A 250,000-nucleotide genomic window follows, 5' to 3' on the forward strand; every position below is an offset into this window, starting at 1 on the left:
TACCTAATAATCCTGAACTTCTTCCAAATATGATAAAAGGTATGAAATATTTTTGTTTAAACCTAAGCTAACATAACGGTAACGAGATAACGATAGCAATAATAATATTAAATAATTGATAATTTCCAGAGAAAGCAGATCACTTATCGGATTTGGATATTATTGACAAATCATTGCAGCTAAAGGCAAACGATATACGACAAGAACCACCGATTCCAGTTGAGCGTATAATTGTGACGGAAAAGACAGCAGTAGAAACAGAAAAATCTGTTGGAAATTTAGTAATCACTTTTGCTCCAATGATTAAGAACATCGTAGAAGAGATAAAAACGTTGGATGAAAGTTTTCAGAAGAAATCGGGGATGTTAATGAAAAATGATATCGCATCCACGGCAGAATCTATCATTCCAAACACAGAAGAAAGAAATACGGAAATGAAAGAACATTTTATAGATATTCAAAAAAATGATAATCTTATCAATTCTGATGCAATTAAAAAAGAAGAATCAGAGTTAGCTGCGGACGCAGAAGCTGCTAACATAATGGCTGCCGAGAGACACGAAAAACTGAGAAAAACTTTGGAAAAACACAAGCAAGAACAATTGCAAATGATACAAGAACAAAAGGAAATATTAAAGGATTTAAAAGAACAGAAACAAGAAATTGAAAGACAAAAGCAAAAAATACTGAAAGATACAGCAGAAGAGCCAAAGGAAAATGAGGAGAAATTGAAAATTTCCAATGTCCGAAAGCCGGTTTCGCACATAAAAAGGAATTTTACGGGCTTAAGTAGTAATAACGAAAGACAATCTTTAAACAGAAATAAGGAAATCAACTCCGGTAGAATTTCTCAGGCAGAATTTCAGGGGGTAAAATTAAACGAACAGTTTAAAGACGCGTATAATGAAAATTTTGAAAGTAAAATTTCCGAAAGTAAGGATGAATTACGCGTTCCTGCAAAAGCTAAAAATATAAGTAAGAAACAAAGCATTTCACTGATCTTAAACGAAAGTTCTGTCCTTACCAAAGACATAAATAATAAAAGAATCAATAACGACATAAACGATGAGAAGAAAACGAAAGAATTAAGGGTGGGAGTAAGTAATTCAAACGAATTACCGCAGGGACCTATTTTGAATGCTTTGACAAAACGGATGTCACAAAAGTCCGTTTCTCCTAACGAATTAAATAATAATAAAGAAAATGATAAAGCTGCGGACAGAATCAAAGGAATATCACAGAATATGGCTCCGAATTCGCAGGATAAAACAAATTGGAAGACTGAGAATCAAGACACGCAATACGAATATTCGTTGCCTATTGCATTGCAAATGCGAAATCAGTCGAATATCGATAGTGCGTTTGTTTTATCGGTAAATAAATCGAAGGAAAACGTCCAGATAATTCACAGAGACATATTGGAGAATCATGAACGCGAGAAACGAGAAACCGATACGATTAATGGAACTAATACCAAAGTTATAAGTGATATATCAAATATTAACAATGACGGTTCGACGAAGAATTTCTCTGTCAAAGATGATGATCGGGAAAAGTGTTCGAAAAGAAACGATCATACGAATGAAAACTTAACGAGTGAATCGAAAGAAAAATTAAACGAAACGCCGATTAAAAAGGATGTAGTCGATGCATCGTTGATTAAAACCAACGTGTACTTGTCAGAACAAGAATTTGCAAATACAGTTTCAATAGATTCGAATATTCTTGTAAGAGGAGAGTATGCAAAGTTAAAGCAAAGGGACTTAAAATCTATGGATACCGATGAAGATTACAATATTTAAGATTCAGGAGACCTGATTAGGAATAAATGAATAAGATGTATAATATGTCTGCGAAAATTTAATTTTATAAATATTAATTAACTATTAGTTGTAATATTGTTTTTCCTTTTTCTTTTTTATTTTTCATCGCAGTTCCTTTCCACTGTATTTGTAAATTATACACACTTAAAGTAGATAATTGACTTTACTAACAGATGTTTATGTATACCATAACGTTGTATATTACGTATATATCGTTATTTTTTTATGCAACAACTATCATCAATCGAATAGTTATCATTAATTATGAATATATTTTTACATTAAATAAAAGAGCATAATTGTTTCGTTTTAGACATTTTTCAGCCACGACGTTTTCTTTGTTTATACACGTATTGTATAAAATTCCGAATACATTCGCATCGTATTTCCGATCAAGAAATTCAGATTTTCTCTTAATTTTAAGTATATTTTACTTTTATTTCTATTTTTTACAGTCGCATCGCATTTCATAGTTTTCCATTCGTAATATACGGCAAATGTCGACAATTGAACGTTTCATAACAATATTGTTTAGCGTTAAACACGGCGTTAAATAGTTCCACTTTGTTAATAATACAAATAAATACACGCGATAATGTCTACGGCAACGCGAATTATTGGTCAATGGTCAAAAATGAAAACGCTATTTTCGTTGTAGTAAGTCGACGAAGAAGTAAGAGAAAGATTCATAACGGAATATTTCGTTCTTCACGCTAAAACGGTTTTGTAATGAAATTTTCTTTTCATTTCTCCTCTCTTTCGTAAAATCATCTCTTTCAATTTGCAATTTATGATTCTTCGTATTAGCTATCGTGACGCTAGAAACGATAAATCGCGGACGTTCGTTTAAAAAGAACCGTTGGTTCTGCAGCTTGTTTGCAATCGTTAATTATGTACTATGCAAATATAACTCGTTGGCTAGCGGAAGAAATGCAGAATCTGATCGATTATTACGTACATATAACTGTAGAGTCCAGTTTTCTTTAGCACAACCGCGCGAGAGGCGCGATTCAGACATTTTCGGCATTTATCGAAGTGGTCACTAGTCAACGAATTGTCTCTGTATAATACAATACTCCCGTAACAGGATTCACGCAGAAATACGTATCACAGTGCACGTATATATATATACATACATACATACATACATACGTTCATATTCATACGCGTAACACACACACACACGCACATGCATATACACATACATGACGCATTCACAGAAAGATTAGGACTCGTTAACAAATATCTTTGTAATTGTTAATGATTCGTCATATTAAAGGACGCAGAATCGGCAATTGAGAAATTCTTGAAAATAATTCGCCTATCAACGCGTTTTTCCCTTATCGTACAGCGCGATTTTTCTCTCGAGCATTTCGGAGTATCAACAACTGCGGAAATATTTGAAATGTTCGAATTAAGTGGAACACCTTAAGTGGTACACGGGCGTACGCGTGTGCGCGTGTACATAATACAATATCAATTATAGCCGATTCGCAGACTTTTAGCGAAACTGTGCTCACGCGACACTCGAGCTGCGTATTTCACGAATGTTCACGACACGCACAGATGGAACGTTTGAAACACGTATGTACAGATCGGTCTCACGGAAACCAACCACGTTTCGTACTGAAAACTTGGTCGCCAGTGTCTTCGATACGAACGCGAGATTCGTCAGCCATGTGTCCGTTTGTGCGATACCCGCGAAACATTTCACCGTTATCGGTCCACCTGTGTTTCCCTGTATATACGACATAATAAATACATTCGAGTTGAAAAGAAAAAAAAAAAGAGGAAGAGACTTGTCAACCTTCGGTTAAAATTTCGAGGAGAAGGCGCCTTAAGCTGTCGAGACCGGTTAAGAAACCACAATCTGGCCCTTGGTGGACCATGGAACTCGAGTTACAAGCCACGTTTGAACCACGAATAAACGTCGTATGCGCAAAATCGATCATTCTGACATCGACACGAGCTTCTTGCGGTTTTTCTTTCGTCTTCGTCCGACAAGGGTAGGACGTATACCTGGAAGCAAAAAAGAACGAAAGAACCTGTAGTATTTTTTTTCTTCGGATAACAATTTTACCGCTATTAAATTCCGTTCTACCTGTTCGACACACTGGCATATTCGATTTCTTCCTGTTTTTTGTCGTAAAGACGAAACAACCGATGTTCGTGCCTTTGCCGTTTAGGCCCACAATCCGATACAACATCCGTGTCGGAGCCGACATCTTCCACACTAGCCGAACTCTGTCCGAAACAAAACTCCTCATTGGCAGTACCGTAAAGCATCCACTGTTCGTATCTGGGAGTTCGGAGCATTTTGTCGATCAAGCTGTTCGTAGATTCGACGAAAACGGTCTCCTCGCTGCTGAGATAACGATTATTACGAATTCATTATTATTATTGCTGCTGTTCTTCTTCTTGTTCTTGTTATCGGTATTATCGTTGTTATCAACGTCGTTTAATTAATTTGCTTTTTCCAAATGAATCAGATACTACGTATAATTTGCGGGGCACGCAAAAATTTCACGTTATGAAAATTCTATTACTTGTTTCTTAGTCCGCGAGCTCAACGAACCGAAATCAAAGGAGGTTTACCATACAAGTTCAAATCGTATTCGAGAACTTTTATTTCGCGATAAAACGTAGTAAAGTTTTTACGCACCCCCAGTCACTAGATATCGTGCGATGCGATCTACGACCGTTTCGTTTATTTATCGTTCGTTCGAGTAACGTTTGAAAACTGTTCGTCGCGTCATTCTGCGAATCACGTATACAGGATGCCGAGTAAACGGTGACTTTTCTTACAGTGACGCGATTCCCTCGCTATAGTCTAGATGCTAGATTGTTAGAAGAAAATGTAAACTCCGAAGGCTCTCGAGGATCTGGGAAATTCACCGTTTACCGAACCTCTTGTATACTTTGTCCCGATTGCAAACACCGAATTTCAACCGATTTAAATAGAAAAACTAGGCGTACGAAGCGTTCGTGCGCGCATACGCGTGTTCTCTTCGTAAGAAACCAGATATATAAGTATAAGATTATATATCAGATATATACAAATACTTGACACTCGCATACGCACACGTATACCCGTATGCTTCGTGCATAAATGTAACTACGATACGTGTATGCATGAAATAAGATAAATGACCCTTTTTAATTTACGTTCTTCGTTCGATTTTCTTTTCGCTTTAATGCATCGATATATGTATAAATTCGCACCTAGCAACGTTCGTAGAGCTGTACTGTACGCATGAGCAACGATATACCTACGAAAGGATTTTGAAATCCACCACTTTCAGCTCTGATCCTCCCCTAGTAAGAAGAAACTGATCGGGCTCGATTAGGGACTGGTATTGCCGCGCTTTATTATAGTTCGGCCGTAATAAAGAGCAGTTTTCTAAAAATTGACGGTACACAGAAATATACATGCTTAAATTTAGAAAATATCGCACTTTCGATCGATCGATCACGATCGTTGTATTTATGCAACGCGTACATATGCGTCCTTATCTATCAACTATTCCATTCGATTATGAATGAACGCGATACCGAAGATGCGATATTTCCTCTGAACCGATTTTTAACGAAAAGCATGATCGATGTAAGCTAGAAATGTATAGGAATCATTGCAACAAATAACCCTCCAATTGTCTGATGGAGTATGTTACCTACGTAAGTATAATATTATACCAGTTCGCTTTTTTCATTTACTTCATTCATGTCGATAACGTGATTCATCGACGAGTAAACCAGTAAACGTATATACATACTTCATCAGATAACTTACATTATCAGCTCTTTTTTACTAATAAAACTTTTAGAGGGTTAACTTTATATATGGATTCAAATTATTTATAGTTATCAGTATCTACATATATTATAATGTTATATAATTTTCATAGGTAGAATTAACAGAATATCCGAAATGAAATGAAAATTATTCGTTAAATTCGTAGCGTTGCGACAGGTCGTCTCGATGTCAATTGATAAAAGAATAAATTGTTTATAGAGACAAATACCGGAACAGACAAACGAATAAAAAAGCCATTTAACTTCGATAAATGATCGCAACGTTACGAACCTATTAACTTTTCGGTCGTTCCATGCCGAATCGATCGTACGACGTACGTTCATTTATCAACGTCACTCTAACGATCTCGTTAAAATACGAAATTTTGTTAAATTTCAAGGATCCGATCGGTCGAAACGGAACGACCAATTTTTCCCTTCCGAAAATGTTAACTAACGTTTGTTACCTGCTAATAATCGAACAAAAATAATTGATCACGAACCTTGTGGGATAAAAATTCGTTATATTTTTCGCCTCTCTAGATGTTGTTTCGTCAAATTCCCTGTGTAAAGTCGTTCGGCCGATTTCTTCTTGAATCGAAAGATTACAGTCTGTAGAACTATTACTTGTATCGCCGTCGTAACACGCTTCCGAACTATGTGGACAGTCGTCGATGAAACTAGAATCGCTCGATTCTTCTTCCATTCGTAACGTAGACGAAGACCGGCCGAGTCCCGACAAATCGTCCGTTTGACAACCCTCGTAAACAACTAATAACGAACTGGAATATGTGTTTCGATCAATTAATAACATTCCGATCATGACATTCTTACCTTCGGTTATACCACAGATTGCCTTTAAGACACCTGTACGAACGCATTCACTCACGCACGCACGCTCGCACGCACGTGCGCGTGCATACACGCATACATACATATTTTCACGTGTTAGTAAGAAACACGAAGATGAAGATACTCCAATAATCATTCTACTTGACGACGTACTTACCACGAATAAAATCGATAGCTACTTTGCCTTTCGATGGCATGTCGTAATTGTTCTAACCGAGACACCACTTTTTCGATAACCATTGTTCGTAAGCAAAAACCGTTATGAAAAAAGCGATACAACGCTGCTTTGAAGCCTTCTTCGTTCAATTCTCTGCCCCAATACTTGTCTTTTTTCACGTAATGATTGGTATCTGCTTGGTACACCTATAAAATATTCTTTATCTAGATCCTCTGACAAAAACTATCTTATGTTTAATATCGCAATTGTTGCTACGCAATTATTCTTTTAATTGAACCGAAAACGAGAAAAATCTTTTATTAAATATTTCGATTTGACGACGAACCTGCATTCCGCATAGTCTAACACCCAAAGAAGCTGATGTACTGGCAGCACACTTTGCAATTTGTTTATTACGTTTTTCGGCTGACGCATCGTCACCGTGTTGTCTGGTTCCCATTTTTAAATCCAATATACACGGGTGAGTATATTGGGACGTTATATTTTCCAGCAGAAGGAAATCTATTTTAACGAACAAGTAACACGTTTTGTATACGAGATTATGTAAAATATGTTCGCTGTTACATTGTTTCGGTAAAAATGTTCAATATTCGTTGAAATTTTTCTCTAACATATTTCGTTCCAAAGCAAATTATGACAAAGGAAATGCATAAAAGTGATAAAATACAATTAAATCTATCCAAATATGTTTACTGAATTTATGAATTATTTCTATTTTATATCGTTGCAATACATATATTCTTTCCAAATATAACTTTATACGTACACTGTCTGTTCGATGCATTGTCCAAATGCACTCCTGGTTTTAATATTCCCGTTAAAGTGTTATCGCGATGAATTTTCATCCTATGCACAATGATTATAATAGTTAATTTTGGTATCTACAAAAACATCTACAATGTACAGTAACTATTTGTTTCACCGATATCGCAAAGATTATGGTAACATATATATATGAACATAAAATTTTTCATTAGAAACTTGTCATGTTATAATTAAGGAGATTTACCTTAGCACATCATCTCGTTTCCTTTTTGTTGAACCGTGTCCTTGTCTATTATCTTGTTCTCGGAAGCTAGGACTGTACCGTTTATCCAATGTTATCTCGCCGCTATTGGAAGCTTGAAGAACTCCTAAGCAAGTAAAAAAAAAAGCATTTTTTTTTTTTTTAATAAAAATAATGCTCTTATTTTACCAAATTTACTACAATGTTAATTTACTATTTATTAATGGCTGTATACACATATTTTGAACATACATTTTTTTCAACTATATCAGATGCCTTACCTTTAAATTTTGGAACAAAGATCTGTATATCTTGTGGAATGTTTTGATAAAAATCGAGTTCCCTGCAGTTTAATGGTTTGCAAATAGTATTTTGATTGAGTAGAAGTAATCTTGTATGTCCGCCAACCTAAGAAAAATATAGTTTGCATCGTGTTAAAGTTCCAATGTATAATCAATATATTCTTTTGTTTGACTATTTGCTATTTTAATATTTTTACCAATATCAGATCCTTCTTGAATTTCTTATTTATAGAGAATTGAAATAACCACATTCGGTATAACGCGACCAATACAATATCCCTAATCTATTGTTTTCTCTTCTGTTTATTTTATATTTATTTATCTGATTTGTAAATGAACTTTCTACTTTCAAACGAACCCATAAAAAAAACACGAAAATAACATGAATCGATTGTTCTTTCTAACAAAAATAATAGTTGTTACTTTATAATAAAATATATTGACGCACTACGTATTAAATAGCGATAATTTTTAATGTCGAAAACGAAAATAAGCGTTACGCTTTAACGGTTGTAAAGTTAAAAAACAAAATGGTAAAACAAATAATAATATTTTGAAATGGTATTTCGTTGAAATGATGACGTACACGCATATTAAAGTATCATCTCACCTGATTTTTAAGTGGTAACAACGCAACTTCTTCGTCATTTTCCTGCAGAAAGGAGGAAGAACTATTTGTACTGTGGCACTCCGATTTAGTCTCTCCCATACCCCAGACACCCGATAAATATACCATAACCGCTGACTATAGTTCAACAATTAGGACTCACAAACCAACGGATATTGTTCATACGATTTATACTTCTGCGTTTGTCGATATCCTCTCGATATTTCGCACCCATCTAACATCAACGAACAATTTTATTGGTACATTTTTTCTTAAATACTTCACCACGTATCAGAAACGCTTGAATTTCTACGAGTGCGTGTAAGTTAGGCTCTAAAGTGTTTATACCGTTCTCTCACAGTTACTATTTCATAGTTAGCAATGTATAGCGCGTTACAGCATGTGACATTACGGGATCAGCTGTGCTATGCTATGATTAGCGCAGGCTCAGAGACACAGAGAGATGCAAGTTGTACCTTCTTTTTCGACATGAAATGAAAATGTGAAACGCCATCTCTAACAGTTTGTCACGTAAAACGATCAAAGAAAATTAATTACTTACTTACATATTTATTATAATGTGTATATATATTATCGATAAAAAACAACATATTTATTTTTTTTCTACGAAATAAATTCTCTCTCTCTCTCTCTTTGCATATACAAGTGTGTGTGTGTTGTGTGTGTGTGTGTGTAATATGGCATGCGAAAGACAAACTTCATCATCTAAAAAGTTTAATTCATGGTAGAACGAATGCAGTACATTGATACGAATGTAACGTGCAACAGAATTGGATTTCTTTATGAGCATGAAGGATATTATTGTTTGTCAAAAATGTTTACTAAATTGAAAAATATTAATAAATTTAAAAATACAAGCTTTAATCATGTGCATATCAGAGAATATAATCGAAAGGTTAACGGTCATTGTATTTTCTCAAACTGCGTGCAAAAGGTTTTAAATAAATCAAGGAACAAAATATATTGTAGGGCTCCAAAATTAATTATCCAAGGAGAATATTTTCGGCAATACAACCAAGTGGCAACGTACATTTGGGTAATTATTTTGGTGCTATACAGAAATGGGTAGAGCTTCAAAATAATGGAGAAGATGTTCTCTGGAGCATCGCGGATCTACATTCTATTACTTTAGACCATGTAAGATAGTCGTAAAATATATAATGTTAAACATTTTACTTCATAAATTTTATGTAGAGTATGTTTTGAAAGTGCCTGATTCTGAATTAAACACGTTAATAGAATTTTTTTAATAACAAATACTTTAGGATCCTAAAAGATTATATGACAATGTGTTGACAATGTGCGCAACATTATTGGCATGTGGTATAAACCCAGAAAAGAGTATATTATTTCAACAATCTACTGTAGCTATGCACACTCAGTTATGCTGGGTTTTAGGATGTATAACAACTTTAGCAAGATTAGCGCATTTACCTCAATTTAAAGAAAAAAGTGAAACACTAAAAAATGTTCCATTAGGTTTATACATTTATCCTGTTCTACAAGCAGCAGATATATTACTGTATAGGTAGGTTTTTATCTACAATATCGATACAGTCTGCTTATTATTACTTTAGATAATCTACATATAAATCTATGTATAGATAACCAGGTATTTATTAAAAAAAATATTTAAAATATAAACCTACTTATATAAGTATTACATACATAAATTACAGGGCAACTCATGTTCCAGTTGGGCAAGATCAAGTTCAACATATTCAATTGGCACAAGATTTAGCTGCTATATTTAACAAAAAATATGGTGATACTTTTCCTATCCCACATTCTTTGGTTAATGGTAAATTGGTAATGGTTAAATCACATTAAATCCTAAATACAATGAACTTAGAATGTATGCAAACCATTATTTCTGCAGAGAATGCAAGTCAACGTATTAAGTCTCTAAGAGATCCTTTGAAAAAGATGTCAAAATCAGATAAGAATCAGAAGAGTAAAATCGATATATTAGACGAGCCTGATATCCTACTAGAGAAAGTTAAAAAAGCAGTAACAGATTGTACGTCGGAAGTAACTTACGAACCTGAGAAACGACCAGGTGTCTCAAACTTGGTCATCATTCATTCGATGCTTACGAGAAAAACACCGGCCCAAGTGTGTTTGGAAGCACAAGGATTAGATACTGGCAAGTATGTGGGATATACATTTGATCCTGTATCTTCTCGTCAATAAACAGACTTATGTACGAAATTTGTTTCATGTAATTCAGGTACAAATTAATGTTAGCTGATTTACTCATACAAGAATTAACTCCCATTCGTGAAGAATTTTCGAGGTTGATAAAAGAGCAGTCATATTTAGATGAAATTTTAAGGAATGGTACAGATAAAGCGACGGAAATTGCTAATGAATGTTGGAGTCAAGTTCAAAAATACGTGGGCTTTGAAAATAATGATTTATCTGTGAAAGAGGAATACATGAAGAACGTAATACATAAAATATAATGTTTCGCGCATCATGTTTATTGCCACTTGATCGAATAATTAAATTAATTTGTAACATGTTACATGTTAATTTAGTAATTCTTGTTAAAAACACTACCTCATATCGACGACCAATTTACCTCTCAAGTGGCCACGAGCTACTCTTTCGTAGGCCAACGGTAACTCGTGAAATCGATATACTTTTTTGACGACGGGTATTATCTAAATAAAAAGAGTCTTATTAGCTGCACGTTACAAGATTAACGAATCAAGCTAAAGTAACATATAATTATTCATACCTTTCCATTTTTAACAAATTCTTCAAGCACTTTAAGTCCTGTTGCCGAAGGCATAAAAAATCCCCATTTCACGGTACCTTTATTTTCAATTATTGGAATATTATATTTCACTAATTCTCCAATATTTTTCATCGTTCCAACTATTAATCCACGCTGATCAATGTTTTTTAATAACGGCGAGTTTAAAGTAATATACGTGGAATGTGGATAACGTTTAAATCGCACATGATTTGGTCCCAGATTAGCACAATCTAAAATTAGGTAGTACCTGGAGTTGAAATTACGTGTAAATTTACATTATATTACGTCGCAGATATATTAACGATTACATTACATACGGTCCCTCTGTAATTATTCTGGAATCAGCATCCTCTAATTTGTAATCTATTACAACATCTGCACCCAATTTTTGTAGCAAATTTACAGCGTCGCTGCTACAAGTAGTAACAACCTAATAAATCAGTTATCGCTAATGTTATATCAATGTATTAGAAAAATACTATTGCACAAATTTTATGAGCTCTGTAAACAACCGTACATGCATGTTCCAAGCCTTCAAAAGTTGTACCGCCAAAGTTCCGACTCCTCCTGACCCACCGAGTACTAATACACTGCTATTACTTGACACAGTTTTGGAACATAGTCCTCCAGTAATCCATAATGCGGACCATGCCGTGAGTCCGGCATACGGTATACTGGCTGCTTCAACGCACGATAAATTTTTAGGACATGGCCTAACCTGTGGGTAACAATATTTTGTAGAAACTCATTCAGTATTTAAATTAGTAAAATCTATATCGTGTCATGCTCGAAGATATACATAATTGAAAACTTACCGTATCACTGTCAACAACTACATAATTAGCATGACAACCTTGCTGTTCTACAGGTACTACACCCCATACTTGATCTCCTAACTTTAGCTCGGTCTCTACACCATGCCCTTTTGAGACTACTATACCACAAAAATCTCTGCCTAAAGTTAACGGAAGTTCTAATTCATCGTAGGGAGCACCAGTAAAACTTCTTGTTTTTCGCATAAAGTTTAGAATTGTTGCACCGTATCCTCCTAGTAAGATGGCAAATGGACAATATGTTTAAAAATCGACGAAACTAAGGAGGAAAAACAAGATATCGTGTACTTGTCATAGCGATGTCTATTGGGTTTATGCTAGATGCCTCGACTTTAACGAGAATCTCTGTTGGTTTAGCGATCATTGGTATTCTAACATGCGATAATTTTAATTCTTCCAAGCCACCATACGAATGTATCTGCCAAGCTTGCATTTTATCTTCAACATTTTCTTTAGGTTTTATCGATAAATTGCTAATAAAACGCAACGGCGCGTTGTTGTACGTTACTTTTATATGAAATCCGATTCTTTTTAACATTTTAAACCGATTATAATCACAAAATGGAAAAACAGCATGAGAAAATATGTAGGTTATGTGACAGAAATGTTTGAAATTGATCAATTTAATCTGTTGATTAAATAGAAAAATTACATTTACACCAACTTCATTAGAATCGAACACTCGTATTTAGACAAAGACCCATAAAATTTATTAATTTCCTTTCAAATGTTTCTTTCCGACCAACTTATTCCAATATGTACAATACAACTGAACCTAAACACATTTTTATTACATGCAGTGTATCAAAACACCTGATACGTATGTAACGAATCTTTATGCATATAGAAATACGAGGGAGGAAGCGTGTTCGTTTTGTTTAATCTCTAACTTTGGTGGCTAACTTCAGAGAGAGTACCGCCGCATACGAATCATCATCTATCGTATATTGTACATAAGTATTTACGTCAGATAATGTTTAAACATTATCCTTGACACGTTACACTTTTCAGGAAATCAGCGAAATAGTGATCGGACGATAATACGAACTTAAGATAAGTATTTCTAATTAATTACTACGCATATATATATATACTTGCAAAGAATGCAATAAAAATGAATATCAGTAGTTTTCTTTATTTTAACTGGAAAATGGAATTTATTATTGTTTCCATAGATGTGTAGGCGTAATCGAAAATTGAAGATTATAGTAAAAAACCGTTACAAGATGTAGATCAAAAACTGTATTTACAGATAGATCTTGAAAGCATGAAACTTAAAGCGGTTAAGACGTTTATATTAATACAAACAAATATCTACCGCTTTTCCCGACTCGTGTACTTTTAACCAAACAAATATTTCAACAAAATATTGAACGCGAATTGTGGAAAATATCGTTAGCAGGAAATGGAGAACATTGAATGCGCGTGCGTGCGTAAGTTTTAAAGTTGGACGCGAATTCTAAATTCTGATTCGTGATGCGAAACGGCTGATTACGAGCACATTTGAACAATACATATCGGCCAGGATTTATCATGTACTGGATTTGTAAAAATTTAATAAAACATTGATACAGAGGAAGATTACTGTTTCTTTCTTTTTTTCTAAGGAACGCGAATAAAAAGGAGAAAAACAGAAGCAGAAGAAGAAGAAGAGGAGGAAGAAGGAGAAGAAGAAGAAGAAGAGGAAGAAGAAGAGGAAGAAAAGGAAGTTTTACACAAAACGTTGTTACATATAGGAGACATTTGATTCGTTGCGGTTGAAGATGGACACAAGAAACGTTTACGGATATAATAATTGATCGTATAAAGTAAAAGTAAATTTGACGAATGTTCGATATAATACGTAAAACTAGTATAACAGTATGTAATTTATTCGAATTGCAGTTGTTGCAGCGTAAAAAGATAGAAATCGAGGAGGCGCAAGAACGAAAATAGAAAAGAAAGAAAATAGAAGAGTAATGATTGATTGCTTGAAGTCGGGGTAATCGTGCAGTAGGTTTTTATCAATCGTTATAGCGAATCTAGCATGGCACGGATTATCGAAAAGCTAGTTTTCGTACGTAATGTTTGTTACAGATGATAGGTAAAAGAGGATAAACCGAAAGAAAGAAAGAGCTAGGACGGGGGTGGTTCTTTCAGTTTGTACGAGTTAGCGCAAGAATGCGCATGCCAGATATCGATCGGTAATCACTATGGTTACGCCTCGGTATAGAAGCACGACGGCAACTACGACAGCGACGACGACGACGACGGCGACGACGACGACGACGACGACGACGACGACGAGGACGACGACGGCGACAGTGACGACGACGACTACGACGAGGACGAGGACGAGGACAAGGACAAGGACGATAAGGACGGTGACAGTGGTCGCCCTCCTGTATTCGTTTCACGGTGAGTTTAACGTGATCGACCGGTCGAGGCTGAGTGTAATCGGCGAAGTACAAAGACGAGCAGTGATAGAAGAGATTCGAATTTGAAAGGTGAACGAAATCGTAAAGTGGAAGTAAAACGTTTGTGTAAATTGTACATTTTGATAGAACGAAGTTGTTTTCGCGCGGCAACCCAGTTAAATAGTCGAACAGACAAATCGAGTCGAAGTGGATCGCGATATCGAGAAAATTTGATCGGGGGAAGAAAAAAGAAAATCATGTAAGCCATAGAAAAAAATATAAAAATAGGGAAAATGTAAAGAATAGATATTTTGGAAGGATATAAGACGAGGAAAAAGTATAAGAAACGAAAAGAACGAAAGAGGAGCGACAGGAGAAGCGAAACAGGATCGTACGCATATTTGTAGATATGTGCGTGCGTGCGTGTGTGGGTGTGTGATAGAGGGAGCGAGAGAGTACGAGAGGGTGGGCGAGGGTTAGGAAAGGAATGGAGGGGAATATAAAGGCGTTGCGCGAGAGACGGAGTAACGGGAGGGAGGGGATGTTCGAGCGAGGGTGGCGGATGGTAGGGGAATGGAAAACGCATGCAGAGCTGTTCAGAGTAACGTGGAGCGCATCGCGGGCGCAGCAAGAGAGGATATTGACATTTTCGGTCGAGGGGCGCGCATTCGTAGAAGAAGGGGTGGTGGGTAACGGGGCAGTTGCCTCTTTTACCCGATCCTGCAGTATCCATGGCTACGTCGTCCGCGAGGATTTTGCGCGAAATACCGGGAATTTTCAGCTCGTAATCGTTTTATTTTTTATTTTGGATACCGTCGGTGAAGTGTCGAGTGGCTTCGTATCATCGAACGACCCGTCATTAGGTAGATCGTCTTTCGTATCGTTCGACGACCGATCGTTCGCCAATTACTTGCTTTCGAAAAGGGTGGATACCGTGATCTCGCCCCTCTACTACGACCACGGTAACCCATCCCTTCTTTGATCCTGTCCCTAACTCACCCCGTCACTCCCTCTCTCCCCCCCCATTTCTCTCTCTTTCTCTCTCTCTCTCTCTCTCCCTCCCTCTCTATCTATTCGCTCGTTTATCTTTCCATCTTTTACCTTCTCGCGTACCTCCTCTTCTTCCTTATCCTACCTTTCTATTTCTCCACTCGACGTACTCCTTTTCTGTACCTCTCGTTTCTTACTTTTTCATTCTATTTCCACCTTCTTCTGCCGTATTTCAACCAAATACAACAGCGTATAACAACGTTCGACGCTTGAATCCTATCGGGGCAATATTAGATTCTTTATTGTGGCGAAAACATAGCCATCGGTGAGTCTTGTGCCGCGATGAAGTCATCGAAATTTGCAAACGCGTGAACGTAAACGAACAAACGGCTGAACGAAAAGATGTGTTATGTACAAGTGTAGGTGGGTTAGGTGTGACATGGAGGGTGGGTGAGAGAGAGAGAGAGCGAGCGAGAGAGGGAGAGAGAGAAAAGGGCGGGGAGAGAGAGAGAGAGAGAGAGAGAGGAAAAGAGCTGGATGCGAGACAAGTAGAGGGTTAAAAGGGGAAAAACGTGGAAGGTGCATCGAAGAAATTGTGAAAAGGGACAGGGTAGAATAACGATAAGAAAAGTAACGGAAGAGACGCAACGTACGAAAGAGTTAAAGCCGAAGAAAGTGTGCAACGGTGCGAGAAATCTGTATCGTTAGGATTTCTTCTGTTCGAAGATTGGATAGCGAGGGGCGTTGATCGAGCATCGAGCATCGAACGACGAATAACTAGCGGGTGGTGCATCCAGTGTTGGCGCAGTGTTTATTCGGGTACCGGGCTCAGGTGGATTCGACTAGGATTAGGCGGTGACGGTCCTCTTATAGTTTCTCGGTAACGCGAATCCTGCGATTTCGATCTATCGATCATCTTTGATCGCGAGATTGAAAAAAATACTGCAGTTCTTTTAAGTAGAACCTTTTTTTTCCCGATCGTACTTTTAAGAGGTTCGTTACGTTTCTTCTTCTTTGATCTTGACTAAATGTGCATGGAGAAATAAGATGGAACGCGAAAACGCGATAGAGTTTGAATGGCCGGCTTTTGTAGCCCCGGTAATGTTTAGGCGCGGGCGAAAAGAAACGGTATCGTGCTCAAAATCGATATAGTGTTTAGCAAGCTTTTTCCATTCAACTTTCTACTTATCGAACTATCACGAACGCGTATGTTTATTTCGAATGTTTGATCGAGGCGATCGATCTAATGGGATATCGTTAAAAGTTTGATCCGTTACCCGTTCGAATCGGTTGCAACAGCATTCTTAAGAACGTTATTCGATGAAATGTCGTTTGCATTTTAATTATGTTTATCGCTGTCATTATCGTTATACATTTACGGGCATTCTCGTCAATTTTGATCGCGTTAGCGTCGATGGATACGCTGTGCGTTTTGTCAGAAACCGATAGTTGTTCCGAAATAATTGAGACAAAAGACGTTAAATATCACTGGTTCATACTGTTCAGTGTATGGAATGTTTGTGTGCGTGAAAGTATGTAGGTATAGATGAAAAGTTGGTATATCGGTTCACTAACCCCCGATGCGGCGACGCCACCCTTATTATTATCCGTGACACATTCACGGAACGGAACGGAACGGAACGCATCCGAACGCGAGTGAACGCAAGTGAACGCAACTACATGCAACTAAACGCAACTGAACGTAACGCGACGCGAAGCTTCGTTCCATTCCGTCCCGTTTCATTGATCTCGGTAACGCGTGAGTCGTCTATCGTATTCGATCGCGGTCACGGGAAAAGCTCGGAAACGTAAAGGATAAACGGAAAGAGTAAAATTCTCGACACGTTTAACGGAGTAATTGACGATAAATGCGATCGATTCGTTCTCGGTTTCGAACGATCACGTATTCCTCGTGCAAACACAGAAACTAATAACGCATAATCGTTTTATTTGCAGCGATCATGTCAGGGACAAGCTGATGACCTTTCGAACGGCTGCGACGATGTGACAATAAAGATACCTTCTTCCGCGTCCTCTCTTATATCACGGGGGTATTATCCCTGTTGCATGGTGCTTCCCGGAATAGAACGAGAAAGCGACATTCGAGGGATCACCGGTTAGATCGGTGGTCGAAGGAAACCGTGCCAAAAGTCGATAGACGAGCCAATCAAAGCGAATTTACGGCATCCGGATGCTTCGATGAACTTTGCCGAACGTCGAGATAATTAAGAGAAGACGAGAACAGAGAGAAAAGTCAAGCTATCGAGGAAGGAACTGAAATAGAAAAACACGCGACCATTACGCTGGAGACGACAAATAAAATATAAAGTTGGCCGTACAAGCTGATCGGTGGAAGGAAGGTGAAAGTGTTTAATTAAAGAGGAGAAAGAAAAGGGTGGCAGGAGGGAAAGAAGTGGACGAGGAGGGGGAGGAGGAGGAGGAGGAGGAGGAGGAGGAGGAGGAGGAGGAGGAGGAGGTGGAGGCGGTGGCGGGGGAGGTTTAGGAGGAGAGTCGCGAGCAAAACAAAATCGTAAGGACAATAGAATGGGCAATAAGTTATCTTGCAGTTGCGCTCCTCTTATCAAAAAAGCGTATCGTTACGAAGATTCTCCATGGCAAGCTGGGGCTAGGGGAGTAATGGGCGGCAGCGGAGGTCGCAGGGGTGACACTGGCCACTTGCTCAGGTGCGGAAGCTTAAGAGAAAGGAAGAGGTGCGCATACCATACCATTCAATCGTTCAACAGTTCGACCACTCCACCGTTCGACTCCATCGTCGATCTCTGTTTCGTTGAAAAAGTCAATCGTACGCGTTTACGTTGAGCGTATCCTCGTTCAGTTTCTCAGGTAGAACATTTATCGAACAACCAGTTGCAACCTCGCGAATCAGAAATCTGCGCTTTATCGTTTAACTCTTCGATTTAATTCGTTCATCGATCATTACAAAGAACGTATTAGAAAATCGTGCTATTTTCTATCTACGTATTTTAGAAAATGTACAGTTTTTCAATTTCGAATCGTCTTGTTCTACCTGAGTTTCGTGTTCGTTCGCTCTCCGCTCTTCCTTTCCGATCTATTTTCTTCTTTTTATCCATTTCTTCTCCTTTGTCCCCTTCTTTGTCTTCTTCTTCTTCTTCTTCTTCTTCTTCTTCTTCTTCTTCTTCTTCTTTTCCTTCTTCGTCTTTTTCGAATACACAGAGACACGCACGCGTAAAATCGTATTTGCATCCAAATATGCGTTTAATCGAATCACTTTCTCTTCCTTTCTCTCTATTCTGACTTTAATTTCTCTGACACAGGTGTATTCTATTTCGTCTATTCCTGGTTTTCCTTCGTTCGTCGTTTAAAACTCCGAGTCTACTTTTCGCCACGAGATGCCTACCCCGAATCTTCGATTACGGTGTCTACGAACATGTCCGAAACGCTCGACGAGATTTCGTCGATGCATTTGCGCGCGTCGTGCGTAACCAATTTTCGATAAACAAGAAAGAAACACGAAACGAAAGAGAATATTCGTAAAATAGCTAAGAAGCTCGGGTATAGGGTTACGATCAGATCGAACGGTGAAAAAGTACGATTTAAGTAGCATAGTTTATTCTTTTTCGAGGAAGGAAAGATTCAGAGGATTCGCGATGGCTAGTTTTCGACGGTCTCGTGTCGTGGCCAAGGGAGCAACTGTACCGCGAAAAGCATGAGTTTTTCTTTGCATTCTTTGTTTCTTTCGTACGTTGATTAGAATGCGCGTAGTTTCAGACGAACGAACGCTTCGAGTCACGCTTCCTTTCGTTTTCTTTCTCCCAAGTTTCCTCCTTCCGAGAGAAGTCGACCTACCGGCGAGAAGCTACCGCGAGACGATCAGTCGTTTTTGTCCTACTCGTGGCCGATCGTCGTGCCGTTTTGTCACGGAACGAAGAAACTTATTTCAGACAGAGAAGAAAGAAAATTGTCGAGCATTTTCTCTCTTTTCGTTGATCGATTTCGCTGATTTTTCTTGCTGCGTATCGTTATATTTCGGTGTTTCGATCTAAGAAACAATGTTGTTGTCGAGAGAAACGATTCAACGACGAAAGTTTTGTAGGCTGTGGGCGGAAGTGTTCCACGTGAGTGCCAGCGGCGCAGGAACGGTAAAGTGGCAGCAGGTCTCCGAAGACTTAGTTCCTGTAAATATCACGTGCATCCAGGATTCGCCGGAATGTGTCTTTCACATTACCGCGTACAACAGTCAAGTGGACAAAATCTTGGACGTGCGGTTGGTTCAACCAGGTAAAATTAACGTTTCTTCCTGTTGCGGTAGGCAAGGCACGAACGTGTTCCTTTACCGAACGATCATCCGTTTCGTCTTTTCGGCTTGTTCAAGGAACACGTATCGGCCAAGCATCCGAGTGTTTCGTTTACTGGAAGGATACCATGACCAACGATACGTGGGGACTGAATTTTACCTCACCGATAGATGCCAAACAGTTCCGAGAATGTTGCGTAAGTTTGCAAAGACGTTAGTTCCCGATTTACCGATAATTGCTTTGAACCGATTAAAATTAACGGTTATCACCTCTTCTTCCTTCTTATTTTCCCTTGCTCTCGTTCGCAAGCTCGTTTCGCGCGTTCGCTGAAACTCTCTCGTTTGATAATCGATAATCGTTCGTAAGGTCGAAAAGGACCTTAAAGTCGAAAAGTTTTTACTCGCAAAAGTGCAACCTTCAAACTGTAAGCTCGTTCGCGAACACGAGACTAGAATTTGAGTAATTTATAGTTATTAGATAATTTTTCGTACAGTCACCGTCGTTCAAGATTTCAAGGAAAGCGTCCTCTTCTTACTCGTTGAAGCTCGAACCACCGAACAAACAGAAGAATAAACCACGGAGGAAGCCGCTGTCGACGCCAGCCTCTCCTAGCAGATCCAGGGAACCTCAATGTACTTGTATGACACCGGAACAGTTCGCTAGGCTTCGGAATCAAGAAGCCAGATACCGAGGTTTTAGCGGTACGATTCGTTCGTTTCTCCGTTAACCTGACAACTCGAGCACTCGAGTGATTAACGATTCGATTATCGTCCGTACAGGTACGTCCACTCTTCCGAGAACTATGGCACGATCCACGGAGATGGAGATGACTCCGGCTCGCGAGAAAATAACCGCGGCTACGTCCAGCGCTTCTCTTTACGATAACGTGAACAACGCGAACGCGACACCGGGGAAGACGCCAAAGGCCGCTGGTGAATCGACCAAACAGAAAGAGAAACAGAACGAAACGTGTCAGACTACGCCGAAAACGGCGAACGTCGGCATCGAAACGGTCACCGTTGGATCGCAAGTAAGTTTCTTCTGCGTTTATCCGATCGTTCGATTTCTATCTCTTTTAGCGGCGCTAAAATATTGGATAATTTGGATAATTCGAACGATCTCGCGAATCTATTGCAGATCGATAGTCCGGAGGAGAAAGGAGCATCGTCGATCTCGCCGAAAAAGTCCCAGAAACAAAGCCAAGATACGTCTACTCAGCAAAACGGTGGTGAAACGTTGAAATCGGAAGGTACCCAGGCCGGTGGTACGTTACAGAACAAATCGTTACGAAAGGAGCAATTGCATCATACTAAATCTGCCGATTATACCGATCTGGAAATGCAAAACGGCAACATTTTCAATATAGTGAACAATAATCACGGTGGAAAGAAATCGAAGAGCAAAAGCACCGACGATATGAGAATCGAGAACGCGCAAAACGGTGGTATCAGTTTAGATTCGAACACTCTGAAGAGAATGCTGAAACCTATGTCGAGTATCGACAGTCCCGTTACGTCGCCCGAGATGACCAGAAAGAGGCATAGTCATCACAGTTATCATTATCATCCGAGCAATAATAATCAGAAGTACGTTATGCAGGAGACCGATAACGAGAACTATGCACATCCCTATCGAGCCCCGCCGTATACCAACAAGTTCCAGGCTTCTAGGAGCGTGCACGACATCGGACGCCAATATGCTGGTACATGTTAAGCTCGAGTCTTTAACGTCGAACGTAGCGAGTAGACTATTCTGAAAATCTTTCTCTTTTTAATCCGCGAACACAGTTGATTCTCTTCTAAATTAATGAATAAATTATTCAATTATTAAATTAGGTTAGGTCGAAAAATTAAGCAAAACGATCGCGCGTTCCTAGAACATTCGACGTTCGATAGCGGGACCAGGAGTAAGATTCCGTTTTCTCGTGTCTCTCGTAAAGTTCGTCTAATGTCACGGGATCTGTTGCGTTTAAAAAAAGAAAAAACAATGAAAAAAGAGGAAAGGTATTAGGTTGTATAAATAGAGCGACAGGGTGGGTAGTTAACGGAGATGCATGCTGTATGGCGCATGTCGACGCATCGTCGAACCAATCCGAACACGTACGTAACCGAGTAACGATTCCTTTCTCGGTGAACGGGTGAACACGTTGTACATCAGAAGATTTTCGATAACCGCATCGAGTACCCGTTAGTAACGGACTGTCAATATGTCGTAGGCGGCAGAGGCAGGACCTATTTGGATTCGGAACGTAATCGGTGCACGGGTGACGTGTCGCCGCCATCGGATAATGTCATTTTCGATAATCAGTGTTACGCCACTACGCCAAGTTCGTCGAACGGTAATTCGGACATGGAACAACCGACTCACTGCAATTCGCGTCGTTGCAACGGTGGCCAGACATATCAACAACAGAGTATGCAATCCGTCTCGACACCCGGCAGTCCTACCAGCAGACTTCTTCTCGAATACGAGATGCATTTAAGGAACACGTTGGCTCAAGGTATGGATGCCGAGAGCTACAGTTTGCGTACCTTCGAGGCGCTTCTCACTCAAAGTATGGAAAACTTGGGTAAGTTGAAACCTTACTTAGAACTTTTCATTGCCTCTTATTCCTATTTCTTTCTCGTTTTCATTTCTCTTTCTCTCTTTCTCTCTTTCTCTCTTTCTCTCTTTCTCTCTTTCTCTCTTTCTCTCTTTCTCTCTTTCTCTCTTTCTCTCTTTCTCTCTTTCTCTCTTTCTCTCTTTCTATCTTTCTCTTTATCCTTTCGTTATTTTCCTTTTCTTAACCAATGTCTATTTATTCGGCGTGTATCAGTAGACGGAAGTAATCATATCGAGCATCGCTGTTGCAGAGTTCGCGGAGAACATACCGTCGAACGTGCAACGCACACCTCACGTTTCGCGAAGGCGTAAGTTTGTCGACACCAAAGCATATATATATAATATACACGATGATTACGCTTCGATGCGCAAAATGCGCGTTACTTGTCGGAACATGATTTCACTGATTTCTGCGCTTTGTTTCCAGGCTCCGTTTCCAACAAGTCGTCCACGTTACCGTTATCCTATCGCTATTGCAACGAAAGGCAAAACAGTAAAGACAGGGACGGTTATTATAGCGATCGCAACGAAATAATACGTGAAAAAAGGGAAAGGGACAGAGAAAGAGAGAGAGAAAGGGAAAGAGAAAGAGACATCGATCGAGATCGTGGTTACCTCAGCGATTACAATTCCAGGTATAACGATCCGTACGTTGTATATTCGAGTGCTCGTCGAGGAGCGCGATACAAGTCGGCGAGCGATTTTGCCGAGGAAAAGGTCGCGATCTATGAATAATACGTGAATAATACGCGAATAATACGCGAATTATACGGAGAGACACGCGTGTACGGTTTTCTGTTCGATCTGGTCGGGGTAGAAAATCGTTGTGAAACGCGGGTGAAAAGCACGAACGAGGAAAAGTCGGAGAGAGTTAAGTAATAAATGGTAGTACGATGGTTTTAAGATGCGCGAGCTGTATCGGAGAATCGGCACGTGCCCAGTGGTTTCGGCATTCCGACGGATGGCAGTCGGGCAGTTCGACTCTCGGTTCTGGCGCTTCGAGTTCGATAAATCCCAGTTATTCGGGACATAAACGAGAATCTCCGTGGGATTCTTTGCCATCGTTGAGACACGAAGGCAGCTTGAACGACAGCGGATACAAATCGAATCGGACCGATTCTCTGGAACAAAGGTACGGAAGCTAGCCATGGCAAGGAACGCGTAAACGACCAACGGCCGACTATCTTTAGGTATCCGGGCTGCTTCGGGAAACTTGTTCACCGTGAATACCGTACATATTGTTCGTCGGGAAACTGATCGAAAGGTCGTTTGACGTATCGCGTATCGAAGCGCGACAAACCACTTACTTAACGCCTACCGAATACCTTTTATTAGTAGTTATTAATATCTTTTCTTCTCTAAACTTCTCTTCTTCTATAATATTCTTTTCTTCTCGTTACGTTTCGTTTCCTTACCTTCCCATAAAGCGTAATATTTGTCTCGTAACGTATGTTTTTCAGGGGTACTTTCGACAGACAAGACAGCGTCAGGTCGGATTACATGTCCGACAGAGACGGTAGATACGGAATCGTTCAACAAGCTTCTCTGGAGAGTACGGACTCGAGACTATGCTACTTGACGTCTTCGGAGGTGAGTCGTGCCTGAACAGCCATTGACAGTTGACCTCGTCGATACATAATACGTATACGTGAAATAATCTGTACCCTGTTCGATCGGTAAATGGTAAAGATAAAGACTGCCGTACGCGATGGATCGACTGAAGTAGTTAACTACGTACGCGTTCGTTCGCGCACCTCGTTCTTTCGTTGCTCCATAAAATCACGGCAAATCTAATCTCGACGTTTCGTACTGTAGTAATACCGAAACCGATTCTGCAGTTCGTACTTTGTGTTCGTCGCGATCGTGAACGCGCTAAACAGCTATCTATGTCGATCGTTCTCGATATCCACGAGAAATGCACGATATTTATCCGATAGGAATCCATGATCTACCAACGTTGGCTACGCACGTACGAGTCGCCTTTCGATATTTAAATTCGAAGACAGAAAGGGAAGAGGAACGAGCACGAGGAACGCATCTCCGAACGCGTATAAACATAGTAACGGATCATCGACGAATCGTGTGCATAATTAATATCGTATTAACCTTATAATCGGTGAGCGAGGATACGGGTCCATTTCGCGTACGTATTCGAGTGGGTAGGAGCGCGCAACGATATACACGCGGTCAAGAATCGTTCGAGAATAGCCGAAGCGTCGAGGGTTAACGAGGAAGCGTCTCGTATCGATGGTCGACGGTAGGAGCAGATGCAACAGCCTTTTCGTGGCTGCTGCTTCGGAAACGTCGCTCTCGTTTCCTTGTTCTCGGTAAAAAGGTTCTCCAGCAGCGACAGTACGCGAGGCGGCGCGGCGCGGCGCGTCGCGACCCGGCAGTATGCATCAACCCCTGTTCGTCTCCCTCCACGCGATTCCCCACCAGCTTAATTCCACCACCCATTCCGGTAGCGAGTAGCGTCACCCGTTTTCCCGTTCCAACCTCGATTCCAGCCTCTTCGCGTCCCCCCTCGGCAACCTTTCCTTTCCCTACTACCGGCTGCTATCCCGACCCCCTTTCGGTTTCCACAAGGACCGAGGTATTGATTCCCCTCGCGGTAGCAGCTCCGCTTCCCTGTTCTCCAGCAGCGCACAAGTCTGGAGCAACGACGCGTGTTCGCGGCTACGAGATCTATCAATTTGCACCGTTCCTTCGTTCGCAACCTGCTCGCGAGAGTTTGCCGAAAAATCCGTGAAACCGAACTGGACATAATTCGTCGCTATCGCTCGGCGTATTTGATCGTTAGTTGGTGGTTCGTCGTTAACCCAGATACCAACGGGTTCTCCAACGATCGACGGGCCAATTACCGTCCGCGCAGCTGGTCCGGCGAAACGTCGGCCGCGATTCGCGATGGACGGGAACACTGGATACGAGATGCCCGATCACTGGCAAACGGAATGCGCGCAAACTTGCTTCGTCGTCAATTAAACGAGTTATTCGCGGCTGGCTCGATCATCTCAGTTTCCTATGAGCATAGGAAATACGGTCGAAAGTAAATCTGTTTCGATGCTCGAGCGGTAATTTCGAAAAGATAACGATCGATCGTCCCCGCCGAACGATCTGGTGCGGTGCAGTTTGACGCGGCGCCGCGCGGCGCGGCGCGTACAAGGATACTTGTGCGCGAGTACTCGACGGAACCTACCGTGTTCTTCGAAGAATCGCGCGTCGAACGCGTCGAACGCGCGCCTGCTCGCGCGAACACGATTTCGGTAACGACCACCTACCGAAACTAGTCTTATACTAGTTTCAGACGCGTACGCGATTATCGTGTACTGGTGATCAGGTACCTGGCGCGTGTCTACCGTTTTCGTTCCTCCTGACGCGTTATTTCGCTCGACGATCATTCTCTAGAGCGTGGACGAGTGGCAACGATATTAATTCGGCAAGAAGCAAGAAAAATAAAGGAAGAAAAAGGAGGGAAACGCGTAGTCCGCGCAATCGCTATCAAAGTACAAAGCACGAAAGGAAAGGAACGGGGGTGTGGAGAGAAGGGACGTCGAGAAGAAAAGCTCAGGCGAAGGGAAAATCGAGAGAGATGCAGGTTGCGCGCGTGTCGAGGAGAGTATCGAAGAACGAAGAGAGGACGGAAACTGTTTGTTCGGGAAACGAAGGAGAAACGTAAACCGAGGAACGAGATTCGACGTTCGAAGAGGATATTTGTCTCCGCGTGTTACGTATGTACGCGTACGCGCGCGCACACGCGCGTGCATACATACATACATACGTACACGCGAGCACCTGTACACGTACGAGATCGTAAGGACGCAACGGAAGAGGACGCGACATCGACAAATCTACCATATTTTTATACGGAGAATTCGTTTCTATACGCGCGTATCGCCGAAATATTCTATATATTTACTTGTAACGTTTTAACTCGCGAAAAATAGGCTTCAGGAGAGGAGAGCCGAAGGAGAGCCGAAGGAGAGCCGAAGGAGAGACCGAAGAGGGACCCGGTACATGGGATTTTTAAAGAAATTTTACGAATAGTCGTTTAGAATCGTTGATCGGCTTTGGAACTAGGTCGACGTTTCTCGGAAAGATCGACACGAACGCGCGAAAAACGATCTCGTCTAATTATGGTACGCGTCGGACGAGCCTGTTCCTGCGCGATCGATACGATGCGAAAAGGATTTGCCTTAAGTAGAGATTAAACGCGTACAAATAAGCGGAAACGGTGTTCGTCCAGCAATGCCGTTTTCCTCCACGTAGCATAGTTACGAGAATGACCGAATCTTTCGAACTATTAAGCAGCGTTGTAGTTGATAAGACACCAGAAGAGTCTCTAGAGGAATCCGTTTCTTCCTTTCTTCGATCTTTTTCTCCTTCTCTCCTGTTTTTCTCGTTACTCGTACCTATCTATAGGGCGAACACGCGAAAAGCGACGAGGAGACCGAGAACGAGAACGAGACTCAGATCGAAACCGAGACCAAGACCACGATCGAGAGATATCCGTGAAACGATACCCGTAATTTAGCATCGATGGAAAGAAGAAAAATGTTGGTCGCTGGTCGACTTTGTTTCTTTTATTTCGCGTGCACATTCGTGATCGGACTTTTTCAGTGGCTCACGAAAGAATTGGAACCGTTGGCTGTGATCTTTGTGGAGCAGATTGCTCGAATTTACGATTCTGTAAACGAATAAGGACGATTCTGTTAAACTCGTTCGGGATTGCCTCTCGGACCGTCCAAAAGACAATAAGGAACAAGAATAAAAAAGTTTCAAAGTAAGAGAAGTGAAAGAGATAAGAAAAAGGAAGAATCGTTGATGGGACAGAGGGAAGAAAGCAAAGCGGAAGAAAGGGTGCCGGTCACGCGACGACACTTCTTCGCCGTTAATTCCGCCGTTAATTCCGCCGTTAGTTTCGTTGTTAAGAAGTTTATAGTTTCGAGATATCGTCTCGAGATCGACCGTTGCAGAATTTCCAGATTCCAGAATCGTTTCGTTCGGTTCGACCGAAGGATCGAATCGGCTCGAATCGATTGTACGCGACCAGACGAACGATGGTAGAACCAAGATGGTCGATCGAGAGTACCGACAGTAGCTTGAGTTTGTCGAATCCGAGCGCTAGTTGTACGGACTTGAAAGCGTTGCGCGGAAAACGCTGCAAAAAGTACTTTTGTCTTTGCAAGAGGCATACCATCAGCGCGATATGCATCAATGAGACGAGAAAGTTGTATTGGTTCAATTGCAAGAACGTTCGGGAAAAAGTCAACTTTGGCCTCGGCGACGGTTATTATTTCAAGTTGTTGAGGATCGTCGACGGTGCTCTGAACACTTGGGCGCAGCGATACATCGACGGACTGGACATTGCTCGCAAGGAGATCATGTTCAAGATCAATGGTACCGCCAAGAAGAACATGAAGCTTCTGAAGGAGGGTTGCTATTGTCATTACCATCCGCACATCACGGCGGATGCTTGCAACGCCGACTTTTTAAAAAAAGTTGTAAGTTTTTGGGCCGGCGAAGGTCTTAGAGGAATACGCGACAAGCTACGCGGTATGACGAGTTACGCTAAAAAGGTAGAGACACGAGTCTCGCGTAAACGTTTTTCGCTCGATCTTTTCTCTATTTACTTGCACCGTTGTCGTTGTCGTTGTCGTTGTCGCTCCCGATATTATTATTCCCTATCCTCTGTTCGTGATCCGTTGCCCCGAGACGAGTGTATCGCATCAACTTATTCGCATGCGATCAAATGTTTATGGACGATGCACGATTTTCGTCGTTGACACTATTAGAACCGTACGCGTGCCCCTAACGATCGACGACGGTTCTTCTTTCGTAATCGTTAATTATATCTTTCCATCCTTTCTTCCTTCCTCTTCCTTCCTCCCTACCTGCCTCGCAGCATCCCTCTCTCCTTCCCCCGCAGCCTCCCTCCTCTCTTTTACCCTTTCCCGCATCTAACCATACCCAACCCTCTCTATCTCTCTTTCTCTCTCTTTTTATCTCCGTTGCATACATACGCGTAATGCCGTGCCGTCACTTTTTCCTCGCCTCTCGATACGTTCCGACGCACACACGCGTGATCCCTTCGTTGCATCCGTGTTCGTTTTGTCTCCCTGCGAGAACGGGATATACCTTTGAATTTCGCGTCCTCTGTATATATCCAAGATGTTCGGTCCCGTCGATTACGGTTCTATGGTAACGAAGAATTTTCGCGGACGATCTATTACGAACAAATCCGCGACTCTAGATTCGCGTACGACGTACGCCGTACCGACCTTTTTATCGATATATACCTTATTTTCATTATTTTCTCGTAGAAACTGTAGCCTACACGCAAAACGGACAATTATCGAACGATTAAACGTTGCAGATGTCGGACGACGACAGAATGTCGCTAACTACCGCCGTCAGCGACGACGACGACGGCGAAAGCGTTATAAACTCACCGTACCGGGGAAAACAAACTGGCACGGCTGCAGCTTCGTTTAACTGTACAGGAGCGGTTCGAAAGGCTGGGTAAGCGTTATGCACGCGATACAATTTTCCTTCGATAAGGAAAGGCTAACGACCATTCCACGATGGTTCTAGATTTCTGAGCGTGAAGAAATGGTTGCTGAGGAAGAAGCATCAGATCGAACTGGCGAGGAAAAGAGGCTGGAAAGGCTATTGGGTTTGTCTGAAGGGAACCACGCTTCTCTTTTATCCGTGCGATTCGCAAGAGAGCAGAGCCATGGAAGCCGCACCGAAGCATTTGATCATAGTGGACGGCGCGATAATGCAACCGATCCCGGAACATCCGAAAAGAGATTACATATTTTGCTTGAGCACGGCTTTCGGCGACGCTTACTTGTTCCAAGTGAGTGACCGATCAATACCTAACTCTCCGTTGGCTCGATACACGATAAACGACCAAAGGTTAAACGAACTGTTCGATTGTTGTATTAGGCGCCGTGTCAGGTGGAACTCGAAAATTGGGTGAACAGTATACATTCGGCTTGCGCGGCGGCATTCGCGCGCCACCGTGGTAAAACCGGGACGCTTCATTTGCTGCAAGAGGAGATATTTCGTTTGGAGAAGGCGATCGAATCGGTGGGCAAAATTAACGATTTTATTTTAAATGGGTCCCGTTCGGTTCTTTTACATCTCTCTCTCTCTCTCTCTCTCTTTCGTAGGATCACAAGTTAAAGCACATGGCGGATCTTCAGCAGTCCGTCGTGTCCGATGCGGAAACGAAGCAACAAATCAACAATCAGATTGTTCAGTGGGAAGAGAATTTGGAGCGATTACACTGCGAACAATTTCGACTCAGATGTTACATGGCTAGTCTTCAAAGTGGCGAATTACCTAATCCAAAAGTAAGTCTCCTGTACGCGTGGGTACGCGCATGCTTATTTCCAACTAACGCCATGGAATTCACGCGGAAATTGTTTTTGCGCTTACCGTGGCCGATTAATCGGATACTATAAGGGTTATAACGGAGGCTGGTGTATCGATCGACGCGTGCCGCAAATAGACCGTTGCCGCAAGCATGGACGAGAGAGCCAGTTTTCGCTAGATTAGCGAAGGACGCGATAATAGCCGTGAGAATAATCGCGCTTTTATCTCGTCCGATCCTGTTCGATCCGATTTCATTCTATTCGATTCGACCAATATTTTTTTCTTCGCAGAGTTTATTGACGCACGTGTCTCGCGCTACGAAGCAAACGTTGAATAAACTAGGAGTCTTCACGGTGTCGTCCTTCCACGCTTTCATATGCGCTCGAAGTCCTTCGTTGCTGAACAATTTGCTGGCAGGACGCGGAGCTACCAAAAGAAGACCACCGTTGCTCTCGAGATCCAACAGTGGATCGAGCAGAAGATCGCTTCAAATTTCTTCCAGAGACGACGAGAAGACCGTGAAAGTATGCGTACCGGAGAATCAGGTAAATCCCTTTATCCACCTACCTTTCGACTTTCTTTCGCCGTTTCACCGTTTCTTTCGACTTTCAGCTGGTGTCTGTATTTTTACGCGACGCTATGACGGTCGAGGAATTCCTTGCAAGCGCTTGCAATCGAAAGAATCTAAATCCGATGGAACATTTCGTTCGCGTAAAGAAACGTCGAGACATGGAAGATCACAACTATTTCGTACCGCATAGAACCGATTTGATAGAAACCTACGTGAGTATTTCACCTTCGATCGAAATAAATATTGTTTTCAGCGTAATCTTAAATCGTTGCATTTCGGCTCGTGTTTCAGTTGCATACGCATGAAATCGTTGAAGTTTGCGCGAAAATCTTGTATCAAGTAGAATTACAGAGGAACACCCTTGAGCAAATGTGGGGCTTTTCCGTGGAAGCAGAGCTCATCGAGAATTCGGATAGGCAAGACGAACTGTGTTGTTACGTTAGCAGAGTCGAAGATAAAAGCGTGGCGATGCAAAACGGTAAAGTACCCTTCCCTCCTTTCTTCTTCTTATTATTATCATCATTATTGTTATTAGTGAAAATAAGACGATCGCTTCTGTCGATTTTCTTGATAATTCGATAATCGATATCGGCCCTTCGATACACGAGTAGATAAGTAGCGTACGTAGTTACGTAGTTCGATATACTCGCTTCAACAGCGAATCGGTTAGTCGAGGCCAAGATATTGTCTCCTCCGTCCTCGTATCGTCTAATTCGAGAACAAAGCTGCGATCCAGGAGGAAAAGCGAGAACGGTTGGCCTCGATAACGTTCTTTTTTTCTCCACGTCCTACAGAATCGGCTATCGAATGACATTGAAAACCATCGATTTTCTCCGCGTATTTCACTCTCTATTGGCTGAAGGTACTTGCGCGTGTTCGTACGCACTTCCCAAGTAAACGAGTAAATAAGTAAACGTGCTAGTAACTACGAGCAAGTAAAGCATCGTAGATACGTAGAATTGTTTCGATGCCGTTCGTACGTTTTAGGAATCATTAAAGGCGACGAAATCATGGTGATCAACGGTGCCATTGTGAGCGATTTAGATATGATGTACTTGGAAAGCGTGTTGCAAGAAGAATTTGGTCTTTGCATGATGATGAGATCGTCTCGAACCGAACCACCGGATCTCACGGGCATAATGAGAGTTACCGACGACATAATCGAAAGCTTGGTTTGCCCACCGCCACCTTCCGATCCACCCGTCATAAGCGAAGAGATGATTTCCGGTTTGATCGTTCCGGCTCCTGGCTGGAGTAAGTCGACCAACCAATTCCCTACCGTACCAATTCGTTTATTTTACGTACGCGTAAACACTTTTTTCGATTCGCTTTTTCGTTTGCAGGCAAAGAAAGCATCGTACAAGAGTGCGCAACTACCGCTCATTTGGAGAACGGTAAACAAACGTCCCGTACGAACTCGTTCGAAATTGAAAATCTACTTAAAACCGCGGAACAAGTGACGGGAATCTGTCGATCGCCCGGCGAAACCAGGAAATCTAGTCCTACCGGAAGCGTCGTTAGTTCCCATTCGCAAGCGTTAACGCCTAGCCGTCAGTTGAGCGACGCCGAAAAACTGAAAAAGGTCATTTTAGAATTGGTCGAAACCGAACGTACTTACGTGAAGGTGAATTTATTTTTACATGTTTCGTACCAATAGTTTAAACCGATTCTATAATAAGCAAACGTCATCGATTTCTAATCGGTGATATTTTCAGAATTTGAACAATTTACTGGAGAATTACTTGGAGCCTCTTAAACGGGAAACTTTTCTATCGAACGCCGAGATAAACGCTCTGTTTGGAAACATTCAAGAGATCATTACGTTTCAACGGCAATTCCTACAAAATCTCGATCACGCGATCGAAATGGAAGCCGATTTCCACAACTTTGACCATCCGAGTCAATTTAAGGTACGATCCCTCTCGATTCTCTGGTAGTACACGCGTGCTAGGTAAACGCGGTCCTAACACGTGTATCGTATCGTTGTTAAAGGGTGTCCTGTTTTCCATTGGAAGTGCCTTCTTGTACTACGTAAATCACTTCAAGTTGTACAGCTCGTTTTGTGCCAGCCACTCTAAAGCGCAAAAAGTTTTACATCCAAGTAGGTTTCAACTACGATTCTTCTTTCTTCTCCTCTCTCTCCCTCTCTCTCTCTCTCTGGCTTTTCGACCCTCTTACCTCCTTTCTATTTTTTACAGACGAAGGGAATCAAGCTTTACAAGAGTTCCTGCAAGCAAGAAATCCGAGGCAACAACACTCGTCGACCTTGGAGTCGTACTTGATTAAACCTATTCAGAGGATAGTCAAGTATCCTTTGCTTCTGCAACAGCTTGGAAATCTGACCGACGAACGAAGCGAAGAACGACAACATTTGATCGGTAAGATACGCGTGTATTCGTCTAGTCGAGAGGATGTCGACCGATAATCGTTTATCCTAATTGGTTACAGAGGCTTTCAAGGGTATGGAAAAAGTGGCGGAACACATAAACGAGATGCAAAGAATTCACGAAGAATACGGAGCTATTTTCGACCACTTGTTCAGACAACATCAAAAATCTTGCAAACAGGTGAGAAACGAGTCTCTTTCCTCGTACGATCGCGTGCTTTCTTGTTTCTAAAGGGATCGCGCGTCTTTCCACAGCCGATCGATTTAAGTCCAGGAGATTTGTTATATTACGGAGGCGTCGACTGGCTAAATATTTCCGACTTTCTCGGTAAAATAAAAAAAGGTCTCGAGTTACACGCGATGTGTTTCGTTTTCAAATCGGCTGTCGTCTTTCTCTGCAAAGAAAGATTGAGGCAAAAGAAGAAGTTGATGGTAAGCTTTTATTGCCTCTCGTAACATCCTATTCGTGTTTAACCGTTTGCATCGATTCGCAGGGAGTTTCGATGAAAGCGAATTCCAGCGAAGTAGAAATAATTCGCTATCAAGTATTGATTCCTGTGACGGAAGTTCAGGTTAGAGCTAGCTCGGCCAAGGACATGGAATCTCATTTTTTGTGGGAATTGATTCACTTACGAAGTCAATTACAGAGGAGATCGGAGAAAGTATACGTGCTATCGAACAGGTAATACTCTTTGTTTTTCGCAACTACGGCCCCTCTCTACACAAATATATTCTATCCAACTGATATTTCCTCGTTCGTTTAACGCGTAGCACGACGGAATTTCGAAACGCGTTTCTAAGAACGATTCGTCAAATTATTCGGGAATCGGTTCGAAACATGAGCATACCGTCGACCAGACAGAATTTGAGTCAGCCACCGATCACGATTTCACCGCGAATGTCGACCGGACACGTGGAGAAATTCGAAAAACAGACGACGAGTCAAGGACAGAGCAACGGTGGAAATACGACGGGTGGCGGGGTATCGGTGTCGGTGGCCCCGTCGGTAGTAACGTCGTCGAAGAAAACGGTGAAGCCACAATTACTACCGACCTCGCACAACATCAAAAGAAAATACAGTCAATCGAAACAGACGATGGAACACGAAAGTTCCGAGGACAAGGACGCGGAGGACTCGAACACGGTGAATCAACAGCAAACCGTCTTCCGTTCCAGGAGCAAAACCATAAGCGACACGTCCGGTAAGGCATCGCTCTAGCCTTTAACTCGTTTCAACCGATAGATATACATATAAATTCTCGGTATCTGTTGGTCGTAACGTAGGAGAGGTAAAGGTCGAAATGGATTCGGGAACAAAGTCCGAAGGCGAAGAAGACTCGCAAGCTTTTTTAGGTGAGAAGAAGGCGAACTTGGGTCGCACTCCGAATCATTTGACTTTGAGCACCACTTCGACAATTTCAGCAGGAAGTACGGGTAGTCAAGCCAGATTGATCCAGTCTTCCCACCAACCGGAAAATTATCAACCGATTACCGTGAAAGAACTCGGTAAGTTCCTTCTTTACCGGGTGGATGTTTCTTTTTTTTTACGCTCGATTTCACTAGAAAATATTATCATCGCGAGTATATTCGTAAACGTAACGTTTACGTTGTATTGTCCGGGAAGGTTCGCCGATTTGGAAACCACGGGAACTACCTTCGTTAGGAGAGTCAACGACGTTGCCGCGTAAGGGTAAGTCGGCCAGCGAGTTTGGAGACATAACGTCGTCCCATAGCGCATCCCGAAAGTCTCTGATAGAAATCAATAATTGTGCTCAACAATCTAACTGTAATAACCACGTTTAAGTTAAATAGATGTTAACCGATTACCAAAGTATCGAATTAAGTTTAAAAATCGTCAAATAAACCAAACAACTATTCGATTATCGCGTAAAGATACAGCGCGCTTGCCGCCCACGTGGAACGTTTTAACGCTGTGTTTCCATCCTTGTACTCTCGTTCTCATTCGTTTCGTCTTCCAAAAGCTACGTTAACGAACGTGCCACTTACTATTATCGTCATCATTCCCATCATCATCATCATCATCATCATCGTCGTCGTCCTCCTCCTTATCCAAGGATCCAAGTCCTTATCCCCGTTTTGGTCCTCAACCTCATCGTCACAGTTACCATCGCCATTGTCACTCCTGCTTTCTATATACAACGGGCGATTCAATTGTTTAACAGGAGAGAAATTCGAGGAAGAAAGAGAACTTTGTTTTTAATGGGAATCAGTTTCGACGAAGAGAAAGAGAGAAAACGTTTCGATCGTTGCTACCGTGAAATCGAACAAAGAAGACGATTCGAACAATTACGTTTAACTACGTTCGCCGAGGAATAACGATTCGTTTCTAACAATAAGAAGTAATAAGCATCGAACAGAAAGCGTGCCACAACGATCGTGGATTATATTGCGGTGTACCATCATTTCGCTTTTTTTTATGCCTACTACTCTACCGTTCTTGTGATTATTATTATTACTATTATTATTACTATTAATTACTATTAATTACTATTAATTACTATTATTACTATTATTGTTGCGATTGTTACCGTTGTTGTTGTTATCATAGTATTTACCATCACGCGATATTCGTCTCAAGTTCATTCCAGTCCGACGGAATCGTGGTGTCGCGAGACACGCGCTCTTCTTTTCTTAGATGTTTATTCGCGATTAGAAAATCGATTGTTCGTTTTCGCTAGATTCTTATGGTCCAATTTTGTCGTATTTTTTTTCTGCGTGGACGGCAATGCGACGATAAAACCTAATAAACTCTGTACATAATGTAACATTGATATTACCGATAGCGTCATTATTGTCGTCGTCGTCACAGTTATAACCATCACCGACCTTCGACGTCATCGGCAATCTTCGTTTCTATCGTTAGTTATCCGCGATTCTTAAACTTCTTTATCGTTGCTGCATACTCCTCCGTCGTTGTTATCATCGTTACCGTCATTACATTTCGTCGTCGTTTTATTTATTATCGCGATTACTGCTGCTCGGTAATAATTACCGATGACCAGTAGCTGTCATTTTTGCCATCACCATCACCGTCATCGTGATCATTGTCACTGATCGTCACTTGTCGTTATTACTTTCTTTATCGGCATCGTTTCTCTCTAGTCCTCTTGGGTACTATCGGTACCGTCGTATCGTCGTTGGCATTTCGTCATCTTCGTTCCTTTCATTACCACCTCCGTTACTTTGCTCATCCTTCTTACCTCACCATCGTCGTCGTTGTCGTTACATTCGTCGTTGCGATTCTAACGTCGTAACCATTGTGTCGGTGATAAATCGAGACGAGACGTGTAAAACGTCGAAGAAAGGACACGACGACGTAACGATTAAACTTAGAGATTATATAAGAGTCTAATTATAAATAAGTTAGTTTAATAAAAAGTGTTATGCGCGCGCGTGCGTCGATAGTCGCGATCTTCCGAAATGATTACGCGAACCTATGTATGTATGTTTTATGGATGTAAAGAGGCGCGCGTTGCGTATCCGTGCATACGCGGATATATGCACGTATACGTAGATGCGGTAATAGATGCGTATGCGTATACCTACATATGTACATACGCGCATCCTATCGAGGAAGACGATCTTCCACATGCCCGCTACGTTAATCGCCTTTCGGACTCGAACATTCTCGTCGTTATAGGAAATTTTATTTTTAATGTTGTTCAAGATACGACTAGTGATTAGAATGTCGAGTCCGAAAGTACAGTCTCGATCGTGTCTGTCGTTGATCAAGTATCGCGGTGGCGGCGGCTAAGGCTAAGGGTACGGTGACGGCGATGCTGAACGACGATACTGAACGACGATAATGAGGGTAACAAGAAGAAAGCGGGAACTTTCGCGAGAAAATCGCGACGTTAGAGAAACAGCAGCCACGTTTAGGAAAAGGTACGATTAGAGCAGCGGGACGGACGTTCGTGTGGAATATCGTCGAAACATCGGCTAAATTAATACGACGGAAACTAAGAATACTCGTTTCGAACAATGTATCGCTAACATAAGTAAATACGATACTGACCGATCGATATTTGTAAATTAGAAAACAGAAAGTATATCTATATCGGTAATACTTATATCTATATATGCATATATGTGTATATATTCGTCTATTTATATACATGGACGAATATTTGCAGCGAGTAACGGAATAGTACGTACCGTGTATGTGCGCGCGTGCGTGCTTCTTTCTTTCTTCCTCGTTTTCTTTCTTTTATCGTCAGTTTTTCTTACAGACGCTTTTCTTTCCGGATGTTTCTAACGATCGTTTGGAATCGTTTCACGTACGCGCATCTTACCTACATGTATGTATGCGTGTAATTTTCCGATAATCGTTCCGAATGGATCGCCGCGCGAAAGCGAATGGACATCGGACGACGGCAAGATATATTCGCGAATAAACGGTATCGCGCGCGCGCGCATCAAAATTGAATCGCGTTCGAACGAAAAAGAAAGAGAAGACGACGCGAAAGGGAGAAAAGGAAAAAATAGAAACGCGTGGAAAGAAGTACGATCGGAGTACTTCTGAGTTACCGAGTGCTTTACTGAATACGGTAACGAATCGAAAAGGTAAAAGCTTGAATCGCACGTGTTCGAGAGTGTTTTCATGTTGCGACGCGAAAAAAGGATACTCGTTGAATCGAAGATGTTCGTCGCGCGATCCTAGCATCGCGAACGTGAACGAGCAAAATGCATAGATCGCGATGTCGTCGACAGTGTCTACGGACACTTGGATCGATCGCGTCGCCGTCGTCATCATCGTCGAAAGTGTCGTCGGATCATTGGTAAATTAGGCGTTTATCTATATTCTATATTTATCGAACTGCATGATCGATCGCGCGCAAAGTTCCTGAGTTTTCTTAGCCCGTTTACTGGACATTTGTACGAGAGTGGAAATTACTCGAGTTAAGTAGTACGCGAATCGAGTAGTAGGTGAAAGGTGGCGCATCGATCCATCCGCTTCTACCGTGACAGATTTAACGATCGACGAGCGGTGACGGTGACGGTTCGTATAACGATTCGTTCGAAAGAAACGATGAATTTCAGTCGACAACGATACCGCGTTAACGAGCAAATCCAACCGCGCTAACAGACTTTTCCCCTGTTCGCGATATATACATGTACGCGTTCTTCGCGTAACCGTGATCGGCGCGCACCTTCGGATCACCCGCGAAGCCACCAGCGAGAATCGAACGATACTAATAAAATTCCTCTTCGATCGTTCGATCTTCGAAACATCCGACAGTATCGCGGTTACTCGGTGCACAATCTTCTAAACGACTTACCGCGTTACCGCGACAAGTTGACCGATCGAAAGAGAAACGATCCGTGGTGCGACGGCGTGCTCGGCGGAGTACGGCGAAGTTTATCATTCGATAAACCGATTCCGGTTAGAAAACAGTTGGAAAGTCGACGCGTCGGATCGCGAGATCGAAAGGAAATTCGTTGGTGGCCGTGGCACGACGCGTTCGCGTACGCTCACGCTCGTAACGCGTTCTTCGTTTCCTGATTCGATCACCCTATATGTACATACATGTACGTATATGCGCACACCTGTCGCCTGTGTACACGCTAAATATACGATTACACGTAGGAGCGCAGGATCGCACACGCGCGCATATACGCTAAATACGTACGTAGTAAGATATCGATTAACGTATAAAAGCGGAAGAAAAATAACGAGATACCTACTGTCGCGAGGTAGGTTAGGTGTGAAATGAATAAATATTACTCGCAACAGTGTGTTTGCAAGAGGTAAGGTGTTTTAATGTGAACTATGGAGACTATGTGTGATATTACAGAAATGCTATTGAATACAATGTTACGGAATTAGTATAGAATGTTCGATGATGCAGAATCGGAGGCTCGACTGATTATATCTGTTTTGACGCCCTTCCGCAGTATATATAAACTTTTCGGAGAAGGCGTAACTCCTTACACAGTTGAGGGTGGAGTTATTTTCCTCGCAGAGTCCTCCCATTTTCGACGGGGGAAAGAGTATTGTAAATTAGAATTTGAGAGTCGAAAATGTCCTTCCGGACCGCGCTGACCATGTGGCCTAATGAACCGTAACGGGACATGGCTGGCAGCGTTTATGGTAGGGTAGTCTATTGAGCTACGCACGTCCAAAAAACATAAAATAATTTCGCCGACTTACAGACTTTAGGGTAGGCTTAACTGCCTACACCTAAACATCTGTAAACGGTCAATGCTAATTTCTACCAACGCTGCGAACCATGTGCCGCTACATCACCCCCTTGCCAGTGATAACGCTATACAAAATTTACATGGTCTATATACATACATACATACTTACATACATGAAAATACACTAACAGTAATACAAGATAGAGCGCAAAAAAAACTATATACAGACAAGAAAAACTATTTACATCGGTTACTTATGCCTGATAACGCTCGGTAAATCTAACTATACGGCCATGCCGTGTTTTAATTGGCACAGCTTGTTTCAAAATGCTCTTAGGACTACGGCTTGCTTGATCGCTCGCACTTCGTGTATCGGAAGTATTGTTCGTTACAAGTTGAGTCGGTTCTACATGCGCAGGTTTTAACCTATCGATACTAATGTTTTTCTCACGATCATTAATTAGCACAGTGAAATATTTACTGTTACGGTTGATAACTTTATATGGTCCGTCATACAGCGGTTGTAAAGAACGTTTTTCGCCATCGTGTCGAATAAATACATGTGTTGATGTGTGTAAATCTTTGTGTATAAATGGTGTATGTGTGCCGTGTCGTGAGGGTTTACAAGGTTGTATGTTTTTCATTGTGTGTTTGAAGTGTAAAACAAAATCGGACGTCACTGGACTATTTTGATCTTTATTGAAAAATTCTCCCGGTAATTTTAACGTGCATCCGTATACTAATTCTGCTGGAGTTGCGTGCAAATCTTCTTTATATGTGGATCTAATACCTAATAAGACTAGTGGGAGTACCTCGGTCCATTTGTCGGTCTCATGACAACGGATTGCTGATTTTAATTGTCGGTGCAATCTCTCTACCATACCATTAGATGAAGGATGAAAAGCGGTAGTTCTGATATGATGTGAACCAAGACACTGTGTTAATTCTTTAAAAAGTTGAGATTCAAATTGTCTACCCTGATCTGTAGTAATAATAGCTGGAACACCAAAGCGTGATATCCAACCTACTAAAAGGGTGTTTGCTATTGTCTCGGCTGTTATGTCCTCGACCGGCCAAGCTTCTGGCCAGCGGGTAAAGCGGTCGACACAGGTAAGGCAATACCTGTATCCTTGTGAAATGGGTAATGGCCCTACTATGTCAATATGAATGTGATGAAATCGTGAAACCGGTAATGAAAAATTGCCTAACGGAGATGAGGTGTGTCGTGTAATTTTGTTTCTTTGACAAGGAATGCATTGTTTAGACCAAGTGTTACAATCTTTGTTTATAGATGGCCAAACAAAGCGATCAGTAACCAGTCTGCGTGTGGCTTTAACTCCTGGGTGTGATAAATTGTGTAGTGTGTTAAAAATTTGTTTACGGAGGTTTACAGGTACATATGGACGAACAGTAGGAGAAGAAGTGTCGCAAAAAATTTCCAACTCGCGATCTTTAAACGGGAACCTAATTTTCTTTAATTTAAGGGCAGTCTCAGACAGCAAGAGACTTTGAAGCTCTTCATCTGCCTGTTGAGACTGTGCCAATTCCGATAGATCAACGGGTTTATTAATCTCCTGTATTCTGGACAATGCGTCCGCGACTATGTTGTCTTTCCCTGATATGTGTTGAATGTCTGTAGTGAATTGTCCTATAAAATCTAGATGTCTGAACTGTCGTGGAGTGGAACGCTCTGGCCGCTGTTTGAAAGCGTAAACCAGAGGTTTGTGATCAGTGTAAATTGTGAATGCGTGACCTTCAAGGTTGTGTTTAAAACGACGAACTGCGGTGTAAGCGGCTAATAATTCCCGGTCATATGCACTATATTTTCGTTGGGCTGACGAAAGGCTTTTTGTAAAGAAAGACAAAGGCTGCCAGGTATCATCCACCCATTGCTGAAGTGCCGCTCCGATTGCGAAATCAGACGCATCCACGGTAACACTAAGCTTAGCGCCAGGTACCGGGTGCGCCAGAAGGGTCGCTTCAGCAAGTGCTTCCTTTACCTGGGTGAAAGCAAGTTCGGCTTCTTTCGACCAGGCAATACGAGGATTACCACGAGCAGGTGCACCCTTTAATAAATCTGTTAATGGGACTTGTAATTTTGCGGCGTTAGGGACAAAGCGACGATAAAAATTAAACATCCCTAAAAAACGTCGGAGTTCTTTTATATCTTGAGGTTTTGGAAAATTTCTGATGGCATCTACTTTCTCTGGATTTGGAGCAGTACCTTTACTGTTTACTGTATAACCAAGAAAATCTATTGAAGTTTGACCGAATGTACATTTAGCAGGATTAATAATGATACCGTATTTTTGAAGTCTATTGAAAAGCTGACGAATGTGATCCAAGTGTTCTTCCTCGTTACGCGATGCTATTAAAATATCATCTAGATATGCATAACAGAAATCTAAGCCAAATAATACTTCATTAATAAACCTTTGGAATGTTTGAGCTGCGTTCATCAAACCAAATGGCATTTTGACGTACTCAAACAAACCAAAGGGAGTAGTAACTGCTGTTTTTTCTATGTCTGAAGGTTCTATGGGAATCTGATGATATGCTTTAACAAGATCTACTTTGGAGAAAACGGTTTTGCCATGTAATAAACTAGAAAAATCTTCGATATGCGGCAAAGGGTAACGGTCAGGTACTGTACATGCATTTAGTGCTCGGTAATCCCCGCACGGCCTCCAACCTTTGTCCTTTTTAGGAACCAAATGCAAAGGCGAAGCCCACGGGCTTTTCGAAGGTCTAATTATACCTTCGGCCAAAAGATGCTCGAATTCCTCTTTTACTATTTTTAATTTATCAGGTGCTAACCTACGTGGTTTCGAAAACACGGATGGTCCTTTAGTCGTTTTAATGTGGTGTGTAATGTTGTGTTTTGTGCCTGTATGTGTACGTGTGGGAATGGTGATATCTATGAACTCTGTGAGGATTTTATGGTATGGAGAGTCACCGACAATTGTTTTGATTGAATTTAAATCGGCAATCCCCAGTTTTCCTCGTGACGTTAATTTTGTTTCAGTGTCGATTAGCTGTTTATTCCTTAAATCTACCAACAAGCCGTAATACTTAAGCATATCCGCGCCGATTATTGGTTTTGTGATATCCGCGATTATAAATTTCCACTTGATAATTCGCCGCAATCCTAAATTTAGATTTAAAACGATATCGCCATACGTTGAGATGGTCGAATCATTCGCGGCATACAAAGTGTATGTACTTTTGGGAGGATGTCCCTTAACTAATTTACGCGGATAAACGCTGATATCGGCGCCAGTGTCTATTAAAAATTCTACCTTACTGTCTTTGTCACTTAAGAATAGGCGGCTCGTGGCTGGATCGACGACTTCTGCCGCATCTAAGGTCGATCGGTCTCGTTTCCCTGGTGTTGCTGTTGACGTTGCGGGTAGGTGCAGGGGATGGTGCACCTTGTTGACCTGTCCCCGAACCTGCGATGGTACCAGCATACACCTGGCTGCGACGGGCTGGGGCTGCGGCTGCTGTTTCTGCCTCGGCTGGAGCTGCGGCCGTAGTTGCGCCACTTTTTCCGTCCGCGGAAAGTGGATCTCCCTGGATGCGTGGAATTGCTGTGCTTCGCAAGCTCCGCAACTTGCTGTGTTAAACGCGCCATCTGCTCGCACAATAGCTCGAATCGGGTGTCCGTGGACACAGCAGCACATTTCCCGATAGGCGTGATTTCATTGACCTTATCGGCCAATTCCGCCATCTTCTCGAGAGATGCATCCATCTGCGTGGCAAGGATGGTCCGCATTGATGCTGGCAGTCGATTCATCCAGATCGTCCTCAGGAAATTTTCCGGCACTTTAATATCCCCAGCCAGGTTGCGGAGATGGCGTAAAAATTGCGAAGGTGTCCTATCGCCAATTTCTTCATGTTCCAGGAGCTGCTGAATCCGTTGCTCCTGCGATCTGGATAACCTCCGTATTAGCTCCTCCTTGATTTTTTCATATTTACCAGTGGCAGGAGGATTTTGTATAATATCCTCGACTTCTTGCAAGCACTTAATATCAAGGAACGACGTGACATAAAAGTACTTTGTGGAATCCACAGTTATGTTGTTGAGTGCGAATTGTGATTCCAATTGATGAAACCAGAGCAGCGGGTTACTGGACCAAAAAGGTGGGACACGTATACCCACACGGTCGATGTTCGACACCTCAAAGGGGTTTGATCCTTGCTGCTGATTTCCACTCTTTTGCGGGCTGAAGAAAACGTCTCTATCTTCATTAGCCATCACTAACACTAAATTCGCACTTATTGAACTAAATATAACTATGTGTGTCTCTATGTAAACTAAGTAAATGTCTGTATGAAGTCTTATATTTAACTGTGTCTTTTTGCACTTTATCACTGTGTTTCCACTAAATCACGTAACACTCACGCCGTGATCACGTCGCGGGTCACCAATTGTCGCGAGGTAGGTTAGGTGTGAAATGAATAAATATTACTCGCAACAGTGTGTTTGCAAGAGGTAAGGTGTTTTAATGTGAACTATGGAGACTATGTGTGATATTACAGAAATGCTATTGAATACAATGTTACGGAATTAGTATAGAATGTTCGATGATGCAGAATCGGAGGCTCGACTGATTATATCTGTTTTGACGCCCTTCCGCAGTATATATAAACTTTTCGGAGAAGGCGTAACTCCTTACACAGTTGAGGGTGGAGTTATTTTCCTCGCAGAGTCCTCCCATTTTCGACGGGGGAAAGAGTATTGTAAATTAGAATTTGAGAGTCGAAAATGTCCTTCCGGACCGCGCTGACCATGTGGCCTAATGAACCGTAACGGGACATGGCTGGCAGCGTTTATGGTAGGGTAGTCTATTGAGCTACGCACGTCCAAAAAACATAAAATAATTTCGCCGACTTACAGACTTTAGGGTAGGCTTAACTGCCTACACCTAAACATCTGTAAACGGTCAATGCTAATTTCTACCAACGCTGCGAACCATGTGCCGCTACACTACATACCGGTTACTATAGATGTCGCACGTGAGAATTAAGAAATTTCCGGAGAACCTTTCGTTGCTCGAATTACCGTATCATCTACTACGTATACGTATACGCGTACGCGTAACGTAGTGACAGAAGCGTTTACACGCGCACCGCGCGCGCACCGGAGCGAGCGAGCGCGCACATCGATGCATCGTTGGTTAATGTACGTATAATGTACGTATAAAGTGTAAAGTTTAAGATAACGCGAGTGTACGAATGCGCGCGTGGACGAGCGCACGCGTGCGCGTGCTAATGCGATAGTGGGTGTACGCGCGCGCTCGTGCGTATAACAATTTTATCGTATAAATTCTGTCGAGGCATGCCTCCGAGCAAGAGTCAAATTTTTCTTTTTTCTACAGCCAAAGTTACTTACTTTTCCAATATGCTTCTCCTTTTCGCTGGCAACTCGTTTTCCGATCGCGCGATACTATTTTCGACGGAAACGCGACGCAACGCAACGCAACGCAACGAAACGAAAGGAACATGAGTTCTATGTATATTCGATTTAATACATTCGGATTCGACGAGACGGACGCCGCGTTTCGATCTAAGCGATTTATTTTCAACGATCATCGAATAATTTACAACGTTTTCGACGTTACGTGCACTTACAGGTTCACTCCTATCTGACAATCAACGAACAATTCAGATCGGCATTTTTCCTCTTTTAACTAACGGAGAGTGTAAGCGGAGGAATAAAGGAGAGCGAGCGAAAATTACACGGTGAAAGATCGGGACAACGATTTTGATCGCGCTGTTAATAACGGAAGTAACGCGGATAGACGCGCGATAAGATTCTAGTTATATCGCGTACATACATAGGCACAGCGTATCGAGACGTTTCGGAAAAAGAAAAAAAAAAAAAAGCAACACGTTTGTTGGCTGCTTGATGCGAACGATCGAGAGAAACTGAAAGCGATCGTGCCACTCTAGCTCGGAGACGTATCCCAATAGTTGGCCTAGCGACGAGTTTCATATTTTTCGCCCCGGTTGCAGTGATTCGTCGAATGTTTATCATCTATATTATATATATAATTATTGACACTCTCCACAAATTTTATTAATATAAACTTTATCGCTACCGTTGAACGTAATATACTTAAATTATGACGATGACAATTTCGGTATCGTTGCGGGCACCGATTATATCGAGAAAAGGGAAAATCGAATATACCGAAAGAAATCCGAAACGAAAGAAAATGGAACGAGAAAGTGGTTAGAGCGTGTGTCTGAGACAGAGAGAACGAGAGAGAGAGAATGGTCGTGAGAGACAGCGAGAATGCGTGCGTGCGTGCGCGCGCGCGCTCTGTTGAAAGATCGTGACGAAAGAGAAAAAAAGAAAAAAAGAAAAAAAAAAAAGAAAAACAGACCCTTTGCGTGTCCGTGAACGCAAAAATTTTAGATGGTCGATAGAACTCTACGATATAAGCGGGAATAGCGTATAAATTCGAAGGAAGATGGGACGAAGTTTCAAGGTGATTACGTTAAAGCGAAGAAAAAAATTAGAATAAAGTAACGATGTAACGAATATTTTCGTGTTCTTTTCCTTTCGTCGATGTCGTCGCGCGTATCGTACCACTTGGGGCTGGAACGCCGCGCGCCAGTCGACCAATCTGCTCGTTCGTTTCTTTCAAATTACTATTCCGTAATTGCGACTACGTTTCTGCTTTCGTCGTTGTTGTTCCTCGGTTTTGCGAAAACCTTTCAAACTAATCCGTTTGTACGATCATCAAAATGATTCATTAAAATATGATTATCCAATACGAAATATGATTTCCAACCACATTCCGGTACGTCCATCCATTAAGACGAAACAAACTCTGTATCGCTATCGGCGTAAAACCCGGATAATCCTGCGAGAACGCAAAGTTTTTGAAAAAAGCAATAGTAGAAGAAAGATAGACAAACAAGATTTCATTTAATTTCGCTTCTTTCGTAATCGAGTTCGAGGTAGATACCGATAAGCCGCAGGTGTGCACAGCACGAATGATCTAGCGGACAATGATATCGTGATCATGCGTCAGGGCCAGTTTTTTTTCTTCCGTTTCATACCTTGTGACAATTATTCGATAACGCGATAACAGGTATCGTTTGATCGAAGAAATTGTGGACGGTCGATTCGACGGCCGATCGCGTAATTGCTCGGAAGGACGATCTCAGGCAGTCGTGGCGATCGAGAACTCGATACGTTTCGAACTAGTCTACGAGAAAGGCCTAAGATAACGATCGTTGTCTGGAATCGGTCGAATCGATAGAAATACCCGAGTTACCGTACTCCGATGTACTCGTACGTCGTACGAGGGCGAAGAAAACGAACGAGACTCTGCAACGGTATAGAATAGCATCGGTAAAATGAATCGCCGCGGTGGAACGTATATCGTCGCGTTGTTGTCGCTCGCGCTCTACCAAGCGTTTACGTTGACGAATGCCGAGGAAAAATACGCTTGCATATGGTACGGAGACTGTGGTGTATCGGGCAACGTGCATCTAACGTGCGCTTACGACGGCCCACCTCAGCTCATCAACAATTTGACAGCGCAACAGCGTTTGCGCGCTAAATGTCCGCAATATTTCGAAAATACGGGTAAGCTTTCTTCTTGGGCCTATCATCTTCTTCCCTTTCCTCGTTCGTTTCTTCCTGCTCGACGCGACAATTCCTCCGTTTCGAACCGCGTTCTCCTCTGTAGGCCTACTTAACGCGTAAGCACGAATGTTTCAGATCCGAACGGACCGGCATTGTGTTGCGACGCCGATAATATTGACAATTTAGTTACGCAATTGAACATGGCCGAAGGTATCTTTGGCAGATGCCCAACGTGCGTAAAAAATTTCTATAAACTGATATGCGATTTAAGCTGTAGCCCCGAACAGAGTCGATTTCTGCGAGTGACGAAGACCGAGGAAAATTCGGAAGGCAAAGAATACGTGAGAGAAATCGAGGTAAGATACCGACCGAGATTGCCGAGGGATTTTCTTCGACGTCGACGCCGGTAAAGATAATATCGAGCACTCTGTTCAACGCATAAATTGTAGATTTCTTCAAAGTTTTACACCCGTTTTAGATATATATCGATGAACAGTACATGAACGATACTTTCGATTCCTGCAAGGGTGTCGTTAATCCAACGAGCGGCGTGTTAGCCATGGATTTGGCTTGCGGTGAGCACGGAGCCAGTCGATGTACGCCAAAATTGTAAGTTAAAACTTTTCTAATCGACCTTTGTAATCGAGGATAATCGAGGAAAATCGAGGGATCGAAGGAAAAATGCTCGATGCTTACAGGTGGTACGAGTATCAAGGCGATCCCGACGCTAACACGTTCATAAGTTTTCGAATGATTTACAAGCATTCCCCGAACGGCTCGCTGGAATTGTGGAACAAGACGGCGAAAGCGTGCAACGAATCGTACGACGTAAGTTCAACCCTACCATCTATCTGTATAACGTACAGAATACGTAGCTGTAGAATGTAGAACGAAAACGTGTCGACAGGATTCGTTAGCGTGCAGCTGCGTCGATTGTCCTGCGGCCTGCCCCTTCCTCCAGTTATTGGAACTCGATTCTGGTTTCCTCATTTTCGGATACAGCGGTTACGGAATAGTAGCGGGAATTCTGGCTATCCTTTTCGTCGCATCCGCGACAGCAGCTTATGTAATTTCGCAAAGAACATCGCATTTCGGTACGTTGTCTATTTCATTGGCGATACTCGAAGACCGAGAGCAAGATTTTCGGATCGTAATTGGAAAAAAGTTACAGACGTTCCCGAGAAGAAGCAGGCAAAGAACGACGACGAACGAGAGCGATCGGTCGAGCGACATCGGGCAAAATGGTACTTTCTTCCCTGGACAAAATTTCACGACGCGTTTCACGTATTTTTTGCTGCTTGGGGAAAAGGTACGAATTCGATCGATTCGACAGGAGCCTGTGTGATACCGATTTCTCTAATACCGATACAATTTCGATGCGCGTCTAACAGCGTTCGCGAAATATCCGGTCGTTGTATTATTCGCGTCTTCGTACGTGTTGCTGGGATTGAGCTACGGAATCCAGTACCTGACTATAACGAGCGATCCGATCGAAATTTGGGCGGCGCCAACCAGCAGAGCCAGGCTCGAAAAAGATTACTTCGACTCGCATTTTCAACCTTTCTATAGAACCGAACAGATTTACGTGAAATCCGTCGGACTGAACAAGGTAAAATAATAACGAGTTTTCTCGTTAGACGCGAAACGTTCGAATCGTGTCCGATTTCAGGTAGTTCACAACACGTCGAGCGGTGTCCTCGAATTCGGCCCAGTCTTTAACAAGGAATTTTTACTGGCAGTCTACGATCTGCAAAACAAGGTGCTTCGAGTAAGTGTTCCCTTTCCGTCGAACAACCGTGGTCCTTTTATTTCATATTTCTCGATCGTTACAGCTTGGACAAGAGGACGGAGAAGGCTTGGAGCGTATATGTTACGCTCCGGTTCGAAGCGACTTTACCGGACCCGTTACTCTCGACTTGTGCACGGTCCAAAGCGTGTGGGGATATTTTCAAAACGATCTCGATCGTTTCAACCAAACGGTTCAGTTCGATTCCTACGAAATCAATTATTTGGATCAACTGTACGCGTGCGCCCAGTAAGTATACTCTTTTCTGTTTTGGTAATATGCCTAACGCGTATAACGATAGAGAGAATTTTCCACGGCCTCACAGGAATCCGTTCAATCCCGGATGTTTGGCGCCGTACAAGGGACCTGTTCTGCCCGCGTTAGCCTACGGAGGATTTCTCCGAGAAAACGAATTCAACTACGACTCGAACGATTACATCGAAGCGACGGGACTGATATTATCGTTTCTGGTGAAAAACTCGCTAAACGAATCGGTGCTCGAATCGACGCACAAATGGGAACAACGGTACGAGAGGAAATAAACCGGTTCTTCTTTAACCGACAACAACCACCTATACTGTTAGGATTCTGCTAGTATTCTGTTAGGAATAGAGAATAAGAAATATTCTGTTCGTCAGATTCATCGATTTCATGAAAGAATGGAACGCGAACGAACGGCCGGAATTTATGGACGTAGCCTATACCACGGAAAAGTCGATACAAGACGAGTTGGAACGATCGTCGAAGGCCGAAACGTCGACGGTGCTTTACAGCTACGTCGTCATGTTCGTTTACGTCGCGTTCGCGCTCAGCAAGCTGAAATATTCTATCAAAGAATATCTCGTAAGTTATACATATATCCCGTAAGTTATACGTCTCGAAAATCTATTACATCTGTAGAATACGATTTTAGGCCAACAGTAAAATGATGATCAGCATCGGCGGAGTGGTGATAGTAATAGCCTCCGTAGCTTCTTCCATCGGCGTGTTCGGCTACATCGGAGTACCCACCAGCCTGCTTACGATCGAGGTAAGCCTCTCTTCTCTTTATTCCCTAGTCTTCTCTACCCCGTTATGTAACCCCGTTATATAACACCGTTCTAGGTAATCCCGTTCTTGGTATTGGCCGTGGGAGTGGACAATATATTTATTTTGGTTCAAACTCACGAAAGAAATCCGAAACGTACCCAAGAATCGATACCTGATCATATCGGAAGAATCATGGCAAAAGTTGGCCCATCGATGTTGCTTACCAGTACTTCCGAATGCCTCTGTTTCCTGATCGGTAATAGTCGTAATTTAATCTACTAATAGACGCAGTTTAATCGACTAGCCGGTAGAGTCGTGTCATTTTTCTGAAACGCTTGCAGGAACGTTGTCCTCGATGCCGGCGGTAAACACTTTTTCCCTCTACGCCTCCTTGTCAATTTTCATAAATTTCCTTCTACAAATGACGGCTTTCGTTAGTCTGATGGCACTGGACGAGCAACGATTCGAGGTAAGAAAATTAACGAATGCTCGTTAACGAATCTCGTCGCTTGAAACTTCAACGAATCGTTTCAGAACAATCTTTCGGATTTGTTTTGCTGCGTGAAAACGAATAAACAGGATACCACCGAAGACGAGGACTTTGGATTGGTGCACGCGATATTTCAGCGATTTTATACGCCGTGCCTGATGAAAACGCCGGTTAGAATAACCGTATTGGTCGTATTCTTTGTCGCTCTCGTCGCACACCTCGTGCTCGTACCAAACATATCTATCGGTTTGGATCAAAAGCTCTCGATGCCCGAAGATTCTTACGTCTTAAAATATTTTCAGGTAATATTATCGAGATACGCTGTCGCGAAAACGATAGAATAGAAATCGACCTGATTCTAGTTTATGGAAGATCTATTGTCGATGGGTGCGCCCGTCTACTTCGTGGTCACTCCTGGTCTCAACTATAGCCGCAGGAACGTTCAAAACGTAATTTGCGGCGGTCAAGGATGCAACACCGATTCCCTTTATACGCAGATCCATTCGGCATCCAAACAACCCGACACGTTCGTACAATATTTTCTCCTTTTCTTTTCTCTACGGCCCACCCCTTATACTTCGCCGATTCATTACAGATCGTACTTGTCGAAATCCTCTTCGTCTTGGATAGACGATTACATAGATTGGTCAGGGATCGACGGTTGCTGTAAATTCTTCCGGAACAATCAGTCCTTTTGTCCGCATACGAAAGGTAAGCTTCGAGTTTAGTCAACTTTTCTATTTACCGGTTGCTCGATAAATGTCCGTTATTACAGATACTTGCGATCCATGCGACGTCGGTTTCGACGGTTCTCGACCGAACGAATACAGTTTCCGCAAATATTTGCCGTACTTCCTGCAAGACATTCCGGACGAGACTTGCGCGAAAGCTGGACGAGCCTCCTACCTGGACGTAAGATTCGTTCACCTACGAGCCACGTATCCTATATCCGAATCGTAACCACGCGTTTCGCCAACTTACAGGGAATTAATTTGTACGTCGATGAACACGGGCTAACGGATGTCGGCGACAGCTATTTCATGGGATATCATACTCCGATGAAAAAGTCGAGCGATTGGTACGAATCGCTGAAATCGTCTCGAACGATCGCCGACAACATTACGAGGATGATAAACGAGAATCGATTAACCGACCAGAGCATAACCGTGTTTCCATACAGGTGCGTCGCTCTGTACGTTCGGAAGTACAGAAATTCTACAGACACTGATCGTCGGACTAAAGCAATTCCTTTGCAGCGTCTTTTACGTATATTACGAGCAATACCTGACAATTTGGCGAGAAACGTTATCCTCCTTGGGTCTGTCTCTCTGCATCATTTTCCTGACGACCACCCTTTTCACGGGATTCTCGCTGTTTTCGGCGATAACGGTGGTGCTCACGGTATTCATGATCGTCGTAAACATAGGTGGTCTCATGTATTGGTGGAACATCGAACTGAACGCGGTGTCTCTCGTCAATTTGGTAATGGTACGTTCGGACGATAATAAACGTTCTTACGTTCGTTACGTTTCTTCCGTTCGTGTTGCAGGCATCCGGCATATCGGTGGAGTTTTCCAGTCACATGATACATTCTTACTTGAAATCTACGTCGAGTACTAGAATCGAGCGTGTGTCCGAAATCCTGAATAAAATGGGAAGTTCGGTAAGCGAGCGCGTGTCCAACCAACTGTTGCTCTCGTTTCACGCGGTTCCATTTTCTTTCAGGTTTTCTCCGGTATCACGTTGACGAAAATTATCGGAATTCTGGTATTGGCATTCTCCAAAACTCAAATCATCCAAGTCTTTTATTTCAGGATGTATTTGGGTATCGTGATTTTTGGCGCTGTTCATGGCTTAATATTTCTGCCCGTCTTGCTAAGTTTCATAGGTAAGACGACACGTCCATGTTCCACGCGTGTTCCTTCTTCGCAGCACGAGCATCCGATCCGTCACGATGAAATCACGATGAAATTTTACAGGTCCTGAGAATGCGTGACAGAAGTTCTTCGAGCCAGAGTCAACGGAACGAGGGAAAAAGGAGGGAAGCGATCCCTGATTAACGATCAGTCTCGATCGGTCTAATTGAAGCGTTCTTCCGATTCCGTACGATAGTATTATTATTATTGTTAGCGTCTAACTGTTATTATAAAAATATAGTACCTGTATATAAAAATATAGTAATATAACGTCCTTGCAAAATCGAAATCATATTATAACGCAGAAACATGTCCGTGAGCTACGCTGGGACGTTGTACGCATGCTCGAAAACAAGCCAGAAAAATATTATATGTGTACTCTTACAATGATAATACAGTAAAATCCTTATTAACGGACACTTTTTAAGGGATACATAAAAACTAAATGCGCCATCATTGTCGACTACTTTTTCTTTCATTACTTTCTTTGTCAAAAATATACTGCGCATATCTATTTTCTACGGTTTAAGACTGTGCAGGAGGTCAAATTTAACTGATTAGTTCCCCGTGCATAGCACGAGCCTTCCACAAGTTAGTAATTAAACGATTTAACAGTAAGTTTTATTAAGTTATGTACTGTCTGAATAGTGGTGAAAATAAAGAAAAATTTATCAACAATCATTGTGCATTTATTCTTACCTAACAAACCCACAGAATAAAAATTTACATATTCGAAAGAGAACACGTACTACTATATTATTGTCGTTCACATCAGGCTACTGTGACCTGTACTCGTCTAATCTGAACGCCCCCTTACGCAGGTTCGACGCAGCGCCATCTAGCAGCGATGCGTGGAACCTTCACGAAATGTCGTTCACATTAAGCTAATTTGACGGGCACTTGCCTAATCTGAACGCCCCCTTATGTTACTGAATGTTCAGTGATTCCTCAGCTACTTACTCATATCACAATTGTTCAGATTTTTATTGTAAATAATTAATTATTCATTTATATCCAACACGAAGTCGGCGGAGTACATCGTACGCATGAGCTAATTTCAAATAATTAATAACACAATTTTCTAAACACAATTTATGCCCTTTCATTATTAAAGAATGTTCAGTGATCCCTCAGCTACTCTCTAGTATCATATTTGTTCAGATTTTTAATGAAATTAATTAGTTATTGACTAATAACCTAAGACCAGCCAGGGTGACAAGCGGTATATACGAGGTCATTTTGAATAATTAATTACACGTTTTCTGCATATATTTTGTGCACTTTTATGATTCAAGAATGTTCAGCAATGCACTATTTACATGGTTTGATCATAAAAGTTCATAAATAATATTCGGGTAACGCGTAATTAATTACTTTGTGTCAGCATTCCGATACGTACATACACCGCCTATGTCAATTCTACTGCGCATACGCGGTCCAGTTCTGTACGCGTGGCCCCGCCTCCAGTCTTCTGCGCGACGCAGTCCTGTAGGCGTGGCCACGCCTCCTGTCGTGTAGACGTGGCCACGCCTCTTGTTTACTGCACATTGCAAAGTGCAATATTTCGGCACTTTGACGACGTAGTGTGGTTCCTGAGGCATTTAGAAACAATTTTCTATTAGGGTTTGATGCGTTTTGATGTCTAATAAAGCCAGAAAATCAATTTTTGTCGAATTCGGTCCAAAACGGCACAGGTGGCGCCATCTAGCGGCGAGCGGCGGAACTACGAAAAACTAAAATTTCGATTTTCTCGAAAACTAGGCACTTTTCCGAAATTCTGAGATATACAAATTTTTCCTTGTCGCCTACGGAATCGAACGAATCTAATTATAGCCCGCTAGGACTATTATTAAAGAAAATAGAAAAATAGCCCATTTCATGGACTAAAAAATTGCCGTCCATCTAGCGGCGAAAGTTGGAACTACCAAAATAGAAAATCTCGATTTTCTCGAAAACTAGGGTCTTTTCCGAAATTCTGAGATATACAAATTGTTCCTTGTCGCCTACGGAAACGAACGAGTCTAATTATAGCCCGCTAGGACTATTATTAAAGAAAATAGAAAAATAGCCCATTTCATGGACTAAAAAATTACCGTCCATCTAGCGGCGAAAGTTGGAACTACCAAAATAGAAAATCTCGATTTTCTCGAAAACTAGGGTCTTTTCCGAAATTCTGAGATATACAAATTGTTCCTTGTCGCCTACGGAAACGAACGAGTCTAATTATAGCCCGCTAGGACTATTATTAAAGAAAATAGAAAAATAGCCCATTTCGTTTCGTTTATTTAAACACTTTGAGCAGAAGTAGCCCATAAGCGAAATACAATATACAACAGTGTACAATACATATGAAGAAGATAAAAGTAAACAACATGAATAAAAACAAAAAGAACAACAATAAAAAACAATACACAAGAAACTTATAAACTACTTAATACCTATACATAGGATCGTACAAAAAAGAGAAATACAGTGATATAATGCGCAATGACAATAAAACTTATACATAACTAAATACTACTTTATAAATAACTAAGAAATCTCCTAAATGTTGGTACATATAACGCAGATAACTTCAAGTCCCTGACAAACGCAGAGTCGCGAGAGTTTCCGAAAGTACATAATTAGATTAAAACAGCCGTGCCTAAATTTGAAGTCCACAGGACTTCAAAAATTCCGTAAATATAGCAATGGCTTGCAAGTTAACTCCCTGAAGAAAGGGCTCAATTGTAAGAGGGGGCTTCCAACCATGTAACTGAAGCTTACGCAACATAACCCTCCTATGTTGCTGAAAGACAGGAAGAGAGCAATCCCAGATAACATGATTTAAATCACGATCAACAAAGCCACAAGGACAATTCGACGAACTGTCGACACCTATTTTCTTCAGTGAAACACCAAAATTGTAGTGATTAGATCTGTATCTGGAGACCCAGGAAGATACAAATCTAGGAATGCAGAGATTATGAAACCATGGGTGTTTAGAAGTATCGAAGTAAGTGTTGAAATAATGAGATCCTTTGCGATTAGAGTCTTTAAGCCAGGCTTCTGATGCTTGCTCCCATAATCTTCTTCTTAGAACAGAATTGAAGTCAGTGTAAGGAATAGAAATATGGGATGAGGGAGGATTCTGAGCAGCTTCCTTGGCTGCCTTATCTGCAAGCTCATTTCCTTCAATATTTTGATGCGAAGGAATCCAAAGAAAGGAAATACTACTATCTGAATTAGAGTCACAGTTAAATGTTTTTAAACTCTCCTTAATCCGAACAATAAAAGGATTTGTGCTTGCAGTATAAGGTTTAGCAAGAAGGGATTGAAGGGCACTAAGCGAATCAGAACAGATAAGATAGGATAAATCCTTGTTCTCCTTTGCCATATCAATTGCAAAGGATATGGCTGCACACTCAGCAGTATAAATGGAAGCATGAGGGTTAAGGCTTAAGGTAAATTTCTTATTAAGTTGAGAACAAACAAAGGCAACACCTGTAGATGGGGAATCATCAGATTTAGACCCATCTGTGAAAATGAGAATGTGATTAGGAAAATTTTCAGAGATAAAAGATGCAAATTCCAGGTTTGCAGAGGGGGAGGATTGAAGATGAAGACCAAGGGAGGTATTGACATTGATCTCAGAAAACTGAGTATCTAGATCTGACAAATGACAAGGAGCTCGATGAAGAGTATACAATTGATCCTTGAGAGGAAGAGAGTAGGCCAAGCAAGAGTGAATCACTTCTCCCCGTTTCCTCCTATCAGAGGAACCCCCATAGGATACATTCCACAGCTCAATAAACTTTTCGAGGTAAGAACAAATAGGATTATTACTAAAGGAGAAAACTTTGAGAAAGTATTTAGAACCTAAAAACTCTGCCCTGGCTCTTAGTGGAGGAAGTCTGGCCTCAGCAAGCGCAACGTTGTTCGGACAAGAAAATCTCAATCCTAAGGCCAACTTAGCAGCATGAATCTGTAACCTTTCCAATTTGGCTGCCAAACCCTTCTGGGAAGGAAAGAGCCACCATAAGCCATACTCTATCTTAGAGCGAATAACGGATTTGTAAATAATGAGCAAGGTTTGAGGGTCACAACCCCACCAAGTTCCTCTTAGAAATCTGATGACATTTAAAGTTCGCTGACAGTGCTTGACAAGATTATGTATATGAGTGTCAAACCGCAGATGCTGATCAATGTGGATGCCTAGGAATTTGGCACTTTGTGCATTGGGAATAATGTGCCCATTTATGGAAAGATGTAAAGAGCCAGGAGAGGAATTGCCTGAATTAAAAGAAAGAAACTGTGTCTTGAGAGGGGACAGATCCAGATTCAAAGCAGAGAGATTTTGCCTGATAGTTTCGATGCAGTTTTCTAAGATACCAATGGCAGTGGCCCTATTTTTGTGAGTAACAATAACGGCAAAATCATCAGCAAACTGTAGGAATTTTGCATAACGCGGAAGATGCATCAAAACACTATTAACATAGAGATTGAAAAGGAGAGGACTGAGGACGCCGCCCTGAGGGACACCCTTATGCAACAGACGAAGAGTAGGAGAAGAGGAGTTAGAAAGAATTGAAACTCTTCTAAAGTAAGTAAGATTGGAAATAAAATGCAGAATATTGCCTGCAAGCCCTAGATCCGCCAATTTTCCAATGAGGGTATTAATATGAACACTATCAAAGGCAGCAGATATGTCCAGAAAGGCAACAACTGTGCACTCGTCAAGCATAAAACTTTTATTAGCTTCCAAAATAATACTTCCAATATTATCCTGACAAGATCTAGCCTTACGAAAGCCTGCTTGAGAGTCAGGCAGAATGTTACTAGTCTCACACCACCACTGTAGACGAAGCTTAACCATCCTCTCAAAAAGCTTGCAGATGCAAGAGGTCAAGCTAATTGGACGTAACCCTTTACTCCCTTGCTTAGGAATAAAATGAACATGAGAGGATAACCATTCTGCCGGAATAAGATTGTTTGAGTAAAGATCATTCAGAATGTCCAAAAGAATGAGCCTGATCTTGACAGGAAGCTTACGAATCATGATGTTGTCTATGCAATCGGGCCCAGGAGAAGACCCCTCTCGTAGGCAGTCGATAGAATAGTTAAGCTCCAACAGGGTGAAGGGAGCATTTAAGAAAGTCCCAGAATTATCAGGAGGAATTTTCATAGGGAGCTCTGGAGCCCAAGGAGGAGCAATTTTGGAAACAGCAATATCAATTTCTTTAGGATCAAAAGATCGACCATCACTTACAGTGTTTTGACAATATCTGGATTTAAACGTTCTAACAGTCTTCCACAACTGTGAAACGTTGGTACGACTGTTTAGCTCACTAGCAAAGCGACGAAAAGACAGTCGCTTCCGAACCTTGAGAGTTCTTTTAGTACATGCAGCCTGCTTCTTATAAGCAACCCAATCCTCCAATCTGAGAGTATGTTTCCACTTCTTAAGTGAAGCTTTTCGCAACCTCAACATCTTATCACACTCCCTATCCCACCAAGGAGCAGGAACAACGTGCCTTTTCCGAGGACCAAGGGACCGTGACGGAGAGCAAGCCTGTACAGCTTCTCTCATTTTAGTTGTAAAAATTGAATATTGCGAGAGTACTGGGAGTTGAGTGAATTCCAGTGAGAGGAAAAAAGACCAGTTATTCTCCATGATATCCTGATACTCAGACCAATCAGTTCTCTTAGAGGAGAGTTTGAAAGAACTTTTGAGCAAAGGAGCACAATGAGATATTTGTGCAACTATTGGAAAATGATCAGAACCATGAGTATCATCGAGCTGACTAGACGTTATAAAATGAGCGATGTCCATAGTGGATAAAATAAGATCTAAATTATTGCTGTGTTGACCCGAAGAACCAAGATGAGAACTAGTATGAGAATTATGAATAAAAATATTGCACTCATTGATGATTCTTAAAAGAGAAATGCCAGCCACATCCTCTACCTCTGAGTTCCATGCTGGGTGATTGGCATTAAAATCCCCAGCAATTATGGTGGAACCTGGAAGGCAGAGATTCTCAAGAAAAGACTTCCATAAATGATACTTTAAAGGAAAACCAGGAGGTCTATAAATTACTATTACGTTCAGAGGTTCAGCGGAAGTGAGGAGTTGAAAACCTAAAATTTCTGTATGATCATCAATGGAATTCTTAAAGGAAATGGTTTGAAATCTTAATGAACTTTTAATGAAACAAGCAATGCCTCCACCCCTGAAGCCCAACCTGTCAGCCCTAAGGATGGTGAAGCCATTTAAATGAATATGCTTGTCAGGTTGAAGCCATGTTTCAGTGAGAAGAATAATATCCTTTTGAACTGAAAGAATAGGAAGCTCAGAATATTTAGGGATAATTCCTCTACAATTCCAAACAAGTAAATTAACGGGATGAGCCATCACTACTTCTTTTTAGGATTGGCTTTATATTGTTTAAGAGAATTAACACTTTTAACAGAGGAGGAAGGTGAAAGAGAAGTCATAGAGGAAGTTCTCATTTGAGTAGAAATCTGTTGAGATAAGGAAACGTTTAGGGGACTGCAAGAGAGTGCTTTGCCAAAGGATGAACGAGGAGAAGTGGTGAGATCAGTTTTAGAATTGGAAACAATTGGAGAAGAGGTGGATGGAGCAGAAGAGACTTCACTTTTGAAGCAAGCGTTGTTCAGACTCGAAACCTTAATGTTTCTTTTAACCGGTGATAATGTAGATATACAATCACTTATACAATCATTGTTAATTGATGTAGTAGTCTTATGCGTTACAGAAGTATTCAATGGCACACTTCCTTCAGAAGAAGTAGTACTACCACTAGAAGAGTTAGAATTACTCCAAGCTGAAAGAGGAGCAGGCCTTTGCTGACCTCCAAAGGACTTTAGAGACATAACGCTGCTCTGAGAGGCAGCTTGAAGAGGTGGAAAGTGTTCTATTGTTAGAGGGGGGGCCTTGGAAACTTGACTTGAGGATTGAAAACCTCTGGAGACAAAGTCCCGAGCCTCCCAGAAATTCACATTTGAAAAAGCCATTTGCTTGGAGATAAGTTGTTGAATTTGGAACTCTTTACAAGATTGATCAAAGGTTTTGTGATCCCCCTTGCAGTGAAGACACTTAACTTCATCCTTGTCGGGGCATTCTTCCTTACAGTGATCAGCAGAACCGCAAAACCTGCAGACTTGAGCACTCCTGCAATGTTTGCTGGAGTGACCATACCGGAAACAGTTAAAACACGTTCTCGGTGGCTCCACGTAAACTTCAACTGGCACAACCACCAGATTGTAGACTTTGATAGAATCCGGAAGCACCGTTCCCTCAAATGTAAGTAAGACAGTTTCTGAAGGGACCCACTCCACTTGTTTAGATTCACAATTAAGTTGCCTTCTATTCAACCTTCTAGCATTTATAATTTTACAGGGAGAATCAGACTTAGCTATTAGATCCTGTAAGTCATGATCTACACTAATCTGTCTGATAAGACCCCTCCTTTGAACCCTGAATCTTGGGATCATTGGGTTGAGCTTCTTGATCTCAGGAAGCCTACTGGAAGTAAAATTGTTGGCAAGTTCAGCAGTCTTAAATTTCACCTCGAACCTTCCGTAACCCTGAGGCTTAATTTCCTCAGCACCTACACCAGCTGCACTGACAATTCTTGCAACATTGAGTAAATGTTGAGAATTCCTGACCTTCTTTTCTTGCTTTTTGAGATTTAAAGAGACATAAGCAGGTCCCTTATGTCCAGACGGGTATAGCGTAATATTCAAATCAGCAACAGCAGAGCCATTATCCATCTGCCTATCGTCTTTCCTTTTCGGCGTAGATTCAACATCCATTGCAGTTTTCCTTTTTTGGGCAGCACTACCACCCCTGCCCTTTACTTTAGTGGCGTCGCTTGGGGACGCCATGACGGCGTCCTCAACACCTTGGGCCCTCGGGACCCAAGGTATAGCGGAGGAAAGTCCCTCGCTCACCTTTGAAACTCTTCTTAATAACGAAATTAAATGTTTAAGATTTTGTAAAAAAAGCAAGACCTCTCAAAATAAACGACACCAAATAATACTTAAAGAAACTAAAGACTCAAAAATTTTCCTCACGAAGTGTTCAATAGCACGTCCAAATAGCCCATCCAAATAGCCCATTTCATGGACTAAAAAATTACCGTCCATCTAGCGGCGAAAGTTGGAACTACCAAAATAGAAAATCTCGATTTTCTCGAAAACTAGGGTCTTTTCCGAAATTCTGAGATATACAAATTGTTCCTTGTCGCCTACGGAAACGAACGAGTCTAATTATAGCCCGCTAGGACTATTATTAAAGAAAATAAAAAAAATGTCATTTTATGGAGTAAAATTTGTGGCGCCATCTAGCGGCGAAACTGCGAACTAAACTGGAAAAATGTATGGTCGAACACGTAGCAAAGGGATCAAAAAAAAATTGATTTTGAGTGCTTAATAAGCAAAAAAATGAATAACTTATTCAACAAACTTTGCTTTAAAATGTCTAAAGAAACATAGTACGTCGCAATATTACTTTTTATATTACTCCTTAACGCATGTTCGGATATACGTTTTCAGTATAGATAGCAGTTTCGCCGCTAGATGGCGCCACTATTTTTTTCCCATAAAATGACATTTTTTTTATTTTCCTTATTAAAGCTTTCAGGAAATAGTTATTGCTTTATTTTGGTTCAAATGCGATCACATAACACTTTCTCAGCTTCAGAATTACTCAAATTTCGCTACTATTCCAGAAAGTCGCATTTTTATGTTTTTGTAGTTCCAACCTTCACCGCTAGATGGACACCAAATTTTTTGTCCTTGTTTTGGACTATTTTTCTATTTCCTTTTCTAGTGCTTTTAGGTACTTCTTGTGCCATTATATAGATTCTAGAGAGGTCACAGAACAATTTCTGCCCCTCAGAAGTACTTAAAATTCACTAGTTGTCAAGAAGATCGCAATTTAATTTTTTTGTAGTTCCAACTTTCACCGCTAGATGGACGCCAATTTTTTAGTCCATGTTTTGACCTATTTTTTTATTTGCTTTCCTATCGCTCTGAGGAGGTTCTTGTGGCAATATATAGGTTCTGGAGAGGTCACAGAACAATTTCTGACCCTCAGAAGTATGTCGCATTGCCTAATATCGGCAAAAATCTTAATTCTAATCTCGCGTAGTTCCGCCGCTCGCCGCTAGATGGCGCCGAATGTACCTTTTTGGACCGAATTCGACAAAAATTGATTTTCTGGCTTTATGAGGCATCAAAACGCATCAAACCCTAACAGAAATTTGTTTCCAAATGCCTCAGAAGCCATACTACGTCGTCAAAGTTCCGAAATATTCATTTTATTATTTTCCTTATAAGCGTGATCGGACCCACATTTTTTAGGTTTAGTTCACCCGTTTCGTCGCTAGATGGACGCCAATTTTTTAGTCCCAAGTTCAAAATTGGCCGTTAAAGTTCCAGCTACATTTTCGACCGCTCACCGAACTTTTTGGGCACCAGCGGTTTCATGGGACGACCCAGGATCCTGTCCTGGGTCAAGGTTAACCGATTAATTCCCCGTACGTAGCACGGGACGTCCAACTAGCCTGCATTAAAAGTCATTTGCGTCATTTAGACATTATTTAAAGAATTTCTAATTTTGCCGCGCTAACGATGAAAACAGTAGCGCTAGCGCCGGAACTACGATAATGGAAAATTTCCACTCTCTATACTAGCGTCATCTAGCGGACGAGTGCCAGGATTCGCAAGTGCCATCTATGTTGGTAAAATGACAAGTTAGATACAGTTATGACTGTGCACAGAGCGTCCTGTAGTGACCCGTAAATTCTCTCTGACATGAACATAGCCGTTAACGATCGACGCTGGATGGTGCGATTTTCTAGTTTACTGGTTGCTTCGATTCTGTTATTTTTTGGCAATGAATTAATTTCGCGCTATAATGTCGAAAGCAAAAATATCCGCGGAATGGAGAAAACGTGTCAAATCCGAATATATGCGTTTGCGACAAATGAAACGTTACAAGCGCGCGGACGAAGTGAAAATAGCTTGGAATCAAAATCGAAAGGTTATGTCTGGTGAGTATATTGCCCCTTATTCTCTTCCCTATTCAATGAGAAATTTAAAATCGATCTGTTCCGTGTATACGCAACACCTTTAAAGCATTGTTAAATTCACTCGTTTCTTTCGATAGCGAAACTAGAGACTTCTTAGTTTTCTTCTATTTTGCCTTGTGTAATAAAACCGTAAGAAAGAATGAAACTCTCTAAAGAGGAGGAGAAAACTTTGGTGGTTTGCGTGTACGCGGTAAATCGAGTATACTAACGCGTTTATAATCACACTGATCAATCGTATGGTTAGAGCTGTTGGTGCACGAGCAAAAACGATGGGCAGATGGAAAGGCAATGTGGCTGGCGATGCAGGATATCCCAGCTCACGTGTCGTGTATGAAGAAGGCAGAAGTGACCAGTTCCGACGGGGACATTCAAAGCTGTCCCGTTAAAATAATCAATGCCGTCACTCCTATACCGACCATGTATACCTGGGCACCGATACAACAAAATTTCATGGTCGAAGATGAAACCGTTCTACATAATATACCGTACATGGGGGATGAAATTTTAGATCAAGACGGTACATTCATAGAGGAATTAATAAAGAATTACGACGGGAAGGTATAAAATTTAAACGGCAGAGTATTTTGTAAGAATTAGGAGAAGTTTTAATCGTCTTGTATATATTAGGTTCACGGAGACAGAGAATCCGGTTTCATGGATGATTCTATTTTCGTGGATTTGGTGAACGCTTTGATACAGTACGAAAGGGAAGACAAAGACAAAGAGCAGACGAAGAAGGGTAAAGAAAAAGACGAGAGTAAGGATAAAGATAAAGATAGGAAGGATAGCGTTAAGGCGGAAACGAAAAACGACAAACTGTCGGAAGATGGTAAAACAGTAAACGATAAAAATAATCCGTTTCCGTCCATGCATATATTTAACGTAAGTAAGGTTGTTCGATCCTGGTTTTTGTCTCGCTCCCGGTATTCACGATGTTTCGCGATAAACGTTTCAGGCAATATCCAGTATGTTCCCTGGTAAGGGTAGGCCGGAAGAATTAAAAGAAAAGTACATAGAACTGACGGAAAGGTCGGACCCGAACGTCTTGCCGCCAGAATGCACTCCGAATATCGACGGAGCGAACGCGAAGAGCGTACCCAGGGAACAGACGATGCATTCGTTTCACACTCTTTTCTGTCGAAGATGTTTCAAATACGACTGCTTTCTTCATCGTGAGTATATAGAAAGGGTAACGACCGCGGTCTTTTCTCGATCTCGATCACGCATTTTCGGTTTCCTCGCGAATACTTGTACCGAAATATCGGTAAACGGTCATACCGTATCGTATTCCTGCTTTAAATCGACGTAACATCCGTTGATCGCAATCATTTATAATTACTGATTTATTGTAGCAGCCAGGGGAGCGTCACCGCCAGGTAAACAACCACACTGCATAGAAACGTGATCATTTTATTCGAACGAATGCTTCTCTATTTTTTTCTCCCATTGTCTCTCCTTTCTCTTCAGTTTCTCTACACTTACTTTCTTCGTTCCTGTCTTATTTATTCGCTTCAACGCCGGAACTTCTAATTACTTATAATATAATACTTATATTTATCATTATATTTGATCGTTCGAAGCTTTTCGTTTAGATGGCAGTTTTATCGTGAAATCTTAATCGTTACCCGTAGGACTTCAGGTCTGTCATCCAGGACCAAATTTACAGAAACGCAAAGGACCGGATCTGAAACCGTTTTCTGAACCGTGCGGAACGGAATGTTACATGCATTTGGTAAACGACTTGGCAAAATGTGTTCGATAGATCGGCGAACAGGCGACAATGATTGTTCTCTATACAGGAAGGAATGAAAGAGAAGCTTGCGGCGCAAGCGGCCGACGTCAAAGACGAGGATAACGAAGAGAAGCGAGGAGGGCCGAGAAAAGTGCGGAAACAAGCGAGCGTAGATTCTGGAAACGAAGCGAGCAGCGAAGACAGTAACGACAGCAACAAGTACATACAGGGAACCGGTTGTCAAGGTAAGGGAAATATTTTAGTAAATATTATAATATTTTAGTTTAGATTTTACGTTTGGCATTATTCCGAATTAGATTTTAAGCAAAACGTGAACAAGGAGAGGAAATCGGAAGAATCGATGGAAGATCAGGTGCAGCCGGATAACCAAACCCCGTTTACGTTGCTGGGTTTCGACGAACGAGTCAAAACTGAAAACGAATTTTCGTGGACTGGTTCGGAGCAAAGTTTGTTTCGAGCTCTCCACAAGGCATTCCCCGGCAATCCGTGCGCCTTAGCGCAGATAATGTTAACCAAAACTTGCCAACAGGTGTATCAGTTCGCGCAGAAGGAGGCTTCGGATATACCGACGATCGAAAATTTAAAAGACTTTACGCCGCCGCGAAAGAAAAAGAAGAAACATCGACTTTGGTCAATGCATTGCAGAAAGATACAACTGAAAAAAGATTCTGGTAATATCAAATACTCACCTGGTAATACTCACCTATAATACTCTAGGTATTAACGAGCCTTTATTCGTTTTTCAGGTGCCAACCACGTGCATAACTTTGCACCGTGCGATCATCCGGGAAGACAGTGCGACAACTCGTGTCCCTGTATACAAGCTCAGAATTTTTGCGAAAAGTTTTGCCAGTGTAGTAGCGAATGCCAGAATCGTTTTCCAGGATGCAGGTGCAAAGCTCAATGCAACACGAAACAGTGTCCCTGTTACCTAGCTGTGCGGGAATGCGATCCAGACCTTTGCCAGACTTGCGGCGCGGATCAGTTTCATATTACGAAAATATCTTGCAGAAACGTTAGCGTTCAACGTGGTCTTCGTACGTAAACGCATTTCGCTCGAAACGATAGCGCCGCGAGTCCGTTAACCGGATCGCGATATCGATATATATATGCATATGTATGTCGTGTTTCAGACAAACATCTTTTAATGGCACCGTCCGACGTTGCTGGTTGGGGAATATTCCTTAAAGAGTCCGCCGCGAAAAACGAGTTCATATCGGAGTATTGCGGCGAAATTATAAGCCAAGACGAGGCCGACCGAAGGGGCAAAGTTTACGACAAATACATGTGCAGTTTTCTTTTTAATCTGAATAACGGTAAGAAAGATTTTCTTACCATCTAATAAGAAGAATCTTCTATAATGCTCGAACTTTCACAGATTTCGTCGTGGACGCTACGCGGAAAGGAAACAAGATAAGGTTCGCGAATCATTCCATAAATCCTAATTGTTACGCGAAAGTGATGATGGTAAACGGTGATCACAGGATAGGCATTTTCGCCAAAAGAGCTATTCAACCCGGTGAAGAATTATTTTTCGACTACAGGTACAGTAATCTCTAATTCTAATAATAATAATAATAATTGTTAATTATCTTATGTTATTCTTTCTTTCGTAGATACGGACCCACAGAGCAGTTGAAATTCGTCGGTATCGAACGCGAAATGGAATTCTTGTAACGCGCGTACGGTACGAACTGTATCGTACAGCACCTAACCTAACGCGCGTATCGTATAATATCGCACGAGAAAGCGAATAAGAATGCTAAAGGAAGAAAGAAGGAGCGAAAGACTGCAGATCGGATGCGAATCACCGTTTCAGCGACTCGAAGAGCCACCGAAATATCTTTATTCTCTAGCTATGTCGATTAATAAAAGCTAGTTAATAAAATATATTTTAGAAAACGTTACGTGTCCGCATTGTCGTTTTCATTCCTGCGCGAATATCCTAGAATCAGGATATTAATCGCGAACAACTATGAGAGAAAAAGACGAAAACGCGCGCGGGTTTCGCAACGGTGGCGATCGCGTTTATTTTTGGAACGAAAGCGTACGCGTCGCGAATGCTCGTTAACTCGAACGGAGTTAACTCGAACGAATCATAGGAAAGGAAGTCGCTATAAAGTTGGCTCGTAGTTCGGCCACCAGTTGCGAGTTTAGCGTTCGCGAGAACGGCTGATCGAGCGCGATGCCATTGCTTTTCGTGTTTAATTAAACTCGCGTCGATTGATAAAAACTGATCGATCGTAGTTGTTAGGGCAATGTTTGGCCGGAGGTGACAAACTTCCCACGCGTACTTTATTCGCAACGTTCTTTTAGCTACGATTTCCACGATCCTCGAGTCGAAACCGCGATCGAAAGAGCGTCAGAAGTTTCGAGGGAAATCGAAGGAAAGGGATAAAATCGTGCGCGATGCGAGACGGAGGTAACACGCGCGAAAGTAGAAATTTGCTTGCTCGTTTAATCGATGCACGATCGACAAACGGTAAATGAAAGTATTTCGCGCGAACGAACTTGACCCGCTCCCTATCAACGATAATTAGCCTTAGACTCGCGAGCACGAAGCGTTTCGACGCAACGATTATTTTCGCTATGGATGTAAGATTCCGGAAAAGGCGCGCGCGAACCTCGCGAAGCAACGCAAAACAGGATTCGCGTGTTATAGATCGATCGAAAATAGTTCTGGTTGGCAGTCGTCCAACTCGTAACAGTTGGGCAATTTTCGCGGCGTGTCGCGAACGGAAACGTCGCGTCGCGTCGGGGAAAAACGAGGGTATATTTTCGATGTAGGAACGGTAGGATCACGAATCGAGAATTTTTAGAGAAGTCGGAGGAACGGGCCATAAACGAAACCGGAGTCGAAGAATTGGAAGAATTGCGGAACAAATACGAAGGGAAGTTGACCACGTCCCTGTACACCGGTACTTTGTTCGTCGCTGTGGTCGCTTTGACTATTGCCCTGGGAGTCGTCTGCGTGAGCAATCTCGAGGTAAATTGGTAAACAACGAATGCGCCGACTTGTGTACTGTAACGCGGTCGACAAGTAATTACCCGAGCTGGAGGCAGAAAGAAAATAATTGATTTTTATAGGATCCGAGCAAGGCGATAGTCCCTGGATCGAATTTGACAGCGATGCTGATCTGGTCATTGGGCTCGCTGATCGTAACGCGACTGCCGTCGACTTCGAGCTCGGCCACGAGCAGATTTCTCGTAGGCTTCGCTTGTTCGGTCGTATTGGGTGTCGGAGTTTTGATCGGTCGTGGCTCGGTTCCGTTGTTCGTGATCGTTCTCGCGATCATCGCTGTGTTACCGAGAGACGGCCGACGGACGCCCACGATACTCGCGATACTCCTGATCGTCGTTCACTTGGCCGTAAACTTGTCGTTCGTCGAGCATTCTGCGTCCCATCATCGGATATCACAGGTAACGGCTGCGTAACGATGTTAATATTCGTTAGCTCGGTTGTACGACGAACGATCGCTGCAGGCGTGCGGCGAGTCGGTGTTCTTGTTGGCGGCGGTTCTCGCAGGATCGTACTACAGCGCGTTGACAGCGAAAGCGCACAGTCGTACGTTCTCCGGAACGAAAACGGTGATCGAATCCAGGATCAAATTGGAACGCGAAAGGGAGCAACAGGAACAACTGTTACTGAGCGTTATTCCGGCGTATATCGCGGCCGAGGTGAGTTATCTTTCTCTTTCGTATCTCGGCCCTTTTGCCGGCCTCGCCTCGCGTCGACTACGAGCAGCAGTCAATTAGAACGCGTGGTTATTCGATCGAGACAGGTGAAAAGAAGCATCATGCTGAAAATGGCGGATGCTTGTCAAGAAGCCAGCAAACACAAGCAGACGAGATTTCACGAAATGTACGTGCAACGGCACAACAACGTCAGGTAAGCCGAGTGAAGAACCGCGAACCGGCTATCCTGGCAACTGGAAAGGAATCGAGATGACGATGTTTCTTTCTGTCGGTACGCGAATCTCAGCATTCTGTACGCGGACATCGTGAATTTTACGCCGCTCTCGGAACAGCTGTCGGCTTCGGATCTGGTGAAAACGTTGAACGAGTTGTTCGGAAGATTCGACCAAATTGCTCAGGTAAATTCGAATCCGCGAGGTTGCTCCTCTTTCTATCTATCCCCGCTATTTATTTATTTATATGTATATAAATTTATTTATTTATATATAAATAAATATTTATAGGATAATCAATGCATGAGAATTAAGATCCTGGGTGACTGTTACTACTGCGTGTCGGGATTACCGATATCTCGTCCAAATCACGCGTACAATTGCGTCAACATGGGGCTACAAATGATCGACGCGATCAGGTAGGCCAGAGAAAAGGCAGGAAAGATTCGGTCGATCACGCGTGATCTTTCGCGTTAGGTTCGTCCGCGAAGCGACCGGCTTCAACGTGGACATGAGAATCGGAATACACACCGGAAACGTTCTTTGCGGTGTACTCGGTTTACGTAAATGGCAATTCGACGTGTGGAGCGACGACGTGACGCTCGCGAATCACATGGAGAGCGGAGGTGTGCCCGGGTACGTACGCGACGTAAGCGGTCCTTCTTCGAAGCCCTTCGAATTTCTCCCGTTTCTTTCTTTTCAAGGAGGGTGCATATAACCAAAGCCACTCTGCTTCAACTCGGAAACCGTTTCCAAGTGGAACCCGGCGACGGGGGATCTCGAGAGAGCTATCTCGCTCTGCACAACGTCGAAACTTTCTTGATAATACCACCGGAGGTGAGTATTCTCCGACTCTGTCGGAGTCGTTCACTCTACCCCGCCTCTTTCGATCGGTTCGGTTAGAAAGAGTACAATGATATTTGTTATTTTGTTAGAAAACCAGCCGAGAGAACGTCGAGGACGATAACGATCAGCGTACGCACGGCCCTGCCTCGGTACCCTCGAGGTGAACACGAAGTCCTTCTGTCTTTTCTCTCCCTGCTGCTGTCCCTCCAGCAACCGCGCTCTTTCCCTATCTTCTTCCCTATCTTTCACGACGAAACTACTTTTAACCAAGTTTCTTTTCGATTGTAAATAGATCGAGGCCGAGCAGTAAAATGACCAAGTACGTCGAATGTTGGGGCGCGGACAAGCCTTTCGCCAATATCGCGGAAGCTACGCTCGCGAAAAATATCGGTATAACGGTAAGCTGTCACGTTCCTTTCTTTCATAAGCGTCTTTTGTTTCCGAACGGAAAATGGACATGAAAGAGGTTCGTTAACGCGCTCGATAACGATATCGAGCTTATAAAACGTGCTTAATAAACGGGACGCGTATTATTTCTTTCAGAGCGTTGCCATGATCGAATCGAGTCTGCTGGCAAACGATAATTTCGGTTGTTTCACCGACTTCAAGTGAGTACTAACTACTCGCGACTACGAATATAACGTAACAATAATACGCGTACAACCGAATTCAGAGGGTGGTGCGGCGGTGGTAGCGAGGGTATGTCGTCTCTTACTTATCGGTTCAACGACCGAAACAGAGAACTTCGATACCAGGAACAGATCGACGAACAGTATCCTTGGTATCTCCTCGCCTCGAGTACGATCTACCTGATGATCTTTGCTATTCAAATTATTCATTTACCGAGGTAAGGATCGGATCGGATCGGATCGGATCGGATCGAATGAAAAGTAAAGTAATTTTTACAGGAGCGTCACGGTTTACGGTTGTTTCACGGCCGGTATCTTGTGTTTTTTCGCGTGCTCCCTAGCGTCTTGGCCGAGCACAGGTAACTGTGCCCGTGCTCGTCGTTGTCGCGACGGTGGTCTTCGTCGATTAGCTTCTAGCAGAATTATCGGATCGACGGTGTATTCGATCACGGTGTTTTTGGCCACCGTTTCTTCCGTCGTTAGCCTGATCGATGTCGATCAAGCGAAGGAACACGACGTCGCGTCGGTGCGTATAAACGATTCTCTCAGAATTCCAGACGAAATTCGAGAAGTGTTACGCTTTTTTAGCTATACGTGTATTCGGCGGTGATGTGCTTGGTCGTGGGTTGGACACATTTACGCGTCGATTTTCTCTTGAAACTTTGCGCGATGTTTCTTTCCGTAACGACGGTCTTAGTCGCTATCTCGCAAGCACCGGCCATACGAGAGTACTATACCAGCGAAGACCTCGGGTAAGTAGATACGCGTCAAATATACCGGACTGCTTGTTTTCTACGGTCGGTCGCTTCCGTTTTCGCAGACCGTATCGCGTCCACTATCTCCTTCGAATCGGATATCTGCTGGCGCTGGTCTCTATGACGCTTCACGTGTTGGACAGGCAGGTAGAATACACCTCGAGAACCGATTTTCTCTGGCAAAGTAAACTGAAAATAGAACAGGACGAAGTTGAAACGATGAGAGGCATTAACAAGATCCTCCTCGAGAACATACTGCCGGCTCACGTGGCGGAACATTTCCTAACGAACGCTAGAGCGACACAGGTAACGCTTCCCTTAAAACGTAACGATACGCTTTTTCTTACCCATCCGTATTTACCCATCGTATTCCTCGCAGGATCTTTATCACGAAAGATACGACAGTATCGCCGTGATGTTCGCGTCTATTCCAAATTACAAAGAATTTTACGACGAAACGGACGTGAATAAGCAAGGATTGGAGTGCTTGAGACTTTTGAACGAGATCATATGCGACTTTGATAAGTTACTGCTGAAACCGAAGTTTTCCGGAATCGAAAAGATCAAGACTATCGGCAGTACGTACATGCTTGCCTCCGGTCTTAGTCCTGGGAAAGAAGATACCGACAGAAAGGTAGAAAATCTCTCTCGTTTTCTTAATTTTCCAATTGAGAAATTGAAATCGTGTTATTCGTGAAATTGTAGGATCCGGCGAAACAACAAGATCACGATATCATCGTTCTCGTTGAATTTGCTCTCGCTCTGATGACGATTCTAGATCAGATCAACAAAGAATCCTTTCAAAGATTTAAACTGAGAATAGGTAAGTTCCCGAAAGGCGAAATATCTAAACAGAGGGAGAAAGCCAAAAGTATGTTGAAATTAGAAGAAGAACATCTCTTTGATCAAGGTTTGAATCACGGTCCCGTGATAGCGGGCGTGGTTGGAGCACAGAAACCGCAGTACGACATTTGGGGCAATACCGTGAACGTAGCGTCGAGAATGGACAGTTGCGGAGAAATGGGAAAGCTTCAAGTTACCGAGGACACGGCGAAAATTTTGATCGCTGCTGGTTACGAATTGACGTGTCGTGGACCTACTCACGTGAAAGGAAAAGGAACCTTAACTACGTACTACGTGAAAACTCCTTTCGACGACAAACAAGAAAATTATTCATTTTAATCATTCAAATTAAAGTAAATAGTTTACCCGTATAATAAATCAAATAAAAGTAAAGATAAAAATAATAAAAATAATAAAAATAATAATGATAATGATGGAATAACGTGCGCATAAAAGGTAGGATTATTAAGCGTAACAATGGCCTTGATTTTGTGTACACCATTCGGGTTGCAAGGCATTGGCAGCAATTCCTCTTCTCACGAACCGCTCCCTGTGTCTGAGCATTCTGTGTTCCGCATGAATCCACGTTGAATTCGGCTCTGCCCAGAGTCTCTCGGCAAGCGCCGCGGATCTAGGCCATAACTTTGAATCGAGGGACACGCTGTCGGCTTGTTCCGTCCAAAGAGCTGCTTCGCCTCCTGTTACATTTATATAGATAGAGTCGGATAGAGAACGAAAATCGCGGTTAAAGAGATTCGTTTAGTTTACCTAACACGAGATGCCTTTTGTTCTCGAAACGTTGCGACCTAATTATCTTCGAAGGGGAATTGTCGTAAATAATTTGCCAGCCTTTGTAAGGTGAACACCAATTATTACCTTCGCCGATCCAAGCCGAGAAGCTGAAAGAAACGCGAGCAAATAACAAAGGAGAAGAAATCGAGATCGAAGTATCGAGACTTTACTTACCCGCAATCTAAATAAAGAGCATCGTAATTCGAAAAGATTACTCGGAAATTATTTCGCAATAACGTAGCGACGGTAGGATCATCCTTGCTCGTCCAAATTTGTACAATGTATTTATCAGGATCCAAGCGGTGGATGTTTTGTTGGTTGGTTAGACCGCTGGTCCATAAAACGATCGGTATATCCGTCCCTTCGTTAGCGAGCCTTAGCTTTTCCGAAGCCCTCTCTTGAAAATAATCCCACAACATGTAGAAACTCCTTTCCGTCAGATCCCAACCTTTAACCTCTTGCATCCACTTTCTAATTACGACCGAAGAGTTCCAGCAATTTAGATTCACCTCGTCTCCTCCCATGTGAAATAGATCCGGCTGAAAATCTCGCAGCATGTCCCTGTATATTCCTTCGAGCAGTTCGTACACTTTATCGCTGGTTGGATTAAGTTGACCGCACGGTGGCTCGACGCAATAACTTTTCCATGGTTCCGCTTTGAAGCAAACGATCGTGTCGTTTCCTGCCTGGAATCGATTCCAATTTCTCTCCGTGATCGTTTCAAACACAACGAAAGAAATGGGGAAAAAAAAAAAAGAAACTAAGACAAAAGAGAGGAAGAGAATTTACCCATTGCCATCCTTCTCCTACATGGGCTGGCGCGTCAAATTCCGGTAATACTCTTACACCGCGAACTATCCCGTATTCTACGATCTCTCGAATGTCCTTCTCCTCGTAGATCTTGTCGGCAGAGTAACAACCGTACGTAGAAAATTTTGGCCACGTTCGACTAACGTACGGGAAACTTTGCGAATCGACGATATGCCAGTGCAAAGTGTTTAATTTTGACATTGCCATTCCATCGATCGTTTCTAATATCTTCGATTTCGCGATGAAATTTCGGCTTGTATCCAGTAGCAACCCACGGTACGGATACGTTGGTCCATCGGTGATCGAGATTTCTTTTGGAATTTGGATCTGGTCACGATACTCGTCGAAAACGATCATCTGACTCAAGGTTTCCAGCGCGTGTCGAGCGCCGAAATAGGATTTCGCCGTGATCGTTGTCTCCAACCACTAAACATCGAGCAAACAAAGAAAAGTTGTAAAACCAATTTAAAAACCGGTTAGAGAACTCGAATCTCTTTGTTTTCCACGACGCGTATATTATTTTGCCTCGTTCGTTTTCTTCTGTTTTCTCGATTTTATTTTACTTTTTCTCCTCCCGTTCAACCATCGCTAGCAAAACCGTTACAAAAGACATTAAAAAAACTCACCGTATTGTTCGCTTGAATCACGTTTAAAGTGTAACTCTCGTCCGTGGATAAGGTCAATTTGACAGGATCGCTCTCGACGAGTCCCATCAATCGAACGAGCATACCCGTACCACCGCTTTCCGTTAATCTGCCGGCGACATTCTTCGCTTTCTGTCGCAACAAATTTATATTCGTTTCGAGAAGATATCCAACCCGCGTTCCACTCGGTGCATCCGATAACGAGATTTTCTCGGGATCAAGGTGAACCATATTTCTGCTCAGAGACAAGTGGCCAGTTGGTTTTGGCCACAACGAACTGGACGCGTCACAGAATAACTCGCATACTTCCAACGGAACAGGCGACGTTTCGTTCCTGATCAATTCCTTTTTGCAAAGTCCGCCCTCGCATTTGTAATGCCATGGTGAACTGTCGATAAAATATTCGCTCTTTTTTACCCTCTCGGTTTGACCATTTTAGTCGTTCGAATTTGAAAATTTCGTATTCTCCCCGCGTGCGTATTTCGAAAGACGCGGTCTCGAGTTATCGATCGAACTTCTACTGATTTACCTATGTACACTTATCCACCTGTTACTTTCACTCGTGTTACGAACCTAACGTGTACGTATGTTCGTCTGTTCGTTAAATGTGACAACGAAACTGCGATAACACCGAATCATCCAGCCCACGCGTTATATTATTTACAACATTTACAATGAAAATCGTTCGATTCATTTGGTTGCGAAATATTTGATCGTTTATTATTATTGTCAATCGATATCGTAAATCGGTCATTGTTTCAACAATTACAAATAAGATATTAACATAGCAACTTACCGGTATGAATTTTCGACGCTGGCGCTACTACCAATTTCAACGAAATAAACGATAATCAATAAACCGATCATACTTTGCCGTATACCAGCCGTTACCGGGTCTGTTTAACTTTCGAATGGCTGTGAACCCGTCTTTGTCCGAATCAATTTATTCCGCTAATCACGCGAAGAAGGGGAATCAAGGAGTGGGGTATATCCATATTATTGACCGATCGACTCCGATATCGTGGAATTTTTCTTCCTTATATTTTTTTTATTCCCTTTCTTTCTAAACGAGTATCAATAATTCGTACATACGTACGTGTACATATTAGTGCGAATAAAAATAAAATACTGCAATCTTTTCATACAAACATTTCTTTTAATAAATACCTCTTATACAAACGATTAGAGAAAAATAAGAACATTAATGAGAATTCACTCGTCGCCTCGTATCGCTCTGTATTTGGCCAATTCGTGTGGAAAAACCCTTGTTAATTCTACTAGCATGTTTGCTTTGAATTTCCTGTAAGCGTCGATCTTTCCTTTTACCTGTTCATTTTTAGTTAATGCTTTTTCTATGCAATCCTTTGTGTATAATTGCGGATTTCTGCCTTGATCGATATAGCTGAAATTATAAAGGATTGCTTATCGTTTGCTTCATAATCTTACCTTACGGGTCTAAGTATCTTTCATTCTGATATATATTTACTCGAATACTTCCAACGGCACCAGAACATCTTGAACCTGAGACTTAAGTTTATCTATTTCTTGTAAGCCGTTAACTAAACCTTGACTGAAAAATAAAATTTTGCTATAGATAAATTCTTATGCGGCTATCAGGTGAATATCAATTTTTTTTTTTTATACTAATCATCCGTCGAGTAAATAGTGACAAATTTATTTGTCTATTTAAAACTGGACGTTTAAATGTCAACATACGTATACGAAGCAAATATAAACTATGTATCTATAGGTTAATGAAATATTGTTGACACAAATGAAGTGGAAAGAACGAATAATGCTTCGCTCGTAATACTCACATCTTTTGATTCAACACGTTCTGTCCTTGTGGTTGAAAATCACTTACTATAATACGTATCTGTCTTACGTTTTCTATAAAAAGTTCCAACTGAGTTTCCAAATTTTCTAATGCAGACGCCATCTTTCAAATGTTCGTCACTTGCTAAGTATCGATAGTTCCCCTTTCGTAGCAAAGGATTTTCGATATGGTACTATATCGATATCTGTACGATATCAAAAAGTATCGTAAGCATGCGCATCACGTTTACGATTAGAGCGTATGCGTACAAAGTTGCATACACTGTGCAAACGTAGTGCAACAGTGCAATATGCGCAACGCTGTTTTCACCCTGTTAAAGATAGCTATATCATGATACGAAAGGTTTTCGTTGTTTTTCAATTGATTGCATTGATATTTTATTAATCGATCTTTCGATGAAAGCAACAGAAATATAAGGGCGTAAAAGAAAAGAAAAAGATATTGTCAAAAGCAAACAGTGATTATTTAGAACTGTTAATTGCTTAATGATTATAGTGCATTAATAAGAGTATCGTTTATTTCGTCGATAACATGGCTCTGAAACATGTGGTTATAGGCAAGTTTGTTTTTTTATTAAAAATTCTATGATTTTTAAAAATTAATTTTCAAAATATTAGGTTTTGTCACCCATGAGGTTATATAATTGCCTCAGGTGGCGGTACCGGCTTTATCGGAACGCAGATTATTAATTCACTAGCAGGTAAAGGTGTTTCGTATACGTGTATATCTCGCATGCCTGGACCGAATCGAATATCATGGGTGAGGAAAACTGACTTCTGTGTTCCTGTATTGAATGCTCGGCAATACCGAAATGTCATGTCAAATTCGTAGCACGATTTGGAATGCTACGGTTTACCTGAAAACACAACCGCCGTAATTAACGTTGCTGGTCAAAATGTACTTGATCCGAAACAACGATGGTCCGAGGGATTTAAACAAAATGTTATAAACAGTCGGGTGAAGACAACCAAGTTGTTAGCCGAAGCTTTGGTAAATACTAAAGCGGATGCTTTTGTAACCATCTCTGGGGTAGCTTATTACCCACCAAACGATACAGAATACACGGAAGAAAGTAAATGTGAACAGTATGATTTCTTGTCCAGTGAGTTATTACCTTATTAATCAGATATTTCAAACCGGTCTTATATTTCAAAGTTATTTCCATAAGAAATTATTTTTTCATTTGACAGAACTTTGTCATGATTGGGAAGCAGCGGCGCAACTTCCGAAAGATAGTGATATTAGGCAAACGACGATTAGATCAGGAGTCGTATTAGGAAAGCAGGGTGGCATGATTAAGCAGATATATTTACCATTTTTCGTTGGTTTGGGTGGTCCTATCGGTAATGGAAATCAATACATGCCTTGGATACATGTCACGGATCTGGTCAATATGTTTTTATTTTCGCTCGAAAACAAAAATGTACATGGTATATTGAACGGCGTTGCTCCACAGGTAATTGATCGAAATGAAAATTGTTTTAAGTAAATACTATATAAATCGGCGATTTTATCGACAGATTATAACAAATAAAGAATTTACTAAAGTGTTTGCATCTACTATGCGAAGACCAGCCTTTATTCCTGTACCAAATGTTGCTTTAAATATTCTTTTCCATAAAGAGCGAGCAAAAGTTAGTAAAATAAATCTAAATATAATTTTCCATCATTTTTCGTGAAATTTTTTAAAATTATACTAATTTCATTTCAGATTATGTTGGAAGGACAAAAAGTTGTACCAAAACGTGTCAAAGAATTAGGTTTTCAGTACCAATTTCCTGATATTAATTCTGCTTGTGCTGAAATACTTGGTAAAACAATTGGGAAACAGCGGTGAATAAACTGTCGAAGTAGAATATATATATATATATATTTATATATATATTATGAAGTTAAGGCATGCTTTTACTTTGTACATACAAATATTTACATAAAATATTAGTTATTTAAATGTGTATATTGACTAATTTTTCAATTTTTGTTACTTTCGACGTCTTTTCACTTTCTGCTTGTTCGATATGTTCGAAACTATATCGTTATTTGATTCATAGTTTCCTAAATCGATACAATACTATTGCTATTGTCTCTTACAAATTCAAAGATAAGAGATTTAATAAAATTTTATCGATCGAGTTAATAAGTAAAGTAATGACTTAATTAATTTGAATCGAGGAAACAATTAATTCGTTTTTTCAATAGTTGCAATTCTTTTCTCGTTAAACCTTGCATACTCAAAGATCTGGTGTTTCCATTTTTGTTAAGGATAAAAAGGCCCATTTCTACGGTAGCACCTACGTATCTTATGTCGCTAAGTTTCATCGAGACGCACACATCGTACGTTACGTTAAAATACAATTTATCTATCCAATTATATCTCTTAATAGTAGCTTTATTTTCATCTTTGTCTAATAATAAGTCTTGCCATTCTCCGAATCCATCCAAAATGAACATAATTTGTCCCAAAAGTAAGCCAATCATATAAAGAAGATCGCGTGTCAAGTGCCAAGATATTTCCGTGAAAATAATTGTTGACACTAAAAATCATAAATAATATGTAATGTACAGCATTGAATTTGCAATTAAAAGTATTGCAAAATATGTCTGTACGAATGATAAACGAAAATTTTTCATATATTTCGAAGAAATTATCTTACAACAGAATAACATCCACGCGGTAAATCCTGGCTTCCGAGAGACGTGAATTTTTCGTTCGTTTAAAATAAGAATTCGAGGTTTTAAAGTAAGTAAAATCATACCGTCACAATAAAATTTCGTACGCATGAGAAATAGTTCATGTTAGTAACAAAAATTTGAATCTTCGCTCTTCGATTGTCATTCGTGAATAACACGACACTAATAATTACGCATCGAGAGCTAATTGGCACTACGTTTATGTATATTATATTCGGGTAATAATAAATTCATCGAATGGTAACTCAATAACGCTGTAATAAAATAAATTTAATCCAAATATTAGACAAATTTTCAATTTAAATGTATAAATATATACATTAAGATTATTTGTAGTACGTGCGTACATAGCTTTAACAAAATCTGTTGGTGCGACAAAATTGGAGCATCCATAAAACGCGATAGAAGAGTATGTCTAATGTAAAATGGCGTTTGCTAGAAGAACAGCTGTTGTTTATTGACGAAAGAGAAAATAAGAATGATAGTTGATTCGGATCCAACAAAATAATTTTCTACGAGAAATAGAGATTTCACGAAGATAGATTTTACAATGAATAGAAAACGATGAACGATTAAAAGAAAATATTTGAAATAGTAATAAAATGAATCAGAAGTTGAAACGACAATAGAATTCGTATAGTGGCGGCAGTGGTAAATGGTAAGTGGTAGCAGCAACGCGATGATAGTAACGGAGGTGATTGCGTGATGGTCGAAGAAAAGACAACTAAAAGAAATTCTTTATGAAAGAATTAATCGGACACTAAAATACGACACGCGTGTCCGATACCGATGACAGTGATTCGGAATTGACCATTCGTCGAGAGAAGACGAATTCATTCAAACACGATCGTGAATTGGACAGAAAGACGAAGAAGTAAGTGAATATTGCATTTAAAGATCTGTGTAACACTTAGTTTTCGAACGTTTAATATTTTCTTTATATATAAGTAAAGATTAAACTATTTGTCCAAAGGAACGACAATTCATATATGATAATTCCCCATTTTATTTCGATGCGAACTCGCATCCTATATACAATGTACATATATATATATATATATATCTATTTCTATGTGTGCATATATATATATATATATATACACAATACATATATATATGTATGTGTACATATAAGTATTTACATAAATCATGTACATGTCGAATATTCCATTCTCAAAATTTTCAAACAGTCAATGGATTTACTTCTATGACGTTACTCAGCGATTATTTAATCGCATTTTCGGAATACTGGATAATTTGCTACGACTAAAAGATGACCAAATATCGTCCAGTATCGCAACCAGTCTCCAGTGATAATCATCGTTTCTACCACTGTTTTCATGAGGTTAGATTTACTCGATACAATTACAGTTTTTTCTTAATCAGTTGTTTTCAGTCGTATTTATCGTTTATGTCAAGCTTTTGAAAATCCGTATAATTTAATTTCTCTTTATTCTAAAGAAATAAGGAGGACTTAAATTTCTAATACAATTTCGTGTTTTGTATAGTAACGATTTATAATGGCTCATCGATTAACGCGTACTACTAATGCCAATCATAATATTTATTGTTTTTACTCTCGTTATCGGTGTAATTTTCATTATCGCAAATAATTTACCGTGATCTCCTTGTAAACGTAAAATGGTGTTAATTTAAGCAACGTGTCGGTTTTGTGTTGTTTCATTGTTTTACTATTTCGTTATCTTGTTCTATCGTCGAATTAGTTTGTTATTTTATCGAGTTTTGTTACTATTAAAGGTATACTTTTGCCATGCTCAATTGACAACATTGATGGAATAATATTGAAACGTTATTCGATAGGAATCACCATGAATGCCAGAACTCAGTTGTTCGAGTTAAGTATGGAGGGCAGACAAGTAGACGAAGCGGTAGCAAGTATTTTCCACAGTGTTCTTTTTCATAGAAGCCTCGGTAAATTCAAGTACAAACAAGAAGGTAGCTATTCAGTAGGTACCGTCGGATATCAAGACGTCGATTGTGACTTTATCGACTTCACCTATGTCTGTTGTTCATCGGTGCATCTGGATCAAACTCTGAAACGTGAAATATCAGGTTTTTCTGAGGCTTTACGTTCCACCGATAGTCCAGGTTCTGGCCAAATATCCTTAGAATTCTTTCAGAAGAAGAAAAATCGTTGGCCCTTTCAACCAGAATGCATACCGTGGGAAGTGTGGACAGTACGTTTGGAGCTTATTAAATTAACGACGGAGCACGAGCGACAAATATGCAGGGAAAAAGTCGGAGACTTGTTAACGGATAAAATTCTGTACATAACAGAAGTAATGAATCGACACGATTATCTTCCGAAAATGCCAAATCAAGCTGAATTGGACTTGATCTTCGACACGTCGTATCCCGATATACAACCTTATCTGTTCAAATTATCTTTTACAACGTCTAGCCCATCGAGTACCACAATGGGCAATACAATGAAGAAATTAATCAAAGAGACATTATCTATTTAGTCGTTTACTATTTTGCAGGGACTTTTTAGTGCAATGCATCTATAATGCAAGTTCGTTTAAATAAATAACATTGTAATTTTGTGTTTACTAACGGAAGACTCTTGCTCGCTATGTATCGAATATGTTGCGCTTCTAAGTAGATCGTAATTCCGTCGTATGTCAGTTTATTTTCTTTCGTTTCGTTCGTTTTATTTTATTTACTTTTAATTCGCGGACGTCGATCACGCTACGTTCGATGCATTTGGCGCGCAAACAGAGTTTTAAAACTGTGACGCATGGAAGCGGTTTCCGAATGGAAAATTTGATACTTGCTACGAAAGTGTCGGATAAAGAACCGTATCTCGTGAACAAGTTAAAAACGTTAGCGCCGACCAGTGTGTATTCCAGTTTTGTGCTGACAATACTTGTCAGAAAAAATGACACGCATCACGGTTGCATAGACTCGAAATATTTGCAAAAATTTCTATAGTACAAAGGTATCAAAGGTATCGTGGCGTAGCACTTATTTTCTTTTTTTCTTTTTTTCTTCTGTAAACATACTATACTATTTCAGATGTATCTATCATCGCATCAGTTTTCTAGGTAATCAGTTATACATTAAATATTTGAATGCTTTTCTTGTCGCGTTATTCGCGCACGAAATATTGCTAGTAATAGCAAACTAGAAACGCGTTGCGTAACCTCGTGATCATCATAATAATTATCCGACATTTTATTTTTCCCCTTGAAATTGTTTCGCGATTAAGAGGGGATACCTGATCGTTAGTCGATACGTACGTATGTACCTATCTACGTACATATATAGATCCATGCATTATATACATACAAACACACAGGCGTACATACATATTTATTTTGAAAAAAGAAATTTAATAGATAATAATATAGCGTTAATATCGAAAAGGAGAATGAAAGAGAAGGAAGAAAGGAAGGAAAGCAAATGATTGATTTTTCGTTGTTTCGAAAATATGAAATTTAGGTTTAAAAGTGTTTAATATATGGCTGGAACCTAGACTCATTATTGTAAATTGTAAATAAACGTGCAAGTGCTGGTATTTTCATGTTTTTCGTTCACGCGATTTCGCATGTAAATATTATACGTTGTATATTAAAAACGAATGTATTATTGATTTTAACAAATTTTAGGGGCCACGGTATCGAACGCATTCTGCGCGTTCTAATTAGAGTAACGTATTTTCGGAGGCGTATATAATTGAACGAGTTCGATCAACAAATATATTTTGATGTTTGTATCGGTTCTTTTAGAGAAAAATTTACATCGAAAGATACGGTTACACTCGTAACGTGTTCAAAAGTGAATCGTTTTTAAATTTAGTCGTTTATTTTATTGGCACGCGTCGACGACATTTTGAGGAAACAATATTCGTCTCGGCAATATAGTATAACGGAATTTTGCACGAAAACCCACAAGATGCGTATGGGATGTATCGAGGCAATCGATTCAACAATTACATTAGGTATATACGAATATGATTAATTAACGAGCGAGCGAGCGAGCGTGTGAGAGAGAGAAAGAGAGAGATGCATCGTTTCAGTTGAGATGAAAGGAGAGAAAAAAAGAGAAGCAAAAACCGTTATAAATTTCCGTTATGCGTTTAGATCGATACTTTTATCCGTTCGTTGAAATCGAAACGTTCGCGACCGTAATCACGAAAGTTGTTAGAAAATTTTCATCCTATACGTAGATCGTTTTATCCGATTTTTGTTCGCGTTCTTCCGATCATTAATCGAAAGATACGTGTACCGCACGCGTCACCGTATATTCGAAGGCAAGACACAATGACGTAGCACGTAAAGCGTTTCGTGCGCAAAGTAGAAAGACGAAGATGAACGTTCGCGTAGATACAAGGGTAGGATGGAAAATGGCAAAAGGGCAAGAAACGAACGAGAGCGTTTTGCGAGATGTACCTTCGAAATTCGAAGAGACTCCGAGATTTCTGAATAAAGCGACTCTTTCATATTTTTACGTGGCTGACTGATAAATTTTTAAACCTAACTTCTCGTTACGAGAATGGAAATAAAATCGGAAGGAAAGAGACAATGGTCGGGCATGGCGGGAAAAAACTAGAGCAGAGAAAATGCGGCACTCGCGTGGGCGGTGTATTCGTTCGCAAGCGATAAGAGAGGACGAAGGATTATGCAGATAGCGGATCTTCGATCGTAACGACGCTCGCGTCGTGGACGTGGATTCGAAAAAGGGATGCGATCGCGATGAAGCCGCGACGACGAACGCCTGCGCGAGAAAACGGCGGCTCTTCGGTTTAAGCTTAACTTGACCAGTAGCAATTTTCTATCGTCAGTCGTCGAAAGCGTTTCGTCGAAACCCGCAGCGTCGTCTCGCGTCGCGTCGCCTCATCTCGCGTCACGCGTTTTCCGTCGAGAACAAAGTGCGCTCGTAAGTGTACTACTCGTAAGGGGAGAAAAGGAAAATCGAAGAAGGCCGTTGTACGAAGAGGAAGCCGAGAAGAAAGAATAGTTTCGATTTAATCCCGCGAATCTCGTTGATTTCTCGTTATTCTTAACATTTAATCGGTGGACAGCAATTTCGTGTTTGTACGTGCACGAATTTAGCGATTGATAAAAAGAAAAAAGGAAAAGAAAAAAAACGTTCGATCTAACTATATCGAAGAGATCGGTTTATCCGGGAATCGTGACGAAGTTTACGAGAATCGTGAGATCGGCTGTTCGGGCGTTCATGGGACGCATCGTTCTATTTCGAGGTGAAACGCGTTATTCGGATGACCAGGAGAAACGGTAGATTTGACTATTTTTAAGATGAAAGCATTTAAATTTGAATGAACCGGAAGAGGAATCCATCTATTTGTTGGTGACACGTGGCACGTGCATAAAGAAGTTGGACAAGGACGGTACTCTACGTAGATCGTATGTATTCGATCTTGAGCGTATCGTTGAACGAGATACATGTCGATTCGCGGTTTCACGAGGATACAAGATTTCGAGGGAAATTAAGAGGAACCCGAATGAGAGAGAAACGCACCGATCGCTCGTCGGCGGCGAAGAAAGAGCAAGGAGATCTCTGATCGGAATCGAAGGAAAGGCATCGTCCGATCGCGGACGTAATATCTAAAAGACAAAAAAAGAGAAGAAAAAGAAAAAAGAGAGAAAAGAGGGCTAGGAAAAATGAATAACGCGAGCGGCGCGTACAACGATAGCTCGAGACCGATTTGGTCGGGGGTGAATCGTTGGAAGGATCCGTCGAGCGAAAAGGACGCGACTTCGAACGGCACGGTGCAATTGATCTTTTACGCGTTTTACGGTAACATATTCGTGGTGGGCGTGTTCGGTAACGCGCTGGTGTGCTTCGTGGTCGCGCGGAATCGTCGTATGCAAACCGTGACGAATCTGTTCATCACCAATTTGGCTCTGAGCGACGTGTTGTTGTGCGCGCTAGCGGTCCCGTTTACGCCTCTCTACACCTTCCTCGGCGGTTGGATATTCGGCCGAACCCTTTGTCACTTGGTACCGTACGCTCAGGGCGTCAGCGTATACGTGAGCACGTTCACGTTGACCAGCATCGCGATCGATCGATTCCTGGTGATTGTCTATCCGTTCCATCCTCGCACCCGGATCGAGGTTTGCTTATCGGTAATCTGCGGTATCTGGATAATCGCGTTGACGGTTACTCTGCCGTACGGATTGTACATGCGTCTGGAGGAGCCGGGAACGGAAATAGAAATGGGATCGGAATCGGATTCGGACTCGGGAACAAGCGCGAAAACAAGAACGGAGATTTATTGCGAGGAACATTGGCCGAACGAACGATTTCGTAAAGCGTTTAGCTCCGTCACCGCGATACTGCAATTCGCGTTGCCCTTCTTCGTCATCGTGTTCTGCTATGCTCGCGTCTCGATCAAGTTGAACGATCGAGCCAGATCGAAACCCGGCACTCAAACCGGCGAAAGGGAACGAGCCGATAGAGAGAGAAAGAAACGAACGAACCGAATGTTGATAGCCATGGTCACCGTGTTCGGTGTTTCGTGGTTACCGCTGAACGTAGTCAACGTTATCGACGACTTTTATTCTTGGGCCAACGATTGGTCCTATTACAGGCTTTGTTTCTTCATGGCGCACTGCCTCGCAATGAGCAGCACCTGTTACAACCCTTTCCTTTACGCTTGGCTCAACGACAACTTTCGCAAAGAGTTCAAGCAAGTACGAACTTTACTTTTTATTTTCTTCACTTTTTCGCCTTTCTTTCACGTTTTGTCTTTTTCTTATCGCTCGCTTGCTCGCTCGCTCGTTCGTCCGCGTACCGTTCCTTTCCTTTGCTCTCCTCTCCTCTCCTCTCCTCTCCTCTCTGTCATTTTCGATTCCTTCGAACGATCGTTAAACGACCACGCGGCGCGATCGTTGCCAACGTTTACGCGTTTCCCCTGCTTAAAGATCTCGTCTTCGAGCTCGTTACGATTACGCGGAAAAGTTTGTTGATTCTCGTAAAATTTCCTTTTCTCGCGGACACGTTCGCGAAAACCGTTATCGAGACGAAAGTAAACCAAATTCAAATCGATACGCTGCCGAAGAATCGGTGGGAAAGCTGTTCTCTTTTATCGTTTTCGAATTGTTTCGAAGGTGCTTCCGTGTTTTCCAAAAACGTCCGACAATCGCGGTCCAACGGCCATCGAAGAGGAATTCCAACGCGACAAAGCACGCAACGGAAACAACACGCTTCAGGAGTCCATGTTACCGAGTCAAACTCGAATCAGAGTTTCGGCTCCGGAGGGCTACGAGTTGATCCTTCTCGAACCGACCACCACCAACGCGTCGAGAAACATCGAGGATCAAGTTCTCTGACTCGAACGTCGTAAGTGAATTGTCACGATACTTTAATAGCGATACTTTAATCGTACGATTATTATCCTTTCTTTTCGTTCTCTGTTTACGAGGCGACTTGGATCCATCCGAAAAGAAACGGTGTTGTTTACGCGTTACGCCCAACGAGTACGTCTACCGTGTACCGCGTACCGATGAATCACGACCAGACGGATGTTTTATCGATCGGAATAACGCGAGAGAGTGTCCTGTTCGAAGCCGATTACCTTATCGGTCGGTCGATGTCGATGGATACCGCGCGAACGAGAACCAGAGTCGCTTACAGCTAACACCGAGGCCACTCTTACCTCGTTCTTTAATTCCAAGGTTTAGCAAGATTATGGATTAGTTCGATTAGTTCGAGTTATTCCAACTGGCCACCTAGTTAAATCGAATTCTTCTCTTTTTCTCCTGCGTATTCGATCGAATATCTTTAGCCGTGTCTTAGCGATACGTACACCTTCCACGTATCTATGTATTTCCGGTCAGGAAATATATATATTTAGATAGGATATATTTGAACGAGCAACGCACGTTTTATTTAGTTTTGGCTCGCGGAACAGAACACTTCTTCGCCGTATGCACGATCGAATGGTCTTTTACGAATAATTTGCTTTTCGCGAGTACGCGAATAGAATCTTTCCTCGGAGACTACCAATTATCTACGGTCTCCACTCTAATGCGTATTTTTTTCTCCTGTTGCAGAAACAGTCGTGTTTTCCATGGAAACTTGTGCTCCCCTGCCACTCTCGAACGTTGCGACGCAACTTGGATCGATCGTGCAATCCCCGCGGCGCCGAGTCGAGCCAAATCAACCCGAAATCGAGTGGAACAGAATCGAACGAAATTGAACTGGTGTATTCGTATGGCGAGGAAAAAATAAAGATTTTCTTACCACAAATTTCCAACGAAATTAAACACGACACCGAGAAACCTGCAGAAGGAGTATGTAAACATAATCGATAACCGACAAGATAGATCGATGCTTCGTTTCGTTGTTGCGCGCACTATGCACACGGTACATTTACGCGCGAAAATTCTTGCTGCGAGATTTTTAGATAAGGAACTCGATAGCCGTTTCGACCACTCTCGAGAAGAACGCGTTCTCCCCTTTCGTTCGTCTCCGATTTCAATTCCGCGATAACTCCTCGTTATCCAGGGAAATGGTGCGCGGTAATCCGAGTACATCTCGGCACGAGGAGTTACCGAGTGGCTGATGGCTGGCTAGACGGCTAATTTGCCAGGGAAAGAAGAGGAGAATCGAATAGGATGAAATCGTCCGAGGTTATTGAACGGTGACTATTCGAATTAATCGAGTTTCCGCCAACGAAACCAGTTCGTTACGGTTCACGATCGAATCGATGTCGTTGCGGCATCCGACCGATCAATTTACAGAACAGAATCCCTTATCGCTCCTACGCTAACAATAACGATCAATCGCCAACTGTACAAACATTTACGTGTTTTTATTAACATTTTTACACTTTTCAATAGTTACATCGTAATTCGCGCCTCGAATTTATTTTATACAAAGGATACGTGAAATAACACGGTGGATAATAACAATGATCGCGTCGCCTCGATCGTGAAATACATACTTTCCTTCGAACGTTCGATATTGTTTGGCAAACCGTCAACCAGCAGTTTCTTTCCCTTCGATTCCTCGTTCGGTTACGCGTTTCTTATCATTGCACCTGCTACGCGTACCATTCTACCGTATTTCGTTCGGTACTCGATAATGTTTCGTCTAGTCGATCCCGTGAAATCTTCCCTCTTATAGTACGTTCGATCGATATCCACGGCAGATAAAGATCACGATACATTCGATGCAACAAGTTCGCCTGTAATCCATTTGTATTTCGTCACGCGTACTATTCGGAGCTGTAAAGATTGCACGCGCGCGCGCGCGCGCGGAAGGAACGCGAGTTCTCTCTCTTCTCGGCGCAACCGCATTACGTCTCTCATTTTTTCAAACGGTTCCGTCTACCGCCTAGATAAACTCGTATCGCTCGAGAGACTCGGCCGGCGCGAACGAAGTATCCCCTCTTGTCCCTGTGCCGTCCCATCGGCAATCTTTCCAGTTCCGAATAGTACACGTTTCGAATCTACTAAACTAATTGATCGGACATTTCAACGATTTCCTCGAAATTATCGAGAAACTTCGTTCGCACCGGATCTCTTTCGCCGAGCTTCCTATCGAATTACGCGACTCGCTCGCGAACCAACCGAACGTTCTCGAAACATTTTCTTACTCGTTTTTCTCGCTCTTATACCCTTAAGCTGTGTGTACTTTTATTCTATTTCGATAAACCTATACGTTAATGCCAGACGGAATATCTACCTAGATACATACACAGACCTATACGTATACGTGTACGTATGTATCTACATAGGGGATGTATATGCGTACGACGATCAATTATCGCTACTAGAACCACAAATTATACCCTGCTAACGTTTTCATTTTATTTTAACGTCTTTCTATATTTGACAAACATGTCGACGACAAACTAATTGTTTAACTCTCTGTATCGGTGAATTACATGCGGGCGTACAAAGTAATTTATTCGTTTTCTGCGCATACAACGGACAATCCCTTTGGCATTAACGTCAAATATTTCTTTACGTTACGTTACAGAAACAGTGATCTCTCCTTTCTTTTCGACGTTACACATTTATTTCAAATCTTTTCGTATCGTCTTCTGTCAATTTCATCTGAGCCATAGTTTTAATCGAAGAGCATCTACACCGTTCAAGTAATACCGAAATAATCGCTTGTCGCGCACGAAACCAAGATTTTCGTATAAACGCAGCGCTGGTCGATTGGTGATTTCAGTTTCTAAAACTACTTCGTCCGCGTTGTCTTCTACCATTGCTTGGATCGCCCTTCTCACCAGATTCGATCCGATCTTCCGCTTTCGATATTTTACGTCGACCGCTAACATAGCGATGTATCCACGTTTTATCACCTTTCTATGGATGTCCAGCTTGCAGACGATGGCACCAACGCACTCGTCTCCGTGCATCGCCTTGACGAACAAAAAGCAAGAGTTTTCTGTAAATTCTACACCTGCAAGACAAACGATTCCAACCAAAGCTGACCAACATTTCTTTTTTATTCCACGTTCATTTCGAAACTTGCAAACTTTCTCTCTCACCCTTCTCCCCCTCTCGTGCTCGCATTCCCGTAAAGGCATGCACACGCGCGCGTTCTTTCGCGCGTAATAAACTAAAGTATACCGATATATTTGCTCTAACGTTCGTTCGATATACTCGACAATTTTTTAAGTATACCTACCAGGAAGCATAATTTTGGCCAGTTATGGATAAAATATCTATAAGTGTAAATAGAGTAGGGTTCGCTTAGGTCCTTCTGAATTAATTTCATTATATCAGGCATTTGCAATTCGCTCGTGTAACTAACGTATCGGATGTTGTCGTCCTTGTTTCCCAGAGGCGACGAATCTGCTTTATCTAAATACGTACAAGGAGAAAGAAACTATAACGATACGTTTGTTAAAACATTGTTCGTCTATCTTTACTACCCTGTTGCTTCTCGCGATTAAATAATATATAGAATTAACGTTTTATGCAATTTACCTCTAACGAATTAATGTTTTCTAAACAAAATAGATTATATATACTTGAAGCGCTATGTTGTAATGTTACATTTTTTTTTGTACCGTGTTGATTTAAATGACTAGGTTCCATATTTTGTGATTCTGGAAGATCGGTGGTACTGGCAGTTCTTTCGGGTGAATTACAAACACCGTTCACTCGAGATATTCCGTTCGTATGTGCATCTCCATAAGTTTCGGTTGTTTTCAAACAAAGCCGAGATTTAAAGTCTAGACTGGTAATATCTATTACGGAATTTTCACTCTTATCTTTGATGCTACCTTCTTCGATCTCGCATTCGTTTCCGTCCGTAATACTCTCCGCTTTAATCGTTTCCATCTCTTTCGACTTTTCCAATTTCCAAGATACTTTAGTTTCACTTTATTAAAATATATAGTTTAGCTAACGAATTTCGGAGGTAATACGTTTTACACTTTTTTCTACGATCGACTACCGCGACATTACAACTTTTATGCGTTACGTACACTTTTCAATCGAATTTTCATAATTACGGTAAATCGTGCGATTTCTGACGTAAATTTTATCTGAAAATACAGAAATCCGACGTATACCTCCCAACGATGGACACCATATTGAATTTTCTCTAATGACTGCTAGAAATCAAACACGAACAACGATTTTGTAAGAATCGTAGAGAACAATCGTCTCGTGACTGATTGTTTTCACGAAAGTTCAACGTTTTATTCGAAAAGTATCTTCATGGAAATACACGTTATCTTTCGTTCTCGTTCATAGAGGGCAGCCGAGTTTGCCTATTGTGGTGATCATCAGAGTCATCGTCGATCAAGAAGGATTTCATTTTCAAGCCATCGATAAAGAAGATTTCTATTTATATTTGACATTCAATTTTATTGTTCAATTGTATATTTTAAAAAGAAAAACGTTCGCTATTCATTCCTTAATCAAATTTAAATTCAGCAACACGCATTTCAAAATCAATATCAATAAATCAGTTATTTTTGAAGTTTTAATCTATTAACTAATTTTAAATATAGAGACGCATTCTCTATATTTTTGGTGACCCCGACGTGATATTTTAAACTGCCATAAGAAATTATAATTAAAGAGGAAAATTTTCAAAATGTATCGCACACCGGAACCGGAAAGAAGCAGACCCCAAATTGATATTGAGGAATCACCAAATCAAGCAACAAGCAATAATTTGCAGCAAAATTTTAATTCAGACGGTCAAGATTCAATAGAAGTTGCACGCGTAGTTAAATTACCTCCTTTCTGGAAGGAGAATCCAATCCTCTGGTTTAAACAAGTCGAAGCAGCATTTGCTGTGTCAAGAATTACAAATGACGATTCGAGGTTCCGCTATGTTATTCTTAATTTGGAGCAAGCAGTACTACCTATTGTATCGGATATTTTGGAATCCCCGCCGGATTTTGGAAAGTACGAGGCTTTGAAGAACAGGATTATTAGTGTTCTTGCAGAAACCAACGAGTCAAGACTACGAAAGCTTTTGCATGGTCATGATTTGGGTGATGAAAAACCTTCTGTTTTCTTACAAAAAATGAGACACCTTGCTTCAGGTCAGTGTTCAGACTCAGTATTACGTAGTCTATTTTTAGAACAAATGCCCTCAAATATTAGAACAATCTTGACAATTTCCGAAACACCAGATCTCTCAAAATTAGCGCTGCAAGCTGATAAAATTATAGAAATGACTCGTGGAAATAATATCTCATCAGTTGATCCTGTTAATTCTATTTCAAATTTAGTCGATAAAGATTCGCTTGCAAAACAAGTTGCAGAATTGAAAAGTTTGGTCGAAACTCTTTCTGTAGATGTTAACAGAAATAGAGACAGATTTAGACATCATAGCAAATATCGACATCGATCAAATTCTAGAAGACGTTATAATAATTTTAATAATTATAATTCCAATAACGATCATAATTTGCAACAAGTATGCTTCTTTCATAAGAAGTTTGGTAAATTAGCTAGAAAATGTCAACAACCTTGTAATTTTGGTCAGGAAGAGGAAAACTACACAAGCCATCGTCAGTAAAGATGGTTGGCGATGGTTCAAATGCGAAAAGCCGTCTTTTTGTCACAGATCGTACCAGCGGAACGCGATTTCTTGTGGACTCTGGTGCTGATGTTTCAGTCTTACCTAGATCAGCATGCAAAGGGCCGTTTCATCAAAATGATTACAAATTATATGCTGCAAATAATTCTATTATCAATACTTATGGCATTTTAACAAAAACGGTAGATCTTGGTCTTAGGCGAGTTTTTAAGTGGCAGTTTTGTGTTGCTGATGTTCAACGTCCAATTCTTGGTGCAGATTTCTTAAGACATTTCGGACTTCTTATTGATCTTAAGCATCGATGTTTGCGTGATGGTTTGACACAGCTAACATCACCAGGTATTCCAACAGAAACTGCAGCAAATCTCTCTTCGGTCGAAAAAGATAACCCATTTGCTCAAATTCTTTCACAATATCCAGAAGTTACTAGACCAAGACGTATAAGTGTTAATTCAGCTCATCAGGTTCGACATCATATAATTACACGAGGTCCTCCAACTGTCGAACGTCCGCGACGTCTTCCACCTGACAAATTTAAGGTAGCCAAAGCTGAGTTTGACGCAATGATTGAACAAGGAATTTGTCGTCCATCTAGCAGCCAATGGGCAAGTCCTTTACATATGGTCCCGAAAAAAACAGGCGATTGGAGACCTTGTGGTGATTATCGTAGGCTGAATTCAGTTACAGTTCCAGATAATTATCCTATACCACATATTCAGGACTTTGCTGCTAGCCTTTACGGAAAAAAGATATTTACGACAATTGATTTAGTTAAAGCCTATTACCAAATTCCGGTTGCTGAAGAGGATATTCCGAAGACTGCTGTTACAACGCCATTTGGTCTTTTTGAATTTGTTGTGATGCCTTTTGGTCTTAGAAATGCAGCTCAAACTTTTCAAAGATTTATGGATTTTGTTCTTCGAGGTTTAGATTTTGTTTATTGTTACTTGGATGATATACTTGTTGCGTCTAAAAGTTTTAAAGAACATGAAGAACATCTTCATATTTTATTTAAACGTCTTAAAGATTTTGGAATTACAATCAATGTTGCAAAAAGTGTTTTTGGAAAGACAGAAGTCACTTATCTAGGCTATAAAGTTAACACTTCTGGAATTACACCTTTACCTGACAGAGTAAAGGCTATTCAAGATTATCCGAGACCTTCAACGGTTGCAGAGTTACGTCGTTTTCTTGGAGTTATTAATTTTTACCGTCGTTTCGTTAAGGATGCAGCACATGTTCAAGCTCCTCTTTGTTCTTATTTAGTTAATAGCAAAAAAGGTGACAAAACTGCTATTCAATGGACTCCTGAAGCTGAACATGCTTTTGAGCAATGCAAAAGCAGTTTGGCGTCAGCAACATTATTGGTTCATCCTCGTCCTAATGCATCGCTAAAATTACGCACTGATGCCTCTGATATTGCAATTGGAGCTGTTCTTGAACAATTTGATGATGGTCATTGGCAACCTCTTGGGTTCTTTTCTCGAAAACTGCACGGGTCGGAACTTAGATACAGCGCTTATGACCGAGAATTATTGGCAATATATGATGCTATAAGGCACTTTCGACATTTTCTTGAAGGTCGTCATTTCAAGATTCTCACTGATCATAAACCACTTATTTATGCTTTCAACAAACGTTCTGATAAAGCATCTCCTCGACAACAACGTCAACTTGATTTCGTGGCGCAGTTTTCTACAAATATTGAACATGTATCAGGTAGCAGCAATATTGTGGCAGATGCCTTTTCTCGTTTGGAGGAAATTAACTTACCAGTTATCGTTGATACTCAAGAATTAGCTGAAAGACAGCAGGAAGATCCTGAATTGCAGCAACTTCTTCAGTCTTCTACGTCACTTCAACTTCGACAATTGCGAATGGATAATTCTGACACTACTATTTTCTGTGACATTTCAACAGGAATTGCTAGACCTTATGTTCCTGTTTCTCTTCGTTCAAGGATTTTCAATATGGTTCATAATTTATCTCATCCTGGTGCTAAAGCAACTTGCCAGCTAATTGGAAAAAAGTTTGTTTGGTCACATATGAAGAAAGATATCACTAATCGTGTTAAGACTTGTTTATCTTGTCAACTTGCTAAAGTCAATCGACATACGAAGCGTCAACCTACAGTCATTCCTGTTCCTGATGAAAGATTTTATCATGTGCATTTAGATTTGGTTGGTCCTCTTCCTCCATCTCAAGGTTTTCAATATATTTTGACTATGATTGATAGATATTCTCGTTGGCCTGAAGCTATACCTTTAAAAGAAGCAACAGCAGATTCGGTAGCCACAGCTTTCTACCGACATTGGATTTGTCGTTTTGGTAGTCCTGGTATAGTTACAACAGATCAAGGCAATCAATTTGAATCAGCGTTTTTCAAGGCTTTAACCAATTTAGCTGGATGCAAGAAGACGAGATCTACTGCTTATCATCCTCAAACGAATGGAATTCTGGAACGTTGGCATCGATCTTTAAAAACTTCGATCATGTGTCATGGAACTAATAATTGGATTGATGTTTTACCTACAGTTCTTCTTGGCCTTCGAACTGCTTATAAGGAAGATCTTAAAGCTTCAGCAGCAGAGCTTGTTTACGGAACAACACTTAGAATTCCTGGAGAATTTCTTTATACAGATTTAGATGCACCTCCATCACAAGTTTTTCTTGAGAGATTCAGAGAGCACATGCAAAAGTTGCGACCTTGTCCAGCTTCGCATCACACTAAATCTCGAATATTCGTTCATCAAGATTTGCAAAACTGTTCGCACGTTTTTGTTCGAGATGATTCTGTCCGACGTCCGTTAGAGCCACCTTACCGAGGTCCATTTCCGGTGACGGCTCGATCGGTCGACAATAATTATTTTTCAGTCGATATTGAAGGTCGCGTTGTTAATGTTTCTGTTGATAGATTGAAGCCTGCATTTTTAATTTCTAATCACAACGATTCCAAGTTTATTTCCTCAGATTCTGCAACAGGCTTGTTTCGACACTCTGAGCAGAGTCACCCACCCACTCCAGAACCCACACCCATTCCAGGATCAGTTCAACCTCAAGGTTCATTTCAATTACGGACTTATCCTCCAGCGAAGAAGAAGCGTGTCAGTTTCGTGACGACCTCGTCACTCGGGGGGGAGTATTGTGGTGATCATCAGAGTCATCGTCGATCAAGAAGGATTTCATTTTCAAGCCATCGATAAAGAAGATTTCTATTTATATTTGACATTCAATTTTATTGTTCAATTGTATATTTTAAAAAGAAAAACGTTCGCTATTCATTCCTTAATCAAATTTAAATTCAGCAACACGCATTTCAAAATCAATATCAATAAATCAGTTATTTTTGAAGTTTTAATCTATTAACTAATTTTAAATATAGAGACGCATTCTCTATAGATCGTTTTCTATGGACGAGAGCCTCTCGTTAGCGTCATTTATTTCTACATCTGTGGTTTAACGCCATCTTTAACACCTAGCCTATCCTATCCGTTGCTACCCGTGTACACGTTTAGCCACTTTAGTCACGATGGGTGAGTTAGTTTATTATTTCCGAATATCGCATTCATCGCTTCCGATCCACATTTTCCAATTAAAAATTGCCAACTCTTAATCATCGTTGGTTTACAATATTCCTAGATTTTTTTCATTAAATATACGTTACACTGATAAATTATGATGAATTTCTAATGTTCAAATGACATTTCGTTGGTTTCGCGTTTGCTTCGTAGTATTTACAATTCTTTATTGTCTACTTATATAAGCGACACATTTAACAAATAGTTGAAAGAGCATAGTATTTTTTTTAGCCATTTTATACAAGTTTTCTCAATGTAATTATTTCAAAAGATAATGTCTGGATGTACAAGCTAAAACGAATTCATTATAGGTATTTCTCGTGATCATTGGCATAAAAGGCGAGCCACTGGTGGCAAAAGAAAGCCTCTTCGTAAAAAGAGGAAATTCGAGTTAGGACGTCCGGCTGCAAATACTAAACTTGGAGCTCAGCGTATTCACACGGTATTGTTGTTGCCTTCGTCATCTTAGACATACGCATTGTCATATATTCCCGAAACATTATTCATAAAATGATGACTACCTTTACCTACTCTGAATGTCGTGTTGACAAATATCTCACAGCGTACTGAGCATAATTAATTATCGTATATTTTTTCGACGCGTAAAATATTTAAACAGACTTGAAGCTTTCTGTCTCTGCATAAACTAGGTACGCACGAGAGGCGGTAACAAAAAGTACAGAGCTCTTCGCTTGGATACAGGGAACTTCTCGTGGGGATCAGAATGTACTACCAGGAAGACACGTATTATCGACGTTGTCTATAATGCGTCTAATAACGAACTGGTGAGAACTAAGACCTTGGTAAAAAATGCAATCGTTACCATCGACGCAACGCCGTTTAGACAGTGGTACGAAAGCCATTACGTTTTACCATTGGGACGTAAAAGAGGTGCTAAGTTGGTGAGAAATTAAATTCGTAAGGGTTCGATATTACTGGAAACTAAACATTTTAATGAAGAATTATACATGCGTAGACTGAAGCCGAGGAAGAGGTTTTGAACAAAAAACGGTCAAAGAAAGTAGAAGCTAAATACAAAGCAAGACAACGATTTGCCAAAGTTGAACCTGCTTTGGAAGAACAGTTCGCTACGGGTCGTGTCCTTGGTAAGAAGCAGCGTTTTATGCACTTGTATGCCCATCTCGGTTTCGTATTCTTTGTTATTTTACCGTTCGACGTTCTTCTACCTTCAATATTTCGTACATTGAAACAGCAGATAGGAATAGAATGTAGAAAATTTTTAACACGAATTCGAATCATTTACAAGAATAACTTTATATTTCAGCTTGCATAGCAAGTAGGCCTGGACAGTGCGGACGAGCAGATGGTTATATACTCGAAGGAAAAGAATTAGAATTCTATATGAGGAAAATTAAAAGTAAAAAAGCTAAATAAACGTATGATCAAAGTTGGCCGATAGTTTCTTTTTCTTTTTGCATTCCATAATAGTTCCGAAATTGAAGATTCGAAGCTTTCAAAGGCCAGTTTGACGTCACTACTTGAACAGTACTATAACTTTTAAATTTCAAAACTCGTTCGGTCATTCATACACGTGAGTTACACACACGCACACGTACAGTCTTTTTTTTTATATAATAAACAAATTCGTGTGTCAGTACCGGTTAAACGTATTCGATACTGTCACGAAAGAATTTTTAGATGGATTTCAATTAAGAAAAAGATTAAAAACTGAAAAGCTAAATAAACGCGAAATAACAACATTTTTCCCAACTAATGAATAATTAGTTGTACAAGGTGTACAGTATATGACTCTGAGTATTATACATACACATCTGCACACGAGGATATAAACGTATGATGTCGTAAACAAGCGGTACGAGTTCAGTACTAAACATTAAAAAAATGTGATACGTCAACAACAGATACATATCCGTTGTTTATATGTTGTTTAATCGGACAAAAAATGAAACTTAGTACACGAGAAACGTATTACGTAAGTACATCGTATGTTTTTTTAAAACATACAAAATTTACTCAACGTAATATACAAATTGTATAATATTTATATACATTATCAATATGAAAGTGGAACAATTTTCAACATAATAATAATAATAATAATAGCAATATTAGTAGAATCTAATAATCGTTGCAGAAACATTCGTGTTTCATTTGTACATTGTCGCATCGGAGTATGAAGTACATTCGTATGCAAGTACAAAAGCTTCCCTCAATCATGCAAGAGTTCTTTCAACGCTTACTTATTATTTTACTCTTCTATATATATATATATATATATATATATATATATTTTTCCCCTTCATACTTAGAAGAGTAAGTTGATAAGTAATTTTCTACATAGCAGTTGAAAAGAAATGCATAGTAGAAGACATCATAGTTTATACATTTCTCTTTCCCTCTCTCTGCAACCGAGAGAAACCTAACTTGCACATGACTATAAACATACGATCGCAACGTCGTTACGATACATTCTTGTGTACATTCATTCTGAATATCGTTAACAATCCTTCGTATTTATGCAAGATGACGCCCAACTATTATTGATCTCTTGTTCTTCGCGTCTGCTTTTAATTCTGAAAAAGTTTATCAACCTATACGAAATGTTTTCTATAAAAAAATTTTCCACCTAATACGTGATACGCTATGACGAAGTCCCATTATCTTCTTTAGAGCAAGACAAAGATAAAGATTCCGATATCTCATTCAGTTTGTTATGTGACAACGCGTATATCTTGCCAACAGAGCTGCTTACTGTGATATTATGATTCTGAAAAATATACACGAAATGTTTTGAACATTATATTGTGGTAATTATGCAAAACATTTTTATTTACATAATAACTTCTTTTTCGTTCGCCCTATATACCATTAGTGAAATCGTCGAAAACGCAGAAGCAGTATGAAGGGACCAAAGGCATACTCAGTGTAAGTTAAAAGGTAATGTGCATGTATCGCTAAATTCTATCACGAATAAAAGACGTATCATCGAATAAAGTGTTACGTGTATAATATGCATGGATTACAAGATAAAATTAGTTGTTTCCGTATAAAGTATAATTATTGGAGTGAACGTTACTCCTTGAATAAATATTCTTTATTTTTTTTTTTCTCTTTACGATACAAAAAAATGCATGTATAAAGTACTGTTTCGTTTTAACGCCGTGTGACGATAATGCTTTCGCAAAAAAACGCAAGACACGAAGAACCGTGTAATAAAAATATAATGGGTTATTGCTAGAACTTAGAGGAACATGTATTTATAATTTATTAAAGTCGTGGCTTCGGTTTCAGGGACTTACACCGATGTGTCCTCTAGGCCCTCCATATGTCTGATGTCGCATGCTGTGTATTTACCATAAGTCTGGGCATCACCTGCTGTTGTTGTTGTTGTGGTGGTGGTGGTGGCGGTGGTGGTTGTTGTTGTTGTTGTTGCTGTTGATTCGAATTCGAGGCGGAACTGGTAACGATAGTAGTAAACGAAGGTTTCTGAGCGCATGTTCTCATATGCATTGGCCAATGCGATTGCTGACAGGGATAATCGCAGTATGCCGTGTTCCAACAACAATAAAACAATGCTTCTCGACCACACATCGCGCACCATTGTTTACGTTTAATTTCTTCGATACATCGTAGTTTCTCTTCTTCAGCATCTCGACGAGTTTCTTCGATAGCGCGTAATCGTTCAGCTTCTAGACCTGCCTTCATCTCTCTTAATACTCTATCTGAAATGGATAACGAACATCGTTCTCCTGTATAGGTATGCAATGTCTCTGTCTGTTCGTCTAAGTTTGGGTATAGCGTAAAAACTGTAATTGATGTAATTCGAAACAAGGATCGAGTCATATTATACGCGTAATCTGTATACAAAGTAACGTACCAGTGTTGTGTCTTAATTCGGCTAATTGTTGTTGATGTTCCCATCTCATACGCTCTATTTGCAATCGTAAGAAGTGTACGGTCGCTTGATGATTTTCGGACACAGCGATCTCGCAACTCTGACTGCTATTTTCTTGAGCCGCTTCTTTGTACGCCTCCTCCATTAACCGAGCCATTCTTTTAGCCAAGTCTTGAGCACCATGATACAAACGAGCACTTATAGGCCCTGCTTCTGGCGGTAACATTTGATATTCGATCGCATTTTCGGCCCGGTTCGACGTAACAGGGACATTATATATCACGGAATCGATCGAATTTGGCAACGCGTTGACCGATGCGTGCGAAATAAGTTGCGGAACATTACGGGCCTTGTTGGGAAATGACTTTCTAGCTTTGCTTTCTTTTCTCTGATGGGACGTTTGCGGCGAACCTTTCGAAGGCTGACGAGACGCCGATACATCGCCGTTTTTTTCCTTTTCGACCATCTGTGAGTTATTATTATCGACAGGTTTTCTAACGATGTTTGGCATATCATTGTTTACGACGAAATCCAATGCATCGGCTGATCGATCCGTGGAAGAAACCGTTCCGTTAACGCGATCGGTATCGTTTCCTACAGACTTCTCCTTAGGTATCGTATCGTTATTGTTCGACTTTATCGTGATATCATTTAGCGACGTCGAATTATCTTCTTTAGCTCCGCTCATTAATTCTATCGTTTCCGTCGCTTTCTGTTTTTCTTCGTTTTCCAGAGATCTCAGGGCCTTCTCGGCATTCATTTTATCGACTATTCTAGTTTTCGGCTTATAAACTTTCACCATACTTTTAGTAGTCTTCAAATTATTTCTCAACGAATTTAACGGGCTTTGACCAGTGTCTCCTTTGTTGTTAACATTTGTTTTTAAAAGAGATTCCTGTTTGATCGTTCGGACGTCATCATCGTTCGTCGGATGCTTGTTTAACGGCGACGAGGACAAAGAGGAGGAGGAGGAGGACAACGATGACGACGACGATGATGATGTTGTTGATGACGACGACGACGAGGATGACGAAGACGACGACGACGTTACAAGTTGTTTCGATAGATTCTCTACGTTCTTCGCGTTATCCTTCGTCACCTCTATCTTTTCAGAGTTGTTATTCTGTTCGAACGTTGTTTCCCTTGATTCGTTCGAATTTCGTGTAGTCGTGCCACTTCCGCTCGTTTCATCGTTCTCATTAACTTTACTCGTGCTTGGTTTCACGTTCTCTCTATTCTTATTGGTCGTTTTTATGTTAGTTCCCTGGTCCTTTCCAATTTCTACCTGTTCTTTATTGTCTTTCTTTGCCGAGTGATTCGCATTCGGAGGTGTTTTCGATTCGTGATTAGTAAGCGCGACCGGTTCGACGTTGCTACATTTATTCGATTCTTGTAGTTTATTTTTCGTTTGTTCGGTACTTCGGTCAAGGTCACTGATTAAAATCTTACGTTCAATATCAGAAGTGTCTGCTTTCTCCGAGTCACTTTGTGCTTTAGATTTCGCGTGTAATCGTTTCTTGAAAAATTGTTTCTTCTTCGGAATCAAAAATTGCGCGGATACATAGCTGTTGGAACGAAGAGGGTCATAGTTTGGTAACATTAATTTTATTTGCGTTGGATCGTGCGGATTGTACTGCACTTTAGGTGGCGCAAATTTAAACTGACCAAACACCAGTTCGAGTTTCCGACAGTGACGAGTAATTTCCCGAACACATTCCTCCATATCTAATTTTCTTTTTCGTGGTAACGGAACTGGAGGATCCTCCGAATATAAATATAAATCTCGCGGTGAAACCCAGGCACGATCGTGCTCACCGAAAAAACGTACGTCCACGAAACCTTGAGAGTTCATTCGAGGCATAGCTTTTGCTGGCCAAAATGGAAAACCTTTCAATTTCGCCCATACGAGTGGATGAGGACGACGACAAGGTTCGATGAACCACGAAGGCTGCGGTCTCGGTAGGTTTCTTCCGTGAGCGTAACAATCGGGACACGCTTCGATTTCCGATACTTCTTGACGTGCCAATTTGATTATCTGTTTCGCGGCATTCGTTAATTTAGACGTATCAGCGTACACACCACCGCCTGTTCAAATTATTTCAATGAAACATATCATTATTAATGGTTCATCTATTCGTGCGATTTAATTTAACTTACAATACGCGTACATACATGTGTTGAACACGATACAATTGTGTTGTATCCATTTGGCGTCCGCCATAAACGCATCTGTACTGCCGTAGAGTTTACCCCGAACATTAGACTCCAAAAGGCTCAAGTCCATTGGTTTAACCACGTAGTCTAGATAATTTGGAGCTTCCGAAGCTTCTACTGGTTTCCAAAATGGTTCCGACTGCGAGAAAATAACTTAAATACAATTGTCGGTGTAAAACGAACACGATTCGTAAATACGAATGAAAAATTAATACATACACCTGGATATTCTCTCATTCTTTCGACTACGTGCTTTAATAACAAACACAATTGATCAACCGATAATTGTGCCATAGCCGTAGAACGTGTTTCTGCATTCTCCGCTTTCAAAATAGCTGCACATTCTCCGCATATCCAATTCTGGATAATCGACTGCTGCATCCCTATACATCTGCGATGCCACGATCGAGGACAAGCACTGCAATGTGCTTCTACGGATTCTTTGTGACATCGCCAACAAAACCTATCGTTCGTGCTTTTCTTTTTTCGTTTACTTCTAGGACTGTTCTCCTCTACCACCGGGTCTATTTCTTGTGCACTGAAAAACAATAAATTAACCGCGAAATAATTATATTTATAATTACGACTTATAATTAAATGCTGTCTGTACTTACACAAAATTTCGTCTTTTCCGTTTAAGATTGTTTCCAGCTTTCACCATAATTTCTTTTGCACTATTATTTTTACTAATCTTAAAATCATTTTCCGTTATAGGAGACATTGTATTCGTGTTCTGTGCATGTTCTATTTTATCTTTGTCAGATTTCATTTCTTTCTTTCTATTTTCTAAAATAATCACGTCCTCCTCGTCTTCGATACTCTTCTGATCACAGTTTGTCGTGCCAGGTGTACTTTTAATTGTACTTCCTGCATCTACGATTAAAATTTCATTTTCCTTCTTATTTAACACGTTGCTAGAAGGTTGTTGATCTTGTGTATCCGATAACCGCGAATGTTCTTCCTTTGCTTCGGATGTAGCTGAATTTTGCAGACATTTAGAGTCTGCAAAATTTTTTTGGATTTCTATCGATGTCATTTTGACTCATTGCACACGTTTAGTTTATCTATTTAAACATAATATTAAAAATTTCGGTTAGTAGCTTTGATCTACAAGACAATGTAGAAACGATCAAGAGATAAAATCTTTCAATTGAAATAAGCCTGTGCAGCGAATAAAAAATTATAAGAATAATGGAATAAGAGGGCTATTATAATCCTATCTTGTTCAACACAAAATAGAAGAAGCTACATTAAATAAAGACAACAAATGCTATTGTTGTATTATCATTGTGTTAAATATTAATTATTAACAATATGAAGCAGCATATAATAACAAAATCTATAGGAAAAAAAAGTTTAAAGCTATATCTACCTCTAGTACAGAAGAGAGGCAAAACAATTTCTATCTATGGTATTCATACATGAAACTAAAAGATGAAGGATACAAGCTTTTTGAAAAGTTTCTATAATTTCTATTGTTTTTCTAATTTATTCTACGGGTAAAGCAAAATCACTTCAATACAAATCTAAAACAACATGGATAAACGAGATATATCACTTACCAACACGACATTGCATCAAAAGCGTGAGCATTCCTTCCCCCTCCTACTTACCAATCTTCTTCCCGCTTGTATCTCCATCTTTCGGTAGTATTTTCAGTCAACAAAACACGTGGTGCTTAAAGTTTACAAATTATCATAAATAATGTTTATCGATTCTTTTTAACTTTTACATTTTTAATCGCTACAACATAATAAGTTCCATAATTTAATACATACCTATTAGCGCATAACGCGTGTGTAATCCTTCTCGCAAACACGTATATGCATGTACGCGTCTTTTTTAACTTATTATATACAAATAAACGAAATACTGTTATAAATTTAATATCGCTTATATGCATATATATACATAAGCATATTTATTTAATTACTTGTTCATATTTGAACACAACCGTCATTCGATAAGGATGACATTTTATTTTCTTTTTTTATTAAAAGAGGTTATGTATTTCACGAGAGATCGATTCAAACCAAAATGTTTGAAATGATTTAACGTTGGACATTTCGATGCGAATCTGTTCTATAATAATTTCAATAAAAATAAATTTAAACATTATTATCAAAGTGATACACATAAATAAATATATATTTATATACATCGACACATGTAACGTGTATTTAAAATGCGTTCAAATATTTTGTATTTGCCAAGTGCGGATACGATGATAAAAATATAAATTAATAATACTCGAAACTTTTAACATTGAATCTCACCATGTTTCTTTTTAAGTTCACCGAATAAACAACCAATAATAACGCGAAACATTACGTTATCGTCCTTATATTAGGTTATATACGTTATACTACAAAATACGCAGGTTATGCAAATACACAGTAATGTGCTTCCCTCTGTACGTTTTTCTGCACAAGTTATTGTTTGACAAATAAATTCAAATTAATAACCGAGAACTTTCACAGTGATACGTATTGTTTCTCGTTTGTGAAATCAAATAAGTCCGTTTGTACTATACATTACTATACATTATACGTATTACGCATAATGAAATGATTTAGTTCAACAATTATGTATGACATTGAGAAACAAAGAGATTTTTAGTACAGATATAGTCTATGGGGTAGGATATTACAATTTTTTAATTACATTATATTAAACAAAGGAATAATGTTTACTTATTCAAACTGAATTGCACAATGATATTTGTATTACATTATATTTATACAATTTCTATGCTTAAAGTTTATACAAAGGTCTTCGTTATTAACTATATTAAAACAATTTCTCACCTTACGAAAAATAATTTAGACATTTCTTACAGAAATTCCGAAGAAAAGTAAAACGAAAATATTTATCGTTCAACAGCTGATACGCATAAATCATCGTTCCAAAAATAAACTTCAACGATAAGTTGACTCGATCTTATTTCTCGTTCTGACGGTAAGTTTATCTTATAAAATGCGAAATGTATTATTATTAAATATAACATTAAGCATGTAAAATATGTATGACATAAGCGATATAATTATATCTTTTATTTTAGATTTTGTACGTGTATATATATATATATACACACACACACACGTATATGCATGTACCAAAATATATGTGCTTGTTAAATATAATTAATTATATCAAGGTTATATCATAAATGATAAAATAAATATCATCTTGATGGATTATATGATTAGTTACAGAAGTAATACATTCTTTGTACACAATTACCTGCAAGTCTAGCCGATCACTTGCTTTTGATTCGGTTACTTTGTTTATGGTAAGAAAATTATTCTTGCAAAATATTTGTTAAACAGAAAAATTGTTATATCGTTGGATAAAATATGTAAAAAAGGAATTTATCAACCGATGATCCCGATAGAATTTGCAAACTGAAATAGGGCAGTAAAAAAAAAAAAAATGGATGCAAATAAGGCAAATAACGTGACATTAAGAAATATGTTTTCAAGGAAATATTTTAAATACATATTTCCATGTGATCTCTTCAGATTAATTCTGACCATTATTGTATTATGCATTTTGATATTAGTCGTAAAAGAAACCAAATATATTGTTGTCCAACAGTACGAAATAAATATAATTATCAAAGACATCCATGAAGTTGTAGACGAAAAGTGGAAGTATAACGTAACACTGGAGGAAATGCCTGGAACTATACAAGTAAGTTTTACATAAGACATAATAAAAAATGTGATTTTGTCACGAGACATTTTATTCATAATAATTTTTATGCTCCTTGAACAGTGCAACAACATTCCTGTTGGATTACGTTTTGATTGTCATCCCGAAGATGGGGCATCAGAGCTATCTTGCAAGAGTAGAGGTTGTTGTTGGAACCTGATTAATAAACAAATTTCAAAGATAAAACGAGCTCCTCTGAATGTACCATATTGTTACTATTCAAAGAATTGGACTATATATAAATATGAAAATTATAGCAAGGAAGGGAACGAATTCATTGGATTTCTCAAACAAACGGGAAACTCGTTTTACGAAAATGATTTACCGTTCGTCAAAGTAGAAATAAGCTCTGTGGACGATTCAATTTTGCGTGTAAAAATGTACGATCCCTCGAAAACACGGTACGAGCCACCATGGCCTGTGAGGCCGGATCCTAAACCTTTTACTCGAAAAAATATTAATGCAAAGTATAAATTAGATATCGATAACACGAAACTTGGTTTCAAAGTGTACAGAACGTCGGATGATACAACGATGTAAGTACCGAATAATTTGAACGATTTACAAATCGCTTGCAATACTTAAGTTCTTATCGAGTCTTTTTCTATTTTCAGATTTGATTCTTTCAACGTCGGAGGTTTTATATTTGCCAATCAATTTTTACAGATTAGTGCTCTTTTACCAACTCATAATATCTATGGGATCGGTGAACATCAAACCGGTTTAAAGCTAAACACTAACTGGCAATCTTTCACTTTATTTAACAAGGATCAACCGCCAATCGAAAACGTACGTGAATGTATCCCAGTCTTTTCGAATTATTTCGCTTTTTTCTTCACGAGAATACATTGTTCTCGTATTTAGGCAAACCTGTACGGATCTCATCCGTTTTATTTGATGATGGAAAATTCCGGTAAATCTCATGGAGTACTCTTTTTGAATAGTAACGCTATGGGTAATGATTTTTCGAAATCGTTTGTTTTCGATGCGAGTAGGCGCGTCGAAGCACGCATTACTAACATTTATCGATTTCAGACGTAATATTACAACCATCGCCTGGTATAACATTTCGAAGTATCGGTGGTATTTTTGATATGTACATTTTCCTTGGACCAAGTCCCGCGGATGTTGTAAGACAATATTCCGAAATAGTCGGCAAACCTTTCTTACCACCTTATTGGTCTCTTGGTTTCCACTTGTGCAGGTATCCTTTTTTTTTGTGTTCTTTTAACGCGATACATAGACAGTTTGAAATTTTACAGATACGGATACAAAACTTTGGAAGAAACGAAAAAAGTGTGGAACAGAACCGTAGCAGCGGAAATTCCATTTGTAAAGTATTTAATATCTGGTCATTTAGCAAGTTCGATAATACGAGTTATAAATAATATTATTTATAGGATACGCAGTGGAACGATTTAGATTATATGGATAAAAATAACGATTTCACATATAATTTAGAAAAGTTCAAGGATTTGCCAAAATTCGTGAAGGAACTTCATTCGGTACGTACGATCTTTGGGATTGTATGTAAAAGTTTCTTGATAAATGCTAAGTAAAGGATTATGTGAAAAATATGGCTTGTCATCGTAGAGAGGAATGCATTATATTCCGTTGATCGATGCTGGAATATCTGGTTCGGAAAGCAACGGATCCTATGCACCATACGACGAAGGTTTGAAGGAGGACTTGTTGGTGAAAGACGCGGCAATCAATCGACCGTTTGTCGGAAAAGTGTGGAATATGATTTCGACCGTTTGGCCGGACTTTACGAATCCCAAAACACCGGAGTACTATTTTCGTATGATGAGAAATCTGCATAACAGCTTTCCGTTCGATGGCGCCTGGATCGTACGTACTCATTTAAAGTTTGAATTTTCATTTAAGTGCATTCAAGGACATTTAAATGCTGTTTCTTACCTGTTTTCCGTTGGTCACGCGTTTCTTCGATGTTTATCAGGATATGAACGAACCTTCGAATTTTTACAACGGCGGTAAAGAGGGATGTACGAAAAATGATTTGGATTATCCGAAATACGTGCCTAACGTCATCGAAGGTTTACTCGCGACAAAAACTTTGTGCATGAACGCTAAACATTATTTGGGGAATCATTACGATCTTCACAATACCTACGGCATCGGTCAAGCGGTAGCAACTAATTAGTAAGTAGAGGGTCGATCGGTGGTTCGGTATACGTATATAATACCGTATATAATACGGACTGATCTGTGCAGCGCATTGAGGAAAATTCGAGGAAAACGACCGTTCATAATATCACGATCAAGTTGGGTGGGTCAGGGACATTACAGCGGTCATTGGACAGGAGACGTTTATTCCTGTTGGTAAGTAAACGGAAACATGAGCATAGATTTCAAGTTAAACGTACAATTTTGTCTTTACGGGTTTAGGCACGATCTAAGAATGAGTATTTCTGCGATCCTGTCATCAAATTTTTATCAAATACCGATGGTTGGCGCAGACATTTGTGGATTCAATGGAAATGCCACGATCGAGTTGTGCAATCGTTGGATGCAACTTGGCGCGTTTTATCCATTTTCGCGTAATCACAATTCCGACGACACAATCGTTCGTATTCGATCAATTATCGAAGCTATTCGAATCGTTCCGAATACCTTAACGCGACGTTAATCCGTAGGAACAAGATCCAGTCGCAATGGGTGATTTGGTGGTGAATTCGGCGAAACGCGCATTAAGGATACGCTATTGGCTTTTACCGTATCTATACACATTATTTTTCCGGGCGCATAAGTTCGGAGAAACTGTAGCGCGGCCATTGTTCTTCGAGTAAGGATCAACCGTTCGACCATGTCTATTTTATTTTATTTTTCGAAATTTTACTTCTTCTTCAGGTTCCCTAGCGATTCGAACACGTACGATATCGACGCTCAGTTTCTATGGGGAAGTTCACTGATGATCGTACCAGTTTTGGAAGAAGTAAGTGGTAAAATTTGTCGACGAGGTAGTTGTGGCGGAGATAAGTATTATAATAAATAAACAAATGAAATAAACGCGTGATTTCTGTTTGCCGGTTCGTTTAATCGATAGGGTAAGAAAACGGTAACGGCTTATTTGCCGCGCGGACCGTGGTACGATCTTTATACGAGGAATGTCACGTTCGGAGTGGATAAATATTACACGCTGAACGCTCCGCTCGATATTATACCGTTGATGATTCGCGGTGGATCGATTTTACCGGTACAGAGACCGGCCACCACCACGACAGAGAGCAGAAAAAATGATCTCGAGCTGTTGATAGCGTTGGATCACGTTAACAAAGCGAAAGGAGAATTGTATTGGGACGACGGTGACAGCTTAGGTATCGAACGCGTCGATTTCTGTTAACAGCAACGATTACGTTTCTTCTTACGGAGTCGAATCTTTTTCAGATTCGTACGAAAAGGAAGAATTTGTATGGTTGTTGTTCGAGGTCGAGAACGATACTCTGTCGAGTTACAAAGCGGAGAAGAAAAGTCGATTCAAAGAGAAAATTGCCCTTAACAGGATCGAAATATGGGGGATCAGGCAAAACGTGACGCAAGTTTATCTAAACGGCCGGAAAATACCATTCGAGTACGATAACGAGGACAACGTGAGTTTTCGATTTGTAATTTTATTCTAGAAGCATAATGGTCTCGCGTGTTGGACAGGACATATTATTTCAGTATTTGGACGCGGCCAATTTACAAATTGATCCGAGAAACGAATTTAAACTGTCTTGGAAATAAATCGATCGTGGATCGAACGATCACATGGAGAAGAACCGTATTCGGGAGCTGCGCGCCGATCGTCGACGAATCACGAGGCAAGTAAGTTGCGATATACGTATACTGTTAAGCATCGCGTTTTCGTGCCTTTAACCGCACGATATATTGTACGATCTTTATACTACATTTGTATACATCGAAATAAATTGTTCGAATAGAAAGGAAAAGATTTTATTTTAATGACCGTTTCGGTTGTACATTGCACAGTACAATAGACGATAGAATGCGTAATCATTGACGCGTGTATAACAAAAAACGATAAATATAACTTTGAATTTCGTTCGATAACGCAAAACTACGTGGTGAAGGGTGTAAAACGTAACGTAACGCAACGTAACGCAACGCAACGCAACGCAAGGTAAAGCGGCAATAAAAATAACAACGTCACTCGATCGGCCACGCGCGAGCTACGCGTCAGGAAGAAAGCTGATCGAGAGAATTTTTACTTTGGCACCGATAACTCGAAGCGAGTGAAAATAAACGTCGAAATATCGAAATCTCGGCACGAGTTCTAAGTACATATTCACCGTGACCGCGCAACATTTCCTTTGACCTCGATCTATATTCAATGATTTCTACGACCTCTGTTTGCATTTGTACAGCGGGCGGAAAAGCAGATTTCGATCTTTCGAATAAATTTCCAGACAACGTACGGTCGTTCGTGTCTCAATGTATTTAGCGGTTTACCATTCGACTCGCGAGCGACCGATTCGCAAAGTGAAAACGAAAAAAGAACGAATATACGATCGCGCGATACGTTTTAAGATGTTTTAAACTCCGAACGGGCTTGTTATCGTTCCGTTCATTTTGCGTATCGGCGTCACGGTTGCGCTGCGGTGTAGCGGTGTAGCGGTGTAGCGGTGACGCGATCGAGCCAACTACGCCCCGACTAAAACAAATAGAGTAACTAACGTTTGAAACATTTGTGCCTAGCACCGAATATAGGACGCTTTTTTTTCTTTCTTTTCAACGAATCTAAATGACAATATCGTAACGCTAATGCGATAGGTAACATACAAACGTATATTTATCACTATCTTCTCTCTATTCGTATCCGGCGCATGATAATATAACGTGTATATCTAATATATGTAAATATGTGTGTGTATATTTGTTCATTCGCTAATTATACTACGTAGGTGATTGTATACGCGTACGCGTATAATATTTTGCGATCTTGATCGTTATTGTCTGGTCACATTTACTTACACCTATCTAAAGAACGTCGCGTTCGAAAAGTAATATACCGCGGAGAACGGTAAGCGAACGTTAATCGGAATCGAGTAACAACTCGAATCGATTCGATGTACGGTAAGGCCCTTTGGCATCGAAGTCTCCGAACTCGGGCTGAAATCTCGCGTCTCGAAATTGCTCGAGCACGATCGACGAAACAACACGGTCAAGTTGTAGGCAATTTTACGTGTCGTAACGCGCATAAACGAAAGTGAATCTAAACTAAAAGAAGGTAAGGCAAAAGAATTAGCCTCTTCGAATTAGGATACGCGCGTGTACTGATCGCGTGCGCGTAAATTATAAATGCTAAGAAACATGGCAAGAAGCGTCCGGTAGTTCTCTCTGGTTCTCTCACACACACACACACACACACACACACACACCCTCTTTCTCTTTCTCTTTTCTATACACGAGTTTTCTTATCGCCGAAGGAAATGTGTTTTCCCTTCCACGATAAAGAAACGTTCGTTTCACCGTTCTTTCGAACGGAACAAAGATTCGTGTTTCGCGATAAACCTTACGCGTCACGGACTAATCGTAACGATCGCTGCAATATTGTCGTACGATCTTTCGAATATCGAATAAATAGGCTCGAGGTAAAAAAAAAAAAGAAAAAGGAAAGAAAGAAATACACGAAGCAGCAGACGGACGCGTATAGCGTATAAGCCTCTTTGGCAGATAATCGTAAGTACGCGTGCGCGATCGGTGGTAATTTTCATATTCCGAAATCGCACTCGATACATACTTTGCGAAAACGTATTTACTTAAATGTAGGTACTTTCTTTACGAACGCACCGTCCGTAACCGTTTGATCGGTGCGCGAACGTTATGGCACTGAACGCGTTTATTAAATAAACTTATCACGCGGAAAATTCAACGTCGATTTTCCATAGTTGGGTGGTAACGGAGTTACCGGAAAAAAAAAACTTCTCTACCGAGAGAAAAACGGAAAAGAAAAAAAATGGCAACAACGCGAACTTTTCTTTGGAAACTTTGGTAAATCAGTCGATTTTTCTTATTAAATAGACATTTGTTCGAGAGTGGATGATAAATCTAGCGTTTGCACTTTGGACTAGCACGTATTAACTTTGAACGAAACGTAACGATGCCTGCGCGTCACGATTTCGATAAACGGTTAGATTATTAATATTTTCATTCTCTATCTTAGGACGCATAATTAAGAAAAAATACTCTCTCCTTCCAGCCCTCGTTCGAATTACGTGTTAGCGTACGATACGGGGCAAGATAATCTTTGGTAAAGGAGAAGAAGCGACGATCCCGGTGGCGGAAATGGAACGAGGCGGGTCGAGAGTTTAAGTGGCCGTTAGCGTTTCCAAGATGTCTTCGGGACTCTTGTTCAATCGACGAAAGTGTTCCCAGTGTTCTTTCGGTACGGTCCATTTGAGAAATATCTCGAGATTCCTGGTGAGGATCTCGAGTTCCGAGAGACCGTCGCTCGCGACCGGATCTTTACCGGCGGATACGAGGGAATCGTGAAGAACCTCGTCGATCAGTCTTTTACCGAAACCTAACTCGTCCAGTCTCTCTTGTTTACTAATCCTCTTGAGCAAGACCGCGAGCAACAGTCTCATCCGTTCAACGGTCATCAGTCGGTACTTGGAGGGCGGAGGAGAACGCTTGCCAGCGATTTGATTCGAAAGCGGCGACGCGTTCGTCGAGCTACGGGAGCATTCGGGACTCGCGCGCAAGCTCTCCTGCTCGTGCTCGTGCTCTCGCTCGTGATCGCGGTCGTGCTCGTGCTCGTGCTCGTGATCGCGGTCATGGTCCTGATCGTGATCGTGATCGTGATCGTGATGGTGATCGTGATCGTGATCGTGATCATAGTCGCGGTCGATCGCGAATTCGGGATGACAAGTCTTTTCGTGAGACTCCAAATCATTTTTGATTCGAAAAAAACTTTTACATTTCTTGCAGGCGTACGGCTCGTTTCTACCGTGGATGCATTTCATGTGTTTCTTCCAGTGAGGCAACTGGGTAAAACCGGCGTTGCATTCGGCGCATTTGAAGGGTCGTTCGCCGGTGTGTCTCCTGGTGTGCAACTTGAGCGCCGTCGAATGAGCGAACGCCTGCCAACAGACCAAACACCTGAACGGCCTCTGTCCGGAATGGGTTCTCTGGTGCACGGTCAGCTGGGACTTTTGAGCGAATCTTTGACCGCAAGTGGCACAACCGTGAGGTCGATCGCGCGCGTGCGTTCTCATGTGCTGAGGCAGATGACCCTTGAAAGTCTTGTTGCAGATGACGCAGAGGAAGGACTTTACGTCTCTGTGAAGGCACTCGAGATGTTTCTTGAGGGCGTCTCGGCGAACGAACGCGCGCCCGCAGATCTCGCATTCGTGATCTTTCTGGCCGTTGTGACGTTTCACGTGCAACGCGAGATTCGCCGCGCAAGTGAACGTGCCGGAACAGAGAGCGCAACGATAAGGCTTTACCTGGCTGTGGGTGCGTCGATGCTGCACCAGCTGCCCTCCTCTGGCGAAGCTCTTGTCGCATTCGGAACACTTGTACGGCTTGAAGCCGGTATGCGTTCTCACGTGTAGCTTCAATCTCTCCTTCAACGGGAATTCTTTGCCGCACTCGTCGCACTTGAACACCGGTCCCGCTCCGTGCACGATCTTGTAATGATTTCGAAGTCCGCCGCTACCTTTGAATCGAGCCTCGCACACCGCGCAACGATACTTTTTCTGTTCGCCCTCGTCCCGGCACGTGTCCGCGTCGTCGTCGCCGTTCCTGTCCTCGTTACCGCGATCCTCCGCGCGAACGATCTCGCCCCGTTTCCTCGACGGCGACAGATCCTCGAACAGTTTCGTCGTATTCGATCCGACCGAGTTGTTGTTTTCCCCCTGCTCGACAAAATTACCGCGGACATTCGAGTTTCGTTTCCCGAGCTTCTCTCCGACGATCGCGTCGACGATCGTCTCGACGACGCTTTCGCTCGTTTCTCGAGAAGATATCGCCATTCGATCGAACAACGGGCCATCGGTGGTTCCGCTCGGATACTCGTCTTCGTAAATTTCTCCCGCGTTCGCGTTCCTCTTCTGCTCCGAATCGAAGAAAAGCGGTTCCCGACGGAACACGTAAATTTCCTCGTTCGTTCGAACGTTCTTGTCGAGATCCAGATAGGTCGGCGGCTCTTCGTTGTATTCCACCGATAGGTTCTTTCTCTCGTGTCCTAGGAAATCCTGTAGCTCGCTCGCGCGTCGATGCCTCTTCTCCTTCTTCTCTTTGTTCCCTTCTTTCGCTTGTTCGTTACCGGCGCGGATACCACCGTTCGTCGTTCTTTTCTTCGACGATTTCGCATCTTCGTTGTCCACGCGTTTTTTTCTCCTCTCGAAGCCGGCGCGTTGATGCGCTAAACGATAAGTCCGATCGGCGATCGTTTCCTTAGGCTCGATCTCGCAACCGTTGCTACCTTTGCCGTACTCGTCGATCTCTTTACGCGACTTGTCTCCTCGACGATGTCCTCGCGATTGTTTCCCAGCGTCTTCTTCTTCGCATTCGCCGGCTATACCGAAGCTTCGGAGCACCTTTAAAGCATCGGTCGCCTCCACTATCGCGGTTGCGCCCGTTTCCTCCTCCTCCTCCTCCACCGTTTCTGCGTTCGCTTTAACGTTGTCCGTTTCGAACGCATCGTTGTCTCGGATAATTCGAGATCTTTTTACCGGTACCAATTCCGTTAATTCGATTTCCTCCCTTTCGTTTTCGACTATTTCGTTGAAAACGATCCGTTGCATATCTAGATTGGCCATCTGGTTCTCTTCTATATTCTTTTCTCATTCTATGGAGACGGTCGTCGAATTTCGTCGCGTCGCGTCGCGTCCGGAGATTTCGATGCTCGGCCTCCGTCGATCCTTAACGAACGAGCATCGATCGTGACTCTCGCTACCATCGTCCAGTTTTATCGTGGAAAGTTTAACGGATTAAACTTTCGAAGAAAACGAATCGTTCCTCCTGTTCGACGATACACCGAATTCGGTTACTCGCGAGCTTCGACCGATAATATTGCGTTTCTTCGTGCTCCACAAACCCGCCTAAGATATTCGTGGCTTTTATCCGTCGCGCCGTATCTGCGCTTATCGTTTCTCCGAATCGAAAAACTCTGAGTCACCGTAATCACCGTCCACTTCGTGGTCCGTCGAACGTTCAAGAATAACGTCCAATAAATTTCGAATAAAGCGAAGAAAGAAACGAACTAAATCGCCTAAGATAGCGTTCTTTCCGAACGTTCTTATACTTGGAATCGCGACGCCGCGCATACGTCGACGACTACTTGGCCTTTCGCGCGATAATTTTCGATAAACACGGGTTTGGTTGGTGCGCGCATTGGAATCACCGCGAGCTTAGAGGTACACCGGGCAGAAGGGACGAAGCGATAAAAACGGTGTCGCGGAATATTTTCGCGAACAGACGGCGCGTTTCGTTGCTCGTCGTCGAAACGCGATCGAACGTTTGTAACGGGGAGAGGAGTAGGAGAAGTAGGAGGAGGAGGAGGAGGAGGAGGAGGAGGAGGAGGAGGAGGAGGAGGAAGAAGAGGAAGAAAGACGGGACAGAGGACGGGACGGGTCGATCGGTCGCGAGACAACGCAACGGAACGCCGTTGTGCGTCGATAAAAAGGAAGTGGCGAAACGACGGAACGCGACGGGGTGACTGATCAACGTTACTCGTCGCGACGATCGACTGACCGTGTTCGTATCTCGCGACGATACCGCCGCTTTCTCGACGGCGATTGCGCGCCTTTTTCCGCGCAAGCGCAATTCGCGGTCGATATCGCTCCGATTTTACCCCGCTTTGCTCCTGATACCCTCGCCACCCTGGTCCGCCCCAGTTCGTCCTGGTCCACGGTGCTTCAGACTCTTTCCCCTTTTCCCCTTTCGTTCTTCCAACCCTCCGCCGGCGATCCGCTGCCCCGAGACATATCACCTTTCTCCCTTACGAACCTATCGTCTCTTACCCTCTCCCCGATCATTCTCTCTCTTTTTGCTTATTCCTCCTTTTTCCGTTTCTCCGTTTCGTCGTTAACCGCTTCGCGACGCGTTTCTGGACGTTCGAACGTCCTAGACCGTTCGCGCGAACCTTGCGACTTCTCTTCGATCGTCTTTCGAACGAATTAAATGGCTCGTTCAATGTCCTTTTCGTTGGCCGCGGCCGCTTTTACGCGTTCGTTCCAACACAGAACCGCCGCCTTTTATTTTTCATCTGAAACGAGTTTATCTGAAAGTTTATCTTGTACCTTTCGCTCCTCCGCGATCAATCGCTTCCGTTACCTCTATCTACCAATTATCTATGAATTCTCTCTCCTTCTCACCCTCCTATCCGTTTACGCAATCGATCGTTATCGCTTGCCTATTATCTCTCCTTATAATAATCTCCTTTGGTACGATTACACCTTTATAATTATAATACCTACACCTGTAGCGGCGATATCGTCGCTATTTCCTACGCGATCGAGCGACGACCGATCAACGGATACACGAGCTTTCGATTCGATCGAAAGCCTTTTCTCTTTGCCTCGGACGTTTTCGCTCGCAAGATAATTTCTTCTTCGGGCTTTTTCCCTCCGTGGACAAAACCGCATCGACTGTGACAAAGCAAAGATACAACTTCGATAGGTGCGTAACGCATCGAGTGTACCGAGGCAGTTCACCGGCATTCGATGACCAAGCTCCGAGTCGTTCCGTTAATTACCGAGAATCGAGCAACCCGCTACCATCTGAAAGAAAACAAGAAATACCGATGGTATTTCTTTGCTGGTTTTTAATCTAACCAACTATGCAGGGATTTGAACGACATCCGATTACCGATTGTCCGCGTATGATCCATCTTGATATTCCATTCCGTAGTTATACGGGTTGTATAACTCGACAAATAGCATATCCGATACCGCGATACTCGCTCTGACGCATCGACCGTGTTCCTTTTTTAAACAAAATCGACGCGTTATCGTTTAACTCGATGGTCATGAAACAACCGATCATCGTTACTGTTAAAAGTAGGGGAAAACGGCGAGTCGATTGGCTAATTTAGACGGAGAGGAAGTTTACACGGTACTTGAAGCTCGTATATTTGGTCGCCGCGTCTCTTGCCCGGATTAGCTTTGCCTCGCGTTACTTCGATTCGTCTCGCCTCGCCTCGCCGCGTTTAGCCGCCACGCGATTACCAGCTCTCGCGATCCACACGAACGCGCGCGGATTAGGGCATTCGAGTGTCGGTGAATATTTTTGATCGTGCAAGCGCGACTACCGTCGCGTTATACGCATACGTAGGTATCCGAGAGAGATACGCGAGAGAGCTTCGATGCTCTCGTTTCGTCGGATCGGATCAGGTCGGGTATACACGCTGTGCGCATTGAACTTCCCAGACCTGAACCCGACAAGTTATCCCTTACACTCCGAGATTTCCTCGCTAGTCCGAAGATCGGTGAAAATTTCCCGCCATTCCGTGTCATATTCGAACCGTTTGATCTTTCAACGAACCTAAACGTGTCCTTGCTTCGTTGCGACAATACGATTTTCACTCACCTGACACGACGGGACTCGGAATTTCTGCTGTCACGGCAACTAAGAGGCTTCCTCGCGAAGCGTCTGCTCGTCTTACCCTCCTATCGCCATCTTCGAACCACGTTTGACTCTACCGATGAAATTGACAAACCGAGTAGAAGGGCGAAACGATCTTGATAAAAATATCGTGCCGAATCTTCCTGGTAGATGGCGCGCAACGGCGCAGCCGCAGCAAATATCGGAAACTAGAGAGTTGCGGTTGTATTCGTTCGCGGCTCTATACTCGACGATACGTCCTATTCGTACGTGCCACGCGCCGCTTCTTTCAAGTTTCGGGACTCGTCAGCGGACGTTTCCCTTCCGTCTCAGGAAACTCGCGATTCGTCGCCCATTATTCCATCGACGTTTACGCGACTTATTCTTTAAAAGCGCGGTTCGGTCATTCGTTCTTTTCATCTAAACGTTTTCCACTCTTCTCGTTTCGCGCGCGTTTTACGATGGATGCCTCTGATTTACTATCGGACAAATTGCTTAACGAAAACAATACCAGTGCCATTAGTCGATACGGTAGGTTTCTTTTTCTCGCGATTTCAGCCACACCCTAACCGCGTACGCGTTTTCCGATCAAACGAATCTATTATTTGTAAATCGGCAAACGAGGATATACGATTCGTTCTCTATTTTTCCTTTTTCTTTGCAAACACTCGATGAGAACAATGAAAAACGAATAATATCTATGCGAGTTTATTCCAGGATACGAGAACATTGCGTGCCAGTTGATCGAGAGATTTGAACGCCGAGTTGGCATAGTGATCATGATCACGAGCGGTACCGTTGCTCTCCTCTTAAAACCATAGCTTCGCTCCGTGTTCGATACTTCTTAAAGGATATCGGTCGATAAAATACAGTTTAAACGGGATAATTCTTATCAGAATAGATCTTCCGATTTTACAGTATTATCGATCGATGAACAATCTTCTAAAAAGAGAAGAGATACTCGGTAAGAACGATATTTTGCAAAATTATAGAATGAAATAGTTACGAAATTGAGAAAATTGATGAATGTACCGATTAATGGACTTTTCCAAAGATCCTGCAGTTTTGCGTCATCGAATTTCTTTAATCGATCGCGAACCGAAGCTTCCGTTCGAACTCGCGAGATGGTAGCACTGTATCATTCCGCCTTTCCCGCGTTTCGTGCAAAAATAATTCGACGCACATGTTAAATTTTGTGCCGTCCCAACGTCCGAATGTGCACGAGCATATATATACATGTATGTTTTACCCAGAACGATACACGATGAGTAGACGAAAACACGATATTTCGATCGTTAAAATAGTAACAATAGTAAAAAAATTTCGGCGGATTTCATAGTTCGGGTTCGAATAATTTAATCGACAATGATTATAGTTGCCGTTAAAAAGGTGGCTAATGTTTTAGCAAAAAGAGTTTTAATCGTAAATAAATTGGTCCGGAATAAAAAATAGAAGGAAAGGTATAGAAAATTTAGTGGCGCGGTGTGGCGCCATTGTTGGCGCGCTAAACGAGGAACGACGGAAACGGACGAAGTCGCGTTCGCGTAGAGGACGAGGTCGAGCACGGACGCGATGAGACGCGAGCGGCAGTGCAAACGATACGGACGTTGCGGTCGATCGTGGCGAGAGAGAGAACGTGCTTGCTACGACGTATCCGATGTAGCTGGATTTTTGTGTTCGATGGTCGCGTCGTTCAGAGTTCGGAGCGCCCTACTCTCTCTCGACTGTGAAAGCGGTGCGGTGTTTCGCGAGTGACCCGCCTACCGAGATCTCGCGTCTTCTCCCGAGACGTTCGTTCGGTCTCCGTTCGGTCTCCGTTGTCCGACTCGCGAACACAGACTATCCGACGGGTTCGTAGTTGCTTCGATATCACGATTATCGTGCGTGCCCAATGGTACGTCTCGTGCCGTTGCGTTACGCGAACAACGACGACGACGACCAACGACGGCCACGACAACGGTGACCACTGACGTTTCGTCCGTTCCTGGTCGTCTAGGTCGCGCGTGTGCCACCAGTTGCGTGTTGCGTGTTACGTGTTACGTGGTACGTGTTGCGTAACTACGATTCGACGGCAACCACCTTCTCGTCCAGTACTCAGGATCACCATCGGACGTCGTATTCGTCGATCGCAGTCGAAATCGGCCGATTCGTGCACCGTCAACGAAACGGGTTAGTTTTTATCATAACGCGATTGCGTATCATGTTTCTTCGCGTTTAGATATCGACTTACGTCAGTCTACAGTTTTCGATGCATGATAATTCGGTTGTTTATTTTTGTATATTAACGCGAACATAGTCACGGGAAACGTGCGCAAATTGTTCGGCGACGAAGGAAAAAGGAAAAAGGCAAAAGTCTGGACGAATCCGTTTTATTTTGGCACGCTCGCGTGCCTCCCGCGTCGCGTGGCGTATTACTCATTGGAGAATCGTAACGATGAAAATTAAACGTACTCGTTGAAACGAACTGCATCGTACGTGCGTAACGTGTCAAAGTAACCTAAATACGCGGATAAAAAAAAAGTGGCTACGATTCGTTGCTGTTGCAGGATTTACCAATACACGAGGAATAATATCTGGATAATATCGAATAATAACGATTTTATACGTATCATAGCGATTACTAGTGGCGCGAATGTTTCGTGTTGCTCGAAAGAAAAAAATATATCGTCCCGTATATGGTAATAGCTCGTAGACGGTTTTCCGAGCACGCGAATAAAAACGTCACGCGTCGCGTCATATCGAGTGGCAAAGAGCGGTTTCAAATTATCATTAAGCGAACGCGTGAACCGTGATTACGGTTTCGACGCTTAGCATTAATGAAAAGTACGCGAAACTCGGAACTAGCCGACTGACGCGAAGGAAAAAGCTCGTGTACGCGTGTACGTAAGAACAGAGTAAAATCGCGGTGTAGCACAACTCGCAGAATTACGAACGAAGATCGACTAACGAGCAACACGTGTATGATCCGACCGGGATACATATAGGAAAGTCTGTCCGTGTTGCTCGGTTAAGTGATCGTCGAAAATGTTCCCTTATTTTGGACGAGTCGATCGTCCGTTAACGAAACCGGAAGAACGGAAGAAAGGAAGTAAGGAAGGAAGGAAGGCGGGTGGTTGGATGCAAGGAGGTTGGCAGATAGCGATCGTTTAACCTCGTCGCTGACTTTGAAGTTACTGATCAAGCTCGATAGAAGAGGAACGATTATTAAAGGATGTCTCTTTCTGTCGAATGGTTAAACGCGGAATCGAATTGACTCGTCAAGTGGGTCAACGGTCGAACTTGATCGCCGTTGGTGAACTACGCCGGGTCGTAACGCGCGAGAAGAGACCGCGCGTCACCGTATCCCCATACAATACGTGTAACACGTGTACCCGTGATCGTCGATTTCGCATACATATTACGTTCAACGAATTCATCGGAGTTTCTAATAAATATTCGCTGGTAATAACATCGAGAGGGTGATAAAAAGTGCGTAGCAGCATTAAATAGCGAGACTGGTGGTGTCAACGGAGGAATCGATTCCTCCTCGTTTCTCTATGTTTTCGTCGTTCGATGGATAATCTGGGCTCGGTCGCTGTCGTTACGATTCGACAAGATCGTTAGAAATCAAAAATTATTAACCGTAAAAATATAGCTCGCAACGATAGCGAAAGAAGAAAAGAGAACCACTGTCCGCACGAGTTTCATTAATCTGACCGCGCCTGGAGCTTCGCTCGTATCGCGTCTCCGTGTGCACGGTATCACGGCTTTTCTTGCACCGCATCTACGTGTACGTGTAAGCGCATTTGTATTTGTATTTAGATGGATACTCGCGCACATTGCCGCGAGAGCGCACCTCTTAGCCGCAACAACTAACCACCGATTCGTCTTCGCGCGTATTTGCACACGAGACGTCCGCTCACAACTTCCACTTCTTTTCATTTTTTTTCTCTTTTCTTAACTTCCACTTTTCCTTTCCGTCGTAATTCGACTTATTTCCTTTCATTTGATTTTCCCGTGTACCGCGTTTCGTTCGGCCTGCTCATTTCGAACATATCGCGTTCGTCTTTATCTGTTTACGACTCTTCCTGGAATCTGTACTGTTCCCGCAAATCCGATTCGGTTAATTGTAAATTAACAAATTTAAAAGGTAAATTTATGAAACGAAGAGCATATACTCGCATATAAATAACCGCGTATTCATAACCGTAGAGTGTACGTGTACACGCGATCAGGTGAGATGGCGGTATCGCGTGGTCGCGAACTTTAATCGGTAGGTAGTTGCGCGAACCGTAATATAGAATTATAACCGATAGCCGGTACTTTCCCATGCTCGAGCGACGAGCCGCGAGTTTCCCACGGATTCGCAACCTTAATCCTTCGAAGTTTCTTCTTCTCGTATACGGAGCATGGCTTAGAAATTGTCGGTAGCGAAAATTTGGTCGGCAACGTTTTGGATCTCGAATTAGATCGATCGTTCGAGTCGGAGATGCGAGTGTACGGTTCAGAACAGAACGGAACAGAACAGATAGGGGCAAGAGGGAGTAGAAAGAGGGAGTAGAAAGAGGAGGAGGAGTTCGGTGTTCGGCATCGAGCGTTCAGCGCTCGGAACTCTCCTAAGTCACGGGCTTAACTGAGTTAACGCGCTCTTAAGGCTAGCAGAGGGTGTTAACCTTTTGCTCTCTCGCTAGCTCACCTGCGACGGCTACTTGCTAGCCAACGATGCGCCATCGGTTTCCGTAACGTTTCAATTTTACGCGCGCCGCGATTCGACTCGACTCGGAGCGCGGCGCGCAAGTTTGATCGTTGGTTGGCCGCAGCATCGAGAAACGATCGAAATCGCTCGCATTCGCGGATCAACGAAACGAATAGGTCGGAATAAGAACCGGTTCGTTGATCGGTTCACCGAAGGGTTATCCTGAAACGCGATCGCATCGAAAATGAAAGTCGAAATAGGCTCGTTAACAGATTCGCGAAACCAACCTCGAATCTAATCGAGAAATAATGCTTCTAGGGACTATGTCCTCGCAGAGCTACGAAATTAATAGAAGGAGTGTATTACGGAAAATAATTTTTACGTTTCATCGACTTTCGATTTCGATCGCGGTAAAGCATAAACGCGTCCGAAGCGAAAACGAGCGGAAACGACCGCGGAAGAAACGAGAACGGGCACGAAAGAAAGGAAATGGAACGAAAAGGGAGAAGAAAAGGGGACCCGGAAGGGTAGCTCATCTTCCGCGAATCTCCCCGGGCTCCTGACACGTCCTCCGTTGCATAACGATTCCATCTGTTTCGAGTATACCTTCGAGAGACGCGACGTGAGAGCCACTGAACCATGTACCGGTTGTTCCACTCGTGGAATGCGGACTAGCTCGCGACGTGTACGTGTGCGTCAGCGTCCGAGTCCTATCCGTATTCCCTTCCACCTTCGTGCATCAAGCTTGCACGAGGATATACGCATCTTTACGATGGACCTAAGCGATTACTCTCGTTATCGTTTCTCTCGTTCCTCTTGCTCTCTCGCTCTGTTCCTTTCCCCCCCTTTTTTTTCTTCTTTTTACCTTTCCAACAACACCGATCGTTTTGAGCCAGCGTGCAAAATACGTCCGTGAAATCGTGGAAAAAACGTAGAATCGTCGCGTCGAGGACCGTATGCGCGAGTACGTTTATAAACAATCGAAGGAAGTCGTAGCGCATAAATATGTAGCGAGTTGCTCGGTTGCAGGCTCGCTGTGGCCACTGTATGCAAATTCGACCTACCGGTTGTACGTATATTTTACGCGAGAGCGCAAGGTATATTTGTTTTTTTCTCGAAAGCTCCGTAACGTTTCGAGAAAGAGAAGAAGAAGAAATAGAAGAAGAAGAGGAGGAGTAGAATCGCAAGACAGCTGCGATTTTTCTCGAAGCTAACCTAATTGCAATATACGAATAAATTAATTTAAAAGCTATACTCTTTCCGGTCGCTTCACTCTGGTAGGAGCAAACGAATGCGCGGTTTACCGTTAATCGCGGCGACGACGACAACGACGAGTCATCCAAGGTAAACTAGAACTTTTCCGCGACAGCGATAGACGAATCGACAGGAAAATTTCTGGTGAAACCGTCGTGTCGGGAATCGCTAGATAAACAAATAGATTTATCTTTAAGGAATTTTTCTCATCCTCGTTTGCCTCATTTTCTTTATTATTTGCGTTTATTGTTACAGAAAGTTGAAGACGTAACGTCGAAACGAGGAAAAAAGAAAAGGAAAAGCGGAAAGGGAAGCGGAGAGGTGGCATGTATCGTTCGAAAATGGCAGCGGAGACGCGTCGATTGGCCTAAAGGAAATCGAAAGAGACGCGAGGTGAGTGGCTCCTGTTGTACGTTCGAAGATTGTCGAACATGGACCGATAACGATTCGTGAAATTAGAAGAACACGGTAGCGTTGTCGATTTTGGACAACGCTTATCGGGTCGCGCAGTGACTTATACGTCAGCCGTTATCCGAGCACGCTTATTATGCACGCTATATCGTCGGCCGCTTCGACCAGGGAAAAGCCATAAATTTAATTGCTCTCCGGGTCACGGAGGACGAAGGACGGACCGAGAACCGAGGATCTAGGAGCAAGTAGCCGAGAAGGAATACGCTTCGAAGGACAGAGAACGGTGGATACGGAGGATAATAGAGGAGTCGCGTTGGCCTTGTTCGTCCACCGGGATTCGTATCGATTCGAATCTTCTTTTCGTTTCTATCGCTTTTGCGCGTGCCGTCGCTTCGACGTTGTCCGGTTGATGCATTCGTAGCAACATCCGTCTAGATCTAAAGAATATTAGGTATTAGTAATTGTTTCCGCTTCCGAGTGATGTTATCGCGAAACGATTCGATCGTTTGTCCGCAAACGTCGAGGGGCTTACGATCTCGAGGGAAAAAGCCGAGCGGCGCGGCTGCCGGAGAATAGTTTCGAATCGTGAGTAATTATTGGTGCGTCTCCCCGCGCTTTATCGGATTGATAACACAGTTGGAACGTTCTTTGCTCGCTTTACGTCGATAACCTTTTCGGCGATAAATTCTTGTTATCTCGTGGATTACGCGTTCGTCGAGAATCGAGAAGCATCGGAAAAGCTTCGCCGGTCCGTGGCCATACGGTGGCGGGCTAATAAAATCTGTCCGTGATCGTCGATCGAGCAACTTCGAATACCTTTCGGCAACCGTAACGTATTCGCGATCGTATCCAGCTTAGGAACGAAGAATCCGAACGTAGGTCCAGACACAGGGCCTATTCACCAACGACGACCCGACGATAAAAGCGCGTGCCAGCGGAAAAAGGAGAGAATAATGACCGTCCTTTTGCATCGTGTATCGAGAGTACACGATGCCAAACAATCGTTAATGATTTGCTCAAACGTCCTCTTCGACGAACGTTTACGAGAAAATTATGGCTACGATCGATAATACCGAAGCGGATTAAACGTATCTCGAGGAACGTCGTCGACCTTTTTTTCCCCGCTTCGCTATCGAAACGATTCGATGCCGTTTCTCGATTTCTCGTCAAGCTTCCTCCTTATTCCGCGTAAACAATTCTCCGTTGGTAATAATAATTTATCGTTTCGTTCGTGACAAGCGCGATCGAAGCAACGCGACGGCGTGAAATTTTCCATTGGTCTCGCTTCTTCGTCATCGTGGTCGTGGTCGTTGTCGTTGTCGTTCTGCTCGGCCCCTCTCTCTCTCTTTTTCTCGCTCTCAAACAGACGCGCGTAAGTACGTTCCGATAGATGCGTAATTACAACACCGACCAACTATTTCGTTTCTTTCGCTTTTTCCATCTCCCTTTCTCGTTGCTCGCTTTCGTTCGCTTTCTCGAACTCTCGGTTAGATACTCTAGCGAAAAATCTTGATCGATCGCGTGCTCGCGTGTTCGGGAGTATCGAGCGCCCCGGTATCTTTGCATCTCGGTCTTCGAGGACCGACTATCGGACGAGATTAGCGTCCGATGACAATCGCGATAATGATAATTGGCCGTCTAATTAAGTCGGTCGATTAATCGTTGTATGCGCGTACGTAACTCGATTCGTCTTACGACGAGTTACATAGGCGCGCTGAGAAACGAAATGCGGACGTCCCTTTCGACCTTTCGGTCTCGAACGTGTTCGCTGCGAATTAAAAGAACGGACGAGACAAAAAGAAAGTTGTTCAAAGTTTCACCAACGAAATGGACAACGTCCGAAAGAGGAATCTCGTTTCGCTCGATAAACCTTGGTCAAGCACCGAGAATCTCGTCTCGGTACGTCTAAAACACCGGTCGATTCGCGGAAAGGCACTCGTTAATGGTTACGGCCCTTTTTCACGGTTTAATAAATAACCGACCGTCATCGCCGTCGCCGTCGCCGTAAATGCAATTACGCGCATCCGTGTACCTGTAGACTGTAGACGGTCGATGTACGCTGTAGCCTGTATGACGTGCACGATTGGTCGATTCGCGTTCCACGAGTAATCGGTACGGAGAACAAGTATAAGGAATAAGGGAGAAGATTTCTGGTATACCGTTTCTAAATTACACCCTCGAAAAGAGCAAAGATGCCGGATAAGGAAGGCTCCGATCGATCAAGGTATTTGATCACGGTTTCTCGCGCAACTAGGCGAACCAGCATTCTTCATATTTCGTCTGTTAAGTTAAGACATTTCTATGTATGTATGTGAAAAACAAACATCAAAACGATTTTACGAGAACTTCGAAGGATCGATGTTTCCGATTAGAGGATTTTCTAGCGTTTTCAAAAATTCGTAGACACGTAGAGCAGTGCGGCGGGGTTGGCCGTTGATCGGAATGGACGAGCGACGTTCCCCGTTCCGGCCAGCCTGCACGCGAGCTCTCTCGAAGAGACCGATAATTAAGGTAATGGCTACTTTTCAAGTGGATTTCCGTGTGGCTCGATCCGCGCAGCCAGCCAACTAGCCGTGCCGATTATGGTCACGAACAACCACGTTCGCATTTCGCTCCGTTACGGACCCCGCTCTATCCTTCTCTGCTTTCGTTTACCTCTCCGTACTTATTCCTCCCTCTTCTCCTTTTCTTCGATGGTCGTCTACGATTAAACTTTTGTCATCCTGATCGCCTCTCGATAACTCGGTTGTCTTTAAAAAATCCTGCGAGTTCGCGTTAATGTTCGATCGCGAATCGGCCAAGTAAATTCACTCGGGTAAATTTGTTGTGTTTACGGTTTACGGAAAGAAAGAAAAAAGAAGAAGAAGAAGATAACGCGCTAGCTAGAGAAGGGAGAAGAAAATGTTCCGCCGCGACCAGCAATCTGGTACAATGGATTTTGAAGAGTGTAATTTTCGTCGGTAACAATGGTTGCATCGTACCGAGCGTACCGTATAATCTCGCCGTCGCGTCGCCTCGTCTCGACTCGGACCGGATCGGCGTGTTTCTAATTTTCCACGCGTCGTGGGAATTCTCGTTCGATTCGTCGATCATTGATCGCTCCTCGCGAAATCGACGGAATCGGAAATGTCGTAGATCGAATCCGCGTCCATCGAGTTGCGCGTCGTTACGCGATTACTCTTTCAACACGCTTCCCGAAGGGAAAAAAGATTTTCTTTCCCGATAAGAAATAAGCCCCGGGGCTTATCGCTCGGAGAACGTATATACTATACGCTATTAGGATGGTTCGACAGAGATAAAGCTCATTAAAATACATAGCTTACGCAACCGAGCACCGACCGAACTATCGAAACGACTTCCCCGTTGTTTTTCGACGTTTATCGTGCGATCGTTGCGTGTCCTTTTCCCGAATACGTAGATGCGTTTACTATCGTTATCGGGATCGGAGAAATTTCGAATTTCTCGCGATCGACCGAAGATCGAAGATATCGGATTAAAACGGTTTCGGAAGAACGATCGAAAGCAAACAGGCAACTCATTTTCTCATTCGCTTTGCAACTACCAACGACCAGCAACGCCGACGACGTTTACGAAACTAACGACCGTTTCGATTGGTTCCTACTGGAATTTAAGCCGTCCCACTACCGATCGACCAATCGGCATTTTCACCGATAACGGTGCTCATAATTACTTGATAATTATTGTACGAAAAGTGATTCTCTCGGGATAATATCTCGATGGAATCGCATCGAATCGAATCGAATGCGCGTAGAGACTTACCGACGCCTATTCGCGCGAAACTCGATCTAGTTTCTTTTCTCGGTTTGTTGGTAATCTCGTTAAACGGACGCGGGGTTAAACGCGGAACATCGTTAGAGGCGAACGACCTTAACCTTTCGAGTAAGTTAGCGGCAGAAGAGGAGAGTGACTTGGCTGGCACGGTTGTCCCGAGGTTTTATCGTTAACGCGATTAACGCTAGCGGCAGACTCCGAGCGCGAACGATGCTCTCCTCCGTCGCCGCCGCCGCCGCCGCCGCCGCCGCCGCCGCCATCGCCGTCGCCATCGCCACCGCTGATCTTCGATCTCTCGATCTTGTAACTGGCTTTGCCACAACGCTTCGTAGATCGTGAGCTTTGACAAGTAAAGTCCTTCGTCCTCCGTTCTCCAAACGTGTTCCTTGTCGTTCAACTTTCAACGTTTCATTCCCTACGTTAAACATCGAATCCGTTTCTATGATATATTCTATTTTATTCTGATAGAAAATTGAATTAATCGGTTTCGTTCTATACGCATGCAGAATGGTGTTGGTGGTGAACGGGGTCCTGCAAGAGGACATTCCAACGGATAGTAGGTCGTTGTACGCGGCCCATCCGGTCTATCGTGAAACTGCGACGCAACTGCACTCGATGCCAGCGAAATTGGTGGGTCCAATGGGTCTGCTGTATGTCCAGCAACGAGAAATGGCTGCTACTTTACCACACGACAGTAAGTGACTTCTCCGATCCCTTCTGTTCCTCAAATATTTACGGTTAAGTCGCTCGTTACACGGCACCTCGTCTGTCTTTTTTTCAGAAAACGTGAGCATTATCGGCTCGGACGATATGACTACCTGCATAATCGTCGTTGTGAGGCATTCCGGTAAGCCGTGCGATCGATCGAAACTCGCCTTACCGATCAGTTTGTATCGTAATTAGGCGCGTTAACGAGACGAGAGCGAACCAGATCACTAACTAACGATGGCTGGTGGCGTAGGTTCGGGTGCTGCGGCGTTGGCGCATCTCGATGGAGCTGGCACCGAAGACGCGGCAGCGACGATGGTCCAAAGGGTAACCGAGCTAGCTCTAGGATTCCCGGAGGGTCGGCTGGAATTGCAACTGGTCGGTGGCTATTCTGATCCTAGAAATTATTCCGAAGAACTATTTTGCAATATTCTCGGTAAGTTTCCAAGTTGCTCGGGACATTCGCGAAAACGCAACGTTCCAACTTGATCGTGTAAAATCTCTAGTATCGAGTATCGAGTATCGAGGATCGAGGATCGAGGATCGAGGATTAAGGTAAACTTAAGGATTTTCGTTTTAGCCGCGTTTCACAAACAACCGGTAGAGATCGACTTGACTCTCTGTTGCGTGGGCGAATTGAACACAACCGTAAGGGGGGGTATTCATTGGCCGATGATATTCGGGATCGGTTTGAACGTGAAAACGGGCGAGATCTTTCCCGCAACCTTCCCAGACAAGGGTCCCGAACAAGCTCTAAGGTGTGCCAGACAATTGACCGGTGGTCAGCAGGTGCGTAACTATCCGATATACAGCTACTCTTCTGATTTCCGTTAACGAAGGAGAAAAGAAAAGTAGTGACCGCTGCCGAAACGACGGCAATTTACCAACAAATCTCTATCGTTCCGCACAGGTTCTGGACGTTTACGATTGCACGCTGGGACTACTCAGAATCGGACCGTTCAACTACGATCCTCTCAGAGGAGTCGACCTTTGGTTAGCTCAGTCCGATCAATTTATTCTGCAACACCTTTCGACTTCGCCAGAAGTGGAACTTCCGCATTTCGTATCACAGGTGGTATTCGAATAAATACGAGATCGTTGGACGTACTTAACGCGTGTAACGTTCGCGTTCGCGTTCCTCTTAACCGAAATACTTGGTTTGCTCTAGGTCCGGGCGACGCTCAAATACATACAGGACAATCAATTTCCGGCCGTCACCGTCTTCCGTGATAACAGACCTCATTATTATCGTCGAGACGAAACCACCGGTGTTTGGCAACCCATCAGATATTAACGTTGGCTATCGTTGCATCGTATGCGCGGACTCGCACGCGCAAGGAAACACGAAGGAAGGCAGTTTACGAAATTTCCCTGGTGATATCGAATCCAAAAATAAATTTACCAATCGACGAAGAACCACCGTAATAAAGTGGACGTATCGTAATCGGCGCATGTCTCGCGTTTTTTATCTTATCGAGAACGTTGTTAGTTGAACGGTTTTTTTCAAAATTTATTATTCCCCAAGCACAAGGATACGATATCGCTCGAAACGATACGCGCGACTGCGATCCGTTACAAAAATTCCTTTTCAAGTCGTCGCAGTCGCAATCGTAGTCGTCGTAGTCGTCGTAGTTGTAGACGCTGCGCCGTTCTATTATACCCGATAAGCCTTCTAGTTTGTGGTCCCGTTATTAAGCGATAAGAAAACCTACAAACTGCTATTGATTTTTCGCCGATTCATAATCGTTCAAACGCGACCAACGATCTATTATTATTATTAATATTAATATTATTATTATTATTATTATTATTATTATTATTACTACTACTACTACTACTACTATTAAGAGCGGTCATTTAATCTGACTTATGATTACTACCGTAATCAGCGCTCGCGTTCACTTTTCTTTCCTTACTCCTACTTTCTTTTCTTTCTTCAGCTTACTTTTACGAGCGCGTTCACTCCAGCAGGCTATTCCGTCGTTGTTTTGGTAAATATTTTCGTGAATTTAAATGGAATAATAAATTAACATATTATGACGTTCCACCAAACGAACGGAAACTAACGAAATTAAAGTTACTGGATAACGTTTAGTCAGCGATGTATATAACGATGCCAGAATCGCGTAACGTTTATCAAAACAACGAGTATCGATAATCGATGCGTTATCATCGAGATCGAGAATTTGTTACGAACAATGAAACGAGTCATTTATGAAACTGCGATTCTTTTTTTTCTTCTACTTCTCCTGTTCCTTTTTATTCTTCTACTTGTTATTTTTACTCCTTTTATATTTTTGCCCCCGTATTTTCTGTCCTCTTGGGTAGAGTAGAGGAATTTGCGCAACAAACATTCCGTACTTGCCATAAAAGAGAGTGAAGTTAACGAAACTAGCGTTGTAAATAAGTTTGCATTACTCGAGCGCTGCGTGAGAAAGTAGCGAGTTTCTTCGGAAAAGGAAAAAGAAACAACGACTACGTAATAATCCTTTCTACTTCTTTTTCCGTTTTCTTTTTTTTATTCGTTTAACCGCTGATATAACTTTTAAGAACAGGACACGCGTATTTATGAAAGGGACTCGATATCCCGTAAGGAATATTATCTCGCACGAGAAAGAAATTAATAGAAAAATTATGGTATTCTCTCGCCCGTGAAGTATGCGTGCGAGGGGAAAATATAGTTGGCCATTGTCTATTGTTCCGATAGTGATATACGAATTAACTAAAATTAATATTAATTATAGAAACCGAAGAGATATATTTTTACTATGTTACGCGTAGACAGCGAAAAAACATTCGTGATTGTGACGATGACGACGATGACGAGAGGACAACGACGACTTTAACCGCTGCGTCGTTAACGTTGATCACGACGATGATTAAGTGGGAAAGCTTTTAAAACTCGAAGAGGAGAACTTTGCGATGACTGATCACTGCTCACTTTTTTCCCAACTTTTTTCTCCGTTTTATCTTTTTATTCGGTGCCGTTTCTAATAGTTTATCATTTTCATGCCTATAACGTTCAACTTTTTTCGATGGCGATGACGTTTTTACACTTTTTCGAACGTTACGATCCTATCTCTCTCTCTCTTTGTTCGTTCCCTCTTCCCGCTTCTTGCGACGCTTTTCCGTTCGATCTCTTTCGTTTTCTTTTGTTACGTAAAACGATCATCTCGTAACATTGTGTGGTGATATATTTATGTAATAAACGATAGATTTAAACATTTTTACAATTGTTTTCCCCCACATTTTACCAACATCATATTATTATATTTCGAACACGCAAAGAAGTTGTACGAATTCGAGCGTTCGAAACACTCTTGACGGTTTACCACGAATAATTTACGGACAACATTATTTATACGTACGTAAGTTAAGGTAATAACGCGAACGGTGTCGAGAGTAGACGAAATATTGTCGCGCGCGATGAAAAAAAAGGGGTAGTCGCGTCGCGCGTAAGGAAGAACTCGAGTTAATTCCATGGTGCGTTTCACGCCCGAACGCTTCAGGAGAAGGTAGGACGATGTATTTTTATCGCGGCATAAACGGTTGGAAATTGATCGAACGTTAACGATGATCGATCTTGACTTTATTTCTTTGTCCGTGCAACGCAACGATGAAACGAAACGAAAAGGGAAAGGAAAGCGACGAGAGAAAAGGAAAGAGAAGCGTGGTACTCCACAGGTAGCAGAATCGACCGTATCATTAGAAAGTGGATAACGCTGCGCACGCTCCTTAAAGGGTAAGTTGATTTTCGTAGTACTCGGCGGTTAACGCGAGTCACGGCGCGACGCGACGCGACGCGACGCGACGCGACACGGGCTAAAGGCTGAAGGAGTTTCAGTGCCGCCTGAACATCGACTCCGGGAGGTGTTTGCGCCAATTTTTCTCCCGATTTCCCGTTGCACGCCATCCAAACATTCGATGTGCACCGTTATCGACTAACGTTCGTCGTTACTCGTGTCCGGTAAGTCACGTTTCTACTATATTTATCGGCAATTTACAAATACGTAGTATATCCCTTACGACCACTAACAATAGACGTAAAATGTGATCGTGTTTCGATCGTTGCGACGAAGCTCGTCGATCGTCGATGCTTAGATTTCTTATTCTCTTTTCTCCTTTTTCGAAAAAAAAAAGAGAACAGGAGCAAACCATATGTTCGCCCCTAATAAAACCGTGCGTTCTCGCGTAATTTTTGTCTTATCGCGAAACACGCGACGTGCGATGATCGTTAAGAGGCAAATTGTTCCGTTTATCGTAAAACGAAATTTACTTAACGATGTGCCGTGTACGCTTACTTTACAATATCGCTTACTTTCATGCATTTCTCACAGCTTCCATTTAATTTCGTTTCAAGTCGCCCTCCCACTAGATGATACATATGTTTTAGCGATATTTTCCATGGAACGTTTACATCTTGAAGGTTATGTGGCTTCTTTCGACAAACGATACGGAAGCATTACGGTAGTAACAGAAATATTTTCCCGCTTCTTTTACGAACAGTTTCAGGACACGGTCAAGTAATTCGATCGATCGACGCGAACGATTAGCGCGATACTCGCGTATCTTCCGACGCGTCGCTTTAAAACGCGATCGAAGGGATCGAAACGAATGTTTAAATAATATTATCGAAATTGAATCCGTTTGAAACACCGATCGCATTTGTCGCTTCGTCGATCATCGACGTTCGTACTTGGCGCTCTACACAGAGATATCTATCGGTCTAGTACGCCTTTCGAACGAGCGAAATATAATTATTACGCGTCGCCTGGATTCTCCGTAGACATAATTTTCATCGCGAAATCTCATTTCTTCCTTCCTCTTTTTTCTTTTATTTACCGTCCTTTCGAACATTACCGCGTATTCAGACACGACCAATGAGAAAATTAGTCGCCGCTATATTTCTCGCGGCAAATCATTCCTATACCGACAAGAGCAAAAAGAATGCAAGGAAGTAAGGAAATATAAATAGAGGAGGGAAAATCGTAACGAGATAGGATCGCGAGGAGTCGTCGTTATTTTACGATTGGATCTGCACGAGACAATAGATTTTTAGCGCCTCGTTTCGAAGCACGTTGGTCGAGCTTAATCTCGAAGGTTTATCACGGTCGGTGGCTTTAACGGGGATGCCTTTCCGTGCAAGATCGAACGTTTTCTCCAGACGTTCTTTTCCGACGGAGAATCCACACGCGACTTTCCAACATACCGCGCCCTCTTTCCTCTCCCTTTTTCTTTTCTCACCTTCCGTTTCTTTATCTCGACTATGTCGTTAGGTATTCGGAAACTTTTAATCGTTCATTCACGAAGGTGTTCTCGTTGCGGACACGTCCGACGGACGAGGTACACAAATAATTATGTTCGAAACACGATTCAGAAACAGCTTCTAATTACGCTGCAGTTCAACAACGACCTTCGATATTATTTTGGCTAGAAATTAATATCGATAATCGAAGAAGGAAGAAAGAGAGCGAAAAGCTAGTCGTTGGATAATATTTACGAGATACGGTCACGTTATTCCGGCATCGAAATAATTTCCTCTCGTCGACTCGGCGATCGAACGAAAATATTTTGTTCAACGGACGAGCAAAAAGTTATTCGTCTCATAGGCAAAACGATTAGATCGGCTTCGAAAGGATCGATCGGAGGGAAAGGTCGCGATAATTTTTCCGATAAATCAGCTTTAGGATCTTTCGGCGGCTACAAAGGGGAAGGAAGAGCGCACCGGAGGAGAGCAGGGTAGTCGGGTAACCGGATCGACGAGCAAAGAAAGAGTGATAGACCTAAAGAGAGAGAGAGAGAGAGAGAGAGAGAGTGAACGCGTAGAAATAGATCGGTTAGTAGCAGCCCTCTGTCCAGTGGCTTTGATCGTTTCACGGTAGATCGGTTTCGATACACGAACCGTTCCCTACCTGGCCTTGTTGTCGTCCTCGCAGCCGCACCCACGCCTCTCTCGCTCGTCGTTCTATGCTCCGTGTACGAGCGTGTCCTTAGTCGAACGATATTTTTTTCTATTTTAGCCAAATAATAATTCGATTGCTCGCGTACCTACTTTGCGCTGGACACTCGATCGTCAAGTCGAGGCGCTATCCTGGCACAAGCTAAAGTTACTGCCTAAAGGTATTGTCGGCTTAAAAATTACCTCGCAAGGATCATATAAGTATAGAAGATAGGAAGAAAAAAAAAAGAAGGAGCACGCGGTGTATACGGCACGTAGGTAGGACGCGTTCGTCGAACCGTAGCTGGTAGCGGGTAGCTGGCTCGGGCAAGATTGCGTTATCGGCTTTGCCAAGCACGCTGTTTCAGTTTCCCTAGGTTGCGTGCGAATAAAAGGTTCGTGCCGTAGCTGCTCGTTCGCGTGGTTCGCCTCGGATAGGTACATGTACCGGAGGGTCGCGCGATACGGAAATTAAAGAAACACGTTCGCGTTCCGCGCCTCGTGTTCTGTCTCGTGTTCTAGGAAGTTAATACGGGAAAATGACGAGGATGAGTTAACGATTAAACGAAACTAAGCGCGAGGGCGAAAACGCGCAATATCTACGCGGCAGGGTAGCTCTTATCGCCTCCGTAAATTCCCATGCGTAACGAACGGGCGCCGATCCGTAATTAAATCGTATCCTGACGTTATAAAATCGCTTCGTTCGATTAGCAGGGAAAGGATACGAACGAATGGAATAGAAGAAAATGCAAAAGGACAAGTTATTTGCCGCGGGCGCGGTCGCATCTGTTTATCGCTGAGATTCCAGGAGAATGGAATTGGTTCGCCGCGGATCGAGTAGCAAGCGCGTTAAGCGTACCCACCGGAAATACGAGATGCATCTGGTATTCTCTGCTTCCGTAGAAAGTTGCTCGCGACCGACTCGCGGAATAGGAACGTCGATACGCGATGTGGAGCGGCGCGGCGCGTCTTCGATGGATCTCCGGTTCCTCGCAGAACTGGTCTGCACTTTTCGTTCGACGAACGAACGATCGAAAGTTTCGATTCGGGGTCAGCGCGAGGAAATCGACGAACAGAAAAATAGTTTCTGACGAGCGGCGTTAATTGGAAAACGATCTCTCTGGGTCCTTCGATATCCAGTACGTTCTCGGCTTCGATGATCGACACGCTAATTAGTTGCAGCCCGATCCTATTAGCGAATAATAACGAGCAGAGCTTTAACGAGAGTCCGCGACGCGCTTTCTTTTTTCTTTCACCTTCGAAACGAGTCCGTTCGTATATCGTTTACTCGTCGATCGTTTTTTTCGTTAGCTTTTTGTTCAAAGATATATAGATTCGTTGTGGAGCAAGTAAGAAGAGTAAGATTTTTTCCAGCGAAGACGGGCTGAAACTGCCTTCGAAGAGAAAGAGAGCTGGCAGAAACGGAAGCGAAGGAAGTAAGAAAGTATCCGACCGATGCCTCCTTGAGTCATCTAATCGGTGTTTCGCTTTCGCTTCGCGAGTCGAAATCTTGAGCGAAATGGTCGATCACGAAAGGATCAGGCTGGTGATACTGGGCGGTGCCGGCGTCGGTAAGAGCGCGATCATCCGTCGTCTGCTCGGCCAAGGATTCAGCGAGAGGTATAGACCGACCGTCGAGGACCTTTACTCGAGGGAATGCGTTCTCGGCACCCTCACTCTGAAAGTCGATCTGCTGGATACTGCCGGTAAGAAGCCGCTGGATAGTCTCGAATTCGTTCGAGAATATCCGTCGCGTTTACGCGCGACGAGTCGCGGACACGTTAGCGATTGATTTCAGGCGACCTGCAGTTCCCAGCTATGAGGAGGCTAAGCATCGCTACAGCCCACGCGTTTCTCCTCGTTTACGCGACGACCTCGTTACCGAGCTTCGAATGCGTGAAACGGTGTTTCGAGGAAGTCAGGGAACAGCGGCCGGACTTTCAGGTAGCGTATGTTCAATTCTAAGAAGAATCGCGTTTTCTATCGTTTCTCGACGTTGCTCGACAGGAAGTGCCAATAGTCGTTGCCGGAAACAAGGTGGACCTTGCCACGACGCGAAGGGAAGTGCCGATCGAGGACGTCAGCGAATGGCTATTTTGCGAGTTACCTAAGCTTCGTGCCAAAGTGATGGAATGTTCTGCCAAAGACGATTACAATATCAAAGACATTTTTCGATGTTTCATCACCCTGTCGAAAATCGTGCCGAAGAACCATACCGGTGAAACGGACGAATCTGGTCTCCGACGGAGATGTTCAGCGTATGGATCGCGCAGGTATTCCTTTCGTTTTTCCCCCTCTGTCCTTTCCGTATCGTTTCGTTTCGTTTTTATTCCACCTCTGTTACACCCTTCTCTCACCTATTTTAGTTACCTCCTTCTCCGCCTCTTGCTTCTCTCACGAGCATTGTTCGAGTTTGCAGCTCGTACGCGTTTCGCAATTTCAATTTTCAGTTTCCTGCACGGACAACGATCGATGCTGGTCGTTCGTCGTACAATTTCGCGTAAACGAGAACAAGGGACAAACGATAATGCGGTAACGCGCGACCTCAATGTCCCCGAGAAACTCGAATCGTCGTAACTGTACAATTCGCGATAACCGCTGTCGATTAAATCCTTTTTTATTCCCTTTCACCTTTCAACGGCACATACCTACTTCAAAGCGAATCAGAGAAAACCAAATTGACGTTTAGCGAACTTCTCGGACTTTGGATCTACTCTCCTGCATGTAACGCTCGATCGATTACGCGTTATTATTGAAAATCAAACGATCGAATCGCTAGGTCTGGCAGTCCACGCGGCAGAACCGGAAGCGCCGGCTCTGGTACCAGTTCTCAGCAAGTGATAGCAGCGCAAACTTCGAACGTCCCCGTCGTCGCCAACGAGGAAACGAAAAGCAAACCGCGCAGTCGTAGCTTGATCCGACGCACATCGCGAAAAACCAAACAGCAGATCAGAGATGCTCACACGGACGACTGCAACATTTCCTAATTTTCTTACTACTTTTCTTTCTATCTCCCCATCCATTCCTATCTTATGTACAAATACATACTTATTTACGTGACCCAAAACGTTCTGTCCGCGAGCGAGCGAAATAAAAGGTTTCGTTGTTTTAGAAAAGAAATAATTCTAGAAAAGAGACTCGATGCGTATGTTTTATGTTGGTATTTCAAACGAAGCAAAGTAGACGCAAGAAAGAAAGAGAGAAAAGCGGGAAATGAAAGGGGTTGAAGGAATAGAACAATGACGTCGATGTCGCGTTGCTCGACACCCATACACGTATCGAAATATTACGAACTCGACCCCTTTTCCATATTTCGCGCGACAACCCACCACTTCGACTCTAGTCTACCGAAGAGAGAACTGCGAAATACTCATCATACCCGATGAAAACAAGAAAAGGACCGTTTCCTCTTCTTTTATTAATATCGATGCCCGATGACGATGGGAAGAAACGAATGCTTTTCCCCTATTCCAGAGAAAATTCATTTCCTTTATGATCAAACGTAAAAAGGTAATTGCAGTGTTGGCGCGTTTAAATATTCAAACGATATCGAACATTCAGACTCTTTCAGTTTTTTTTAGAACGAATACCAGCTTCTTAACTCGTAGCGTCTTAACGACAAAGAAAGGACCAACATTTTCAGCTTCTCAATAATTACCTAATTACATTCGTTTCCGTCACATTCTTTTCCTTCTCCGCCTTGGCTTTTCTACGTCTCTTTAACCTGCTGTCCAATTTAATTTCCAATTTTATCTTCTAATCTATTCTTCGCGTCTATTTCATGTTTTACATCTATTTATATCCTATCCGTCCATTTGTAACGGTCACGCGTTCATATCATTTACTAGTAGATCGAAATATCCTCCATTTACCAACTAAGTTGCGATGCTTTTCTCGTCCAACCGTAGCTCGCGACACGAGTTACGACTTAAACGTTCGTGCTAGTAAGTAAACTCTTGGTACATACCATTAATTCGTGCAAAACGATACTCCTACTAAAATAAAAATATATACAAGCATTTACTTACTCTTACGCGTCTATCAATGCGCGTGAACCTGCGAATGTCTATGTGCATGAAAGTATTCGAATCAAATTAATACTCGTTCGTATGTGTATCGTTAAATATTTCGCATATAACTTACGTATAAGCACCAAACAATGAAGTACAACCCGTGAAAACAATATATGTACACGTATATTTTTCTTCATTTCGAATCGATCGGCAATATTCTCGTCGAACGATTACTCTATCCTTTCACGAATATAAAACGAAACGAAATGATTCTTCCCTTAGGTACAACTTTTAAAATACTTTCCTTCTATTTTCATTGTGAATTTATAATTTCTATTATAAATTACAATACTATTTATTAATGTCGTTTCGTGCTACGGCGAAGGCTCTGTCGCTTTCGAACGAATCGCATTCGCTCTGTACAAAAATAAGCGTGAAAACGTATCGTTTAAAATAAATTAACGATCCATCGAAATTTCATCGTATTAAGATAACGACAATCCTCTGAATGTCCAAATTGCACCGTTTAAACACTGTTGGTTGTGTTCAACCAACTCGTTCGAGTATCGCGAATTCGCCAACGCGATCGAATATCACTTCTCCGGCGTATTATGCGAGTGAAATTATAACGGGTTAAATAAATATTTCATTGTATTCAACGTTCTTTCGCTTTATGGTAAAATCGCTTTATGCACTTTCGTTCGATAAACGATACCAACAATAATAACAGCAACAAGATGACGTTTCACGACGAGATCGTTGTTACGTTGGAATTTGTATCCGAATTACAACCGTTATCCGTTCCTTGGAATAAATATTTGAAATGTTGAACGTACGGCTGACAATGTTCTCCTTTTGTGAAAGCCGTAGTGTTGTGCAGTCGCAAATTACGCTGTTCGAAAAATTTATATACCGAGTGAAATAACGTTGCGTCTTCGCTTGTTTTTGCTGCCTCCAAAAACTTTCTGGCAGATACTTGATCCGCCATTCCAACTGATTGAACATATCTGAAACCGAAAAGAATCATCTTATATACAGAATAATCGTCCATGTATCGTGCACCATATCCCACTTTATCTCCCATTCGTCGCATTCCAATAATAATAATAATAGTAATAATAACAATAACAATAATGTATACAAAAAGTTTTACCGCAACGCTGCTAAAATGTGCCCTTTCGAGAGAAGAACTTCGATTATTTCCTCGTGAGCGTTTCCCAATCGTTTAAGCATATCCAAAGCAAGCTGATGCGCAGCGGGATACAAATTCTCGAGAGAAAGCAACAGACATGCCAAAGGTTTCGAATCCGCGACTACGTGATACTGTAGTAATTGATGAAGCTGATAGTATGCTTTTCGTTGAACCAACGTTGTGATAACTAATTCGTGCAAATAGTGTTGCACGGGAATTTCATGTTCGGCTAACGATCTAAAATCAACGTAACGTCACTGAGATGCGTTCCTATTTCATCCTAACCAATAATTTACAGTATGATCGATCCAGCTATCGTATGTACCTGATATACTCGAGAAGAACCCATACGATCATTTTCGGATCTATTGTATTCTCAGGAAATTTCGATAATATATAACTATACATGTCACTTTGATTGAGTAACAGTTTATATTTATAGTCTTCTGTTATTGTACTCGTATTTTTAATGTTGTTCTGCAAAGGTGTTCCCATCTAAAAATATTTATCAACGAATGAATCAGTGAAACTTTTCTTATCGAAACAATGAACGAAAAACAATCAAAATCCTACATATATATATATACTCGCCTGGTTTTGTATTTCGCTTTCCAAATAATTTCTGTAGACGCAATTCAATTTGTCAAATATCGTCGGCATGTCCATTAAACTAATAGGCAATTGTGTTATAAAATTTTGTAACACTTGTATTAAAATATGCTTTGCATTTGTTCGTTGCATTAAAAATTCAACCAACAATATCTTGTCCGTAATAAGTTTTACCAAAGCTTCCAACTTCAATTCGACGTACCTGTAATCGGTCGAATAGATCGAAATAATCTATTGCCTTTGATCGGATTATATCGTCTTCAAATTTGGGACGACAAAATGGTACGATTGAAAATGATGAAATTTTAACGAACCTACCACAAGCAACCCAACTTCGCATCGATGATTATATTCGGCTGAAAAACGACCCAATTTGGCGAATCTGTACGTAACGTTCAGGAAAGACATAAATAAAAGCGGTAAAGAACGCTCGTTGCTTTCACCAAGGATACATAATTGACAAGGTTGATAAGTCTCGTTCGATAAGGTTGCTCCTGGTACTTTTAAATTATACGGTTTCAACTGTTTTGCGGGTGCCACGCTAGTATGATGCATCACGGTACCATCGCTCACACCCGGTAACATGATATCAAAGATCATCGATGTCTGGAAAATTCCCGTTAATGTTATGACTATTTCGAATATCTTTTATTTTCTTTTCTTTCATTTCCTTCTAATAACGTATATCAGCTTACCTTTGAAGCTTGATGATGAACAATTATAAGATTATCTACAACGTTAATGGCAAATCTGCCGCTGACGTCGAGCTTTAAAATATGACTTCTTCTAATTGTTGTCATTCTATTGTAAAACATGAAAAAGTATAGAATACCGTACGATAACCTGTCAAGCTTTTCATCCGATTCAGAATACTAAAAAAGCATACTTATGGACAGTATATACATATACAGAAGCAGATCCTGTAGAGCGATTAGCGCCTGGCTGATGGCGTAGCAAAATAATACAAGGTGTTCCGTATAAAACTGCCAGAGCTACGTCTCTTTCTGAAACTGCTAGTTTACCCGGTTTTGTTGTACCGGATTCCACTAGAACAATTTTAATGCCGATCAGTGTATATTTTTTTCTCAGACATTAACCACTGGTAACCATGAAAAAATTTTTGATATCGTACTTTCAAATTTTGTTAATTTATGAAGATTTCCGGGTGTTACGTGCAATGCTTGCATTTGATTCCCTACTGTGCCAGACGATAATAAAACTAAATAACTTTGTGGACAAAATACGAACCAATTTATACCTAAACTTAAACATTTCAAAACTCTAACAGTTCTTTTTTCTGGATTTACCTGAAATAATTATGAACTTTTAACCACGAGTTATCGTGGACAACAAATTAATATATATACACTTCAAACTCTTACTTGAAATAATTCTACTCCATAATCGGTAACAAGTAATATTTCGTTTCCATGTGTCCAAACGAATCCCAATATACTTGCATTTTTTCCTTTACACGGTTGAGAATATTCTATATTATCGAGCCCAACAATAGGAGAATAATTGACAAACTCAACAGAAGAATTGGAACGTTGTATCGCAAGTATATTCATGTCAGGAGAAAATTTAATAGATATTACTGCACCCTTATCTTCCATTCGAAAATTTATGTTTTGATTTGGTCCCTTAACCGATACACCTGTTACACCTCCTGATCGAACTGCAAATACCTGAAAATAAACACGTTTTCAATCAATAATTAAGCTTCCAAGCGAAAAAAACAGTTAAGTATCAAAATGTTAACCTGTTGTTTAGAATCGTCAAAGAATACATTTGTGAGTGAACTAATAGACTCGAATTTAATTGGATCGGACGATAATTCCAAATAATAATCATCGTTGGTATCCTGATCGTCAGTTTCCATTTTATAATTTCACAGTTATTCAAAATAATAACACTCGATCGCTGTATTTTAACGCTGTCAGATTATTTATAAGTGCGTAATCGCCTAGATGGCGCTGTCTATTGCTGCCACCTCATCTGATATACCGGTAGTTTATGGTTTCCATCCATCGATTTTACAATATTTTCGCGCGTTTTTACCGTTCTTATTGTTTCATTCGATAGAGAACACGTATTTGGATATTTCGAAGTCTTTCAAAACGTATTAGTTTCTATTCATAAATATATGCTAAAATAACGATACACACGAATATAATGAGTTGTAAGTAAATGTTTTTATTCAAATTGTGATTGTGGTAAAATCTTTTATTGAAATTACGACATTAGATACAGAAACGAAATAATGATAGTCATTGTCTTTTAGCGTCGCTTGAAATAACAAATTGGACTCCTGAATATTTCATCGCAAACAAATCAAGTTGTAACAGCGTTTTAGAGTGTACAGAGGCTTTAATGAAAATTCCTTTACTGAACAATGAACCTGTACATAACTTTAGAAATCAGCAATTAGTCAGATTCAAAGGAATGATTCAAGATATGCATAATCCTGAATATTATTTCAAGCAATACGAGGTGAAAAATATTGAAACAGAGGCACGCGAAGTCAGGTGTGGAATGTACATGGACTGTGCTAAGTGCTTGGTAATTATTCGATAAAAATTTTTATATATTATGGCCTTTATATAGATTGTTTGGTATACGGGTTTATATACCGAACATCATTTGTATGGATTCAAGGGCCTATACGAAAACATGGTAGTTTCAGGTGCGAGATGCTACAAGAACAGTTTATCTCGTGTATAATGCTGCCAACATGTTATTTTTAGCACCGATTTATGATCCGCGTTAAGCGTTTTGTCGATATTTCATAAGATTTAATTGGATATTTTTGTTAGCCAGAAGAAGAAATCTTGTTAGATTCAGACCAAAATGAAAATTCGGAAAGGCACACATGTATCGTCATATCGATTCCTGGGTTAAACAATTGGGCAAAGGAAAAGAACGAATCTCCGCGTGGTTCGAATACATTAGTAAAAAGTAGTCAGAAAAGAAATTTAGACGCAAACGACGACACGATGATGGAGTGTTTCGAACCAATTCGTAAAAAAGAAAAATTTCCATTGACCCCGGACGACGAAAAAATGGATATTAACGATCACGACATGGGTCAGCGTCAAATACTTTCAAAAGAATATATATTGAATTTTCCAATACCTATAGAAGATGGCAAAGCATGTATAGTGAAGGTTATTACGTAATTATTAATCAACTGTTTTTTAATTAATATATAAATTAATAAGCTCTGCATAAGCTATCTTTCCGTGCATCGTATTACAGACATACGAAGATGTATCTTTAAAATTGAACGAGATTATCGAAGTAGTTGGGTTTATATCTTTAGATCCTCTTTTAACAACTATTCATGATGGAGAGGACGGGACCATGACGGAAGCAGAAACGAACGTTCATCATCCACCTGCTTCTCTCGTTCCTCGATTACATGCTGTAAAAGTAATTCACTTAAATAAACAGAAAGTAAAGAATGGGCCAGAAATAATATCTAAGGCAGAATTAATAAGAAACGATCTTCATTTGGTTTTGAGCCAGCTTCTTTTCGGAGATCAGTTGGCCGCTGATTATTTAATCTGTCACTTACTTTCATCCGTGTGAGTATTTTTCATTTCGAACGCGTATATTATATTACATATATGTATTTATACGCGTGGCTAGAGAAGATGGAACATATATTATTTTCTATTTCAGTTATATGAGAAGAGATTACTTTTGTCTTGGTAATTATCCATTAAATATAACACATTTTCCTGCAACGAAATACAAATCGTTTACAAAAGATCTGTATAAATTTTTATCGCTGTTTACCGAAAAAAGTCATCTACTGGAAATCACTTTAGAAAGTTTAAACGATTTAACGTTATCGCCAAAGTGAGTAAGGTAAAATATTTCAATTAGCATATATTATAATATCATTTAAAAGACTTTTCTGTGTCGGTGGTCAGAAAAGATTACGAGTGCAACAGGCTGACCAGCGGAGTACTTCAACTTAGCGATAATACTCAACTGGTGATAGATGAAACTGGATTAACCACAGGGCAAATAACACAAGCAGGACGTGAAAATTACAATGCAATTTGCGATTTAGTTAATTTTCAAAGGATTACGTATGACTTTAAATTCTATAAAATGGAGTACGACAGCGATATTCCAGTTTTAATTTTATCCGAAGCAAAATCTTTTATTCCTGTACGAACAAACTTTTATTACAATTGGCTGGAGCGATTCGAGTAAATGGCAAAAATTTTCTTACGTATATTTATTTTAGTGTCAAAATCAAGTTATGTTGAAAATAGATGCGGAATCGGGGAACATCTACTCCGAAATAATCGAAATTGCGGAGCAATACTTGAAAAATGAAAATCGATTGAAAGATATTCGATTATATTTAGCGGCTGTACGAAAGGCAAAATTCGAATTCAACGAGAATGTTACGAAGGTAATTGAAATAAATCTACTATTATCTATATATATCGTAAGATTAATTTGTACGTTATTAAAAAGTATTTAATTCTATTTCGACTTTTGCACAGGAAATTCAAAATGACTTTATAAAATTAAGACAAACATACAAAAGCGTAAACAGTGATCATTTGCACGCGTTAATGATACTTGCCAGATTATTATCGTTATCGCATGGATCGAGCACTTTGAATACGGAGTATTGGAAGAAAGCAGTCGAAATGGAGACAGAACGATTAAGTCGATTAGCAGAAAAAAGGTAGATTTAACTCGAGTAAAATTAGAATTATATTGTCCATTAATTGTATTCGTTTATTATAATTTTGTACTTTTTAAATTAAAGCAATATTTTTTACCACTCACGAGTAATTAAATAAAGTAAAGAAATTTCGAAAATTTCTCATAATATTTGCTAAATTCCATTTCGATGATTCGAGGGTAACGTTTATTTTCGATTCGTTCCGAATTTGGAAATGGAAATAGCAAACCGTTTCTGTCTTATATTCTTAGAAAATATTTCCGGTTGGAAATACTTTGAAGAATTTCTCGATAAAACGTAACACGTTGAAAAGTACTATATGTATATACATTGATTAGCTTTTATTTTTCCTGCTTCAAATACTTGATTCTTTTCTTAATATTTTTTCTCCTAAAACTCCTAAAACTCCTAAAATTACTAGGTAATTTGTATTACGGAAGAGAGTAAAAGAATAATGTTGGTGTAGTTTTGCCACGATTTTCATATTTACTTAATCGATAGAAAAGATTGTCATCTCGTTAGCTCGAATTAAGCGAAGTGTTTGTAACGATTGGAAGTTTGCACGAAGATCTATAGTGGCATAATAGCAAGTTGATCGACGTTCGCTCGATCTAACACCGTATTATGTACCGTATTCGTATTTCCTGCTTTACTTAACCTTTCTTCGCGTTCTTTACGAACCAGTTCCAGGCCCTTTTTCGCCGCTTGTGCGTATCTCTTCGAAAGCGCTACTTCTCCTCTCGCGCCTGGGATGTGACCCGTATAACCAACGATCGGCGGTCTTTCGGGCGACAGTTCGTAATCTGTAAATAATATATCTGAATAACGCACGAGAGCGGAGTAAATTGTCTTGCGTAGAGAATTGTCTACGGTCAACATACGAAATCGTTTATGTTGGCCATGATCGATGTCGCCGGCTAGATCACCGGTCCTCGCTCGGTGCAAAACGTCGTTGTCAGGATTGCATCCTTCGACGCGAGTTCTCGTTATTTCTTTACGAGCTCTTAGTTTATTTTGATTTTCACGCCATTCCCGAGCTCCTTCTTCCACGGCTCTCATAAAGGATAAACCGTATCTGCTATTAAATCCAGGAATGTATCCTGGTAATCGAATAATACGACTTGAACTTTAATTGGAAGACCTACACCCGTGTGTCACTCGTTCTTTTCATTTATTTACCAGTATATCCCAGGATATACGGAGGTGCTCTGAACAAATGCGTTTCGTTCTTCCACTCTGCTTTCGTATCCTTCTCGTAAAACATCGATGTATTATCGCGCGAGTCCCTTCCACGCGAATTCGGTCTATAAGGGCCTTCTTTCAGAATTCTTTTTTCAAGTAATTCCTGTATCACGTAACACCCTCCGTGGAAGCATTTAACTTTATATTATATTATATTACATTATATTTTCTATTACGTCGCGTTGTATCGTTACAGTTCGCTTTACTTTATCCGCGCATAGGTATATCATGTGTATATTCATAGTTCTTACCTTCATTATTTCTTCCGTACACGCGCCGAATCGTTTTCCAACTCGAAATTTAAGGGTAGGACAATGACCGGTATAGCTGGAAAAAGGGCAAAGGGAAAACTCGCGATCGGCGAATCATTAAGAAACGATTTACATAGCCGATCCTGGTTTTGCTCGATAATTCTGTACCGCGTTTCTCTATCGGCGTATATGCGCGAAACAAACTTACGATTGCGTAATCGTCGGATATTCTCGTTTCGCCGTCGCTAATCGTTAAACGAAATTCGATCGAGCGGACTTTGCGAAGTACGTAGGTACCGTAATCGTGGAACCGTGAAAGTGGACTACCGGTGACCCAGTAAATCGAAGCATTAGTCGGCGTGTTGAACTAAACGCATCGTTGAACTCGGAGGTGACTCGAGATCGTTCGAACGCGACGCACGAGTATTCGCGCGTTCTTTTACGCATACATAATCGGATCGTTTAGACTACGCTTAGTTTAAATGCTAGATATCGAACGATCGTGATTACCAGCAGAATGGTACGATCGCGATACAAAGCGTGTTAGGATCGGTACCAGCTGTTTCATCGCACGGTTCTACTTGAACCACCGTTCCACCTACCACATAATCCGTCGCGAATCGATGAAAAACCACCCGCTTCACCGCGAGACCAAGCACGCTGTTCGTCTTTCCGAACATTCTTTGGGAACTTTCTTCCCGTACTCGATCGAGTAGTTTACTATATGTATATCGAGATGTTGTTGTTCGACGAATACGCTTTAATTTCTAATCGTTGCGTTCGCGAGCGTTACGCAAGAAGCGTCGCGAACATTGCGAATTCGATTAACGCGGTTAATCAAGCTCGACTATACAAATCGAACCGAACTAAATAACGATAATCGTGACCTTACCCAGGTAAATGAGCGCCATAATTCTGTCGAAAAAAACGTTTTCTCTGTTCGTCGGAGATTGGATCGAAGATCATCTTTCTTCATCGTCGTCTTACAACATCTTTTCCACCGTGTTCTTCATCTTTTCTCGTGGGTTCGATCGCGATCTCTTTCCGCGACAGTGTTCCAATCCCAAGCTTTTGGAAAGCTTTGGAACAGATCGACAGACTGCCGATCGTACAGAGTTTTCGAACTTTGGGACAATCGGGACGCGCGCCAGTGAAATAAAACCGTATATAATCGGACTAGTAGTATACGCGTTGCGAGGAAGTTATGTTCCATCAAAAGTAGCGCCCCACCAACGTTTCGAAGTTAGCCTTTCGCTTATTCCTTTCACGGATTACGGCTTCGATGTTGTTCAGACGATCTTTAGACAAATACGTTCTTAGTTGTCTCTACTTTGCACCGTTAAACACGTTTTCTACTTTTTGTCGTTGTGATCGTACCGGTTTAAATTCACTCGGCGTTATCGAACGTGTTATCGGTGATCCATTTCCGTCGCGAAACCCTTTCTTTTAATTCGTCGACAATTTCTCCGTTTACTCCGAAATAAAACTTCTCTACGGATAAGTAATGAAACCGATCGATTTTACGGTTTACGCGGAAACAAAAAACGCACCGTACAAGAAACACCCGATACTCTGTTACGAGATAACTTTATAACGAAATCTTTCTTTCATGTTACATTCACTAACGAACGACCGAACGAACGGACAAAACGCGTTGTACGCTACCGTTTGTTTCGCGTTGCATCGATAACTGAATACGATTTGGTAGGAGGCAATGGTCTCCTAGGAGTAACTCGACTTCGTTACCTTTAAGAAAATCGATAGAGATAGGGGGTTAAATGGTGTAGGAGGATCGCGTAAATGCATCGAGGTCTTTAAGAAAGTACTTTTTATTCGCTCGTGCGACTTAATATCGGTAATCGACGATTTAAACAACACACTTTTCCCCGTATTAATACAACCGTGATTAAACTATATCGACCAACTAATCTTTACACTTGCTTCCAGAATTTCTCCAAAATTTCAACTGTCATATCTCAAGTTTTATCAATTTGCAATTAATCAATCGTGTCGTTGCCCTTTCGTCCTGAACACCCGAATTCTATATCGTTAGTTACAGGTTTACGCTCACGAGGAATCTGTAACGAATATATTTAATAACTAACAAGCTTACATATTTAATAATATCAAAAAATATATTCGTTTTGATATATTTTTTAAATTTCTATTTGAGCGCGCATCCTTTAGCATCGTGACGGACCGGAGTCCAGCATTGCCGACCAAACACCCTGTCTTTCGACGGAGGAAGCAAATCCTGCTACTAATCTTCTTCTACTTGTCGAGCCTTTTTATACCTTCGAATTTTAGGAGAATAAATTGTTCGTTTTGTTATCTCGAAAATGAGAAATTAAAATTGTCGGTGAAAATATAGTAGTCATTTAAACATACCGCTAGCGCCATCTAACGATAAGCGATGCTACTAGTCGAGCAGAAAATTCGAAGGAGGACTCATAGGTGGAGGTAATTGATTTACAGATACTTATGCTCTATCCGCAACTAAAATATGATTTTATGAATTTCATTTTAAGACAGTTATAAAAACAATAAATTTCTTGTTTTACATTTTTAAACTGTGAAAATATAAAACTGAAAAGATTCGTTGTTAGTACTACTATGTTTAGTTCTTAAAGAAAGATCGCGATATGCAGTGGTTGGTGGTTTCGATTATGTGCTTTTCTAATTTACTAAGCATTGTTTCTCTTTGATTGTTATACTTGTGACATTATTAACATTTTCAAAGATATACCTAACAAAAAATGTTACTTTCGGCGATATCGGTATTTTAAATCGTATATCACGAATTACATCGTGATTTACTTATCTCGATCGAATATAACCGTTGTATTTTACATTCAATTTTACATTATTAAATAAACAATAACTCGGCAAAACCAGTTGCTTTTTATAGAGATCATTTTTAAATTCGGTAAAGGTATTTTCTCATACATTGTAATAGAAGTCTTTCTTTTTGTCTTCCTATTAATTCCAGGTTAGAACAATCAAAAGAAGAGCAAAATGTATTTAATAGTACCACAAAGGTTACTAAACAGCTGTAAAAGACAAATACACACTAACGTTTCTCGAGTTTTATTTAATCAATATTATAATGCTGCTCATAAGCAAAGGATACGTTCTTCGCGCTTCTATTGGAGTGGAGGCGGTATATTAATACTAGGATTAACTTATGCCGCAGTACCTTTATATAGAGTATTTTGTCAGGTATAACATAATCCGATTATAAAACATTTTTTCTAGTTATTGCATTATTTATGGCAGCAATTTATTCGATAGTCAACTAGTTATGGCGGAACAGTTTCCCTTAATCATGATAATACTAAAGTGAGCACAATGAAACCCATAAAAGATAGAGTGTTAACTATAAAATTTAATGCTGATACAGCAGCAACTATGCAGTGGAACTTTAAACCTCAGCAAAATTCGATAAAGGTTTTGCCCGGAGAAACTGCTTTGGCATTTTATACAGCAACAAATCCTTTAGATACACCGGTTACAGGTGTATCCACTTATAATGTAGTACCTTACGAAGTGGGACAATATTTCAATAAGATTCAATGTTTCTGCTTCGAAGAGCAACAACTTAATCCTCACGAAGAAGTAAGTTTAATGGAACCGTTAGAGGAAAAATTTTTACAATTTTTATATAATAAAATTATAATATCGCTTAATAATATTGTTTAATAATGTTCCATTAAGGTTGACATGCCAGTGTTCTTCTACATTGATCCAGATTTTGTGGAAGATCCTAGAATGGAAAATATAAATGAAATTGTGCTTTCCTACACGTTCTTTGAAGCTAAAGATGGAATAAAACTTCCTATACCAAACTTTATGAAGAAATAACAAATGGAAAAGACTATACATTAATTTTTAAACACTATGTAGAGACATATGGATAAATGTATGTTCAATGTTTTCTCTCTCTCTCTCTCTCTCTCTCCCTCTCTCTTCCTTATTTTTTTTTTCTTTTCTTTTTTCATAATATATCTAACAGGAAACTAACTATTTGTAAATTAGCATTAAAATCTAAATAGAGCGTTAATGGGATAAATTCGTCTAAGACCCGAAACTTTTTCTCTGTCTATGTACATCGCGTCAATTTTTAATGCCAAATCGTGTTCCAATGTTGTCCGCGTTCTCAATAATTTTTGATGCTGGTTCTCCAATTCTTTTAACGCCATATGCAATCGTCGTATCTGATGGTTTATTTCATTAATCTCTTTTTGAAGGCTACAAATACAAAAACTTTAATATTTACCATCGTGACAAATAAATTTACAAGAACAGACCTCGTATGAGCGAAATCACGACAAAGCTCTATATCTGGACGATGCATTCTAGCTTCTAATCTTGTATGTGCTACTTTCAGTACATATTGTTTATCTATGATAGCTTTACGTGTTAATTCCAAGTTTTTTTCGATATCAAAAATTTCCTGTTGTATCTAAAATAAAAACAATAAATTATTTTAATATTTTAGAATATCCGGTATAATATTTCCTACTTTTTGTAAGTGCTGTTGAAGTTTATTTTTAGCTTCGAGTAATTCGGAAGATCTATGTGCCAAAGCATTATTAGTATTACTCCATGCATCCCACATTTCTTGAGCAACTTTGTTTAAAAGAAGTTCCGCGTTTGTCCTTAATTGACAGGATTTATTTCTTTCTGTTTGAGACTTTTGAACTATTTGATTTGCAGCATTCATCCAGGTCTCCTGTTCCGAGGCACTAATACACAACAAATATATTTCATTTTTCTAAATTTTAAATAACTATTCCTTCTATATAATATATGTACAAATTATGATTAAAAATGAATACCATTGATCGAACTTTTCAATTCCAGAACGATATTCCAATCCATGACTATAATTATTTAATTGGTGACACAGTGTATCTATTCCTAATGCGTTTTCTTTATTTTTTAGGTCCAATTCCAACCGACATTGGCACATTCTACAATCTCGGAGCTGCAAGCAAAATTCATGTTTGAAAATACCACAAATTAATACCTTTAGTTTTACCTGATTTTTGCATTTATCTATACAAATTTCCAACTGCTTTCTATTTTCTTCCAAAATCTCTAGTTCTTTGAACAAACATTTTTCTGTGTTGTCGTGCACAAGTTCGGTATCTGCGTAACAAAAAAAAAAAAAAAAGGAAAAGAACATAAATACAACAACCATAATATATAGATATATATATTACTTTTAAATAGTTTTCAATTACCTTTCCTAGCTTCTCTATGATAAAGACACTCTTCTACGATGTGCAATGGACTCTCTATATCTTTAAAAGCCTTTTCTAAAACCGAACGACAATCCTGCAGTCTAACGATTTCCTGAACCAATCTCTCTAGTTCTGATGCCACCTCGTTTTTCCAAAAATTGATATCATTTATCCTTTCGCCTAGCCTTCTACCAGTATCATATTGTCTATGTTGCACTTTTTCTTCTGCGTCTCTGTATTTTTATATATTTTGTAATAATTAAATAATGCAAGCAATGATACGCAACACTTACCTAATAATCCGTAAGGCATCGTTTCTTATTTTTTCTGAAAAATGTCTACATGAATCCGCTTCATTGTAATATTTCACCTGTCTCTGAAACCACTCATTAGGTGTATATCGCGAATAAAGAGTATTTTTTGAAGTGTACCCAGGACCATGCTCATATTTGGTCGACAAATTTGGGAACTTCAATGAATTTATATTACTTGCAGTATCTAATGTATAACTTGATCTTGACTCTGGGACCCTACAACAGTAATTGATTACACATCAATTGTTGTATATAAAATGTTGAATACATAAAAATTGGTATGAACTTACAAAGATTTAATTTCAGTATTCTCATATCCTATCTTAGGAGCAATTAAATTATTTATACTGATACAGTTGCTTACTGGACGTAAAATAGAAGGTTCGATGCGTGATATCGTTATATTATCCGTACTCCACGATTGTAATTGCTATAAATTTTACATATATAAAAGAGAAATGGTAATTTATTAGAATATAAAGATTTGATATTACATACAATATAAATTATTAAAAACAAATGAATTCTTCGCTATTATTGCCTTATATAAAACAATACATTACAATTTAATAATAAAGTCCTGAAAATATTATAGACATTGTTTTTTTGTTAAATTTTTGACAATAGTAATATTATTATTCATCAAACTTAGTTGTAATCCAACATGGCAGATATACCTGATGATGCGCCTAAACGTAAGTACACGTGCAGTTAAATATCTTATTTGACAAAGTATCAATTAAATGTTTACAATATTTTATTGGTGAAATTAAATAAAATAACAAATTTAAAGATACAAAAAACTATTTGTAATCGATCGCTGTTTAATGTTTTTTTTTGTCAAATGCAAGGTTATATTTTGCTACCTTTAATTTTAGCAAAATATAAGGAAGTTTAGTTGTTTAAAAAATTTTGTAGTACACGTAAGAAATAAATAGTACTTCAATATATACATTATTCGCAATTTTTTCAATTTTTAACTTTGACATTCTTATAAAGTTGTATATAAGTGGTATGTGAAGAGATAAAAAAGAAATAACATTCGTTCTTGTTGTTTCAGACTGTCCTGGCACTACAAGCAGAGATGCAGGGAAAGCATCTCTGTGTGCCGGTTGTCCGAATCAGACAATATGTGCATCTGGGGCATTTAAACAACCAGATCCTGGTATAACACTTGCTAAAGAAAGACTTTCGATGGTTGAAAACAAAATACTAATATTATCTGGTAAAGGTGGAGTTGGGAAAAGCACTGTTACATCTTTGATATCCAGATGTTTAGCAGCAGACAATCGTAATAGAAATGTATATATCATTCTTGTATATATCACGTAATTTCTAAGAATTATATTATACATCATAAATTAAATATCAGTTAATTTTTAAAGACAATTTACCTTTTTTACATTGCCAAGAACATCCATATTGTTTTCAATGTACATATCAACAAAGTAACTTCTGCTAGCCACTTCCAGCTTACGATATAAATTTTGAAGAGGAAATATCTGTATGCTTAGCAACCTGTGTATGCCGTGTCACTATGTACCAGCTTCTTATTGATTACTTTAAACCTTTGTTACTCTACAGCTATAATCTTAAACAGAACTAACAAAAACACCTTCTAATGTATACAATTATATAATTATTTAATTTGCACCAAACTAAATAAATGAATTTAATAGGTTGCAGTATTGGATATTGATATTTGTGGACCTTCTCAACCAAGAGTGTTAGGTGCAATAGGAGAGCAAGTTCATCAAAGTGGATCAGGATGGTCTCCAGTAGTAAGCTTTTCATATAAATATGACGGTAATTTATATTAATGATATAATACTTAAGTAAATTCTGTTGATTCTTTTAGTACATAGAGGATAATTTGTCCCTAATGTCTATTGGATTTTTACTTGCTAGTCCAGAAGATGCTGTAGTATGGAGAGGACCTAAAAAGAATGGTAACCTTTTTGTTGCATAAGTTTACTTTATTTATGTATTTTACACTATGACATTATATACTAAAATGTCTTATTATTTCTAGGAATGATTAAACAGTTTCTGACAGAGGTTGATTGGGGCACATTGGATTATCTTATTTTAGATACCCCTCCTGGTACATCGGACGAACATTTATCAGCTACAACTTATCTTAAAGGTGCTGGTATAACAGGAGCAATAATAGTAACAACTCCCCAACAAGTTGCTCTATTGGATGTGAGAAAAGAAATTGATTTTTGTAGAAAAGTAAATATACCTATTTTGGGAGTTATTGAAAATATGAGTACATTTACTTGCCCTAAATGTAAGGTAAATATAAAAAGTGATATCAAATTAATTAAATAGTGTTATCAGTTCTCGTTTATACAAATACACTTTTAAATAGAATATCGTCGAGATATTTCCTGCGACAACTGGTGGTGGCTGTGCAATGGCTAAAGAATTAGATGTAGAGTTTTTAGGTTCTCTTCCCTTAGATCCACTTTTAGCTAGATGTTGTGACGAGGGCAAAAACTTTTTAACAGAAATTCCGGACTCGCCAACTGTATCTATTTTACAAGAAATTGTTCAAAGTAAGATATTTTCTGCAAATTTTATTCATTTATTTATATGGCTGAATATTAAATGGTACGATCTTTTATTTCAGAAATTGTAAAAATATGTGAAGACACGAAAGACAAATGTGAAATAAAAACAAGGTAGAAAAATGCAAATTTTATAACAAAAACAATGTATGTATATACATTGAAATTGTGTATAATATATTTAAACTATTATATTTCTTCACGAAGTATTAATATATATTTTGTAAGTTTAATAAACAAGAATAAGCTTTAATTGCGTTTATTGAGCGAGCAAGCCGAAGGCGAGCGAAGCTCTTATACTTGACTTTGCAACTTCTTTGTCCGCGTTTTTCTTATGCACCACTCAACCAATTCTCATCAAATTTTGCACGCACATGCGTATGTACATCCAGATGGACATAGAAAAAAAAATTGTTAATTCGGACTTGCCACGGAGGAATAATCACCGAAAAAACTGATCCTCATTGACCATAAGGAAAATAAAAAAATTAATATTTCGGCACTTTGGCGACGTAGTATGGTTCCTGACGCATTTAGGAACAAATTTCTATTAGGGTTTGATGCGTTTTGATGCCTAATAAAGCCAGAAAATCAATTTTTGTAGAATTCGGTCGAAAACGGTACAGGTGGCGCCATCTAGCGGCGAGCGGCGGAACTACGAAAAACTAAAATTTCGATTTTCTCGAAAACTAGGCACTTTTCCGAAATTCTGAGATATACAAATTTTTCCTTGTCGCCTACGGAATCGAACGAATCTAATTATAGCCCGCTAGGACCATTATTAAAGAAAATAGAAAAATAGCCCATTTCATGGACTAAAAATTTGCAGTCCATCTAGCGGCGAAAGTTGGAACTACAAAATAGAAAATCTCGATTTTCTCGAAAACTAGGGACTTTTCCGAAATTCTGAGATATACAAATTTTTCCTTGTCGCCTACGGAATCGAACGAATCTAATTATAGCCCGCTAGGACCATTATTAAAGAAAATAGAAAAATAGCCCATTTCATGGACTAAAAATTTGCAGTCCATCTAGCGGCGAAAGTTGGAACTACAAAATAGAAAATCTCGATTTTCTCGAAAACTAGGGACTTTTCCGAAATTCTGAGATATACAAATTGTTCCTTGTCGCCTACGGAATCGAACGAATCTAATTATAGCCCGCTAGGGCCATTATTAAAGAAAATAGAAAAATAGCCCATTTCATGGGCCCGTACACGCGTTAATGAAAAATATAAAAAGTAATATTTCGCAACTTTGACGACGCAGCATGCTTTATTAGATATTTTAAAGCAATGTTTGTTGAATAAGTTATTCATTTGTTTGCCTATTAAACCCAGAAAATCAATTTTTATTTGGCCCCTTTACTGCGTGTCCGGACATACGTTTTTTCAGTTTAGTTCGCAGTTTCGCCGCTAGATAGCGCCACAAATTTTCTCCATAAAATGACATTTTTCTTATTTTCTTTAATAATGGTCCTAGCGGGCTATAATTAGATTCGTTCGATTCCGTAGACGATAAGGAACAATTTGTATATCTCAGAATTTCGGAAAAGTCCCTAGTTTTCGAGAAAATCAAGATTTTCTATTTTTGTAGTTCCAACTTTCGCCGCTAGATGGACTGCAAATTTTTAGTCCATGAAATGGGCTATTTTTCTATTTTCTTCAATAATGGTCCTAGCGGGCTATAATTAGATTCGTTCGATTCCGTAGGCGACAAGGAAAAATTTGTATATCTCAGAATTTCGGAAAAGTGCCTAGTTTTCGAGAAAATCGAAATTTTAGTTTTTCGTAGTTCCGCCGCTCGCCGCTAGATGGCGCCACCTGTACCGTTTTCGACCGAATTCTACAAAAATTGATTTTCTGGCTTTATTAGGCATCAAAACGCATCAAACCCTAATAGAAATTTGTTCCTAAATGCGTCAGGAACCATACTACGTCGCCAAGGTGCCGAAATATTGCACTTTGCATGCAGAGTAGAATTGACACAGGTGGCTCATGTACGTGTCGGAATGCTGACAGAAAGTAATTAATTACTCGTTACCCGAACATTATTTATGAACTTTTATGATCGAACCATGTAAATAATGCATTGCTGACCATTCTTCAATCATAAAAGTGCACAAAATATATCCACAAAACGTGTAATTAATTATTCAAAATGACCTCGTGTATACCGCTTGTCACCGTGGCTGGCCTTAGATTATTAGTCAATAACTAATTAATTTCATTAAAAATCTGAACAAGTATGATACGAGAAAGTAGCTGAGGGATCACTGAACATTCTTTTGTAATAAAAGTGCATAAATTGTGTTTAGAAAATGTGTTATTAATTATTTCAAATTAGCTCGTGCGTACGATGTATTCCGCCGACTTCGTGTTGGACATTAATTAATAACTAATTATTTACAATAAAAATGTGAACATATGTGATATGAGAAAGTAGCTAGGGAATCACTGAACATTCTTTAATCATAAAAATTCATAGACTGTGCTTAGAAAGTAAGTAATTAACGATTTTGCGTACTCGTTATCGTGTATATTCCTCCTGCGCGTCGCCCGCGCATGCCACGGTGGAATAATCACCGACTTTTTGACTTTTCAACTTTTTTGTCCATGTTTTTCTCTTACACCACTCAACCAATTAAACCGGATGACACGGTTGACTATTTTTGCTTTAGCGTGAAATTTACTCGCTCGCTCAACATCGTTTGGTTAGATTAATCAAACAGACCTAATATAAATATAAATCATCTATTAGGAGTTATCGTATATTTCTATTGTGCATGCGCGCCGTTTACGCGGTATACATTTTACTCTGCACACCTCCTTTACTTTTATGCGCTCTTGATACCAGGAGTAACTCCTGATACCCGTCCGCTAGATGGCGCTAGTGGCTCGATTTTCAGTAGTCTGTTATTTTCAATTGAATGTATTAAATATTGATTTTTTCAACTTATTAGACAATCATATGACCCAGAATGCGTGTACTTTCGAAAAATGTATTATTTAGCGATTTTGAAAACGCTTTGTGCAAATGCGTGGGTAGTATCACGAATGGTTAGGACCTATTCTCATTAGATACTATGTTCCCTAAGATACAGTTGAGTGTGTACATACATATGATTTTATGAACCGAAATATATAGGGAAGTTTACTGATATGAGTAACTGTAATCCGTATTTAGTTACTGCTTGTATGTAGCATGGAACGAAAGAACAGTAAACAGAAATACAATAATATATTTTTCCACTTATATTTAAAATATCTTGATAAAAGAAATTTAGTTTAAGAACGTTATTTTATAAAATAATTGGAATATCTGTTTACCTATCTAATTATATTTTCACGATTTTAACAAATGAAAAGTTATCAACAAGTTTTACGTATAACATTAGGTTATGCTGAACTGTCAAGATAAATTACGTTTTGTGAATATTGCGAATTAATAGTTGAAGCTATTAATCAAAGCATATAATGGAACTTGGTGATTTAATATTAATTCCAAATCTTGACAATGTTGCATTAATAGACAAAAGCGATGGAAATAATAAAAGCATAGATGGAACTTTATGCATTAGTAGTCACCATCTTCTTTGGTCTTCACGGCAAGACAGTGATCAAGAACTTTGGGTATGGTTGAAAGACAAGGAAAATATTATTTTAATATTAACCTGTTGAGGACTATTTGGGTGTTCAATTACCCGCAACCTCTTTTGAAGAATGAAAGTTTCAGAAAACATATGAGGTATATGTATTTGATACAGACCACTCGAAAGAATATAATGCAAATGATGGGCTGGGATAGAAGTTTATTTATAATAAGGAGCCCAAAAAATTGATGGTTCTCAACAGATTAAATACTATAGTTTGAGACGATACATTCTCTAAATAAATTATGTTATTCTCATATTTTTTAGCTGTTGTATCGAAACATTGATCTTATAGAGAAAAAATTAAATACCCAAAGCCCTGGTGGTAGCATTATACTAAAATGTAAAGATTTTCGTATCCTTCAATTGGATATTAATTCAATGGACGATTTAATGAACGTTGTATTATCCATAGAAAAATTGACATCTCAAGGTATAATAAGTAATTTTACTTTATACACGCGTCATATTTATGTATTCTTTCTATTAATTTCTAACTCTTTTTTTAAATCACAGAGCAAACTTTACAGTATCCTTTTTTCAATAGACCACAAACAGTTAATAATACTATGATACAAATAGAAGATGGTTGGACCGCATTTGCTCCTGTATCAGAATGGTCTAGACTACTAACTGCACATGGAGATGAATGGCGCATCAGTTACTTAAATAAAGATTACAAAGTTTGCAATTCTTATCCATCTGCTGTTATAGTACCGCGTCATGTTGAAGATAAAATTATAATATCCTCTGCTAATTTTAGAGATGGAGGAAGATTTCCTGTTTTATGCTATAGACACGAAGGAGGGGTATGAAATAGCAAGGCAACAGATTATCTACATACATAATTGATATTTATTCAAAATGTTAATAAATATTGCAGAGTATTTTATTAAGAAGCAGTCAGCCAATGTGTGGTACTAGTGGTAAAAGGTGTAAAGAAGACGAAAGGTTATTAAATGCAGTGTTAGGTCCAGGAAGACGTGGGTAAATAATTTTAAGAATTGTTTTAACTGTTTCAAAACATTACAGATATGTTTCATTTAATCAATATTAGTAATTTTAGTTTAATTGATGTCACTAATAAAAGCCTTATTTTAACAGTTATATAATAGATACAAGGTCTGTCAGTCAAGCTCAAAATTCTAGAGCCAAAGGAGGTGGTACAGAAATGGACGCGGCTTACCCGCAATGGCGAAAAGTACACAAAGCGATTCCACGACCACACGATTTAGCAGATAGTTTTTTTAAATTGATAGAGGCCTGCAACGATATTACGTGTTCTACCTCACAATGGATTTCGAGACTTGATAATTCTGGATGGCTAGTTGCTGTACAAAATGCCTTAAATGCTGCTTGTGTAACTGCACAGTGTCTTCATCAAGAAGTTGCAGCTGTATTAGTTCATGGTATATAATCTACAAAACAATTGAACAAGAATAGTCCATTAATATACAAAATTAACAAATAATAATAATAATAATTATTATATTTTTGGTAGGAAGTGCTGGTAGAGATTCTACTTTGGTAGTAACAAGTTTGGCACAAGCGATATTAAGTCCAGATTGTAGAACAGTACGTGGCCTTCAGGCTTTGATCGAACGTGAATGGATACAAGCAGGCCATCAATTTTTCACTCGCACACGTCACGGACCATATCATTCATCGAATTCGCAAAATTCCACACATGCTCCGACTTTTCTCCTTTTTCTCGATTGCCTTTATCAGCTCCATTATCAATTCCAATTTAGCTTCGAGTATACAGTAGATTTATTGATTGAACTGTACAATCATGCATACTGCTCTAACTATGGAACTTTCTTAGGTACACGTATAATAATAATAATAATAATAATAATAATAATAATAACTTTTTGCGATTAATAGATAATTTTTTCTTAGTAATTAAAATATTAATGAACATTAATTTCAGGGGATTCAGAAGCAGAAAGAGTTAATCTTAGATTATCAGAACGAACGTGTAGTTTGTGGTCGTATCTAAATCAGCCAGAAATATTGGAAAAATGGTTAAATCCTCTGTATGAACCAAATTCAGGAGTTATTTGGCCAAGTGTTGCACCTGTTAGTATTCAGTTGTGGAAAGAACTGTATCTTGCTCATACTAGCATTGCTCCATGGAAGGGTTTATTGTCATGCATAAAACAAATTAAACATAATTATATGGCAGTACGAAAGGTTGCTAACCAATTGCAAATTCAAATCAGACGAGCAATAGAAGAAATGCGTTCCAATCCCAATACATGTTACGAAGAAGAAATACAAGATGAACATACTTGTCTAGCACAATTAAGCTTGGAATCCCAAAATACTTGATTATTTTATATGATAAATCTGCTTCTAATAATAACTTAAAAATGACGTATATAGAAAAAAATTCATGTTTATGAAATTTTATGACGATCTTGAAAACTATTTACATGGTATTATTGTTAAGTTTCTTTATGCTAATTTTTGTAAGAATATAATGATATAAATATGAATATAAATAAGATACGTATATACATATATATTATTTATAATTATATTGATTAAAAATCTATAATTTACTCGATAAATTTGAAAAATATTTTGAATGATTTTTGTTTTATGTAAAGGTAACTATATATATTCTAACACATAGTCTCAAATAAATCATAAAATTATTCATGTAATATCAGAGTAAATTAGGTTTATTTCTAAGTTCTCACGTCGATAATGAGTCTTTACTGTTATTTAAGAAAAACAAGATTAAAAGAGAGGTTAAGGATTGTGTTCTATTACCGGTTATGGGAAAGAGAAATTGGAGGGGAAACGAGGCAGGTGTTCATACACAAAGAAAATGAAAAGAATCCTAGCAACAAACACGCTTGGAACTGGACAATCTTTCGTATATTTTCTAATTTTGTACAAAATTTGTATATATAAAAACAACTTTAAAGCAATGAAAACACAAACAGAATGTTTCAAATTGTTTTAATGTAAAGCGATCGTACATTAAAGTTTGATTAACTCTTTGATCTGTATATGTATATGTAGCACACAACGATACGAAAAGACAGCTATTTATATTATAACTACAGGACTTATCATCTTTTTAAACTATTTTTTTTTTTTTTTTTGTTTACCTTGTTAACTCTAGCATAGCATATACAGTAAAACGTGATGTTTCTTCTTGAAATTTTTAACCATTTTTCCTTAAGCACAACAAACAGGTTCAGTCTTGAAGATTGACTCTGAAGTTCGATTTCCTTGGATGAGTATGGATCTAGTCACGAATAAAATTAAAAAACGTGGACTGAATTCAAACCCATCCAGGGCCATCGAACAAATCCAGTCTTTATCCTTTGATTAGTGATATTATATTTAGTAAAATACAAATTTTACTAAAGAGATGAAAGCTTTCCCAATAAAAGGTGGACGAAACAAGAAATACAGGAACTTAACTAACGATGGAATCACAAGGCAGAATGTGATGGAATCAGGAATGATGCGTTTGAAAATGGAATTGAAAGAGTTACGAGTAGGGGAAGAGGAATGAAGGGTCCCGGATTGGTGAAACTCCCTCCTCTTACTATCTATAAGAATAAGGCCCTCAAGAGGGGAACAAATCTTCGATTCACTAAAATCGTACATAAAATTTTAAATTCTCTCTCACTCTTTCACTCCCTCTCTCTCTCTCTCTCTCTCTCTCTCTCTCTCTCTCTCTAATAATATTTATTTATTTATATATGTATAAGAATTTAAGAATTCTTTTAATTTTATAATAACTGTTACTGCCATCAAATTCTAATTTTCGTATAGGCTGCTCGACAAGAGAGTAAACTTAATTCGCGCAGGTTGACAGTCTAGGGAGATTTCCAATCGTAAGTCTAATGTCTCTCTATAATTTGCTTCCAATTTCTAGATCATATACGCAGTGGGATAAAATACAAGGAGAGCAAGAGCCGATAATGACATGAGAGAATGACACAATAAAAGAAGGCCGCTAGGTATATATTTTTAGCGTCACGATCGTCCCAAGATCATATGCGCGTCGCCATAGATTACAAAGTGATAAGAATAAAACTTGGTTAACATGCGCAAAAGGAACGTAAACTCGTCGGCTAGGAAGTCTATTCTCTCGTGGAATACATATTATTGAAATTTGAATGAAATGTTCCTAGAAAATGAAATACAGTAAATATAGGACATTCATACGATAACAATTTACCTACCCTGTACAGTGCTTATGTTGGGCGCTACGAATTTCTGTAGCAATAGAAAAGGTGCTGTTGTAGTTGTAATATGTTTTTTTTCAAGGAACATCAATGAAACAGAAATATTTAAAAAATGCCATATGTGCATCTTTAAATAAATTGGTAATGATTTTACAGTGTCGTATTTCTTTAAAGGTATGCATACATTTAGTACGATATTTACGGACAATGCTGATTACTGTCAATTTTAAAAGTTATAGACTATATTGTTTCTTGTTTTTTAATGTTTCAATCGTCATAAAACAGTAATTATTATTATTATTACTATTATATTTATGCTACAATTGTTATAAAACCAAGTAAGTGTTGAACTTGTTAACAAATTCTAAATTTTATTCCGCTGTAAAACATTCTGAACAATTTATTCTAAAAAGTAATTACACTTTATAAATAATATTATTTAATTTATATGAATTTTCAGTATTTAAAAGTAATTGTAATATGGTATGTTAGAAGTAAGATAAGTTTCATTAATGATTAGATTCATAAATTGTTACAGTGTACATTATTTGTATTTAACAAATCTTATTGAAATAATGCATTATTTTCAGAGACATAAACATGAATACTACATTAAGTTCAATAGATAGTGGAGGCGATAAACACACGTCAGAAACAACGGTACAAAGTATAGTGCAAAATTTGACTACTATGCAAAACATGCAAAATGCACAAAGTGTTGTTCAAAGTAATATTCAGAGTATTCAATCGACTCAAACCATAGTAGGATCAGTTGGAACATCTACCAGTCTTGTAGGCAAATCAATGTCAATGGACACAAATTCAAAATTGCCTTTAATGAAGCCTGTAGTTCCCTCTGGTACTACGTCAACTTCAGAAACTAATAAAATAACCACAACGGTGAAAAATGTTTTTTATTTGTATATCAATGCTTGATATTAGCAACAGTGTAACTAAGTTTTATTTACATTAAGGTTACAATATTGTTCATATCAAGTATCGATATATACCATTGTTATCAATAACAAAATGCTGTAACCTTATCTGTTTATCCTTTTACAGATTTGTTCTGTGGGATCTACGGTAAGAATAATATCTCCAGGTATGTTGAGTACAGTGGAACGTCAGAATCCACCACAAGCTCAGCAATTGTTACAACAGACACAGCAGGTTACAGGCATACCAGCAACGTATCATGTACCTAGAGGACCAGCAGCAGTTGCTAATATTTCAGCTCCTAGGTCAACGGTAGCTACTCCTATTGTTAGAGCGAATACAGGACAAACAATACCTACCACGAGACCTGGGTAAATATGTTCACTTAATATATCTAAATATAGTACAATTTGTACGTGTATAATATAAAAATATACATACTTTTAATACTTTTCTAGAATAAGTACAACTATTTCAAGTCCTCAATGGCAACCTAAGACATCAGTTGTATATGCACAACCGCAAAGACATCCTGCACCTCCAGTTAGTCGCGTTTCAAGACCTCCGTCTACTGTATATTCCAGTCAACAACCCCGTCTAATTACACCGACAGGACAAGGAAGATCGGTACAAGCCACAATGGTTACTGGAGTTCCTGGTACTCCGTCCAGATTAATAGCACCTGTTCTTCAAGCAAACAATAGTATTACACGATTACCAGTATCACAAAATAGACCAACTACACCTCAAGTGGCAAGCATATCACAAACTACACAACCTGGTAGACCTACCACTCAAACTATTCAAGTAAATTGTCGTTTCTTTTTCGTTTAATAAAAACTATATAGTCTTATTTGTATAATAATTAAAGTTACTATATATTTAATTTATAGCCTAATCAATCAAACAGACCTACTACAGGTATCGTAAATCGCATAGCCGTATCCGCACCTGTAGTTGGTACTGCAAATAGAATACCTGGCACAGCTTCGGTAACTGTTCAACCAACAGTGGGAAGGCAGTTATCAATTAACACAGTTGCTACTCCGTCAAGCGGTACTGTCAGTCGAATTGTCATCCCGTCACAACAAGTTGGTATAAAAATACTTCGATATGTATTTAATATTATTATGTTTGTTGTATCTTGTATGAGAAACATTTTGATAATGATTTGTACTAGATTAACTAGAATTGGTTATACATAATAGGTTCAACAGCAGCAACAACAGCAACCACAACAACAACAACAGCAGCAGCAGCAGCAGCAATCACAGCCACAAACAGCACCACGCGTTGTTCAGACAGTAACATCTTTATCGAGTCTTAGTACAGTATCACGTGTAATTGCTACAACTAGTACATCAAGTACAACAAGAATATCACAACCGACATCAACCACGGTTGCTAGAATTACTGGAATGTCTTTACATCCTTTACCTTTAGCACCCGCAAGGGTTACATCAGCACCTGTTAAAACAGTCCAGACACAAAGTATCGGACAAACTGTTCAAATTAAATCTTCCCAGCAATCCGGATTTCGAGTTTCTACGGCTAGTAATACAAATAATAATTCAAATACAACTCCTGCACAGTCAGTTCAAGGACAGTATTTGCATCCCCCACATACTGCTACATACTATTCCTTTGAACCAACAGGTAATATTTTTAAATCTTTTATGTCCTCGGTTCTAACGCAATCTAAATTTACCGATATCATACAGGAACATACACTCAGTATCGGCAAACTCCAGTCAGATTGCTCGTTGAACCTGGATACGATGAACCACATACCAAAACAAACGCGTCTCCAAGACCAAGCATACTTCGAAAAAGGGATCATGATAATTCACCTATTAAGGGTACAGAGAATTGAATCAATTGTTTAAAATGTCAGTAGAATGTGATAATAATGATTCTTTAATGGAAATTTTTACAATATTAGGCGCAGCAAAAAATTTAGTTCCTGTACTTGCATCTTTACCACCTGTTACTACAACGAGTCCACCTTGTTCACCAAGAGGTGATCAAGATGGTGGAGGTTGTCAAAGTTCGGGATCTACTACAGTTTCAGCAACATCATCGCCAGGACTTGACGAAGAACCAGAACAATCTAGAATTACAATAAATCCTACAGTCGAGATGTCTCCTAGGAAAAAGCCTCGAAAACAACAACTTACCGGCGTAGAATTAACGGAATCAAGGTGTACAGAAGAAGAAATGCAATTCATCACAGAAGAGAGAATGAAAAAAGAACTTAAAGAAGAACCAAAAGAAAAATTATTAGAAAAGAGACAAATTTCTAATACGCAGTGCGACATAACTAAATCCCCTATACAACAATCAACTGTTGCAATGCGAACACGGCCTACACCTAGTTTATTAGGTTTGCAAAGAAAGAAAATATTTCAAAGTATTATGATTATGATACGTGAAAATAACGAGATGATACTTCTTGATTTTATAGGACCATCTTGGAAAAATCGATGGGGCAGTAGACTTCATCATTATAGAAGACCAAGCGAAGTTCGACCTCGCGAAGAAAGACGACCCACAGTTGCAGAAATAGCTCAGCAAAAGCATGTATTACAGAAACTAAACGGTTGGAAGGTGTATCATCTTACTGCACAAATGGAGGATATCGCTGATCTTGAAAAACAAGTACGGACTTGTAGATTAGATTTTTACAATTTACAGGCTGTTATGAAATAATATTACTGTTAGTTGTAATATAATTACAATTTGCTGTTGTATTTTTGTAGGTGCATGAAAAATTAAAAACAACGCTGACCATGCTTGAGTCACAACAAAATGTTAGGAATAGACAAGATGACGGACTTGAACGGGTGAATGAATTAATCAAAGGAAATATGCAGCGCAGTAGTTTAATTAGCGAAGGAATGAACGAAGCACGTACGCAACTTATCGCTATATTTCAACATAAAGGACCTATTACAGATATTTTACAACGGTGCGGCAATAAACGAGCTCAAAAGAAACGAGATAAATGAACTAATGTTTGCATCGAGTTACAGTGAACGTGTGTATAAGGAACCCTTGCATAAGCGAGGTTTAAAAGGGAGTTATTTTTATCTGTGTCACAGAATCTATATTATAGGAGTAAAATAAATGATTTTATAAGATTATGACATGACTGTCACTAACTTGTTTACAATTTTATTATATAAATTTACAACTTTTTATTTTAATACAACACGTATTATTTCTCTATTTCTTGAAGTTTTTTTTATTTGAATTATGTTAAGATATATATATATACATACATGTATATTCATATACATTTTAGTAAAATCATAAAATTTAATGTGTTTGTTAAAATTTGTATTACAAAACGCCGCATATCATACATATACATATATACATACATACATACATACATAAATGAACGTTACTATGACAATACGCATTTTGATATCTTAGCAACGACGACAATAGTACGTAATTATTTCATTACTTGGTATTTATAAAGTAGTTGAATACAGAATTTCTTAACATAAAATATTAAAAACAGTGAAATAACATGTGGTGGGGATACAGTCCTGCGTTAGATATCCAATTTGAAATTAATAAAAACGAGATTAATTATTTAGACAAATGTCTTGAAGTATTAATCGTAGGTGCTAACGATGCAAGACATATCACGAAGACATTAGCATCGTCCTACTTGCATAGCGACTGTATTATTACATATCATGTAATAGAACCAACGTTGGAACAAGTGGCCAGATCCATTCTTTTATTAAGTATTTTCTTAGAAAGAAATTTAGGTACGTATTTATATAAAGTTTTTAAGGTTTTTAATACATACATATATAAACATTGTAGTTATTACCACGAAAAAAATTCTTTTATTTTTATCTTGTTAATAAAAAATTAATCATGAAATTAAAGGATTACAAGAAGCAACTCGATATTATTTGGAAATATTTGGGAATACACTTATAAGACCTGGAACTGCTAAATATTTAATGAAGCATTCTAATCAGTTAGCAGATATTCCGACAAATTCAATTGATTGCCCTTGGTTAAGTTTGGAAAAATTTAAACATAAGGATAAGGATCGTCTGGAATCAATTTTTAAGTAAGTTTTACAGAATTTAAAGATTCAGGATCATTTCATAGTTTGCGATTATTTTGTCCTTTTTTTTATAAGATTTTGGGAACATGCAACACGCGAAAGTATTCCCGTTGTAAAATATTGGGACGAAAGAGTTAGAAGAGCATTGAAAACGCGATACGATTACAGAGACGGTGTATTCGATTGGGACTATTATATGATTTTAAAATCTAAAGGGATTTCAAATTTAACTATACAAGAGTATAGGTATGTTCGTTGATTATGACATATTTATACAACTTCTATTATCAAAATCATTGCTTTAAAATATTTAATTTATTTATTTTAATACCAGATTTTGGAGAAATAATGGAATTGCATTTACTTGGTTGGAAGGTGAACTTGTTAGAAGCAATCCAACATTATTGAGTAACATTTTACAGCATGGGCCTGGATTTATACATTATACTTATTTAGGAGATATAGTAAATGGTCCATTTTTTGCTTGGTCTTTGCAGGAAACAAAAAGTCATCATACGTAAGATGATAATTTATTAATTTATTCGGTGTACATACATTTTCATGTCTTAGGAAGAATAGTTAATAGAATATTAAAAATAATAATATAGTAAATACAGAGCAACCGATATAACCGAACTAGAAATTATGCGATCTATGCATGAAATCAGAACACAGGAACCATTTTGCGAAGATCTTGTTGCATCACATAGAGATTCTTCTATATTAAATGGTACGCTAGTATCTGAAATGCCAAGTAATGAAATGGAGCAGGAACTGTGGAAAAAAAAAATAAATAAATACAAAGGAAACAATCTGTCTTGGATAGATATTAAAAATCATAAGGTATTATGTAATACCAAACTTAATTGATATAATAAACTCTTTTAAAACTTGCATTACGTTTCTAGGTGATTTTTCATCCTGCAACATGTTTGGAAGCTTTCAAATATAAAACGGAATATGTTGACAGATTTGACTTTATTTGGGTAGCTCATAACATGACAGAACAATTGCCTAATCTTGCAAAATCGCTTAAAAAGGGAGGAATTATGTTGGTAGAATTAAAAAAATATTTGGTAGAAGCGCGAGAAGAAAATTTACAAACCTTTGTCAAGGAATTAAAAAATTTAGCTCAAAAAAATGGGCTCTATGAAATTAATGATATCAATGCAAAAGAACATTGTATTGCTAAATTTTGTAAAAATTAAATGTTTGTAAATAAATGCTAATGTAAATTAAGCACCAATGATTTAATAACATTTTAAAACTTCGCGCGCGCGCGCGCGTTTGTGTGTGTATGTATGCATGAATGTACGTATGTTATTTATGTAATAATTTCAACATAATTAGAAAATGTAAATAGACATTCTACATACTCGTTTAATTCGTATTCTGTAGTAAATTCCTATGTATGTTGTATATATAGCTTAACATTTAAAGGCTATATTTGATTAAATGATTATTCGAATGTTATTACAACCATAACACGAATTTTCAAATATATTGCATATTATACTTGAAATATAAATAGTAGAACAAAAATCACTATATGAACGCTCTTTTTACATATAGTGAAAAATGAATCTAAGCTAAACATGGTTATGAAAATCACCCAAAATCGCGGGAAACGCTTCGTGTTTCTCCTTACAGGCCCGCGTAAGGTTCAGTTATAATTTTCGAATATTAATAGAGAAAATTGTTTATGCAAAATTAAATTTATTCCCGTAAGAGTTGACATAAATTGCGTGTCGATTCGTATACATTGAATAACTGTATGCATTGGTTTTCTAAGAAATAAAGTAACCCTTGAAAATCGGCCATCGCGGCTATTTTCAGCGATAATGGAAATTGTTTTCATTGCGTGAGCCCTTTATACAAAGATAATACAGTTGATATTGTGTTAATTGCTAAAAAAGTGTATAAAGTTTAATAATATTGAATTACTTTTGTCCTTGACAAACGATGATGGTAAATTAGTTAATAAACTATGAGCACTATCAACGGAGTGAATAGCAAGGTGGACATAATTGTTGAATCAAGATTCGACGAATTCGACAGAAATTTGGACATCAGGAACAACGATTTTGAAAACGATAAGAAGGACTTAAGTGTTAATTCTAATAGAACTCCGCCCGGTAGAAGTCGTTATGGCAGAACAATAAAACCCAAGTCTCCTAAGAATGAGGTTGCCAGTTTTCCAAAGGCATGTTGTGCCTGTTAAGATCAATTACAGTTCTTTTTATTAGAGTTGAATATCATTTTTAACACGTGATGGTACTATATGTAGTGATCTTTAATATTTTCACATAATATTGATTCACACGATACATACTCCATAATAATTTCTTTCACAAGTATCGATAAAATTTTTGTCAACGATTAATACAAGCATTTCATTATGTAACACGACATTATTGAAATATATATACGTATATTCTTCACAGAATTCTAAGCTGCAAAGGACATCGAAATATCACAATTTGTCCGATAGCAGCAACGAGAGTACGGATGAAAATAATATAATTAACGATATGGATGACACAAGTGATTCTTCTACGAATTTTAACGCAACAGAGGAGGGTACTATAAAATTGGTCAGCTCATCTGTGCAGTGTAATTGGATATTAGGTCAGTTAGCATGGGCCAGAGTCGGTAATTTTCCTTTCTGGCCTTGCGTGATAACGCTTGATCCAGTTCTAATGATATATCACAGATTGAAAGGTGAGTACTCTCAGGACAAAAAATTAATATAATACTAAATACTATACTTAATACTATACTTATAATACTATACTTAAGCAGTATAGTAGACATTAGTATTATTTATTTATCACGACCCACAATCAAGAAACAATTTTACTTTCTTCTCATTGTCCTTGTTAATTATCGGCATAATAATCTTGAAATAAATAAAATATAATTTATATAAAATGTATTTATCTATTTCTTTAGCTACCGGTAGGTCACAGGTGCTAATGATACACGTTCAATATTTCGGCGATAAAGGACGTCACAGCTGGGTTTCTTCAAATTCTATGATTCCATTTACAAATCTGGCAGATTTTAAAAAATTATCCGAATCAATAACTATAGAAATTAAAAAAAGAGACGCAAAATATGCTGCCGCATTCGTTGTAAAGCCAGGTATAAAATCAAAATGGGAAAGCGCGATAGAGGAAGCTATGGAAGTTCACTCGATGAGCAACGAAGATAGAGCCAACATTTTTAAACCGAAAGAAAACAGCGCAAAAAATAGATCCGTAAAAGCATTAGACGACAAGGATAAAATTAACAAAAGGAAACACTCGAGCGATTCGAGCGAACCCGATATTAAGCGTCCTAAAGAGGAAAATGTAGGTGTGCGATTAAAACGTGTCGTATTAATAAAAATTACGAACGTATAATACTATCGATGTAACAAATATTCGATACAATTTTTTTTACAGATATACGAGTTAGATAAATCGCAATACAAAATAGATGGAACAAAATCAAAAATATTGAAATATATAGAGAACGATAAGAATCATTCGAGACTTAATTCAGACACTCCTCCATTGTCTCCCTCGAGTCAAAGAGATTCCAACGACGAAGTTTCTATTATGCAAAAGGTCGAGTTCAAAACCGAAGAAGTAGACGGTGTTTTCGAAATTTATTACGAACGAAACAGGGATATGTTGGAAGACGAATATCCAGACGCGTCGGAGCACGATATTAAAAGGTATTTACGGAAAACTTGGGATACTATGAATTCTTCTTTTCGTAAAAAATACCGATCATATATAACGTCAGATGCTAATGATACTCACACGAAAGAAAATTCGTCGGATCATGAAGCAGATTTATTAACAGACATAGATATAACAACCAAGGATAATAAAAAATCAAGAGTTAAAGCTGAAAAGGAAGAGATATGTACTACGGAAACGAAAAGAAGTAGACCTTATAATCTTTTTAAAGGAATGAAACAGGAAAAAGTTTGCCAAATTTGCGAGAAAACTGGAAAGTTAACCAGATGCAAAGGTCCTTGTTATTCATATTTTCATCTTTCCTGCGTAAAACCAGGTGAATCCAGTCCAGAACATTCCATCGACGAAAGCACAATGGACGATAAAATCCTTAACGATATAAAAGAGATTAAAGGAGATAATATCGACGAAGACGAGACTAGCGGTACCGAAATCGATACATTACATTTTCTTATTTTATTCGCTTCAGCCAAAAGTCAATGTCATTTTTAATTTTAGGCAAAATCGACGAGCAAGAAGACGAGTTATTCAAATGTATCGATTGTTTGTCGGGTGTAGCTCCCGCTTGTTTTATATGTAACGAAAGGGAAGGAGATAGAATAAGATGTTCCGTGTTAGCTTGTGGAAAGCATTATCATTCATCTTGTTTAAAGTCATGGCCACAAGTAATGACAAACACTTTAACAGCCTTGAAGTCGCGTTGCATGAAAACGTATATTTATACATTTTTTACTTATTTGTTCATTTATTTATTTATTTTTCTTTTTTTACTTTTCATTAGTCTCATTGGCAAGGCGGTCGTTTAACTTGTCCATATCACGTGTGCCACACATGCAGTTCAGACAATCCTCAGGATAGCCACCCGAGAACTTCGAACGAAAAATTGGCGCGATGCGTTCGTTGTCCTTCGTCTTATCACACGTCTACGTCCTGTTTACCCGCTGGTTCAGTAATCTTAACCGGTAGTCAAATAGTTTGTCCAAAACATTATCAACCATCGCAACCCCCGGTAAACGCTGCATGGTGTTTCTTATGTACCAGAGGAGGAAGTCTTATCTGTTGCGACACGTGTCCGACGTCGTTTCATTTGGAATGTTTAGGTAACTATTTTCGTTAGGCAACAACAGCAACGACTATAATAATACGAATAATTGCAGGTATCGATGCACCAGACGGTGCGTTTATTTGCGAAGATTGCGAAACAGGTAGATTACCTTTGTACGGAGAAGTAGTATGGGTAAAACTTGGCAATTACCGCTGGTGGCCATCCCGTATTTGTTATCCTCACGAAATTCCTGAAAATATAGAAGCGCTTCCCCATAGTCCTGGTAAATTTTGTGTAATGTTTTTGGGATCAAATAATTATTATTGGATTCATAGGTAAGTCAATAATTATTCTCTTATAACGAATAAGTTCATTCTAATAGATGGATATTTATTTTCAGAGGTCGTGCTTTTCTTTACCAAGATGGTGATGCGACTATAAAACCATCGATCGGGAAAAAAAACAATAGAGACGATACTTATCGTAAAGCTCTAGAGGAAGCCAACGAAGTTCATCAACGGTTGAAAATCGAAAGAGCCGCTGCCAAAGATCATGGACCACGAGGATTAAAACCTCCGCCTTACGTTAAGTTAAAAGTATACTTAATATCGATTAATCTTAATACATGCGTGTCATATATACATCGAATATAAATTTGTATCGACTTGTAGGTGAATAAACCGGTTGGCAATGTAAAACCAGCAGAAGTCGAAAGTATCGTCGCTTGTGATTGCGACGCAGAATGGAATAATCCGTGTGCACCGGGAACAGATTGTCTGAATCGGATATTGTTAGTCGAATGTAGTCCCGGTATTTGTCCAGCCGGCCCTAAATGCAATAATCAAGCGTTCGTGCGAAGACAATATCCGGCTATGGAACCATTTCATACGGTAGCTCGAGGTTGGGGTCTTAGAAGTTTAGAATTTATTAAAGCGGGACAGTTCGTTATCGAATATGTAGGTGAAGTTATAGACGAAGCCGAATACAAACGAAGATTACATAGGAAGAAGGAACTAAAGAATGAGAACTTTTATTTTTTAACCATAGATAATAATAGAATGATCGATGCCGAACCAAAAGGGAATTTAAGTCGATTCATGAGTTAGTATTTTACTTTTAATAAATAGCTTGATTACTTTACTTTTAATAAATAGATTGTTTTTGAAATTCAACAGATCATTCGTGTTCGCCGAATTGCGAGACACAAAAATGGACAGTAAACGGAGATACGCGTATAGGTCTGTTCGCGTTATGCGATATCGAACCCGGTGAAGAATTAACTTTCAATTATAATTTAGCTTGCGACGGCGAAACACGGAAACCTTGCTTGTGCGGTGCGCCGAATTGTAGCGGATTTATAGGTTTAAAGGTTCAAAAGCCGCAGGCAACAACACCGTCGATTCAACAAAAAAAACTCGAGAAATTTGACAAAATGAAGCGTCAGAAGAGGTAAGTAGAAGCATGCGAAATAAAATGTAATTATCGTTAATTTCGATCACGTGTTATTAGATCAAGAAAACATGTACCATGCTGGTGTTGCGGACAAGATATCGAAAAATCGGAAGATTCCGTGATTTGCGATCAAAAAACGTGTAACAAGAAATATCATAAAATTTGCGTTAACATCGACGACACAGATTCGAGATTCAGTTGTCCTTGGCATCATTGTAGAGAGTGTGGTCGTAGAACATCTGCTCATTGTTCGTTTTGTAGCGCTGCATTTTGCCAAGGTAATTAATATTATTTTAAAAAAATGTACAGACCGTTCATGCGGTGACATCGATATTTACGTTACATCGATAGTGCATCTAGATGGACGTCTATTCGAATACGGTGAAAAGGGTGGTTTTATTTGTAAACTCCACGAAAACATGGACATTCAGAGATCGGCTATCGAGGATGAAAAAGATTATTCGGACAACGATATCGAAACGGATAAAGAATATTCTTCTACGGATTCCAATAGTCCACTAATAACGGCCGAAAAATCAATGCCACGTGAACCGTCGCCAAGAGTTTCCATAGTAGAGGTAAAATGAAGTTTTATAGCGTTACAAGTATGATCATCGTTGCAAATCGTTAGATAAAACGAGTATAACGTAGAGTCCGACATACCATGGGTATCTCAAAACTTCTTTTTAATTTATTTTTAATTATAAGCATCGATTACTTTTTTCGTTTTACGTATATCGTTATTCAGTTTATTTTTACGTAACAATGAGTAGAAAAAAGTAAAGGGTAATGAAAATAGAATGCATCGCGGTGATGTGGTGGTGGTGAGCATGGAAAGGAACTTTTACGTAGAAATTGAATGTACTTAAAACTTACGGTATACATCTTTTAATTAACCGGAATCATCGATGGAGACGAACAATTAATTCCTCCAAGTTGCGTATAAAAATTTATATTTTTTTTCGATATTCTAATATAACAAAATACGTGTACACGTATTTCTTCGCGTTAAGATCACATTTATAAATTTAATAAATTTCAATTAGATATAATGTCACATTTATACAAAACACACAAAAGCATGCAAATACGTTACGCGTATATTATATTTTTACATACCAACCAAGTTTGAACGGTACTGTGTTTTTAAAAAATTTTCTTCGATACCGTACAACGCCTATTTTATGCGTCTATCCATGTAATAAAAACGTTACAACATATCGGTATTCGTCGTAAAAATATGTACTTGTAGCGTCGTCATAAAAATTACGTATCATCGTAGATGCAGCATTTGCAATATTTACAATATTTCTAAAAAGAAAGAACAAGATAAATGACAGCTAATTTTTTTTTCTTTTTTTTTTTTTTTTAATTATTTTTCATTGTTCCCAGCATCCTCTCCCTGAACATTGGCAGTAGTGAGAAGTAGTAACAAACAAACATGTTCTGTTTAAGTTTATGTGTTCAAGTGAGTGTATATTTTTGATATTATCTCTTTGGACTTCGGATTCATAATATATTCATTGAATAAAATTATCACGCGATTGGGTAATAATTTGTAGTTACCGAATAATTCAATTATCGTTTTTCAATCGTACAATTTCAAACAATTTGTATCTTTAATTTATCGTGAAATTAAAGTTACAAGTGAAAATTTGGTTTTAAGCGTTAAGCTCGGTCGTGAATTTGTGCAGAGCATCGTGCTTCTCGAATATCGATCGAACATTGAATATTTTCGTAAAAGGTAGTTAAAGGATTATGTACATTTGCTTCTTTGTCACGTATCGTGTATAGTAAACGCGCCGCCGTTTGAAATTCGATGAAATAGCATCTAAAGTAACGGTACGTTTTGTAGGTTCATCCGAGCAGCGAAGAAAGCGAAGAATCTCAAAAAGAGGACGAAGAAGAAGCAACGCAGTCTGATAATTTTGAGCTGTGCGAATATAGTAGTTCAAAAAGTATAAAGAGAAAAACGTTACACCGATTATCTCTGAGGTTGAAGAAAGAAAATCAAGTGGTAGAGCAATTAAATAATCTTACATCTAGTCAGCTTGAGGCCATAATCGGTGGCAGTCTATTCGAATGAACTTTCATTGATTAAGCTTGAATAATAAAACATACTTTAACGTACGTAGCTTCGAATTTTCACACGATCAGTAAATTATTTCAGTTGTTCAATGACACACAGGGAAGATACTCGACGAACATCGGATAACAGTATTTGTAACTATACACGTTATATTGTTCATTCCATGTCAAAGGGATCAGTTGAATAACGAATTTTAATAAATTCCAACTTTATCGTCGAGAGAATAAAGTTTGTTTCAAACGTAACGAAATTATTGTGTACCCCTATACAATATATATATATATATATATTATACACGATGTAATCTGTATATATTATGTTTTTAACAATTCAACCGTGTATTTTATACGAATATAATCGCGTTTAAAAATCATTTCTCGCGTTTCTTATTTTTTGGTATCGCGTGCGTACTTTTCGAAGGGATAACTATCGAAAAATACCTAATTGTATGTCTATTCGTTTACACGTATATCTCGTATGCATGACTTTTGGTAATGTTACATGAAACAACTTCTAGATATCGTCAAAAATCACATGTCGCCGTTATTTATCTAATCGGATTGACATGGAATACTTTCGATTATCTACAAATAAATCGATATCGAAACGAAGTACGCGCATATTATATACACGTACAAGTTATTTATTTCATTTTTATAAATATAGATGGAAATATTTAAGTTAAAATTATACGAATTTAGTGCCTTGTCCTTTAATGCTTATACGAATCAACTTTCAAAGGCTCGATATTTACTTACGCGTAATTTATACTATCTTTTTTTTTTTACATCGAAAATTTTATTCATTGTATAGTTAATTTTATCGTTAAATTACTACGATCATTATCATTATCATCGTCGGTTTACGAAATAATTGTATTTTTGAAAGATATAGTAAACATTGTCACACTGCCTTGGAAATTTTCGAAAGTTTAAAAGTATTTATTATTAATACTTATTTTTAAGAGTATTTACTATTAAGGTATCGATTAAAAGTATATTTTTATCGACCAACGTATAATTAATATCGAATACAATTTTTTCCTTTTTCAATAAAAAATAATAATTATTAGGTTACCACAAACTTATTTTTTTCAACATACATCGAGAATTCGAGAATTGTAAATACGATAGAAAGAAGTCTCTTTAATCGCGAGACATAAATCTTTTTCGTTCGGCGCAAAATAAGGAAAGAAAATGTTGGGTTAAATGAAAACGCATCGGCACTTATAATTAATCATCGTTGCTCGTATCATTTATTGTTGTTGTCATGCTATTAAACAAATAATGATTTATACGCGTTTCTTGTTATTTCTTTCCATTAACAACGAATAGCTACACCGGTTGCACGAGTCTATATTTAATCTCAAGAATTTCTCTCGTATTCTCGTAAACGGTAAGTTACTCAACTTTTTTTATATTTTCATACTTACTAATCGGAATATTAAATGTTAATTAATTACAAATAAATTAATTTTCAAGTATAAAGAGTCGTTATCGTCGTACTTGCATGTACGATGTAACAGATATATACGACGTTTCATTAGTATGCATGGAAAGGTATATTTACACGAAATTATAATAGCGCATCACGTACCTAATCGAAAAAACGATTACGCTTGCGATTCTTTCCCGTAATCCTGATAAAGCTTCGGACTTTCTTGCATCGAAGAAGCGGTAGTACTTCTTAAACTGGTTAAACGAAGATCAGAATCGGAGGTTGTAGATACAGTTTCTTCCAACGATATTACTTTCTTCCTTAATACAGGAGCAACAAAATTTTGACCAGTCGACAAGTCTCTCTTCAAAACTTGAGTCTACGATAATTCGTTTCTCGTTTATTTCGATGACGAACTTACGTTCGAAAAACAATTGGTATACCTTAGACTTCGACGCGGGTAAAGTAGCACCGGTGACGAGTCCTAGAATACTCGCGGCAAGACCGCTGAGTTGTACCGCAGCCAGAGGCGATAATCCTCTTCTTACTAAACCTAAAGCTAAGAGCGCAGCTTGTGCCAAAATTGGGGCAGCACCGGTAGCACTCGCCGCGGCACCGGCTAACTGACCACCGCCAACGCTTGGTCCGTAAGCGAAGCATAAATTGTGCCTGTCCACCTGTGTAAAATATATAAAATATAAGCTCGATAAGAATGTAAACGCGTTATCGCGTTATTAAACCGTTTTAACATCGACAACGTACCAAATGTTTCACCACGAGATATAGCAGCGCAAAAGGTGTAATTAACGGACAAGGTAAACTATAAACCGTTGCCATAGTAAAAACTAGAAGTAACCAAGCGTAATGAGCACCCAAAGGAAATTCCCATAATACCGCCTTTCTGACGTGTATTCTTTCCGCTCTGCTTCGAGCTATGCATAATCTGAAGGTATATAACGCTAGTTCAGGAAATCTGACTAATTCCAATCCAGTTCCGAGCAAAGATGCGGTAATAACGTAGTTTACGAATATAGCACCCTGCAAAAATAAGAAAGGATGTTTTATTCTTAATTCGTTGTTCGTAACGTTATCGTACCTGATCGGGTAAAAACACACAGGCCCATCTTCCGGTATCGTTCGTCGCGTTCGCAGTCCAATCTAAAAATGCTTTAGCGCTGGTTAAACCCAGACTCGGTAGTATGAGGACCATTAATAACAAAAGAAGCAGCGTTTTCGTCATTACTGCCCGATTTAGACTACTCCTAGTCCAATGTCTAACCAACGATTCGCTTCTGGCTACTAATACAGGCATCAAAGCAGCCACGCTGACTAGTAATACAGTCGGAAGGAAGGACGAAACTACGGGACTAAGATTCATAATGTCTCCGGCGATTGGTAGTTTATTCAAAGCAGGCACTATTACCTGAAATAAAAGTATCGTATACGTAATCCCGTAAAGTTCCGTTGAGACGTTGAAAATAAGTTCGTGGCGTTACGCGATGTTACACCGTGTATACTAAGTAGCGTACTTACAGCCGGTGTAGTGAGGAAAAATAGCATGATACCCAATGCAAAGTTGATCAACACAGCATTTAAATACCAACATGATCTTGGTATACTTAAATTCTCCCAGAAAATATCGGACGGTATAGGTGCGTAATCTACAACCCACTTTATACTAGGCAACAAACGCAACTGCTTCCGCATAGCTATAGCAGCACCAGGGGTACCTTGTCATTTATTACTATCGTTATTATCGTTGTCGTTAGTTATCGTAATCGGTCATAGGTGCACATGAAATTGAACGTGTCACAAGTACACGTATAATACGCACCGTGCATTATACGTGAAAAAAAAAAAAAAAAGAACGGCGAAACGAAACAGTGACTGACCTAAAGTTACAAAAGCTATTCCAAGAGGTTTACTCAACGCTACTTTCTTTTCCTCTTCGACCAAGGCGGTCAATCGCATTTCTTCGTCCGTATAAAATTCTTGAGCATCAACTTGCTAGAAGGAGGGGAAAAAAGCAAAATAGTTTGATATTCAAAGAATATTTTGAAAAAGAATTACGTACGTTTTTACAACAACAACCTATTACTTGACCACACGGATACGGATACATCTTTAACGGTTCTCGTTTCCTCGCATAATTTTCGCAATATAAACGGGCTTGTTCGGCGCAATCTCTTTCTTCGTCTAACGCCGAAAGCCGTCTAATATCGTAAGCCAACGTAACATCTTCTACCGACAAGGTAGGAAACGTTTCTCTGCAAGTAGCGACTCGACATTAGATCAAGGTGAAAATTTGACGCGTAAACGAAGAACCGGACAATCGCGGTGTACCCACTTCAAATATTCTGCAAGAGCGTCGGCGTTGCACTGATGCTTCGGTATTTCCGTAATTAATAACGTTCTAGCCGCTAATTCACCGCCATGCTTGGAATCTTGTACCTGTACAGCGTGCACACCTTTCGTCATTTCGTTAACATTTACACATTTTGCACAACGCGTACACGTCATTTGTGCAGTCAACGAAACATACCTTTTTGAAGAAATGTCTCATAACATAAGCACCGACCGGCAAATACGACAAGATCAATATCGTATGCACCCAAATCCACGTAGACATCGGATCTAAATTGGACAGAGTGGTATGACCAAAGGTTGCTTCGTCGCCTTGCATATTTCCATGAAAATTAACTGGTAACGCTATGCCTAACGATACGATAACCATTAAGATCATCAAAATGATTAAATGGCGTTGAAAAGATATGTACAGTAAGCCATCCGGTCCAACGCGTTTCAACAATTCCTCGTCTCTAAAAAAAAAAAAAAAATCACGATAGTTTGGTAAATTTAGTAAAATTGTCATTAAAAGAGGATGAAATAAAAATTAATTTGACATTAACGTTGCTTACGTTACTTTGAATGCCGTGACAATCCAAGATAAAAAGCCTCTGTCCACTTGCGAAAGTTGCGAATTAACAGAGGTCTCTACACATATAGCGTCCGTATCTCTATTCTCATTGACTCCGTAAAATAATTCCATCCATCGTTCATCCGTCTTATTGAGCAGCGCAAGACGTCCATAATTCCATGCTTTCTTACGTAATAAACCGAACAAAATAACCAGGAACTGCAAAAGGTATCATTAAATTGATAAGAAAACACACACACACACACACATATATATATATATATATAGACTTTCCAGTTGAAAAAATACAATAATTATAATAATAGCAATAATTTGTAGGCGTAAGAAATGGATCGAGAATCTTACCAAAAACCCAAGAAAATTCAATAACAAATTTTCAGGAATCCCTGCATAAACATCGGTTATTATCGTTCTGTTATTCCTCGGTATCGGAATACACGTTTCTGTGGATGGTGTTTCGCGTAGATTCGAGCTGAAAAATGAAAATAACGTAATTTCTTTGCAAAATAATCGCGAGTCGTAGAAAAAGTAGGCGCACAAATACCTACATTGTCTTCATAACAAAGAAATAAGAAAAGATCGAGGAAACCTTGTACAAGTTGTGTTCGATGCGTTGCAAAGACGATCGAACGATGTTATTAAAGATGTATTAGCGTCGCAACAAAGGAATAACGGTAAAATTGAAAAAGATTTTGATCGCTTACCGAAAATGTACGTAGCCCATGTTCCCTGAGACGTTTAAATCAATGTAGCATTAAATAATAGATAGAAAGACACATGTCAACAAACATGCGTCAACTTGACACATTATACACGAGTGTCGTTATAAATTTACGTGTCAATGCAACGTAACCTTAACGCGATCAAAGTATCCGATAAGAATATCAGATGTAGACTCGTAACGAAATGATCTATCATCGCTTACGAGAACCTCTATTATTACGTAGGTAATTTTGAGAAATTTTATAAATACTTGAAAAATATTTAAAAAGTATTACGTAAGTTTCGTTATTCGTACAAGAACGTTGATTTTTCTTACCAATGACGTATCGTTCTTTTTCGAGGATTTTTTTTTTTGAAGAGTAAAGGAAATTTATATACGACATACTTAAAAAAAAAAATATATATATATATTCTTTATTATTGTAGGATTACGATAAGCGCAAAACAACACTCTTAGCAAGATGTAAAATTTATTTCCATTACATACAATTGATTTAAAAATACTTTATATATAATTTACTTTTTTTTTTTCACTCAGTGAATTACAATTTTATGTAATCGCAAGTTTTAACAGAAAATTTATGTACAAAACTAATACATTAAACATGATTTTACGGTGTAAAATATTTGTCGTTGGATAAGTTTAAAACTTAACTACGTACATAGTGATCATACGGTTGTAATTCACCTGACGTTATACAATCAAAGACCCAAGTCTCTTTCAAACCTTCTCTACCGATTACGACTTTTGCTATTTGTGGATTTTCAGTGATACATCCACCCGCAGTTTTGACGAGATCTTTCAATACATCGCAAGGAGGCGTCGTATTGTTTTCTATATGTATATATCCGCAAGATGCGAATAATTCCGGAACATAAGAGGATCCGAATAGTTGTCTGTCTTTGCGATTTTCCTAGAAACCACGACATACTTAATAATATTTTATCGAAAGGTATCATTAATTTGAAATTACGAGGTAATTACCAGCACCGCGTTCGAAAAGTGTTTCATTTCGTACTGTTGAGGATTCAACCATGCATCGTTTTCTAAAGACTTTAAAACCCATTCGAGGCCAACGATCCAACACCCACGTATAATCGCATGCAACAAATTGATGGTACGCACACCCGTGGTCACGACATGCGTGGTACGTTTGGTGACGTTCGTTTCGATTCTGGCAGAACCAAGAGCTTTAACGACGCTTCTGACCATGCTTTTGTCGCTGAAAAGTAATTTATAAAGTATCTACATGCAATGGTTATTTGGTATAAATAAAATTATCCTTACTCGTTAGATAAACCGGTCGTAACGATACTTATCCTAAGCGTTCTTTTCTTCTTTGATTTATACCGTTTAGTAGCGGAGGAACCTTCGAAAGAGCGAAAATCGTTGGACGAATTTCTATTCGAACGTTGCGTATCTATCGGCGACTTATCAAGATTTTCTGTATTTTCTTGCAAATTGTTTAAAATTTCCTGATCAACGATCTTCTTAACAACGATTTTCTTACTAACAATTTTCTTAACATTTTTCCCTTTCTTCTTGTTACGAGTTTTCCCTTCATTTTGTTCGTTTTTAATAATCTTACCGTTACTCTTCCTATGGATAAGTTTTCTTCCGAACGGTAAGTATCGAGGAGGCGAATAATGTTTTTCTGCAGGAGAAAGCGATATTTGAGAATGTTCGTTGAGAGGCATCAGTCTCTTCTTGCATGGTTTTTTGACGACATTTTCAACATTCGAATCCTTCGTTGATTCGTCTTGATATCTAGAGGAACGCGATCGAGCATTTTGTTTCAATTGCGATCTCAACATAACGGAACGATACATAGGATAAGGAGTACCTTCAATACGACTTTGTTCGTTGGTACCGAGTTTTCTCTTCTCTTCGATATTTTCATGGTGAAAATAGTTGTCTGACCCTGTAACGTTGCTCGTACCATTTTTTGAGTCTATCGATGATTTATTTCCATGAATATTTTCTTGCATCGTTCGCGAAATATTCAACGACGTATTCATTCGCAAAGAAGTACGCACGGTATTGGTACTGTCCCTTTCGTTATGTTCGTTATCCTTGGGTTTACTAACGGAGTCTACAGAAGTGTTTACATTCAACGAAGTTTTTTCCGTATTCGTGCTCTCAGTTTCATTGTCGGATACCAGACGTTGGAATTTCTCGTCGTTCCGTTCTTCAACCAGCGAAGTACCTTTCTTTACGCGTTTCAGGGACGATGTCGCTTTATCGCACAGTATGAATCCCTCACAAACGTTCGTTACTTCCATGGATGTTATACTCGGTTTCGTATGCATTTTCGAAACCGAAGATGAACTGTTTAGAACGGGAAACTGTGCATCCCCTTCTGCACATGATACGTCATTGTTCTCGTTTATCATCGTGGAACAAGCGATCGGTGTTGCCGTAAATGTATCTTCGTGTATGGAACTATTAGAAATAGATTCATCCTTAAATCTATTAAAATTATCAGTTGCACAAGTTCGCGTTCCACCGGACATAACCAACTTGTTCAATGTATTCAACGATACATTCTTATTATTTGGATATTCATCGGTTGGAACATGGTTATTAGTCGATTCCTTGGTAGAAACAAACAAACGTCTTTTCCTATACCTACCCTGTACTCCTCTATCGTTCAGTATATTGGACGTCTTAACAGACAATTCGCTTCGTTCGTGAAACATTTGTTTAGTCTTCATTAATATGGCAGTCCTTAACTGTTTGCAGGATTTATGTAACATCGCATCGTCACGATTTATTCTCTCTAGAAGCACGCTTGGATTTCTGAGAGGTAGACGAGATCGCATCTCGTTAGAATTGATTTGTAAATCTCCGATGTACATAGCTTTGTTTGCAGAAGCACTGTCATTAAACGATTCGTTACCAGAATCTGTTAGGTTAGAAACGCAACTCAAGTTAACCTGTAAAGAACTGCGTCGATATCCTATACTTTTATCCGATAATGGTGTGATTTTCCTCTTGGTATTCATTTTTATCTGTAACGAAGTAATATTAAAAAGAAAATTATAATCGAATAGACTTACCGATTTAAAATGTACATAATACTATTTACTTTTACCAGTTGATCATGTTATCGAACATCCAAATGCTATTCATGGTAAGGTAAGGCAACATGCACTTTGGAATCAGAAAATCCCTAGTATAAGCATAGAGCATGAAACATAAGATGTGATGACCCGATAACCAGTAGTATAACAGAGTAGCCAACATGAAAATAAGAAATCAGAATAGCCAACCGTACCGACCACTGTGAAGTAGGCGGGCGTTAGAAGTGCCAACCTGAGAAGTGAAACGAAAGCGATGAGCCTGCAGAAGTGCCAACCTGAAAACATGAATGGATATAAGACTGCCAACCTAATCACAATCAGTCACAGAGGAACGTCAACATAGATGGTTGAGCGCAGTAAGCCACGCTTAAGCAGTGCCAACCTCAAGGAGTAAAGGTATTGAATACTGCCAACCTCAGTGAACCCGAATGCACGTGGAACCAAGATGGTCAACAAGCATCACTGCAGTCATGGCAACAGTATGCAAAACGCGACAGTGACAGACTGCCAACGTAATTGGCGCACCAGAAGTAAACGCCACGTAAGTACTGCCAACCACATTGAGTCACAGAACACCGGCAACATAGACGGCTGTGCGCCAATAAGAGGCTACACAAAAATGCCAACACGACGAAAATCGCATTAGTGAAAGATTGCTAACATAAGCGTGGTGCGACATACGGCAGCATTGACAACTTCAAGGAGTTAGCAATTGAGCAGCGGGAAGCAAGATGGTCGTGAAATTGTCTATTAGATGGGTATAGAGGCAGTGAAGGACTGCCAACATGATAACAGGACCAGACTTGAACGCTACTTCAGCACTGCCAACCCGAACGTCGCTTAGCACTGTTGCAATGCTGCCAACCCCGTAGAGTCACGGAGGAAATGTGATGTAGATGGTCGTGCGTCAGTAACCGCAGCACTGCCAACATGACGGCTACACCGGTAGAGAAGGACTGCCAACCTGAAAAAAAAAACGGTCCTTGACAAAATTTCAGAACTGCCAACCTAAAAGGCGCTTGACCGAAGCAGTGGAATATTCGCAACAGTTATGAGTAACGCAGCAACGCGAAGCGAGACGGCTGTAGCTGTATAAAAGCGAGTCGAAAAGTGTAAATGAATGTAATCTTGCGAAGAATAATCAGTCATTGAGCAATGGTAACCAAGATGGCCGTGCCTCAGTACCCGCAGAACTACCAACTTAATGGACAACGAGTCGCTGAAGGTCTGCCAACCTAATCCCCGAACCGGAAGTGCGCAGCAGGCAGGAGGTGCCAACCGAAATCCGGGATGCAGTAGCGTGAATCGGCCTTTTCCAAGATGGCGGACCGACGCTCCGACGCACGTGCCGGCGGTGCTGCAAAAATCGTGAAAAACGTGGAAAATTCGGTGAAATTGTGCCGTGCAGTGCCACGAAAGTGCTGTGGGAGTGCCGTGGAGTGTCTGTGCGTGCCGTGCGTGCAGTGGGTGCAGTGAAAAGTGGGTTTCATGCGCGGGTGCAGTGCGTGCCACGTGGCGGGTGTAGTGAACCGGTGGAAAAGCGGAAAAATCGGCGGAAATGCAGCGAAATCGTGCAGTGAACGTGCCGTGGAGTGCCTGTGAGTGCAGTGGCCGGCGTGCGTGTAATGGAATTTGTTGCGGGGGCGGGTGGGGTGGGGGTACTGCGTGGGTGCGTGGTGCAGTGCGTGGGTGCAGCGGAACCGGCGGAAAATCCGGAAAAGCGGTGGAAATGCAGCGTAATCGTACCGTGCAGTGCGTGCAATGCCACGGGTGCCGTGAAAATGCAGGGGTTGCTGGTGCAGGTGCGGGGGGGTGGGGGGTAGTACGTGGGTGCAGGTGCAGTGCGTGGGTGCAGCAGTGGAACCGGTGGAAAAATCGTGGAAAGCGGTGGAAAGCGGCGGCAAAATTTACTGCGGAATGCTGTGGAATCGCCGGGAGTGCAGTGCGAGTGGCGGCAGTGCGCGGGCGGCACGTGCGGGGTGCAATGCAGGTGCAGGAAAAGCGTCGGAAAAGCGGCGCATCGGCCCGGAAAAGCGGCTGCAGCGGCCTGAAATCGCCCCGAAATCCCCGTCACAAAATCCACCCCCGAGGGGAGGGGGGTTTGGGGGGTGGGGTTAGTAGAGGGTAACCTGTTTTAATAAACTAACTCGTACGGTATACCACGCTTGGAATTCCATGAAGGTTTGTATATGATACAGGTTATTTTATCTCTTCCATTCTCTCCTATTCCATACGAGTTAGTATATTAAGACAGGTTATTGAAACTCTGTCGTATTTCTAGTGATCGGTGCAGTGAATAAAGAGACTCGTTGTTACAGTGAAATGCATTTATTGGAAAATGGAATCTAACCTGTTGGATTACATAACCTGTGCAAAAGTGTAAGTGCAGTGGTTAATATAACGTGATAGATAACAAGCTTAGTGGAATAGCAGTGCATGGAGTAGTGAATGTAACCTGGTGTAATAACAAACCTAGTGAAAGAGGTGTATTGGAATTCCATACGAGTTATGTTATTAAAACAGGTTATTTTGTTAGTGACAATTCGTTGAAGTAACCTACTGGAATAATCTAACCTTGTGGAATAGTGAGAATGGAATAGTGAGTGCATTGGATTACCTGTCCTCCTGGAATAGCAGCACATGGTGAGTACTTGCACATAATACAACAAGGTTAGGGTACCTAACATGTTAGATCACATTAACCTACCTCTCCAAAGGTTAGGTCACATTAAGCTTTACCTCGGAAGGTTAGATCACCTTAAGCTTATTTAATATACACCTAACCAACTTCCGAAGTTTGTTTGTGTTAGGTTAGGTTAGGTTAGGTTAGGTTAGGTTAGGTTAGGTTAGGTTAGGTTAGGTTAGGTTAGGTTAGGTTAGGTTAGGTTAGGTTAGGTTAGGTTAGGTTAGGTTAGGTTAGGTTAGGTTAGGTTAGGTTAGGTTAGGTTAGGTTAGGTTAGGTTAGGTTAGGTTAGGTTAGGTTAGGTTAGGTTAGGTTAGGTTAGGTTAGGTTAGGTTAGGTTAGGTTAGGTTAGGTTAGGTTAGGTTAGGTTAGGTTAGGTTAGGTTAGGTTAGGTTAGGTTAGGTTAGGTTAGGTTAGGTTAGGTTAGGTTAGGTTAGGTTAGGTTAGGTTAGGTTAGGTTAGGTTAGGTTAGGTTAGGTTAGGTTAGGTTAGGTTAGGTTAGGTTAGGTTAGGTTAGGTTAGGTTAGGTTAGGTTAGGTTAGGTTAGGTTAGGTTAGGTTAGGTTAGGTTAGGTTAGGTTAGGTTAGGTTAGGTTAGGTTAGGTTAGGTTAGGTTAGGTTAGGTTAGGTTAGGTTAGGTTAGGTTAGGTTAGGTTAGGTTAGGTTAGGTTAGGTTAGGTTAGGTTAGGTTAGGTTAGGTTAGGTTAGGTTAGGTTAGGTTAGGTTAGGTTAGGTTAGGTTAGGTTAGGTTAGGTTAGGTTAGGTTAGGTTAGGTTAGGTTAGGTTAGGTTAGGTTAGGTTAGGTTAGGTTAGGTTAGGTTAGGTTAGGTTAGGTTAGGTTAGGTTAGGTTAGGTTAGGTTAGGTTAGGTTAGGTTAGGTTAGGTTAGGTTAGGTTAGGTTAGGTTAGGTTAGGTTAGGTTAGGTTAGGTTAGGTTAGGTTAGGTTAGGTTAGGTTAGGTTAGGTTAGGTTAGGTTAGGTTAGGTTAGGTTAGGTTAGGTTAGGTTAGGTTAGGTTAGGTTAGGTTAGGTTAGGTTAGGTTAGGTTAGGTTAGGTTAGGTTAGGTTAGGTTAGGTTAGGTTAGGTTAGGTTAGGTTAGGTTAGGTTAGGTTAGGTTAGGTTAGGTTAGGTTAGGTTAGGTTAGGTTAGGTTAGGTTAGGTTAGGTTAGGTTAGGTTAGGTTAGGTTAGGTTAGGTTAGGTTAGGTTAGGTTAGGTTAGGTTAGGTTAGGTTAGGTTAGGTTAGGTTAGGTTAGGTTAGGTTAGGTTAGGTTAGGTTAGGTTAGGTTAGGTTAGGTTAGGTTAGGTTAGGTTAGGTTAGGTTAGGTTAGGTTAGGTTAGGTTAGGTTAGGTTAGGTTAGGTTAGGTTAGGTTAGGTTAGGTTAGGTTAGGTTAGGTTAGGTTAGGTTAGGTTAGGTTAGGTTAGGTTAGGTTAGGTTAGGTTAGGTTAGGTTAGGTTAGGTTAGGTTAGGTTAGGTTAGGTTAGGTTAGGTTAGGTTAGGTTAGGTTAGGTTAGGTTAGGTTAGGTTAGGTTAGGTTAGGTTAGGTTAGGTTAGGTTAGGTTAGGTTAGGTTAGGTTAGGTTAGGTTAGGTTAGGTTAGGTTAGGTTAGGTTAGGTTAGGTTAGGTTAGGTTAGGTTAGGTTAGGTTAGGTTAGGTTAGGTTAGGTTAGGTTAGGTTAGGTTAGGTTAGGTTAGGTTAGGTTAGGTTAGGTTAGGTTAGGTTAGGTTAGGTTAGGTTAGGTTAGGTTAGGTTAGGTTAGGTTAGGTTAGGTTAGGTTAGGTTAGGTTAGGTTAGGTTAGGTTAGGTTAGGTTAGGTTAGGTTAGGTTAGGTTAGGTTAGGTTAGGTTAGGTTAGGTTAGGTTAGGTTAGGTTAGGTTAGGTTAGGTTAGGTTAGGTTAGGTTAGGTTAGGTTAGGTTAGGTTAGGTTAGGTTAGGTTAGGTTAGGTTAGGTTAGGTTAGGTTAGGTTAGGTTAGGTTAGGTTAGGTTAGGTTAGGTTAGGTTAGGTTAGGTTAGGTTAGGTTAGGTTAGGTTAGGTTAGGTTAGGTTAGGTTAGGTTAGGTTAGGTTAGGTTAGGTTAGGTTAGGTTAGGTTAGGTTAGGTTAGGTTAGGTTAGGTTAGGTTAGGTTAGGTTAGGTTAGGTTAGGTTAGGTTAGGTTAGGTTAGGTTAGGTTAGGTTAGGTTAGGTTAGGTTAGGTTAGGTTAGGTTAGGTTAGGTTAGGTTAGGTTAGGTTAGGTTAGGTTAGGTTAGGTTAGGTTAGGTTAGGTTAGGTTAGGTTAGGTTAGGTTAGGTTAGGTTAGGTTAGGTTAGGTTAGGTTAGGTTAGGTTAGGTTAGGTTAGGTTAGGTTAGGTTAGGTTAGGTTAGGTTAGGTTAGGTTAGGTTAGGTTAGGTTAGGTTAGGTTAGGTTAGGTTAGGTTAGGTTAGGTTAGGTTAGGTTAGGTTAGGTTAGGTTAGGTTAGGTTAGGTTAGGTTAGGTTAGGTTAGGTTAGGTTAGGTTAGGTTAGGTTAGGTTAGGTTAGGTTAGGTTAGGTTAGGTTAGGTTAGGTTAGGTTAGGTTAGGTTAGGTTAGGTTAGGTTAGGTTAGGTTAGGTTAGGTTAGGTTAGGTTAGGTTAGGTTAGGTTAGGTTAGGTTAGGTTAGGTTAGGTTAGGTTAGGTTAGGTTAGGTTAGGTTAGGTTAGGTTAGGTTAGGTTAGGTTAGGTTAGGTTAGGTTAGGTTAGGTTAGGTTAGGTTAGGTTAGGTTAGGTTAGGTTAGGTTAGGTTAGGTTAGGTTAGGTTAGGTTAGGTTAGGTTAGGTTAGGTTAGGTTAGGTTAGGTTAGGTTAGGTTAGGTTAGGTTAGGTTAGGTTAGGTTAGGTTAGGTTAGGTTAGGTTAGGTTAGGTTAGGTTAGGTTAGGTTAGGTTAGGTTAGGTTAGGTTAGGTTAGGTTAGGTTAGGTTAGGTTAGGTTAGGTTAGGTTAGGTTAGGTTAGGTTAGGTTAGGTTAGGTTAGGTTAGGTTAGGTTAGGTTAGGTTAGGTTAGGTTAGGTTAGGTTAGGTTAGGTTAGGTTAGGTTAGGTTAGGTTAGGTTAGGTTAGGTTAGGTTAGGTTAGGTTAGGTTAGGTTAGGTTAGGTTAGGTTAGGTTAGGTTAGGTTAGGTTAGGTTAGGTTAGGTTAGGTTAGGTTAGGTTAGGTTAGGTTAGGTTAGGTTAGGTTAGGTTAGGTTAGGTTAGGTTAGGTTAGGTTAGGTTAGGTTAGGTTAGGTTAGGTTAGGTTAGGTTAGGTTAGGTTAGGTTAGGTTAGGTTAGGTTAGGTTAGGTTAGGTTAGGTTAGGTTAGGTTAGGTTAGGTTAGGTTAGGTTAGGTTAGGTTAGGTTAGGTTAGGTTAGGTTAGGTTAGGTTAGGTTAGGTTAGGTTAGGTTAGGTTAGGTTAGGTTAGGTTAGGTTAGGTTAGGTTAGGTTAGGTTAGGTTAGGTTAGGTTAGGTTAGGTTAGGTTAGGTTAGGTTAGGTTAGGTTAGGTTAGGTTAGGTTAGGTTAGGTTAGGTTAGGTTAGGTTAGGTTAGGTTAGGTTAGGTTAGGTTAGGTTAGGTTAGGTTAGGTTAGGTTAGGTTAGGTTAGGTTAGGTTAGGTTAGGTTAGGTTAGGTTAGGTTAGGTTAGGTTAGGTTAGGTTAGGTTAGGTTAGGTTAGGTTAGGTTAGGTTAGGTTAGGTTAGGTTAGGTTAGGTTAGGTTAGGTTAGGTTAGGTTAGGTTAGGTTAGGTTAGGTTAGGTTAGGTTAGGTTAGGTTAGGTTAGGTTAGGTTAGGTTAGGTTAGGTTAGGTTAGGTTAGGTTAGGTTAGGTTAGGTTAGGTTAGGTTAGGTTAGGTTAGGTTAGGTTAGGTTAGGTTAGGTTAGGTTAGGTTAGGTTAGGTTAGGTTAGGTTAGGTTAGGTTAGGTTAGGTTAGGTTAGGTTAGGTTAGGTTAGGTTAGGTTAGGTTAGGTTAGGTTAGGTTAGGTTAGGTTAGGTTAGGTTAGGTTAGGTTAGGTTAGGTTAGGTTAGGTTAGGTTAGGTTAGGTTAGGTTAGGTTAGGTTAGGTTAGGTTAGGTTAGGTTAGGTTAGGTTAGGTTAGGTTAGGTTAGGTTAGGTTAGGTTAGGTTAGGTTAGGTTAGGTTAGGTTAGGTTAGGTTAGGTTAGGTTAGGTTAGGTTAGGTTAGGTTAGGTTAGGTTAGGTTAGGTTAGGTTAGGTTAGGTTAGGTTAGGTTAGGTTAGGTTAGGTTAGGTTAGGTTAGGTTAGGTTAGGTTAGGTTAGGTTAGGTTAGGTTAGGTTAGGTTAGGTTAGGTTAGGTTAGGTTAGGTTAGGTTAGGTTAGGTTAGGTTAGGTTAGGTTAGGTTAGGTTAGGTTAGGTTAGGTTAGGTTAGGTTAGGTTAGGTTAGGTTAGGTTAGGTTAGGTTAGGTTAGGTTAGGTTAGGTTAGGTTAGGTTAGGTTAGGTTAGGTTAGGTTAGGTTAGGTTAGGTTAGGTTAGGTTAGGTTAGGTTAGGTTAGGTTAGGTTAGGTTAGGTTAGGTTAGGTTAGGTTAGGTTAGGTTAGGTTAGGTTAGGTTAGGTTAGGTTAGGTTAGGTTAGGTTAGGTTAGGTTAGGTTAGGTTAGGTTAGGTTAGGTTAGGTTAGGTTAGGTTAGGTTAGGTTAGGTTAGGTTAGGTTAGGTTAGGTTAGGTTAGGTTAGGTTAGGTTAGGTTAGGTTAGGTTAGGTTAGGTTAGGTTAGGTTAGGTTAGGTTAGGTTAGGTTAGGTTAGGTTAGGTTAGGTTAGGTTAGGTTAGGTTAGGTTAGGTTAGGTTAGGTTAGGTTAGGTTAGGTTAGGTTAGGTTAGGTTAGGTTAGGTTAGGTTAGGTTAGGTTAGGTTAGGTTAGGTTAGGTTAGGTTAGGTTAGGTTAGGTTAGGTTAGGTTAGGTTAGGTTAGGTTAGGTTAGGTTAGGTTAGGTTAGGTTAGGTTAGGTTAGGTTAGGTTAGGTTAGGTTAGGTTAGGTTAGGTTAGGTTAGGTTAGGTTAGGTTAGGTTAGGTTAGGTTAGGTTAGGTTAGGTTAGGTTAGGTTAGGTTAGGTTAGGTTAGGTTAGGTTAGGTTAGGTTAGGTTAGGTTAGGTTAGGTTAGGTTAGGTTAGGTTAGGTTAGGTTAGGTTAGGTTAGGTTAGGTTAGGTTAGGTTAGGTTAGGTTAGGTTAGGTTAGGTTAGGTTAGGTTAGGTTAGGTTAGGTTAGGTTAGGTTAGGTTAGGTTAGGTTAGGTTAGGTTAGGTTAGGTTAGGTTAGGTTAGGTTAGGTTAGGTTAGGTTAGGTTAGGTTAGGTTAGGTTAGGTTAGGTTAGGTTAGGTTAGGTTAGGTTAGGTTAGGTTAGGTTAGGTTAGGTTAGGTTAGGTTAGGTTAGGTTAGGTTAGGTTAGGTTAGGTTAGGTTAGGTTAGGTTAGGTTAGGTTAGGTTAGGTTAGGTTAGGTTAGGTTAGGTTAGGTTAGGTTAGGTTAGGTTAGGTTAGGTTAGGTTAGGTTAGGTTAGGTTAGGTTAGGTTAGGTTAGGTTAGGTTAGGTTAGGTTAGGTTAGGTTAGGTTAGGTTAGGTTAGGTTAGGTTAGGTTAGGTTAGGTTAGGTTAGGTTAGGTTAGGTTAGGTTAGGTTAGGTTAGGTTAGGTTAGGTTAGGTTAGGTTAGGTTAGGTTAGGTTAGGTTAGGTTAGGTTAGGTTAGGTTAGGTTAGGTTAGGTTAGGTTAGGTTAGGTTAGGTTAGGTTAGGTTAGGTTAGGTTAGGTTAGGTTAGGTTAGGTTAGGTTAGGTTAGGTTAGGTTAGGTTAGGTTAGGTTAGGTTAGGTTAGGTTAGGTTAGGTTAGGTTAGGTTAGGTTAGGTTAGGTTAGGTTAGGTTAGGTTAGGTTAGGTTAGGTTAGGTTAGGTTAGGTTAGGTTAGGTTAGGTTAGGTTAGGTTAGGTTAGGTTAGGTTAGGTTAGGTTAGGTTAGGTTAGGTTAGGTTAGGTTAGGTTAGGTTAGGTTAGGTTAGGTTAGGTTAGGTTAGGTTAGGTTAGGTTAGGTTAGGTTAGGTTAGGTTAGGTTAGGTTAGGTTAGGTTAGGTTAGGTTAGGTTAGGTTAGGTTAGGTTAGGTTAGGTTAGGTTAGGTTAGGTTAGGTTAGGTTAGGTTAGGTTAGGTTAGGTTAGGTTAGGTTAGGTTAGGTTAGGTTAGGTTAGGTTAGGTTAGGTTAGGTTAGGTTAGGTTAGGTTAGGTTAGGTTAGGTTAGGTTAGGTTAGGTTAGGTTAGGTTAGGTTAGGTTAGGTTAGGTTAGGTTAGGTTAGGTTAGGTTAGGTTAGGTTAGGTTAGGTTAGGTTAGGTTAGGTTAGGTTAGGTTAGGTTAGGTTAGGTTAGGTTAGGTTAGGTTAGGTTAGGTTAGGTTAGGTTAGGTTAGGTTAGGTTAGGTTAGGTTAGGTTAGGTTAGGTTAGGTTAGGTTAGGTTAGGTTAGGTTAGGTTAGGTTAGGTTAGGTTAGGTTAGGTTAGGTTAGGTTAGGTTAGGTTAGGTTAGGTTAGGTTAGGTTAGGTTAGGTTAGGTTAGGTTAGGTTAGGTTAGGTTAGGTTAGGTTAGGTTAGGTTAGGTTAGGTTAGGTTAGGTTAGGTTAGGTTAGGTTAGGTTAGGTTAGGTTAGGTTAGGTTAGGTTAGGTTAGGTTAGGTTAGGTTAGGTTAGGTTAGGTTAGGTTAGGTTAGGTTAGGTTAGGTTAGGTTAGGTTAGGTTAGGTTAGGTTAGGTTAGGTTAGGTTAGGTTAGGTTAGGTTAGGTTAGGTTAGGTTAGGTTAGGTTAGGTTAGGTTAGGTTAGGTTAGGTTAGGTTAGGTTAGGTTAGGTTAGGTTAGGTTAGGTTAGGTTAGGTTAGGTTAGGTTAGGTTAGGTTAGGTTAGGTTAGGTTAGGTTAGGTTAGGTTAGGTTAGGTTAGGTTAGGTTAGGTTAGGTTAGGTTAGGTTAGGTTAGGTTAGGTTAGGTTAGGTTAGGTTAGGTTAGGTTAGGTTAGGTTAGGTTAGGTTAGGTTAGGTTAGGTTAGGTTAGGTTAGGTTAGGTTAGGTTAGGTTAGGTTAGGTTAGGTTAGGTTAGGTTAGGTTAGGTTAGGTTAGGTTAGGTTAGGTTAGGTTAGGTTAGGTTAGGTTAGGTTAGGTTAGGTTAGGTTAGGTTAGGTTAGGTTAGGTTAGGTTAGGTTAGGTTAGGTTAGGTTAGGTTAGGTTAGGTTAGGTTAGGTTAGGTTAGGTTAGGTTAGGTTAGGTTAGGTTAGGTTAGGTTAGGTTAGGTTAGGTTAGGTTAGGTTAGGTTAGGTTAGGTTAGGTTAGGTTAGGTTAGGTTAGGTTAGGTTAGGTTAGGTTAGGTTAGGTTAGGTTAGGTTAGGTTAGGTTAGGTTAGGTTAGGTTAGGTTAGGTTAGGTTAGGTTAGGTTAGGTTAGGTTAGGTTAGGTTAGGTTAGGTTAGGTTAGGTTAGGTTAGGTTAGGTTAGGTTAGGTTAGGTTAGGTTAGGTTAGGTTAGGTTAGGTTAGGTTAGGTTAGGTTAGGTTAGGTTAGGTTAGGTTAGGTTAGGTTAGGTTAGGTTAGGTTAGGTTAGGTTAGGTTAGGTTAGGTTAGGTTAGGTTAGGTTAGGTTAGGTTAGGTTAGGTTAGGTTAGGTTAGGTTAGGTTAGGTTAGGTTAGGTTAGGTTAGGTTAGGTTAGGTTAGGTTAGGTTAGGTTAGGTTAGGTTAGGTTAGGTTAGGTTAGGTTAGGTTAGGTTAGGTTAGGTTAGGTTAGGTTAGGTTAGGTTAGGTTAGGTTAGGTTAGGTTAGAGTTAGGTTAGGTTAGGTTAGGTTAGGTTAGGTTAGGTTAGGTTAGGTTAGGTTAGGTTAGGTTAGGTTAGGTTAGGTTAGGTTAGGTTAGGTTAGGTTAGGTTAGGTTAGGTTAGGTTAGGTTAGGTTAGGTTAGGTTAGGTTAGGTTAGGTTAGGTTAGGTTAGGTTAGGTTAGGTTAGGTTAGGTTAGGTTAGGTTAGGTTAGGTTAGGTTAGGTTAGGTTAGGTTAGGTTAGGTTAGGTTAGGTTAGGTTAGGTTAGGTTAGGTTAGGTTAGGTTAGGTTAGGTTAGGTTAGGTTAGGTTAGGTTAGGTTAGGTTAGGTTAGGTTAGGTTAGGTTAGGTTAGGTTAGGTTAGGTTAGGTTAGGTTAGGTTAGGTTAGGTTAGGTTAGGTTAGGTTAGGTTAGGTTAGGTTAGGTTAGGTTAGGTTAGGTTAGGTTAGGTTAGGTTAGGTTAGGTTAGGTTAGGTTAGGTTAGGTTAGGTTAGGTTAGGTTAGGTTAGGTTAGGTTAGGTTAGGTTAGGTTAGGTTAGGTTAGGTTAGGTTAGGTTAGGTTAGGTTAGGTTAGGTTAGGTTAGGTTAGGTTAGGTTAGGTTAGGTTAGGTTAGGTTAGGTTAGGTTAGGTTAGGTTAGGTTAGGTTAGGTTAGGTTAGGTTAGGTTAGGTTAGGTTAGGTTAGGTTAGGTTAGGTTAGGTTAGGTTAGGTTAGGTTAGGTTAGGTTAGGTTAGGTTAGGTTAGGTTAGGTTAGGTTAGGTTAGGTTAGGTTAGGTTAGGTTAGGTTAGGTTAGGTTAGGTTAGGTTAGGTTAGGTTAGGTTAGGTTAGGTTAGGTTAGGTTAGGTTAGGTTAGGTTAGGTTAGGTTAGGTTAGGTTAGGTTAGGTTAGGTTAGGTTAGGTTAGGTTAGGTTAGGTTAGGTTAGGTTAGGTTAGGTTAGGTTAGGTTAGGTTAGGTTATTAACCTAGGTACCTAACCTAACCTAACCTAACCTAACCTAACCTAACCTAACCTAACCTAACCTAACCTAACCTAACCTAACCTAACCTAACCTAACCTAACCTAACCTAACCTAACCTAACCTAACCTAACCTAACCTAACCTAACCTAACCTAACCTAACCTAACCTAACCTAACCTAACCTAACCTAACCTAACCTAACCTAACCTAACCTAACCTAACCTAACCTAACCTAACCTAACCTAACCTAACCTAACCTAACCTAACCTAACCTAACCTAACCTAACCTAACCTAACCTAACCTAACCTAACCTAACCTAACCTAACCTAACCTAACCTAACCTAACCTAACCTAACCTAACCTAACCTAACCTAACCTAACCTAACCTAACCTAACCTAACCTAACCTAACCTAACCTAACCTAACCTAACCTAACCTAACCTAACCTAACCTAACCTAACCTAACCTAACCTAACCTAACCTAACCTAACCTAACCTAACCTAACCTAACCTAACCTAACCTAACCTAACCTAACCTAACCTAACCTAACCTAACCTAACCTAACCTAACCTAACCTAACCTAACCTAACCTAACCTAACCTAACCTAACCTAACCTAACCTAACCTAACCTAACCTAACCTAACCTAACCTAACCTAACCTAACCTAACCTAACCTAACCTAACCTAACCTAACCTAACCTAACCTAACCTAACCTAACCTAACCTAACCTAACCTAACCTAACCTAACCTAACCTAACCTAACCTAACCTAACCTAACCTAACCTAACCTAACCTAACCTAACCTAACCTAACCTAACCTAACCTAACCTAACCTAACCTAACCTAACCTAACCTAACCTAACCTAACCTAACCTAACCTAACCTAACCTAACCTAACCTAACCTAACCTAACCTAACCTAACCTAACCTAACCTAACCTAACCTAACCTAACCTAACCTAACCTAACCTAACCTAACCTAACCTAACCTAACCTAACCTAACCTAACCTAACCTAACCTAACCTAACCTAACCTAACCTAACCTAACCTAACCTAACCTAACCTAACCTAACCTAACCTAACCTAACCTAACCTAACCTAACCTAACCTAACCTAACCTAACCTAACCTAACCTAACCTAACCTAACCTAACCTAACCTAACCTAACCTAACCTAACCTAACCTAACCTAACCTAACCTAACCTAACCTAACCTAACCTAACCTAACCTAACCTAACCTAACCTAACCTAACCTAACCTAACCTAACCTAACCTAACCTAACCTAACCTAACCTAACCTAACCTAACCTAACCTAACCTAACCTAACCTAACCTAACCTAACCTAACCTAACCTAACCTAACCTAACCTAACCTAACCTAACCTAACCTAACCTAACCTAACCTAACCTAACCTAACCTAACCTAACCTAACCTAACCTAACCTAACCTAACCTAACCTAACCTAACCTAACCTAACCTAACCTAACCTAACCTAACCTAACCTAACCTAACCTAACCTAACCTAACCTAACCTAACCTAACCTAACCTAACCTAACCTAACCTAACCTAACCTAACCTAACCTAACCTAACCTAACCTAACCTAACCTAACCTAACCTAACCTAACCTAACCTAACCTAACCTAACCTAACCTAACCTAACCTAACCTAACCTAACCTAACCTAACCTAACCTAACCTAACCTAACCTAACCTAACCTAACCTAACCTAACCTAACCTAACCTAACCTAACCTAACCTAACCTAACCTAACCTAACCTAACCTAACCTAACCTAACCTAACCTAACCTAACCTAACCTAACCTAACCTAACCTAACCTAACCTAACCTAACCTAACCTAACCTAACCTAACCTAACCTAACCTAACCTAACCTAACCTAACCTAACCTAACCTAACCTAACCTAACCTAACCTAACCTAACCTAACCTAACCTAACCTAACCTAACCTAACCTAACCTAACCTAACCTAACCTAACCTAACCTAACCTAACCTAACCTAACCTAACCTAACCTAACCTAACCTAACCTAACCTAACCTAACCTAACCTAACCTAACCTAACCTAACCTAACCTAACCTAACCTAACCTAACCTAACCTAACCTAACCTAACCTAACCTAACCTAACCTAACCTAACCTAACCTAACCTAACCTAACCTAACCTAACCTAACCTAACCTAACCTAACCTAACCTAACCTAACCTAACCTAACCTAACCTAACCTAACCTAACCTAACCTAACCTAACCTAACCTAACCTAACCTAACCTAACCTAACCTAACCTAACCTAACCTAACCTAACCTAACCTAACCTAACCTAACCTAACCTAACCTAACCTAACCTAACCTAACCTAACCTAACCTAACCTAACCTAACCTAACCTAACCTAACCTAACCTAACCTAACCTAACCTAACCTAACCTAACCTAACCTAACCTAACCTAACCTAACCTAACCTAACCTAACCTAACCTAACCTAACCTAACCTAACCTAACCTAACCTAACCTAACCTAACCTAACCTAACCTAACCTAACCTAACCTAACCTAACCTAACCTAACCTAACCTAACCTAACCTAACCTAACCTAACCTAACCTAACCTAACCTAACCTAACCTAACCTAACCTAACCTAACCTAACCTAACCTAACCTAACCTAACCTAACCTAACCTAACCTAACCTAACCTAACCTAACCTAACCTAACCTAACCTAACCTAACCTAACCTAACCTAACCTAACCTAACCTAACCTAACCTAACCTAACCTAACCTAACCTAACCTAACCTAACCTAACCTAACCTAACCTAACCTAACCTAACCTAACCTAACCTAACCTAACCTAACCTAACCTAACCTAACCTAACCTAACCTAACCTAACCTAACCTAACCTAACCTAACCTAACCTAACCTAACCTAACCTAACCTAACCTAACCTAACCTAACCTAACCTAACCTAACCTAACCTAACCTAACCTAACCTAACCTAACCTAACCTAACCTAACCTAACCTAACCTAACCTAACCTAACCTAACCTAACCTAACCTAACCTAACCTAACCTAACCTAACCTAACCTAACCTAACCTAACCTAACCTAACCTAACCTAACCTAACCTAACCTAACCTAACCTAACCTAACCTAACCTAACCTAACCTAACCTAACCTAACCTAACCTAACCTAACCTAACCTAACCTAACCTAACCTAACCTAACCTAACCTAACCTAACCTAACCTAACCTAACCTAACCTAACCTAACCTAACCTAACCTAACCTAACCTAACCTAACCTAACCTAACCTAACCTAACCTAACCTAACCTAACCTAACCTAACCTAACCTAACCTAACCTAACCTAACCTAACCTAACCTAACCTAACCTAACCTAACCTAACCTAACCTAACCTAACCTAACCTAACCTAACCTAACCTAACCTAACCTAACCTAACCTAACCTAACCTAACCTAACCTAACCTAACCTAACCTAACCTAACCTAACCTAACCTAACCTAACCTAACCTAACCTAACCTAACCTAACCTAACCTAACCTAACCTAACCTAACCTAACCTAACCTAACCTAACCTAACCTAACCTAACCTAACCTAACCTAACCTAACCTAACCTAACCTAACCTAACCTAACCTAACCTAACCTAACCTAACCTAACCTAACCTAACCTAACCTAACCTAACCTAACCTAACCTAACCTAACCTAACCTAACCTAACCTAACCTAACCTAACCTAACCTAACCTAACCTAACCTAACCTAACCTAACCTAACCTAACCTAACCTAACCTAACCTAACCTAACCTAACCTAACCTAACCTAACCTAACCTAACCTAACCTAACCTAACCTAACCTAACCTAACCTAACCTAACCTAACCTAACCTAACCTAACCTAACCTAACCTAACCTAACCTAACCTAACCTAACCTAACCTAACCTAACCTAACCTAACCTAACCTAACCTAACCTAACCTAACCTAACCTAACCTAACCTAACCTAACCTAACCTAACCTAACCTAACCTAACCTAACCTAACCTAACCTAACCTAACCTAACCTAACCTAACCTAACCTAACCTAACCTAACCTAACCTAACCTAACCTAACCTAACCTAACCTAACCTAACCTAACCTAACCTAACCTAACCTAACCTAACCTAACCTAACCTAACCTAACCTAACCTAACCTAACCTAACCTAACCTAACCTAACCTAACCTAACCTAACCTAACCTAACCTAACCTAACCTAACCTAACCTAACCTAACCTAACCTAACCTAACCTAACCTAACCTAACCTAACCTAACCTAACCTAACCTAACCTAACCTAACCTAACCTAACCTAACCTAACCTAACCTAACCTAACCTAACCTAACCTAACCTAACCTAACCTAACCTAACCTAACCTAACCTAACCTAACCTAACCTAACCTAACCTAACCTAACCTAACCTAACCTAACCTAACCTAACCTAACCTAACCTAACCTAACCTAACCTAACCTAACCTAACCTAACCTAACCTAACCTAACCTAACCTAACCTAACCTAACCTAACCTAACCTAACCTAACCTAACCTAACCTAACCTAACCTAACCTAACCTAACCTAACCTAACCTAACCTAACCTAACCTAACCTAACCTAACCTAACCTAACCTAACCTAACCTAACCTAACCTAACCTAACCTAACCTAACCTAACCTAACCTAACCTAACCTAACCTAACCTAACCTAACCTAACCTAACCTAACCTAACCTAACCTAACCTAACCTAACCTAACCTAACCTAACCTAACCTAACCTAACCTAACCTAACCTAACCTAACCTAACCTAACCTAACCTAACCTAACCTAACCTAACCTAACCTAACCTAACCTAACCTAACCTAACCTAACCTAACCTAACCTAACCTAACCTAACCTAACCTAACCTAACCTAACCTAACCTAACCTAACCTAACCTAACCTAACCTAACCTAACCTAACCTAACCTAACCTAACCTAACCTAACCTAACCTAACCTAACCTAACCTAACCTAACCTAACCTAACCTAACCTAACCTAACCTAACCTAACCTAACCTAACCTAACCTAACCTAACCTAACCTAACCTAACCTAACCTAACCTAACCTAACCTAACCTAACACAAACAAACTTCGGGAGTTGGTTAGGCGTATATTAAATAAGCTTAAGGTGATCTAACCTTCCGAGACAAAGCTTAATGTGACCTAACCTTTGGAGAGGTAGCTTGATGTGACCTAACATGTTAGGTACCCTAACCTTGTTGTATATGTGCAAGTACTCACCATATGCTGCTATTCCAGAAGGTAATCCAATGCACTCACTATTCCATTCTCACTATTCCACAAGGTTAGATTATTCAAGTAGGTTACTTCAACAAATTGTCACTAACCAAATAACCTGTTTTAATAACATAACTCGTATGGATTTCCATATACACTATACCACTAGGTTTGTAATCCAATAAGTTATATTCACTCTTCCATGCACTGCTATTCCACTAGGTTATGTCATCCAGTCGATTATATTCACTATTGCACTTACACTTTTGCACAGGTTAGGTAATCCAACAAGTTATATTCCATTTTCCAATAAATGCATTTCACTGTAACGACGAGTCTCTTTATTCACTGCACCGATCACTAGAAATACGACACAGTTCAAACAACCTGTCTTAATATACTAACTCGTATGGAACTCTTAAGAATGGAAGTAATGAAATAACCTGTATAATATACAAACCTTTATGGAATTCCAAGCGTGGTATACCGTACGAGTTAGTTTATTGAGACAGGTTACCCTCTACTAACCCCACCCCCCAAACCCCCCTCCCCTCAGGGGGGAGTTTGCGCCGGGGGTTTCGGGGCGATTTCCGGGGTGCTGCCGCCGCTTTTCCGCCGCTTTTCCGCCGCTTTTCCTGCACCCACGCACTGCACCTGCATTGCACCCCGCACGAGCCACCTACGCACTGTCGCCACTCGCACTGCACTCCCACCGATTCCGCAGCATTGCACGCCGCTCCGCAGCACATTTTTCCGCCGCTTTTCCACCGGTTGCACCGCTGCACCCACGCACTGCACCTGCACCCATGCACTACCCTCTCCGCCCCCCACCCGCACCAGCACCCGCACCAGCTTTTTCACGGCACTCACACCACTCACAGGGCACTTCGCGGCACGATTTCGCTGCATTTCCGCCGCTTTTCACGATTTTTCCACCGGTTCCGCTGCACCCGCACCCACGCACTACCCTCCCCCGCCCCCACCACCCCAGCGCCTTTTTCCACGGCACCCGCGGCGTTCCCGGCACTCGCAGCACTCACAGGGCACTCCACGGCACTTTCACGGCACGATTTCACTGCATTTTCGCCGATTTTTCCGCTTTTCCACCGGTTCCACTGCACCCGCCACGTGGCACGCACTGCACCCCCGCACGAAACGCACTTTCCACGGCACCCACTGCACGCACGGCACTCACAGACACTCCACGGCACTCCCACAACACTTTCACGGCACTGCACGGCACAATTTCACCGAATTTTCCACGTTTTTCACGATTTTTGCACCACCGCCGGCACGTGCGTCGTAGCGTCGGTCTGCCATCTTGGAAAAGGCCGATTCACGCTACCGCATCCCGGATTTCGGTTGGCACCACCTGCCTGCTGCGCACTTCCGGTTCGGGGATTAGGTTGGCAGACATTCAGCAACTCGTTGTCCATTAAGTTGGTAGTTCTGCGGGTACTGACGCACGGCCATCTTGGTTACCATTGCTCAATGACTGATTATTCTTCGCAAGATTACATTCATTTACACTTTTCGACTCGCTTTTCTACATCGACAGCCGTTTCGCTTCGGGTTGCTGCGCCACTCATAACTGTTGCGAATATTTCACTGCTTCGGTCAAGCGACTTTTAGGTTGGCAGTTCTGAATTGTAGTCGAGGATCGATTTTTTCGGTTGGCAGTCCTACACTCGCACGACGTCCGTTAAGTTGGCGCTTCTGCGGTTCCCGACGCGCGACCATCTCTGTTACCGTTGCTCATTGACTACTCATTTTGCGCACTATTGTATTCGTTTCAACTTTTAGTTTTGCATTGACATAACGGCAGCCATCTCACTTCGGGTTGCTGTTTTACTAATAACACTTGACAAATTCCACTGCTTCGGACGAAATACTTTTAGGTTGCCAGGACTGATTTGTTGCCGACGACCGTTTTTTCAAGTTGGTTGTCCTTCTCTACCGTCATAGCCGTCATGTTGGCGGTGTTGCGGATACTGACGGTCTACCATCTACGAAAAATATACTCTCTGACCCTACAGTGTTGGCAGTATTGAATCGCTGCTACACGACTTTCAGGTTGGTACAGCTGAAGTCCCGTTCACATATGGTTGACTTATAATGTTGGCTATCCTTCACTCCCTCTAACGCCATTAGTTTGACAATTTTCATGTCCATCTTGCTTCCTGATGCTCAGTGACTAACTCGCTGACGTTGTCAGTGCTGCTATTTTTCGCACCACCCTTATGTTGGCAATCTTTCACTTACGCGATACCTATAAGGTTGGCACTATTGAATTGCCGCTTTATTGCGCGCAGCCATCTAGGTTGCCGTTATTCTGTGACTCAATGTGGTTGGCAGTACTTAGGTGGCGTTTACTTTCGGTACCGCTATTACGTTGGCAGTCCCTCACTGTCGCGATATGCTTAGAGTTGGCATTACTGCAGTAATACCTGTTGACCATCTGGGTCCCAGGTTCTCTCGAGCTCTCTGAGGTTGGCTGTTCTGAATCCCAGCAGTGAATCCTTCAGGTTGGCAGTGTTCAATATTACCTTTACTCTTTGATGTTGGCACCACCGAAACACCCGTTCACGCCGATGCGTCCGAAGCGCGGACCATGGAGAGTCGCCGAGGATTCGTTCACATTGGTGCTTTTACCCGTTCACATTAGTGCCTTTACCTATTCACATTGAGTCCTCTGTCCCGTTCACATTCATGTCTATACCGATTCACATTTCGTTCGTTTCGTTAAAATACCGCTAAATCGATTTTTTTTCTTCCTTGTTGTCACTTTTTATTGGTTTTCTTTGATTTTCCAAGGCTTTTCGAAATTTTCTTGGCTTCTTCGAGATCTTTTCGAATTTTCTTCGCATTTTTTATTTTAGAAGGTGGCTATTCCGAAACGCGGTAGAGTATTCCGCAGGTTGGCAATTTCAAATTCGTTCGCTCTTCGAGGTTGGCACTACTGCGTTAATGCTTAATGACCATCTTGATTCTAGCTGCTCTATGACTATTTCGTGTTGGCACTATTGCAATCCTTTACATTTTCAAGTTGCCTTTCTTACACCGCGACCCATCTACCTCTAATGTAATCTATGCCTCATTACGGTTGGCTACTGTGTATCGCGGCACAGCCTTCTTTAGATTGGCACTGTTTCTCCGCTGCGAAAGAGCGACTTTCAATTACAGGGCGACCCATCTTGGTCCCCGATGTCCTCGGTTAGGTGCGATTGGCATGGTTGCCAGGTTTTCAATAATTTTTCAACAAACATTTCCAAGTGGTTCCGCGTGTGATACTTTATGTTATGCCTCTAATTTTGATCGTGTTGTCTGTATACAGAAACTGATTTACGTTTATTTCTGTTCAATGCTTTACTGGTTCGATACGGAAGGATGTTGATATTATTATTTCTTAAATAATTGTGTATTACCACAACCAGAGATTATGCACGAAACATATTTACCAGTCTAAGAATTTATAGGTTATGCGTGCGTAGATATTTACCCAAAGCCGTATCCATTTCGTATTGACTTGTTTCGGTTATGCATAATACTGCATTCGATTTCACTCGTGGAAGGGTACACTTCGAATTTTTAAAGGTATGACTCGCATAATTTCGAACGTATCGTTATTAAGAACAAAATTATTGAATTCCGCTTTACTTCCAGAGTACAATGCTACGATACTTCTATACTTCTATATGCGCAACCACTGTGTCGTTCCATTAAATTGTGACAATTTATTAAGGAAATTTAAAGTCTACGAGGAAAGATGGGAGTCGGTAAAAGTCAGTTTACCGAAGACGAATTACAAGATTACCAGGTAATACCACCTAGTTCTGTCCATTTTCTTTACTTATTCACCGCTATGTTCCGTCGCAGGATTTAACCTATTTCACGAAAAGAGAAGTTTTACAGTAAGTATCTTCCGGTCTTTTGTGCGTACGCTGTAAGATATATGTATATACATTTTCTCCTTTAAAATAACAGCGCGCATCAGAAGTTTAAAGCTCTTGCTCCGGAGAAAGTAGGCCACAATAGAAATGCCAAACTTCCGATGTCAAAAATTTTGCAATACCCCGAATTAAAAGCTAATCCTTTCGGCGATCGAATTTGCAAAGTTTTTAGTTCCAGCCAGGACGGAGATTGCACTTTCGAAGACTTTCTGGATATGATGTCAGTTTTTAGCGATGCAGCTCCTAAAGCTGTAAAAGCGGAACACGCTTTCAGAATATTTGGTAAAGTTTTATACTTTCTTCTTTGTATTTTTTCCTTCTTATTCGTTCTAATTATTTGCAGATTTCGACGGCGACGATATGCTTGGTATCGGAGATTTAAGACAGGTAGTAGATCGACTCACTGTTCCTCAAAGATTGAACGAAACAAATATGCAACAGGTTCTTCAGTATATTCTCGACGAAGCGGATTTAGACGACGACGGTGCTTTAAGTTTTGCGGAATTTGAACATATTATTGAAAAAAGCAGCGATTTCTGCAAGTAACTATCCAAACCGTTGTGATCGACTTCTTAAGTTGTTTCGTGATATTTAAACGAAATAATGCCACTCGTATTCTTATTCGTTCTAGGAGTTTTTCTATACGTTTATAAAATAACGGAAATTTAATACTTTTCTACGAACGAATAATTATATGGAAAATGAATGTAGTAATTCTACAGAGTAAGAAAATGTTGCTTATCCCATATTTCCGTTTACAAGTTGAGATCAATTTTGTCATCGCTTTCTTTTTTACAGACTTTATAGGGTCAAGGATGTAGAATGGCGCTATGGAACCTACAAACGACAATTTCTTTTCCATCCTGCGCGTAATGCTGATTTAGAAATAGTCCACGTAATTAAAGGCCTAATCGTTTTTATCTGTTATGTGGTTAATAAGGAACATACGAAAATTGTATTTATTATTCGATCGTAATAAATGGTCAATCTCGAACAACAAGGAAACAACAAATTGTTGTCGTTCTAGTTCCTTTCTTGGAGATGCGATTATATTTTTCATTTAGTTGTACAGTTGCTTCTCTTTCGACGTACATCGTAAAAAATATATTTATTTATTTTTCGTGTTTCGTTAAAATTCTAAAGTGTTGGTCGGAAGACGGAAAGGAAAAAAAAAAATCGTATAATAAACATTTTCTAAAAAATTCCATTGTCCTTCGCGTATAGTGTAATTACGTTATACTATTGCAAGACTGGTAATATACGCAAACTGTACCAAATTTCGATATAACCTATTCGATGCCGCGTTCGGTGAAACATTTCGGATTCGACCAATTGGACTCGAACCAACAGAGATCGTGGAACTCACGATGGCTGACGACATCAGAGAAAGAGAATCGGAAAAGGTGAAACCACAGGAAACGCTTGTGCGAAAACTGAAAACCGTCAAAACCGATGATGTCAAGGTAACGTCGATTTATTTTTTATGCTTTCAAGATACCAGATTCATATTTTCTTTTCTTTTTTTTTCGTGATAAATTCTTTTGTCGCTTTCCGCGTAAAGACGTTACCTTCTGGCAACACCGACTTTCATTGTCATGTGCTCTTCTGCTTTTGGTGCATTTAAAGTTTTTCGTGGACAAAATTTTTTATTCCCAAAGTCTTTTTATTTATTTTTCCGTATTTTCATTTACATTATATTCGTTTATTTCAAAAGACCGAAAGATCGTTCTATTTATCCTAACCTTTTCTAAAGGCAACACCATTGCATCGTATTCCGTTCTTCAGGATTTAACGAATTCTTCGGATATAACGACAGAGTTAAAAAATATAAACAACGATCTTGCCGATGTAAGTTACGTGTGTGGCTGGGTACCTACTACGAAAGATGCGATTTTGTTCGATCTGTGTGTCGCGTATAACGACGATTTTTCAAAGTGGCCACATTTGAAAAGGTGGTTCACAAATATTCAAAGCTTCAGTATAACTGAGCGTGTAGCGTTTCCTGACCCGGAAGAGCCTATCGCTTCTTCGCGAAACCTTCGCCTTTCAGATCGAAATTGGATCGACCGAAAGGTGAGAGAAGCAGTTAGAAGCTTGCAAGCAGAGTCGCTATAAATTATAAAATTCGTGAATTGGACGTCGATGTCGATTACTCTTCCGAATAGCATGCTTGTCGTTAAAACTATGTAAGAACAATATAATTCATAGCACTTGCTTGCCAGCTAACTTACATGGTACTATTTGTTCTTTCGACTAGTTTTGATTGAGGTGGACTTATGTCTTTGATTCTGGTTCTTTTAAACGACTGTGTTGCTCACGATGTTGCGCACCGTGCGGATCAATGCCATCTTTCCTGCGCGAAAACATTATTGTACCACGATACTTTCGAGACTAAAGGTATGCATGTTATGCAGACACATTTTTTCATGTGCAACGAAAGATGTGAATCTACGTACAAATTACTTTTAGCATCGATCTTAAATCGAGTGTTTCCATTCATTGCTGTTTCCTTTTGTACTAGATAGCAGAGGAAATTCCCAAATTATCAGAGGAGAAAGCTCGTTCGGAGGAAGGAAAGAATGTTGCATCCTCGAAGGTTATTCTCAAAACACCGAAAGGTACCAGGGATTATGGTCCCGAGCAAATGGCATTGCGGCTCGGAGTATTGGATAAAATAATAACGGTGTTTAAGAAACACGGTGCAGAGACCATAGATACGCCTGTCTTCGAACTAAAGGTATATTCCAATTACGCGAAACGTAACGTATAATCTACATAATAAACGGATGGATTCTTATTTAGGAAATTTTAACGGGAAAATATGGAGAAGATTCGAAACTAATTTACGACTTGAAAGATCAAGGTGGAGAAATATTGGCTCTTAGATACGATTTGACCGTACCTTTTGCTCGATATTTAGCTATGGGGAAAATTTCTACCATTAAGAGATATCATATAGCAAAGGTTTATCGACGGGACAATCCTGCCACGACAAAGGGTAGATACAGAGAATTTTATCAATGCGTAAGTATTGATCGCTTCGTTTATAATTTCTTAACAAAATTATCGGTCGATTTAACAAGTATTATTATCGAGGACAATATCGGTCATTTTACATTTTTTTTCTTTTTTTTCTCGTACCGAATGAAGGATTTCGACATAGCCGGGCAATACGATCCGATGATACCGGACGCCGAATGCATACGTATCGTATCCGAAGCGTTACAATTGTTGGATGTAGGTCCTTACGCGATCAAATTGAACCATAGATCGTTACTGGACGGTATATTCGCTGCTTGTGGTGTTTCGCAAGAAAAGTTCCGTACCGTTTGTTCGTCGATCGATAAGCTCGACAAAAGTCCCTGGTCAGAAGTAAGGAACGAACTCGTGGAAGAAAAGGGATTGGACGAATCGATTGCCGAAAGAATTGGAACGTACGTGTCGCGGTCCGGTGGAGTGGAACTTATCGATGAACTAAGAAACGATGCCGATCTGATGAAACAGGCATCCGTGGTGAAAGGCTTAGAGTGCATGGAACTATTATTCAAGTATTGCGATATTTTCCAAGTACAAGACAAAGTGGTTTTTGATCTTAGTCTCGCTAGAGGACTCGATTATTATACAGGAGTGATTTTTGAAGCGATATTAACTGGTAAGTTTTCGATATTGATTGTCTATAGTATAATTTTTCGGTAATTTAAAGTAAAAAATAACGTTGTGTGATCTTCAGGCGATGACGTTGGCGTTGGCAGTGTGGCTGGCGGTGGACGGTACGACAATTTGGTGGGAATGTTCGACAGCAAGAAGAAGTCGGTTCCGTGTGTTGGTTTGTCGTTAGGTGTCGAACGGATTTTTAGCGTATTGGAAGCGAAGTTAAACCGCGAAGGTTCAAAGATACGTACCACGGAAGTCCAAGTATTTGTTGCGAGTGCGCAAAAGAATCTACACGAAGAAAGAATGAGAATTTTATCGACCCTTTGGGATGCCGGATTGAAAGTTGAGCATTCCTATAAGAAGAATGCAAAGTTACTGGCTCAGTTGCATCATTGCGAGGAGAATAACATACCGTTAGTCGTAATAATCGGTGAAGGAGAATTGGCAAGAGGGGAAGTTACGTTGAGAGACGTTGCCTCTCGGGCGGAGGTTTCGATTCCCCGAACAAATTTAATCGAAGAGATACGGAAAAGGCTAGAAAAACGATAATTTTTACATGCATAGCTGATTATTCGATGCAAATAAAAATCGTACCAAACAGAGTGGTGGAATTGTTCTTGATTCCATGAATCGCGTTCTCCGTAAACACCACTCTTTGATACAGCGAAGAAAAAGATAGTCTGTGCTCTTGTATAATCTAAATTATTTTTTAATTTATTGCATAGAATAGTTACGAATAAAAGTCTATCGTAATCGCGTCGTTAACAATTATTATTCGTTTATTAAATAATACCTTGTGTCTTCCGCGCTGCGGTTTCGATTTCATTTTCCTTTTTGCGATAATCAAGAAAGGGTTACATCACGAGGAGGTCCATTTTATTCGGAACGGTAAGAGAAACTCCGCACGAAATATCTGATTCGTGTTTTTTTTTTTTTTTTTTTTAACTACTTGAGCGTATCGACGATCATTTTTAACGGACTATATCGCTAAACCGACGCGTATAGCGTACGCCGTACGATGTCGAAGAACAATAACGATTGTTAGTGTTCCGATTTCTCGCGTTACGTAAACTATTACTACTTTTCCCTTTTTCGGGAATCGACTATATCGTTATATTCTAACGAGATTCGATTCCTTCGAATCGTGAAATAATTACTACTCGATCGTCCGTCGACCCGTGTACGATTACAAGAGTAGTCGGTAATTTGGCAAGTAGAACGAAAGTTTGCTTTTTGCACGCGATATTCGAATCTCGTGAAGTTAAACTTTTCTTTTCGACTTGACACGAATTTACGAATACACGCTCTACCGAATTTGATTCCGGCAATGTTTTTGTTGAAACGTTTAACACGACTGTACGAAAGTATTGCGACGCGTATGAGAGGTTCATCGTTCGATCGAAACTTGCGAAAGTGATTGTTCGTATCACGCACGAGTCGTCATCAGGAATCGGTCGCGCGCGAATTCGTTCGATGTTTTTCGATCGTGAGTCCGGTAAGATCGGTCGAATTGTCCATGGAATCATCGTTAGCCGTGCTTTTGGAAAAGGAACGCTGACCGCTATCGGTAGAATCGGGATTCTGAACTTTTAATTCTACCAGCGTTGCTTCCGTTGCGTCGGGAACACGTCCAAACAACGACATAGTATTTTCGACCTGCTTTCGACCGGATTCCACGACAGAAATACTATCATCGTGCTGCGACGAAGAGGAAGAAAAAGATGTAGGTTCGTTGAAACGATCGATCTTATCGTCTAAAATTTTGAACGAGGTCGGTCGCGGATACGGATCGATAATTCGAAATTTCTTATCGTCGAGTCGATTTGTTTCTCGTAAAAATGAATTTTGTTTATCCGGACGACTTATCGAAGACGAAAGTTGATTCGGGATTTCGGCGAATCTCGAAACGTTTTCTCCAGTGTTCGATGTTTCGTGGGAAGAGATATTCTTTCGGGTCGCGTCGCGAATATTTCTTTTATACATATTGAAAGACGAAGCGGAAGATTCGATTTTTCCCCTAGGATCGTCCGGCTGAACATCGCTAAGACTGAAAGCTCTGGCACGTCGAAGATTCATTTGTCCGATTTGTCGTTGCAACATTCCAGCCTTCCAACGAGGTAAAACTTTGGTGTTGGTTGCACTACCGACGACAGCGTTCCCCGTTGAGATTCCATGATTCGTAGTAGTTGGTCGCAAGGAGAAACGACGACTGGCCAAGGATGATTTCATCGGCGATGACAGACCTGGCGCTTGTTCCATCGGAATAAGAGGTTTCTTGGACGATTCGAAGGAAAACGTTGCTCCGTTTTCGTTCGCTGTTCGTTGCGGCCTCTGTGCGTGTACGATAACGAATAAGTATGGTAAACGAACATGCGTATTTCGAAAAAAAGAAAAAACTGTACGTAATAACCTCGCTTTAAATACACGATACTCACCGATAAGGATGGCGAACCGTTATTCGGAGGTGTCGGCGGACTGATGGGTGTCGTGACAGGTCGCAAAGAAAATCTTCTCGATTTGGTTACCGTGGGCGCGATGAACGCGGAACTGCTTCTTCTCGAGTTCGTTATATTATCGTTTACGCTTGATTCTTGATCGTGACGCGTACTCGATGATTGAATAGGCGAAAATAACGTGAAAAGACTCGGAAGTTTCGGAGGCGTCAAAGAAGCGGTACCCATTTTCCGACGAGGTTGATTTCGGCGAGTACGATCGTCGTCGGTGATATCGATAGCGGTGGCGTTTACGGTGCCGGTCCAACTATCGGTATTGGCGACGCTCGCGTGAAGAATAGTCAGGGCTCTTAGAAAATCTGCTACGCTGGTTTCTTCGAGCAAATTACTATTTTCCGTTTGAACGGTATTAGCGGCACCGGTATGAGTGTAATAGTGTCTGGTAGAATTGGAAACGACCGAACTCCTCGAGTCTCGCCGTTTATCGACGTTTCCGCTCGTTAATCCCGATTCCGAATGTTTTTTCTCGAAACTCGAAGAAAACCAATTCTTATAAGAACCGGACGGGATGAGCGCTTTCGGGACGGATTTCGCTAACGCGAAGCTACGAAATTTCGAGAGCTTGCCTTCTATAAAGCCGCGATCTTTGTTGGACGATTCGTTGGTCGTTTGCTCTTTAATCAATTGTTGCATTTTTCTGGCTGCCGTTGGTCCCGACCAAGTCCTTTCGACGTTTCGATCCGAGAGATACCTCGTCTCGCGGAGTCTAATTTCGCTGGCTGTTCTCGAACGAGGCTTGAAAAATCGAGGAATTTTCTCGTGTCCGATCGTCCATGCACCGTGACCGGTAGAGTTGAACGCGTTCATCGGCTCCTTTTCCGTCGGCAATTCTTTCTCGTAAGTATCGGTTGTATCTTCCGTGGCAGGTGGTATGTAACCGAGGATGTTCACCAATCTCGCGAGCAATTCGGCTGGTTGGATCATCGCGTGAGTCGCGAACGTTGCCGTTTTGTCGATCCTTTGAAGATCCGTTTCAGAAACGACGCGAGTTATTTGATCTTCCTGTAACGTAAACGAGCGTTTCTTTGTTAACGTAGACGTCGAATCGTGAACTAGTTCGAAAGAATTCTCCCTCCTTACCGTCGGTACTACTTCGCTGTTGGCGCGTCGTCGTGGTTTGTAACAGATTCCGTCGTCCTCTTTTTCGCCGTACAACAAATTTCGAAGATCCGGGAAACTGTTGCTTCGTGGAAATTTTGACAACGGAACTTCGTATTCGCATTCGTCGACGTACACTCTCTAAAAAGAAACGATACTTTACTCCTCTACGAAGAGAGAATAATAACGCTGTTTCCTTTACCTTCACTTTCGACAATTGAAGTTCGTTAAACACGCGACGCAAATAATTCATTTCCTTGTTTAATTCGTTCCAAATTTTGCTTTGCGTATGCTTCAAGTTTATTGCCAATTTATGTTCGATCCTAGTGATTTTTTTACTACGCATCCCTCGCGCGATAAATGTCATGATCATAACGGTGTATCCTAATCCGAAAGAGATCCAACAGATCAAGAAGGCTTTATAGAGAATAAAAAAAATTCCGTTTCCTTTGCTGTTATCCTGTCCTGTAATTTGCAATTACGCGATCGACCATGTGTAAACGCGTGACAAAACTTTTTTTATTTTCTAGTCCGACGCTACTTGGCTCGTATAATTCTATGTATAATCGACCGAGAGAAACATCTCGTAAAGTAGAATTTTGACGCGTGCGATCGCTAAAAAATCTGTGTGTAATTTACCGATACTATCGGAATTACGAAGCTTCGAAAGGACAAACCGGCTAGAATATTAGAATTTGTTCGGATTCTCGAAGAAAATACGTTCGTAAGCACGAGCAACGATGTTCGGAAGAAATCGCCGAGAAAGATGCGAGTGAACGCTTTCTGACCTGCTACGTAATCTCCGAAACCGATGGTTGTCAGCGTGACGAAAGCGTAATAGACTGCTTCGTCGTAACTCCAACCTTCGTAATGAGAGAATAGAAATGCCGGGAAAAAGATGAACATAACGAATCCAGGCATCAAATGTACGAATATTTGAGCAGCTAATCCCACTTTACGCGTTTTAAAGGTTGTCAATTTTTTGGGAAAATAATCGTTGCGTCCATGTTTGTAAGATTTGTATTTTTCGTGCGCCTTCACGAATACGCGGCCAAAAAATTCTCCCAATTGCGTTAATAAAATTCCATTCATAGGTATGCCAATTAGACCGTAAAATATCATCAGAATACGGCAAAGCATGTTCGTCGGAGCCAAGTTTCCATAACCTGTATCAGGTGATTCGATCAAAGAAATTTTTATTAATTGTTCAAAAAATTGTTCAAATTAAACCGTCTACGTTTGTGCGCAACGAATGCGCGTAGAGCGTATGTCATACGTACCAATTGTGCTGACAACGGTGTAAGCGAAATAAAAGCTATTGTAAAAATCCCATTTAAGAGGATCGGTTTCACCTTCGGTGTAGTTGTAAACCGATTTGCCGCAATATTGTGTCAATTTTCCGAGAATTTCGTCGTAATTGTGCCTACGGTTCGGCACATAATGTTCATGCAGCAAAGCTGAAAATGCAATTTCCTTGAGAATCCTGATGAACTAAAACTTCGATTGGTAGTTCTACATGTACATATACTTATAAATAAATATCATCCATGTATCATTTGTACGATGCACCTCGTTCAAACTTTAAACGCGTGTATCTGCTCTCGAAAATGTGTATTATCTTATCGTTCGGTATATATCGCGTTTACGCTATGTCCGTTCGTTCCAAATTAGCAATATTTTATTTATGCTCGCTCATCGGGCAGAAATGGTTAGCCGTGTACACGGTTGGCCGTGGTCGGTATCGCGCGATCCATGAAAATCGATCGTTTACTTCCAATGTTGTCCAAATTTATACCGCGCGATCGTTTATCGATCATTATTTTAGACGTAAACATTGTAGTATACGCGTACCCATCGATTCGATAAAATATTCTCAACGATCTACTGCGCGCCAACGAAAAAACGAACAGTATGGATATTTCGGATAATATGTTTCGTACAAAATTAATGTTATCCGAATTGTGATCGTGGATCGTATGGCGGCTGGCCGATACGACGAAATGTGAGTTAAGTTACGAGTAATCGCGGTACACATGCTAGGTATCGTTTACGTTAGAGTTTTTCGATCATCGATTACAGACAAATCTTCGTTTCGCCGTTTATTCTGTGACGTCAGCGATAATTTCCAAAGTCCCGTCGCATCCATGAAAATGATCGATAGAAAATACGATACAATCTTATATCGATCTCCTATCGTCGTGTCAGTACGTGGACGTAACTGTTTCGGACAATTTTCTGTATCGCGCGATCAACGAACCCTACTCGCTGTTAACCGTTTACCGCGGACGATTAGTGAATGGATCGAAATGAAATGAACGGGAGCAGAAGCAAGAGAGACGAGTAGAAGAATAGAAAAAGGGAAAAAGAGGAAGAGCAGAGAGCGGAAATTTAGCAAAAATACGTGGTACGCGTGGGAAATATACGGACGATCTGCTCACCATTAATCTCGATGCGTTCTTGCTTCGCTCTTTCCATCCGTTCGATCTCTAGACGGCTCTCGATATGGTAAAAAATGGATGCACCTAATAACAAATAAGTGAGAAAGAGCATCAACAGAACCATCCATTGCTTCTTCGACATTCTCTTTTGTTCCCTTTCGTGGCTGTTCTATCTGTGATCAGGATCCGAGTTGTCATCAAATTTTCGGCAAATTTCATCGGTTCGCAACCTTCCTTCGTAGCTTTTAACGTAGCGGGCCACTTTTCGAATCGCGATATTACCGATTTCCTCGATTCGTCGATCACGGTTGATCACTGGCACTGGTTGCTGGTTACCGATTTATTTAATTGTTGACGACAAAATTGGTTACTTTGCGGCTCGTCGCCGCTATTCTCTCGCTGCTACGACACTAAAACCAGATTACCAACGGTCGAGTAGACTACGATATTATCGTGTGATAACTCTTTAGGCTTCGATTTCTCGCGACCTTCGAAAATCACCTTCTGCTTCTTCTTCTTCTTCTTCTTCCTCTTGTCCTTCTCCGTTTACTCTTCTTCCTCTATCTCTTTCTCGACAACGTTCGCGATTTTACGATTCGTTATTTGTTTCTCTGTTAAAAGTTTAACGAAATCGTCGTTTTTTCTCTTTCGAAAGGGATTACCGCCAAATACCCTAGAAGAAGATAGTCGAATTACGCGAAACGGTGATTGATTCTTTGAAAATTATACCACGCGCATACGTATAACAGTACGTTCGAACCGATTTTTAAATTTACCTTACCTGTTCTTTTTTTTTTCGTTCTTTCTTTCTCTTTCAGTCCACTCCTCTTTCGTTCGAAGCTGTTAACAATGGTAACAAACGAAATTAAATAATCTAAACTGAAGTGACGAAACGAATGATCGGATGGATAACGGATGAATGTTAAGTCGCGCTAGAGTCCACTTTTCGAGAAAGATGCAAATGACGACGAACGAAAGAAGGTCACGGACCAATTTTCGATTCTTACCGGTTACCGTTAAGACGATTATGATCGAACAAAAGATATGAAACAAAGGTACTTTGGTCAGAGACTTTAACGAGCAGCGACGCTCGTCAAACTTAGGGACGTTCCTGTTGCCGCGTGACTACCATTTTCACGGATACCGCGTAGTTCGCTACAAAAATGTTCCCTTTGACGATACTCTTTACGTAACTTGTTTCGGTATATGTACTTAGTAAAACGCAATACATCCTGCTAGTTGAAAGATCGAAGGACGAGATCGATCAAACGTACGCATGATTTATCGCGCGGAGTAGAGGATGTCTCGTCGTCGCGCATCGTCCACTTATTCTTTTGCTAATAATCTACTTGCTTCTCTTTCGACGCTTATACATATGTTTAACGACGATGCTATTTTCTATTCTATTTCTGTCGAGTTATTTCTTGTGTTTACTTTCCCTCTCATTAATTTTCGTCTCTTCCTTTATCTACCTATATTTTTCCATTTGCTCCTGTAACGCGTGAAAAAAACACTCTTCAGTATATATACCAAAGATCGAAACGAAGAAAAATAATTAAACGGCGTTATCGAGCAACCTCTTCATAGATCGACGCATCGACGCTTAACAGGTCTGATAAGCAGCCACCTTACAGATATCCCGAGTCGATGATCCAGCGGCAACGATATCTTCGAACGCTTCATAAAATCAATCGATTATTTCAGTTTAGTCGGAGTAACTACTTAATTGATCGACCAATCGACCAACCAACCACTATGTAGCCAATGATGGCTGATCCTTCTCCCTTCGGAATATTAAGAAAATAATGGCAAGTCGATTGTTATCTTTCTTTATTTTTTTTCCTTTCTTACGCTTGGAAATTACGGAAATTTACGTTCGTGTGTCTAGTTTGTTTTCCATTGTAAAAAAATGTCGCTAATGCGATTATACATAGAGGAGTGCGACGGCTTATCTCCGTTCTACGTCGAGATTGCGTTGAAACAGATATCGAGTAAAGCCGAGGATTAATAGGCTATCGAAAGTAAAATAACCAGTTACGTTTACCAAGTAATACCTTAATCGCGGCCACAACGAAGATACCGGATTAATTGGCTTTTCTCTGTGAATGACAGAAAAATACTTACCGTAGCTTAATGAACGCCAACGTGAAACCGAACGTGATGCGTAACGATTGCGATCTTGATAGTATACGCGCACATTTTAATACTGGTGAAGTGCCACGTTAAAACGTCTATCGATATATCTTTGTTCATCCCTCGCCTTTCCCTCGTCGTTTACGTACTCAATTAACTCTTTGTTCTTGAAATTTCCACTTTTGCTCTTCTATTTCGGCGCGCCATGAATTTCTCAAAAATAATGTAACGACCGATAATATATGTGACCTCAGTGTACATTATCGTGTACTTCATCACCTATGCACATACATATGTACAATTTAGCTGAACGTCTAAGGACAATTACAACTCGTACAAATGTTGAAGGGAAATGTGTGAAATTTAACGTTATCCTCCTGGTTGCTCGCTTCCTTTTTTATTTCCCTCTTTCCTTTCTTTCTTTTGTTCCAATTAAAACGATCAAAATTAACAGAAAATTCGTGGCTTTGAAAGAAACTCTCGCGAACCTTCTTCCTTGCGTTTAAAATTCTTATGAATTTCACCTAATTTCATCGCTTACAAATTAATTAAACTTCAATTACGTTGTATAGAAAATCCTTTAGGTATCAACAATTTACACGAATAGGAACCGAAAATAATTTCTTATTACCTTGTATTGTTCGGAAGAGAGAAAAAGACGCGTCTCTCGTTATGATCAGCCATTAATATTTGTCGAATGATGACCGTTGAAATTTTTAAATCACTTTTTACCGTAAACAGCCGTGTTCGCTAACTTTATTCGGTCAAACGCAACTTGTTCGAACAACGACCAAGTATGTATAATAACGCCTGAAAATATTTTTTTTCCTGGTGGGAGAATGTAAAACGTGAACTGGTCATTTCTACGACCAGTTATGTATTCGTACTACTTTCCGAAGTAACTCCATAACGACCCTTGTTCCGAGATATTTCGTAAGAGTGCTAAGTGCCAAGGTTACCGGCTAAAAAACGAAATTGAATCGAAAGGAAAAATTAGGAAATTATTCCAGACACGTGTTTACGAAAATTTACATATAGAATTCGATCTTCTTCTTCGCCATCGGTTAATGACCAATTATCAGAAAAAGAACAACGTAAAAGAAACGAAAAGTGGAAATATAATGGACTGGAATTAATGAAATAAGTTCGAACGCGAAGGAGCGAACGTAACAAAAAAAAAAAAGAATAAAAAAAAAGTAAAAATGAAAAGGAGTAAAATAATGTTACGCGTATCGGATCACGCGCACAACCAAAATCCGATGCAACGTTCTCGGGTAACTAACACGTTTTCCCTCTCTCAATTTTTCAAAGCTTGTAGCTCGACACGTTAATAAAGTTATTTGGTTAGTAAACTGATGCTAATAACAATCGATGTTCCTCTCGGTATTCGCTGTCGTCGAGAACAACTGTTTCTCCTTGATAATTTACTCGCCAATATCTTATCTATCTATTCCTTTACTACGAGTATAATCGAATAACCATTCGACATGTATGCCATTTTTTTATTATTTGATTATGATTTCGGTGAAACGAAAAATTTCATAAAATCGTTTTTATAGGTATTTACCCGAAATGCATTTGCACGTCTAACACGTGTATCGTTAGAAATTTTTAATGTTTCCTTTTCTTTTTTATCCACTTACGTATTCTTATGTATCTTCTTGTTTCTACTAGTTTTATTACCGCGTTAAATAAACGTACACTTGCTTTACCTGTGATTTATCGGTAAACGATAAAGTCAGAATTCGAACAGTTTTATTACATGGTAATACAGTCTGAAAATGTAAGAGGAAATAACGATGAAAATAAATAAATAAACAAATAAACGAATCGCCGCTTCGTCTGACGCGATACCTTTAAAAAGACCAATAGAAAATTACAATCTTATTTATTTACTGAACAGTGATTATGAAATGTTTCTTCAGGATACATTTTTCTTTTTTTAATACCAATTTAATAGAACGATTCCTTTGTATTTACGAGCAAAATAAATCCTTTCTTAATTATTTCTGATAATTCGGTGTGTCTTAATTATCCTCGATTCGCGATGCTGAAATTAATCTGTGCCGGCTGAATAGAAAATGAAAAGGTAAAAAGAATACATGTAATAATCGTGCACCCTGCGTGAAACAACTGGTCTTTCAACGTTTAGCGTGATTCGAGTACAATGTGTTTTTAAAACCACGTATCAATTCCATCCAAGTTCAATGTCCTCGATCTTTATGTTGAGTTCTTCGAATGAAGTATCGATCCCAGGCTCGTCGAATCCACCGTTCAGCTCGATCTTCTATGAACATGAAACATGCAAAATTTTCAAATTTAATAATATTAATCGTTTTGCATTATATCGTACCGTATTGTATTGTATTCTATCAAATTCTAACATATTATTTACAAGGAAAATATAGACAATTATAGAAAAGAGAATAATGAAGAAAAACGAAGGAAAAAGGATGAAATTAACCAACATGTAATGCTGCAATTTGCGAAGAATCACCGACCAACAGAATCTGCGTTTCATTGTCATTTACATCATCGACCGCTTTGGAAATACGAATCTGTCCATCTTTCTCTGTAATCTTGAATCATACAGAAAAGTAAGAGGGAATTTTTTAACGATAATAACGTTAAAACATGCACTTGTAAAAAAAGACATTTGTTCAAGCACCTTTAACGGCGGACTGCCGTCACTTTCCTCTGCAACGCTTGTCTTTCGCTTATCGTTACACCGAATAGAAGATTCTTGAACAGACTGTTGACAAAACGTGTCCTCAACGTTGTCCTCGTGATCGACTAAAGCGTGAGCTGTTCGTTTATGCATTACAAGAGTACTGCTTTGTCTGTACCTCCTGAAGCAAACTTTGCATTCGAACGGTCGTTGTTGCGTGTGAACCTAAAAAATAATAATGAAACGTATAAAGCGCGACGTTCCATCGAAGCGCGTCATTGATGATCCAAGATTCGACACCGACAAGGTGATGTTTATATAGACTAGAGTATTCCGTGAATCTCCTTCCACAATTTTCAATCGAACAGACATAAGGTTTCTCGCCTGAATGAATTCGTATATGATTTTTATAATTCGTCGCGCTAGCGAAGGCTTTTCCGCATTTAGGTTGCGTACATTTGTATGGACGTTCACCGGTATGCGTTCTAACGTGAACCTATCATACGCAGAAAACAAAAAACAGGTGCATATAATAAACAATGAATGCAACAGTACTATTACTTTGTTGTTTTCCTCTTACCTTTCTGATATTACTGGTAGTAAAAGAACGACCGCAGCCATCGAATGGACAAAGAAATGGTCGTTCTCCGGTGTGTGTGCGGACGTGTTTTAACAAATCACCGGAAGTCTTGAAACTTTTATCGCACGCTTCGGTCGAACATTTGTACGGTTTTTCTCCTGTATGCGTACGCAAATGTGCTTTCAAACTGTACCCTGTCGAGAAACTCTTCTTACATTTGGGATGCGTGCATCTGTATGGTCGCTGACCGGTATGAGATCGTTCATGTACCTGACAGAACGACACTATTTTTAACAGAATTATCATAATTGTGCGTTCGTATTACCTATTGAACGAGTATCGTCACAAAAACGCGTTAATCCCGATTGCACGAAAACATTTCGTACCAACGCGAAAAACGATTATCAAGTACGCGAATGTAGGTACGTTTGATGAATAATACATATGTTCCTTTTCCTTTTTTGTTTATTTAGTTTTTATCGGTAATCAACGTAAATGAGTTTTACCTTCAAATGATGAGGTGTACTGTAAACTTTTGAACATCCCTCTCTCGGGCAAGGGTGTCTGATCCTTGATGCGGACAATTTATTTAATAAAATCTTCGATTCTTTTTTCTTCAATTTGCCATTCTCTATTTCCCACAAATCTTTACCAACGTCGACATGGCTTGTCACCACGTAAGCAGCTCCATCGATCAACTCTACTCGTGGATAAGCATTCTCAACGTTTTCTATGGTAGTGCCATGAGCTGCTTGGACCAGTGCAGCTGGATCTAATTCGAAACGGAATGGTTTATCTTCCATAAATTCTGATATATCTCGCAATAATATAGTATCTCCGCTTTGTAATTCTAACGTTGTCGGTCCTTTTTGTTCTGCTTCTAAAAACAGTGAAATACACAATGTTAGCGGATGATATAGAAATTTTGAAACAAACACTAGATTAACTATTAATGACATTATGTTGAAGCTAAAAATCATGCACAACATTATGATAAAATGACGTTTCCTTTGTTGGATCGATTAGTCTCTGACCATTATCGTTAAAATTATTTGCAACGAATGCTTGTGTTCCATCGGGTAATGTTACAGCTGTTAATGTTGTACCATCCAATAGTTGTTCGTCCAACATTAAATCTTCTGATCGACCATTTCCAGTGTTATTTTCATTAATCAAAACTGACAAGCACTCCAGTATATCCGTACGATTACTCTGTAAAACGATAGAATGGACTATAGGAATTAATAAAGGCGCGAAAATGATTGAACTCGGAAGTACACGCGAGAATTCGAGTAATTTTTAATGTACCTGGTGTGTTTCGTCGGGCATGGTTTCGATACTTCGAGTCACGAGACAATTCGAAAGTTCTCCGTCGTGTATTGACATGTTTCGTTATAAATCCAGAACTGCGAACAAATAACGTTTCGCGATGATCGTCGATGATCCACGTCATTATTTCGTATCTTAATTTCGTTTCCACTGGTTAGCATCGGTCTTAAAATGAAAATCATCAACGACGATTCGTTTACGATGCATCAGAGATTCGCAGTTCGCGTCGGGTTGCACTAGGTTACTTGCATTGGCAAAATTTGTTCTCTCGACGAACCGATTTAAAAGATGAACGCGCAAAACAGATATTAAGAACGATTAACAAGATTTATCGATCTATCATGTATATTGAATTTCTTTATAACAATTGTAGCATGAAACGCGTAAAATAAACTCGCAACATTTGTAACGCATACTGATGTTGACGATCGTGCACCACTATGCACCACCAGTCACTAACGACAACGTTTAGGAACGATAATTATTATGTCGGAAACCGCGAAACTAACGAATGATAGTTGCTGTATAAAATTAAACGAGCGTATATACAGCACGAGAAACTAGCCATTTTCTTTACCGATGCTAATAGACATTAATTGGGTGTAGGTGTAATATGTTAATCGAATTTATTCGTGATACTGCATGATTCAATGAAATTGAATAAAATTTGAATGTTTTTTGTTTCTTTTCTTGCTTTTCTTTATCTTTCTTTCTCGTACAGTAAATTCAATTTTCAATGTTTCGCGCAGCCTCGCGATTCGATACCAAAGAATCTTGGGAAATATTACCCATAAACTCGAATACCCGCGAAACCTCTTGACAAGTGGTAACTATCAAATAATATAAAATCTATATTCGTTGAATTACCTATAATGACGTGAAAATATCGCGCCGGATCGATGCTCCGTTATATACGGTAGATAATCTATTTTGGATACGCAGAAACTTTTTCTTCATAGCTACATCGTAAAATGAAGAGACGGATATAAATTATAACCTTCTTCTGTTCGAGATTTTTGCCGTGTATCGTTGTACGTTTAAACATACAGTTTTAACAGTCACAAATTTTAAATAGTTTTCTGTTTATACTTATTTTAATTTCTGCGATCTCGATATCTTCCAAGGTCTTTTTTCTTATTCCTTTTTTGTTTTGGTCTCCGACCAAATATTGGTATTATCCCTAAACGTTACTAGAAGACGGTCGGTATATAAGTACTAAGTACTTTCATTCGAATCATCGACGACGCGTTTTGGAACGATACTCTTGTGTTTGCTAAAGCACGATTATTATTGGTTAACTTTAACTTAGCTTTAACCTATCTGAATTCACCGTTGATTAATATGTATCAATGAAACGATGGTTGCTTATGTGTACAGTCATGTTCGTTTTCTGAAAAATCACTCAGAAAACTTAATAAATGAGAACGATGAGCTGGTTAAATTGCTTTGATATGCATGTGTAAGTATAGGAAATGTGGCTATATAAATACATAAATATATGCAATACGCAAAGGTATAAATTTGATGACAATGTGTGACTTACGTACATGTTCATAAATAAATAAATATATATATATATATATACATAAATATAGGTGGAGTTTATATCGTTAATTCAATGTGTGATTAATTGTAAGTATATCAGAGATATCTATACTGTGTTAGTATTCACTATAAATCGTAAACAGATAAAAGTCAATTTGAATCTTAAAGTTGTAATAAATTTTATTCTTGTAGCAATTTAGTTTGTTATCACGTACGAACGTGAAGCGATGTGATCACGTATGTACGTACAGTGGATATACAATCCTCGATGTTTGTACGTTTTCGTTTGCCGTTGATTGAAATCGATGTTGGTTAACAACGTGAACAATGTACTTATCAGATAAAGTAATTACGTTGCAAACAGGTAATTAATTCGACATGAAGATAGTTTTATTATCATTTTTAATAAACCAAAATATCAAACTTTGTTTTCTATCAAAATAGAAAAAAAAAAACAATAACAATTATGATCTGACATGTAATCTATTGATAAATTTTGATTTAGGATGCAGCAAGATCAATCGATAGATATCTCGTTTTGGATAACGAAACCATTTTTAAAGTCTAACGATAGAACCGATCTTGGTAAAAGGTTTAAAATGTTTGCTTCCAAAACTCAAACGTCGAACAGTACCTTTTATACCGAATTGGAGACCGATGTAAAAGATAAAGAGTCCGATCTAGATAAATTTACAGAGCAACGGGAAACAACCGACATAAATATTCCTTCTAATCATTCTGATATGATAGTAGACAATGGAAAGTTGGAAAGTTGCAATGTGCATTCTTTTCGCAAAATTGCCTCCTTCGGAGGTTTCTCACGGTTTCGACCATTCGTCATGTCAGCTGGAAGTTCGACGAATCATGTTGGTATAGAAGAAAATATTGAAAATTCGTCGGAAGTACCGTTTGTTCGAGTATCGCACGGTGTATTAGAATATAGAAGCAGTAGGTAGGTCGATATATTACAGTGTATTGAATGAAAGTATTGATTACTGTTGTATTACATAGGTATTTGGCCACGGAAAGAAATTCCAATCAATACGAAGTAGAAACGTTCGCGGTAAGTGAGTCAGAAAGTGAAGAAGAAGAAGAAAAAGAAGAAGGAGAAGAAGAAGAAGAAGGTGAAAGAATAGCAGTAGCAACAGTAGAAGAAAGGAAAGATGAAGGAGAGGAAGAAGAAGATGATAAAGAGAAAAAGTCGGAAGATGCAAAATCGTTAGGAACAAATTCGGTAATAATCGTGGATCGTACCGATGATTCGGAAGTGAACTTAAAACCGAATAACGGTGTCGGTTGTTTGGATTCGAAAAGGAAAAAGGCGCATCAAGTTGCCGAAGAATTATTAGCTACGGAAAAGAATTATGTTAATGTTTTGCGATTGATCGATCAAGTATTTCAATTCAAAGTTGATCAAGAGAATAGAGCGCATCCAATGTTTCCTCCAGAAACTGTGCAACATATGTTCTCTAACATTAAATCGATTTATAAATTTCATAATGATTTTTTGTTGCCGCAACTCGAGGAGAGAATGCAGAATTGGAAATCGGATCCTAGAATCGGAGATATAATGAAAAATTTTGCACCGTTTCTCAAAATGTACACGGAATATGTGAAAAACTTTGATTATGCCATGAACTTGATACATACGCTTCAAACCAAAGTCGCTAGATTCGCCGCAATTATCAATGATATTCAAAAACTGGACGAATGTGCTAAATTATCGTTGGCTCATCATATGCTAAGCCCTATACAAAGATTGCCGAGGTACGAGCTTCTCCTAAAAGATTACTTGAGAAACCTCACGGAAGAAAATGCTGATTACGAGGACACGAAAAGTAAGGATCTTTCGAGTTTGATTTGATTCCATTCGATTCACTGAATTACTTCCGTAATGCGCATCTAGCGAAGATCGGATTCTATTTAAACGTCTATTAAACGGGGCACGTTTAAATAGACGTCCGTAGTTGGCGATGATTATAATCGTAGAATGAAACGAACAGACATGGCTTTCTTTCTCGTAGAGGCATTGGAATTAGTATCTGTTGCTGCTAATCACACGAACGAAGCAATGAAGAAGATCGACAAGTTCAAAAAGCTTCTTGAAATACAAGAAAGCATATACGATACGACAGATCTAGTCAGTGCTACGAGAGAACTCGTGAAAGAAGGCCGAATTGTAAAAATTTCAGCAAGAAGCGGTGATCATCAGGAAAGACAGTTATTTCTGGTACGTGTACTCGAACTAAATCCCGTTGTGCACATTTCTTTTGTCCGAGTCTCGTGTATTCGTTTCTTAAACGTATGTAACGTATGCGATTACGTTATGTACGCCAACGTTTGTACGCAGTAATATTAACCGATGATACGATTAGTTAGTTCCAACGCCGGTACCATTTTCATTCGACTTTAATCATTAAAATTTCTTTTTTTTTCCCCTCTTTTTCCCTTTTTTTCTTTTTTTTATATTTCTGATTTCCAGTTTAGCGATTTGTTGTTACTTTGTTCAATAAGATTGATACCCGGACCATTGTATCGGCTGCGAGCTAAATTCCTGATTGAAAATTTGCAAGTAATCGAGGGCGACAATTTAGAAACGGCAAATACTTTTTATATAAGAGACAAGGATAAAAGCGTTGAATTGTACACGCACGCCGCTGAAGAGAAAGCAGCATGGCTCGATGCCCTCTTCGATACGATGCAAGAAACGATGAAAAGGAAGGCGAGTTTGAAAACTGGAAACGTTAAAACGCTTGTCATCAAAACTGACGACGTATCTAGATGTATGATATGCGAAGTTATTTTTTCCGTAATGAAAAGAAAGCATAACTGTAGAGCTTGCGGAATAGTGAGTATTTTTCCAATAGCGAATATCATTATGTAACATAACTGTACAAATGGAAATTGTTTGTTTCGTATTAACGTCATCGTTTCATATTGCAGGTTGTTTGCGGTAAATGTTCGAATCAAAAGTTACTGTTCGAAGATAATAAAAACATGAGAGTTTGTCGCCTGTGTCATACAGCTTTAACGCAACCGCTCGTTAAGTCACCTTCTTCGATTTCTCCGTCCGGGCCAGTGCCAAGTTTATTACAAGTTTTGGCGAATGCACCTTCCGTTATATCAGGATATCTTATGTTAAAGACTCAACCGAGTAAGCCTTGGATACGACGATGGTTCGCGTTGCACGCTGATTTCGTTTTATACACATTTAAATCGGAGTCTGAAAGTATGGCATTGACGGCTACTCCTATGCCGGGTTTCGTTGTTACGGAAGCTACCAAGTTATCCGAAGAGGATCCTTTAACTTTAAAAGACAGACCTAAAGCCCTAAAAATGCATCATTCTAGAAAAAGTTATTATTTACAAGCTTCATCCAACGAAGACAAATACAAGTACAGTATTATTCTTTTTATACGTTTCGACTGCTTAGTACAGGATATAAAAAATGTAACGGTTACGGCTTTCGGAGATGATTTTACGCTTGTTGATCGTTGGGAATCTATTTTTGAAAATAGGGGTGAAGTTCTTTCGAAAGACATTCAATAATCTAAAAGTGTAAATTGACCTCTGAAAGTCACGACACTTCTGTTTTTTATTTTTTATCTCGCCGTGTGCTTTTTTGGCTGTTTTTTTCGAACTTTTTAACGTTTCATAACGGTTGTAAAATTTTCAGATGGTTTCGCGCTTTGCACTTAGCTACCAAAGCGGAATTACCTTCGCTCGTGACGATAGAGACTGAAGACGCACAGGAAAGCCGAGTAATCGTTCAAGAACGTTAAACAATTAATTTGTATGACTTTATTCGTGGCGTAAATCAATGTTTTACTGTCGTAGTCGTGTGAAATCGCAACGCGGTAAAATAAGAGTTGCTAGGTAATGATTATTATATGAAAGGTGACGTTAACTCGTGTTATATAGTATGCATAAACAAATTGTTGTTGGTATAATGTGGTCGATTCGATACCGACTACTATGCCAAAACGCTCGTTGTATTTTGTATCGTTTTGTTATAGTATGTTTAAAAATATATACGTATATTTACACAAATGTTTAAAATAGAACGTACATGTATGGTATTTAAGCTTCATCTTCAGAATGAAACGTAACGATGATCGTTTTATCGAATTATGTTCGAAAAACGGGTGTTACGTTTTTTAAACGGCAACACAAGTTGTGCCGTATTCCAGTATCGCAACGCGTGTTCTCCTGTATATGTATTTCGCTGATGTCACGGTGAGGAAAGAAACGAAACTCGTATGCCTCGTATTTAGGTTCCATCGAAAGAATGTTTTTTAAACGCGTTAAACTTGCTTCTATGAAAAGGAAAAAAAGAGGTATAAAGCAAGATGTTGAACGTATTAGTAAAATTTTTTTCAAATTAACAAATTATTTTATAATTGATGAATATTTTATAGAAAAATACATTTGCTGATAATGTTTAGGTGATTATTATTATTTTTTTTTTATTATACTTTTATAACAAAATTTCGTAAAATTTTAATTCGATCGAATAAAATGTTTAGTTTCAAAAAATTATTTTTGGCGAAATTCCTGCATAGCTAAGACGAATTTTTGTTCTTGTCACAATATCTATTCGCTTTGCTCGCTAGGGGCCCTCCAAATCGTCGTCAGCCTCCTTACGATTTTACATACTTCGTTTATAGGTTTTTATCGCCGTAACTTTTGTTAGAGTAAGAAATTTGAACGCATCATACTTTTTGCATTTCCAATTGTTGATGAAAGATATCGAATGAAAAAAACCAAAAGTCTCTAGTAGGACGGGAAATTCCCAAACATTCTGACGACTAAGCGAGCGAATGAGTCAGTCAGTGTTTGGTTATATAGTATATCGATGAATGATCCCGTATTGCAAGCAAAACGATAGTAGCGCTGTACGGTGAATGAAGTTTACAGAACTTTTATGCTTTGTTAGAGTATCCCAGCCATTGTCACAGGTATTTTCGAACCTGACTTACATTATACGTACATACGAATATAAAATATACGTGTCGCGTGTACATAATGCATATGCAGATTATGATCGTGTTTTATACAAGTACGTATTTACGGTTGTGATACGGAGTAAACATGACGGAAATTAGAAACGACACTTGTAGTAGCGATGGAAACGAAACAATTGCACGGGGGCGGTAGGGTCGTGTAGGAGTTAAAGGGAAGGGAAAGGATGCGTTCGAAGAAACGTAGAGTGCGCGGAAGAAAATGTATAATCTTGCTTTACATAACCTATACTATTGGGATTCGATTTATTGCGAGTTTGGTGGGTTCGATGCGTTTTCTAAACATCCACGGATCTGTCTGGAATAATGACTGAAGACGCATCGGTTCGATAGAAAAAAGAGTGATGTTTACCAACTAAGAAACAGTTATAGTTGGTTTCATTGAAAAAGTTGGTGCACTTATACGACTTTATGCAACGCTTTTCGAGAAACGAGCGACCGAAAGACCAAAGTACAATGAAATAGTTATGTTGCCTTCGACCGGTTACTTTAAAGCTATCAATTGTCCGTTTTACGAAAGTGGAACGTGCGATAGACCTTACTGTCATTTCAAGCATTCGAAACGAGGTGAGTTACTTGGTTACTCCAATTCTTTGTCGCTAGGAGTATAGATTTCTTTGTAACGAATTACTTCTTTTTAATATATAAATTGTATTTAGAAGATGTTGGGGTTACCGCGGAAACATCCGAGGCGGTGGAAAGCGGTACTGCGGGTCAAGTTCAGGAATCAAAATCTTGTACGATGGTATCATCCGGTTCGGACGTTTTGCAAAAATTAGTAACGGAAGCTGTTAAAAAGGTTCTCGCTAATCAAGATGCGACGAACGGTGACAAGTTTTCCTGTCAGAATGTCGTTTCTCAGGTAGTGGAAGGTCTAACGCCGACATTAACATCCGGATCATCCGATACTTTGGATACCGTGGCGACGAATACAACGGAGAAGAGGGTAGATCCGTCAACGTCGCTCACTAAACCGGTTCCATGCGTTTATAATCCCACGCCCATCGCGGAGTTGAAGAAGCGACATATACCGATAGTGTCCTATATGCCTACCAGGGAAAGCAGAGTAGCGGTAAAACGTAAATGTTCTCCGGATGGAACGAAACCATGGCTAGCCAGAGGTTGCGAAGCAGTGGAACCACCTCGAACTGGTGAAATTAAATATAAACCTACCGTGATAACCAACTCTGAAATTCGAGATGCAACGCACAGTTACGTACCTACGTACAAATCAGAGTCAGCTTCTACGTATTTCTATAACGATGAGAGTTCGAATGACTATCTGTTTAAACTTAGGGAACCGTATTATCCAAAGTGTAAAAAAAGGAGGGAGGAGTATGTTCCGAAGAAAGTGAAAGCTCCGTTAAAAACTTCTGATGGATCGAACAAATCTGCATTGGATACATTTGAAGGAAGCTTCGATACAATGGGCGAAGCATCGGTACATCCCAAATCTATTTCCACGATTCCATCTAGCGAGTCGTTTCAATATCCTCGTTTAGACGTGGAGCCAAAGTTTTCTGACGATGACGACGTCGACAACGACGACGAGGATGGCGGTGATTTTGGCGGCGGCGAAGATAAAGACGAGGCCGATGATGAGAACGAAGGCAAAGAAGAAGATAATGACGGTAACGATCGAAAAGTAAATAAAATTGTTTCAGAAAATGCTGATCGTATACCGGTAGAAGGGAATGAAGTTTATGGTAACGTTAGGAGACTCGAACGTTTAAATAAGGGACACGATGCGGTGGTAGATACGTGGCCGAAAATAAACGTTGTAAAGGAACGTGACGGTGATGACGACAAGAGGAACTGTAACGGGAAAATATCGAGAAACAGTAATGTTTCGAAACAAGAGGAATCATTAAGGGAAGAAAGTACGAAATTGTTAGCGAGCGAAGGAAAAAAAGTAGCGGGAGTAAATTCGGATAGAGAACATAAAAGGAGAGATAAGTCTAAAGAAAAAAATGTAAAGAGTCGCGATAGTTCTCATAAACGATACAAAGAGAAACACGATTCGAACGATACGTCGCGTTCTGCGTCTCATAGTAGAAGTAAAAGTAGGAGTCGTGCGAGACACGACAAAGAGAAAGAATCGAAAGACGCGAAACGTGACAGGGATAAAAGTAGGCACAAGGATCATAAAAAGCATAAAAGCAAAGAGAAAGAGAGAGAAAGGGGCGAAACAAGACACAGAACTAGTAAGAGGGATAAACGAGAAGAAGATTATCAGGAATCGGGGAAACGCGACGAACGCGAATCGAAGAATCGTTCCGGTTCACCGAGAAGGCAGGAACGCGTCGAGAAGAGGAATTGCGAGAGCAATCATTCGAAAACAAATCGAAAATCTGACGATAGGACGAGTGGAAGATTCCGCGCGCATACGGATCACAAGAAAAGAAAATGTTCGACGGATAGGTCAGCGAGCGACGACGAGGACGAGGAGAACAGCAATAATCGTAATAGTATCGTGGACGTGGACTTAACATTTAGTACATCCGATTCGGATCACGACGTACAAGAGGAGTGCCTAAAAATATTTCAGGTATTTCGCATGATGAATTAATTGGTTCAGTTAAAACGAAAACTTAAATTAGAATAGTTTAAGTTAACTCGAACGTTCATACTTGGAATGTTGTTGAAAGGAATATCAAGTATCGGAACGGCCGAAAACGACAGAAGCATCGAAAGAATCTTCATTGTCGATTCACGAAAAGGAACATAGCGAAGAGGTTGGTAGGAAAAGAGTGGCGCATCCTTCAGCGGCTGTATGCGTTACCAGACACACGGGGGTTAACCAGCAAGGAAAAAAATTGATAAATCCACAACAGAAAATGTACGAAAGGTGGCGTTTGATGCGAGAAGCTCTAGTAAAAAAGACTACTTCTGCGAGTGGTGGCGTTGGTGATGGTGGTAGTAGTTGTTGGGTTGGTGGCGGAGGAGAAGAAGGAGAAGGAGGAGGTGGTGGTGGTGATGAAGGTACCGGTGACAATTGCGATATCGATATCAATGCCAGTACCGGTATCGATCACGATGGCGATCGCGATGGCGAAGACAACGGTAGTAGTAGTAATAGTAACGTTACCAAGGATGTACCTCGTAATTCCGTGGAAACAAGAAGAAATAGATGTAACAACGAACTCAAGCTGAACGGAGGAAATGGTAACGCGATCGTTTGTTGCGATAGTCGAGGAAAAAGCTCGATGCAGTAAAATCTTGACAAATAGTAACACATACGCGAGACGTCTGAATTTTTTTTTCTTACGAAACTTTGATTAACATATATATATATATATATATATGTAATAGTTTCCTGATTAAAATTGATTACGAAACACGACGTAATTCGGGAAGTTCGAGAGTTTACTGTGTCATAAATAAAGATTTTTTTAAACTGTTCGAATTTCACGAGTTTGGTAATATTCTGTGACAGGTCGAGTACGAATCGCCCATGTGCCGTATGGGAAATCCTTAGCGATAGAGGGGAAGAAAATGAAAGAAAAAGCGATAAAACTGACAGAAACTAAAGTGACGGATAACCAAAAAACAGCTGCGCAGACGGCCAAGAGTGGCTTACGGATCGCTCACGTTCCACAGGTGGTTGGTATCTGTTTGGTTTGTCGCGAGTTTCGAAAGAACACAGTCGTTACGGTATTCTAGGTTTTTCTGCATTTTAGATTCCACAATTGATACGACCCGAACCGTTACAAGTGGCTACGCAAAAGTTTCCTTTAAATGTTCGCCAGTATTACGTGAATATGATGCACGACATATGCGTTTCGATTTACACGAATGCCGAAGATGCGGCGCAACGCGCGGTTAAAGAAGAACACGCTTGCCACGAAAGATGCAAAGCTTTAGCCGTTTATAAAAATTCTTGTATGCTTGCCGCGCACAGATTAAAGAAAGAAATTGAGCAGAATCAATCAGCGACGGCAACGACATCGGGTAACAGCGTAGTGTCTCACGAAGCGGTACTCGCCGGAAAAACAAAGGGTTCTTGGAGTGTCATTAAGACGAAGAAATGCGTGACAGACTTTAAAGGGGTAGCACTGTACGGTATGTTGAAGAAATGGATAATGACGGAACAACAACTTCGAGATAACGGATTTCCTCGTCCACATCCGGATGGTCAAAAGGTAAAAGAGATACGAATATCAGCTTGTAATATTAGAGAATTTATTTGATTTGTTCTAGGGTCGTGCGAAAGTTTACGTGATCAATTCTCGGAATCAGAGTGTCTTGTCGAAAGTGCCTAACGAAAGAATTTGTTGCCGATGCGGTCAGACTTACATGATCAATAAATACGGATTTGCATTGCAACCACAAAATTGTATATATCACTGGGGTAGAAAATTCACGATCAGAGGAGAGGGTAAATACAGTTGCTGTCAACAGTATGGTTCAGCGACCGGTTGTTGCGTCGCGAAGACCCACGTTTGGGATTATACCGATTACGAAAATCTTCGTGGTTACGTGAAAACTTTGTCAAAAGGTATATTGCCGTTAAATCGATATTATCTGTGTTTTCATGCCTCACCAACGTCCTTTTCCTTTTCATCGCTTTCGCGCTCTTCTTCGTACTCTTCGAGAAATTTTACTCTTTTCTTTGCCTCGTTTGCTGTGATCGCGAAGGTACACCGGCCGAAGAACAAGGAGTTTACGCGCTAGACTGTGAAATGTGTTACACGACGCAAGGATTAGAATTGACGAGAATAACGATCATCGATGAAGATTGCAACGTAGTGTACGAGGCGTTGGTCAAGCCTCAAAATCCCATAATCGATTACAATACAAGGTACAGAGCGGTACAGAGATAGATTAATCGTTCGTTTCGGTTAAAATATCTATCGCTATATATAGCGATACGCGTACACGCGTAGCATATATCGACATACGCATTTATTAGAGAATATTTATTAGTTTGGAAATGGAAAAGAAGCGGTTTGTCTCGTTTGTCGCGCCAACGCGTTAATCGACGATACTAATTGTGCAGGTTTTCTGGAATAACGGAAGAAAGCATGAAGGACGTAACAACAACATTATTGGACGTCCAAGCAACGATATTGACGATGTTCTCGGACAAAACGATATTGGTGGGTCACAGTCTCGAGAGTGATTTCAAATCTTTGAGACTGTTACATGACACAGTGGTCGACACGAGCGTCATGTTTCCACACAAGAACGGATATCCACAAAAGAGAGCATTGAAAAATCTTTGTTCCGAATATTTGAGAAAACTCATTCAAAATGACGGTTCGTTAACAATTAAATCCAGTTCCATTTGATTTGCTTTCAATAAAACGTACACTGATTTCGTAATGATATTGCAGTCGGTGGACACGACAGTAAAGAAGACGCAATGGCATGTATGGAGTTGATTCTTTGGAAAGCGAAAGAAGAAGCGAAGTTGCAATAAAACGACGCTTAACCCGAATAACTGTTCGATCCGACCTAATCACGTATTTCGTTCCAAACATTGTACTTTACTTTACGTATAAAGTACACGATATACGCGTGTCAGCAAGTTAATTATAGAATCGATTGTCATGTAATCATCCGATCGTTCGTTCGTTGGTAGATGATCGAAATTAATCGCACGCAATTCATACTTTTATAAGATTTTGTTATTACAGTGCTTTGGATGTTTGGAATAGTTCGGATGTCTCTAGCGAACATTCGTATCACACTCGTTGAACACAAGGGTCGAGTAAGGCGAAGGGTATCGGCCGCAGCGCGTCTGTTTCTTTGGTTGTCTTTAAAATTCTACAAGATGTAAACTTATTTTTGGAAGTTAAAACTCTTGCAATAAATAAACTGGACTATTTTGTACACGTCGGAGCTTTTCAATCGGTTTGAATCGTTGTCGTTCGTTTAATAGCGAACTAGACGAGTCGCGAACACGAAGGGAAAGTGAAGGGTCGTCGACGAGAGAAGGAATCGAGTGATCGAATGGGTGATTGGAAAATATTTTGGAGCGTTTTTTCCTTCAGTTTTATTATATAAAACTACATCAATTTTTTTCATCGAAATGTGCGTTAAATCGTGTTACATCGGCACATATCAACAATACGTTCCGATCATTATTCTATCGTTGAAAAGTACGATCGACGTTTACGAAGATTCCGTCCGATCGAACTAGAAATCAGTTTAGAGCAAAGTCTTACGATTTAACCGAGAGTCAGCAGGTACCATAAAATGTTGTGGGGTGAAACGAGCGAGACTCAGTATCGCGAAAACCGTTTTGTTCCTTCTCCTATTATTATCGTTACTATTATTACTATTATTATATTATATTATATTATATTCATTATTATTATTATTATTATTTTTATTTTTATTATTATTATTAGCACCGTACGAAAAATAATCAAGCGTAGCCTTTCGAATGTATTGCAGTCGATTTTCACGACGTCTTTCCGTCTGTTCTTCTCTCGCTCAGAATCTCGAAGGAACACATTTGAAGAAGAACATACCGTGTTCGCGTCATAGCCGTTGATATTCGTTCACGAAGCTCGCGATCTCTTTTAAAGTGCATCGACATCGAGCAACGTCTTTGTACAAATTTACTTCGAGCGACACATGTTCAAGGTACGTGCTTGAATGTAAATGGTGAAAACGTTTCGTTATCCGTTCGTCGATTGTGTCGGGTAAAAAATAGCTTATTTGCTTCCTTGAAACAAACATTATTGTCAAGATATATTTATAGCCTAATCTTTGGTATAGTTCTTTTTCCTATCGATTTTTACAACGTTGTCGAAACATTAGGCGTATGTAGCGCTCGCACGCGAGTATAAAGCCTGAACAATGCGTGATGTGTGTGTGTGTGGGTAGATAGGTAGGTGTGAAGCGGAGTCAGGGGAACAACATGACATTTCGCGTACAACCGATTCCGGTTGGGGAACATTGAGTTTGCGATTTATCGATCGTTTCGTCGAGAAGCGAAACTATTGATCGCGCGATGACATAACAAGATAAATGGTGTGACGCGTTCGCAAATTATCGTGCATTTTTGAGTATTCTTTTCGCTCGATTCAGGTAACGGTATATCAAGGAAACGAACAATGTATGCGCGGTACGTGGAAAATTGACGGTAATCCTGCTTGACAACGTTGAACGATGTTACGTTCTTGATCTTGATTCGCTTATGAAACAAATTACGAATATTACTTGATAAGAGAAAGTAGTAGTATTGAACGTTGCCGGAAGATTACCGCGCGCGCGTATCGAGACGAGCAGAAGACGAGCCGGAACGACGGTAAATGAAGAAAGGGATGATAACGTTAATCGATTTGCCGTTCGATGTCCGTAATTTTCTATCCGTTTGTTCGCCTAAATAGTAGGTAAAGTTTTAAAGGATAAAGTTGCGCGTCGTTTTCACGCTATGTGAGCTAGCATCGGTGGAAGACTTGAACGGAATCATGGGTTATAAAAACAATCGAAACGCGTAAGTGTACATAGTTAGGTAGGTACGTACGTACAGGTACAGGCTGATCGCGTAACTTTATATCGTTCCGATTTCGTCGATCGAGACGACAGAGAACGGACGAGAGAGTTTGTTACGAGTCTTCCGAAGCGTTTAAAAATAAATTATCCGTATGTCTTGTCCGATCTTCGAACTAGCAAACCACTTCCGAATCTCGTGATCGGTTGCAAATGCATCGAATAAAGATTCTTTCGAGCGTAATTGGTTAAATTTGCTCGTAGTTCTGTTGGTTTTGTTTAAAAAATAAAGCCCGTAATTTCACGTATTATTTATCCGATACCTGAGGACAAAACGACACCCGACACAGTGGAATCGAATCGAGTCGAACATTTCGATTTGACAAAAGAGGAGACACTGTCTTTATCCGATTTTCGTGAAACGCCGTACAACGATATACGATACTTTCGTAAAAGCACAGCCTCGTTAAGGGTCACGGTGTGACTGGGCGACATAATATAATTACGTGATTCTCCCTCAGCGAATCGCTTGTATGTACGTCTCGATAATGAAGAGGATTTCGTTCCTCTCCGCGCGGTTCGATTTTTATTTGAGGGGGCGAGGTAGAGAGAGGGAGGTTAGGAGCAAGAAAATCAATGACGCGAGAATAACGATCGGTGTAGAAGAGAAAAGAAATTCCGTTGAAATAAAATTGTTCGACGCGGCGCATCAACGCGTCGTAAGCTGTCGAGACAGAAAAGTGTGTGCATCCGATCAGAAAATTCGACCGGGCCGAATTTTAAACGGTCCGCGTTTTTAGGGAGCGATCGGTTGATCGGAATCCTGATCGCCGACGAGATAGAGAAATTGGAAAGCGATCGCTAGCAAACTGATGCCCAGTAAGTCTCCCATCGCTGTCAAGTACGGAATCGCTGAATTGTCGGGATCGATTTTTCGTTTCCACATCCAATGTATCATGATGTAAGCGATGTAGAGGAGAGCAGCGACTTGCAGCATAGCGGCGCAGAGGTAAACGAACACGAACAGAGGCGTCAACGAGGTGTTGCCATCCTTCATATAATTGATCAGATAAATGAAAATGATGTGACCCGGTATAACCATCGCCATTAGAACCCTGGTCGTCCTCGCGTGCATACCTGCAATAGGAATATAAGGGGAAGATAAAAAATGAAATAAACGATCTATACCTTGGAAAACACTTACCTTTACCGAAAAAGTTTGCGATAGGCGTGATAAAAATGACGGGATGCGTGTGACCCGGCGGTATCAGAAGCGTTCCTAGTTCCGCTTGTTTGTGAAGAGCCGTCGATATTCTGCTCGCCTGCACCGCTACCAAATTTCCGCCCACGCCGTTGATAACCGGTTGGAAGACGGTCAAATTCTCGAACCGTGACACCATGAATTCTAATATCAAACCGCCGCAACTGCGTAACAGGAAGAGGAAAAGAGTAAGAGTAAAGCGGTAAGAACGTTAGTAATCGAAGAAGGTAAGCTATTCACCTGCTGATCAACATAGCGATCATGACGGGAGTCCAGCCGGAATAAAGGACATCGTTGGTGTATCTGTTCTTTTTGGCGATCCATACCCAGAGCGGCGTGACCAACAGGTAGCAGGCTATGACGAGAGGCGCGACCCAATCTTGCTTGTTTATCGACTCGTAAAGAATGGTCGAGATCCAAGAGAGCAGAGCCAAGGACGTGATGTCACCGAGGCTCGCGGCTATCGGGGTCGCAACGTTGTCCGGGTTGATGTGACAGTGTCGCGAGAAAACGATCACTCCCGCGGTGATCAATCCGAGGACGAACGATGCCAAAGACGCGGTAACCAGGCTGCTCGCGCACAACAGGTAAGCGTGATCCAACGAGATGGTACCGTTCCGAAATGCCCCCATCACGATCGCCACTACCGAGCCCAGAAATCCAACCACTATCGCTTGGCACTGCCAACACGAACTGGTCTTCTTTAACGCGAACGTCGACACGATCGAACGACGGCGCAACGATCGATTGAACGGAGAAACAAAAAAATCGTAATGTACGCGATTCCATGATTTAACGGAACGATATCTATTCTCGTTAGTAGGTTGTGCTCGAAGGTCGTTTACCGTAATCAAATAAAATCGTGGCGCCGATGATAAGACGTCCGCGAGTCGCGTATACGTATGCTACATATGTACATTGTCGACAGAAAGATTTCGCTCGCGAATAATTTTGGAAAGAGCTGGAAGGAGAAATTGAAGGAACGAAAGGACTGGAAGGAAATACGGAGGGCCAAGAGAGGCTAGAAACCTGAACGAAACGCGAATTGAACTTACTTGAATGAGAACTAGGTTTCCAACGATCATGTACCACTGCTGTTTCGGCGTGTCCATGTGTCCAAGATTCGCTTGAGTAGAGAGACGCGATGCGAGGGTCATTTCCAAGTTGCCTTTTAAGCCCAATAGCGCCGGTACCAAGATCATTAGTTCGCTGACCTTATCGAACACGACCCAATGCTGCGGAGAATAATAGGCATAAGAAAGCTCGATCGAGCGCTCGTAATAGGATAGAACGCGAACTGCGGATATTCGTACTTGAACCAAATCCAGAACCAATCCAGCTCCTACCATGCCAAGGCCAGCGATAAGAAACGGTATGAAAACTTGAATGGTAATTGCCAAGTAAGATTCGAGGGGTTCGTCCTCGGTCACGCCGTAGATTTTACTCTCGGCTACGACGTCGGGCAAGCGGCTGCTGTCGGTGGTTCCTTCGTCGAAGATCGGTACCTGCACGCAATCGTCGTCGAGGGATTTATTGTTGTTAGTGGCGGTTGCGGTTGCGACGGTTTCGGTAGCGGTGGCGGTGGCGGCGGCAGCGGCGACCAAGGCGGTATTAACCCCGACGACGGTGTCCGTCCACGCGTTCGAGTTCGCGGTCGTGACAGTGGCCGTGACCATGCTATTCGTGCCTGTAACCGAACTCGTGCCCGTCGATTCCGAGGCATGTGCACGCGGACGAGCTTCGTCCACCGGTGTTATCCTGTGGGAAGTTTGCTTCTCGGAAAGCAGAGGTTCTTTGCATTGATCACTGTTAACAGATAATTCGCGTAAAAAATCTTGCCGGCCGAGTATTTGCTCTCGTTTGTCGCGCTTATTTCGATCGCGTCCAAAGATATCGCGACAAAACGATTCTGCTCAGCCGTTAATTGATCCGTTACCGTCTACGTTACGGTTTACCGCGAGACTAGCGTCGCGAAATCGGACGATTAATAGTCGTTGAACGTACTTTTCGAATCTGCCTCCTGTAACATCGATACGGGCGTGCTTATCGGGAGGTAGTCGTACCGGATGTTGATGCGCCTGGTCCTCTATCATCTTCTACTGAGGACCTCGTGCGACTCGCTGCCACGGATATATAGCCATTCTCCTTCGAGAATGATAACACTCGTCTAAATGTTCGCTCGTTGCGTCTGTGTTTCAGGACAAGAATCGAAGAAATTACGTAACCAGCGAGGGACGATATCTCTAGCCCGCGTCGCGTCGCCTCCCGCTGCCTCGAATTTCGGTGTCACGAGCGACCGAGATTCGATCGACTGCCATTATTTCTTCTAATGCTTTCCTCTTTATGCTACGGCTTTCTTCCCCTTTCCCCCTTCATTCTCCTTTACCACCGTCGCCTCGTTCTTTATTCCCGATTTTTCGCCTTCCGCTAACGCTCGACATCGTTCCGTAGAACAAACACCGGTCTTTCCGTCGAATTACCCCGCGTCTTTCTGCCGCTTACGCCCCCTCCCTCCTCGATTCTCAACGTATTCACCGATATTCTTCGCAACAATGAAATTTTCCAACCGATATTGTCCAACTATCGACGGAAAGATACCTGAACGTATCGAGGCGTTCGACTCGAGGCTCGAAAGAGACGCGTGCTTTCGCGAGGAAAAGATTTTCCGCGGACGGAAACGATCACGATCTTTGCACGAATAAAGCAAACGTACGAGATAAAAGTTATTTAAAATTTGTTCGCAAACACGTTCGAGATTAAACGTCGCGTCTTTCCACCTGACTACGTAAGTAAGTAGGTGTACACGCGTACGCAGACACGCGAGAGTGCGCGCGAGAACGTGCGAAAGCGAGAACGCGCGCACGCGCCACTAGTCGATTAACGTCCCTGCTGTCTACGCGAGATAAGTGGGTCCACCGGATAACGAATTTTCGACGTCGAAACGTTCCGTTACGAGAAGAGCACTCGTACCGATACGTATCGTCGACGTCCAAGGGCCATATATCTCGGTATATCTCGGTATATCTCGGTATATCTCGGTATATCAGTATCGGAGCATATCGTACCTGTGTATCGGTTAGCGGATTCGCGACGATGCGTCCACTTTTATCCAGATTCGTTGACTCGAGAAAACTGATTTTCGATGTACTCGAAACCGTGTTGACTCTGGCAAAAAAGAAAATTAACCGTTGTCACGCATTTGGCGGTGTAAGGCAGGTGGCCTGGTGCGAGGCCGTTTCACGCTATGGTTACATCGCGACTGATCTCGATCGTGCATCACGCTAGTCTCCTTAAACGCTCGCTCGGGACTTTTACCGGGAACATGGCTCGAACGGAGCAAGCGCGAATTTATCGATCATCGCTCCTAGCGAAGCCCGATTGCTTGCCTGCTTTACTGTCCGCCCGCGTCTACTACCTGTCCTCCGCTTGCCACTGTTCCTCCTGGCCGTCCGAGCAGGCAGAGACCCTATCTGCCTTCTTCGATATAGTCCGCTTCTTTCGGATTAACCCGAATCTACCCGTCGTCTGTCTCTATTTACGTGAAAATATCCAGTTACTCTATGTCGTTTTCAACGTCTACCCTATTGGAATCGATTGTCTTTCTTCGGCTCGCCAATCGATCACGATCCAGACATATGCGATATCGCTCGCCCTTCATCGTCGTCGTGCTGTACCTCGGAACGTTGCCCGTTTCTTTTATCGTGTATCGAGAACACGCTTATCTTACCGTTTCTTCTAGTTGCGAACGCCAGGAAAATGTAAACGAATCTTTTCTACATTTTTTAACGAACATTCGGAATCGTACAAGTTTCCCTCCTAGCACGTATGCTTCTTTTCTCGCTACGATAAGAGCAAGGTCGTATCACCTTCAAAGTCAGGCTTCGCGTGGCCGCGGTAAATTTTTTATTACAACGGTAGCTTTGTCCCATCGACCAGTTTCGTTACTTTTAACGTACTCGAATCAGCGAATAAGTGGAGAAAAACCGAACCGTAAAGATAAATACGGTCCTTAAACGTCCGAGTAAACGTCGAATATACTCGGAACAAAATGGATAGAAAAGTTTGATACGGTTTTGTCCAACGTTCGCGTATATGCGAGCCTTTTTTCTTTCTAATTGACGTGGTTGTCGTAATTGCCGTCATTGCCATTGTTGCACTAACGTAAAAACAGAAAGCGAAAATAACGCGCGATCGATGATCAAAGGTGTCCCGCAACATTCATGCATTGACATTTGCAAATATTGCCGTTTAACGTTAGCGACGCGCGAGTACGAAGCACTTCCGTAACATATTCACAAATTGATAAATTACTCCACGTGTTTAAGTTCGACCATGAGGAGCAATAACTTAACATACGTTTTGATACTTGGTTCCCGTGAGCCGCGAACCGCGCTTTCGAACGCATCCCCTTCGTTCGGCATTGTTGGCCGAACGCACCGATTTCGTTCCCTCCATCTTTTCCTGCTGCTACCCCCCTGTTCTGCGATCGACACGACGCGACGTGCCACGCGAGATAAAACCTGCTATCTCGCTACTAGATTTACGCGCGATCGTAACATGACGTGGAACGGTGAACGAATGCGCGATGAAAAAGCGGCAAGAATAACAGGAGAGTAAGGGGGATCAGTAAAAGAGACAGACTTACCGACGGGGACAGAAAAGGAAGATATATATATATATATATACAGAGAGAGAGAGAGAGAGAGAACGAGAAGAAGAGGATAAATTTCACAAAATCGCGCACCGTTGTACCCTCACGAATCAGCTTCCTTCCTTCTTTTCTTTATTTCCGTTGAAACTCGAGCTTCGACGCGTTACCGACAGATCACGGTAACCACGATTCTATTATATCGTTTCGTTACTCGTGCCAATTATTCTCGTTCTTTTCGTTGCCGACGTAACAACGAAGAACGAAGAACGCGCGAACCCTCTTTAAGAACGTGAAACAACGTTCTGGCACGAACTAAAAACGACGAACGCGAACACGGAGACACGAGAATGACCATTGTTTTTTGTAAATTTTCGTTTCTTCGATCGCCTTTGAGTCGATGCACCGATACGCCGATCACGATACGATATGAAACGAAACGAAAGAAAAATATCTTTATTCGAATTTAATCGATGAAATCGATCATTTCCGATTCACGCGGCACTTTATTTTCGTTTCGCGTCCCGCCAACGCAACGAGTAGAAGAAGCTGTCGCGACGAATGACGGGGAGATCGCGCGCGCGTTAACGGCTTAGAGAACGACACGATCGTGCTACGCGATAGATGAAATCTAAAAGGCTCCGTCGAGACCGATGCGATAGTTGGCACTGACAGATCTAACTATTTCATTGACGGAGACGGGACGATGTGCTTCTCGACCACCACGCTTGTTCCTTTCGTACGTACGTAGACGATTCATCCGTCGTCGAGTTAACGTGCGCGCGTATGTGTGTACGTACGCGGGCGCGCACGTGTACATATAGTACGTAGGTATACGTACGTAGCAGTGCACGTGCACGTGCACGTATCGCTACGTAGGAACATTGAACGCACAAGCTCGAATCTGTCTCGCTTACGCGATTACCTTTACAAACCTTCAAGCCCTACTCGTAACTCGGCCGTACGATGTACGTTGTACCAAAGAAATACCGCTACCTCAACTTTTAACTCGATTCGTCTTCTACCGTTCCTTTCTTGCTCCTCTCAACTTTTATCAAGTTATATCCGATTCGAATCGCTTTTATCGTTAAACGATTAAAACAGATTAACTGCTGTATAACGAGTGATTCGGGAATAAAAGAAAGCTTGCGTACCGATGTAAAGTAATAGAAACGTTCAAAATTTTGCAACTTGAATTTATTTTAACTAGTAAATACAGTCCCCGATAAAAAATATTTGAGCTTGCAAAGTTAAACGCGATACGATTCGCTCGTATATTTCATATTCCTGTTCTGGCTGAAACGAACAATCTCGTGCATGTGTATTCGTAAATATCGACGTTTCGTAGTTGAACTTGATTATAGGTGGATTCATTGTCAAGATTTTTTCGCATCGCCGAAAGTAGCCACGATGATCGATCGAAGACCCGACAAAATAGTTTCGAATCGCAAAAAATTTAAGCTCTCTTCGTCTCGCTCTCTCGTATGCGTTCGTTTCTGCGCTTATTATACATATATGTATGGTTCGCCCCTTTCCTGCAGTTATTTTCTTCGTTTATCCCTAATAAGTGTATCGACTACGAAACACGTAGATGGAACAAAATAAAGAAACAGAATTCTTCGATTCCATTTCATTCGATTCGATTCGATTCGATTCGATTCGATTCGATTCGGAATCGAAGAAAAGAGAAGAAAAGAGAACGTCGAGGAGTAAGAACGAACCGTATCGCGTGAAACGTATCGAACTTGATCACAAATATCGCGTTAAAACGTTGATAAACGTTAACGTTGTTATGCTTACTGTTCTTTTCCGTATGGAGCGAACGTTCTGCGCAAGATCGAAACGTAAACGAACATAAAGGTCCGGAACGGTCAGTCTCCTACGTCCGAATCTTTGTCACCGATGGCGTATAGCAGATGAAAAGCGATTCCTAGTAATGCCGTTCCAATTAAATCACCGGCGGCCGTTAGGTACGGTATCGCGGAACTGTCTGGATCCATTCCTTTCGACCACATCCACGCGACCATCAGTTGGGCGATGTATAACAATAAAATTACCTGTAACGTTCGAACGAAAATATCGGTATAGCGCGTGGAAAAGGCGACTAAAGGCGTGGAGTTTGTCGATCGAATACCTGTAACAAAGCCGCGGTCAAGTAGACTACGATGAATATAGGCGTGAAAGACGTGTGTCCAGCTTGAAGATAACTGATGGTGTAACCAAATATCAGATGACCAGGTATCACCATCGCCAAGAGAACTCGGGCGGTTCTCGCGTGTCCACCTAACGTTTAGATTTCATTCGATGTACGTCGTACGGTTAAGTTTCGATATGATTTAGATTTCACCTACCTTTGCTACAGAACACGTGCCACGGATTGAAACGAACGGTGGTTCTACAAATACCGTATCGACGATCTTTGTGTAAAGACGTTGATATTCTACTGGCCTGAACAGCGACCAAATTACCACCGACGCCATTTATTACCAGCTGAAATACAGCTATACCTTTGTAACTGGATATTGTGTAGTCCAGTATTAAACCTCCTACGCTGAAACAAATTACTTGTTATATCAGCGACGTTGCTCTGGTTGCTCGAATATACCCGCAACTGTATCGTGTTATTTTCAATCTAATTATTCGATTAACGATAAGTGAGAGAAACCTGCTGATTAGCATCGCGCATATCACCGGTACCCAGCCATAGTCTAATATTTCCCTGGTAAATGGATTTTTTGCCGCTACGTAGCCCCAAACGGGAGTAACCACGATATGGACCGCGATCAAGGTGGGAGCTATCCATGCCGCGTATTCTGAAAAAATAATGCGCAATCGAATTCAAGGTATTAACGAACGATTTCTGTATCCCCTTAATAATACATATGTACATATATGTAGGTATATACGTATAACGCGTATGCTTACCCATCGTTTTATACAAAACAGACGCGATTCCTGAAAGAAGGGCCAGAGTAGTTAAATCACCGAGAGAGGCTGCGATCGGCGTAGCTATATTATCCGGATCGATGTTCATCTCTTTGGATAGAAGTATAACAGCGATCATCACCAAACTCAATATAAAACTGGCTATGGACGCGGTAGATAAGGCACTGGCGCATAGTAAAAGAGCATGGTGAATATCGAACTGAGCTTCCGGAATCCAACCGAGTACGACTGCTGCTATAGAAGCTAATAGACCTACTACCGTTGCTTGACATTGGATCAACGTAACGTTTCCAATTATCAGGGTCCACCGTTGCTTTCTGGTATCCGTGTAGCCGAGATTGGCATGAGTCGAAAATCGGGAGGCCAACGTCATCTCCAAATTTCCTTTTAAACCGAGCAACGCTGGCACCAATATATATACTTCCGATACCATTTGATAAACGGGCCAATGCTGCGAAATAAACACGATCGATTGCTCGAGTTTTTCCTCGTAGGTGTCCCTATTTACCGCGTTTTCCCGACAAACATTCACGATCTCTACGAACCTGTACAACGTCCAGTAACAAACTGGCAGCTACCATACCAAAACCGGCCAATAAAAAAGGCACGAACATTTGCATCGAAGTGGACCAAAGATTATCTTCCTCCGTTCGATTCGATTGACAAGTTTGAATAACGATCGACTGTTTGTCGTTATTGTGGTGGCCGTCATCATCGTTATCGTTGTCGTCGTCGTCGTCGTCGTCGTTACCGTCGTCATCGTCGTTAACGCACCGATGATCGATCGGTGACGGTATAAGTCGTCGCGTATGCGGTTCCCCGTCGCTTTCCGTTTCATCGTCGGATTTCATTTCCAATTCCATGGTAGCATTGGAAATATTTGTTCGGAGTAATTCTTGACTGTCCAATCCTACCATTTCGTTCGAGTAAAGTTTATCGGCCGAGTGAAATTTTCTATGTCGCAGGATCGATAGGTCGTTCGAATAAATCTTCATTCCGGTGTTAGCATGGTTCATTATTGTCCAGTCACTTTTTCGTGTGTACTACCGAGATAGAGGAACTGTAAAGAAAAACACGATAGCTGATCCTATTCTTAGGAATTCGATGCGATAATTGATGAACGAAACGACCAATTGAAAAATACGAACGATGTTACGTACGCGTTATGCATGTCTGGTACTGTCCAATTTCTGTCTTTGCACAACGATCATCGCGATCGTTTCTTCGTCTCCTGCATCTTCGATGATTGAACAGTTTTCCTGGTTTCTTTATTTTCTTTTCGTCGTACGATTTATTTAAGATACGATTTCTGCGATTCTACATCCAGATAACACTGTCCGAGAAAAATGAACTTTTTAGTTGGTCGCTTGTCACTCGTTAACGATGATTTTTACGTTCGTTCGATCGCGCGATTCGAAAATTTCAAACGAGATCGAGCATACCGAGCGATCGATAAAGCAGAAGCAGAAACGAAGTTGACACAATTAACTGTCGAACGTATAACGATATTTAGTCTAAACGAAATTTCAAACACTGCTCCGAGTGCAGCATCGAAATCGATGTAACGCCGTTTTACTTTTCGATACCGAACGAAACGAAGCGAACGAATAATCGAACGAAACAAGTCGAAGGAATTTCGTTAGTCGATATTTATGGCGCGCGATTAACGAAAGATGGCTAGCGATTTACAAAAGTCGGAGTTCGATCGCGAAAAATAATAATAACCGAAAGATGGAATGTTTTTTTCTGAAATTCTCAGGTATACGCAACCGATGTAAGGCACAATTGTAGGTTAAAAGACAAACCGTATTCGCGAACAACCAATCTTCTCTCCGTAATTACGAGATGGAAAGTTTTCGCTTTACCTACGATATTTGACGTCGATGATAAGCAATTTGATCATTAAAGTATTTTATCGAACAGAGCATTGACCAAACTGAATAAACGAGCCAGCCAAACAATCGCGACAAGGCGTTTAAACGCGAACGTTCTAACCTCAAAACTGCGCAAATCGAACACGCAACACGCGACTAATCGATAGGAGAACTGACGAGGACGTTGTTCGGGCGGCGACCGCATGGGGGCGTTTACGGTTCGCGTTTCGCGTAAATCGGAGCGGTACGTCACTACGCGTGTAAATAGGTACAGCTAGAATTAAAAATGTGGTAGATATGCGCGTGTGTATGTAGAAATGTACGGAACGCGCGAAAATGTTTGAAAGAGAATAGAATAGTTTTCGTTTTATTTAATTCGTGAATTCGTGGCAACTTAAAAAGTAGATTTAAAAAGTAGATTAAAAGGTAGATTTCACCGGTATACAATAGACAGATAGGTAGAAAGAGGAGCCCATAGTCGATTGTCTGCAGCTAAATGATAGAATGCAATATAAAAAATCGAATTTTTCAATCGGTAGAATTGCAATTGTTGGCCGAGTAATAATACGGCGAGTGAAAACGTAATCAACGAATGTTATAAATTGGTGTTCGCGGTTGGCCAATACCGATAAGCTTTCGTTTGGCGAGGATCGCGCGTCGCGTCGGGTCGATTTAGAGACGTGTTAACCCAGGAATAAAGGGGCGTGCAATCGAGAGACGGTGCTTGAAATACCTTTGTCCGGGCAGTGGGCATAGTGCCCGCAGACAGGCTTCGTTCGCGACAACGGATCGCTAAACTTTTCGAAACATCGACGTACTATCGCGTCGATCAAGCTCGTTTATTTTATCGATTCGGTCATTTTCATTCACGTACCGTTTCGTTTTTTAATCGATCGACGATCGATCACGTAACGCGTATCTGTCATCAAGAATCCTTATACTTATCAAGAATCGATATAAAGTTATAAAAGTAAGTTGTTGGCCGTTTCGCCGATCGACGATTTATATTTTAATCATCAACCTTCTCCGTCCGTCCATCTTCGATTCACCTACATATGTATATCTGTTCCTATAGGTATCTATTCTCCTCTCTTCTCCTTTCTTCCCGTTACCTTCGCCTTCGCTGATCGTACGAGTTTATTGTCGCCTGTAACTCGTTCGCGAAAATTGCTTCTGAAAGTATTTCTCACGGTTTCGTAAAAATTACGCGAGATGGAAAAATATGGTGGGAGTGGGGTTGGGAGGGAGAGAAGTTTTTAAAGAAAGGAGGACAGAAAGTAAAAGAGAAGGATCGAAAGTGTACGATTTACTGACGATAATAAATGTAAACAGGACGAGAGCGAGATGGGTCGGAAGAAGACTCGAAGCAAAGAGTCCCGTTCGCGAGCAAAAATATCGAAGGATAAGCAGAGCTGCGTGGGATCGGGAATTGTCGAGGAGAAAGAAGAAAGAAGGGGGCGAGCGGTCGAAGAAAACGCGAACTTACCGATCGGAGTTTATGCTCGATTGACGTATCCTTTGCTGCCTACTCGTCCTTCGGCGGAGGATGAAGAGGAAGAAGAGGAGGAGGAGGAGGAGGAGGAGGAGGGCGTAGAGCTGTGCGTCCGGCCACGATTCGTATTCGTGTCGAGTCTTTGCGCGGTCTGCTCTGAAAAACGGCAAATATATTGCGACGGTTGTCGAATGGTGTCTTATTGTTCGAAGGCGCATCGATCGAAAGGACTAGCGGAGCATCGCGAGTTGTGCGAGGCTTTGAAGGAGATTCGAGGGTCGATCGCGACGACACTGTCCAACGGGTCGAGTGCGCGACTGGACCCGGAACAGTATCGCGCTTACCGAGTTCGGTTGCTCGGCGTACTTCAGTCGAGAATTCGTAGACCGTTGAAACTTTGGGAAACGGAGATCGTACTGTATCCTATGGTTTGCCGTAGTTGTCGTCGTTTTAGCGAGGATCTGGTCTGCTGCGCGAACTGCGGGATGGAATGTTACTGCGAAGAACACGCGACGAGCCACGAAATATGGTGTAAAGAGTTCCGTACGTTGCAACGATGTTTGCTGCTGCAACACGAGCACGGTTCGGTGATTCCAAGAATCCCGAACGTGCGTCGAACGATCGAAATCGCGCGAGCGGATCTTGACTTTGACCAATTGATGGTTCGCGTCTACGGAAACGATCGATATTACCGCGAGATGGATTGCTACACGTATTCCGTGTTGTCTCACGTCTGCACGATTCCGTTGACGGCCCTTTACGCTACGCAAATTTCTTCTCCGGACTGGTCGAACAAAACCGATTGGACGATACACGTGATCGGGGCGGAATTTCACTTCGAGGGGATTAACTTGCATGTCTGGGAAAAAATGTTTCTTCATTTTATACCGAATCTGAAGAGGCTACTCGTCGCGCTGATCGGTCCGGAATTAAAATTACCGAGCGGTGTGCCTGCCGAAGTTCTATCGAAGGTAAAACTTTGTCGGGAGTGCAAATCTGCCGGTAGAACCGTGATCGTTCGATTTCAACCGGAAACGCTTTATCACGAATTAAATTGGGGGTCAAGGACGAAATCGAACATCGGCGAGGCTGATCTGATTTGCATTTTCAATCCCGGCCTTTATCGGAAAACTGGATTCGCGGGTCAAGATAGTTGGTTCGAGACCATCAAAGAATTTTGCGGACGATCGACCCCGGTTGTTATTACCTCTTACACCGTGGACGAGATGCACTGGGAAATAGCTCGATTAAAGTCCATAACGGACGTCGAGGTTCTTTTAGAACCGCGACAAAATCCGTTTGCTTCGATCAAGCCGGATCGAAACTTTGTTACCGATCACTCGAATCCTCTTATTTATAAGAATTATTACGTTTCCATCGTTCGAGGAAAACCGGCTCCCTCGTGATTCGATAATTCGGTAATTTGCGTATTGCCGCGTGTGTGCCAGTATTACAATATACGTAGTCCTTCCGCGTAAACCATTCGATCCGAAGGCAAATTATTAGTATCCGGAAATCTTGTCGATCACATGTATCGGAGAATAAAAATCGTTACTCTATTACACGTCGTTTCATTTCGAAGGTATTCGCGTCGCTGTCGTTCCACCGCGCTTCGAAACAGACGGGGACAGATGAACGGACAGCTCGTCGAACTCTATTTAGAATAGAACGATTCGAAGATGCGCGGCGTTACGTGTTACGTTTACTATGGCGTACAAGATACCAGCGATCGATCGAATCTTGTTTCTATCGAAAAAAGTCGAACGCGCAGACTGCGATGCGGCCGAACGTTTGCGAGTGAATATTTTTCGCGGCTTACGCGAATAAAATCGAAGACGTCGTTCAATCGATCTTTATTTTATGTTGGCCAGTGTTCGTGGTTGGCGCGATCGGAACGCGCAGTTGCCATGCAGCGCGTTCGTGTATGTATGCAACAGGTATGTACGTAGTCGCTTATACGCGTAGAAGGAAGGCGCGCGCGTTCGAACGGCTGTACTCGTTGGACGGCAAACGCGGGTGTACGCACGGGCAAAGCTGGTCCACGCTTTGAAAGGCTGCGCGAAAAATAATTTACGGTGAAAAGGAAACGGAAAGGATAGGGTACGCGTAGACGAAACGTTATCACGGTCGTAAAAAGGACGGGAATAGAAGATGGAGCGAATGGCAGATACCCGGCCAAAGAATCGCCGTTCGAACAGTGTATCGCGGACGTTTCAAAGGAACTAATCCCGTAGGCGCGCGATTAGTTTCTAGCGACGATGAAAAGAAGCGCGGACGTTAAAAGCGATAGAAAATACGACGCCTCGATTCGGTCCACCGAATTGGCTAGTTCGTAAAAGTAACGACGATTGTACGTGTTATCACAGTGGGAAGGCCAGTCTTTGAAGCACGCTGCGTACGCTATCACGTGAGCGATGTAGTTTTGTTCGAAGGTACCGCGAATCAGGTGAGAATACGGACCTAAAACACATAAACCGATTTAGAGGTAATAAAGTTTAAGAGGGGTCGCATTAAAGAACGTACCTATCGCGTATACACCGACGTCTTCGCCACCGTGCGTTTCGTCCTTGAGATACATGCCAGCCATTTGCGTGTAAAAGGGTTCGTCGCGCGTCGGATCCTGATCGACCGGTATCCACGTTTCGTTGACGTTCGCGCTGTCGTTTCGTCTGTGGTGGTAAAAGCCTGGACCGTTGGCGTAACTGAGCGTTTCGTAGGCTCGAATGTCCGCGTTAGTCGGATCGTTGGCGAAACCTAGAATGTCGTTTCCTCTTTTCGGATAACCGTTCATAGTGAAAGAATGCGAATGATCGGCCGTTACGATCATCAGAGTTTCTTCCAGATTCACTTGTTGCAACGCGGCCAACACCGCTTCCTCCAGTTCCGACACTTCTCGTAACGCTAGCTTCGCGTAATTGTGATGGTGGGCGATGTCTATTTTCCCACTCTCGACCTGAGAACGGAACGAGAATAAAATAAAGAGAAGACGAATAGGGAGATCGTTTCGACTTACCATCAAGAAGAAACCGTTTTCGTTTTTCCGGAGCAACCTAACGGCCTGCGTGGTCATATTAGCTAGACTCGGAACTTGAGCCGGCTTGACCGCGTGATACGGAAGATGACTGGCAGCGAATATTCCGAGAATCTTGCTCGTGTTCGCGACATCGATCGACATCAGTTGCTCGGTGTTCGTTACGAGATTTCCTTCGGGATTGTTTTTCGCCCATATCTCGGCCAGGTTTTGTCCGTCTCCTCTGACACAGGTATCGGGATCGTCTGGTTCTATCGACAAACCCAAGTGTTGCGCTCCACCACCCATCATCACCTGACATAACGAGACCGCGACTATAGTGACGACGAGAAGAGTCGAACGGGAGAGAAAGGAGGAGAGGCGAACGAAATCTTTCGTTAGAAAAAGATTAAGATAGCGTGGTACCTGAAATTTCTTTCCGGGTGCATCCTCGACAAGCTGTCTGGCAATGTCCTTGACGCAATTTTTGTATCGTTCCGGTATCGAGGTATCGCACTCCCAGTCACGATTATTGGTGTGAGCGTACAATCCGGCCGGTGTTGCGTGCGTGATTCGAGTGGTAGTTACGAATCCTGCAATCGCGAGATCGATCGATAACGCTCTACTATTTCCACGCTCGAGTTTCGACGTTATGCAATGCCACGCGACGAATCGGTTTGACGATTCGAATAACGATTCAGGGATCCGAAAGAAGGCGCGTCGACGCGTCGCGAGCATTAACGCGTTACGCGTAACGCGATACGCCCTAGATAAAGCGGAAGGTCGATTGACGACCTCCTCTCTCTGTCGTGTCGTTTTCACACTCGTTTCGACAAGGTCCATCCGATACTGATCCGTTAAACGTCGAACGTTTAACGTTTAACGGTGTCCGTAGCAGCCGACCGTGGCGAAGCGCGACGTTGATCGTACTCGCGCGCAACGAGCACGGTGTAAGTAGTCGGTATCGTACCGACGCGGACCAACTAGTTCGGTAATTTGCCAAATTTCCTCTTTCAACGATTCGAAGGTGGAGGAGAGAGGAAGGGAAAACGGAAAAAGGCTCACCGGTACTCATGCCGCTCTGTTGCGCCCAATCCGCGACCGTGCTGAGTTTACTCTCCCGATCGATTTGTTGGTCGCAATGATTGTAGGACGCTTTGGTGTCCAAACCGAGTACTCTGTAACGGCATTTGACGCCGGAAAATATGGCGGTGGCCGTTCCGGCGGAATCGGGCACTTGTTTGTCGGTGTTGTAGGTCTGTGAACAGAGAAGAAGATCGATAGCGTCGTAAAACGAAGCTACGAGGAAATTACGTATTCCGACGCTTAGGTATCACCTTGGCGAATCCGGTGTTGGGGAACTTTTCGAAAGCCAATTTGTATTCTTCGCCGGTGGTGCCCTTCGTTTGGCCTTTGAATATACGACCGGCGGTGATGGTCGATATTCCCATGCCATCCCCGATGAATACGATGATGTTCTTCGCACGATTTTCGTTGTTCCTGTAAGCTAGATTTCTCCGGAGGTTCTCTTGTCCCGATTTCAGCCAAAAGGACATCCCTAAAGAAGATTACGATACTTATTGGATGTCCGACTCGTTACCCCGCCATCGGGCATTGGCTGAACGATACTCGATGCCCGACGACGCGTTGGATTTTCCTGGGCAATATTCGAAATCGCTCGACCGCGCGAAAGCGGTCAAGTTCGTTGGTAAGCTACGGTAAGCTACGGCGAACAAACCTTCGTAATCGTTCGAATCCCGTGGCAGAGCATCGGAGAGAGCGAAAAGCGGCAGTAGAGCGCAAACCAGTAGCGTTCGTTGTTTCATGTTGATCGCAGGGGGACGGGACAGAGCCGAGAGCTACAACAAGTTAGACACGAGATACGGATCGAGTTAGTAAGGTGGCATTCGCGTTCGAGGAATCGTCTTTCGCTGGCGAGTAGATAGA

General features: G+C 40.6%; 46 protein-coding genes and 5 long non-coding RNA genes across 131 annotated transcripts; 28 read left to right on the forward strand and 23 right to left on the reverse strand.

The window, feature by feature from the left end:
- Window positions 1–5: 5 nt before the first annotated feature.
- On the forward strand, window positions 6–1,889 carry LOC143266320 (uncharacterized; the record flags this gene model as incomplete). The annotated part of the gene is made up of 2 exons (XM_076541852.1): window positions 6–39; window positions 130–1,889. Coding segments are annotated over 2 exons (1,707 nt in total), but the record flags the coding sequence as incomplete, so codon positions are not given.
- Window positions 1,846–9,011, reverse strand: Ip6k (Inositol hexakisphosphate kinase). 3 transcript variants are annotated; one of them, XM_012295425.2, is made up of 11 exons: window positions 8,909–9,011; window positions 8,564–8,795; window positions 7,933–8,059; window positions 7,655–7,778; window positions 7,412–7,491; window positions 6,971–7,146; window positions 6,625–6,830; window positions 6,119–6,397; window positions 3,925–4,188; window positions 3,631–3,842; window positions 1,846–3,561 (listed from the first exon to the last, which is right to left on the reverse strand). In XM_012295425.2, exons 2-11 carry the CDS (start codon window positions 8,687–8,689, stop codon window positions 3,425–3,427), a joined length of 1,731 nt encoding a protein of 576 aa, XP_012150815.1. In that variant the 5' UTR covers window positions 8,690–8,795; window positions 8,909–9,011; the 3' UTR covers window positions 1,846–3,424. The 3 variants fall into 3 exon arrangements, with proteins under 3 accessions (XP_012150815.1, XP_003707612.2, XP_076398021.1); XM_003707564.3 differs by having other exon boundaries at window positions 3,925–4,185; window positions 8,564–8,960; XM_076541906.1 differs by lacking the exons at window positions 8,564–8,795; window positions 8,909–9,011 and adding an exon at window positions 8,151–8,279.
- A 154-nt stretch (window positions 9,012–9,165) lies between these two features.
- TrpRS-m (Tryptophanyl-tRNA synthetase, mitochondrial) lies at window positions 9,166–11,108 on the forward strand. Its single transcript, XM_003707503.3, has 6 exons — window positions 9,166–9,476; window positions 9,551–9,718; window positions 9,847–10,109; window positions 10,261–10,382; window positions 10,461–10,731; window positions 10,812–11,108. Exons 1-6 carry the CDS (start codon window positions 9,303–9,305, stop codon window positions 11,044–11,046), a joined length of 1,233 nt encoding a protein of 410 aa, XP_003707551.3. The 5' UTR covers window positions 9,166–9,302; the 3' UTR covers window positions 11,047–11,108.
- On the reverse strand, window positions 11,044–12,997 carry LOC100881221 (NAD(P)H oxidoreductase RTN4IP1, mitochondrial). Its single transcript, XM_003707565.3, has 6 exons — window positions 12,467–12,997; window positions 12,161–12,393; window positions 11,863–12,063; window positions 11,663–11,775; window positions 11,325–11,592; window positions 11,044–11,247 (listed from the first exon to the last, which is right to left on the reverse strand). Exons 1-6 carry the CDS (start codon window positions 12,714–12,716, stop codon window positions 11,140–11,142), a joined length of 1,173 nt encoding a protein of 390 aa, XP_003707613.1. The 5' UTR covers window positions 12,717–12,997; the 3' UTR covers window positions 11,044–11,139.
- Window positions 12,998–13,224: 227 nt separating this feature from the next.
- Window positions 13,225–17,983, forward strand: LOC105663819 (uncharacterized). 3 transcript variants are annotated; one of them, XR_013041346.1, is made up of 5 exons: window positions 13,225–13,611; window positions 13,786–13,992; window positions 14,063–14,170; window positions 14,255–14,833; window positions 17,521–17,983. It is a non-coding gene; the product is annotated as an uncharacterized LOC105663819 (long non-coding RNA). The 3 variants fall into 3 exon arrangements; XR_013041347.1 differs by having other exon boundaries at window positions 13,786–13,986; XR_013041348.1 differs by lacking the exons at window positions 14,063–14,170; window positions 14,255–14,833.
- Window positions 17,984–18,047: 64 nt separating this feature from the next.
- sif (guanine nucleotide exchange factor still life) lies at window positions 18,048–35,571 on the forward strand. 14 transcript variants are annotated; one of them, XM_076541857.1, is made up of 30 exons: window positions 18,048–18,275; window positions 19,640–19,824; window positions 19,919–20,037; window positions 20,335–20,542; window positions 20,621–20,871; window positions 20,979–21,543; window positions 22,057–22,410; window positions 22,694–22,750; window positions 22,870–23,077; window positions 23,347–23,574; window positions 23,903–24,032; window positions 28,816–28,961; window positions 29,034–29,301; window positions 29,391–29,534; window positions 29,618–29,800; window positions 30,113–30,367; window positions 30,435–30,605; window positions 30,685–30,871; window positions 31,381–31,647; window positions 31,737–32,017; window positions 32,109–32,303; window positions 32,386–32,494; window positions 32,592–32,771; window positions 32,842–32,960; window positions 33,035–33,211; window positions 33,274–33,461; window positions 33,551–33,981; window positions 34,064–34,132; window positions 34,202–34,285; window positions 34,404–35,571. In XM_076541857.1, exons 1-30 carry the CDS (start codon window positions 18,109–18,111, stop codon window positions 34,580–34,582), a joined length of 6,105 nt encoding a protein of 2,034 aa, XP_076397972.1. In that variant the 5' UTR covers window positions 18,048–18,108; the 3' UTR covers window positions 34,583–35,571. The 14 variants fall into 14 exon arrangements, with proteins under 14 accessions (XP_076397972.1, XP_076397973.1, XP_076397977.1 ...); XM_076541858.1 differs by having other exon boundaries at window positions 34,205–34,285; XM_076541859.1 differs by having other exon boundaries at window positions 18,049–18,275; window positions 34,064–34,285; window positions 34,404–34,469; window positions 34,963–35,571.
- Window positions 35,572–42,302: 6,731 nt separating this feature from the next.
- On the reverse strand, window positions 42,303–43,199 carry LOC143266325 (uncharacterized). Its single transcript, XM_076541927.1, has one exon. The coding sequence runs from the start codon at window positions 43,197–43,199 to the stop codon at window positions 42,303–42,305; it is 897 nt and encodes a 298-aa protein (XP_076398042.1).
- Window positions 43,200–43,936: 737 nt separating this feature from the next.
- Window positions 43,937–52,446, forward strand: LOC143263917 (NPC intracellular cholesterol transporter 1 homolog 1b). Of its 2 annotated transcripts, none has more exons than XM_076541868.1 (23): window positions 43,937–46,547; window positions 46,683–46,903; window positions 47,026–47,156; window positions 47,246–47,375; window positions 47,455–47,641; window positions 47,713–47,856; window positions 47,939–48,156; window positions 48,217–48,315; window positions 48,380–48,582; window positions 48,659–48,859; window positions 48,972–49,176; window positions 49,247–49,363; window positions 49,438–49,618; window positions 49,704–49,831; window positions 49,897–50,154; window positions 50,215–50,378; window positions 50,448–50,563; window positions 50,628–50,764; window positions 50,836–51,032; window positions 51,109–51,340; window positions 51,402–51,515; window positions 51,578–51,740; window positions 51,832–52,446. In XM_076541868.1, the coding sequence occupies exons 1-23, from the start codon at window positions 46,316–46,318 to the stop codon at window positions 51,846–51,848; spliced, it is 3,795 nt and encodes a 1,264-aa protein (XP_076397983.1). In that variant the 5' UTR covers window positions 43,937–46,315; the 3' UTR covers window positions 51,849–52,446. The 2 variants fall into 2 exon arrangements, with proteins under 2 accessions (XP_076397983.1, XP_076397984.1); XM_076541869.1 differs by having other exon boundaries at window positions 47,719–47,856.
- Window positions 52,447–58,164: 5,718 nt separating this feature from the next.
- On the reverse strand, window positions 58,165–59,877 carry LOC143266321 (uncharacterized). The gene has a single exon (XM_076541916.1). It carries the CDS (start codon window positions 59,656–59,658, stop codon window positions 58,165–58,167), a length of 1,494 nt encoding a protein of 497 aa, XP_076398031.1. The 5' UTR covers window positions 59,659–59,877.
- Window positions 59,878–61,568: 1,691 nt separating this feature from the next.
- Window positions 61,569–65,523, forward strand: E(z) (histone-lysine N-methyltransferase E(z)). Of its 2 annotated transcripts, XM_003707505.3 has the most exons (12): window positions 61,569–61,829; window positions 62,113–62,426; window positions 62,496–62,750; window positions 62,824–63,040; window positions 63,221–63,244; window positions 63,500–63,600; window positions 63,668–63,845; window positions 63,918–64,292; window positions 64,368–64,658; window positions 64,755–64,937; window positions 65,000–65,165; window positions 65,238–65,523. In XM_003707505.3, exons 1-12 carry the CDS (start codon window positions 61,694–61,696, stop codon window positions 65,296–65,298), a joined length of 2,301 nt encoding a protein of 766 aa, XP_003707553.1. In that variant the 5' UTR covers window positions 61,569–61,693; the 3' UTR covers window positions 65,299–65,523. The 2 variants fall into 2 exon arrangements, with proteins under 2 accessions (XP_003707553.1, XP_003707552.1); XM_003707504.3 differs by lacking the exon at window positions 63,221–63,244 and having other exon boundaries at window positions 61,571–61,829.
- A 223-nt stretch (window positions 65,524–65,746) lies between these two features.
- On the forward strand, window positions 65,747–74,795 carry Adcy2 (adenylate cyclase type 2 Ac76E). 3 transcript variants are annotated; one of them, XM_012295453.2, is made up of 19 exons: window positions 65,747–66,103; window positions 66,441–66,607; window positions 66,709–67,041; window positions 67,105–67,299; window positions 67,404–67,510; window positions 67,604–67,715; window positions 67,821–67,948; window positions 68,007–68,165; window positions 68,234–68,366; window positions 68,465–68,535; window positions 68,668–68,773; window positions 68,919–68,983; window positions 69,049–69,222; window positions 69,284–69,530; window positions 69,593–69,756; window positions 69,825–70,065; window positions 70,139–70,393; window positions 70,465–70,582; window positions 70,670–74,795. In XM_012295453.2, the coding sequence occupies exons 1-19, from the start codon at window positions 66,031–66,033 to the stop codon at window positions 70,939–70,941; spliced, it is 3,120 nt and encodes a 1,039-aa protein (XP_012150843.1). In that variant the 5' UTR covers window positions 65,747–66,030; the 3' UTR covers window positions 70,942–74,795. The 3 variants fall into 3 exon arrangements, with proteins under 3 accessions (XP_012150843.1, XP_076398005.1, XP_076398006.1); XM_076541890.1 differs by having other exon boundaries at window positions 65,748–66,043; XM_076541891.1 differs by having other exon boundaries at window positions 65,750–65,893.
- On the reverse strand, window positions 70,908–73,786 carry Hexo1 (beta-hexosaminidase 1). The gene is made up of 6 exons (XM_003707507.3): window positions 73,645–73,786; window positions 72,831–73,236; window positions 72,184–72,630; window positions 71,569–72,080; window positions 71,371–71,501; window positions 70,908–71,300 (listed from the first exon to the last, which is right to left on the reverse strand). Exons 1-6 carry the CDS (start codon window positions 73,713–73,715, stop codon window positions 71,068–71,070), a joined length of 1,800 nt encoding a protein of 599 aa, XP_003707555.1. The 5' UTR covers window positions 73,716–73,786; the 3' UTR covers window positions 70,908–71,067.
- Window positions 73,985–74,822, reverse strand: MED10 (mediator complex subunit 10). Its single transcript, XM_003707509.3, has 3 exons — window positions 74,666–74,822; window positions 74,335–74,418; window positions 73,985–74,250 (listed from the first exon to the last, which is right to left on the reverse strand). Exons 1-3 carry the CDS (start codon window positions 74,785–74,787, stop codon window positions 74,061–74,063), a joined length of 396 nt encoding a protein of 131 aa, XP_003707557.1. The 5' UTR covers window positions 74,788–74,822; the 3' UTR covers window positions 73,985–74,060.
- A 135-nt stretch (window positions 74,823–74,957) lies between these two features.
- LOC100881661 (epimerase family protein SDR39U1) lies at window positions 74,958–76,640 on the forward strand. Of its 3 annotated transcripts, none has more exons than XM_003707569.3 (6): window positions 74,966–75,241; window positions 75,338–75,444; window positions 75,517–75,787; window positions 75,876–76,141; window positions 76,206–76,319; window positions 76,397–76,640. In XM_003707569.3, the coding sequence occupies exons 1-6, from the start codon at window positions 75,217–75,219 to the stop codon at window positions 76,520–76,522; spliced, it is 909 nt and encodes a 302-aa protein (XP_003707617.1). In that variant the 5' UTR covers window positions 74,966–75,216; the 3' UTR covers window positions 76,523–76,640. The 3 variants fall into 3 exon arrangements, with proteins under 3 accessions (XP_076398034.1, XP_003707617.1, XP_012150839.1); XM_012295449.2 differs by having other exon boundaries at window positions 74,969–75,241; window positions 75,303–75,444; XM_076541919.1 differs by lacking the exon at window positions 76,206–76,319 and having other exon boundaries at window positions 74,958–75,241.
- LOC105663821 (uncharacterized) lies at window positions 76,069–77,650 on the reverse strand. The gene is made up of 2 exons (XM_012295447.2): window positions 77,340–77,650; window positions 76,069–77,219 (listed from the first exon to the last, which is right to left on the reverse strand). Exons 1-2 carry the CDS (start codon window positions 77,464–77,466, stop codon window positions 76,843–76,845), a joined length of 504 nt encoding a protein of 167 aa, XP_012150837.1. The 5' UTR covers window positions 77,467–77,650; the 3' UTR covers window positions 76,069–76,842.
- A 186-nt stretch (window positions 77,651–77,836) lies between these two features.
- On the forward strand, window positions 77,837–81,849 carry Atg101 (autophagy-related protein 101). The gene is made up of 3 exons (XM_012295445.2): window positions 77,837–78,250; window positions 78,567–78,721; window positions 79,198–81,849. The coding sequence occupies exon 3, from the start codon at window positions 79,206–79,208 to the stop codon at window positions 79,860–79,862; it is 657 nt and encodes a 218-aa protein (XP_012150835.1). The 5' UTR covers window positions 77,837–78,250; window positions 78,567–78,721; window positions 79,198–79,205; the 3' UTR covers window positions 79,863–81,849.
- Window positions 81,850–83,024: 1,175 nt separating this feature from the next.
- On the forward strand, window positions 83,025–85,614 carry LOC100881768 (prolactin-releasing peptide receptor). Its single transcript, XM_003707570.3, has 3 exons — window positions 83,025–84,056; window positions 84,474–84,705; window positions 85,419–85,614. Exons 1-2 carry the CDS (start codon window positions 83,025–83,027, stop codon window positions 84,693–84,695), a joined length of 1,254 nt encoding a protein of 417 aa, XP_003707618.1. The 3' UTR covers window positions 84,696–84,705; window positions 85,419–85,614.
- A 544-nt stretch (window positions 85,615–86,158) lies between these two features.
- Window positions 86,159–88,930, reverse strand: LOC100875092 (N-alpha-acetyltransferase 30). Its single transcript, XM_076541921.1, has 3 exons — window positions 88,397–88,930; window positions 88,012–88,187; window positions 86,159–87,742 (listed from the first exon to the last, which is right to left on the reverse strand). Exons 1-3 carry the CDS (start codon window positions 88,668–88,670, stop codon window positions 87,425–87,427), a joined length of 768 nt encoding a protein of 255 aa, XP_076398036.1. The 5' UTR covers window positions 88,671–88,930; the 3' UTR covers window positions 86,159–87,424.
- A 503-nt stretch (window positions 88,931–89,433) lies between these two features.
- Window positions 89,434–90,369, forward strand: LOC143266326 (uncharacterized). Its single transcript, XM_076541928.1, has one exon. It carries the CDS (start codon window positions 89,434–89,436, stop codon window positions 90,367–90,369), a length of 936 nt encoding a protein of 311 aa, XP_076398043.1.
- Window positions 89,511–102,471, reverse strand: Zmynd8 (Zinc finger MYND-type containing 8). 13 transcript variants are annotated; one of them, XM_076541877.1, is made up of 15 exons: window positions 102,336–102,471; window positions 101,838–102,141; window positions 101,622–101,736; window positions 100,674–101,123; window positions 100,279–100,597; window positions 100,003–100,198; window positions 97,828–99,930; window positions 97,305–97,732; window positions 92,920–96,717; window positions 92,522–92,846; window positions 92,164–92,405; window positions 91,516–92,085; window positions 91,176–91,359; window positions 90,320–90,915; window positions 89,511–90,205 (listed from the first exon to the last, which is right to left on the reverse strand). In XM_076541877.1, exons 4-9 carry the CDS (start codon window positions 101,093–101,095, stop codon window positions 96,592–96,594), a joined length of 3,594 nt encoding a protein of 1,197 aa, XP_076397992.1. In that variant the 5' UTR covers window positions 101,096–101,123; window positions 101,622–101,736; window positions 101,838–102,141; window positions 102,336–102,471; the 3' UTR covers window positions 89,511–90,205; window positions 90,320–90,915; window positions 91,176–91,359; window positions 91,516–92,085; window positions 92,164–92,405; window positions 92,522–92,846; window positions 92,920–96,591. The 13 variants fall into 13 exon arrangements, with proteins under 13 accessions (XP_076397992.1, XP_076397988.1, XP_076397998.1 ...); XM_076541873.1 differs by having other exon boundaries at window positions 90,320–90,474; window positions 90,551–91,359; XM_076541883.1 differs by having other exon boundaries at window positions 90,320–91,359; window positions 97,305–97,672; window positions 100,018–100,198.
- RpS8 (ribosomal protein S8) lies at window positions 93,790–95,380 on the forward strand. The gene is made up of 5 exons (XM_003707512.3): window positions 93,790–93,923; window positions 94,280–94,410; window positions 94,619–94,870; window positions 94,945–95,074; window positions 95,254–95,380. The coding sequence occupies exons 1-5, from the start codon at window positions 93,920–93,922 to the stop codon at window positions 95,361–95,363; spliced, it is 627 nt and encodes a 208-aa protein (XP_003707560.1). The 5' UTR covers window positions 93,790–93,919; the 3' UTR covers window positions 95,364–95,380.
- Window positions 102,472–102,553: 82 nt separating the features above from the next.
- Window positions 102,554–107,726, forward strand: LOC100881877 (lysosomal alpha-glucosidase). 3 transcript variants are annotated; one of them, XM_076541892.1, is made up of 19 exons: window positions 102,554–102,697; window positions 102,899–103,017; window positions 103,121–103,351; window positions 103,427–103,752; window positions 103,837–104,309; window positions 104,388–104,562; window positions 104,638–104,728; window positions 104,809–104,977; window positions 105,036–105,105; window positions 105,174–105,278; window positions 105,367–105,624; window positions 105,734–105,936; window positions 106,009–106,116; window positions 106,183–106,360; window positions 106,431–106,579; window positions 106,645–106,729; window positions 106,841–107,111; window positions 107,182–107,384; window positions 107,458–107,726. In XM_076541892.1, exons 4-19 carry the CDS (start codon window positions 103,492–103,494, stop codon window positions 107,518–107,520), a joined length of 2,862 nt encoding a protein of 953 aa, XP_076398007.1. In that variant the 5' UTR covers window positions 102,554–102,697; window positions 102,899–103,017; window positions 103,121–103,351; window positions 103,427–103,491; the 3' UTR covers window positions 107,521–107,726. The 3 variants fall into 3 exon arrangements, with proteins under 3 accessions (XP_076398007.1, XP_003707619.2, XP_012150826.2); XM_003707571.3 differs by having other exon boundaries at window positions 103,454–103,752; XM_012295436.2 differs by lacking the exons at window positions 106,183–106,360; window positions 106,431–106,579 and having other exon boundaries at window positions 103,121–103,752.
- On the reverse strand, window positions 107,715–113,158 carry LOC100881985 (uncharacterized). The gene has a single exon (XM_076541893.1). The coding sequence runs from the start codon at window positions 112,560–112,562 to the stop codon at window positions 110,106–110,108; it is 2,457 nt and encodes an 818-aa protein (XP_076398008.1). The 5' UTR covers window positions 112,563–113,158; the 3' UTR covers window positions 107,715–110,105.
- A 134-nt stretch (window positions 113,159–113,292) lies between these two features.
- LOC105663822 (uncharacterized) lies at window positions 113,293–131,799 on the reverse strand. The gene is made up of 4 exons (XR_001097217.2): window positions 130,506–131,799; window positions 116,380–122,124; window positions 115,333–116,289; window positions 113,293–114,524 (listed from the first exon to the last, which is right to left on the reverse strand). It is a non-coding gene; the product is annotated as an uncharacterized LOC105663822 (long non-coding RNA).
- Ntan1 (N-terminal amidohydrolase 1) lies at window positions 121,532–129,413 on the forward strand. 2 transcript variants are annotated; one of them, XM_003707514.3, is made up of 7 exons: window positions 121,532–121,669; window positions 125,986–126,173; window positions 126,261–126,326; window positions 126,441–126,623; window positions 126,768–126,976; window positions 127,098–127,259; window positions 127,356–129,413. In XM_003707514.3, the coding sequence occupies exons 2-7, from the start codon at window positions 125,987–125,989 to the stop codon at window positions 127,479–127,481; spliced, it is 933 nt and encodes a 310-aa protein (XP_003707562.1). In that variant the 5' UTR covers window positions 121,532–121,669; window position 125,986; the 3' UTR covers window positions 127,482–129,413. The 2 variants fall into 2 exon arrangements, with proteins under 2 accessions (XP_003707562.1, XP_076398033.1); XM_076541918.1 differs by lacking the exon at window positions 121,532–121,669 and adding an exon at window positions 125,806–125,828.
- LOC100875654 (GTP-binding protein Di-Ras2) lies at window positions 129,967–137,763 on the forward strand. Its single transcript, XM_076541920.1, has 5 exons — window positions 129,967–130,154; window positions 133,500–133,831; window positions 133,924–134,069; window positions 134,133–134,398; window positions 134,905–137,763. Exons 2-5 carry the CDS (start codon window positions 133,645–133,647, stop codon window positions 135,110–135,112), a joined length of 807 nt encoding a protein of 268 aa, XP_076398035.1. The 5' UTR covers window positions 129,967–130,154; window positions 133,500–133,644; the 3' UTR covers window positions 135,113–137,763.
- On the reverse strand, window positions 136,772–139,878 carry Bulli (regulator of MON1-CCZ1 complex protein bulli). The gene is made up of 11 exons (XM_003707573.3): window positions 139,702–139,878; window positions 139,322–139,627; window positions 139,072–139,246; window positions 138,826–138,985; window positions 138,635–138,740; window positions 138,392–138,545; window positions 138,258–138,321; window positions 137,922–138,141; window positions 137,656–137,825; window positions 137,292–137,567; window positions 136,772–137,145 (listed from the first exon to the last, which is right to left on the reverse strand). Exons 1-11 carry the CDS (start codon window positions 139,819–139,821, stop codon window positions 136,884–136,886), a joined length of 2,013 nt encoding a protein of 670 aa, XP_003707621.1. The 5' UTR covers window positions 139,822–139,878; the 3' UTR covers window positions 136,772–136,883.
- An 89-nt stretch (window positions 139,879–139,967) lies between these two features.
- Window positions 139,968–142,752, forward strand: LOC100882201 (mini-chromosome maintenance complex-binding protein). The gene is made up of 8 exons (XM_076541904.1): window positions 139,968–140,121; window positions 140,224–140,501; window positions 140,756–141,106; window positions 141,198–141,526; window positions 141,624–141,803; window positions 141,878–142,121; window positions 142,201–142,371; window positions 142,466–142,752. The coding sequence occupies exons 1-8, from the start codon at window positions 140,115–140,117 to the stop codon at window positions 142,655–142,657; spliced, it is 1,752 nt and encodes a 583-aa protein (XP_076398019.1). The 5' UTR covers window positions 139,968–140,114; the 3' UTR covers window positions 142,658–142,752.
- Window positions 142,753–143,049: 297 nt separating this feature from the next.
- Window positions 143,050–146,463, reverse strand: LOC100882311 (uncharacterized). 3 transcript variants are annotated; one of them, XM_076541922.1, is made up of 5 exons: window positions 145,039–146,463; window positions 144,147–144,222; window positions 143,833–143,998; window positions 143,535–143,753; window positions 143,050–143,456 (listed from the first exon to the last, which is right to left on the reverse strand). In XM_076541922.1, the coding sequence occupies exons 1-5, from the start codon at window positions 145,110–145,112 to the stop codon at window positions 143,224–143,226; spliced, it is 768 nt and encodes a 255-aa protein (XP_076398037.1). In that variant the 5' UTR covers window positions 145,113–146,463; the 3' UTR covers window positions 143,050–143,223. The 3 variants fall into 3 exon arrangements, with proteins under 3 accessions (XP_076398037.1, XP_076398039.1, XP_076398038.1); XM_076541924.1 differs by having other exon boundaries at window positions 144,749–146,463; XM_076541923.1 differs by lacking the exon at window positions 144,147–144,222.
- A 187-nt stretch (window positions 146,464–146,650) lies between these two features.
- On the forward strand, window positions 146,651–149,370 carry Cox11 (Cytochrome c oxidase copper chaperone COX11). Of its 2 annotated transcripts, none has more exons than XM_076541926.1 (4): window positions 146,651–146,796; window positions 147,136–147,365; window positions 147,438–147,761; window positions 147,861–148,068. In XM_076541926.1, the coding sequence occupies exons 2-4, from the start codon at window positions 147,162–147,164 to the stop codon at window positions 148,005–148,007; spliced, it is 675 nt and encodes a 224-aa protein (XP_076398041.1). In that variant the 5' UTR covers window positions 146,651–146,796; window positions 147,136–147,161; the 3' UTR covers window positions 148,008–148,068. The 2 variants fall into 2 exon arrangements, with proteins under 2 accessions (XP_076398041.1, XP_076398040.1); XM_076541925.1 differs by lacking the exon at window positions 146,651–146,796 and adding an exon at window positions 149,092–149,370 and having other exon boundaries at window positions 147,162–147,365; window positions 147,861–148,065.
- On the reverse strand, window positions 146,654–151,369 carry LOC100882420 (tektin-3). Of its 3 annotated transcripts, XM_076541914.1 has the most exons (9): window positions 151,101–151,369; window positions 149,997–150,136; window positions 149,686–149,922; window positions 149,393–149,625; window positions 149,188–149,297; window positions 148,985–149,133; window positions 148,669–148,891; window positions 148,454–148,608; window positions 146,654–148,394 (listed from the first exon to the last, which is right to left on the reverse strand). In XM_076541914.1, the coding sequence occupies exons 1-9, from the start codon at window positions 151,143–151,145 to the stop codon at window positions 148,184–148,186; spliced, it is 1,503 nt and encodes a 500-aa protein (XP_076398029.1). In that variant the 5' UTR covers window positions 151,146–151,369; the 3' UTR covers window positions 146,654–148,183. The 3 variants fall into 3 exon arrangements, with proteins under 3 accessions (XP_076398029.1, XP_076398027.1, XP_076398028.1); XM_076541912.1 differs by having other exon boundaries at window positions 148,985–149,297; window positions 151,101–151,368; XM_076541913.1 differs by lacking the exon at window positions 151,101–151,369 and adding an exon at window positions 150,660–150,710 and having other exon boundaries at window positions 148,985–149,297.
- On the forward strand, window positions 150,132–152,532 carry Nubp1 (NUBP iron-sulfur cluster assembly factor 1). The gene is made up of 7 exons (XM_076541917.1): window positions 150,132–150,401; window positions 150,767–151,008; window positions 151,386–151,487; window positions 151,565–151,655; window positions 151,739–152,004; window positions 152,081–152,267; window positions 152,342–152,532. The coding sequence occupies exons 1-7, from the start codon at window positions 150,371–150,373 to the stop codon at window positions 152,395–152,397; spliced, it is 975 nt and encodes a 324-aa protein (XP_076398032.1). The 5' UTR covers window positions 150,132–150,370; the 3' UTR covers window positions 152,398–152,532.
- Window positions 152,533–155,203: 2,671 nt separating this feature from the next.
- On the forward strand, window positions 155,204–159,063 carry LOC100875953 (myotubularin-related protein 9). Of its 2 annotated transcripts, XR_013041345.1 has the most exons (8): window positions 155,204–155,910; window positions 156,198–156,363; window positions 156,447–156,739; window positions 156,814–156,917; window positions 157,035–157,339; window positions 157,432–157,755; window positions 157,864–158,371; window positions 158,669–159,063. XR_013041345.1 is itself a non-coding variant. In XM_076541905.1 (7 exons), the coding sequence occupies exons 1-7, from the start codon at window positions 155,755–155,757 to the stop codon at window positions 158,262–158,264; spliced, it is 1,749 nt and encodes a 582-aa protein (XP_076398020.1). In that variant the 5' UTR covers window positions 155,204–155,754; the 3' UTR covers window positions 158,265–158,456. The 2 variants fall into 2 exon arrangements, 1 of the variants encoding a protein (XP_076398020.1); XM_076541905.1 differs by lacking the exon at window positions 158,669–159,063 and having other exon boundaries at window positions 157,864–158,456.
- LOC143266323 (uncharacterized) lies at window positions 156,763–159,592 on the reverse strand. Its single transcript, XR_013041349.1, has 2 exons — window positions 159,056–159,592; window positions 156,763–157,348 (listed from the first exon to the last, which is right to left on the reverse strand). It is a non-coding gene; the product is annotated as an uncharacterized LOC143266323 (long non-coding RNA).
- A 487-nt stretch (window positions 159,593–160,079) lies between these two features.
- On the forward strand, window positions 160,080–164,226 carry LOC100882641 (uncharacterized). 2 transcript variants are annotated; one of them, XM_012295466.2, is made up of 11 exons: window positions 160,080–160,321; window positions 160,738–161,047; window positions 161,210–161,454; window positions 161,542–161,890; window positions 161,977–162,174; window positions 162,292–162,409; window positions 162,527–162,739; window positions 162,805–162,942; window positions 163,026–163,466; window positions 163,548–163,741; window positions 163,843–164,226. In XM_012295466.2, the coding sequence occupies exons 2-11, from the start codon at window positions 160,748–160,750 to the stop codon at window positions 164,089–164,091; spliced, it is 2,445 nt and encodes an 814-aa protein (XP_012150856.2). In that variant the 5' UTR covers window positions 160,080–160,321; window positions 160,738–160,747; the 3' UTR covers window positions 164,092–164,226. The 2 variants fall into 2 exon arrangements, with proteins under 2 accessions (XP_012150856.2, XP_012150854.2); XM_012295464.2 differs by having other exon boundaries at window positions 160,082–160,321; window positions 162,292–162,739.
- A 153-nt stretch (window positions 164,227–164,379) lies between these two features.
- On the forward strand, window positions 164,380–166,418 carry Dnaaf3 (Dynein axonemal assembly factor 3). Its single transcript, XM_012295474.2, has 6 exons — window positions 164,380–164,868; window positions 164,993–165,182; window positions 165,255–165,425; window positions 165,514–165,696; window positions 165,788–166,022; window positions 166,088–166,418. Exons 1-6 carry the CDS (start codon window positions 164,622–164,624, stop codon window positions 166,385–166,387), a joined length of 1,326 nt encoding a protein of 441 aa, XP_012150864.2. The 5' UTR covers window positions 164,380–164,621; the 3' UTR covers window positions 166,388–166,418.
- Window positions 165,694–170,279, reverse strand: LOC105663825 (uncharacterized). Its single transcript, XR_001097220.2, has 4 exons — window positions 170,143–170,279; window positions 166,556–170,061; window positions 166,080–166,210; window positions 165,694–165,953 (listed from the first exon to the last, which is right to left on the reverse strand). It is a non-coding gene; the product is annotated as an uncharacterized LOC105663825 (long non-coding RNA).
- Window positions 167,167–178,088, forward strand: NSD (Nuclear receptor binding SET domain protein). 3 transcript variants are annotated; one of them, XM_012295473.2, is made up of 14 exons: window positions 167,167–167,382; window positions 167,624–167,900; window positions 168,132–168,532; window positions 168,626–169,352; window positions 169,427–169,593; window positions 169,710–170,028; window positions 170,086–170,308; window positions 170,374–170,569; window positions 170,645–171,074; window positions 171,149–171,422; window positions 171,483–171,703; window positions 171,777–172,003; window positions 172,818–172,893; window positions 173,281–173,421. In XM_012295473.2, the coding sequence occupies exons 1-13, from the start codon at window positions 167,167–167,169 to the stop codon at window positions 172,842–172,844; spliced, it is 3,705 nt and encodes a 1,234-aa protein (XP_012150863.2). In that variant the 3' UTR covers window positions 172,845–172,893; window positions 173,281–173,421. The 3 variants fall into 3 exon arrangements, with proteins under 3 accessions (XP_012150863.2, XP_003707627.2, XP_012150862.2); XM_003707579.3 differs by lacking the exon at window positions 172,818–172,893 and having other exon boundaries at window positions 173,281–178,088; XM_012295472.2 differs by lacking the exon at window positions 172,818–172,893 and having other exon boundaries at window positions 171,786–172,003; window positions 173,281–178,088.
- Tmem63 (transmembrane protein 63) lies at window positions 174,741–178,734 on the reverse strand. Of its 2 annotated transcripts, none has more exons than XM_003707522.3 (12): window positions 178,594–178,734; window positions 178,235–178,361; window positions 177,870–178,087; window positions 177,494–177,770; window positions 177,299–177,402; window positions 177,026–177,218; window positions 176,844–176,958; window positions 176,485–176,681; window positions 176,048–176,374; window positions 175,714–175,989; window positions 175,395–175,628; window positions 174,741–175,330 (listed from the first exon to the last, which is right to left on the reverse strand). In XM_003707522.3, exons 1-12 carry the CDS (start codon window positions 178,611–178,613, stop codon window positions 175,127–175,129), a joined length of 2,292 nt encoding a protein of 763 aa, XP_003707570.1. In that variant the 5' UTR covers window positions 178,614–178,734; the 3' UTR covers window positions 174,741–175,126. The 2 variants fall into 2 exon arrangements, with proteins under 2 accessions (XP_003707570.1, XP_012150860.1); XM_012295470.2 differs by lacking the exon at window positions 178,594–178,734 and adding an exon at window positions 178,438–178,587.
- On the forward strand, window positions 178,693–179,912 carry LOC143266324 (uncharacterized). 2 transcript variants are annotated; one of them, XR_013041351.1, is made up of 2 exons: window positions 178,693–178,832; window positions 179,382–179,912. It is a non-coding gene; the product is annotated as an uncharacterized LOC143266324 (long non-coding RNA). The 2 variants fall into 2 exon arrangements; XR_013041350.1 differs by having other exon boundaries at window positions 178,696–178,836.
- On the reverse strand, window positions 179,066–181,806 carry MCPH1 (Microcephalin). 4 transcript variants are annotated; one of them, XM_012295476.2, is made up of 4 exons: window positions 181,702–181,806; window positions 179,901–181,624; window positions 179,598–179,835; window positions 179,066–179,526 (listed from the first exon to the last, which is right to left on the reverse strand). In XM_012295476.2, the coding sequence occupies exons 2-4, from the start codon at window positions 181,616–181,618 to the stop codon at window positions 179,263–179,265; spliced, it is 2,220 nt and encodes a 739-aa protein (XP_012150866.2). In that variant the 5' UTR covers window positions 181,619–181,624; window positions 181,702–181,806; the 3' UTR covers window positions 179,066–179,262. The 4 variants fall into 4 exon arrangements, with proteins under 4 accessions (XP_012150866.2, XP_076398010.1, XP_076398011.1 ...); XM_076541895.1 differs by having other exon boundaries at window positions 181,708–181,770; XM_076541896.1 differs by having other exon boundaries at window positions 179,901–181,412; window positions 181,673–181,707.
- A 19,755-nt stretch (window positions 181,807–201,561) lies between these two features.
- LOC100878700 (calcium and integrin-binding protein 1) lies at window positions 201,562–203,409 on the forward strand. 3 transcript variants are annotated; one of them, XM_012280977.2, is made up of 7 exons: window positions 201,571–202,041; window positions 202,111–202,264; window positions 202,324–202,358; window positions 202,432–202,679; window positions 202,741–202,939; window positions 203,029–203,120; window positions 203,196–203,409. In XM_012280977.2, exons 2-6 carry the CDS (start codon window positions 202,214–202,216, stop codon window positions 203,048–203,050), a joined length of 555 nt encoding a protein of 184 aa, XP_012136367.1. In that variant the 5' UTR covers window positions 201,571–202,041; window positions 202,111–202,213; the 3' UTR covers window positions 203,051–203,120; window positions 203,196–203,409. The 3 variants fall into 3 exon arrangements, with proteins under 3 accessions (XP_012136366.1, XP_003701524.2, XP_012136367.1); XM_012280976.2 differs by lacking the exon at window positions 203,029–203,120 and having other exon boundaries at window positions 201,562–202,041; window positions 202,570–202,679; XM_003701476.3 differs by lacking the exon at window positions 203,029–203,120 and having other exon boundaries at window positions 201,565–202,041.
- On the reverse strand, window positions 201,713–215,957 carry Ork1 (open rectifier K[+] channel 1). Of its 8 annotated transcripts, none has more exons than XM_076541888.1 (8): window positions 214,225–215,957; window positions 212,882–212,940; window positions 212,101–212,773; window positions 210,943–211,119; window positions 210,451–210,828; window positions 209,865–210,127; window positions 208,487–209,803; window positions 201,713–208,382 (listed from the first exon to the last, which is right to left on the reverse strand). In XM_076541888.1, exons 3-8 carry the CDS (start codon window positions 212,240–212,242, stop codon window positions 207,495–207,497), a joined length of 3,165 nt encoding a protein of 1,054 aa, XP_076398003.1. In that variant the 5' UTR covers window positions 212,243–212,773; window positions 212,882–212,940; window positions 214,225–215,957; the 3' UTR covers window positions 201,713–207,494. The 8 variants fall into 8 exon arrangements, with proteins under 8 accessions (XP_076398003.1, XP_076397999.1, XP_076398001.1 ...); XM_076541884.1 differs by having other exon boundaries at window positions 213,108–215,957; XM_076541886.1 differs by having other exon boundaries at window positions 212,101–214,512; window positions 214,865–215,957.
- On the forward strand, window positions 203,554–206,822 carry HisRS (histidine--tRNA ligase). 5 transcript variants are annotated; one of them, XM_003701477.3, is made up of 6 exons: window positions 203,554–203,860; window positions 204,183–204,470; window positions 204,919–205,134; window positions 205,200–205,421; window positions 205,548–206,049; window positions 206,128–206,822. In XM_003701477.3, exons 1-6 carry the CDS (start codon window positions 203,765–203,767, stop codon window positions 206,598–206,600), a joined length of 1,797 nt encoding a protein of 598 aa, XP_003701525.1. In that variant the 5' UTR covers window positions 203,554–203,764; the 3' UTR covers window positions 206,601–206,822. The 5 variants fall into 5 exon arrangements, with proteins under 5 accessions (XP_003701525.1, XP_012136362.1, XP_012136357.1 ...); XM_012280972.2 differs by lacking the exon at window positions 204,183–204,470 and adding an exon at window positions 204,655–204,794; XM_012280969.2 differs by lacking the exon at window positions 203,554–203,860 and adding an exon at window positions 204,655–204,794 and having other exon boundaries at window positions 204,331–204,470.
- Window positions 215,958–216,104: 147 nt separating the features above from the next.
- LOC100880185 (uncharacterized) lies at window positions 216,105–219,982 on the reverse strand. 7 transcript variants are annotated; one of them, XM_012280998.2, is made up of 9 exons: window positions 219,678–219,952; window positions 218,790–218,975; window positions 218,516–218,713; window positions 217,988–218,361; window positions 217,482–217,751; window positions 217,206–217,397; window positions 216,902–217,126; window positions 216,698–216,812; window positions 216,105–216,520 (listed from the first exon to the last, which is right to left on the reverse strand). In XM_012280998.2, exons 2-9 carry the CDS (start codon window positions 218,932–218,934, stop codon window positions 216,438–216,440), a joined length of 1,602 nt encoding a protein of 533 aa, XP_012136388.1. In that variant the 5' UTR covers window positions 218,935–218,975; window positions 219,678–219,952; the 3' UTR covers window positions 216,105–216,437. The 7 variants fall into 7 exon arrangements, with proteins under 7 accessions (XP_012136388.1, XP_076398025.1, XP_076398024.1 ...); XM_076541910.1 differs by having other exon boundaries at window positions 216,702–216,812; window positions 218,516–218,693; window positions 218,790–218,887; window positions 219,678–219,951; XM_076541909.1 differs by having other exon boundaries at window positions 216,702–216,812; window positions 218,516–218,693; window positions 219,678–219,951.
- A 152-nt stretch (window positions 219,983–220,134) lies between these two features.
- Window positions 220,135–224,405, forward strand: LOC100879030 (FYVE, RhoGEF and PH domain-containing protein 4). 2 transcript variants are annotated; one of them, XM_012280996.2, is made up of 9 exons: window positions 220,135–220,269; window positions 220,406–220,442; window positions 220,548–220,719; window positions 220,861–221,307; window positions 221,367–222,193; window positions 222,380–222,585; window positions 222,838–223,203; window positions 223,299–223,750; window positions 224,032–224,405. In XM_012280996.2, exons 4-9 carry the CDS (start codon window positions 220,862–220,864, stop codon window positions 224,135–224,137), a joined length of 2,403 nt encoding a protein of 800 aa, XP_012136386.1. In that variant the 5' UTR covers window positions 220,135–220,269; window positions 220,406–220,442; window positions 220,548–220,719; window position 220,861; the 3' UTR covers window positions 224,138–224,405. The 2 variants fall into 2 exon arrangements, with proteins under 2 accessions (XP_012136386.1, XP_076398009.1); XM_076541894.1 differs by lacking the exon at window positions 220,406–220,442 and having other exon boundaries at window positions 220,143–220,269.
- A 469-nt stretch (window positions 224,406–224,874) lies between these two features.
- LOC100879141 (uncharacterized) lies at window positions 224,875–231,211 on the forward strand. 3 transcript variants are annotated; one of them, XR_001095312.2, is made up of 10 exons: window positions 224,876–225,943; window positions 226,036–227,924; window positions 228,025–228,541; window positions 228,813–228,979; window positions 229,057–229,518; window positions 229,577–229,874; window positions 230,015–230,177; window positions 230,376–230,635; window positions 230,713–230,930; window positions 231,016–231,211. XR_001095312.2 is itself a non-coding variant. In XM_012280993.2 (9 exons), the coding sequence occupies exons 1-9, from the start codon at window positions 225,844–225,846 to the stop codon at window positions 230,796–230,798; spliced, it is 3,939 nt and encodes a 1,312-aa protein (XP_012136383.1). In that variant the 5' UTR covers window positions 224,875–225,843; the 3' UTR covers window positions 230,799–231,211. The 3 variants fall into 3 exon arrangements, 2 of the variants coding, with proteins under 2 accessions (XP_012136383.1, XP_003701528.1); XM_012280993.2 differs by having other exon boundaries at window positions 224,875–225,943; window positions 226,039–227,924; window positions 230,713–231,211; XM_003701480.3 differs by having other exon boundaries at window positions 230,713–231,211.
- Window positions 231,212–231,357: 146 nt separating this feature from the next.
- Window positions 231,358–240,659, reverse strand: LOC100879253 (solute carrier family 41 member 1). Of its 7 annotated transcripts, none has more exons than XM_076541900.1 (8): window positions 240,532–240,581; window positions 237,149–237,248; window positions 236,088–236,271; window positions 235,397–235,889; window positions 235,139–235,318; window positions 234,324–234,763; window positions 234,027–234,247; window positions 231,358–233,959 (listed from the first exon to the last, which is right to left on the reverse strand). In XM_076541900.1, exons 3-8 carry the CDS (start codon window positions 236,174–236,176, stop codon window positions 233,619–233,621), a joined length of 1,764 nt encoding a protein of 587 aa, XP_076398015.1. In that variant the 5' UTR covers window positions 236,177–236,271; window positions 237,149–237,248; window positions 240,532–240,581; the 3' UTR covers window positions 231,358–233,618. The 7 variants fall into 7 exon arrangements, with proteins under 7 accessions (XP_076398015.1, XP_076398017.1, XP_076398014.1 ...); XM_076541902.1 differs by having other exon boundaries at window positions 236,088–236,228; window positions 240,532–240,568; XM_076541899.1 differs by lacking the exon at window positions 240,532–240,581 and adding an exon at window positions 238,828–239,789 and having other exon boundaries at window positions 236,088–236,228.
- Window positions 239,907–243,704, reverse strand: LOC100879364 (solute carrier family 41 member 1-like). Its single transcript, XM_012280991.2, has 8 exons — window positions 243,543–243,704; window positions 242,838–243,010; window positions 242,223–242,737; window positions 241,657–242,128; window positions 241,397–241,544; window positions 241,083–241,282; window positions 240,866–241,014; window positions 239,907–240,788 (listed from the first exon to the last, which is right to left on the reverse strand). The coding sequence occupies exons 3-8, from the start codon at window positions 242,691–242,693 to the stop codon at window positions 240,603–240,605; spliced, it is 1,626 nt and encodes a 541-aa protein (XP_012136381.1). The 5' UTR covers window positions 242,694–242,737; window positions 242,838–243,010; window positions 243,543–243,704; the 3' UTR covers window positions 239,907–240,602.
- Window positions 243,705–243,832: 128 nt separating this feature from the next.
- Window positions 243,833–246,605, forward strand: LOC100879477 (uncharacterized). Its single transcript, XM_076541915.1, has 2 exons — window positions 243,833–244,521; window positions 244,884–246,605. The coding sequence occupies exon 2, from the start codon at window positions 244,896–244,898 to the stop codon at window positions 246,447–246,449; it is 1,554 nt and encodes a 517-aa protein (XP_076398030.1). The 5' UTR covers window positions 243,833–244,521; window positions 244,884–244,895; the 3' UTR covers window positions 246,450–246,605.
- A 276-nt stretch (window positions 246,606–246,881) lies between these two features.
- LOC100879587 (alkaline phosphatase 4-like) lies at window positions 246,882–249,994 on the reverse strand. The gene is made up of 7 exons (XM_076541907.1): window positions 249,792–249,994; window positions 249,391–249,611; window positions 249,119–249,311; window positions 248,480–248,646; window positions 248,057–248,368; window positions 247,567–247,996; window positions 246,882–247,503 (listed from the first exon to the last, which is right to left on the reverse strand). The coding sequence occupies exons 1-7, from the start codon at window positions 249,877–249,879 to the stop codon at window positions 247,286–247,288; spliced, it is 1,629 nt and encodes a 542-aa protein (XP_076398022.1). The 5' UTR covers window positions 249,880–249,994; the 3' UTR covers window positions 246,882–247,285.
- Window positions 249,995–250,000: the final 6 nt, after the last annotated feature.

This window comes from Megachile rotundata, unplaced genomic scaffold, assembly GCF_050947335.1.
Source record: "Megachile rotundata isolate GNS110a unplaced genomic scaffold, iyMegRotu1 scaffold0229, whole genome shotgun sequence".
NCBI lineage: Eukaryota > Metazoa > Arthropoda > Insecta > Hymenoptera > Megachilidae > Megachile > Megachile rotundata.

What these genes read in the sequence shown, in the direction of transcription:
- LOC100881985 (XM_076541893.1), bottom strand. Translation starts at nt 112,562, where the DNA reads ATGGCCAATCTAGATATGCAACGGATCGTTTTCAACGAAATAGTCGAA.
- LOC100879141 (XM_003701480.3), top strand. Translation starts at nt 225,844, where the DNA reads ATGTTGCCTTCGACCGGTTACTTTAAAGCTATCAATTGTCCGTTTTAC. An exon ending in TTTCAAGCATTCGAAACGAG is followed by an intron (nt 225,944 to 226,035) that starts GTGAGTTACTTG and finishes AATTGTATTTAG; the next exon opens with AAGATGTTGGGGTTACCGCG. An exon ending in AGTGCCTAAAAATATTTCAG is followed by an intron (nt 227,925 to 228,024) that starts GTATTTCGCATG and finishes TGTTGTTGAAAG; the next exon opens with GAATATCAAGTATCGGAACG.
- Cox11 (XM_076541926.1), top strand. Translation starts at nt 147,162, where the DNA reads ATGTATTTAATAGTACCACAAAGGTTACTAAACAGCTGTAAAAGACAA. An exon ending in TATATAGAGTATTTTGTCAG is followed by an intron (nt 147,366 to 147,437) that starts GTATAACATAAT and finishes TTTATTCGATAG; the next exon opens with TCAACTAGTTATGGCGGAAC. An exon ending in AACTTAATCCTCACGAAGAA is followed by an intron (nt 147,762 to 147,860) that starts GTAAGTTTAATG and finishes TGTTCCATTAAG; the next exon opens with GTTGACATGCCAGTGTTCTT.
- LOC143266321 (XM_076541916.1), bottom strand. Translation starts at nt 59,658, where the DNA reads ATGGCGTCCCCAAGCGACGCCACTAAAGTAAAGGGCAGGGGTGGTAGT.
- LOC100881877 (XM_076541892.1), top strand. Translation starts at nt 103,492, where the DNA reads ATGGATGCAAATAAGGCAAATAACGTGACATTAAGAAATATGTTTTCA. An exon ending in GGAGACGTTTATTCCTGTTG is followed by an intron (nt 106,117 to 106,182) that starts GTAAGTAAACGG and finishes TTACGGGTTTAG; the next exon opens with GCACGATCTAAGAATGAGTA. An exon ending in GGACGACGGTGACAGCTTAG is followed by an intron (nt 107,112 to 107,181) that starts GTATCGAACGCG and finishes AATCTTTTTCAG; the next exon opens with ATTCGTACGAAAAGGAAGAA.
- Ntan1 (XM_003707514.3), top strand. Translation starts at nt 125,987, where the DNA reads ATGGTGTTGGTGGTGAACGGGGTCCTGCAAGAGGACATTCCAACGGAT. An exon ending in AATTGACCGGTGGTCAGCAG is followed by an intron (nt 126,977 to 127,097) that starts GTGCGTAACTAT and finishes CGTTCCGCACAG; the next exon opens with GTTCTGGACGTTTACGATTG. An exon ending in TTCCGCATTTCGTATCACAG is followed by an intron (nt 127,260 to 127,355) that starts GTGGTATTCGAA and finishes GGTTTGCTCTAG; the next exon opens with GTCCGGGCGACGCTCAAATA.
- Dnaaf3 (XM_012295474.2), top strand. Translation starts at nt 164,622, where the DNA reads ATGTGGTGGGGATACAGTCCTGCGTTAGATATCCAATTTGAAATTAAT. An exon ending in CGTCTGGAATCAATTTTTAA is followed by an intron (nt 165,183 to 165,254) that starts GTAAGTTTTACA and finishes TTTTTTTATAAG; the next exon opens with ATTTTGGGAACATGCAACAC. An exon ending in GAAACAAAAAGTCATCATAC is followed by an intron (nt 165,697 to 165,787) that starts GTAAGATGATAA and finishes ATAATAATATAG; the next exon opens with TAAATACAGAGCAACCGATA.
- LOC100882641 (XM_012295464.2), top strand. Translation starts at nt 160,748, where the DNA reads ATGAATACTACATTAAGTTCAATAGATAGTGGAGGCGATAAACACACG. An exon ending in CTAATAAAATAACCACAACG is followed by an intron (nt 161,048 to 161,209) that starts GTGAAAAATGTT and finishes ATCCTTTTACAG; the next exon opens with ATTTGTTCTGTGGGATCTAC. An exon ending in CTACCACTCAAACTATTCAA is followed by an intron (nt 161,891 to 161,976) that starts GTAAATTGTCGT and finishes TTTAATTTATAG; the next exon opens with CCTAATCAATCAAACAGACC.
- LOC100881768 (XM_003707570.3), top strand. Translation starts at nt 83,025, where the DNA reads ATGAATAACGCGAGCGGCGCGTACAACGATAGCTCGAGACCGATTTGG. An exon ending in TTCGCAAAGAGTTCAAGCAA is followed by an intron (nt 84,057 to 84,473) that starts GTACGAACTTTA and finishes ATTGTTTCGAAG; the next exon opens with GTGCTTCCGTGTTTTCCAAA.
- Ork1 (XM_076541886.1), bottom strand. Translation starts at nt 212,242, where the DNA reads ATGTCGAAGAAGCAATGGATGGTTCTGTTGATGCTCTTTCTCACTTAT. An exon ending in CACCGTTGTCAGCACAATTG is followed by an intron (nt 210,829 to 210,942) that starts GTACGTATGACA and finishes CACCTGATACAG; the next exon opens with GTTATGGAAACTTGGCTCCG. An exon ending in ACGGTTCGCCATCCTTATCG is followed by an intron (nt 208,383 to 208,486) that starts GTGAGTATCGTG and finishes GTACACGCACAG; the next exon opens with AGGCCGCAACGAACAGCGAA.
- MED10 (XM_003707509.3), bottom strand. Translation starts at nt 74,787, where the DNA reads ATGGCGTCTGCATTAGAAAATTTGGAAACTCAGTTGGAACTTTTTATA. An exon ending in AACGTGTTGAATCAAAAGAT is followed by an intron (nt 74,419 to 74,665) that starts GTGAGTATTACG and finishes TTTATTTTTCAG; the next exon opens with TCAAGGTTTAGTTAACGGCT. An exon ending in GTGCCGTTGGAAGTATTCGA is followed by an intron (nt 74,251 to 74,334) that starts GTAAATATATAT and finishes TTATAATTTCAG; the next exon opens with CTATATCGATCAAGGCAGAA.
- LOC100879030 (XM_012280996.2), top strand. Translation starts at nt 220,862, where the DNA reads ATGCAGCAAGATCAATCGATAGATATCTCGTTTTGGATAACGAAACCA. An exon ending in TTAGAATATAGAAGCAGTAG is followed by an intron (nt 221,308 to 221,366) that starts GTAGGTCGATAT and finishes TGTATTACATAG; the next exon opens with GTATTTGGCCACGGAAAGAA. An exon ending in TGATTACGAGGACACGAAAA is followed by an intron (nt 222,194 to 222,379) that starts GTAAGGATCTTT and finishes TCTTTCTCGTAG; the next exon opens with AGGCATTGGAATTAGTATCT.
- Tmem63 (XM_003707522.3), bottom strand. Translation starts at nt 178,613, where the DNA reads ATGGGCTACGTACATTTTCG. An exon ending in TGAGACATTTCTTCAAAAAG is followed by an intron (nt 177,403 to 177,493) that starts GTATGTTTCGTT and finishes CACGCTGTACAG; the next exon opens with GTACAAGATTCCAAGCATGG. An exon ending in GCTCTTGCAGAATATTTGAA is followed by an intron (nt 177,219 to 177,298) that starts GTGGGTACACCG and finishes CGCTACTTGCAG; the next exon opens with AGAAACGTTTCCTACCTTGT.
- LOC100879364 (XM_012280991.2), bottom strand. Translation starts at nt 242,693, where the DNA reads ATGAACCATGCTAACACCGGAATGAAGATTTATTCGAACGACCTATCG. An exon ending in TGTTTTGTATAAAACGATGG is followed by an intron (nt 241,545 to 241,656) that starts GTAAGCATACGC and finishes TTATTTTTTCAG; the next exon opens with AATACGCGGCATGGATAGCT. An exon ending in GCACGTGTTCTGTAGCAAAG is followed by an intron (nt 241,015 to 241,082) that starts GTAGGTGAAATC and finishes TCTAAACGTTAG; the next exon opens with GTGGACACGCGAGAACCGCC.
- LOC100882311 (XM_076541922.1), bottom strand. Translation starts at nt 145,112, where the DNA reads ATGATCTTCGATCCAATCTCCGACGAACAGAGAAAACGTTTTTTTCGA. An exon ending in GTACGGAAGAAATAATGAAG is followed by an intron (nt 143,999 to 144,146) that starts GTAAGAACTATG and finishes TACGTGATACAG; the next exon opens with GAATTACTTGAAAAAAGAAT. An exon ending in TGGCCAACATAAACGATTTC is followed by an intron (nt 143,457 to 143,534) that starts GTATGTTGACCG and finishes TATTATTTACAG; the next exon opens with ATTACGAACTGTCGCCCGAA.
- LOC100879477 (XM_076541915.1), top strand. Translation starts at nt 244,896, where the DNA reads ATGGGTCGGAAGAAGACTCGAAGCAAAGAGTCCCGTTCGCGAGCAAAA.
- LOC105663821 (XM_012295447.2), bottom strand. Translation starts at nt 77,466, where the DNA reads ATGCGTACGAAATTTTATTGTGACGGTATGATTTTACTTACTTTAAAA. An exon ending in CGCGTGGATGTTATTCTGTT is followed by an intron (nt 77,220 to 77,339) that starts GTAAGATAATTT and finishes TATGATTTTTAG; the next exon opens with TGTCAACAATTATTTTCACG.
- LOC100881661 (XM_003707569.3), top strand. Translation starts at nt 75,217, where the DNA reads ATGGCTCTGAAACATGTGGTTATAG. An exon ending in GACCGAATCGAATATCATGG is followed by an intron (nt 75,445 to 75,516) that starts GTGAGGAAAACT and finishes TCAAATTCGTAG; the next exon opens with CACGATTTGGAATGCTACGG. An exon ending in TCCATAAAGAGCGAGCAAAA is followed by an intron (nt 76,320 to 76,396) that starts GTTAGTAAAATA and finishes ATTTCATTTCAG; the next exon opens with ATTATGTTGGAAGGACAAAA.
- LOC100882420 (XM_076541912.1), bottom strand. Translation starts at nt 151,145, where the DNA reads ATGTACATTGAAAACAATATGGATGTTCTTGGCAATGTAAAAAAG. An exon ending in AATACTGAAATTAAATCTTT is followed by an intron (nt 149,923 to 149,996) that starts GTAAGTTCATAC and finishes TTACTGTTGTAG; the next exon opens with GGTCCCAGAGTCAAGATCAA. An exon ending in TCATAGAGAAGCTAGGAAAG is followed by an intron (nt 149,298 to 149,392) that starts GTAATTGAAAAC and finishes TTTGTTACGCAG; the next exon opens with ATACCGAACTTGTGCACGAC.
- Hexo1 (XM_003707507.3), bottom strand. Translation starts at nt 73,715, where the DNA reads ATGATCGGTTTATTGATTATCGTTTATTTCGTTGAAATTGGTAGTAGC. An exon ending in AGCGTCGAAAATTCATACCG is followed by an intron (nt 73,237 to 73,644) that starts GTAAGTTGCTAT and finishes TTTTATCGACAG; the next exon opens with TTCACCATGGCATTACAAAT. An exon ending in TAGGAGAAGGATGGCAATGG is followed by an intron (nt 72,081 to 72,183) that starts GTAAATTCTCTT and finishes AATCGATTCCAG; the next exon opens with GCAGGAAACGACACGATCGT.
- Ip6k (XM_012295425.2), bottom strand. Translation starts at nt 8,689, where the DNA reads ATGGTATATTTATCGGGTGTCTGGGGTATGGGAGAGACTAAATCGGAG. An exon ending in CAATGCATCGAACAGACAGT is followed by an intron (nt 7,147 to 7,411) that starts GTACGTATAAAG and finishes TCGTTAAAATAG; the next exon opens with ATTTCCTTCTGCTGGAAAAT. An exon ending in TTAGACTATGCGGAATGCAG is followed by an intron (nt 6,831 to 6,970) that starts GTTCGTCGTCAA and finishes AATATTTTATAG; the next exon opens with GTGTACCAAGCAGATACCAA.
- LOC100879253 (XM_003701481.3), bottom strand. Translation starts at nt 236,176, where the DNA reads ATGATAGAGGACCAGGCGCATCAACATCCGGTACGACTACCTCCCGAT. An exon ending in GAAACCTAGTTCTCATTCAA is followed by an intron (nt 234,764 to 235,138) that starts GTAAGTTCAATT and finishes TCGTGTTGGCAG; the next exon opens with TGCCAAGCGATAGTGGTTGG. An exon ending in ATCGCTATGTTGATCAGCAG is followed by an intron (nt 234,248 to 234,323) that starts GTGAATAGCTTA and finishes CCTGTTACGCAG; the next exon opens with TTGCGGCGGTTTGATATTAG.
- LOC100879587 (XM_076541907.1), bottom strand. Translation starts at nt 249,879, where the DNA reads ATGAAACAACGAACGCTACTGGTTTGCGCTCTACTGCCGCTTTTCGCT. An exon ending in CCAACACCGGATTCGCCAAG is followed by an intron (nt 249,312 to 249,390) that starts GTGATACCTAAG and finishes CTCTGTTCACAG; the next exon opens with ACCTACAACACCGACAAACA. An exon ending in CGTCGGTGTATACGCGATAG is followed by an intron (nt 247,504 to 247,566) that starts GTACGTTCTTTA and finishes TATGTGTTTTAG; the next exon opens with GTCCGTATTCTCACCTGATT.
- TrpRS-m (XM_003707503.3), top strand. Translation starts at nt 9,303, where the DNA reads ATGGTAGAACGAATGCAGTACATTGATACGAATGTAACGTGCAACAGA. An exon ending in TCAGAGAATATAATCGAAAG is followed by an intron (nt 9,477 to 9,550) that starts GTTAACGGTCAT and finishes AATATATTGTAG; the next exon opens with GGCTCCAAAATTAATTATCC. An exon ending in ATTCTATTACTTTAGACCAT is followed by an intron (nt 9,719 to 9,846) that starts GTAAGATAGTCG and finishes CAAATACTTTAG; the next exon opens with GATCCTAAAAGATTATATGA.
- sif (XM_076541853.1), top strand. Translation starts at nt 18,109, where the DNA reads ATGGGCAATAAGTTATCTTGCAGTTGCGCTCCTCTTATCAAAAAAGCG. An exon ending in AGCTTAAGAGAAAGGAAGAG is followed by an intron (nt 18,276 to 19,639) that starts GTGCGCATACCA and finishes AAAGTTTTGTAG; the next exon opens with GCTGTGGGCGGAAGTGTTCC. An exon ending in ACCATCCGAGTCAATTTAAG is followed by an intron (nt 32,304 to 32,385) that starts GTACGATCCCTC and finishes TCGTTGTTAAAG; the next exon opens with GGTGTCCTGTTTTCCATTGG.
- LOC100880185 (XM_076541908.1), bottom strand. Translation starts at nt 218,934, where the DNA reads ATGACGTGGATCATCGACGATCATCGCGAAACGTTATTTGTTCGCAGT. An exon ending in AAATAATTTTAACGATAATG is followed by an intron (nt 218,362 to 218,515) that starts GTCAGAGACTAA and finishes CACTGTTTTTAG; the next exon opens with AAGCAGAACAAAAAGGACCG. An exon ending in GTCTATATAAACATCACCTT is followed by an intron (nt 217,127 to 217,205) that starts GTCGGTGTCGAA and finishes ATTATTTTTTAG; the next exon opens with GTTCACACGCAACAACGACC.
- LOC143266325 (XM_076541927.1), bottom strand. Translation starts at nt 43,199, where the DNA reads ATGGCTAATGAAGATAGAGACGTTTTCTTCAGCCCGCAAAAGAGTGGA.
- LOC100875092 (XM_076541921.1), bottom strand. Translation starts at nt 88,670, where the DNA reads ATGGAAACGATTAAAGCGGAGAGTATTACGGACGGAAACGAATGCGAG. An exon ending in TAGTCATTTAAATCAACACG is followed by an intron (nt 88,188 to 88,396) that starts GTACAAAAAAAA and finishes GTACGTATTTAG; the next exon opens with ATAAAGCAGATTCGTCGCCT. An exon ending in GGCCAAAATTATGCTTCCTG is followed by an intron (nt 87,743 to 88,011) that starts GTAGGTATACTT and finishes TTGTTCGTCAAG; the next exon opens with GCGATGCACGGAGACGAGTG.
- NSD (XM_003707579.3), top strand. Translation starts at nt 167,167, where the DNA reads ATGAGCACTATCAACGGAGTGAATAGCAAGGTGGACATAATTGTTGAA. An exon ending in GATATATCACAGATTGAAAG is followed by an intron (nt 167,901 to 168,131) that starts GTGAGTACTCTC and finishes CTATTTCTTTAG; the next exon opens with CTACCGGTAGGTCACAGGTG. An exon ending in CAAGAGTTTCCATAGTAGAG is followed by an intron (nt 172,004 to 173,280) that starts GTAAAATGAAGT and finishes TACGTTTTGTAG; the next exon opens with GTTCATCCGAGCAGCGAAGA.
- LOC100882201 (XM_076541904.1), top strand. An exon ending in GATTTAACGTTATCGCCAAA is followed by an intron (nt 141,804 to 141,877) that starts GTGAGTAAGGTA and finishes GTCGGTGGTCAG; the next exon opens with AAAAGATTACGAGTGCAACA. An exon ending in TCAACGAGAATGTTACGAAG is followed by an intron (nt 142,372 to 142,465) that starts GTAATTGAAATA and finishes ACTTTTGCACAG; the next exon opens with GAAATTCAAAATGACTTTAT.
- Atg101 (XM_012295445.2), top strand. Translation starts at nt 79,206, where the DNA reads ATGAATGCCAGAACTCAGTTGTTCGAGTTAAGTATGGAGGGCAGACAA.
- Nubp1 (XM_076541917.1), top strand. Translation starts at nt 150,371, where the DNA reads ATGGCAGATATACCTGATGATGCGCCTAAAC. An exon ending in CAGACAATCGTAATAGAAAT is followed by an intron (nt 151,009 to 151,385) that starts GTATATATCATT and finishes TGAATTTAATAG; the next exon opens with GTTGCAGTATTGGATATTGA. An exon ending in GAGAGGACCTAAAAAGAATG is followed by an intron (nt 151,656 to 151,738) that starts GTAACCTTTTTG and finishes TATTATTTCTAG; the next exon opens with GAATGATTAAACAGTTTCTG.
- RpS8 (XM_003707512.3), top strand. An exon ending in GAGCTCAGCGTATTCACACG is followed by an intron (nt 94,411 to 94,618) that starts GTATTGTTGTTG and finishes TGCATAAACTAG; the next exon opens with GTACGCACGAGAGGCGGTAA. An exon ending in CGCTACGGGTCGTGTCCTTG is followed by an intron (nt 95,075 to 95,253) that starts GTAAGAAGCAGC and finishes TTTATATTTCAG; the next exon opens with CTTGCATAGCAAGTAGGCCT.
- LOC100875953 (XM_076541905.1), top strand. Translation starts at nt 155,755, where the DNA reads ATGGAACTTGGTGATTTAATATTAATTCCAAATCTTGACAATGTTGCA. An exon ending in TTAGGTCCAGGAAGACGTGG is followed by an intron (nt 156,918 to 157,034) that starts GTAAATAATTTT and finishes TTATTTTAACAG; the next exon opens with TTATATAATAGATACAAGGT. An exon ending in TAACTATGGAACTTTCTTAG is followed by an intron (nt 157,756 to 157,863) that starts GTACACGTATAA and finishes CATTAATTTCAG; the next exon opens with GGGATTCAGAAGCAGAAAGA.
- LOC100875654 (XM_076541920.1), top strand. Translation starts at nt 133,645, where the DNA reads ATGGTCGATCACGAAAGGATCAGGCTGGTGATACTGGGCGGTGCCGGC. An exon ending in AACAGCGGCCGGACTTTCAG is followed by an intron (nt 134,070 to 134,132) that starts GTAGCGTATGTT and finishes GTTGCTCGACAG; the next exon opens with GAAGTGCCAATAGTCGTTGC. An exon ending in TCAGCGTATGGATCGCGCAG is followed by an intron (nt 134,399 to 134,904) that starts GTATTCCTTTCG and finishes TCGAATCGCTAG; the next exon opens with GTCTGGCAGTCCACGCGGCA.
- LOC143263917 (XM_076541868.1), top strand. Translation starts at nt 46,316, where the DNA reads ATGAATCGCCGCGGTGGAACGTATATCGTCGCGTTGTTGTCGCTCGCG. An exon ending in ATTCTATCAAAGAATATCTC is followed by an intron (nt 49,177 to 49,246) that starts GTAAGTTATACA and finishes ATACGATTTTAG; the next exon opens with GCCAACAGTAAAATGATGAT. An exon ending in ATAACCGTGTTTCCATACAG is followed by an intron (nt 51,033 to 51,108) that starts GTGCGTCGCTCT and finishes ATTCCTTTGCAG; the next exon opens with CGTCTTTTACGTATATTACG.
- MCPH1 (XM_012295476.2), bottom strand. Translation starts at nt 181,618, where the DNA reads ATGAATACCAAGAGGAAAATCACACCATTATCGGATAAAAGTATAGGA. An exon ending in ACGACCGGTTTATCTAACGA is followed by an intron (nt 179,836 to 179,900) that starts GTAAGGATAATT and finishes ATTACTTTTCAG; the next exon opens with CGACAAAAGCATGGTCAGAA. An exon ending in ACTTTTCGAACGCGGTGCTG is followed by an intron (nt 179,527 to 179,597) that starts GTAATTACCTCG and finishes CGTGGTTTCTAG; the next exon opens with GAAAATCGCAAAGACAGACA.
- LOC100878700 (XM_003701476.3), top strand. Translation starts at nt 202,214, where the DNA reads ATGGGAGTCGGTAAAAGTCAGTTTACCGAAGACGAATTACAAGATTAC. An exon ending in ACGAATTACAAGATTACCAG is followed by an intron (nt 202,265 to 202,323) that starts GTAATACCACCT and finishes GTTCCGTCGCAG; the next exon opens with GATTTAACCTATTTCACGAA. An exon ending in ACGAAAAGAGAAGTTTTACA is followed by an intron (nt 202,359 to 202,431) that starts GTAAGTATCTTC and finishes TTAAAATAACAG; the next exon opens with CGCGCATCAGAAGTTTAAAG.
- HisRS (XM_003701477.3), top strand. Translation starts at nt 203,765, where the DNA reads ATGGCTGACGACATCAGAGAAAGAGAATCGGAAAAGGTGAAACCACAG. An exon ending in TCAAAACCGATGATGTCAAG is followed by an intron (nt 203,861 to 204,182) that starts GTAACGTCGATT and finishes TCCGTTCTTCAG; the next exon opens with GATTTAACGAATTCTTCGGA. An exon ending in GAAATTGGATCGACCGAAAG is followed by an intron (nt 204,471 to 204,918) that starts GTGAGAGAAGCA and finishes CTTTTGTACTAG; the next exon opens with ATAGCAGAGGAAATTCCCAA.
- LOC143266326 (XM_076541928.1), top strand. Translation starts at nt 89,434, where the DNA reads ATGTATCGCACACCGGAACCGGAAAGAAGCAGACCCCAAATTGATATT.
- LOC100881221 (XM_003707565.3), bottom strand. Translation starts at nt 12,716, where the DNA reads ATGTTAAAAAGAATCGGATTTCATATAAAAGTAACGTACAACAACGCG. An exon ending in TAGTTGTTGACAGTGATACG is followed by an intron (nt 12,064 to 12,160) that starts GTAAGTTTTCAA and finishes TGTTACCCACAG; the next exon opens with GTTAGGCCATGTCCTAAAAA. An exon ending in AATTTGTTAAAAATGGAAAG is followed by an intron (nt 11,248 to 11,324) that starts GTATGAATAATT and finishes CTTTTTATTTAG; the next exon opens with ATAATACCCGTCGTCAAAAA.
- Bulli (XM_003707573.3), bottom strand. Translation starts at nt 139,821, where the DNA reads ATGGAAACTGACGATCAGGATACCAACGATGATTATTATTTGGAATTA. An exon ending in ATGGAGTAGAATTATTTCAA is followed by an intron (nt 139,247 to 139,321) that starts GTAAGAGTTTGA and finishes TAATTATTTCAG; the next exon opens with GTAAATCCAGAAAAAAGAAC. An exon ending in TTCATCATCAAGCTTCAAAG is followed by an intron (nt 138,546 to 138,634) that starts GTAAGCTGATAT and finishes GGAATTTTCCAG; the next exon opens with ACATCGATGATCTTTGATAT.
- Zmynd8 (XM_076541874.1), bottom strand. Translation starts at nt 101,095, where the DNA reads ATGACATCGATAGAAATCCAAAAAAATTTTGCAGACTCTAAATGTCTG. An exon ending in CGGAAAAGACGAAATTTTGT is followed by an intron (nt 100,598 to 100,673) that starts GTAAGTACAGAC and finishes ATTGTTTTTCAG; the next exon opens with TGCACAAGAAATAGACCCGG. An exon ending in AGGTGATGCCCAGACTTATG is followed by an intron (nt 96,718 to 97,304) that starts GTAAATACACAG and finishes TATATTTTTCAG; the next exon opens with AATCATAATATCACAGTAAG.
- Adcy2 (XM_012295453.2), top strand. Translation starts at nt 66,031, where the DNA reads ATGCGAGACGGAGGTAACACGCGCGAAAGTAGAAATTTGCTTGCTCGT. An exon ending in CAAATTATTCATTTACCGAG is followed by an intron (nt 69,223 to 69,283) that starts GTAAGGATCGGA and finishes TAATTTTTACAG; the next exon opens with GAGCGTCACGGTTTACGGTT. An exon ending in AAGATTTAAACTGAGAATAG is followed by an intron (nt 70,583 to 70,669) that starts GTAAGTTCCCGA and finishes TCTTTGATCAAG; the next exon opens with GTTTGAATCACGGTCCCGTG.